A 241,941-nucleotide genomic window follows, 5' to 3' on the forward strand; every position below is an offset into this window, starting at 1 on the left:
TAAATGCTGTGGGTGAGGGTTGGTCTGTTGAATGCATTCCAACCATCGCAGAAAACGGGTTCTGTCAGGGGTACAGATATATTTATAGCGAACGAACGGTTAAGTGACAGACAGAAGGATCAGGGCCTGAAATTCCACCTGGTTTTTAGCCCGTGTGACAACCTTCGTCTTAAAAACAGTGCACAAAATAAGGAGGTTGCTCAATAAATAAATAAATACATACATAAATAAATAATAATTTGGTACACTCGTTCCACGACTGTTTGTGGAACGCTGCTGTGCCCAATTGGTTGATGCGTTTTGCCCCATATCCCTTGATATCCTGACCTACAGGAACACAGGATCATTTTGCCTTAAAATTTAAGATTCAAGCTTAAGTCTTAATTTTTATGGCACTGTAATCTTTTAGTCTTAAATGTTAATCTCAGATTTTTATGGCGAGAACGATCGCACAGACCAAGATCGAGTGGAATTTCGAGGCTCAGAGAACTCACTCATTCAGAGCTAAGTGTTAACTCTTTTACTGTTACTTTCTGATGCTGTATATGCCTGGACGCTGCCTGCGAGCGGCAGGGAACCTGTGTGCTGGACGCCCGAAGGCCTGAGGGTGGCTGGTGCAGGACAGGATGTTCTCAGACGCTGGGGTTATGTCAAACCCAGGACGTTTACAAGGGGAAAGCATTGAGTTGAGAGACTGCGACACTCGTCGCCTTCGACCAGACATTGGAGTACAAGCATCGCTTCCAATGGAATGTGTGTGCCGAACTCCATGACATGAAACACGATTGACACCCAGTGGATGTACGTGAAAAAACATATAATAACACGTGCTTGTGGCACCCAACTATGTACATACGAAACCAGTGCAGTGTCCGTCGTGGTATCGCGCGCTTGTACGTTTAAACATTGAGCGTTGCAGCCCCTTTCTCTGCGTCTTGAGAGCCGTTATGAGCTGTGACGGGGCTGTCGATGATCGTGTGCAAATCCGTCCGCGTTTTGTCATTGCTTCAGCTCTTCGTAGAGCGCTGCTACTCCGGTTCATTCAGAGAAGCCGTGAATAAAAGTGTGCTTGGTGTATTCCATTATTTTATTGTAGAGTGGGTCTGCTTCCAGTGTGCGTGCGTAGCTCTCGGCTTCCGTTGGTTGGGAGGCTGGTTAACCCTCCCAATTCCTTGCAATCGATCATTAACAATCATACGACAGTCCTTGCATTTCGGTGCACCATCTTTCAGGGCGAGAGGACGTCTCAAAGCACTTCACAGGATTTATCGGGTACGTTGCGGGCAAAACCCGGCAGCCAGTTTGCGCACAGCAGCGTCCCACAAACAGCCGTGAAATGAGTCGCCAATTTTATTTGGGGGGGGATTGTTGGCCAGGACAGTATTGGCCAGGAGAACGCCCTTCTCTTTCTCAAATAGCGCCACGGGATCATTAACATTCACCTGAACAGGCAGACGGGGAGTGAGGTTTAACGTCGACTACCCATGGCCATCTAGGCAGCTTCGCCCCCCCACCCCCCTCCCCACCCCCGCCCCAGACGCTGTGTGTAATTGGCCCGTTCAATAATTTGATCCAAATGCACAGCTTTGAGACAAAATGGTGTCGAGGCTGAGACCGAGTGGAATTTCGGAGGCTCGCTCAATGCCTCTTGGCCCTGACGCACGGAGGCCGGCGCTGACTGCCGATGACTCGCAAAGCGAGAGGAGTTTGATGGAAAGCGATCAACTTGACAGCTGCTCTGGAGGGGAAAGCAGGGGAGGGAAGGAGGGCGCGTGCGTGTGTGTGTGTGTGTGTGTGTAACTCAAGGCTGGGAGCTGGGAACAAAAAAAAGACTTTGTATCTCACACAGGTCACTAACTCCCGGGTCGCTTCCTCCAGCAAACCCCACAAGGAACCGCTGGCTGTGCTGTCAACGGCAGACGACACTGACAAGCAGAGAGTGGGAGGAGCGGAGTTGGGTCCAAATCCAGGCAGGTCCACGCTCGGCCACCGAAAGGTTACAATAGGAGCTGGGAGACACACACAGACCATTGTTGGCTTGGTCTTGTGCTTTTCACCCTCGCGTGCGCGCTCCATCTGCTTTCCACAGCCACAAGCAGTGAGGAAATGCCGTCAGTTTCTCCGAATGTGTCCGCTGCTTTGTGTTTAAGGCACTCGTTACCAGATATCATTGTCATGCAGAGCGGCTGTGGCCCTCGGACCATCTGACGTGGACATCTCATTTGTCCGCTGGTCTTCCCCAATGTAGAACCATCTTTGCTACCATCTCCCTCGCCGCAAGGCTCCCAATCTAATTATAATCAATCCCCAGCTCAAGGCCGAGTGTTGGGGATGATCATGGACGTGGGAGAGAAGTCAAACTTGTCTGAAGTGGTCAATTCAGGCCTCGAGCACTGCCTAAAAATGGATCAAAAAAGAAACCTCAAAATAATATCCACGACTTGTTTGTGGGGGACGCCGCTGAGCGCAATCGGCTGCCGCGTTTCGCCCGCAAAATACACAGTCAATTGACTCCACAGTGTATTCTGTGAAGCGCTTTGAGACATCTCGAAAACGTGCCGATGAGCTGTATCAAATGCGAGGATTATTATTATTACGATTAGAGTGTTTGCAGGGGAGAGAGGGGGAGAGGGAGGGACGGCTTGAGGTTGATGTATTTCTGGTCGATGTTCAGACAAGATGGAACAAACAAATCTCACTGAATATCTCAATGCTGGCAGCCGGTGGCAAATCTATGCTCTGCGACGATACATCACTGGATTGATGAGTGAACGATTATCAAAATTAGAAAATCATATCACTCGGGAGGATGGGGGCTATGAGCAGAACCTGGGCTGCCTGTGAGTAGATGGAAGGGAATTGCCACCAGAAATTGCTAAGCGCAGAGAGCAACTAATCTGACGGAGTTTGAAAGCTCAAATCAAATATTGGTGCAAGGCTCAGTGTAGGCCAGGGTTAGTGCCAATTGGGAATAATAATAATCCTTGCATGGGATGCAGCGCTTTATTACGTCTTCTAGACGTCAAAAGAGCTTCACAGAATATGGTATACAACCACAACAACAAGATTTCATTTATAGAGCACCTTTCACGTCGGGAGGACGTCCCAAGGCGCTGGACAGTTGGGTCAGGACCCGAGCATTAGGGGGAAATGGTCAGGGTGAGGGGAGCGAAGGGAGGGAGTAAGGAGGGGGGAAATGGTCAGGGTGAGGGGAGGGAAGGGAGGGAACGAGGAGGGGGAAATGGTCAGGGTGAGGGGAGCGAAGGGAGGGAGTAAGGAGGGGGAAATGGTCAGGGTGAGGGGAGGGAAGGGAGGGAGCGAGGAGGGGGTAGAGAGTCGAGAGGGGAGCTGAAGGCTGAAGGTCGAAGAGAAAGGTCTTGAGACCGGCGTTGACAGAGGAAAGGGAGGAAGCGGCGAAGGCACTGAGGGATAGAGTTCCAGAGCCTCGGGGCTGAGAGGCTGAAGGCCCGACCACCGATGGTAGGCTGGTTGGGGCGGGGGATGTGGAGCAGACCGGAGCCAGAGGAACGGAGGGTACGGGCAGGTAGGTAGGGGGATAGTAGATCGGAGAGGTAGGAGGGAGCGAGGCCCTGAATGGCCTTGTAGGTGAGGATGAGGATCCTCGAATATAAAGTGAACACTGTATATTTTATGGGCGGCAGCCAATTGCGCACAGCAGTGTCCCACAAAGAATCGTGGATTGAGTGAACAAATTATTATTATTATTTTTTGAAGGGATTATTAACCCCGGAAAAGCGATGCGCCAATCGACTAACAACCGGGTTCCAATTTACACAACCGGGTGGGTGTGTGTGTGTGTGTGTGTGTGTGGAGGAAGGAAGGAAGTTTGCCTAAGGTTTTGCATTGCGCGGGAATCGTACCCGGGTCCTCTCGCTTGCGAGGCGCGAGCGCTAACTGCTGTGTTACAGGACTCCACTCACTGTCAGCGGAAACCAAGAGATGAAGCAACGGAGGTATGGGATGGGGTGTGAGTCAGAGTGGTGCGATGTGTCATCTCAGTACTGACTGTGACATTTAAATCAAAGAATATTGTCAGTGAGCTCCATCTCCCGTCAGTTCTCCAACAGATATTCACAATCTCTTCATCCGAGACACTCAATACTGATGAGAACAGATTACGGTCTGAAAGAAGCCGTTTTCTTGAGGTATCTTTGGTGCTGTTCCCAAGGGCGTTTAAAAAAATTAGCTTTTTGTTCAAATTCAGTAACACAGAAATGCCTTATCGCTGTAATAACAGACGTGCTCCCTTTCAATGACTCGCAGAGAGGTCCAACCCGCGGCCCACATCTGGGCTGGGGGAGGGTGGGGATGATTTAATCCATCCCTCAGGCCACTTCCAACTGCGCTACTGTACTTGCTAATAAAGTTTTGTTTAATACAATGATACAGAATAAATAATAACACTAATGATCCTTTCATTTGATACAGCGCTTTTCACGTCTTCGTGACATCTCGAAGCGCTTCACAGAATAGACTGTAAAGTGAATTGACCGCATACTTGTGGGCAGACAGGACGAGAAAGCATCATGTACACTGATCAGATTGTTTCAATTCACTTCAGCTTCCCTGTGAGGCACTCTCGAGACGTTTCGAAGTCAGATGATGCGTGAGGTTTCTAAATACCAATTTTGAACAATTATCCACTGAACAGGAGGTTAATTGGTTAATGGCTTAATTAGCAGCACCTTGTGTGTGTTTGAATACAGTTGGAATAGCCCGCGGGCTACTCGCCCAACCCTCGTTTTGGCCCCAGTAACTGGAAGTTGCCCGCGAGCTCTTTGTGTAATTTTGGCAACCGTTGAGAGGATGGTGTGAGATTGCTAGTGCGAGTGCTCAATCTTCATTTCCAGGGGTCAGTGAGGTCTCCGTTGGATCTGTGAACATCTGCCAGAGATAGATTTTGCTTTAATACAGTCACATACAGCACCTGGACTAATTAAGTTCACCTGACAATACCCATTTGTGTAACAATTACACGTCGCATTGGCTCATTACATCGGTTACATCACCGACTCCTCACCTCCAGTCTGCTCGTGGCTCCCTGAAGACAAAAACAAGTGCCTTGTGGAGTGCTGCAGTGTAGCGTTCGGAGCACTTGTCTCTCCTGAGTGAGGACCTTTTGATTCGATTCCCGGGCAGGACGAAACTTTGGGCAAGTTTCCTTGCTCCACCCTGGCGTGTTTCTCCCGCAAAATTTGCAGTAGATTCTGTGAAACAACGCTTTGAGATGACGTCTCCACGACGTGATAAGGTGCTGTATCAAATGCAAGGATCATTGCTATTATTATTATTATTATTATTATCATCATCATCAAGTGCATCTGATCAGTTCGCTGCTGTTTGTGGATATTTTTTTTTGCTGGCGATGAAGAGCTGCCACTTCTGCTTACATAACATGGGTAACCACACTTCACACTGCCTCACTGTGTGGGCATTCTTTGAGACGTTTTGACATGATAAAATGCTGGATCAAATGCGAGTGTTGCTATTGCAGTCTTTCGAAGGGAACATTCATTCCAGTTAATTGGACCTGAACAGCTCTTTGTTGTGTGACTGATCGCGAGTGACCAGAGTGTCTGTTTGCAGACCGGCCCAGCTCCTTGCCACACAGGTACATAATGACTTCAGTATCTCTGAGGCACTAACTCCATCTTACTCTAGAGATGACAAGAATGGAAGTGACTTATTTTCCAAGTAACTGGCTGATTCCCCTTTATTCTTTGTCACCATCATCATTTTGCGCTCGGGAATGAAAGGGCTGTAGCGGCGTGAGCTCTCTGTTGAGGATTGACAGAACGGAGGCGTCAAGTCTTGTTTTTCTGCTGAGTGTTTTGTGACTGAGTCAGTCTCATTGATTTTAGACCCTCCTGGTACAAGTGATCAGCCAAGCTTGCTGACAGCCAGACCGGATCACGAACGCGATACGCGCACCCAGCTCCCTGTGACTGACAGACAGGCCGAGTCTTCACATCACCGCTTCACCTGAACTGAATCCCTTTGTCCGCCGCGCAAACCGTGGTAATTAGTTCTTGGACACAGTCGACACCACTTAAGCCAATACCTGACTGTTGCATATTCATGCTTAAAAACCCAAACCAACATAGGTCTTACACTTGTCTAATTCCTCCCTCCCCAATAAATCGATTACATCATAATCTCACTGAATGGTTTGATGGGTAAATGCATAGAGATTAATACTGTATAATTATAATAATCCTCACATTTGACACTGCGCCGTATCACGTCTTCAAAACGTCTCGAAGCGCTTCACAGAATATACTGCAAAGTGAATTGACTGCATACTTTGTGAGCAAAAGCGAGGCAGCCAATTGCGCAGAGCAGCGTTCCCCACAAGCAGCCGTGGATTGAGTGACCAAGTTATTATTATTTTAGTTATTTTAGTTTTTCGGAGGGATTATTACCCCCGGACAAGTGATCCGCCAATCAACTAACAACCGTTTCCTACTTATTGCCAGGTGAACAGAGGCGTGTGGAGCAAGGAAACTCGCCCAATGTTTCGCCGTGTAAGGAATCGAACCCAGGTCCTCTCGCTTGCGAGGCGAGTGCTCCAACCGCTACGCTACAGGACATTAATGTTTTTCTGCTTCAACCAGAGAGATGGTGTGGGGGCAGGTTCCAGGGTTTCATAAAGCAAATGCTATCGACTTGGATGAGCTGGGGAAAAGCTATTCCCTTTCCATTAAGCATTTCCTTCAAATCACACGGCTCGATGTTTGCCAACACTAAATAGTTTAGGAGATGGCTACTGTGTTCTAGGAATGAACACAATTCTTTCCTGATGTGAAAGTCAACGGGGTACGTGACTGAAGTTAAGCACATTTTAAATCATACATTATTTCATTGATTTCTTCCCCATTTGCATCCGAATGTAAGAGAGGCCTTTTCTGGTGTCTGCAGCGGCCAAGCATTCTGTGAGAGGCTTTCACCCTCGTGAGCGCCTGCAAACCAAGACGTTATTTATTTTGCGCTCATCAGGGTGAGGGACGTTAGGGCTGAAAGTAAACCGCTTTGCGTTTTGAGCCCCTAAGGTCAGCATGCAGTGCTCCCAGGCCGACAACAGCACAGGTTAGATACAGTCCTTCCTCCACACCAGGGTGATCCAACTGTTCCACGGGCATTTATGTTTCTCAGATAAGGCAGCCGGCCCTCAGCAGCCAAAAGGTTGGACTGCTCTGGCCTACACTATCCATCCAGCGCTCCCAGAATAACACACAGAATAATAGTCACTCTACAGCATACAATGCTGTTCCTTAAACGGATCCAGTGTCAACTACTGTTCGCAGGTGTGATTACCATTGGCACGACAGAATACCAAGAACTCCCACAGCACCAGGAAGAGAAACAACAGGTCTGGTGATGGATACACGCACGACAATTTGGAAAGTTGGGATAAATTTAGTTTCTCTGGCCACTCTCCAGCTCAAACATCTCCGGCCAAAGTTGCCTTGCGAGAAATTAGTTTGGACATTCTTAAGCTATCTCTCAGCGGAGAGGAATTCAGAGCAGAGCCCTGCGCTCGGCTCGCCAATAATTGCTCCTTACTCAGCAGCTCTGCTCACACATTAAGGGCAGGGTATGCACACTGAGTATTCCCTACCTAATTACAGCTTGTATGTGTGTAACAAGGATTGATTGTTGAATCCACACCATTTATTTCTGCTTGTTTACTTCCCCGTTTACCTGGGCTCCTGCATTCCCCCCCACACAACCCACCCCTCCTTCATACCAGTCAGCTGAGGTTCTGCCAGGATTCCCAGTTAACAGCAAGGCTTGCTTCATGAACATTTGTGGTAGCCAAACAGGGGTAATATATCCTCATTCAGGGGCAGCTCTCACGAACGCTCTGGACTGAGTGGCAAATACTTGGAGAGATGGATAGATAGATAGAGAGAGAGAGAGAGAATGTCTCCACGAAAGCCGGCAGCATGCCTTGTTATTTTTTTTCCCAGTGACAAAAGATCTGAGATTCCGAGAAAAGGCGATGGCAAGGCTCCCTCAGCGCTCGGTGTCTGTGCCGTGAATTTGAAAACCCGACAGGAACCACACAATGCATCCCTGACACTAATTCCCAGAGTTTAAGCTGAGAGCGATGGCCTGACATTTCCCTTTTGATGGACGAATGCCTAAATGACAAATGCCTAAGTCAACACAAGCCAGAAATAATGGACCATTAACCCTGTGAGGGGCTAAATGTCAACATTTTTCTTTTTTAAGATGCTAGGGGCAAGGCAAGCTTTCCCCTTCCCTCAAAACTTTTCCTCATTTCCTGTACAAAATCTCTCCCATGTTCCTTTCACGCACACCCTCCAATACCTTCCCCACCCAGAGTGGTCCTCGTTCCTGTAGGAGCCTTGACAAGCGAGTCGGGGGCTGGGTGTTCGATCATGGATCGATGCTGTGCTCACGGGAGGACTCTGGGCAACAATCAGAAGCGGGAATCCTTGACGTTCCCCCTTCCTGAATCCGGGGCGCTGGAGCAATATGGCTTCGAGCAGGTTAAATCATTCTTTTCCAAAGCTCCGAGACCATCAAGGCTCCAAACTTCCCTTGCTCTTCCCCTTCCTGGAACATCAACAAACTGGGCCAAATCCGCACATTTGTTGACATCGAAAAGTTGGGCAAATATCCTTACTGCACACACACACACACACACCCCTGTTTAGCCCACAATAAATAGGAACCTGCTTGTCAGTTGATTTTCCGGGGGTAATAATCCCTTTAATAAAAAAATAATAATTCGGGCACTCAATCCATGACTGGTTGTGGGGGACGCTGCTGTACACAATTGGCTGCTGCGTTTCGCCCACAAAATATAGTCAATTCGCTTTGCAGTATAGCCTGTGAAGCGCTTTGAGACGTCTCGAAGACTTGATAAGGCGCTGTATCAAACGCAAGGATTATTATTATTATTTTTTTTTATTATCGGTATTTAGGAAACTACTCAAAGTGGGGAGACAGGAGGGTTGGGGGGTTCTGGAACGAAGCAATCGAATATGCCAACGGTTCCCACCTGTTCCCATGATCTCTTTCACTCAGTCTGACCTAATGATTGTCCGTCACACTTGCTCATTTATATGGTGAATATAAATGCGCCATTGAATGGCTGCCTTGCCATCGCCTGACAGCCACCCGTTCCTCACCCAAGCTGCCACCCAAAGCCAAGCATGACAGAGTTACAGACTGCATGGTTCGGGGGGTAAGGTGCCGGGCTCAGTGATCTTGCTAAATGAGCCTGCTTTGTATTCCCCAGACAAGCGAGCAATGTCAAGAGTGGCTGATATCACATTCAAAGCACAGAGAATAAATATTTAGCAACTAGCGAGCTGGCAGGGTTGATCAATTTCTCAGCAAGGTGTCTGCATTGCAAAAATAAAATTACAATACGATAGAGGCAGCAAAAAGTGGAAGCGTTTAGAGGTAATGATCTTGGGATCAGTTTCATCTCGACTCTGGGTTGTCGATCTGTTTACACACTTCTCCAGCCTGGGGTCCTGCATTTCAGGATCGTTTGATAAAGATTTAGCGAAATGTCTCATTTGAAAGGCTGACTTATTGCTCTGTGCCTTCGTGGGAGCTGAGCCTCTGTCTACCGGCAGGAGCTTGAAGAATTAGATCTTACTTTCCGCATTAATCATCCCTACACTGACATGCCATCTTCAGTCTCTATCTCACCAAACTATAAACAACTACCAAGGATTAATCACAATAGATGAATTATTGCCCAGTTCAATGAATGGTTTGAGCGCCTCCAATAATAATGTGGATTTTTGTAACAGCATTCTGGCAAAGGAATGTTTCCAAGTCCTTAATAACAACAGAATGAGCGAGAAGTGGGTGGAATTTAGAGTGGACCGGTCGAAGAGATAGGTCTTCGGAAGATTTCTGAAACGAGTACTGTACTGCGTGGAATCCTGTAGTTTACTGGTTTAGAGCACTCGCCGAGCGAGCGAGAGGACCTGGGTTTGATTCCTGGGCAGGGCGAAACGTTGGGTAAATTTCCTTACTCCACACGCATCTTATTAAGTAGCAATAAGTAGGAACCCAGTTGTTAGTCAATTGGTAGATCGCTTTTCCACGGGTAATAATCCCTTAAAAAATATACTCAATCCACGACTGTTTGTGGGACGTTGCAGTGCGCAAATGGCTGACGCGTTTCATCCACAAAATATAGTCAATTCACTTTACAGTATATTCTTTGATATGTTTGATAGCTGTGATATCAAATGCAAGGATTAGTATTTGTTATTATTATTACTGTTGGAGCAAAGCCCGTAGTCAGGTTGCATTCTTGCCGGTGGTATTGCTTTTCGCTTCAGTGCCGTGAAACACCGACAGGAATAGCGGCTCAGACGAAGAAATTCTGTTCTTCTGGGCAGCCCGAGCGCAGGAGGGAAATCGGATTACTTTTTTTTAATCCAGTAAGCGCAGCTTTGTGACCGATATTACACGAGACAACCTCTTGTAGAAACTAACAAATCTGGTCAGATAAAGTCGACGCAGTGGGAACACCCAAGCCGTTTTGTTCGGAACTTTGCAGCGAATACCACAGCCCCGACCTGGGGACCTCTCTCCAATCGACGCCCGGGACTAATGGGAGGCTCACAAGCGTGGGTCTGCATCTCATGAGTCTGCGGAGCCATTAACCACGAGTAATTGTCTAATTAGATGAAACAGATTGCTGGATTGTACCCGTTCTGGTGTTTGTTTAGAATCAATAAGATGATTGACGGAGTTGGGGTTAATTATCACTGATGTGTGTTTATCGGCCCTGGAACAAGGGATGTGTAGGTGTTTCTGGTGCGGGTGGGTGTCTGACAGACACATGCAGGAACCCACCACTGTGCTTTAGTGTCTCCAAACTAAACGGAGAGTTCCATGTGTCCCACTTACCTACAGGTGGAAATTCCAGAGATAGATTGTTGGAATGGAATACGCACTCTCTCCCTGGAGGGACCCCAGAGTGTGTGTTGGGGTGACTGCTGGAGTCTAACCAACTAAACCTGCACAGCGTGGCCGTGTTCAGCACCACCCGGAGCTCTGACATTGCTGCTAAACAGCCCCCAACCCCCTCCCAACCCCTGACACTCACGAAAAAAACATTTCAGTCCCAGGTGAGAGACCGGTTTATTACCCACAAAAGACTTTGTACAGTTAATATTTTACAACAGTTCACCAATCTTCAATTTCTATAAATAATTATTTGATCTCACACTGTTGCTGTATATTTGAAACATTTTCAGTATGAAATAACATTTAAGCCCTGTAAAGGAGCACTGTGGCAGCTGGTCCTGGGCTCGGGGCAAGGGTGGGGGGGGGGAACGGGGAATAGACGAGAGATATTAACTTTAGGCACAGTGCCATGATGTTGAACAGCACTGACATTTCTCCTTCACACAATTAAGCCAACTGGACGCGTTAAATGTCCTCTCTGGTGCTCACACTATACCCCACACTGAGTACCACATATTTATACACCTACTCCAACCAATTTGTGCTGGTGTCCCAACCCAGTCTGTGCTGAATTAACTGATCCAGTGAGTGAGTTGGATGAGTTATGGTTTGGAGAGGGAATTGTGAAACAGAAATCAATCAGAACTCACTCTCACTCCTGACTATGTTATTTCACAGCCTCCGCTCGTAACACCATGCTGGAATGTGTCTGTATGTGAGTGTCAGGCAATGACAGTACAAGCTTAGCTGCCATGCACCCCCCACCCAATCAAACAGGCCACTACCACACATCACCCAGACTCACGCACATAAAAAAACGGACACTCACTGGCGCGAGATAACGCAGGCCGGCCAACGCCTGTGGAAACGTAGGCCAGCATGAGTCATCCTCGTCGGCTTCGGGAGAGGAGAGAAATCTGCAGTTAGGGATTCTGTAAAAAAAAAGTGTTTGTATTTTTGACTTCGAAAAAGGCAGCAAAAAAAAATTCCCAATCTGCGAGTGTAGTGAGTAAGCGAGTAACTGGCCGCCTAAGCAGGAGTACGGATGACCCCTGCATCACTTGTTTAGCAACACACACAGCCCGGAGGCTCCTCAGTCCGATTACGCAACAGCCTCTCTCCACTGCTGACACTCTCAAAGTGAGAAGGTGTCAAATATCATCAGCCATCCTGGTTTGAGGACACCCACACAGACAGACAGACTCAACAGGGGTGGGGTGGGGTGGGGGGGGAAAATCAATCAAGTTTTTCGATATATAAAACAGTTTAAACTTGTGTATGTAAAAGCAAAATTTCAGAAACATTGATTGCCATCAGATTTTTGCTTCCTACGTTGCTCAAGAAAGAGCGATCTGTTGTTCATTTCCTACAAGTTTAGCAAGATAAATTAAGGGAAACCAACCCAATTTAGTTATGGTACAGAGCAGTAGTAATAATAATAATTCCGCTACTACTCGCATTTGATATAGTGCTTTACACATCTTCTAGACGCCTCAAAGCTCTTCGCGGAATAGGCTGTAAAGTGAATTGACTACATTTGTGAGCAAAACGCGGCAGCCAATTGCGCACAGCAATTTAGCACAGTAGCACAGATCTCACACACGGGAGAGGCATTTGTCTTACATTTGGGGCACTACTACCAAGTAAGAATTAGATGGACAGAAATCAGGCAGAGATTTGGTGACCCTAACTGTTTGATTTTGATATCCAGCTCTCGCCATCAATCGGACTGAAAATAGGAACCAGCCTGAAGTAAACTGGCTTGGAGGTAATAATAATAATCTTTGCATTTGATAGCACCTTATCTAGGCTTCAAGATACCTCAAAGCGTTTCACAGATGATACTGTAAAGTGAACTGACGGTGTATTTTGTGGGCAAATTGAGATTTTTTTGACTCTGAAATTAATGTCCTCTGAAGGCATCTGACAAAGAGAATGAAATAGAAAAACTGGGAAACTCCTCTGACAATCTTAATGAGACTGCCTTCGCTCCGGCACAAGCTCGCCTTTAGGGTAAGAATAACATCAGGCGCTGGGGGTGCTGTGTGGGGACTGGAAGAAAAAAAAAGAAAGAAAACAATTGTCCAGATCCAAAAAACAATGAGATTGCATAGAAGTTTTTGGAATGTGCACCTTTTTAAAATGAATCAGTCAAAAGCTTGCAATCACTTTGCCTCAACTCACAGGAACGTGAAGCACTCAGATCGCCTAGATGTTATTGCGTATACACAACTGTGGTACAATTTAAGCCACTCACTCACTCACCCAATGCTTGGAGAGCTCACACTGTTCTGTCTACCCCCACCCCCTGTTCTGAGGCGATCAGGCTTTCCTCTGAAATAAGCAGATGCGACTGAACACACGTGTCCTGCTCTAGGTTGCCAGCATCTTATTTTTAACGTTTCCGCTTCAGAAATGCTGCGATTCCCCGAATGTCAGGCGCACGTTTCACACACAGCAGAGATCAGGTATCACAGTCCAGCGCCACTCAAATCAAGCCACAATAACCTCTTGGCCTTAAGCTGTGGTTTAAAGTCACAAGCGCACAGACAGGTAGCAATCCCTTGTGCAAACCTGAGAAGCAAGAAGTTGTTCAGGGATCTCTTTACCATTAGTCTCTGCTGGAATGCTAGACGTGTAATTAACATGATCAAAGGCAAACAAGATTTAGAAGAACCACATTAAACTCCCGCTTGCTAAAATCTCACACCAGACCTTTAACAGGTTATATAAATAATTCTTGCATTTGATTGCTTTTCATTGTTTTCAGAGAGTGTCTAATATTTCTTTCTCATTAACTCAGACGAAGGTAAAGTCACTGGAAAATGCATCTCCTTATCAAGGTGTAGAAAAGGCCTCCGATTCCCGTCACGGTGACGATTGCTAGCAGTCGGACTGTCAGGAAGTCCAATGAGTCCTCCAGCTGTGAGTGCAGTTTGCAGGCCTGCCGGTAGGTGCTGGAGGACTCCCCCGAGTTATCGATCACGTGGTTTGCCAGCCTCCGCTTCTGCTCCAGTGGCATCTGCGCACTGATGCGTTGCTCCGCCTCCGTCTGCGTCAGTTTATTGCGCTTCATCAGCCGCGACAGCTGCGTCTGGGGGTCACTGCAATGGTGCCGACACACACACATACAAGGGAGTCAGACGCAGGTCACAAACGCACACTACACACACTACCACTAGCGCATGAACGATGCCGCATTTTACCCAGTGGGAGTCACGAGCAGCAATAATAATAATTCACCATCAGTGGTCAGGCCATTAGCCTTTCTGCCCCCCCCCACCCTGGAACTCCATCACAGTCCCTTTGCCTCCCCCCACCCCCCCCCACAAGGCCCGTCTCAAGATTCTGCTCTTTGACCATACCTTCGGTCACCTTCCTACTCCTACCCTTCCTGCCCTCCACCCCTCCTGACTCCAACCTGCAGCTCAGGTGCAAATCCTAGACTGTCCAGCGCCTTGGGACGTCAAAGGCACTGTGTAAATGTAATTTGTTGTTGCCTTTAATATGCCGTTTGACATAGACACACACTCACCAGTAAACAACTATCGTGTGCTTCATAAACTTCGTCAATTTGTTGGCCTCAAATAAGAGCGGAACATCAAGGATAACGTACCGATACCCTACGGACAAGACAGGCCACAGTTACACATCTGGGCTGTACGAAACAAATCAGTTTGTAAGCGGTTCCTTTTCGTTTACAATCTGATATTCCCCATTATCGTTACATCTGTCAATTTCTGAACACTGCATTTTAAGATCATAATAATAATAAATAGAAGCTACTCCCCCTCCCCCCGCCTTACCTTGTATAAAGTGTTTGAAGATCTGTTTCAGCATGGCTTTGTGGATTTCTGGGTGAGTGATAGAGTTGAGGAGTCCCCGTTTCTCATTGTCCGAGAAGATGATGCTGCCCAGCATCTCTCTGTTAATCTCTCCGTTCTCCAAGAGAATTTCCTTGCCAAAGTAACGCACTATTAAGCGGTACGATCGTGAGTTAAGCTGAACAACTGGGGGAGGCGGAAGAGAAAGAAGATTCAGGAAATTCCATTGCACTTTTTACAATCAAGGTAAAGCTCCCTCTACACCATCCCTCCAGCAACCCCAGTGTTGAACCATCTGCACACTTTTTGTGCATATTCTTAGGTCAGCTACGGTACACGTTAGAGACAAAGCAAAGCTTCTCTCTGTACATTATCCCACCCAGCACTTCCAGGTTAGCCACATCACTCAACAACTCCGTTTCACAGTAATGTGCTAAGATTTTTAAATTGCTGCATCACACACACAGAAAACTACCTCAAATATCTTACCCTCTCTCGCTATCTGATCAGCATCAATAACGGGACACCCAAGCTCACGGAACACAGCAGCTACTGAGCTCTTCCCTGAGGAAATCCCACCTGTCAGGCCCACCAGGAACATCGTGTTTCTGAAACAAGAGAAATGGCATGTTACTCCACATCACTGAGTCCTGTACATAAGCATACAGTTAGGTAAAGGTCAGCATAGAAGCAAACATTGTACATAACCAGACTTACATAACAGCAATCGATGGCTGTTAACCTGAGTGCCCTAACAAATGTTTTAAATTGTGGTGTGTTAAGCCACATTAATCAAGAAGGGCCACGGTTTGATTGTGGTGAGTGCTGAGTAAGGCAACGGCATTATGAGAAGATCTCATTATGAGAGGAGGAAAACACTGCACAGGGATTTCCGGGGGTAATAAACCCTTCAAAATAAATAAATAATATGTTCACTCAATCCACAACGGGTTGTCGGACACTGCTGTGCGCAATTGGCTGCCGTGTTGCGCCCATAAAGTGTACAGTAAATTCACTTTACTGTATATTTTGTAAAGTGCTTTGAGATGCCTCGAAGATGTGATAAGGCGGTATATAAAATGTAAGGATTATTATCATTCTTAAAATGCAACTGGGACCGCACTAGATTGGTAAATTATCCACTCGCTCAGACTATAAACAGCCGTTTTCTGACCTACACTAACCTCATGCTCTGTATACAAGCAGCTAAAGCATTGGGCATCGACCACGAGGTGAAACCAAAAGGTCACCTCACGCAATTCTAGTCTTGGCATCGCTCTGATGATTGATCAGAAACGGCTGGAAAAGTTGGTGATATTTTCTCAGCTATGATACGAACAGAAAGGTTCAGTCAATAACACCCGCTGAAACGTGCGAGACAAAACTCGGGAGGGGGTCGATATTAGCGAAATTTATATCCCAAAATTGAATGCTAAGGACCTCGGATTCTTCCACACTGTAGCTTCACTACAACTCAGCACATTGTCTGTTCCGCATGGAAGGTTAACTGTGAGATCCAACAGAAACATTTGATGATTTGCACTTACGTAACACACCTTTCACATAAAATGAACATCTTAAAGTACTTCGAAGCCTGCGTGGAATGCTTAGGCTAACAAGGCACATTGGAGACGTTTTTTTTTTTTTTTTTGACAAGCTCAGCTCTTGCAACGCCACTGCCCGTCCTTCCCCCAGAAAGATTCTTGCCTCAAAGCCACGGGATTTAACACAACGTGTGGCCACTGAAATATTTCGCAGACACTCTTAAGAGATGCTTTTAGGCGCAAATAAAAAAAAGCTCATCAGAACACAGCATCAGGAGGATAGGAACATTATTATTATTATTATGTGAATACGTGCAGCGACACGTTTGTGGGGGGACGTCGCCGCGCGCGATCGGCCGCCGCGTTTCGCCCACAAGACGTACAGTCAATTCACGTCACGGGGTATTCCTGCGAAGCGCTTTGAGGCGTCTCGAAGACGCGATAAGGCGCTGTAGCAAATACCGGGATCATCATCATCATCATCATTATTATAATAATAATCCTCGCATATAGATATAGCGCTTTTCACGTCGGGAGGACGTCCCAAAGCGCTTCACAGAACACACTGTAAAGTGAATTGACTGCATATTTGTGGGCGAACGCGGCGGCCAATTGCGCACAGCAATGTCCCCACAAACAGTCGTGGATTGAAAATGACCAATTTATTATTGTTTTTGTTTTTGGAGGGATTATTATTAGGCTCTGTGTGGAGTAAGGAAACTTGCCCAAGGTTTCACCCTCTGCCTGGAATTGAACTCAGGTCTCTCACTTGCAAAGCGAGTGCTCTAACCACTGAGCTACAGGACCCCACATTATGATCATCATTGCTGTTATTCCAGCGCCTCGGGACGTCCTCCCGACGTGAAAGGCGCTGTACAAACGCAATCATCTTGTTGTTGTTGTTGGTGTTGGGGAGCAGCTGGGCTGGGTTAAACAGTGCAGCTGTCAATCATACCGAGCCCCGCCCCCAGGAGACAGACCACGTGATCCGCCTGATTGACAGGCGGCGGTTCGCCGGGAAAAGACCCGGAGCGCCCATTTCCCGCCCCACTCCCGCATTACCGAGCTCCGGCCTAAACCGCCCGCACAAAACACACTCACCGCCGCCGCCGCCTCCTCCGCCGCCGCCCCCAACCAACCCCTCGGCCCTCAGAGCCCGTCTCCCGTCCTCGACTCCCTCCCCTCCCCTACTGCCCCTCCCTGGAGCTCCCGGCACTCCCCGTCCACCCCTCAACACCGCGCTCGCCCATTGGCCGCCCTCCAAACCAACTCAGCGCCCACCAATCAGCGGCCGAGTCACTCCGCCCGAGGTTGCCAGGCAACCGACCGAGGCGGCCCTGCAGGCCCGGGGAGTGGGGGGCGTGGCGGGCGTCGCCTCACGTGGCGGCGGCGCTCTCCAAAATAGTCGTCCCGTCCCCCCGTCCCCCCCCGAGACCAGCGCAGAAACCGCCGGGAATTTCATCAGCCACTCCTCAATGTCAAAACACTTTTTGAAGCGCTGCGCTGCGTCCACAACAATAAGCCTCACGTTCTTCGAGGCGTCTGAAAGCGCTTCGCGGGACGCGCCGTAGCGTTGGCAGCCAGTGGCGGGCAGCCGTACTCCCCTCAGTGGGGGCCACGGGGTTCGGGCCCCCCTCCCGCCCACCCCGGGTCAGAACGTAAGCTGACAGTGCAGGGCTGGGGGTGGGGGGGGGGAGTGCCGCATCGACACAGGCTCTGACCGAGACGCTTCGCACCGAATTATTATTAAATGGGAAAGTTCAGACTTAGCGTTCAAATCGCTCGCGGCGCCGCCGCCGCCGCACGTACCTCTGCGACCCGCAACCCTACCACCCCGGGCCGCTTCAGTCTGCTTCACGTGCCCCCACCATCAGCGGGTTAGCTCGCAGCCATTTTGCTCCTGCTCTCTGGAGCTCACCCACCCCCCGCCTCACCCTCACCCACCCCGGCTCCGGTACACCCCCACTCAGCTCACTGCTTTGAGATGTCCTCCCGGTGTAAAATGCCGCTCTATCGATCTACGTTGCGCTCTCCCAGAGGAATAAATCAAAAAAAAGGGGGAAGGAGACCCCCCCCCTCTAAAAAAAAATGTTTGACAGGGACAATAAATTGACAGGTGGGGGGGGGGGAAATCGGGGTGGGGCGCCTTAAGTTCGAAGTGCATTGTGGGAACCGTAGTTCCACGTGGTCCCGCGACCTCATTAGCATGAAGTGCGTCGCCAGCCGCGGGAAACTACAACTCCCGGCATGCCCCCAGCGACCCCCCCCCTCCACACCACCACGGAGCCCGGGGTGGGGGGGGACCCGCGTGCGCTGCAGGGTCGCCGTGACGCGAACACCTCCCCGGACCAATCGGCGAGGCTCTCTAATCGCGCCTCGGCTGGGGCCCCGACCAATAGCGAGCGGCGTTGTTGGGTTGGGTCGGGTCGGGTCGGTGGCCGGGACTGGCTGAGCTCCTTCCTCCCGAATCATGGCAGACGAGAATGAGACGGCGATAAAGGAGCACGACGAGTGCGGCAGCGACTGCGACAATGAGGAGGACGACGCTCATAACAAGGAGTACGTGCCGCCCGAGGGTGGTTTAGCGCAGCGTCGCTGGATTATCGAGGCCGGCGGCAGCCTCTCTCTCCCCCCTCCCCCCCCCCCCCCCCCCCCCCCGGGGGCTCCCAGGGTATCAGCGCTGCTCCGCCGCTCAACCAAACCTGAAGGCCCCGCCTCCGGCGCGCTCCCATTGGTCGGCCCTCCCGATTGACAGGCGGGCGCTCGGTGGCGATTGGTCGTTCGCCGCGTCCGTCAGCGGTGGGGCCTCGACTTCCGTCACGCCGTCAGGTTAGGTTTCACCTCCACTCCACTCCCCGACGAGAGTGAGTGAGAGAGAGAGAGAGGTCCACGGTTTGTGGTTCCCAAAGGGCGGACTCTCCCCCCCTCCCGCCCTCCCGCCTCCCCCTCCACTTCCCTCTCCCGCCCGCGTGCGGCTCGTGGGAGCGGCTCGCGAGGGAGATACGAGCCTCTCAAAAGTTAACGCCGAGAAGCGCGTGGTTTGGGGCGGGGGGGCGGGGGGGGGGGTCAAGGTTACCGGGAGCTGAGGCTCTGCTCTCTTCCTCTCTCTCCATCTCTCTCTCGGGGGGGGTTGATGGGGGGGGTTGGGGGATGTGGGGGAAAAAAAATCGTCCCCAATAATAAAAGGTGACCCATTTCTGGAGGCAGAGGAAGGGGCGTAATTATTCGCGCGTCGCGCACCCAATTGATTGAGGGCTCCACTCTGGGGTGTGAACGGCTGTACGTTTCCAGCTTCACCCTCAGACGTATTTGAAGGCTCTGAAGAGGCCTCATTTTTCAATCCCCCCCCCACCATACCCCACCACCCCCCCCCCCCACCACACCCACCCACCCCCCCCCACCATACCCCACCCCACCCAACCCCCACCCCACACGTCGACAGCAATGTATATGTTATCAGGCGCTTTTCGCACTTGATGGGGATGTCTCGAAAGGGTTTCGGACAACCGGGACTGAGCTTGTGGGGTGGGGGGTGGGATTGCCCCGGAGAAAGCCGGCTGCCGGGGCGGCGAAAGGGACGCGTGTTACGCGGCGGCTGTTCGCGCGCAGATGACCCCAGGTTTTCCACGTTGCGTGAGGCAAGCGTTTCCTCACACGCACCTCTCGTCCCAAGCGTTTAGCGATCCGACCCATCGAGGCCGTTACGGGAGAGGGATCCAGTGACCGTCACGACCTGTAGACGCGTTTCTGTTTTCGTCTTAAACTATTCCGTTGGCTGCAGTGAATGATTCTGAACGAGGTTTCTCCGTACGATGACATCTTGTTCTCGTGAACTTTAGGTTATCAGTTCAGTCAGTGCTGCCAATGGTAGGTTAGCCTCTGGTCAATGGGTTGAAGCGTTTTATCTTAGCGGGAATTTATGGTTGAAGGAATATTTGACTGAAGCCCAAACTCTTGGTTATATGAACCAGTAGCAGTTCTTTTTTATTTGCAGACTTGAACTGAAGTTTATAGAAATGCTGTTTGTGTAGACTCTGTCGGCGACTTTGATTCTGGAGAGTTTTGGGGGTGGGTGGATTTCTAAATTTTCCTTTAAAGAATTTTCAGTGCTGGAAATATGGTGTTGTATTTCTTCGCCTCCAACTAGATAATTACACGTCCGATATTTAATAAGCGTAATCTACAGATTTACCCTTATTTCAAGAGAGATTCTTGATCTAGGAGCGGCGATAGGATTACCAGCTAAGCAAGGAAAGAAATACATTGCAATAGTTTTTTTAAGATCCAAGTAGAAATGCAAATCCAAAAGCAGTTTTGTGGGATTATTGCTAAGAGTGCAGAAGCTAATCTTTCCTGCAGATTGGCCTAATACCACTGAATCCAAGCACAATAGGAAAGCCAGCTCCGCTGCACCCACCCGCACACGTAAGTGCCTATGTATCAATAGATGTCATGTCCTTGTGTTGTGGTTCTACAATAAGGGCCGTCTATTCAGATGGGTGTTAAGGATCACATGACGCTAAGAAAAGGGAGGTTCTCGCAGCGTGCTAGCCAACAATCTTCCAGATAAATTGCTCGTTTTATAACTATTTGTGAGACCTGGTTGTGTGCAAATTAGCTGTCACTTTTTGCCTACAAATAGTCATCGGACTTGACAGCAATTAACTGAAGCATTGGGAGACGTTTCGCCAAAGATGTAGGTGTTTCATCAAATGCAGGTATTAAGTGCAATGTATTTGCTTTAAGCTTCTTGTGTTGAATGATGGACATGAGTATCTGAGCATGTTAAGAGTTGCTTAAGATTGCATAATTCATTAAAAAACTAAAATATTAAGAGTGTATGAGAAGTCCGGGGTAACTTGCATTTTTTTATTAATAATAATATTTACATTTGGTATAGTGCCTTTCATATCTGTAGGATGTTTGAGGGCTTCAATGGGACATACTGTAAATTGTATTGCATTCCAATCACTTCGATGATATTTAATAATAATCCTTACATTTGATAAAGCTCCTTATCACGTCTTCGAGACGTCTAAAAGCGTTTCACAGAATATACTGTAAGATTAATTGACTGTACTTTGGTGAAGTGTTAGCCTTTAGCTGCTTAAGGTGCTGTCTCACAAAGCAGGTGAGGTTCTCGAATATGGGGTAGATAGATATTATTGTGAGAGAATCCTCAAATTACTAATATTCTAGTGTTTAATTGCACAATTCACCTTTATCTAACCGTGTTGCTTTGATAGCACGTGCAGAGTTGCACAGTGGAGAAGAGAGGGGGAAAAACTGGGCCAGAATGAAAATGTTCACATTTTGTTCCCAGTGGTGTTGTATTCCACTTTTTATAACATCCTTGTACCTTATTTGGTGATTTTAATGATTGTATTTCTGTGTGCGAGTGCATATACATCTCTGGCAAAAGCAGGCTATCTTATCAACATCAGTGGTATTGCTAAAGATGGGACTACTGGAGCCAGCAATGCGGTGATAAAACACAGTATAAGCTTCTGCTATTTTAAAGCCTTAATGTCGCTTTGCACCAGTGAAAGTGGTTCACTTTTTGGGGGAATCCTGAAATGTCATCTTGCCAACTTGTCCTAAGGTCCTAGGAATCTGGTTTGCTGGTCATCGGATTGGTTTGTGAGAATGAAATTGTTTGCACCGAGCCTGGGTGTTTCTGAAAAACTGAGCTAACATGAAAGTGACGAGCGTTTGAAGAGGTCAAGCTCGCTGAATTGTGCAGCCTCAACTAAGGCTGACTGAAAATGGAACACAGTTGAAACCCAATTCACGTGATAAAGAAACAATACACATTTTACGTGTAGAAAACCAGTGACATGTGTACAGTGGCAGTCGCAATTATAATCCATGCTACGTTAGGGGAGGGGCAAGGATCTTGGATTAAGTGTATTTAATGTGTGCGGATTATTTAGTGCTTCCGTTTTGTCCCAAGTGTAAGCATTATGATAACAATAATAATCGTTGCAATTGATATAGCGTCTTATCAAGTCTTCGAGATGTTTCCAAGCACTTCACAGAATATACTGTAATGCGAGTTGACTGTATATTTATGGGCGAAACGCGGCAGCCAATTATGCACAGCAATGTCCCACAAACAGCCGTGGATTGAGTGGCCAAGTTATTACTGCTTTACATATTTTTTTTCTGGAGGGATTATTGCCCCCGGAAAAGCGATCCACCAATCGACCAGCAACTGGGTTCCTACTTAGGCAAACGGAGGTGTGTGGCTTAAGGGAAATTGCCCAACGTTTCGACCAGCTCAGGTATCGAATCCAGGTCCTCTTATGTTAGTGGTTAGGTGAGTGTTCGAACCACCAACCTACAGGACTCCCATCCACAGCATTTGTCCACTTCCTCTTACTATTTATGATACAGCTGTCCTGCCACACATTCAGTCTGACAGCTGTACGCAGCACCATCTTCCTTCTGATCGTTTGTGATCTAATCAGAATCCTCCATTTTACTCTCCTCCTCTTGTGGGCAGTGGTGCATATGGGTTCCTTAATTGTCACAGCGTTCCAGAGGATGGGGGCAGAGAGACCGAAGGCCCGACAGCCGATGATGGGCGGACTGGGCGGGGGACGTGGAGCAGGCTGGAACCCGCTGAGCGGAGGGAGCGACGGGCGGATATGGCCAAAGAAAAAACACTTACCTTTTTACGGTGCCCGAACACGCGTCTCAAAGTGCTTCGCAAGGGGTTGCTGTCAAGTCTGGTGGTGAACTCTTCTTACTTCTACTCTACGTGGCCCGGAACGCTAGGGAATGAAATTCCTTTTCCTGCTAGTGGCAACAATTTTGATGATGTGCACTTCTCACTGGAAAACGCATCAAAATTGCCACAACAATAACAGGAGGAATTTCCCCTCCCTTTCCGAACTCCCCGCAATAGTCCTTGCAGCGCTTATCTGATACCCACTCAAACACATTGTTCTCCGAATGAATGATAAAGCTACCGAGAAACGCACAGAGCGTTCGACTGTGGCCTCAGTGGTGATCAGTCCGGCGACGAATGGGGTGGCAGCAGTTGATTTGTTAAGCTTCGTGTGGACGGGAGACTTTCATCTGTTGGAAGGAATAATCTTTGACCTTCAGAGCTGAGAATCTGGTGGTGTGTAAGCTGGAGTGAAACCCACTTGTAGTGAGAAATTGCACGACGCTTTCATTTCCAATTATATAATCCACATCGGTTGATAACAGGAAATCACTGTGTTGTCAGGGGGCCCATTACTCATCTGAGATGTTTAAACTGAGAGTCTGTCTGCCTGTCCAGACGATCATTAAATATCATTAAAACGCTATTTGAAAAGTGCAGGGAGTTTCTCCTTGTGTCCTGGCAGACAATCTTCCAGATAAATTTTGCCCACAAAATACAGTCAGTCCACTTTACATATACAGTATTCTGGGAAGTGCTTTGAGATGTCTCAATGAAGTGATAAGGCGCTGTTTCAAATGCAAGTATTATTATTATAAATTAGTCGATTCACTTTATGGCTGTTTATGGAAATGCTGTGGGAGGATTATGCATTTATTTCTGTGAAATATTTCTATGCATATATGTATATATATATAGAGACGGTGGGTAGGTGTGCTTTGCTCTTTTTGTTCCCTTCCTGTTGAGAACAGCCAAGTCTGCGCTCCGGCAAGTTCCCATATAAGGAACTTTGGTTGCTCTGGAGCCGGCCTTAGCTTGGCAGTATCACCCTGCAAGCAACACAGCCCCACTTGGTTGACAAACGAGAGAACGTAAGAATCTGCTGGCGAAAGAAAACCAAGGTCTGTCTAGTTCGCCTTCCGCCGTCCTGGCTTTCGCTTGCTATGTTGTGTCCCAAACTGTAGACTGTAGCCCTAGGTATTACTTTCCTGTCTGATGCTCACCGATCATACACACAACTGCCTTGGGTCCGTTGAGGCAAGAATACACTCGCAGAAAAGATCTGGAGTGAAATAACTTGTGTACGTTTTGTTTTGCATCAACAGTTTTCTGCTGTGTGTCATTGAGCGTTTTCTAAGCCGGTGTTAGCAGTTTAAAAGCTGGGAGTTGTGGCGACATTTGAATAACCATTGGGGTGCGTTTGTTCTGGAATTCTCTGTACATTAGGCCCAGCGGTGCTCTGTCTGTGCCTTTTTTCCATCAGAACCACATGGAAGTTCTTTACTAAATGCCTAAAAAGCTGCCCGGCTCGCTCCAGTGTTCCCTCTTTCACATGTGATGCATCATAGGGTTTCGCTGTACAAAAGCGATTGTTGTTGCCTCTCGTTGCCTTGTGTGAGTGTGAATCGGACGCACCCTCCATATCTATGCAAGGTCAGAGCTGTTAAATGCGGTTGCTTGTTTGAGTGGCCTGAGTTGATTTGTACGGCCTGCGTTTATACTATTGCAACACCGATCAATATATTGTCGAAACCACCTCCTCAGGATATCGTGGTGTTTTGTTAGAAGAGGGGCTTCCTCCTGGTGTTATAGACAACAATCATCCACATTAATTGGTCAGTAACCTGATGTCTAATTGTAGAATACGCTGTGTGCAAAATGGTTGCTGTGTTTGCCGCTGAAAAGCAGTCACTAGACTGGACAATAATCACAGTGAAGATCTTTGAGGCATTTCCTAAGGCAGTTATTAAAAACCACATGCCCTCTTGTTCGCTATTAGCATTAAATAATAATTCTTACATTTACTTTTCAGGTCAATTCACTGAACTTTCTGTGAGGCATAAGTGGCAATGTAGGCAAAACACAGCAGCTGGGACACACGGGTGGGGAGATGAACTAAAGCTCGCCTTGCACTCGTTACGGATTTGCTTCTCGCTGAATTTCCCTAAAATAACTTTTTTTCCTCATTTCTTTCTTTGATTTAGTAAGAGCCCAGGCGATGAAACGGGAGCCAAAAAGAAGAAGAAGAAACCAAAACGCAAGAAGGACAAGTCTGGGGGCAAGCTAGATTTGGACGATCAATCAAAGGTACATTTCATTGAGAGGGGGGTATTTTGGCCTGGCAGTGTAAAAGTAATAATAATAATCCTTGTATTTGCTATTGCGCCTTATGTTCTGGAAACGTCTCAAAGCTCTTCACAGAACTTACTGTAAAGTGTAGTGACTGTATGTTTTGTGGGCGAAACCCCTCGCAGGGTACCACGTGATTATCAACGAGATAAACAAACAGACCGAACTCGGGGTATTTAAAAATCATTCGACTACTTTCTCTGACAGTGCACTTGTGTCTCTTATCCTCACATTGATGAGGCAGTGATGCCCTATGGTTCTGGGCCAGAGTGCAAGTCACTGAGCCAGAACGTGCACTCGAGGGTGGAAAGTACTCAGTATATTCGATGGCCCATTTAAATGTGATTCTGCCACAAAACCTTGGGTTCTAGCAGTCTGATTGTTTGCATCATACAAAATACACGGTCAATTCACTTCATAGTATGTTCTGTGAAGCGCTTTGAGACATCTCAAAGGCGTGATAAGGTGCTATATCAAATGCAGGGATGATTATGCTGATCCCTCTCTTTCCCCTGCCCCACCCCACCCCCCACCACCATAGCTTTGCACATGCAACAGTCGAGGGAGAGGAACAATGTGCGAACTTGCCCTGAAACAAATCCTAGTTCATGCTGGCAGTGGCGGCCTGCTGACTGGAGTGTGTTACACTCTCCCAAACAAATAATTTACACTGAAGGTCACCTTATTAGCCTTGGCTTTGCAGTTAGCAGTGGCCTTGGATTTTAATTTTAAAACAATCATTTTAGTTTTTAAACTTTTGTTGACATTCAGCACTCGAGTCTAAAGTGTTGTGACATCAAGGGATCTTTACGGTGACACTCGTCTTCGACCATGCCTTCGGTCACCCTCCTAAACCCTGCCCTCCACCCCTTCTGATCCCAACCCCCCAGATTAGGTCAGAATCCCTGACTGTCCAGCGCCTTGGGACGACCTCCCGATGTGAAAGGAGCTGCGTAAATGTAAGTTGTCGATGGGGAAATTAAATCCGCACTTTTCAATCTCTGGCTACCAGTGTTCACGATCACTGGGTGTCTGTGGGGGAGGAAAAAAAAATCTCTGTAGATTAAAACGTTTTCTCTCTTTGACCTTCTCAAGCCTGTTTCTATAATTGCTGGAGTTTTGTCAGGTTCCAGCTTGAAACGTGTCACTGCTGGCGAGGAGATGCTTGTAGCCGGGCACCGCATTTTACATTTTTAAAATGTCACCTGTAATTGGTTCGTTGCATTAAGTATCTTTGCATTTTATTTTCTCTCCCTCCCCCAAAATTTTCTGCTTCAACATTCAGTGAGCAGGAAAGTGTGCGTGTGTGTGTCTGAGGATTGTGGGTTTCTTTTAAAATCTTGTACACGTGAAATAATTTTACCACCGTCTTGTCGAATGAATATTCTATCAAGTGCTTTCCTCATTGATAAGGCCCTATATCAGATGGAAGGATTATTATTATTATCATTTATTGTGCCTTTCAGGTTAATTCACTGCCCGCTGAGAAGCTGCAGGAGATTCAGAAGGCGATCGAGCTGTTCTCTATCGGCCAGGGACCGGCCAAGAGCATGGAAGAGGCAACCAAACGAAGCTACCAGTTCTGGGACACGCAGCCTGTACCAAAGCTTGGTATGTACCCAGACAACTCTGGCAAGACTGTGAGGATATCCCTTGGGGCTCGAAGGGTTTGGGCTGTGTGGGCGCGCGTCTGCTTTGACAATTACAGCTTTGATGATCTAGCAGAAGTTCTCCAGAACAAATGCCTTTCTGTTTCGCCCACAACAACATACAGTCAATTCACTTTACAGTGCATTCTGTGAAGCGCTTTGAGACGTTTCGAAGCTGTGATGAGGCGCTGTATCAAACGCAAAGATTATCGTACTATTATTCTGTTGCTTTGAGCTCTTATCTTCTTATCCAGGTGAGGTGGTCACCGTCCATGGGCCCATTGAACCAGACAAGGACAACATCCGACAGGAGCCCTACACTCTACCACAGGGATTCTTGTGGGATGCCCTGGACCTCGGCAATGCTGAAGTGGTGAGTGAGGTTTTGTTTAGCGGAATAACCTGTTTGAAACGGGCAATGGCTTTGAGAGAGAGAGAGAGAGAGGTAGACTTTGACTTTGAAGCAATATTTACAGAGTGAATAGAGAGCCACTCTGCCTTTCTGCATGTCAGCTGCGATGTTAGGGAACTTGTTTAGTTAACCATGAGGAATAAGAGCTTGCCCCGGATAAAAGTTGCTCTGAACACATTTGTTTCCCCCGCACACACACACAGACACCTCCAGCAGGGCTCAGTAGCCTCATGCTGAGGGTAGGAATGCCAGTGAGTGTTCATGAACTGTCTGTGTTGGCTGGAAAAATTGCATGCAAAACCTTTGCCCTGAGCCCAGCATAACGCCATTACCTGTGTCTGATCCCCAGTTGAAAGAGCTGTACACTCTGCTCAATGAGAACTATGTGGAGGATGACGACAACATGTTTCGGTTTGATTACTCCCCCGAGTTCTTACTGTGGTGAGTATCCAAACCCGCCGAGCCCTCAGTTTTCCGCAGGTCGGAAAACAAAAACTGGTTTTACAAGTTGAGAGAGATTTTAAGAGTTTTCCACAATGGAGCCTGATTTAATATTTTTTTAAAAAATGGTGTTGCAGGCAATGACTTTGGTGGAATTTTGGTTCTCAGGTGTTTCAAATAAGCCTGAACTCTCCAGGATTAGATAAGCAAAATATGGAAGCGTTCATCTATCTGGGGAGAGAGTGACAAGTGAGCATAGAACTCACACGTGGAAATCTCCGTAGTTTTGGTTTGGAGACTCTCAAGCGTGATGGTGATGTTTCCTGTGTGGTATGTGTGCATGTGGCGAGTGACGTGTGGTGTGTGTGTGTGTGTGTGTGTGGTGTTTGTGTCGGTGTGTGTCAGACAGACACCTTGCTGTTCTCCCTCTCTCGTCAAAAAAAAAATTAAACCAAGTTACAAGAGAATCCATTCCGAGAGTCTGATAGTTTATTGCTTATTTAGTGTCCCAGGGTCCCGAGTGATTGAGTTGCAATGATGGTTTTCTGTTCTCTCCTCTCCAGGGCTCTGCGTCCTCCAGGCTGGCTGCCCCAGTGGCACTGTGGAGTGAGGGTTGTGTCAAACAAGAAATTAGTTGGTTTCATCAGTGCCATTCCAGCTAACGTTCAAATCTACGACCAGTATGTAATTTGTGCCTTAATCTCTTACCACGGAGGCAACTAACGTCTCTCTCTCTCTGGGTTACCTTGTCTTGGTGAAAACCTCAACAGGATGAGTGTTACGGGATTTGATATAATAAGAATAATAATCCTTGCGCAGCGCCTTACGTCTTGGAGACGTCTCAAAGCGCTTCACAGAATGTACTGTAAAGTGAATTGACTGTATTTTGTGGGCAAAACGCAACAGCCAATTGCGCACAGCAGCGTCCCGCAAACTGTCGTGGATTGGGTGACCACATTTTTACATTTTTTATCATATAGCGCTGTTATCAGTGGCGATAGAGCGGGTATCAGTGGCGATAGAGCGGGTATCAGTGGCGATAGAGCGGGTATCAGTGGCGATAGAGCGGGTTTCAGTGGCGATAGAGCGGGTTTCAGTGGCGATAGAGCGGGTTTCAGTGGCGATAGAGCAGGTATCGCACACTTGTGCTAGTTCCCTGCTGCCTTTACATTAACATAGTATACTCCAGAGTTTAAGCTGCTCTGTGCACTTCCTTTGTATCTGACGTCTGGTTCTGTAGCGTTTTGTCCAGAATTACGCGTACTGTAGTTTCCTCCGACGTAGCGTACATAACAGATTGCCCGTGTGCAGACTGTAAACCGGTTCCATTGCTTGCTTGTGCGCAGATGCTGATGATCTTGGGGGTGTTTTTTTTTTTTTTTGCTCTTTAGCGAAAAGAGGATGGTGGAGATCAACTTCCTGTGCGTGCACAAAAAGCTGCGGGCAAAGCGAGTGGCTCCGGTCCTGATCCGCGAGATCACACGGAGAGTCAACCTCGAAGGCATCTTCCAGGCTGTGTACACGGCAGGCGTGGTCCTTCCCAAGCCTGTGGGCACCTGTAGGTAAGGTCTGAAATCAGCGCCGTTAACCGCACTCACTTGGGCACGTCGGGCAGTCATCCCTCTCTGATTGTTTTCGCACGACAACAACTTGCCCTTCACGTGGGAGTAGCGTCTCCGGAACGCTTCGCAGTGGTGGCGTCTGACTCCGAGCCAGAGGGAGAGGCGAGGTGACCCTAAGCACCATCAGAAAGGAAGGTCTTTAGGCGGGATTTGAAAGGAAGGAGGGAGGGAGGGGGCAAGGCGGCGGGATTGAGGAAGGGAATCACAGAGCTTTGGGGCATAATGGCTGACAGCGCGACCGTCGATGGTGCGGCGGAGGGGCCGAGGGACAAACGGGAGGCCGGAATAATGTCCAGTCCTGTTATTGCTATCGATAGCACATCACTCTCCCCCACTTTTGCAGCCTGTTAGTATTTTATGATCCCAACTGATCTTGCTTCCCTTTGGCTTCTTGTCAGCTCTCCACTCAACTACTACTACTACTACTACTACTACTAGTAATAGTAATCATTCTGGCATTTGATTTAGCGCATTCTCAAGTCTTTGAGACATCTCAAAGTGCTTCATACAATATACTGTTTGTGGGCGAATGTGGCAGCCAATTCCATACAGCAGCGTCCCACAAACAGTTGTGGATTGAGTGGCCACATTTTTGTTTGTTTTTAAACTTTTTAACCTTCAAACCTGGCTTAATACATTGAGAAGCGAGAACTTGCATTTTCATCATTGAACCGTCTCGAAGCTCTTCACAGTAATTGTCAACTGTGGTGACAGCTCGGTGATTAGGTGAATGGCTACGTCTGGAGGCACTGTAGATGTTTCTGATTGCAATGGGAGCTCTAATCAAGAGTCTTTTGGATTTTGTTTCTGGACAGGTATTGGCACAGGTCGCTGAATCCACGCAAACTAGTTGAGGTGAAATTCTCGCATCTCAGCAGAAACATGACTATGCAAAGGACAATGAAGCTTTACAGGCTCCCAGAGGTGAGGCCGACATGTGCAACAGTATATCTGATGTTCATCTTAAAGTACTTTGACGGTTCTTTTTCCACCAAGTATTGCTGGAAACACAAGGCAGCAAGGTAACCGGCCTTGCATAATGCATAACGCAGGCTGTTTCTTTGCACCGTCGGGGCTGCTGGACCCAGGGTTGTCAATGACCAATAGCGGCCCCATTTGGAGTCCAGTGATACTGCACCTACCAAGTGCAAACGGAGGATCCCTGACGTGCTGGTGATGAGGTGGTTCTTTGTCGTTCACACTTCTCCAGGGCTGGGCGTATAGACACGTTTGATATTAAACTGAATAATGTTTTTAAAGCCTCTTGTGTATCCGGGCTTCAGAAGCTCTGGGTTTGCTCTGCTGCTGCGTTTTACTCTTGATTACCTTTGGAGAGATGGACAATAAAGTAGTTGGGACTGTAACATTTAATGTGACTCGTGCAAAATATAAGTTATGGCAAACTTGAGTAAAGTCACATAATATACTGTAAAACTCCTAAGTCTAAATCTGTATAAATTGTATAATCGCCTGAGTCGTGCATCGGCCCAAATCCTGTTCAAGAGTTTGCATTCAACTCAAGTTTGACATGAGGCATGACTTATGCAAAGTATATTAAATGCGTAGCCCCAACTGTTACCACTTCTCTGAGCTTTACTGTATGACTTGTATGAAGTTATGCACAGTATATGTGAGCAGGAGCACCCTCCAGATGGCACTGCTGTGCTTACAGTGATCTGCACTGTGCCTTCAGCGAACTTTCTTGTGTCCTTTCAGACAACAAAAACGTCTGGCTTGCGGTTGATGGAGCAGCGGGATGTGCCGGGTGTGTGCGCGCTGCTGAGGGAGTACCTCAGGCAGTTCCACTTGACTCCAGTAATGAATGAAGAGGAGGTTGCTCACTGGTTTATGCCTCAGGAAAATATTATAGAAACTTACGTGGTGGAGGTAAGTCCCCTTGCTCTGTGTGCTCGGTGTAAATGGAGGAGGGGGGAGTGGGTGTCTGCTTTAGTCTGTATTCTGCCAAACCCAACAACGCATTACATTCACACAGCGCCTTTCACGTTGGGCGGACGTCCCAAGGTGCTGGACAGTCAGGGGTTTGCAGCCGAGCTGGGGGTTGGGATCAGGAGGGTTGGAGGGCAGGGGTAGGCGGGGTGACCGAAGGCGCGGTCGAAGGATGGTCTCGAGACGTGGCTTGAAGGAGGTGAGGGAGGGAGCGAGGATGGAGTTCCAGAGGGTAGGGGCAAAAAGGCTGAAGGCCCAAACGCCCATGGTGAGGCGGGCAGGGCGGAGGCCAGAGGTCCTCTGAGCGGAGGGAATGGACAGGTTGGTATGGAGTTAGCAGGTCATAGAAGTAGTGAAGAGCAAGGCTGTGCTGAAACGGGCCGTTATGTTTTATGCGAATGGCAATTGGAGGGTGTGACGTGACATCTCAGGCTGGACATTTACTAAGCTGCTGGTGTGCTGTTCAGTGGTCTCTTACTCATTGCAGGATAGTGTGTGACTAACTTCCTCGTTCTCCTTTTCCCCCCACAGAATTCTGAGAAAAAATTGACGGATTTCTTCAGTTTTTACACCCTCTCATCCACCATCATGCACCACCCCATTCACAAGAGCCTGAAAGCTGCTTACTCTTTTTATAATGTCCACACCAAGGCTCCTCTCGTCGACCTCATGAACGACGCTCTCATCATTGCTAAGTCGGTACGTGGCACCTCATCTTCTCCGTCAAAAATAGGAGGTAGCGACTTCTGATTACTGAGCTACTAAAGGACTCTGTGAAGATGGTTATGGTTAGCCCACAGTCCCTTTGCCTCGCCCCCTCCCTTGCCTCCTTCAAGACCCTCCTTCGGCCAACCTGCCTACCACTGCCCTCCACCCCTCCTGATCCCAACCCCGACTGTCCAGCGCCTTGGGACACCCTCCCGACGTGAAAGTTGCTGCGTAAATGTAATGTGCTATTGTTTGGGGTTATTGTGGATCAGAGGCTGTCGATGTAATTTGGTCAGGCAGCTCGTGTAGCTGTGAGTCAACTGATCATAGTTTGGGCTCTACATTGGCTTCAGTCTGCCTGGATTACAGGAGGGAAGGACAATCAGCCAGGGTTTCCGCCTCACCAGAGCCCCTGTTGGGAGGTGTGTGTGTGTGTGCGTGCACATCAGCTGAGCGATGCTTGTCTGTGATGCTCTGTCGTTGTGGCTGTGGACACTGTCAGGGCTGTTGGATGTATGTGTATGTGTGAAGGATGAAACTCTACTGCAGTAGAGAAAGAAGGAGTCAAACCTCAAGCTGAATCATTCTCGTGGTGTACGGCTCGTGAGGGGCCCTGGGTTTCGTCCATCATGCCTCCTGCTGACCTCCTGCCTTTCTTCCTCACAGAGAGGGTTCGATGTTTTCAATGCACTGGATCTAATGGAAAACAAAACCTTCCTAGAAAAGCTGAAGTTTGGGATTGGAGATGGAAACTTGCAGTATTATTTGTACAACTGGAAGTGCCCGAGCATGGCGGCCGAGAAGGTAAAAGCTTTGCTACGTGCGCAGACGCGTCCCTGTCCCTCTCGCTGAACACGGGCTGGTGTTTGAGATGATTCAACTGAGGTCTGGGTTGGCTACTGTGGCTTTTGCCAGCACGCTCGGGGAGTGGGCAAGGAATCCCGGCTCGACCAGGGTTTCCCATCACCTCACCAACACCCCCCGCCCCCCAGCAGGGGATCAGATCGGGTTCCATAAGCTATTGTAAAACTTGATACCAGAACAGCGCACTGTGACACAGTTTGCTTGCTTGGTCTCTTGGAGGTTGTCAGCGACTGGCTTAAGGATGCCGTTCTTTCCACTCACTAGGTTGGGCTGGTGTTGCAGTAATCTCCCATGTCGCTGATGTTGGTAGAAATCACCAGTCAGTCCCATCAGGAATATCCTCCGATCTCTCTGACCTGACCTGACGGCAGCCACTGAACCAGAAAACCTCGCGAGAAATGGGAGGGAAAAGGAGCCCATTGGATTGGGGGAAAAAAAAGTTTACAGATTCTATCACCCAGTTATATACAGTTATTTCCCACTAACCCACCCCAACACCACTCCCCACCCCTTTCCCCCTGTGGAACTAAAAAAGATCGAGATATATATATATATATATGCATTGCACATGCTTTTAACACATGGAATGTGACCAGGCAGATTTGCAAAGGCAGTCAGTCTCAGACTTGTTCAAAGCTGTGTTAAATATTTTCTGATGTTGATTGAGCTGTGACCACATCTAAAACCCACTCCCCACCTTCCTCCCCCCCCCCCCCCACCCACCCCCCACCCTCTGCTCCTACTCCTTCTCCTATATCTCCTCCTCCCTGAGAAGCACATAGTCTAAAATTATGTTAAGAATTATATTTAAAACATTTTTTGAGAATCAAGTCACTGACCATTTTTAATCACGGCAATTTTATTTTAGAGAGAGAGAGAGAGAGAGAGACAAAACAAAGGTTCAATTCCAATAAATGTTATGGCGCTGTATATCTTCTCCAGACTCGGATTAATCCAGGGTTTGCTACAGGAACAGGCATGGTGGGAGGTGGAGGGGTGGGGGGGGGTGCAATTTGGGGACCTTCTTTGCTGTGGCTTTAATAATAATAATCCCTGCATTTGATACAGCGCCTTATCGCGTCTTTGAGACGTCTCAAAGCGCCTCACGGGATACACCGCAAAGTGGAGTGACTGTATATTTTGTGGATGAAACAAATCTATACCTAGATTTAAGAATTTTAGGAGGGGGTGTGGTTGGGGGGGGGGGCGGTGGGGGTAAAGGGAGAGAGAAGTAAATATCCCGATGTACCATCTAACCTGAAACCACAAGCTTTCAAATGGCAGCTCTTGGCCTGATTTGTCACGGAGTTACCAAGAGTGACTTGGCTCAGTAATAGGCCCATCTAGTCTGAGTCGGTGCTCACACAAGCCACTGGTGAGTGTCCGGGAGCAATGTAATCCTCTTGAAATGAAGCTGCCTGTAGCCTCCCAGTGTGTGAACGCCACAGTATTCCCCACCACACGTTTCTCTTCCCTCGATCCACTACCATAAATGGTCAACAGGTCCACGAGGTGAGTAACGTTCTTACTCTGAACTGCCGTTGGGTTGAAACTGACCCTTGGATTAACTTCATTCGTGCCCTAATGCTTTTTTTTTTTGTGTGTGCAATCGGAAATGAAATTCTACTGTAGCGTCCGTGTAGCAAACCCGGCAGATGTCTTCGTGCTTTTGCTGCTGGTGCGTGAGCGGGTCGGGGTGAGGATGGGGTGGGGGTGGGGGGGGGGGGATCTGTTTGCCTGACGAGCGGGAATCGGCGAGCAGAGCCAAGTCAATAAACAGCCTACAGAGCTACCTTGAAACGCAGCCATTTTCTTTCTCCGGTTTCTAAACGGATTGGGTTCATTTGAGAGTGACCACAAACGTGGTGACCGCTCCGGTTTCGTTAGCGCTACGTGCAACTCGCTCGCAGCTCCGAGCTGTTTTTTAAAACCAGCCCTGGCCTCCTGCCCTCAAGGTAACCCATTTCCTGTTTCGAAATAAGTTGGGCTGTGTGACGAGCTTCTGAGACGCGAACACACGGGGATCAAATGCAAATATTTATTCCCGTCCGTTCACACTGTTGAATAGGACAGTCAGACTAAAACCCAAAGCCTATCGGCTGAGGGGTCGTAAGTAAGAGCAGCAAAGGGGTGGGGGGTTGATGAGGTTCCTGTCTTTGTGGGGTGAGTCCCTGTTTGACAGCTTTTGATCCCTCTTTCCTCTCTCCAGTCGTTGAGACTGATCAAAGCGCTTCACAGGGTATACGGTAAAACAGAGTGACTGTGTGTTGTGGGTGAGAAGGTGATGTTCTCGGTTTGTCCCAAACCTCTCCATTTATGTCTGACTTAAAAACGACTCTGCCGGAAAGATACGGACAACCACTCGGGTGAGATGCCAAGAGGCCAATCAATCCCCCCCCCCCCCGCCCCCAAGAAAGAGTCAACACCTTCAGGAGAGAGAGAGACACACACACACGCACACACCATCAGAACACAGAAATATCTAATTTAAACACCTGCCAACGATGAGGACGTTAAAGTCTATTGCTACCTCTGGAGTCTATTAGGATGACGGAAATGCTTCACATTTCCCTCGTCTGTCTCACTTCCCCCCCACTGTGCGATTGAGGGGGGGCAGGGGGGAGGAAAACAGTCAAATGTGGGGCGGGGGCTGGGCACAGTCACCGTCTCCGCTCGACTCGCTCTCTATCCTGATCCGGACGAACAGGGTGGCCGGCGAGAGGGAGGTGCCGTCCTTGGCCAGTAAGTGGACGTGGCGATAGCCTGCGGGAGAAACGGGGAACAGTTAATCGGGTTCCTGGGGCCGGGAGGAACACTGGGGTTGTTATAAACAGAATCCTCAGCAGCGAGAATGGTCCTGATTGATCGAGTTCTCACGGAAACGTGGAACAGTGTGCGTTGGCGTCAACACGGTATATATTTTGGGGCAACGTGTATACCCCCGCACCCCCCCCCACACACGCGTGCGCGCACCTTGCTGGACGCTGGTGAACGGGAGGGTAAACTGCCCGATGAAGTCGTTGCTGCTGGCCGTGTCGTAATCCTCCACCACAAAGCGGATCAGCGCCAGCTCGGGAACGCTGATCCCGAACCTCAGCACCTCGTTCCACACCGGGTTAAAGCCTGCGATCGGGAACACCAACATCAGCCCCGAGCGGTGAGCAGCCACTGCCCCCCTCGGCCACAGCCTCACCACACTGAGCCCCCCCCAGCCTCACCACACTGACCCCCCCCCCCCCCCCCCCCCACAGCCTCACCACACTGACCCCACCCCCCACAGCCTCACCACACTGACCCCCCACCCCAGCCTCACCACACTGCCCCCCCCCCAGCCTCACCACACTGACCCCCCACCCCCCCCACCACAGCCTCACCACACTGACCCCACCCCCCCACAGCCTCGCCACACTGACCCCCCCCCCAGCCTCGCCACACTGACCCCCCCCCACAGCCTCACCACACTGACCCCCCCCCCCACAGCCTCACCACACTGACCCCCCCCCCACAGCCTCACCACACTGGCCCCCCTCCACAGCCTCACCACACTGACCCCCCCCCACCACAGCCTCACCACACTGACCCCCCCCCCCACAGCCTCACCACACTGAGCCCCCCCCCCACAGCCACGCCACACTGACCACCCCCCCCCCCACAGCCTCACCACACTGACCCCCCCCCACAGCCTCACCGCAGCGCGCCCCCAGCCTCGGCCACACTGACCCTCATTCCCTCCCCCCTGAGATAGTGATACACTCTGTATTTGACACAGCGCCTCATCGCCTCATTGAGACGTCTGAAAAGCACTTCACAGAATATCCTGTAAAGTGTAGTGACTGTGTTTTTTCGGCCATCATCAAACATCTAAATATCTGCAGCCCCTGAATCCTCCTCCCTAACCCCCCCAATCCAATCCCCCCCGGGGACCTCCCCACCCCTTCGCTGCTCTCACCATTATTCGTCACGTATCCCGTCTTTCCGGACGCGTTGTCCTCGGGAACACCGTGAACTTCCACCCTCACCTGCGGGTCCACGATGGAGTTCTTCTTGGTCTTGTTCACTTTGGGCAACTGCTGAGCTGTGATCACCTGTCGCGGAGAGAGAGAGAGAGAGTCCGAGCACTGCAACACCAGCGAACCATCCCCTCTCCCCCCTCCCCAGACCACACTGAGACACAAAGCAATACTCAGCAACTAGTTATACAGAGCGAGGGAGGGGGCGGTGGGGAGAGGGAGGGGGGGGCGGTGGGGAGAGGGAGGGGGGGGCGGTGGGGAGAGGGAGGGAGGGAGAGAGGGGGAAAGCCACTGGGCAGAGATGGACAGAAATGACAAGGGGAGAAAATGAGGCTGACGCCCAAACACGTGGGGTAAAGTTACATCAATGACCAGCTGTCTCCTGTCCAGCCCGGCCCCCGGCACGGGCTTTGTGGGGCTAAATGCGGAGTCGCTGCTCCTCATGAAGTCCGGCTTCAGCACGTAACCGCAGCGACCGTTCTGCCGGAACCTTCCCTCGTTCAGGTCCATCTCCGCTCCGCACTTCTGGAAATTCAGGGAAACTGGAGAGGAGAGAAACAGACGGCGTTAACCCTAAACTCCCGTTTCCCTTCAACGAGCGGAGAATTAAGGTTTTCTTTTAAGATCGCGCCGTGACCACAGTGTGCGTGTGTGTGTGTGTGCGGCTCCCCTCGTGCAGGGAAGAGTCCCAACTGTCCGGCTACAAACACACAGTCACTGCAGTAAATCCTGGGAAGTGCTCCTGACGTGATGGGGCGCGATATAATAATAATAATCCTCGCATTTGATATGGCGCGTTTCACGTCGGGAGGACGTCCCGAAGCGCTTCACACAACACACTGTAAAGTGAATTGACTGTATATTTGTGGGCGAACGCGGCAGCCAATGGCGCACAGCAATGTCCCACAAAGTGTCGTAGATTGAAAATGACCAATTTATTATTGTTTTTGGTTTTGGAGGGATTATTATTAGGCTCTGTGTGGAGTAAGGAAACTTGCCCGAGGTTTCGCCCTCTGCCTGGAATTGAACTCAGGTCTCTCACTTGCAAAGCGAGTAACCGAGGTCCGTCCGTCCAGTTCGCCTTCCATCATCCCTGGCCGTGGCTTTGACGGAACCAACGCGAGGCTTATTATGGACAGCAATTCCTTAGAGGCTCGCTGGGGTTTTGTGGGGCACCGGGCACCGAACGGAACACGCGGATTGTTTTGACCGGGGGGGGGGGGGGGTGAGAGGCGAACGTGGAAGCTCCGGCCTCTGGAGTCTCACCGAGGTGACAGCCGGCGTTCCACATGTCCTGGGGGTTGAAGTTGGAGGAGCTGATGCGAGATCCCAGAGGGTAGACCTTGGACAGCTGCAGGGTGTTATGCCGGACAAAACTGGTCCCTGGGGTGTGGGGGGGGGAGGGGGGGGGAGAGAGAGAGAGAGGAGGCAGAGATAGAGACAGAGAGAGTGAAATGGATCTCAGACATTGCTTTAACATCCAAACGTCCAAAACCAAACCAAACTTATGGGAGAACGAACCCAAAGGACATTCTTCCTACTCCCACCCCAACCCCTTGACCACCATCACCAGGGCTGATAAATTTTGATACAGAACAGAACGGGTGCTGTTCTCCCTTCTCCATAGAGCCCCCTCTCAATCCCCAGAGGGGGCTCTCACCACAATCATTGATCAGTTTCTTGGCTTTGGTCTCTGAGAAGGAAGAGGTCTCGCAGGCCACCTGCCGGCTCCACACAGCCTCGAAGCCCTGGAATCGGGTGTTCCTGCAGTAAACCACCAGCTCAGACATCTCCTGGGTCATTCTCTGCAAAACCAACAGCGGACTTGGCTTACACAGGGAGCTCAGCTTCCCCCTCACCCCCCACACTTCCCCCTCCCCTCCCTCCACCGTCCCCAACGCAGCTCTCCCCCATCCCCTCCCCTTCTCCCTCTCCCTTTACCTTCCTGCTTTTCTCTTCATTTGTTACGCTTTCCTCCTCCTCCTCCTCCTCTTCCTCCTCCGGAGTCTCCGAGTCCACGTCCCCCGAGCCGGTCAGCCTCTTGCCCCTGATCACAATCTTCCCTTTGAGCTCCTGCGGGAATGAGGAGGGACTGACTGACTGACCACAGCCTCGCAGCTCAATGTCAGTCGCCGCATCAGCGTCAGAGCACGAATGCTCCTCACCCTCACCGCAGACACACGGGAGGACACGGGCCAGGCCGGGCTAGCCTCGGGCCAGGCCGGGCTAACCTCAGGCCGGGCCGGGCTAACCTCGGGCCGGGCCGGGCTAACCTCGGGCCGGGCCGGGCTTACCTCGGGTGAGGGCAGCTCCTCGGGCTCTTTGCCGTCAACTGGGCCGGTGACCAGCAAGTTGCCCAGAATGTTGGTGAAGTGTCGAGCCATCACCATCTGCTGCTCCACCCCACAGTGATTCTCCAGCGACAGGATGAGGGGGAAGGGGGACATCTACCACAGACAGCGAGGGGGGGAGAGAGGGGGGGAGAGGGAGAGAATGGAATTGAATGAACTTTACAGCGAAGCATTCAGTAAGTCACGTCACCAAAATAATAATAATAATATACAATAATCTTTGCATTTGATGTAGAGCCTTATCATGTTGTTGCGACGTCTCAAAGCCTCAAAGTGCTTCCCAGGATGTGTACTGTAAAGTGTAGTGACTGTGTATTTTGTGGGAGAAACTCGGCGGCCAATCGCGCACGGCAGCGTCCCACCCGCGCACAGTTGTGCGAGCGACCAAATCGTTATTTTTTGGGGGGGAGGGAAAGCGATCCTCCAATCAACTAACAACCAGGTTCCTACTCACTGCTAATTCAAAATACAAGACGTATTGAACAATTTAACCGCGACAGCATTTTGTTTCCCGACAACACGGTGGCCCCGGGAGCCTTACCTTGAAGGCGTAGTCGCGGATGGCTGTGACCACGTCCTTGAAGAGGATTTTGGAGGTGAGGGTGTGTCCGTGGTACACAACGGGCTCCCCGTTAGCTCCGTCCCAGCAGTCCAGCTCCACACAGCGACAGCCTCGCAACAGCGCTCTGACACACACACACACACGCACAGAGACACACACACAGAGACACACACACAGAGACACACACACAGACACACACACAGACACACACACACACGCGCAATGTTAGCACACCACCAGCCCCGTCTCACACAACCAAACGGGTTACGAATGAACCTCGTCGCACGGCCTGAGAGTTGATAATAATCCTTGCGTTTGACACAGAGCCTTATCACGGTATTCAGACGTCTCATAGCGCTTCACGGGACACACCGTAAAGTGGAGTGACTGCGCGCTTTTGTGGGCAAAACCGCGACACAGTGTAAATGTCAGTGGGACGCAGTGCAATACCCCGGGGTTGGGGGAGCGTTGAGGAGGCCTGAAATCAAATGATCCGAAGGCTGTTTTTTCACCCAAAGTTCTCTCGGACTCCAACCTTCCTCCTACTGATGATATAAGAAGGGTGGGGGGGGTGGAGAGCGGGCGAACGAGTACCTGATATAAGCCTCAGTGCTGCTGGGTCCTCCCAGCTGGTTCTCCATCAGGTAGGTGTTGTGCGAGGACGAGATGAAGTAGTGGCTGAGGGGCTGCCCCATGTCCTGGTAGATCAGGTCGTGGCTGTGGTTGAAGATGTCGCCGTCCGGCGAGAGCATGTACATCACAAACCCGTCCCGGGTCAGGAGCTGGTTCTGTTTCGCTGCCGATGGCAAACAGGATGAATAGGTTTTTATTAGGGTCTCAAACCGTGAAGGAAAGGGAGCGATTGGGAACTGGAGGAGGCCCTTCAGCCCCTCGAACCTGTTCCCCCGTTCCATTCCTTCAATCACCCGCCTTCGCCCCATTGGGAGGAACAGCTGCTATGGAGAAGGAGTTGGGGAGTGGGACCGGTTGGTAACTCCTCCAAAGAGCCAGTGCAGGCACAATGGGCCGAATGGCCTCCTTATGTGCAGTGGGATTCTACGATGCTAGGAAATTGCATACCTTTCTCGTTCAGCTCGTGCCTTTGTATGATGCTCAGGCCGTTCTCCTCGCTGGGGACCTCCTTCTGCTCCTTCAGGAAGTTGCTGATCTCCCTGACGGCCAGAATCTGGTCCTCGCCCGAGTAATAGTTGAAGATCTCCTCCAGCTCCGGCCTCTGCATCAGCAGCTGACAGAACTCCTCGATCTCGTGCTCCTCCAGTTTGCTGCTCTTGGACCTGTCGCACTGCTGTTGACAAAGACGAGACGAGAAATTGGGAGCAGAGCGTCCCACAAACAGTGGATTGTCTCCATTTTTTTCGTGTGTGTGTATGTGTGACGGGACCACTCATCGACTCACCTGGAAGAGGCAGGTGATGTATTCCTCGTTCACCTTCAGGTTGATCATTTTCACCAAGTCCTTGATCTCCTGGAAGCTCATTTCGCTGTCGTTGTCTTTGTCAGCCTTGTGCAGGTACTGGTGGATCCAGGTGAATGGGACATTAAGGAAATTGCTTAGCAACGATGGGGTTAATAACCGCCGGTAACTATTAATCATAATAATAATAACCCTCGCATTTGATACAGCGACTTATCACGTCTCCAAGCGCTTCACAGGATACACTGTATGGACAACAGTCACTGCACTTCAAAGTAACTCATCGACTCGAGTCTCTTGCTGAGCAAACGCCTCCGTTCCTACGGGACACAGCGGACAGTTTGGGGCCAGGACATGTCAAGGGACCCCTGGATGGTGGGTGGGAGGTGAACTAGATGGACCTGGGTCTTGCGTTCGCCCAGTGAATGGCTGAGCGCCGGCCGCTAAAGGATATTGGTGCAGTTTCTCACGCTGGCTCATGCCGGCCGCTCGGGCCATCAGTTTGTGAAGCCCCCGGACCCAGCGTCTCCTCTCCTCCGGGGTCTCGGCCACCAGGTCCAGGTTAGTGCGGTTGCCCTGGAACACGATGGTGAAGCACTGCTGCTCCGAGAAACCCCGACCGTGTTTCCGCATCACCTCCGACTGGTGGCCCTCGCGCACAGACTGGATCTCCATCACCGAGACTGCGGAGAGAGGGAGGGAGAGGGAGAGAGTGTGAGAAAGAGGGAGAGAGAGAGAGGGGGGGGGTGAGTGTGTGTGAGAGAGTGTGTGTATTATAGAAAGAGAGTGTGATAGAGAGAACGTCAGAGATGGTATGCGAGAGAGAGAAGAGTGTGATAGAGAGAGTTTGTGTGATGGAGAGAGTGTAACAGCGAGAGAGGGGAGTAAGAGAGAGAGAGAGAGAATACGTGTGCGTGACAGAAAAACTGAGATAAAGAGTTAGAAAAAGTCAGGGAGAAAAAGAGAGACTAAATGTCCGTCCTCTTCCCCCACTCCCCCCCCCGGAGACACAGAGTGATCAGAAGTCTGAGGTGTTTGAGAGGGTGAATGGCGAGAAACTATTTCCACCGGCTGTTGAGGCAGTAAACCGAGAGATCTCGCGTTTAACGCGGCCACCAAAAAAAAAGGGAAGAGGTTAGGAGAGGGGGTTCGCTCGTTAGTCAAAGGTTATCGTTGGGACTTGGAGCTCATGACCGAAAACGGCGCTGGGAGCTGCCAACAGGGAAAAAAATATCGCAGGGTGTGTCTGTGTGTCTGTGTGTCTGTGTGACTGTGTGTCTGTGTGTCTGTGTGACTGTGTGTCTGTGTGTCTGTGTGACTGTGTGTCTGTGTGACTGTGTGTCTGTGTGACTGTGTGTCTGTGACTGTGTGTCTGTGTGTCTGTGTGTCTGTGTGTCTGTGTGTCTGTGTGACTGTGTGTCTGTGACTGTGTGTCTGTGTGTCGTGTGTCTGTGTGTCTGTGTGTCTGTGACTGTGTGTCTGTGTGTCTGTGTGACTGTGTGACTGTGTGTCTGTGTGTCTGTGTGACTGTGTGTCTGTGTGACTGTGTGTCTGTGTGACTGTGTGTCTGTGTGACTGTGTGACTGTGTGTCTGTGTGTCTGTGTGACTGTGTGACTGTGTGTCTGTGTGTCTGTGTGACTGTGTGACTGTGTGTCTGTGTGACTGTGTGTCTGTGTGACTGTGTGTCTGTGACTGTGTGACTGTGTGTCTGTGTGACTGTGTGTCTGTGACTGTGTGTCTGTGTGTCTGTGTGTCGTGTGTCTGTGTGACTGTGTGTCTGTGTGTCTGTGTGTCTGTGTGTCTGTGTGTCTGTGTGACTGTGTGTCTGTGTGACTGTGTGTCTGTGTGCGTGGCAGTGAGATTAAACGAAAGCCGTTTCCGAGAGCCAGAGATGGACACAATGGGTTTAATGACTTTGAGAGCTGTGCTGTGTGTTCTGTATTCCATTCCCTGCTCTCTCGCTCTCTCCCTCTCTCTCGATTCGATAACAGCTTTAAAGAGAGAACTGGACCGGTATCTGGGGAGGACGGGTTTGCAGGGTAACGGGGAGAAAGCTGGTGATTGGGGTTTAGTGAAAGTGACGCTCTGTCAAAGAGCCGCCACGGACTCGATGGGCCGAATGGCCTCCTTCTGTGCCGTAACATTCTATGAATCTCCCCATCGTGTCCGGGCTGGTGCTCCCTCCCTCCCTCCCCGGTGATACTCACAAGTGGACATGGATGGCTTTCTCCTGGACTTGGACTCACACCAGACAGACAACCCATCTCCCTGCAGCCTCAGCTGCCTCGGCTTCTTCCACACCTGGGACTTGATTTTCTGTAACTTGCTGCCCTTCAGCATGAACCTCACATCCTCATCCTCCTGGAGCCCTGGACAGACACGCGGGGGGGGGGGGGGGGGGGGGGGGGGGGGAGAATGAGGGTAAGGCAGGTCCACATCGCAAAGGCTTGGATATCAAAGCCCCAACTCCCTTCACAGAGCCAAACCCTACTGTCGAACATTCATACAGAGCCCATCTCCGCTCCAGTCACAGATCATTCAACATTTACCCTTCCAATACCCCATTCCCCCAAACCAACACCCACTCCCCAACAACAACAGCAACTTGCACTTATGTCGCGCCCTCCACGCAGGGTAGAGTCTCAGAGCCCTCCCTACCCAACAACCTCCTCCCCCCCACACCTCCCCCAATACCCAACCCATTCCTTACCCACTTGTTTAAGGGCTTTAAAAGCCAGCTTGTTTCTCTCCGGGCTGAGGTCAGGCACCTCACTTTCCAGCTCACTTCCCTTGGATTTAGTGCCGATCATGGGGTCACCTTAGTGGATGCAACAAGCCTCCAGCTCCCGGGAGCCTGTCTCCTGGGGAGGAAGGTGTGTGGGAGATCTTCGAGCTGCTGTAGATGGAGTTGGACGGTGTAGTTTGGGGTTACTCCGCCGATCACTGGGATGGAGCTCCGATTCCTTTCAGCTCTGGTTAACCTTAGAGCGGGTCTGTCTGTCCGTCCGTCTGTCCGTCCGTCCGTCCGTCTGTCTGTCTTGACCAGTTGGGTTGGGTTTGGATGGGTCGCTCTCTTCTTGTCTGTATCTGTGCTGGAACTCTTCACTCTGTGTGTGTGTCTCTCGCTGCTCACGGACTCCTCTCACATCACAACTATTTTTTGCTCAGAATCGTTTCACCGAACACCAGGAATTCGGTCCATGTGACTCTTACACCCGGTTCCCAAATTAAAGGAGGGGGAAAAGTGTTATTTTGCACAAGTGAACAGCAGTTGGAAAAGCAGAGCAGATCGCCCCAGGCTCCGGTTAACACACGTTCGTTCCTCAATAGCCTGGGCTCCCCAACTTAATTCCATTCCATTGCTCTTCTTGTTGAGTTAATGAATGTTTTCATTCATAGTTCAGAGCAGTCAAAGCCTCCTTTTGTGCTCCAGCCTCCCAGTTGCTGAATGTGCCAGATCTGACGTAAAGTTGCCTGTGTTAACTGCGTTACTGAGTCTCTCTCGTTCTCTCCCTCCCTCCCTCTCCCTCCCTCCCTCCCTCCCTCTGTCTTTCCTGTGTCACCCACTCCTGAACTGACAGCACATCACGAGCTCAGCTGCCTTTCAGCCCCTTTATGGTACAGGGGGGGGGGAAAAAAAAAGCCAAAGCTCTCGCCAATCACCGGAATAATAGTATTAATCCTTGCACTTAACACCGCGTCAGTAACATCAAACATCTCTCTTAAGTACTTTGCAGGGAATTAAGTGTAATGACTGATTTTTTTTGTTGTCCAGGCGAGTGCGACACGCAGATTTTTACGCAGCAAAAATCTCACTCGCAACCGGCCCTGAAGCGAACGATTAATTCAACCGTGGAATTGCTCAGCCAGGATCCCGGGAGGAACTCCCTTCTCGTTACCTATTTGTCCCGGGGAATGTTTAACAGGCAAAAAAGGGATTTGGGTTTAACATCTCACCCCCAACCCTCCCCCACCCCACCTCCGACCCACACCCCACCCCACCCCATCCCAAAACCGTGCTGGAGTGGTGAGCTTCAACCGTGAGCTCAAAATCTCGAACCCAGGCGTGAATAGAGCGACAGACCGAGCCAGGCTGAGACCAACTTGAAACCGCCGGAAAACTATCGGCCAAGCTAAGAACGAATTTAAGAACTGTCCCCCCCCCCCCCCAAAAAAAAAAATTCTGCGTCAACCTTAAACTTCGCAGCGATGAGCGAAGCTGAGGCTCGGAGACACTTCTGGGATCTGGGGTTCGGTTTGTATCGGGGAACACGACGCCTCCTCGGGGTGAAGCAGTTGAAAGCCAAGCACCGTTGATGTCTTTGGTCCGCCAGGTGGCGCCTGAGCCACAGGCGGTGGTTGAGAACATATGGACCAAAGTTGAAAGAGCCTTTGAAGAGACTAATGGGCCTCATGGGCTGAGGGCTCTTGACAGAGACATGTAACGTCTACTCATTAATTAACGCAGCAGCCCTGTAGTTATATCCCACTGCTCCGTGCCAGACAGTCTCATTAAACTAAAAGATAAACTGTGTTTAAAAAGCAACCACCAAACAGAGATGACGTCAAGACCCAAGTTGGCAACCGTCTCCAACCCGGACATGTCCGTGACTGGCGTGTCAGAGTGAATGATTCTTATGGAAACCGGTACAATAAAGTCTATAAAGGTACTGTAAGAGAAGCGCTGATTTAATCTCGCCCGCAAAACATACACAGTGTATCCTGTGAAGCGCTTTGAGACGTCTCAAAGATGCGATAAGATACTGTATCGAATGGAAGGATTATTATTATTTATCATAATATTATTATTTATTGTTATTGAGCCACCAGCAGGTCGGCAGGACACTATAATATTATTCAAAGTTACCTGGAACAAATAATACTTTGTAACCTGTATAATATACTCTGCAGAAATAATATTATTATTTATTCAAGGTTACAGAGTATTACTTATATTATTCTCTCATGGTGTTATTCAAGGTTACTCACTCATGGTACTCTGCCCGTCTTAATAACAAGATGATCCGTTACTTAACAACAATAAATAATAATATTGAAGCAGCGTTTTTATTGTATCGCCTTTATAAGACTTCATTGTCACCTCTGTTTTGAAATAATATTATTTGAGATGTATAAACGTAATTTGTTCCCCTTGTTATTGTTAACTGTGGACAACGTCAGGGTATCGATTTGTGACTGGTGGGTCAGTGAGAGAGAGAGAGAGAGAAAGAGCTAAGGCTATAATACCGCAGATACAACAACAACAACTTGCATTTATATAGCGTCCTTCACGTGGGATAACATCTCGGAGCGTTTGACCGTGGAGGAGTTTGGGCCCGAGCCGGGGGGAGGGAGGTCTCTAGACGGGGGTTTGAAAGGGAGGAGGGAGGAGGCCAATCCGAAATAAGAGCACTCAGCAGATCAGGCAGCGTCTACGGAGAGAGGAAAGTGGGTCAGTGTTTTGTGGTCGATGACCTCTCGTCAGAACCGGGGGCTGTTGGCAGTTCCGAAGGAGAAAGAGAGAAGCAGGCGGGGAAAGAAAGACGAAGGGAAAGAGAGAGAGAGAGAGAGAGAGAGAAACATTACCGCAGTCTGTCTGTTCCCAGCAGAAAAAATAGGAACAGAAATCTGGACTTGGGAGAGAGAGAAAATGAGAGAGAGAGAGAGCGATGAGGCTTTTTGTTGTTGAGATGTTGGAGGCCGTCGGTTTAAGGTCATCAAAAAAAAAACAACCGCCGGATTACTTAGAATTTAGGATTTCATTACACAGAGTGATAAATTCACCCGGATTTACGGACCGCAGTTTTACATCACAAATAATCCACAAATCCGCTCCATCTAATAACTCCCACTCCATATTGCTATTACAGTGAGAGAGAGAGAGAGAGAGAGTGAATGTGAATGAGAGAGTGGGGGGAAGCGAGAGAAGGGGGAGCAGAGAGAGAAAGAATGAGAGTGAGAGAGAGAGAGAGAGAGAGAGAGGGAGAAAGGGAACAAAACAGAGTAAGAGTCAGAGTGAATGAGTGAGTGAGTGAATGTGAGTGAGAGAGTGAGACAGCAACAGAAGACAGAGAGAGAATAGCCCTGAGCCCAACCAGCTCGTGACTGAATAGTTTGGTTTGAAATGACAGTCTGTCAGGAAGAATCCCGTCTGCGGGGGTTATAAATAAATCTCTCTCTCCCTCCCTCTCCCTCAAGTCCGAGTTCCAAAGGTGTGGCTAAGAACAGTACGTGCACGAGAGCAGAGATCAGCAGCAATCGCTTTCGTTTCTCATTCGGGTCACAAACCAAACTCTGGTCAAGTTCAGAAAAAGTTGGAGGGGAGGGAGGGAGGGAGGGAGGGAGGGAAGGAGGGGTGACATAAACTTTAGGTAAGATTTGTTGCTCCGCACGCCTCTCTGTTGACCCAGCAGCAACCCAGTTGTAAGTCGATTGGCAAATCGCTTTCTGTGGTTAATAATCCCTCAAAAAAATGCGGTTACTCAACCCACGACTGTCTGTGGGGACATTGCTTTGCGCAATTGTCTGCCGCGTTTCGCTCACAAAACTCATCCAAATCACTTTAGAAGACGCGAATAAGGCGCTCTATCAAAGGCGAAGGATTATTATTAGTAGTAGTGGTATGATTAATAACGTAAGTTACAGAAAGGACAGCGTTTGACTGAAAGGAAGAAGGTTTTGCAGTCGCCCTCGATGACCATTTCCGGAGGAGAACATTCAATCCAGGTGTCAGCTCGTTTCGGAACTTTACAGGATTTTCACGTTGGTTCTTGTTATTGCTGAATAAACAGGATTGGAAACCAGGTCAGGCTCTGCGAAACTCTGCACATCACTTCCCCCTCACTCTCACCTCACCTCTCACCTCCTCCAACCCCCTCACCACCACCCTCCCCTGGGCAGACCGGTCACTGGGGGCAGGGAATCCTCCCACTCGGCTCCTGTTGAACCCCTAAAGCCAAAGCCCGAACGGTCCAAGCTGGACAAGCAGCGGGAGAAGCTTGCCACACTGCTAACCCCTGCCCGTCCCCCGCCCGCCCGCCCGCCCCACCCCACAGAAGAACATGAAAAAATACCCACTTGGCTCCACTCAATGACTTTCCCGTGTTGGCAGTAAGTGCCCGTTTCGTAAACAGTCCCCAGTGTAGCGTGTAAACACCGCTGATTGATGGCAAACACGTCGCAATTCCCTCCTCCGGGTTCCTCTTGGCTTCCCGCGTTCAGAGATCTTTTTTTTTGAAAACAAAAACAAAATGCCTTTTCTTTGTCTCTTTTTTTTTTGGCAAATGAATGAGGAGAGTAAAAAAAGTTAAACTCACGAGATGTCGAACGTCACTACGGAAGAGAGGACCCGGGTTTGACTCCCGGACGGGGCGAAACTTTGGCCAAGTTTCCTTACTCCACACGCGCGCCTCTCTGGGGGGGTAATAATCCGTGTCCCCCCCCTCCCAAATAATTTGGTCACTTCAATCCACGACTGTATGTGGGGGCACTGCTGTGCAAACTCCACTTTACAATGTACACTCTGAAGCGCTTTGAGACGTCTCAACGACGTGATAAGATGTTGCATCAGATACAATGATTATTATTCAGGGTTTTTTTCTCTCTCCTCGGCGTCTTGGTTAAAACCCCCCCCTCCCCCCCCCTCCCCTCCCCACCCGGTGCACAAATTGGCTGCCTGCAGAACACACAGTCACTTTTACAGAAAAAATAATCACTCAGCACTTCAGGACGCAAACAAGACCAGGCTTTATTGTTGCAAGATATTCAAATTTCATTTGTCCGCCTGCCAAAAAGAAATGTTTTCCTATGTTGAGAATCTTCGAGTCACGAGAGTGGATAGGGGTCACTTACCCAACTTGTGTGTGCATGTCTGCGTCTGTCTGTATGTTTGTGTGTCTATGTGTGTGTGTGTCTGTGTGTGTGTGTGTGTATGTGTGTGTTTGTGTGTCTGTGTGTGTGTGGATGTGTGTGTTTGTGTGTCTATGTGTTTGTGTGTCTGTGTGTGTGTGTGTCTGTGTGTCTATATGTGTGTCCCTGTGTGTCTCTCTCACACGTTAATAAAAAAAGGGATTGATTTCTGTGAAGGAGAAGGTTACTGAACAGTCTATTTGGAGATTCAATCTAATGTCAATCAGCTTTAAGTCTCAAGACAGCACAGTGAGGGCTGTGTGTGAGTGTGTGAGTGAGAGAGAGAGTTGGAGAGGAAACCTCAAGCCACTGACTGACTCCACCCCAGAGAAAGAGCAATGTATAAATCAATCCCAGCTGTTCCCTGGATTGACCCACTCTCTGGTAGTCATTCTCACCACCTCCCAACCCAAGGAACTTACTGTGTGGTGTAATCTAACATCTTACCCCACCCACTGGAGAAGGAGAGAGAGAGAGAGAGAGAGAGATTTGCAGTTGAGTGTTGTGTTGGTGTTGTGTTGAAGACAGTAACAGAGCAGCAGAAGGAGGAGAGGAACACACACACAAAGACAGGAATGAACACTCGATCAGACCCCAACTCCTCAGCCCGCAAGAAGCTGGTCCTGAAAGACATTAAGAGAGGTGGGTGGGTGAGAGAGGGGGGGTGGGTGGGTGGGTGAGTGGGTGAGAGAGGGGGTGGGTGGGTGGGTGAGAGAGGGGGTGGGTGGGTGGGTGGGTGAGAGAGGGGGTGGTGGGTGGGTGAGTGGGTGAGAGAGGGGTGGGTGGGTGAGAGAGGGGGTGGGTGGGTGGGTGGGTGAGAGAGGGGTGGTGAGAGAGAGAGGGGGTGGGTGGGTGAGAGAGAGAGAAAGGGTGGGTGAGTGAGTGGGTGGGTGAGAGCGGGGGTGGGTGGGTGAGAGAGAGAGGGTGGGGGTGGGTGAGAGAGAGGGTGGGTGAGGCTGAGAGAGAGGGGGTGAGGGTGAGAGGGGGGGGGGTGAGAGAGAGAGGGTGGGGGGTGGGTGAGAGAGAAGGAGGGTGGGGGGTGAGAGGGAGAGGGAGGGTGGGGGGTGGAGGGTGAGAGGGTGAGGGTGGGGGTGAGAGTTGGCCCAGTAGCCTTTTCACTGTTGGAGACGCTGTGAGTGAGTGAGTGAGTGAGTGCAGAGCTGCGATGACTAAATAAGGAATTTCTGTCCCATTAATGGGAAAAGCATTCCTTTGATTTAAAAAAAAGCCCCTCCTCTCTCCCCTCCTCTCCCACCCACTCTCTCTCTCTCTCCCCCCTTTCTCTCTCTCTCTCTCTCTCCCCCTTTCCCCCCTCCCCCCCCCCCCACCCACCCCACTGTTTTCCCAGCCCAGGGATCTGCACATCTGTCTCTGTTCTGTGTCTGTCTTGGGTTATATCACAGGTCACATCTGGTTTACCGGTGGGGCGGAGGGGGTGTGAGCGGACGCTTATTGTATTTGTGGGGAAAGGGATTGGGAATAATCTCCCCCCACCCCCCCACCCCACTCCTCCCCCTCTCTGTCTCCACTTCTCTTCCTTCCAAAGCAAACCCGGTCCCCGCCCACGACTTGGAAGTCTCCGAGCCGCTGTCGCTCGGGGCTTCATGGAGTCTTGAGCACTCGCCTCGCAGGAACACTCATGTCCTCCAACTACAACCGGCATTAACACAGCGTCCCATCGAGTTTGACAGTGGCGGGACATGACCCCGAGACCGGGGGAAGGGGGGAATGGGGGGGGAGATGACCGTAGGCATTGGTCGAAGAGGAAGGTCTTCAGGCGTGACCTGAAAATGGGGCAGGAAGGGGGGCAAGGTGGTGGGGAGGGGGGATAGAGGAAGGGTGTTCCACAGTTTCGGGGGGTAGTGGTGGTACGGGGGACAGGCAGGAGGGCAGAACCAGTCGAGCGGATGCAGCGGGTATTGGGTTGGAGGGTGAGCAGGACGGAGAAGGGAGGGAGGTGCCGGGGAATGAAGGGATTTGAAAACGAGTGAGAGGATCTTGAAATCAATCTGTTCAATGATAGGGAGTTAGTGGAGCCTGGCGAGGGCTGGGGGGTGGGGGTGCGGGGTATAGTGTGTGTGATAGGGAGCCGGTGGGGCCTGGCGAGGGCTGGGGGGGTGGGGGTGCGGGGTATAGTGTGTGTGATAGGGAGCCGGTGGGGCCTGGCGAGGGCTGGGGGGGTGGGGGTGCGGGGTATAGTGTGTGTGATGGGGAGCCGGTGGGGCCTGGCGAGGGGTGGGGGATGGGGGGGTGGGGTGCGGGGTATAGTGTGTGTGATAGGGAGCCGGTGGGGCCTGGGGAGGGCTGGGGGGTCGGGGTGCGGGGTATAGTGTGTGTGATGGGGAGCCGGTGGGGCCTGGCGAGGGCTGGGGGATGGGGGGGTGGGGGTGCGGGGTATAGTGTGTGTGATAGGGAGCCGGTGGGGCCTGGCGAGGGGTGGGGTTCGGGGTTCAGTGCAGGGAGTATATGTACCTTATCACAACGTCGAGACGTCTCAAAGCACTTTATAAAACATATGATAAGGCAAAAGAAGGCGATGTGTGTTTTGGGGAAAGGAATATGTGATATTATAACATATATGTGATAGGGCCCTCTATCGAATGCAGGGATTATTATTATTATTGTTAATGTTATTACTGCACTTTACAGTAAATCCTGTGAAGCGCTTTGCGACGTTCTCCTGAGTGCCAAATGCTTTATAATTAGTTGTTGATATCGATATAACTATTGAGCCGTGGCTTGTCCGTGTTCGTGTGGGTGTGCGTGTGGGTGTGCGTGCGTGTGGGTGCGTGTGCGTGTGCGTGTGTATGTGTGTGTGTGTGCCCAGGTCTGCTGGAGGATGAGGACCTGAAGTTCATGCAGAAAGGCAGCAAGTTACAGAAGATCAGGTCCCGGATGTGGACGAAATATCGTCGGTTTCGGCTGCTGGAGGACGGACTGACCGTGTGGTGTGAGAGCAAGTCCATGAAGAAGTCCGGCATGACCACGTGTGAGTATCTCTTCCCCTCACCCTCCCCCCCCATCCCACCACCACAGCCACCACCACCACCTCCCCCTCCCGTACTATAGTGGTTCGAGCCCTCGCCTCGCAAGCGAGAGGACCCGGGTTCGATTCCCGGCCAAGGGCAAACCTTAGGCAAGGTTCCTTACTCCGCACACCTCTGTTTTCCCGGCAGTAAACAGGTTCTTGTTGATTGGCGGATCGCTCTCCGGGGGGTTATAATCCCTCCAAAGAAAAATATTAATGATAAGTTGGTCACTTCCATCCACGACTGCTTGCGTGGGGACGCTGCTGTGCGCAGTTGGCTGCCGCGTTCCACCCACAAAATACACAGTCACTCCACTCCACTTTGCAGCGTGTTCTGTGAAGCGCTTTGAGCCGTCTCGAAGCCGTGATCAGGCGCCGTATCAAAAACGATGTTAAACTCTGCGCTATTTATTTGCGATCAACGCCCTTTCTCTGTGTCCGGTCAGGGAATCCCGAGAGGACGGTTGTTCTCTCCGGATAAGATAAGAAGAAAAGGCTGTGTTTGCGTTGCGGGTGGAATGTCTTGGTGAACGTTAGGGCTGATCTTGATTACGCGCGCGCTCTCTCTCCCTCTCTCTCTTTCTCTGTCGCTCACACACATTCTCTCTCTATCGCACATTCTCTCTCTATCCCACATTCTCTCTCTATCCCACATTCTCTCTCTATCACACGTTCGCTCTCTCACACACTCTCTGCCTCTCACCTTCTCTCTCTCACACACACTCACCCCCCCCCCTCTCTCTCTCTCTCTCTCTCTCACACTCTCTCCCTCTCCCTCCCTCTCTCCGCAGTCTCGGTGATGGAGATCCAGTCTGTGCGTGAGGGCCACCAGTCGGAGGTGATGCGGAAACACGGTCGGGGTTTCTCGGAGCAGCAGTGCTTCACCATCGTGTTCCAGGGCAACCGCACTAACCTGGACCTGGTGGCCGGGACCCTGGAGGAGAGGAGACGCTGGGTCCGGGGGCTTCACAAACTGATGGCCCGAGCGGCCGGCATGAGCCAGCGCGAGAAACTGCACCAATATCCTTTAGCTGCCGGCGCTCAGCCATTCACTGGGCGAACGCAAGACCCAGGTCCATCTAGTTCACCTCCCACCCACCATCCAGGGGTCCCTTGACATGTCCTGGCCCCAAACTGTCCGCTGTGTCCCGTAGGAACGGAGGCGTTTGCTCAGCGAGAGACTCGAGTCGATGAGTTACTTTGAAGTGCAGTGACTGTTGTCCATACAGTGTATCCTGTGAAGCGCTTGGAGACGTCTCGACGACGTGTTGAGGGCTGGGGCTGGGGGTCAGGTAATGCAGATCTTTCTACGCTGTGTGAACGAGGCTGATCGTCGGGGTTAGAGGAATGAGCCGTGAGCCACGATCGGACAAGCTCAGGCTCCTCGCTCTGGGAGAGGGGACGTGTCGGGTGGTGGTGGGGGGGGGGGTGGGGGGACCTTTTATAGAGACTCACCATTTTGAGAGCGGGGTCGGAATGGAATGGTAAACCCAGAGCAATACTTTCGGACCCACCAAGACAGGAGCACAAGGGGTTTAGGGTCGCACAAGGGGAGAAATTTCAGGAAAGGCACCAGGAACGATTGGGACCAGGGTTGCCAGGGAGGCTGGTTGGGGCCAGGATATTGGGACTTGATGCCGTGATGGTGGGTCTCTCTCTCGCTCTCGCGATGACACCTTAACGCCGAGCACCTGGATTCACGAGTACCTGCGGAGGGCAGACGCCAACAAGGACAAGAAGATGAGCCTCGAGGAGATCAAAGACCTCCTGAAGCTGATCAACATCGAGGTTTACGAGGAGTACACGCTGCTGCTCTTCAAGGTACAGCACTGAGTGGGGCCGGGAGTTACCATGGAAACGGCTGGAAGATGATCCCCACCCCTCCGCCCTGAGGGAGATGAGGAGATGAGGGAGATGAGGAGATGAGGGAGATGAGGAGATGAGGGAGATTAGGAGATGAGGGAGATTAGGAGATGAGGGAGATTAGAGAGATTAGAGAGGGAGGGAGGATTGTTCACTGTTACACATTATAATAATAATAATAATAATAATAATAATCCTTGCATTTGATATAGCGCTTTTCACGTCGGGAGGACGTCCCAAAGCGCTTCACAGAACACACTGTAAAGTGAATTGACTGTATATTTAGGCGAACGCGGCAGCCAATTGCACGCAATGTCCCACAAACAGTCGTAGATTGAAAATGACCAATTTATTATTGTTTTTGGTTTTGGAATTATTAGGCTCTGTGTGAGTAAGGAAACTTGCCCGAGGTTTCGCCCTCTGCCTGGAATTGAACTCAGGTCTCTCACTTGCAAAGCGAGTGCTCTAACCACTGAGCTACAGGTCTCCACGATTCAGCCACTACGCCCCGAAACTCTGGAACACTCTCCCTCAGACCCTCCGCCTTGCCCCCGCTCTCTCTCTCTCTCTCTCTCTCTCTCTCTCCCCTTTTTCAAGTCCCGTCTGAAAACCTTCCCCTTCGACCGCGTTAAGCGCTCTGAGGCTCTGCGGGCGGGGAGGGCGCTGTGTAAATACACGTTGCCGTTTCGTAGCTGAAGTGGAGCTGCAGCTGAGCTGTGATCTACTAGAATGGCGGAACAGGCTCGAGGGTCTGAATGGCCTCCTCCCCTGTTCCTTGCCAAGGTATCTTTTAAAGCCCACCTTACTTTGACGGCTCCTTCGAAGGACGGCACCTCTGACAATGCCTCTCTCTCTCTCTCTCTCTCTCTCGTTGAAACGTCAGCCTTGAGTGTGAGCTCCAGGGAGGGGAGGGCGGGGAGGGGGCACGAGTCCCAGTGATAAGCCGAGTAGTTTTATCTGCTCGTCTTTGCCAACAGCAATGCGACAGGTCCAAGAGCAGCAAACTGGAGGAGCACGAGATCGAGGAGTTCTGTCAGCTGCTGATGCAGAGGCCGGAGCTGGAGGAGATCTTCAACTATTACTCGGGCGAGGACCAGATTCTGGCCGTCAGGGAGATCAGCAACTTCCTGAAGGAGCAGAAGGAGGTCCCCAGCGAGGAGAACGCCGTGGAACTCATCGAGAGATTTGAGCTCAATGAGAAAGGTGGTCACCAGCGCTTGTCCCAAACGTCTTCCCCCTCTTTGTGGCCATTTTTCGGGACGTAATAATAACGATAATGAATCCCTCGCGTTTGACCCGGCGCCTGATTGCGTCGTCGAGACGTCCTCAAAGCGCTTCACGGGATACACTGTGAACTGTAGTGACTGCGTGTTTTTTTGTGGGCGAAAACGCGGCAGCCGATTGCGCCCAGCGACGTCCCCGCAAACAAGTCGTGGGTTGAGTGACCGCGTTTTGGTGGTGGGGGGGGGGGTTTTCGTAGGGATTATTACCTGAAGAGCGATCCGCCAATGGACTAACAACCGGGTTCCCACTCACTGCCGGTAAACGTAAGACGTGTGTGTGTGTGTGTGTGTGTGTGTGTGTGTGTGGAGTAAGGAAAGTTGCTGAAGGCTTCACCCTGACCGGGAATCAAACCCGGGTCCTCTCGCTTTGCGAGGCGAGAGCTCTAACCGCTGACCTGCCTCCAGGTCATCGTTGAGCGCACACTGCCCGGTGCGTTTCACCTGCAAGACACAGAGGCCCTGTGACTCCCGGGTCACAGCCAAATCCCACCAAGTTCTCCTCTGTTCACTCCCAGGGCAGAGCAGGGCTGGAGATCTTTTCTTTCTGCACCACTGGAGACCAGGCCACGGTGTGTTCCTCGCCCTCTCCCGTCCCCACCCTCACCCACACCCCACCCACTCCCCCCCCTCCCACTCCCCCAGCTGAGGGTGACGCGTTATCTGTTAATAAACATTTCACTCCAAAGTGGACGGCGGTTGGAGAAAGCGTTCAGTGCGATAAATGTGCACGCAGTGTGAACCAGCTCCCTGCACCTCACGCGCTCAGATCTCTCTCCCCCCCCCTCTCTCTTTCTTTCCGACTGAGTCAAAGGTTTTATTTATAGAGGCGTCAAATGATGTTACCCGTGGACACAGCCCGTCTGTCGGCGCTTGTCCCAGATGGTGAAGTATTTTGGAACTTCTTCCATCTCGTATCTCGTCCTATATCTTAACTCAGCTCCGTTCAGGAGGCCATCAAGGACCCTGCGAGTCTATTGGAGAAAGAGAAAGGGAGTTTCTCTCTCTCTCTCTCCCTGGGGTCCTGGCCGGCAATAATCCTCGCATCGCAGGATTCCTGGAGCTCAGCGGTTAGAGCACTCGCGAGGCGAGTGCGAGACCTGGGTTCGATTCCCGGCCAGGGCCGAACCTTGGGCAAGTTTCCTGACTCCGCGCGCCTGATAGTAACCCCTCAAGGGGGGAAAAAAAAAAGCAATGAAACTGATCACTTCAATCCCCGGCTGCTGCGCGCAGTCGGCTGCCGGGTTTCGCCCACCGATATACGGTCAACTCACTGCCCGGTATATTCGGTGAAGCGCTTTGAGACGTCGAGAAGAAGTGGAAAAGCGCTGCATCAAAGGCGAGGATTATTATTATTATTATTATTGCTATTTGACACAGCGCCTTATCAGGTCATCGAGACGTCTCACAGGAAAACACTGTAAAGTGTAGTGACTGTGTGTTTTTGGAGGCGAAACGCGGCAGGCCAATTGCGCGCAAACAACGTGCCACAAACCGCCATGGAGCGAGCGGCCAAATTTATTAGGAGTTAAGGTGTGAATGAATGAACGAACGAACGGACGAACGAACGAACCCGACGCGAGATCGAGGCACCGTCCATGATTCTCCGCTCACTGACCATTTGCCATCGGCAGCGAAACAGAACCAGCTCCTGACCCAGGACGGGTTTGTGATGTACATGCTCTCGCCGGACGGCAACATCTTCAACCACAGCCATGACCTGATCTACCAGGACATGGGGCAGCCCCTCAGCCACTACTTCATCTCGTCCTCGCACAACACCTACCTGATGGAGGACCAGCTGGGAGGACCCAGCAGCACTGAGGCTTATATCAGGTACTCGCTCGCCCACTCCGTCCCCCCCCACCACCACCAGCACCCCAACCCCCTGGGCCCCCACCTACCCCGGACCCCCATCCCCTTGGCCCCCAGCCCCCAGCCCCCCCCGGCCGCCTCTTCCTCAGTGGGAGGAAGGGAGAGAATTTTGGGTGAAAAAAAGACCCTTCGAACCATTTGATTTCAGGCCTCCTCGATTTCCCCCCCCCCCCCAACCCCGGGGCGTTAAGAGCTGTGGGACCCTATCCCGCGAGGAGGGAACCTGTCAGCCCCTCACACAGCTGAGAGGAGAGATCAGTTCATCCATCCGAGACCAGTCGCTTATCGGCTGAAACCTCCCCCACAGCTTTGCCGGATTGTTTTGGTGAAGTGAACGCTCACTCCCAATGGTGATGTTGGGGACACACGGACCAGGTGCCCCCCCAGTGCCCCCCCACCCAGTGCCCCCCCCCCCCAGCGCCCCCCTCAAAAAAAAAACTTTTATCGACTTTTTATTTTTAATCAAACGTGTCTATGTGTGTGTCTGTGTGTGTGTCTGTGTCTCTGTGTCTGTCTGCGTGTATCTGTGTGTCTGTGTCTCTGTGTGTGTGTATCTGTGTGTCTGTCTGATTGTGTTTGTGTGTGTGTGTGTGTGTCTCTGTGTGTGTGTGTGTCTCTCTGTGTGTGTGTGTCTCTGTGGGTGTGTGTCTCTGTGGGTGTGTGTCTCTGTGGGTGTGTGTCTCTGTGGGTGTGTGTCTCTGTGGGTGTGTCTCTCTGTGGGTGTGTCTCTCTGTGGGTGTGTCTCTCTGTGGGTGTGTGTCTGTCTTTGTTTGTATCTGTCTGTGTGTGTGTCTGTGTGTGTGTGTCTATCTCTGTGTGTGTGTCTCTCTCTGTGTGTGTCTCTGTGTGTGTGTGTCTGTGCGTGTGTGTGTGTCTGTGCGTGTCTCTGTGTGTGTGTGTGTGTGTGTGTGTCTCTCTGTGTGTGTGTGTGTGTCTCTCTGTGTGTGTCTCTGTGTGTGTGTGTCTGTGCGTGTCTCTGTGTGTGTGTGTCTCTCTGTGTGTGTCTCTGTGTGTGTGTGTGTGTGTCTCTGTGTGTGTGTCAGAGCGCTGTTGCGAGGCTGTCGCTGTGTGGAGCTGGACTGCTGGGACGGAGCTAACGGGGAGCCCGTTGTGTACCACGGACACACCCTCACCTCCAAAATCCTCTTCAAGGACGTGGTCACAGCCATCCGCGACTACGCCTTCAAGGTAAGGCTCCCGGGGCTGGAGCGACACTGGCCTCGGGCCACGTTTGGTGTCGTGCTATAGGAGACTGTTGGCGCGGAGGTCGCTGCGCGCAATTGTCTGCCGCGTTTCACCCCGAAAATACACGGTCACTCCGCTTCGCCGTGCTTTCCCGTGAAGCGCTTTGCAGAAGTTTCAACGGCGTGACGAGGCGCTGGGTCAAATGCAAGGATTATTATTGATCCCCGCGCCTTATCACGTCTTAAATAAATCCCTTAATGTTTAACGGTTAACTTTGTAATGTGATCCGTGGTGTTTTGGGTCCAGGACATGAGCCGGAAGGAACCTGGAAGTGGGTTTCAATGGAAATCAGTTCCAGGAATTGTCCTCTTATCACACAACGCCTCAAACCTCTCTCTCTCTCTCTCCCCTTTCCTACATTACACTGCACCTCCCGCCACCGTTAACCCCCAAACCGCTGACTTCAACATGCGTGACCGTGCGTGTGTCTGTGCGGTGCTGGACCCTACCCCGTGTGAAGGGCGCTATATAAGTGCAAGTTGTTGTGTGTGTGTGTATGTTTGGGTGCGTCCGTCCACATGTACTGACCTAAGAATGTTTCACTGTAAATTTAATTCAATGTCTATTACCCTGACCCTTCACCCTCCCTCTCCCCCACTCCCCCTCGCTCTCCCCTCCTCTCCCCCTCCCACTCTCTCCCCCCCTCGCTGTATGTGGCAGACGTCCCCCTTCCCCCTCATCCTGTCGCTGGAGAATCACTGTGGGGTGGAGCAGCAGACGGTGATGGCTCGACACTTCACCAACATTCTGGGCAAGTTGTTGGTCACCGGCCCAGTTGATGACAAAGAGCCCGAGGAGCTGCCCTCACCCGAGGTAAGCCCGGCCCGGCCCGAGGTTAGCCCGGCCCGGCCCGAGGTTAGCCCGGCCTGGCCCGAGGCTAGCCCGGCCCGAGGCTAGCCCGGCCCGAGGCTAGCCCGGCCTGGCCCGAGGCTAGCCCGGCCTGGCCCGAGGCTAGCCCGGCCTGGCCCGTGTCCTCCCGTGTGTCTGCGGTGAGGGTGAGGAGCATTCGTGCTCTGACGCTGATGCGGCGACTGACATTGAGCTGCGAGGCTGTGGTCAGTCAGTCAGTCAGTCAGTCCCTCCTCATTCCCGCAGGAGCTCAAAGGGAAGATTGTGATAAAGGGGAAGAAGCTGACCGCCTCGGGGGACGTGGACGAGGAGACGGCGGAGGAAGATAATGAGAAGAAGAAGGTAAGAGGTGGTTGGAGGGTGAGGTTGGGGGGGAGAGAGACAGTCAGAGCTCTGTGGCTCGGTTGAAGGGAGGCGAGAGCGAGCGACTGAACGACGGGCTGAGATCTGTCGGACATTCAGGGCGGCGGTCTTTCGAGGCGCGCTGGCAAATGGGTGTCCTGCCGCGAGTCCGTGTCCACGGGAACCGAGGGCAGAGGGTTTACTGTCTCTGACGGGACGAGAATCCTACGAACCACCCAATCTCACAGCGCAGGAGGAGGCCATTCAGCCCATCGTAACCTGTGCCAGGTCTTTGAAAGAGTTCCCAACTCGTCCCACACTCCCCCCCCCACCTCCCACCCCCACCTCCCTCCTCCGCTCTTACCCCAATAGCCCTGCTTTTCCCCCCCGACCCCCTCCCCCCCGCCGTAAGGACCTCTCCAATTCCCTTTTGAGACGTATCGTCAAATCTGCTTCCGGGCGGAGGGTCCCAGAGCGCAACGACTCCATCGCTCGGGTTTCGGCCGCACTCAAATACAACGGTTTAAAAAGAAAAGGCAACGCAGTGTATATTGGGGCCACAGACACAGACACAGACACACACACAGACACAGACACAGACACATTGATACTTGGGGGTCCCTTGTTCCACCCTGGTCCTGGGGCGCCCCCTGCAGGCCAGGGCTGGCACTGCACGCTGTTCCTCAACCCCCGTTAGCCCACGTCAAATAGCGCCTCCTGGTGGATACTGGAGGAACTAAACGCCGCTCAGTGACACTCTCATGGACCCCCTAACACTGGACCTGCGCCTAATACTCTCCGGAATTAGGCAATCAGGATGCCTCCTCCCACCCCCCCCCAGAAAGGGGGAGAGAGAGCGCGCATTCCATTCCAAGTCGATGGATAGACATTTGTTGGGTCGGGGTGTTAAGGGATATGGGGCGAAGGCGGGTAATTGGAGTTGAGGCGCAGATCAGCCTTGACCTTATAGAATGGCGGAACAGGCTCGGGGGCTGAATGTCCTCCTCCTGTTCCTATGTTCCTGGAGCTGGTGCTTGTGTTGTGTTGTGTTGTGTTGCGGAGCCTGGGTACTGATGGGCTTCGCTTGTGTTTGTTGGCAGGAGGCGAAGCTGTCCCAGGAGCTGTCTGACCTGGTGGTTTATTGCCAAGCCGTCCACTTCCACAGCTTTGCTGCCTCCCGCACCGAGGGCTCAGTCACGCAAATGTCCTCCTTCGGAGAGAGTAAAGCCAAGAAGCTGATCTCCGAATCGGGTAAGAAACCACAGCGGAAAAGCATTTATTAATAACAATAATAATAATAATAATAATAATAACCCTTGCATTTGATAAGAGCGTCTTATCACATCGTTGAAACGTCTCAAAGCGATTCACAGGATATATTGTGAAGTGGATTGTCTGCATATTTTTGTGGGCGAAACCCGGCAGCCGGTTAGGCACAGCAGCGTCCCCCGTCAAACCGGTCTGGATCGAGTGATCTAACCTCCCTCTCCCTCTCCAGGGAAAAGCTTTGTCCAATACAACGCCAGGCAGCTGAGCAGGATTTATCCGTCCGGAACCCGCTTCGATTCTTCGAACTACAATCCTCAGGACATGTGGAATGCCGGCTGTCAGCTCGGTCAGACCCCGTCTCTCGCTCTCGCTCTCGCTCTCGCTCTCTTTCTCTGTCGGATTGATTCCTTGCACACTGTGACTCTGTGTGTGTGTGTGTGTGCGTGTAGGTGTGGGGTTGGGAGATGTGGGCTACTGTTTTGTTCTGTGGCTGAATTGAGGGGGGAATTCAGTTAAGGTTCCATGTTCTAGTGTCTACCAGTTGGCTCTGACTTATTGGGGTTTATTCCCCCCCCCCCCACCCCCCTGATGGGTTGCAACAACAACTTGCACTTACACAGCGCCATTCACGCAAGGGCAGCGTCTCTGAGTGCTGAGCGGTGGCGGAGCCCGACTCTGAGCGGGGAGGGAGGTTGCTGAAGGCAAAGCTAAAGAGGAAGGTCTTGAGCTGTGATCCGAGGCAGGTTATGATTTGTTTGGGGGTTTCCCCCCCTCCTCTCCTCTCTCCTCTCCAGTTTCCCTGAATTTCCAGAAGTGCGGAGCGGAGATGGACCTGAACGAGGGAAGGTTCCGGCAGAACGGTCGCTGCGGTTACGTGCTGAAGCCGGACTTCATGAGGAGCAGCGACTCCGCATTTAGCCCACAAAGCCCGTGCCGGGGGCCGGGCTGGACAGGAGACAGCTGGTCATTGATGTAACTTTACCCCACGTGTTTGGGCGTCAGCCTCATTTTCTCCCCTTGTCATTTCTGTCCATCTCTGCCCAGTGGCTTTCCCCCCCTCTCCCCCCCCTCCCTCACCCCCCTCCCTCTCCCCACCGCCCCCTCTCTCCCTCACCCCCCCCTCCCTCTCCCCACCGCCCCCTCCCTCCCTCTCCCCACCGCCCCCTCCCTCCCTCACCCCCCCTCCCTCTCCCCACCGCTCCCTCTCTCCCTCAACCCCTTCCTCTCCCCACCGCCCCTCCCTCCCTCTCCCCACCGCCCCTCCCTCCCTCACCCCCCTCCCTCTCCCACCGCTCCCTCTCTCCCTCAACCCCCTCCCTCTCCCCACCGCCCCCTCCCTCCCTCTCCCCACCGCCCCCTCCCTCGCTCTGTATAACTAGTTGCTGAGTATTGCTTTGTGTCTCAGTGTGGTCTGGGGAGGGGGGAGAGGGGATGGTTCGCTGGTGTTGCAGTGCTCGGACTCTCTCTCTCTCTCTCTCCGCGACAGGTGATCACAGCTCAGCAGTTGCCCAAAGTGAACAAGACCAAGAAGAACTCCATCGTGGACCCGCAGGTGAGGGTGGAAGTTCACGGTGTTCCCGAGGACAACGCGTCCGGAAAGACGGGATACGTGACGAATAATGGTGAGAGCAGCGAAGGGGTGGGGGAGGTCCCCGGGGGGGGGATTGGATTGGGGGGGCTGGGGAGGAGGATTCAGGGGCTGCAGATAATTAGATGTTTTATGATGGCCGAAAAAACAGTCACTACACTTTACAGTATGTTTTGTGAAGTGCTTTGGAGACGTCTCAATGAGGCGATGAGGCGCTGTGTCAAATACAGAGTGTATCACTATCTCAGGGGGGAGGGAATGAGGGTCAGTGTGGCCGAGGCTGGGGGCGCGCTGCGGTGAGGCTGTGGGGGGGGGTCAGTGTGGTGAGGCTGTGGTGGGGGGGGGTGGGGTCAGTGTGGTGAGGCTGTGGGGTGGGGGGTCAGTGTGGTGAGGCTGTGGGGGTCAGTGTGGTGAGGCTGGGGGGGGGGTCAGTGTGGTGAGGCTGTGGGGGGGGGGGTCAGTGTGGTGAGGCTGTGGTGGGGGGGGTGGGGTCAGTGTGGTGAGGCTGTGGGGGTCAGTGTGGTGAGGCTGGGGGGGTCAGTGTGGTGAGGCTGTGGGGGGTGGGGGGGGTCAGTGTGGTGAGCCTGTGGTGGGGGGGTCAGTGTGGTGAGCCTGTGGGGGGGGGGGGGCTCAGTGTGGTGAGGCTGGGGGGGGGTCAGTGTGGTGAGGCTGTGGGGGGGGGGGGTCAGTGTGGTGAGGCTGTGGGGTGGGGGGGTCAGTGTGGTGAGGCTGTGGGGGGGGGGGGGGTCAGTGTGGTGAGGCTGTGGGGTGGGGGCTCAGTGTGGTGAGGCTGGGGGGGGTCAGTGTGGTGAGGCTGTGGCCGAGGGGGGCAGTGGCTGCTCACCGCTCGGGGCTGATGTTGGTGTTCCCGATCGCAGGCTTTAACCCGGTGTGGAACGAGGTGCTGAGGTTCGGGATCAGCGTTCCCGAGCTGGCGCTGATCCGCTTTGTGGTGGAGGATTACGACACGGCCAGCAGCAACGACTTCATCGGGCAGTTTACCCTCCCGTTCACCAGCGTCCAGCAAGGTGCGCGCACGCGTGTGTGGGGGGGGGGCGGGGGGTATACACGTTGCCCCAAAATATATACCGTGTTGACGCCAACGCACACTGTTCCACGTTTCCGTGAGAACTCGATCAATCAGGACCATTCTCGCTGCTGAGGATTCTGTTTATAACAACCCCAGTGTTCCTCCCGGCCCCAGGAACCCGATTAACTGTTCCCCGTTTCTCCCGCAGGCTATCGCCACGTCCACTTACTGGCCAAGGACGGCACCTCCCTCTCGCCGGCCACCCTGTTCGTCCGGATCAGGATTAAGAGCGAGTAGACCGGAGACGGTGACTGAGTCACTGCGGTCGGGTGGAGACCTGGGTGCACAGGTCTATCGTGCTGGGAGGCTGAGGTCCTGCCTCAGGCACTGGCCTGGGATGAAGCTCGGATTTTCAGACACAGGAGAAGCTTTCCGTCCCTGAATTCGGCTCCAGTTGAGCCTCAAGAGCCGGGTCGTAACCCAGAATCCGTCCCAACTCCCAGCAGATCTGAAGCTTTTTAGACTTTTAATCCGCGAAACATTTTTATATCCACAGACATCGAATGTCCCAACTTTTTAAGCGCGCGCGTGTGTGTATGTGGGGGGGGATGGGGGAGGGAGGGTCACTTCTCGTCCCGTCAAACTTTTACATCACAGAAAGAAACCATTTCAGCCCCATTGAAGCTCCCATCTGCTCGCGCTCTTTACCCCACACCCCTTATTTTATGTATTTAATCTATTTATCTAATTCCCCGCTGAAAGCTATTATGGTTTTGGCCGAGTGTTCTGAGGCCCTAATCACCTTCCCTGAAGGAAACGCCTACAAATACCCTTTGCCTTATTCTGTTTGGGTAACGACAACGCGCACTTGTTTTGTTGCATCCGTTCGTGCACCTTAGTAAAGTTTCGGCTCGAACCGCGTGGGCGCAGGAACCCCCATCACAGACGCGGGCTCGGTACTCGGTAACGAGTTGGTGTTTTGAGTCTGTAATTTAGGGGAAGAAACTTCGCCTTTTTTGATTGGAATAACGTAGAATTATTGCGCTAAGTCCGTGAGGTGACGAAGCCAATGTCCTATCTCTCCTCGAGCGAGACTCGCGCGTGTTTTTTTTTGTGTGTGTGTGTGTGCGTGCGTGCGCGTGCGGTACGCAATCTTGTGCGGTTGAGCACGTTTGCCATATAATTGTCGCATCTGTTACAGAAGCCTCGTCGCCGCTCGAAAGGTCACAAAGTGCTTCCCAGTTAATAAGCGGAGGTGCGGGGACTGTCTGCCGGCCAACGCGCTGCCCTGATGAACGGGTTCGCACCTCCGGCCGGAACGGAGACAGCCGTTGGCGGACTGTCGGCCGGGACCGCGCCGCGACCCGTCCACTCTCTCCTGCGGAACAGCGCGGCGGCCGGAACCTTTTAACGTCCGCCCGGTCCCGGCGCGAGGCGGGACCTCGGGTTTATTTGACCGCTCGCGTTCCATGTATTATTCCGCAAATAAACGCACCGAACTGCACGTCGACCTCCTGCGCGCGGTTTATCGCCGCAGTGCGGCTTCGGAGGGATCAGGACCCCCCCCCGACCCCCCGACCCCCCCCCACCACCACCCCGAGGCGGGAAACTACTGGGGTGGTCTCTGCCCTTTAGTGATCCGCTTTGGCGGTGGGACTCCCCAAGTGGGGTCAGGTCAGTGGGAGTCACTGGGGTGGGTGGGTGGGTGGGTGGGTGGTGCTGGTGGTTTGCTCTGTGTGTGCAGTGGGGGGCACCAGCCACGTGGAGGCGCTGCAGCGCCGCCTGGAGCCGCACGGGGTCGCTGTGCAGACGCGGTCAGCCGAGGCGCTGCAGTGCCGCTCGGAGCCGCTGTGGGCGGCGGCGGCGCTGTGGGCGGCGGCGGCGCTGTGGGCGGCCCCTCGCCGCCCGCGCCTGCGCGGTGGTGCGCCCTCCCCCTTTGTTGTCAAGATGGCGGAGGAGCGGTCGGTCTGCACTTTCCTGTTCAAAAAATCCTCCCGAAAGTTCAAGGGACGGAAACGGCGAACGAGCGACAGCGACGGAGGTACCGGGAGGCGGGAGGGGAGGGGGGGAGTCACCGAGTGAACAGCCTTGAAGGGGCCGCTCTTGAGAGACTGGCGGAACAGGCTGGAGGGGCTGAATGGCCTCCGCCCCCCCTCCCCCCTCCCTCCCTCCTCCCTCCCTCCTCCTCCTCCTCCGTTCCTATTGTCCCTCACGATTCCCTGTTGTCCTTTCACTCGATCCGCGTTCCCTTCTCAGCGTTGCGAAAATGCTCACAGTCACTACACTACGCTGCACACGCAGTCACTACACTGCACACGCAGTCACTGCGCTGCGCACACAGTCACTACACCGCACACACAGTCACTGCGCTGCGCACACAGTCACTACACTGCACACGCAGTCACTGCGCCGCGCACGCAGTCACTGCGCTGCGCACACAGTCACTACACCGCGCACGCAGTCACTGCGCTGCGCACGCAGTCACTGCGCTGCGCACACAGTCACTACACTGCACACGCAGTCACTGCGCTTCGCAGAAACTAGCTTTTTGCAGGTAATGTTTGTGGAGCGTAGTGACCGTGTGACGCGCAGTGACTGTGTGAAGCGTAGTGACTGGGGGGAGGGGGATTATCGGCCGGGACACCGGGAGAGAGAGAGAGAGAGAGAGAAACCATCCCTTTTCTTTTCCGACAGCGCTGCGGAGATCTCTAACGTCCGCCTTCCTCCAAAACCTCCTGAACCGTCGTCGCGACGATGAGCTCAAGGCCCCGACGTGTTTGGTTGAGTGATTTGGCTCTGTGTGAAAGAAAGCGGTGACGCTGCCTCTGTCACAGGGACACGGGTGTTGCATTCGACACTTGACATCACAAAGCACAAGCCCATCATCTGTTTCGCTTCATTTTCTTGGAAATGATCATTTATTTAGTTTCTTTAAACAGAGCGCATTTTACACAGCGAGCGCCCGCCGCACAGGGTAGAGTCTTGGGAGTGCCGAAAACCTGCGGATCCGCCTGTAAAGACATCCTAGTTTACAGGAAAGTTGTCAACCTGACATTACCGCTCTTCCACGACCTCTTCTCTTGCGAGTTGTCTACCCTGTCGTTGCTGGTTGAGAGCCGCAAACCCCCCACCCCCCCACCCCCCCCTCCCTGCCCTGCGCTGAAAGCTCTGCCTCGTTGATATTTGCCCGTAATACCCTTGTTGGGCAGGACCTAGTTTGCCGCCTTTGGGAGATGTCGCACTACACGAAATTCTTGAAGCCCTGTGCCAATTGCAAAAGACCCTTTTCGGTGTACGATGGCCACAAGCTTTGCATTGCCTGCCTGGAGCCCGAGCACGACATGAACGCCTGCAAGATCTGCCAGAGCTTCTCGGTCAGGGTGCGAAGGGAGCGCTTCCAAAAATCCCAGAACATCGCTAAAGAGCGATTCCGACGTCGGGCCTGGGCACTCCAGAGCCAACTCATCCACACTGACATCCTTCTCCATAGGTCAATGCAAGCTTCCAAGTTAAACCTGTCGGATTCTCTAATCACGATGCACCCTCTAACCCCAGTAGCGTTAATGGCAGCACGCAGGCGTTGATGTTACCTGGTGTCACTACTATAATGTTACTCAATAATTCCAAGTTCATCGTACCAGATTTGTTCTTTGATTGCTGTTTGTTTAGTTTCCTCTTGCCTTGTGATTCATTAAGGGCCTCTTCGCTCTCCCCCCTCCCTCCCTCCCTCCCTCCCCCCAAAAAAACAAACAAATCTGTGACTTTTTACAAAGAAACAGGTTTTTCTCCTGGATATCCTGGCTGATTTCCCCCTCCGCATCCAAATTCACACCGAAATTCAAGTTAACTGGCTGCTCATCATCCAGTATTATTATTATTATTATTATCTCGTTGTTTATGGGATGTCACAGGCTAGCCGCGGCATTCATTTCGATAGCAGTGTGAAGCACTGAAAGATGCTGTATAAATGCACAAAGGATTTCTGGCCTTGTTCCTTAGGGTTGTTCTGGGTACCACGCTGTCTCCTGCTGGGTAGGTCCAGGGTTATGTAGTTTGTTTAGAAGTTCCAGAAGGCTTCCAGTGCTCTCAGATTCAGTCAGTGACTCCAGTAGCCTCACGAATGGGCTCCACCTGCTCAGAAGTGGTTCTATTACATGACACTTGGCCCAGTCTCCGAGCCAACGCTCACTTCTGTGTAAGTCGAGAGTTTGAAGAGAAGAAGTACTCCAGAAGTATGCTTAGAGTGCGTTCCCCTCCAAAGGGCTATTTACTTGTTAAAGCCAATCTTAAAGGACATGTACGTCTGGTTCCTCCAGTTCAGAACAATACAAATCTGGTTTCAGGGAAACGCGGTTATCCAGCAGATACGTAACATTCAGATAAGCTGTGCCTGTAGATACTTATTTTCATGAGTAGCTAATTATTGCTAATATATAAAAGAGATGACTTCACATGGTACACTGTGACACTGCTATTTGGGGCATCACCTGACACTGACTGAGAATTCTCTCTGGATTGGGGATTCAAAGAGGAGTCACAGGTTTGACAGGTCAGTTTTCTGTTATGCGAAAGTGCAATGTTTGCTCTGGTTATTGAGTGTTTGTACTTCCTGTGATGTCTCTTGTGTAGAGAGTGGGGAGGAAAATGAGAGCACAGTGGTACGCAGAGAGAAGAAACACAAGGCAACCAACCCCATGATTCAGCAGGTGAGTGAGACAGAGGTGCTGGGAAAATGCCGTTGCCTATTGATTGAACAGTCCTATGCAGTGGTTGCAAAGGCTGGCATTTTGAAGTGTTGTATAATTGTTTCTAGACCGCGAAACCTGGAGGGCACAAGGAACATTATAGTGACAGCAACAGTGACAAGGATGAAGGCGAAGGACTTACAGTGACCTACAAGTCAACTCGGTCGGCAGTAAGTAGTGGTCATTCCGATGTGAAAGTCGCTATATAAATGTAATTTTGTTGTTGTTGTAAGTAGCTCTCCGTACAAACTACCACACAACGTCTCTCTGGGGAAAGGCACCACAGCAAAACATTCACAGAATATACTGTAAAACGTAGTGACTGTCTTTTTTGGGCGAAACATGGCAGCCAATTGCGCACGGCAGTGTCCCACAAACACTAATAGTATATGACGTATGGAAGTCTGCCTATAACTCATACTTGTCTTAAATCATACTAAATGTTCTGTAACTCATACTTGTGGTAATTAGCCTCAGTGACCTCTGATGACAGAGAACGGAAAGTCAGCCATGGCTTCTGCTCGATAGTTATGCCGAGACAAAGCCTTGTTTTGTAGAGACGAGAGCAATGGTAACTGTAACCCTTCTCATCTCTAGAAACCTGTTGGTCCAGAGGATATGGGGGCAACTGCGGTGTACCAAATGGACACGGAAAAAGACAAAGACATGCAGGCCATCTTTGAACGTAGCCAGAAAATCCAGGAGGTAAGAGGAGCAAAATGAGAAGGGCGTGGGGGGGGGGGGGAGGTAGTGGCGGAGATCAGAGAGTGTGGTGGGTCTGGGTACAGATCGGTGTCATCCTTTTCAGTACCTGATTTGCTGCTGACAGGAGCTGAAAGGGAAGGAAGACGATAAGATCTATCGTGGCATCAACAACTACGTCAAGTACGTGAAACCCAAGGACACGTCGATGGGAAATGCAGCGTCTGGGATGGTCAGGTAAGTGTGTTGCTTCCTCCCTCCCTTCCAGCTCCTCGAATCAGTCGGAGGCCGTCGAGGAGCTAGCGGAACTGGATTTTTAAGAGAATTTTGAAGGTAGGGAGAGAAGGCCAAGGGTAAGGGATTTGGAGAGAGTCGTAGAGTGAAGGCATACTACCTGAAGGCTCAGCTATTGATGGAATCCCAAGTGCAGAGTCCTTCTCGTAACTGGAAGTAATGTTAACTCATGGAGGCCCCACTCTGAGGAAAATCGTACCAATGACTTGAGTAGCAGTGCTGTCCCACCTCTTGCGGTGAATCTAATCTGTTCCTTGCGTGGCAGGAAGGGGCCGATCCGAGCTCCCGAGCACCTGCGAGCCACAGTGAGATGGGATTACCAGCCGGACATCTGCAAAGATTACAAAGAAACCGGCTTTTGCGGTTTCGGAGGCAAGTGTTTTACCTTCTCTGTGGTTGAGGTTTAGACGTAATCCAGATTTTCTCATTAAACACGCTAATTGATATTTTCCTCTCACAGACAGCTGTAAGTTCCTGCACGACCGTTCAGACTACAAGCACGGCTGGCAGATCGAGCGGGAGCTGGATGAAGGGCGATACGGACTCAACGGCAAGTGCTCAGTATCTCCCGTCGTCACTTGCACAACAATAAATGCCATTTATTTAGCGCCTTTCACATCGGAAGGACCTCCCAAGGTGCCGAAAGGCGCCGTATAGCAGTTCTGTACAATGAAATTCATTACAACTGGTCCCCTTGTAAGGTTTACACTAACTTGCACGGTGAGAGGGCACAGGTTCAGGACAGACACCAGGACAGTGTTTCTTCACACAATCAGCCTCTGTGTGTATTGTGTTCCCTCAAATAAAAGCCCCTTTTGACCTTTTCTTTACAGATGATGAAAACTACGAAGTGAGCAGTGACGAGGAAGACATTCCCTTTAAGTGTTTCATCTGTAAGAGCAGCTTTAAGAACCCAGTGATCACAAAGTAAGTGGGTCGCATTATCGTCAACCTGTATAAAACGGACAGACTACGATTGAGTCGATGGAAGCGGCCTAACAGTTTCTGCGGGCAGATCTAGGCTGGAATTGGATTGACTCGCCCACAAAATATAAAGCCAATATTTACACCATATTCTGTGAAGCGCTTTGAGACGTCTCAAAAACGTGACAAGGCGCTGTATCAAATGTTAGGATTATTGTTGTATTAAGCCACAAGCAGCAGGAGAGGTTGAAATCTTTTCTCTGCAAAGCGATTCCCACAAGTGTTTCGATACAGGGTGATATTTGTACTGTGAGAAGGGAATAGAGTGGTGGTGTAAGACAGTGTCTGTTCTCCATCAGGTGTAAGCACTACTTCTGTGAGAGCTGTGCTTTGCAGCAGTACCGCAAAACCCAGCGGTGCTACGTGTGCAACCAGCAGACCAATGGGGTCTTCAATCCAGCCAAAGGTATGTTCCTCACACTGGCTTTACACTCTCACTCTGGATTCACGTTCTCAGGCCAGCGCTTTAACCAATATGTTATCTGTCTTAGAATTGATAACCAAAATGGAAAAGCACAAGGCCCAACAATGCTCGGAGCACTCACATCCAGAGGGTGGCGAGGAGCATCCTGAATAACACATTCCGTCTCTCTCTTCCCCCCTCCCGCCCACCCGCCCACAAAAACTCCTGCTTATCATCTGATGTAATTTGTATCTTATGTAGACCAGCAAAATAAAGAGATTGGTTTAGAAATCTCTTCTATGTGCTTATAAACGAAAAACTTTTAACTATTGCATTTCTGGACACTTAATATAGTCCATTGTGTACACACACACACACACACGGTATTCTGTTACAGTCATGTATGTCCTGCTTTGGGAAACCTATCCTTTGTACCTTTCAGAGACAGAACAAAATATTTCATTCAGCCGTGTTTTCAGTTCGGGACTCGAAATGCCCTGGGACTGACTGTGCATTAGATAGCAAATAATCATTGAAGCGTGTCAGTTGCACTTGTTACCCTAGCCAAGGCTATTGGTGAACTCTCTGTGTTGAGACTCTCCCTCTCCCACACTCTGTCCGATAAAACTCACATTTATATCCAAATGTAACTTTAATATTGATCGAATCAGAATAAATAACAATTCAGGTACAAAGGTCCAGGAATAAGCACGCCAGTGTTCAGTCTCTCCAGGAATGGTTTGTTCTCTCTCCTCAACCCCCCCCAAAAGGGGGTAAGCAGGAGTAAGATCACCCCCCGCCACCTCACTCACTGGCCTCCACATTCCTGTATCAGAACCCTGCTGGTGCATCTCACATTATAGGAACTGAAGTAATGGAAAAAGTAAAATCGCGCCAATCTGTAAATTCCCAATTTCTTCAGCTAATTCTTCTTCTGAGCAGCCTTGCCAGAGACAGTGTGCAACATTCCCATGCTTCCCTGCTTCCATCATCAGCGGAGGTGGCTTGGAGCAGGGTAGAAGCTGCCGCCTCCCCAAGGTCGGAAGGTTGATGAAGTCAACTCTTTGATACTATATAAAAAAATAAGGATCACTGATGTCAAGCAATATTTTTTTCTCTAAGAATCTGGTCAACGTTTGTTATCAGAAATCCCAGTCCTCAATGTCCAACTCTTCCAAACTGGCTTCCATTTCGTCCATCCCTCTGTCGTGCCCTTGAGAGGAGTTGCAGTCTGGCATGGGGGCCACTGGTCGCAGCAGCTCCGGCAGCATCTCTGCTGCTCTCCTCTTCAGCTTTTTAAACATTAAAGAGAAATCAAGTTAGCTGGCGAACGTCAGAGAAACAAAGTTCACGTTCTGATTCAAGTTCAGAAAGGTTTGGGGCCCTAGGAATTAATTCTCATGAGGGAAGTTGAAGGTGGGGAGATGAAGAACAAGGCGAAGGGACTTTGGGAGACAGTTTCAGTGGACAGGGACACAGTCGCTGATGGCTGGGCCACTGGTGGTGGAACCGAGGGAGTGAGGAAATGCAGAGAATATGGATAGAACAGGGCTGGAGGAAACTGCATTGTTCTGGATGGGCAAGATCATAATAGATCTGAAAGTTGATCCGCTCGACTACAAACAAAGTCTGTTTAAATGCAAGTGCGAACACACCTGTTTTATAAATGAATGATTGAGGAGTGCGTTGGCTGAGGGTCTGTGAAGAACAAAACAAGAAGAATTAAGACATTAAGAGTGGTAGAGAACCAGGCACAGCAGCATAACGATTGCAAGAGAATACCACTGGCAGGTAAATAGAAATACACGTGGGTAAAATGTGATCAAAAGCCCTCAAAGAGCTGACAGAAGAAGGCATGCGATTGCAATGAAAGTACCTGTGCTCAGGCTCCCTCTGTAAGCACAGCTCTACAAAGTTGTGGAAGAGCCCAGAGAAGGTCCTGTTGTAAGGGTGCTGCTCATGTTCCCCGTTTGTTGCTCGGGCTCCACAGGCCGCACTGCCCTCCACTATCCCCGAGTCCACCCCTGAGCGAGAGTTCTTCATCATCAGCTCGTCCTCAGGGATGGTGGTGGTGTCCAGTAGGCAGGGCACGGTGCCATTCAACTTCTCCAGCAACATCTGAGGAGCAAAGAAAATGCTAAGAAGTCATAACCATCTCCGTTTACCTCGGCGTAAGGAACAACCCAGTTGTTAGTTGATTGGCAGATTGCTTTCCGAGGGTAATGATCCCTTCCTCCTACCCCCCAAAAAAGTGGTCACTCGATCCACGACTGTTTATGGGACAATGCTCTGCGCAATTGGCTGCCGCGTTTCACCCACAAAATACAGTCGCTCCACTTTGCATTATTTTATGTGAAGCGCTTTGAGACATCTCCAAGACGTGATAAGGTGCTTTACCAAATGCAAGGATTATTATTATCATCAATTTTTGCGACCGGTGTGAAAGGAAAAGGGAAGCTGTAGTTAGAATGCAACGTACTCACCTGAGTTGCCGGCATGTTTTTGAAGGGAACGTGCCCATTAGCCAGCTCACAGGCAGTTATTCCCAAACTATAAATATCTGATTTTGCATCATAACCCTGCAGGTTCTACAAACAAAGAAGAGAAATTGCACGCAAGTTATTTCCAGTAGGTTAACCTCTGACATCTATCACTCTTCCTCGATCCCTCCGTCTTGCCACCTCCTCCCCACCTTCAGGTCGCATCTGAAGACCTTCCACTTCGCCCGTGCCTACGGTCACTTTCCCCCCTCCCTCCGGCTCGGCATCGTGCTCTGCCAGTGTCAAGCGCTCTGGGACGCTACGCTGCATGAGGGTCGCTAAATAAATGCAAGTTTTTGTTTAAAAAAAAAGGATTGACAGCAAGTTTCAAATGGCCGGCTTTGGACAGCCAATCCGTGAGTGTTCCGCGGGATCAGCAGGTGGAAGGCACAGAGCCAATAACTGTTGGGATCAAAAGCCTCAGATATTCAGGGATTTTATAAGATTCATCTGATGCTAATGATAGTACTGCCACGTGCAGGACTGCAGTGCCAGATAAACTGAAAGTTTGAGTTCCACCAGGTACAATATCCTGTACTTTCTGAATGGATGATACACAGCTCCAGTTCAATACAAGTGCCAATGCACACACACTGGAGACATTATCCTGAAGCTACCCTTTACCAGCAATTGTTTACGCAAGAAAGCCCCTCCCGCCAGAGGTCAGTTTACCTGTTGTAGCAAATCTGGGCTCAGCCACGGCAATATTTTAACACTGTATTTCGGGAAATCATGAACCACCTTTAGCCTCTTCCCATGGCTGATCATGCTGAAAATACTGCGGAGTCCTGATAAATAAACTTGTCCATCCACTGAGATTAGAATGTGACTCGCTTTAACGCTCCTAAACAAAGGTGGGGGGATGGGGTGTGGAAATAACGAATGACTAAAAGTGAGCAAGACTATAATCCAATCCATCTCTACTTAACTTACAAAGAGAGAAAGCAGTAAATTCTAAAATCGTGCACACAGCAGTCATCCAGTTAAAGAGAAAACATTTAGCGCTTCCTCCATGTAAATCCAAGCAGTTCTAATCCTTTCACTAACACTCAAGAGCTAACCTGTGTACGTAGCCCATTCTATGAATGTAATCCAAAGCCTTTAGCACTCCCTGTAGGATGTACGCGATAGTAAGTTCCCCCAAACCATCTGTAAAGTGGCTGTTCATGAGATCTTTGGCAGAACCTAAGAAAAATCAGAACACATATAAACCACCTTAAGAGTTATAAATATAATCTTACAGTAAGGACTGGATACAAGCATTCAGAACAAAACAGTTTCCTTCCTCCTCTACATGGAAGGCATAGGGGTAAAGACTGGGAATATAAATTCAGAGAACAAATGAGGGAGCCAGCACATATGGAATGAGGGAAGTGTAGAGGCAGTAGGGGAGCGCACACCAGCACAGACGCTGACAATGGAGTGGAGGAATAGGATTAGAGTTTCGCTTTATTGAGGAAATTAGGAGCAGCAGACATGAGGGACCGAATGTGTGATAGATAAATCACAGGATTAGAAAGTGTAGGAAATCGATGCAAAAAAAAACCTTACCGTATTCCATGAACGGAGTCACGACCCACACTTCATTGTTAGCTATCAGCGTGGCTTTGTACGGCAATATGTTGGGATGGTGAAAGAGCTTACATATATGGAGTTCCCCCTAGTGAAGAAAACAGCTCAGTTAGGCCAACCACACGACAACCTTGCTTCAATTGTCTGTGAACGAATTGTTTCAATGATTTTAAAAATAAGGCAGTCTTAAAGAATTATATTGAAAAGGCAGCTTTATCTACTGATCATTCCTAGGACAGCTTTTGTAAAGTTTTACCTGTAATAAAGTAAACATCTCATTGGTGCAGTAGTCCAAATTAATCCTACGAACGGTCACACGTTGACCAGTGCGTTTATACCTGGCCAGGCTCACAGTCAGAATGTCCTCAAACCCAGTACCTTTAAAGAAACAAAGGAATTTACCAATCTGTAGAGCCAACATAGATTTAAATGCTGAGACGCTACCCTGTGTGGAGGGTGCTATATAAGTGCAAGTTGTTGTTGTAATAATAATAATGGGGAAAGAGCACACAGTAACTGCAGTGAATTGGCATTCAGTTATCATTGGAACAGCAGTAGCCATTCAGTCCATTGAGCCTGTTCTGACATTTATTGCTTGGGGAATATTCTTCCATATGTTAGCATCATGTGTTCAGTAGTTGTTATTATTATCATCATCATCAGAGAGAGCAGAATTGAATCAGCTAAAGCATGGATTTGGTGTAAAGAAGTGCTCTGACTGCATTGCCTCTTCAATGTGCATGATCCCCAGGCTCAGTGTTGAATTATTGGATCATGGCGGATCTTTTAGTCCCATCTCTTGATCTTTTCTTCATATCAACCTTACTTTCCAAGTATCTATCCATCTCCTGTGTGAACGCGCCAATGAAATCTGCGTCATACAACATCTAAGATTAAAGGTGTGTGTGGATATATATATATAAATTACCGATTACTTGCAGTAGTTCATAGGAACTACTGTCGGCTGGTAATGTACTCATGGTCTCCCAGTTCTGGGAGAACACAGTGTGTCCGGTTGAGTGTTCATCTGTCTGAGGAAGGAGAAACAGACAAAAACACGTTTAACACAGACCGCATCGTAACTATCTGAACAATGTGATTTTGATGATTTAGGAACCTTTAAAGATGTTTATTTCCTTTAGATTGTTCTTAAGAGTTTAAAAACTATACTTTTATCAAGCAGAAATCTATGATATATGAAAGGCCATCTCGGCTAAAACTGCCTAGTAACAGTCTGTGTAGCAGTGTGCCGGCTGCTTCCCTCAACATATCTACCGATGCCTGTAAATTAGCCACTTGGGTTCAAAACAAAAGGCGCTTAGTTATTTTATTTGAATTCTTTTCTTGCCCTACCTTCAGGTCTCCCGAACCACACCCCCTGACTCGCCTGGGAGATCTGACCCTCCTGGGGGAGCAGGTGATCTGTGAACAGCACAACTGAAAATCGTACATTGGCTTGCAAGCATTTCCAACCCCTCACTGATGGTACGATCGGGAAGCCATCATGCGAGGGAGCGACAGTCGCAACCTGCATCACACTGCTCGATGCAGCACTAACTGCATAACGCATTCCATTACAAATCGCTGACAAACCACACTGTTAATACAAACCAGCCACTGCATTATAACAGCTCGGAACCCGGATACACTGCATTACTAACTGCTTACAAACCAGATGTAATACATATTACAAACCACACACATTGAATTGCAAACCACTTACAAACACTGCATTACAAACTGCATAGAAACTCCTCCCACTCCATTTGATAAATCAACAGGAAATCCCTAATCTCAAGCTGAAGTCCCATAGAATGTGAGGAACACATATAATGTAAACCACGTGCAAATCAAAATGTGGTTGAAAAGATAAAAAGGAACCCACTTTTTATATTCAAGGCAGCAAAATAAAAACCCTTGAAGCAATACATACTGGGCATGCAGAAGGAGATAACATCCCAAAATGTACACCACAAGACACGACAGGAATTCATGAGCATGCAGGCATTGCAATCATACTCTTAGTGTTGGACACTCACCTTTCTTTGATATTCTGTCTGAGGTCGCTCTGAAGTAAAGAAACTAAATGTTGACTTTCAGTTATGGGATAAAAAGTACGGTCAAACATAATTACATGAACTCAGGTAGTATACCCAACCATTGGTACTCCCAAACCTGCACTCAGAGTACTGGTACTTAAGCATTTCCTGACTTTCTCCCCTGGCCACGCATAAATGTGACAAGACACTCTACAACAAAGCAGAGAACAGACTTACCAGCAAACAATCCCACGTCCTGCAGACTCTCCACACTGAGTTTCTCGGACACCCACTTCTGCTCTCAGGAATTCATAAAAAAATGAAAGACATCAGATGTTAATGATTGAGATCATTCCTCTTTTCTGATGATTTTCACTCCCAACCTCCCCTCTTCAAGCTTTAGATGAGAAAATTAGGCATTTTAAATAATTTTCCTTAAAAATCTGCAGCAGACTGAGAGAACGGAGGATCTACAACAGCCAGTTTAGTTTCTGAAGATCAGGAACAAACTACTTGCCTTTTATAGTGATGTTGCCTTTAAAGGCAGAAATCAGCAAACTTAAATCACACACTGCAATTAGTTTCATGTAAACACAGTAATCCAATCCCACCCCAAATTATTACAATGTTCAAATGATTTGATTATATAAAACTTTAGACTGTACAGCACATCCTCGTTAAAGCTGCTCAAATCCATCTGGAGCACTGACCAGAAATGACATGGGAACGCTGGTACGGTCACCAAACTGGCACAGCCATTAAGAAATCTAGTGAGAAAGGAAGATGGTGATTAGAGCAACGGTTAAGCAGAAGGCAACAAAATGCTCATTTATCGTAAAACATTGTTCAGTTTTCCTTTCAGTATGAAGGAAATAACGGCACTGAGTGTGAGGGCGGGTGCAGTGAGCATACTTCATCTTCAAGCATCTTCAAATTGAAGCGAACATAGTCTTAATTAAGGAGTCAAATCAAGTTCCCCCGCGAATCCCTTTTAAATGTAGATCACACGTATGGGTGTAATCATCCTAACCACGTTCCCTGCAAATTGCGTATATTGTGGCTCTCATTAATGCGCAAACAATACTTTGCATTGAGTACTGAGCAATTTGGGTAACACAATTCGCTCCATAAAGAACCTGAATGGACCAAACGGATGGATGGGTGGATGGATGGGATGGATCTTCGCGGGACATTGGTGGGGTGTTGACAAATAGGGGTTGCAGCGTTTGTTTGCCCACAAATAAATACAGTCGCCACACTCGACAGCAAGTCCCTGCAAAGGGCTTTGATGTTATGAGGTACGACGACAGCAACACCGAGACTGCATTTATAGAGCGCCTTTCACGCCGGGAGGACGTTCCGAGGCGCTGGACCCGACTGTCGGGTCGGGACCCGAGCATTGGGGGGGAAAATGGTCAAGGGTGAGGGGAGGGAGCGAGGGAAGGGGGTAGAGAGTCGAGAGGGGAGCCGAAGGCACGGTCGAAGAGGTAGGCGCCGTTCAGTCAGGTACGCAGCAATAATAATAATAATTCGGTCACTCCATCCACGACGGCGCGCGCGTGTGTGGGGGTGGGGGGGGGGAGGGTGACGGGCCGCCGCCTTTCGCCCACGGAGCGCGCGCGGTCAGACTGACCCCGCGGTGCGGGCCCGTGAGGCGCTTCGGGGTGTCGCGAAGAAGACCCCGGCGAGAGAGAGGCGCCGCGTCGAACGCAAGTAAAGGTGATGATTGTCGGGGACGTCCTCCCCGACGTGAAAGGCGCTCAATAAATGGAATCGTGTTGTTGTAGTTGTTGTCGTCGTCGTCGTCGTCGTCGTGGTGGTTGTCGTCGTCGTTGTTTCAGACAGGACGAGCCCGGGGCTGGTCATGGAGGGGCCCTGTTTTGGTGGGTGGGGGTGGGGAGGGGGGGGTGTGGGGAGGGGGGGGCGCCACGTAAACCAGTGCCGTCGTCGTTATTACCCAATGTAGACCAAAAGGAGCCTCGACCCGGGAGGCAAACAGCCCCCGAAACGATTGGAAAGCCGACACCAACCTCTGACGGAAAGTTTCCGTGAAGCGCTCTCTCTCTCTCCTCTCTCTCTCCCTCCTCTCTCCCGCTCTCTCGTCTCGCGCGCGCCGCCGCCGCCGGCGAACCCTCCCCCCCCGCAACCTAACCTGCTGCCGGAAGTCCCGCCTCGAGCGTGCCGCCGCTCCCCCCCCCCCCCGCCGCGCCCTGAGTGGCCGCTGGCGGCGATTGACGGGCTGCTCGGCTCTCTCATTGGCCGAGCTCGCCGTCAATCGCCCCGCGCGCCCCGCCCTCGGGCTGCGCGCCTTCCACAGCCGGGCCAGCAGGTTAGGTTGCGGGCCTGGTTTTCCGCTGCGACCTCCTCGCCTCAGAGCGGACGGGGGGGAAAAAAAACGCGAACGGTCGTCGCCGCCGCCGTCCGTCCGTCCGCTTTGTCGACGGCCCCCAACCGGAGCTTCGAGGCCAAAAAGTGTGGGGGTGGGGGGGGGTTCGGCGAAGCGGCGTTCAGTTGACGTTTCGTGAGGGAAGGAAGGAGGGAAAGGGAAAAGGAAAAGGAAGGAAAGCGCTCGGTGACCCTCGACCCCGACACACGACGCCCCGCGCATCGGCGAGAAGGAGCCCCAACTGAGGTATTTTTAATCGATCGATCGATCGATAGAGAGAGAGAGAAAAAAATAACTAATAATAACCGATTGAACGTCGCCTCCCGGTACCGGGGAGGGGGGGAGGGGTCGGGGTTTTTATTTTTTTTTCTCTCTCTCTCTGAGGTAAAAGTCGGCGGTGTGTGTGTGTGTGTGTCGGTGGGTGAGAGAGAGAGGGGGGGGGCGGTGTGCGCGTGCGCGGGGCCGGGGCCGGGCCGAGCGGTTTTGTTGTCGCTTCTGAGACCCGCGGCCTTGCGGTGGGGGGGAGGCCGGGGGGGGGAGGGCCGGGGGTGGGGGGGGAGGGCCGGGGGTGGGGGGAGGCCGAGCCCGGCCACAGCCACAGCCTGAACCCCCCCCCCCCCCCCCCACTCAGTCACACCCCCGCCCAACACTCACTCCCTCCACCCTCATCACTACCACTACCGCCTCGACCGAGAGCCAGGCCTCCAGACCCCCTCCCCACCAACCCCCACCCCGGGGGGTGGACACACACACAAACACACACACACACAGAGCGAGTCCCCCCTCTCCCTCACACACACACACATAAACACACACACACAGAGCGAGTCCCCGTCCCCTCCCCCCACACACACACACACAGAGCGAGTCCCCCCCTCTCCCTCACACACACACATAAACACACACACAGAGCGAGTCCCCCCCCCCCTCACACATACACATAAACACACACACACAGAGCAAGTCCCCCCCCCTCCCTCACACATACACATAAACACACACACACAGAGCAAGTCCCCCCCCTCCCTCACACACACACACACACACACATATAAACACACACACAGAGCGAGTCCCCCTCCCTCACACACACACACATAAACACACACACACACACAGAGCGAGTCCCCCCCCCTCCCTCACACACACACACACACATAAACCCACACACAGAGCGAGTCCCCCCCCCTCCCTCCCTCACACACACACATAAACACGCACACACACACAGTCCACCCGCCGACCCTCCCTCTCTTTCTCTCTCCCCCGCGCGAGCAAAGACCGAGACACCGACCGACCAGCGAGCAAAAGCAATCCCCCCCCCCCCCCACACACACACACACTCCCGGGGCTACACGGCGGAGGTACCGCCGTTTGAAACCTTTTCTTTGCCAAATCAACAGAGGGAGGGAGAGAGAAAGAAAGAAAGTGCGTAAATAATCTCTCCTTTCTCGTGTGAGTGTGTGGGGGGGGAAGGGGGTGTGTGTGTGTGGGGGGGGGGTGGTGGTTGTATAGGGCCTGGTCCCTGCCTGAGTCGTGCCCCCCCCCCCGGGGGAAGAAGGAGGAGGAGGAAGATGATGATGAGGGAGGGAGTGCGGGGATTAGATTAACACTTGCTTTTTCCTGTTGTCGCTCGTTGCTCCGAGCTACGAGCCGCCAGCGTTGCATCTTAGTGGGTCGGTCGGTCGGTCCTGCTGCATTGCATGCGTTTGTTTTTGAGCTGCGGCTATCGCCTTCCCTGGAAGCTCGACAAAACCATTCCCGCCTCTTAACCGAAATGGATGGCCCGATGCGATTTGCCAGGAAACCTTCTGACCGACGGTTCTTCTTTCTTTGGCGTCGTGGCAGAACGCTCGACCGGGTTACGCCCTCGGGAGAAAACTGAAGGATAAAGAAAGTGTTCTGTTTGTGTGTGTGTGTGTGGAGTGGTGGTGGGAGACAGAGCTTTGCTGTGATTAAGAGTACCTGTATCAAAATAGCCTGACATCTGCAATCATTGGCGCACGCCCCGTTGTGAGAACGAAAATGGTGTGGATATCTGGTCATCGCACAACGTACAATCAACATAACCCACACCTAACTTCTGTCGGGTGTTATTGGCCCTTTAACGCCACGCTGCGCTAGATAGACTGTCTCTCGCGTTCAGGTGCCCTCATGGTTGATAACTTTGTATTGTACTCTGGTCTCTTGCTAAATCCTAATTTGGGATTACCGTAGGGGTCAGAAGAAAAATTCTAAACCTACTCCCGTACTAAACATCATCCTGCTGTTTTGGAGAGTGTGCGCGCGTGTGCACAAACAGATGTACGTACATCAGTTGATCGGAGTAGACTCGGCTCTAATGTCATAACAATAATAATCCTTGCATTTGATATAGCGCTTTTCACGTCTTCTAGACGTCTCAACGCACTTCACAGAATAGACTGTAAAGTGAATTGACTGTATATTTGTGAGCGAAATGCGGCAGCCAAATTGTGCACAGTGGTGTCCCACAAACAGTCGTGGATTGAAGTGACCTTTTTTTCTTGAGGGATTATTATTAGGGGTGTGGAGTAAGGAAACTTGCCCAAGGTTTGGCCCTGCCGGGAATCGAACCCAGGTCTCTCGCTTGAGAGGCGAGTGCTCTAACCACTGAGCTGCAGGACTCCACCTTGCAATCTAATAGTTTGACAGCAGTCTGTTTAGGCCCTTGCAAGAATAATAGTCACTGGGCAAAGTGAACGGCACCTTCTGCTTGTAGGATTAATACCCAGAAAGGATCTGTACTTTCTGGATGGGAGTAAATGTGTGTGCATAGTTGTTGTGATAAGATGGGGAAAGTGAGGGATTTTGCCCACTGTGAGTATCTTGGGTGGGATATCATTCTGAGCGTTGTGTATCCTGTAGTTTGCACTTTGTTAAGAGCAATATTTTGACAATTTAAATACTTATTAGACTCTTTATTAGCATGGATGGATTCTCAAGCTGAAGGCATTTTGGAGAACTCTGGTAATACTTATGTAACTTACTTGTGTAGCTAAACCATGAATTGGAATAAAGGAGGGACTGGAGGAAAGAGGGGATTTGGCTTTGGTGGTTTTGCCATCGCGACTGGAAAGAAAGAAGAATCAAATCTGCCGAAGACATCCCATTCCGTATTTGGTGCAATGGGCCCTGGTGGAGGCTATGGGAAAGGCCAGGTATCTCAGACACCCTGCTTTTACAAAGTTGGATCAAAGCGCCCAAACTTTGACGAAGAAAATGCGTGAGTATCTTATTCCGTACATTGTAAACTATAAACCTTTTGTTGGAGTTTATTTTCACAGTAAACCTTAGGAAGAAATGTTTTCAGTTTTTTTTTAAAAAAAAGGTCAGATTAACAGAGCAGAGCTATAACTATTATAGAACGAGGAACTATAAAGAGTTTCGGAGAGGAACTAGGCAACTTTCTGAAAATTATAAAGATTTAGAATTCTTAGATGATGAGATTGAGGTGTGAAGGACTCTTTCCTGAAGTTGGCTGGATGGACCGCTTGGCTACACCTGCCGAAAACTAGTTACAAAATTAAAAAAACGAACGCTTAAGATAAAATTCATTGTCTAGTAAATCAAAGACCACTGAGTAGACCAACAGCCTCCCTAATTTCTCCTCCTTGTGGTTCTTTCAGATATTTTGAAGATGATGATGAAGATGACAATTCAGCCGATGTGGATTTGCCCTACATCCCTGCAGAGAACTCTCCAACCAGACAGCAGTTCGCTTCAAAATCTCGAGACTCTGATGATAGTGAAGAGGATCCTTTAGATGCTTATATGGCTGAAGTGGAGGTAATCAAATGACATGAGGAGTTTTACTGAGACTTTCACATGTCCGAAATGATCACTTCAACTATTTAAAAGAGTAAAAGCTGCAAGAGTTTCAAATGGAGAAAGCTCTTTTGACCTGATTCTTCATAATATTCACCACTCTCTTCACATTTACTGTGTTAAAGTGGTTTCTTAAATTAGTCCCAGCTTAAACACCGTTCCTCATAACCCCTTGCAGCTGTTGATTTCCCCTCTGTAAAGAAACACCATCTGCTGTCTCCTCCTGTTCTAAACTTGCCCTTCATGCCCCTAAACCTGTGCTCTCTTGTCCTGCTGCTTTGGCATATCTGAAAGCAGTTGGTCTGAGTTTACTTTCTCATTCCATTTAGGATCTTATGTAGGATCGTTTCATTTTTGTTTAACCTGTTTTCAACCAAAGATTTCATGCTTGAAGTAAGATTTATTCATAAATGTCTTTTGGCTATAGATAAAGGGGATAATTTGAAATTAAAGTATTCACCTTAGGCTTCCTTTTCTCCCTATAAATACTGCATGTGGAGTCCCACTAGTGCTGGAGTCAGGTAACTTCCCCATACACCAGCTTTGTGTGGTGTAGGCCAAGATCTACTCTGATTGTGTGTATCTCCTGATGTTAAATGGTGTTTTTTTCCAGGACCAGGCAGCAAAAGATATCAAAAGACTCGATGAAAAGGAAAGCGATAAGAAAAATGCAAAGTAAGACCCATTCCTACTCATCAAGATTTTTCTCAAAGCTCATTTGTGACTGCATCTTTAGTATAAGCTGTATTTAGAGTATTTCTCACTCATCATATTGAGTCAATATGCCTCAGCCTTCTTGTCAAGGAATAATTATTTTTGAATGCACCTTATTTTGTGTCTGATCAGCACAGCACCGAGAAGAGGAGGCACCTTCACCGCATCTCCTTAATTGCAGTTGAGATTGTGGGGAGCTTTAAGAGCAAATTATCCCTACTTGCGAATTTTTGGATCAAGTGAGAAGATTTGCTAAAAAAAAAGTTTTGAAATGAAATCCCATCTCAGTTGCATTCTTGTTGAGGAATGGAATAGAATCATCGTGGACTCAAATGGAATCATTCACCAATGTATGGTTTAGAAAACTTGAAGACCTTCCCATTGCATTTTGTGACCGCCTCCAGCAATGGACCAGGGCATGTGAATTTCATCCAGATTCGGCTTCCTTAGCTTGTGTCCCAAAGTAGCCAAATGCTATTTTTATTGTGCCGAGAACATTTTAAAATTACAATGCATTTGCCTTTTCTGGCGTGCAGTGCGATATCTTAAATTAAGATCAGTTTATCCTTTATAACCTTTCAATCCATATATTCCCTGTAGATTTACAGTAAAAAGAACTACGTAATCCATAAAACTATGCCAGGCTGAAGTTAAGATAATCATAGGTTTTGCCCATTGTTTAACAGCAAAGGAACGGTTCTGAATTTTTCTCTTGTCTGAGATTAGATGGCTGAGGCATATTGAAAGGTACATCCTAGCATTCGGAGGTCAGTATTTTAATTTTAGCATGATCTTTAAATCATAACTCGTTTCCTTCACGTTTTTCTTCAGTAAACATGCTAGGCTTTCGCCAATGCAACAAAGGTGATTTTAAAAAAACATTGGGCTAATCCTTTCGGATATCTGTTGACACACAGATTTAATATTAGTGACGTGTAGAAAAGGCACGTCGGTTTGAATTTATTCACCTGAAAGAAGCAGCATCTCCTTTGCTTCAAACCCGATTAGTTGAGCAACATTTCACTATGACTTCATTGTAGTTGAACGCAATTCTAAGATCTTTCTCATGATCGCCGTTTAATCATAGTAGCAGGAACTGCCATCGTGGGAGTAGTCTGCATTTCTGTTTGTGGATGTGGCTTTAGAAGTCACTGGGTTAGGATGGGGAGTCGTTGATCACAAACTAAACACAGGTCACTAACAAAAAAAAATAGCTTGGTAGACTAACCCGTTTTTAAAATGCTGAAATCTTATTAGTCACTTTTGGCAGATGCTGTGCAGACATCATTACCTGTCAGAATATTTACTGAACAGATGCAGTTTGCATTTCCTTGATGTTTGAACTGTGTAGGACAGCAAACATTTTATGTAAGTTGGGAACCTGTAGGTATATTCACAATGTGATCATTTCATGCTTTGATGCAATCACGCTGGGTCTGTTGAACAGTTGCAGGGAGTTGGTTTTTCCCTTTGTTTTTACAGGGGTATAAGGGATGACATTGAAGAGGAAGATGATCATGTGAGTCCTTATGCAGTCTTTTTTGCATATTTGAAAATAACATGCAGATCATCATGTAGTCACTGTAGCCTTCAGTTTGTACCAGTCTTTGGTAAAGAGCAAAGCTTGGCTAAACGGTGTGTGTTGCAGCGTCTGAAGCTTTCTGTCAAAACAAATCTATCCTTTATTATAAATAGAAGATCAGCTTTCATTCTCCATAGCATGATGATCCCACAATTGCTGTTTTTCAGTGACACTGTTATGGATTATGAATTGAAAGTGATGTGGTTGGAAGGAGACAAAGACAATTCTCCAGCCAAAGCCAACTTAAACTGGCATTGCCACAGGTCATTCAAGTGGCCATTGTTTCCCATGTTTTGTGGCTTGGTGGCTGGTTGCTTGTTATCAACCAAAGGAATTTCTTGCCGTGTGAATTATACCTTTAGTACTTGGGGCCATACCAATAACTGTCTGCTGACTCTGGGCTGCAGTGTAACTCTACTGTGTATTTAAATGGATGAGAAACTTTTAGAGCTACTGTGGTATAATGTAATTCAACATCACCCTCGCTCCCCACCCCTCCCCCNTCCAAGAAAAGTGTTCTTTGTTTTGTTTCTTGTTACTATCTGCTGTTTTCAGAATTTAAAAAAGTTTCTCCATGAATATCAAAAATTACCACTCGTGCCTTTACATTTTCTTCAGTATAATACAGTACTTTGGATTTTCTCTGTATGATGTCTCTTTCAACTCATTACAGTGAATGGTTTTCCCCCAGGTTCACAGTAAGAAGAAGGATTACCTTTGTGGTTTATTAAGACATCAATTTTGGATGTGACTTGTACAATTGCTAACTCGTGCAATTTATCTAAATTGAAACTCTTTGGGGGCTGTTTCAAACCTAATGCAGAACTCTCATGCCCAGCATTTGTACTCGAGATGCAAGTTGGTAGTTGAAATTCAATCCATCACCAAGTTTCAGAGCAGAGCTGAGTTTTAACTATTGTTTTTATTGTTGTTAAACTTGAGCAGTATTCACAGTAGCTGAATAGTGTTCTTCTCTTCTGTATTGCTGCTAGCTGATCACTTGCTGCTTCTGAGTTTGTAAAGGGGCGGGGGGTGGTGGAGAGGAAGAGGAAGCAAATATAAGACTGAGGAGGGAGACTAGCAAGACTGGGAATTTTTTTTAATGGAAAAAGAAACGTTGATTGCGGAAACAGCGAAATCAAGGGGCAGCATGGAGAGGAGAAAGGCACTTGTGAGAAAATACAGAGCATGCACTGTAAAAAGATAATGTTAAGTGCAGAATGAGGAACAGAGTGGACCAATTAATCTAAGGCAGAACAGTGGCACAAAGGAATAGTTACTGATGTTGTGCCTTTTACCAAGTCCCCTTTTCACATGACATAGTAGCAAACAGTACTTTGAAACCCACATGAATTTTTCACCGTGATTTTAACATGGGTGCTGAAGGCTTCAGTGTAATTAGCAACATGGAATTCTCTCTCTGGTTTGACTTGTGGATTTTGTTTGTGTGCAGGAAGCCTACTTTAGGTACATGGCTGAAAATCCGAATGCTGGTGTGGTTCAAGAGGAAGATGAGGACAATATGGAATATGACAGCGATGGTAACCCTATACCTCCACTAAAGAAAGTGATTGATCCTCTGCCTCCTTGTGATCATTCTGAGGTAGGCAGAAATCTAAGAATTCACCAAGATCTAACTGTAAATTAGGGAATAGTAGACAATGTACTATGCAAATGTTTTATATTATACATCACTGATAGGGAAGTTTGAATCCCAGGCAAATGCAATTCAGTAATTGTATGTAGGTGGGATAGTAGGAAATGAGGTTATAGGAGAGGGGGTGTGAGGCAGCAAAGTAACTTGTCCTTGTTGTTCAAGCATGCCTTTTGTTGGTTAACCAACAAGTGCTGTTAAGTGTCCGTATGGATTCTGTGCTGACACCAGATTTAACTGCCTTTCCGTCCAAGATAATTAGTGTGAAAGGAAACAATTGTTTGAACAGCACGTGCCATTTCTATGTCTGTCTTTTATAAATCCGCAAAATCGCACAAATAATTTGCTTGAAAAAAAATCTGCTATTGAGAAGCAGTGTCGTTACAGTCCACCTCTCGTGACTTTGAATCCCTTTTCAGATCGAATATCAGCCATTTGAGAAGAACTTCTACATCGAACACGAGGAGTTGGCCAAGCTTACACCGGTGCAATTAGCTGAACTCAGACAGAAGTTGAACCTGAGGGTGAGTTTGGAATTTCCATTTCCCTAAACACATACATTTTCGGCACTTTCCCGTTGTCTTTTGGTTTGATTCCATTAATGTCCAGCCACTTGTGGTACTGGATTCCATACCCTAACTCTGTGAATGACGAAATTCCTTCAAAACCTCTCCCTTAACCTTTGCTAAACAATCCTGATATTGTGCATCTTTGTTATTGGTTTCCCAGCTAAAATTCAGATGAGAATGTTTCAGGTGCAGAATTGGTAAAAGCACTTTCTATTTTATTCCGAAGATTTTCATTTTCTTTCGTAATTGGCAGAAGTGGGGGCGATGCTGCCAGTGATTAATGATCTGTGGAGGAGGAGAAAAACACAATCACAGTCTTTTTCATATATAAAAAAAGTTTGCTTTTATTCATGCCATAATCCTTGCCTTCCTTTGCAATCCTTGCAATTTTGCTTCTGAGCAATTAATTGGTTAAAAGTGCAATCTTGTTTTAAAATATTCCGTTTCAAACTAAATAAATTACTGTAACTACAGCCATTGGCAAATAAAAAACACATCGCTTCAGTCACTGATTGAATTGGTGAGGCTTTTCCAGTGAAATTGCAATTTTTCTAAAATAAAATGGCTGAAGTGAGGCTTATTGTTCAGCTGCCGTGAGGCTCACAGTCTGTCCTCTTTCCTCTTTGCAAATTGATTTCTGCTGCTGGCAGACGATGAAGAGTAGGATAGGAATTGCCGTGTTGTGTTCTCAGCTGTGCTAACACCGAAAATGACCTAGAGTGTCGGAGCCGGTGCAGAATAGGGAATTAACAGAATTGTAGAAGCTCCGTCATTCTGAAAAGGGAAATAGGGACTTAAGTTGGAGTAATGATCTGTTTTAATTCATTCATTTCAGGGAATACTATTATTACAGTGGAGTCCTGTAGTTCAGTGGTTAGAGCACTTGCCTCTCAAGCGAGAGACCTGGGTTCGATTCCCAGCAGGGCAAAACCTTGGGCAAGTTTCCTTACTCCACACGCCTAATAATAATGCCTCAAGAAAAAAATAAAAATTGGTCACTTAAATCCGCGACTGTTTGTGGGACACTGCTGTGCGCAATTGGCTGCCGCATTTCACTCACAAGTATACAGTCAATTCACTTTACAGTATATTCTATGAAGCTCTTTGGGACATCTAGAAGATGCATTTGCATTTAATATAGCACCTTATCACATCATTGGGATGTCTCAAAAGCACTTCACAGAATATATTGTAAAGTGAATTCACTATATTTTATGGATGAAAAATGGCAGCCAATTGCGCACAGCATTGTCCCACAAACTGTTGTGGATTGAGTGACCAAATTATTTTTTCAATGAATATTGCTTCTGTTTGTTGCTTTATTTGTCATACTGCAGATGTGTTGTGCTAAGGGAGAAATGCATTGTTAATCAGATAAATAAATACAAACGGGAGAGAAAACAGTCCTTGATATTAAAGTTTAAATGTTCTGAAATAGCCTTTATTATCTCTGAAATGTTTTTGTGATGTTTTGTGCAGATCTCTGGCGCCGACGCTCCCAAAACCTGCAGCAGTTTTGCTCACTTTGGGTTTGATGAGCAGCTGATGCATCAGATCCGAAAGTCCGAGTACACACAGCCAACACCCATACAATGTCAGGTACTTGTCTGACCACTACCTGCGAAAGCTTAGATTTTTATTTTAGATTTTAGACATGGCTGTCTTTTGATTCTTTCTGCCTTTTGGACAGTACAGATTTTGAATTGAAAATATTAATATTTGCTGATTGATGTACACTCAATATCTTAACCACTTTTGTGTTCAGCTTCAGGAATCTGATTTATCATTCGAAGCTTTGTGCAATTTATTTTGTTGGGAATGCTGTGTTTCAAATGAGTTACCTTTTTCCTGTTGCGTGGATCTAAAGCCTGATGTTAAGTTTTGACTGTAAGAGTTACACGAGCAAACATTGCTCATGCAACTATGGCTTGATAGAGAGGATTTAGCGGTGCTGGCTGGTGACTATGTCCATGTGTTTGAATGCAGGGTGTCCCCATTGCGCTGGGGGGCAGGGACATGATTGGAATCGCTAAAACTGGGAGCGGTAAAACCGCAGCCTTCATCTGGCCAATGCTCGTTCACATCATGGATCAGAAGGAGCTGGAACCTGGGGATGGACCCATTGGTGTGATCGTCTGCCCTACCAGAGAGCTCTGCCAGCAGGTAACTGCCAATGGCTGCAATCTGGGAAAATAAAACTAGGATCGCAGAGAGGAGAAGCACTCGTGACTAACAGAAACACAAGGCAGATTTGGTTAAATAGTTGGAGGTGGAGGGTGCTAACTCCCACATATTTGAGCATGTTTGATGCAAAAAAAATTAACTATCACAAAATTGTGTGCGAGTCGTTGGCTTTGAGATTTTTTTCAATGTGATACTGGGCTGTATCGGGTGCAAATAGTTATATCTTCAACGCGCCGGGAATGCACTTGTTCCCTGCCTGTCTGACCCGTGCTTTAATTACAGATTCATTCAGAATGCCGGAAGTTTGGCAAAGCCTATAACCTGAGGTCCGTGGCCGTATATGGCGGTGGCAGCATGTGGGAGCAGGCAAAGGCTCTGCAAGAAGGAGCAGAGATTGTTGTGTGCACACCAGTGAGTATAAAGGCTAGAAAAGTGATGCTTTTGCAGAGCATCGTTAACTAAGAGATGCGCTAGTGATCAATATTAATATCTTTTCGTTAAATATTGCCACACAAACCTCACTACATTGTGGGGGTTTTTTTGTATCCTGAAAGAGAATCTGTAAAGCATGTTCACAGTTTCAGTAAAAACAATGATTTGATATAGTGAAGCTGTATAATAAACTGGTGTTCGTAAAGGTGTCAGACCGTTTGATCTTTACTCTTATTCTCTCCTCCACCCCCACCTCCAGGGCCGGTTGATAGATCATGTAAAGAAAAAGGCTACCAACCTGCAGCGAGCAACCTATTTAGTGTTCGACGAAGCTGACAGAATGTTTGACATGGGGTTTGGTAAGCAGAAAGAGAGACCATGTCATCAGCATATAAAATTCACTGGATGACTTAGGGTGTGGTGTTCCAACCTTTGTTCTTTCATATTTATTTTTACAGAATACCAGGTGCGATCAATAGCCAGTCATGTTCGTCCAGACAGACAGAGTAAGTGTTTTATTTATTACCGCGCCGTGGTAAAGGAATATAGGAACTCAAGCTAAAATTCCAAGTGGGAAGCTTTGGCAACGTTGAGATGAGTAGAAACTTGACAAAAAAAGGTGTCTTCAGGATAGTGGTACAAGAGTGCGATTTACTCTCAGGGTTTGTTTGTTCTGTAAACAATTCATGCTTTGTGTTTCATGAAGCTTTCCAGATATACTTTTAATAGATAATGTACTCCTGGTAGCTGTTTATTTTGAGAAGCATTTTCTTGACAATTTTCTGTGTTTACAGAATCTAAGTATTGAACTGTATAAAGGTTGTGCCATGATTGGACTGTGCATCTGAAACCTCATAATAATAATAATAATCCTTGCATTTGATATAGCGCTTTTCACATCTTCTAGACGTCTCAAAGCACTTCACAGAATAGACTGTAAAGTGAATTGACTGTGTATTTGTGGGTGAAATGCGGCAGCCAACAGCAGCGTCCCACAAACAGTCGTGGATTGAAGCAACCAATTTATTATTGTTTTTTTTTCTTGAGGATTATTATCAGGTGTGTGGAGTAAGGAAACTTGCCTAAGGTTTTACCCTGCCGGGAATCGAACCCAGGTCTCTCGCTTGCAAAGCGAGTGCTCTAACCACTGAGCTACAGGACTGCTCATAATCTGTATTGGAAAATAGCTGGTGGATTCTAGGAATTGCTGCCATGAAGAGTAATTGGAAGAAGATGTTAACTGTGCCTATTTCACATCTCGATCAGTTCAGTTTGGTTTAAATTATATTCATTATCAGAATCCTCTCCTTAATTTTTTTTTAATTTCATTTCAGCTTTGCTCTTCAGTGCTACATTCCGAAAGAAGATCGAGAGGCTGGCACGAGACATCCTCATTGACCCTATCCGTGTTGTACAGGGAGACATCGGCGAGGTAATGGCACACTTAACCACACTAAGGGGCAGAGACCAGCTGTCTGTTAGGCAGCTGGCACGGTGGAGCAAGAATGTGCTCCAGAATTATCTTGCCAAATGTTTGAAGGCAGTTTATTGAACTGCAAAAGCCTAGTGTATGAGCAGGAAATTCAGTACCTTCCAAACTGGGATCAATTGAGGAAAACTAGTGGATAAGGACCTTGTGCTCTTGGCACCATTTATACCTCTTCCGCCCCAGATGTTTGAAAGTTTGTTTTTTGCCATCTTACAGAGTGAGTGCTTTGCAGTCAACGCTGGGATTCCAACGCAAGCAGTCGTGGCACTTTTGCACTGGTTCTATTTTAATAATCCTTGCATTTGATATGGCGCCTTATCACGTTGAGACATCTCAAAGCGCTTTGCAGAATATACTGTAAAGTGGATTGACTGTATTTTGTGGGCGAAACGTGGCAGCCAGTTTTATGCACGGCATTGGGCTGACGGCACTGAATCTATTTTTATTAGTTGGATAATAGTTTTTTTTGACCTTCTCTTTGTAGGCGAACGAAGATATTACGCAGATTGTGGAAATATTCCTGAGCGGTCCCGATAAGTGGAACTGGCTTAACCGGAGACTTGTGCAGTTCACGTCCTCTGGCAGCGTCCTCATCTTTGTGACTAAGAAAACCAACTGCGACGAGCTAGCTACCAACCTCAACCAGGAGGGCTACACTGTGGGGCTACTGCACGGAGACATGGACCAGAGCGAAAGGAACAGAGTCATCTCTGACTTCAAGAAAAAATCTATTCCTATACTCGTGGCTACAGACGTAGCAGGTGAGAGGTTTTTCTTGAGATTCATAGAATGTTCTTGCGCTGGTGAGGCCCGATCAGTCCATAGCTGTTGTGTTTTGGGACGCTACCGTGCGTGAGGGGCGCTGCAAGTTGTTGTTTTCTTTAACTAGTGTGTGACTCACTCTGCTCGCTCTGCCGTTTAATGCTATTTATACTTGCTGGTTATTTCTTCGTGGTGGTGTGATGCTTCGTTCAACAATTGTTTGCATTTGGATTTGTTCTTGCCCACTTTGATCACTTGGTTTAGAATTTGGAAAGCCGCACATTTGTTTGGTGGGGCAAGTAGTGGGGGAAGTTAGCTTCATGTCCCAATTCACCTCTTTGTCATTGAGATCATTGAGAGTGGAATGGATTCTGTTTTCGGTCGAACAATGTTATTGCAATAAGCAGATATCAGAGTAATTCTGTTTTTCTTATTTCAGCACGTGGTTTGGATATTCCATCAATTAAGACCGTTGTTAATTATGACGTGTCTCGTGATATTGATACACACACTCACAGGATTGGGCGTACTGGCAGAGCAGGTGAGAAGACGTCTGCAGTGTGCAAATAGATCAAAACAGCAGTAGGATTGATGTTGTGGCGTAATTATAGGAATTTTACATTCTTACCTATTGTCCTCTTTGCACTGAGCTTCAAATACCGACACGTTTTATAGTTTATTTTGCCATTTCTTTCTCTTGGCCTCCCACGGAGCAATAGTAACAGGAGGAGGCCTTTTAGCCTTTTGAGTCTGTTCCACCAGTTTATTAAATCACAGCAGACTCTCCTAATCATAGTTATCTGTCTTTTCTTCCATCTTAATACCCTTACTTCCAGGTATATAGAAATAGTGTAAAAGATGCATTAATTTTGAGTGGCCAAAAAAATCTATTCTCGGGTATTTGACGTTTCTTTCCATTCCCCCTCTTTTCTCCAGCACACTATATTTAACTGATTGTTAGTAGTTTGCTGTTAGCATTATTTTAGTGAACTGTTTCTAGTCTTATCGTTGCCTTTTCCCATTGCAGGAGAGAAGGGGCTAGCGTACACCTTAATGACTGCCAAGGACAGTAACTTTGCTGGGGATCTGGTCCGTAATTTGGAGGGAGCCAATCAGTACGTTTCCAAAGAGCTGTTGGACCTGGCGTTGCAGGTATGAAGGAGCATTAACTCTCACAAGATACAAACTACAATATGCTATTCAATTTTAAAATGGAAGATGCTTTGCATATATTGTTCAGATGTGTGTCTTTCCATTGATTGGGCTGGACAAATACAACTGGCCCATAGGCTGGTCCTGAGCTAGAGCAATGGGTGGTGGGAGAGGAAAGCTCTGGGATTTCTCCTGTCTCATAAATCATGGTCAGACTTTCACTTCACGACTTGAGAATTGAGGATTTTTAATTTATTTCTATAGTATAACCAACCTTCTGCCCTCTGAGACGCTACTGAAGCGCTCTGAAATGCTACCCTGCATGGAGGGCGCTGTATAAGTACAAGTTGTTGTATGTGTGTGGTATTGATATCTGCCTCTGTTTAACACGGGAGTCTTAAGCTTTCCTATACAAATATAGTGTGTGTGTGAGTGTATATATGTATGATTTGACTTTCTTTGCGCAGTCTTGCTGTGCAGTTTCTTTCAACTTTGCATAAACACTCCAATCTACTTGCCATGCGGTGATGTGGTGATTGCTTTTTACTGTGCTTTGTTTAACAGTGAGTTCTTCAACCTTTCACTTTGTCTGCAGAACCCATGGTTTCGGAAGTCCCGTTACAAAGCAGGGAAAGGGAAGAGGCTGAATATTGGCGGAGGAGGACTAGGTTACAGGGAGCGTCCAGGCCTGGGTTCAGATATTGCAGTAAGTAAATGATCAGATTCGGATTTGGGAAAGTTGCAAAGATTGTACTTCGGCACTAATTGAAAAGAGAAAGGAATTTCTCATTGTGTCCTGGACAACAATCCTTTGATTTATTGGTCATGGCTGTTTGTTGGACTTTGTTGTGCACCAAATGGCTGCCACGCTTACTTGCAAAGTATCCCTAAACCTGACAGGAATTGTAAGGTGTTTTGAGACATTTTGACATTATAGGCAATACAAAAATGCAGAGTTCTCATTAATTCAAACTAACTTCTGGACAAATTTCCTCTTCCACAGGAAAGGCCAAGCTGCAATGCGCTGACTAATTATGAAGCATACAAACCATCCACAGGAGCAATGGGTGATAGGATGTCAGCCATGAAAGCAGCATTCCAGGTAAAAGCTCAACCGCACCTTCAGCGCAGCTGGAGTGCATATAGTTAATCGGATAATAATCGGTAATTATCGATTTCTGCTTCACATGCGTCACTTTCTCATATATAAATTTATATATATTTTTTATATTAAGAGTGGGGGAAAATTGTCTGTAAATTGAAGAGGAAAGTTTTGCTTATTGTATAATTTTTAACATTGTACCAGTGTCTCCATGTCTAGTGGTGTTGATACAAAACCAATGCTCGTGACGGTGACTTTACTGCACATTAATATTTGCTTTTCCCCCTCAGTCGCAGTACAAATCTCACTTCATCGCGGCCACTGGTACTGCCCCGAAGGTCACAGGGTCCTCCAGTAGCAGCAGCAACTGGACCAGTGCTGGGAGTTTGAGCATTGTCCCCAACTGCCCTCTTGGTGGGGTACCCACCAACCAACCCCCGGGGGCTGGCACCAACAGTGGCACTCGGAACAAAGACAGCGGCGGTCGGTCTCCTGAATTCAAGGGTCGTCCTACTGAGGGTGGCAGTAACCGTCCTATTGAGGGTGTCAGTAACCGTCCTGACAGTGGCCGCCACGTGGAAGGCAATGCCCGCCATCTTGAAGGGGCTGGTGGACGCCATCTCGAAAGCAGCAGCAGTCGTCACGGTGAGGGGGGTCGTCACGGGGACTCCGGGGGCCGGCACTCCAGCAGCAAGTACAACGACCGGAGCGACGGCCGGCACGGCGAGAGGAACAGCGAGCGCCACGGAGACCGGGGAGGCGAGCGCCACGCGGAGAGCAGGCACGGGGAGCGGAGCGCGGATAACAGGCACGGCGATCGGCACGGCGAGAGGGGGGCGGAGAGCAGGAGTGGCGGCGGGGGCGGCAATGGCGACACCAGAAACGGAGACAGCAGGAGCGCCAGTCGAAACAATTCCATCGGGAACGACGGCTTTGCTGTGCCAGAGCCACCGCCCAGAAAGAAGAAGAGCAGATGGGACAATTAATCCCTGGATCCGTGCCGTGCACTTTCCTGCAGGCACTTGCAGCGTGCTTCATTTTTTGAATCCATGTTTTAAAAAAAAACTACTGGGCATAGTTTTATCTGGATAACCAACGCAAAATGGACACTACACACACACAAAAGGATTTTTATTTAGAGTAGTGAGCTATGTACCTTGTATGTTAGTACTTGTATTTGAAATTGAAATGAAATTCTGTATATTGCAGTCCGTTGGGAGGTTTTCAATTTGTCAAATACTTTCAATATAACGTCGAATCGACTTGTTTTTTTGCCTCTGTTCTGCTCTTTGTGAAACAGTAAAATCATCTCAAATGTTCAGAAATAGTTATAGTACATTACTTTTTTTTGGGGGGGGGGGTGGGGGAAGAAGTAACATTTGTTGAGTTAGTTGCCCATTTGTGTTGAGCACTGGGTTGTGTTTGCCAGAAGAGTAACAGCAAAAGATTGAGGGCAAGAGGTAGAATTTTTGTAACTTACAAGCGTGTGTGTGTGTGTGTGCGCGCATGTTTATGTGTGCATGAGAGGGGTAAGCGACTAAGAAAACTTGTTCAGATTATCACTCACTGAGGTTCAGTTTTTTTCTAGGCAACCATTCACAAGAGATGAAAGTTTTGGTTAGAGGCACTTTGGTTCACTTGATCGTATTCTTCCAGAAAACCCTTCCTGTCATCTGCCCTGGCTTCAATCACTCTCCCAGATGTTCAAAGAAGTACTTTCTGGTGTCTGTTATGAAATTGTCCTGAACTGTGCGTCTTGTCCTATTGCCGTGGAATGTGTGTGTGGGGAAAAAGTAAATCCAGGATTATACTTTCAATCTCATTTTACGTCTAATATATTGTACTTCTAAAAGGTCCCCTCTCTAAAGATGTCCGTTTTCAAGACTGAAGAGCCATTGTGAGTATCACCTTTGTTGCTCTGCTTTACGTTGTATCTGCAGCCCCTTTGTACATTAGATTTGAGAAGGGTGGGTGTCCTCTTGGGAACGAATGTGTGAAACTCCCTGTTTGTGGAGCGCTCTGAATACACTTGGTAACATCATTCAAGTTTTCACTATAAGTATTTTGTTAGAGAACTTGCATTTTTCTAGCACTTTATCACTCCGAACATCTCAGAAGTGCTTTACAGTGATTGCATCGCGTACAGGACATGTTTTGCAGGAAGATGTAGCAGTCATTTTGCACCCAAGTTTTGGGAGACTGGAGAAGTGTGATTCAAGATGACTGCAGAGATAGATTGGGGGGGGGCAATATGGTGAAGGGATTTGAAGGGTCGGGCTGAGGATGTCTGCCTGCTGGCCAGAGAGGACATGGTCCAACAAGCGAGGTTTGCTGAATGGATCTTTGGGACAGCTGTGAGATATTATGCAAGACTGATTCTGGATTGTAATGCTGGTTCGAACCTTTTAAGTCAGGGTGGCCGCTGAGGACTGGATGCTGGATTTGAAATGGGTCTGCGGGCAACATAGTAACAGGAGTCGGTCATTCAGCCCCTCCGACCTGTTGCACCATGCTTTAAAATCTTGGCTGGTCTGTACCTCAACACCAATTACCCGCCCCTTGCCCCATATCCCTCAACACCCTTAAGCAATATTTTCGTGATTTCCCTTCCAGAAATGTAACCCGTAAGAACTTGTGTTTGGCGAGACCGTGGAAAATGTCCTGAGCCCAGACCGTCTTGGCTGCACAATTCAGAATTGTGATGATGGGACCATTATCTTTGCAAATTGCTGCTTCATTCACTGACCATTAAGCAAATGTAATTGGAAAGCAAATCAAGTCTGGCTGTGGTTTGCAGGGGGTGGCAGTTTGTACTCACTAACTGCAATCATTGAACTCAATTATGCCTCCGGCACAGCAAACCTTATTGGTCAGCCTGGGTGAGTAATGCAGGATGCATGTCACAAGCGGCCGGCTGCAAAATTGTCCAATTAATAGGACACACGCTGTTTGTGATTGACTCTGCTCAATTGTAAGCGGAGTGGTCAGGTTTAAAATGCTCCTTTTTATCTATTGGGTTTCAAATCCCTGCGGATTGGCTCTTAATGACTGCACTTTCCAGTGGTCCATATTTCAGCGTTCGATGATTTATTTTTGCGAAAAAGACCCACAACATACACTTGACAGTTCACTTTACAGCGTATCCTGTGAAGCTCTTTGAGACGTCTCAAAGATGTGATGAGGCGCTATATCAAATGCGGATAATTTGAGGATTTTTTTAAGTATTTTTGCGTGCATCAAGTCTGTGCTGACATCGTCGCCATCTTCAGTCCCACCTTTTCCTCATCTTTTCCACACCTTTTATAATGCCTCCTTTCCAAGCATTTATCAAACTCCCTATTAAAATCCACAGACTCTGCCTCCAACAAGTTTGGCAGAGAATTCCACGTTCCATCCACCCTCTGGGTCAAGGACACACTCATCCTTCTCCCTGATTATTTACTCCTTGTGAAGAGAGGTGAGTGAGTTGAGAGATAAGCTCCTAAGTTCTCCCTGACCTGAGTCGTGTGTGTGTGTAACATTTAACATGGTGTACGTTTGAATGAATTATTCTGTTTCTGCTCTGCTCTGTAGCCTTAGAAAGCTTATTTCCCAACATACTTTATACATAATAAATGTTTCCAGTTTATTCAACAGGGAAAAGACACATGACTTAATACAATTTTTTCTTTACATAATAGTTTCCCCCTCGACGTTGGGAGGAGTCCTCGGAATCTCCTGGTCCTTATTTGGGGAATGCTCCTCGTGTATTCTTGTGTTGCTCTTCAGGATAGGTGAGGGCAGGGAGTTGTCTGACTGGGACGTGCTGGGTACATAACCAGGCAGGTGGCTGATGGAGTGCACAGGCAGCACTCTATGCTTGGCACTGAAGTGCAGGGCGGGCACAGCCTTGGTGCCCATTGTAGTGCTGACGCTGTTAGTGGCGTGAGAGGTCACCCCTCCATAATAGCAGCTGCTGCCCGCACGTGCTTTCTGCCTAAAATTCAGAGTTAAGTTGCGCCGCAGCCAAGCTTTCTTTATCTCTGCTTGAACCTGGACGGATGCCAACGAGAAGCATACACGCACGTCAACGAGATGTCCACGAGGATCTGAAATACTGTACGACATTCTTTCCTACAACTCTCCACGAAAAATGCACCTTCGCAAATGCGATTGATTTGTTCACATTGGAAATTTCCACTTGAAAACCTTTGAACATTCAACTCCTGAGTGTTCTTGACCAACAGAACTTTACAGCACATTCACAGGCGTTTTCAGTCCAATCATGCCTGCGCTGGGTGATCTAAAAACAGCTATCCTATTTATTCCCATTTCAACAACAAATTGCATTTCTGTAGCACTTTTCACAGTGGGAGGACTATACCTTTTTATTCTTATCTAATTTGCAATCAAAAGCAAAAATCGATACAACAGATTACATTTACATAACGCCTTTCACGTCGGGAGGACGTCCCAAGGCACTGGACAGTCAGGGATTTGGACCCGAGCTGGGGTTGGTTTGGCATCAGGAAGGCTGGCGATCAGGGAAGATAGGAGGGTGACCGAAGGCACGGTCGAAGAGGAGGGTCTTGAAACGTACCTTGAAGGAAGGTGGTGGTGGGGGGAGGAAGGGACTGGGATGGAATTCCTTGAGGGTGGGGCGCAGAGGGGCTGAAGATCGTGGATATTTCAAGGTAGGGCACTGCACATCCTCACAGCGTTTAACATCTACCTGAAGCACAAGGCAGACTGGACCGAAATTAATGACTCAATGGAAAAATGAATGAACTATTTTTAGGAGCGCAGCACGTTCTTCAATAGAGACCTTGGCATTACTGAAGCCGTGAGGTGTGGGGATATGGTTCATGCTCACCAGCAATCCAAGCATTGAGTGCACTGAAATGTAAGCTTGACTGTAGCTGAGTTGCATTCTGAGCAAACGAAGCCACACATTGCCATTGACCCGTTTCCTGGGTGCAACCACGGTCTGGTGCTCAGCTACAAAACAGTTCAACACGGAGCCATGTGACTGACTGGCTTCTGCACTCTTAATTAAGCCGACAACAGGGAGTGAAGTCTCAGAATTATATTGGTGATGTTTGACCAAGACCCAACAGAAGATAAATCAGCTTGCCGTGATGAGCTGTGCTTTTTACTGCCCTAAATCAATAGGCGGCTGACAGTTTCACAGTATCTATCCAAACATGCTCGAGTGATTTAGCTCGCTCGCATTGTGCAGTGCACGGCCTTACTCACCTCTCCGTTGCAGAAACAGTAGATGAAAGCGACAAAAAAGCCCTGTTTTTTTTTTGTTGGAGGAAAAAGAAAATAAATAATTTAACTCAACATTTTTTTTTCCATTATATTCTCCCCTTTCCCAACTGCCTCGGGTTTTGGGCCCCTGCCATTAAAAAGGTCTTTATCGCTCCCCCTGATTCCTCCATTTGGGACACTCAGCTGTCCATGCTCATATACAAAACAAATTGTGCACTTGAGTAAGGTATGCAGGCATACTCCAGTATCAATTAGTGCCTTCAGTTCCCACCCTTCCCTTTTCTCCCCCCACCTCCCAAAAAAATACACCCACACACCAACCCACCCAGAAAAGTCAATGAGAAGCAGCAACGTACCTGAGAGGAATTGAAGAGCATCTCGTAATGCATTTGGATTTGCCAAAGAATCCCAGAGACATCTGTGTAGGGCATTGCCATGAAGACCACATAATGGACACCGAAAAGAGGCATGAGCACAAGGGTAGACTTCAGCAGCTTTCTATAGAGAAGCGAAACAAATTGACAATACTGTGCTTCTCAATACCTCGTTCTCTTGCTGAGGATATGAGGACAATGTAGGTATCGCAGGGCTAAAATAGGCCAATCGGCTTATTGTGTCCGCACTCTGCTAGCTTCCCCACTGAAGCTCTCTAATCTCTACCTGCCTCTTTGCCCCCCAAATCCTTTCAGAACTTCAGTCTTCACAAGTTCATCTTATTCCCTTTTAAAATAAAGTTAGCTGCCTTCGTTTCAGGAACCCAAGTAGTATTTTTTTGTAGCTTAATGGATACATAAGCTTGTGGATTCGCAGACAAGAAACTATAATCATAATAATCCTTGCATTTGATATCGCGCCTTATTAACGTCATTGAGTTTGTCTCAAAAGGCTTCACAGAATATGATTGTAAAGTCGATTGACTACTTTGTGGGCAAAAAAAATCCCTATCTCGCGAATCAGTTCGAGTTCTCACCGGTATTGCTGTCGAGGATCCAGCTTCCCAGCATTTGTCTCCCAAAGTTTAGATGCCAAAACCCTGACAATATTTAGGAAGAGAAAGAAATTCACCTGAAAAAGAGTGAGAGGCATTGTATTGGGAAGTGCAGTGTTTTGCAATTGTGATAACTAAGTGTACTTATATGACGCCTTTCTCGTAGAGGAAACATCTCACAAAGTGCCTTGCAAGAAGAGAGCATTAAGGAAGTTGACCAGCCAATGTTTTGAGGAGGGCTACATGAAGGCAGGGAGAGAGGAAGTGTGGCGATGAGATTTTGGAAGAGAGTTGCAAAAGAAAGGTGCATCACGGCTAAAGGTTGGGCCACTAAGTTATGGGATGGATGTGGGTAGTGAGGAACGAACAGTTAGACCAGAATTGGGAGCGCAAAGGATATAGGGCTGAAGACAATTACAGAGGTAGGAAGAGGATCTGCCAGGAGTTTGGCGAGGATGGGAGTGATGGACGTGCACAGTCTGGTTCAGGAGAAGATAAGGCACAGAGTGCAACTCCGTTAATAAATGCTACATAGGGTGATTGCTACTCCTTGAACACCAGCTTACAATACAGTGCAACGCGTGATTACTGTGTGAGGATCTCACTTACCAGAATAGCAACCAAGATAGGCACCTGGTAAATCCACTTTAAGTTCCCAGCACTGAGGTTCCAACACCTGAAGAAAGGCAGAGAAATGATTCACATTGAGAGAGAATTCAGTTGCAGTGTAAACATCCAGAGTTAGTGTCATGGCTTCACGTGTCAGGACTTTGTTGCCTTTCATCCCAACACGCCATGAGCATCAGTTTTCAGACAGACCATAAGATGGAGCTGCAGCTCAACCACTGTCCTTCCCCACATCCTCCCAACTCACACATGTGCCCTCCACCCCACCCCTTAGTCTCTCCCCACCCCCTTTACGGCATTAAATTTATTTTGCAAAAAGTGGATGGTATGGGTGGGGGGGTGTGGGTAATGGGGCACCTCTCCTGCTTTCAGTTACGTGTAGCAAATCCTTTTATCTGTATTCATCGATTTCATATTATAGCATTATCAGCACAAACTGAATATTATCTGAGCGCACACAGATAAAGCCCTCAAGCTACTTTTGCCAGGACAGAGGAATGTGAGTGCACAAGGGGACACGAGAGGAATAATCCACCACCTTCTTGAGGGTTATTTTAGAGAGTAACAGAGTACGCACTGAGTGTCTGCCAGCGATGCTCTGACACTGGTCCACACAGCCACGAAAACAGCTGGCACTCCTAGGGAAAATACAGAAACACTCGCTTAGTCCAACAGCAACCTCATTAAATCTCCAATCACCAAAGGACCTCCAACACAACACAACCCACACTGCACTGGTACGTCAGCCTAGACTGAGCTCCCGACTCGCGATCTAGCAGCTGAAGCCACAGGCCACGATCTGACCTGGAGGTGAGAGTGCTACCAACTGAGACTGTGTAATCAAGCGATTCGAAGTTACCAAAAATACTTTGTACAATGAAATAAATTGTGGAATGTCCTTACCCCAGCCTATCAGAGTTAGTGCCCAGAGATAGTTCTTATCCGATAAGAAAGCCATGAATATCAGGCTGTGCAGATACAGGCCCTCCACCAGGATCCAGTAGTGATTGGTTGCAAGAAAGTACAGGAAAACAGTCACAGATACCTTACAGCCAACCTGCAAAGGCAGAGCTCAGTTACCAGGCTGAAAGGCAGTGGGTACAATGGGCTGATAACCCCATGGGTAATACGTCCTTTTGTATGAGTGAGTGAGTGTGTGTTTATTGTCCGCATCTTGATTAATCTCCCACAAATTCCATGGCAATTGAAACATTTGTTAGTCCATCAGAGAGTGGGCATCTCTGACAGGGTGGCCCACACTGACTCAGGACCATGGAGGCAGAATTGACTGGGATGTTTAATTGGGAAAGAGAGAGGGAGGCAAGCGAAAGCTCTACCAACCGAGCTAAGCTGCTCTATGAGATGCAAAGATTTACGTGGAGGGGAAGGGGGGAGAGGCCTATGGAGTGAAAATCAGGTTCGAACATGGGAGATGTGGACAATAATAATGGTGGTAATCCTTGCATTTGATGTGTCATCTTATCACATCGTCGAGACATCTCAAAGCACTTCACAGAATGTATTGTAAAGTCAATTGACTGTGTACCTTGTGGGCAAAATGTGGCAGCCAATTGGCACACAGCAGTGTCCCACAAAGAGTCGCGGATTGAGTAGCCAAATTATTTTTTTAAGGGATTATTAACCCCAGAAAGTGATCCGCCAATTGACTAGGACCGGGTTCTGACTTTCTAAGGATGAGTGGTGCAGATATTTTGCTCAGTTGATTTTGCTATTCAAGGAGTCTCACCAACAGATCTGTCCGTAGGCGAAGGAGCGAGTGGAGCCGAGCCCACCGTGAGGTGAGGTTTGTGTGGCTGTTATTGGGCCAGTGGCTTTGTCCCATTCCAAACTCCCCCGATGTTCCTACACACTCTGTGCTGTTTGACTTACAAACTGGGGCCTGACTCCGGGCTCCAGGTCACCCTTTAAATCTTCCACTCGGAACCTGTCGATCTCATCCACCGAGGACTCGGAGTAGACCACCGCGTCTTTGACAAAGATGCTGACTGCGCGGCAGATGAAGGATGCGAACAGGTGGGTGTGGATGAAGTTTCTGGTGCAGTGGAGCCGCCTGTTGAGGGAACAGAGAGGGAGAATCACTGAAGCACGACTGAGATCCGAGCCAGGGGGGGGGAAAGGGTGGGGGGGGGGGGGAATGCTCATAAGTCACAGGTGGTGTTTTGTAGGAGGTCCTCCGCAAAGCCCTGGATGTCACAGCGACTCTTGGTGTTGTCATTGGCAGACTTGTAAGGGAAGGGCCAAAAGGGGCCGTGCCTCTCTCTCTTGTGTGAAGTATTACATGGCGGTGAAACAAGGGTGTGTTGCTACCCACTCTGTGAATCATAGGAACAGGCGTAGGCCATTCAGCCCCTCGAGCTCGTTCCGCCATTCTATAAAAATGATGGCTGATCTGCATCTCAACTCCGATTTGTGTTGTCTGTGCCACTTCAACACGAGCGCGGTGCTGTGGCCAAGAGTGTGAATTACCGCTTCCTTACTTGAAGTAGTTGAGTATGAAGACGGCAACGAGGAGGGAGACCAGGGACACGGAGTAACCCACGGTGTACATCAGGTGCAAGCGATCAAACACTTCCTGTGGGGGAAAGAAAACAGGGAGTCAACTCCTGGTCCCGGCAATGGTCCACGGGAGAGGTGGAAGTGACTGTCGCGTGAAGGACCGAGCGCGTGCGGTAACCTGGCACGGCTCGGGTCACTGCGGATTGAACATAGATGAATTGAAATTCAAAGGAAATTGTATTGTGTGTGTGGTGCGCGTGTGTATGTGTGTGGTGTGCGTGTGTGTGTGTGTGTGGTGTGTGTGTGTATGTGTGGTGTGCATGTGTCCGTGTGCCTGCGTCCGTGCAATTTACAGGTCTTGCGATCTTTTACGACAAAAGCAAGTGACCAGGTGGGTTGGAGCAGACCATACATTCTTGCTTCTGCGCGCTTGATAACAAACAGTACAACAGTCACATTTTAACTTTTGAGGGGTTGAAGTTTTGTGCTTTGAGCTCTTGACAAATCTCATTTATTCTCCACGTCGAATGCTTGTGTCTGGGATCTTCGCGTGAGCTTCTTATCAATGGTGGAGGGGTCTTGAGCAGTTCCTTCGACTGGAAATCGTCTGACTCATTTCATATTCTTTTCTTCTCTCCTTGTGAAAGGCTCTCATCTCCCAGTGGAACGCTGCTGAGTGAGTGACAAGTAGCCTCGAGTTACGCCGTGTGCAATTGAATCCGTTTCTGAAACCACTTTCATTAGAATGATCAAGGTCACCTTCAAAGGCAATGTAAGTGAGTAACCCATATTGGGAGCAAGTCTCCGCTTGGAGGCATTCGTAGAAGAGATGTACTTTTTCACCGTGTTCCTCTTGATCGTTAAACACAGCATTACGGAGGCAGACTGTGCCTCCCCAATGTCTCATTTGGTAAAGACACCACCCATCATGGTAACAGCAGCGCAATTGGAGATGAGTGAGTGAAACAGGTCTCCAACTACCCCAGTTGCTAGTTCTCTCGCTCTACGCAGAAGATTGTAGGTTCAAGTCCCACATTAGGAATCAAGCTTAAAGTCCAGGCTGATACTCCAGTGTCAACACCGGGGAGAGCATGGTGGTGTCAGGGATGCTGTCCTTTTTGGAGGAGACAGCCTGTCTATTCCGTTGGATGTGAAAAGATCTCACGGCACTATTGGAAAAGAGAAGGGAGTTTGTCTCTGAATCCCGGCCAACATGGCGGACAGATAAAATGGTAAATTTCACCTCATGGCGTGTCGCAGGAGCTTGCTGAGCACAAACTGGAAGCCCCACGTTTGCCTACAAATGCACAATCACACGACACTGGACAGCGAATCCAAGCCAAGTGCCAATTTTTCAAAATTTCTGGAAAAACTGAAAAGGGCTGTTGTCTTCTAGTGACTTGCTGGAACACAGTTAGTGAGTGATGGGTTGTGTTGCGTTATACCGTGTGCAACTGAAGCTGTTTCTCAAACACCCACGTGGGTTACAATGGCTAAGGTCACCTTCCGACCCAATGTAAGCCTCCAGTTGCGAACTGGGCTTTGAGGAGCCTCAAATTCTCATGTAATTTACCTTCTGGTGCTGGTAATCGGGCATCAGGAACTTAGTGCACTCTGTGTAATTGGCCCACGTTCGGTTCAAGGCAACGACCAGCTCCCAGTTCCCGTGTGTGTCGCACTTGCGATACGCCTGTCCTGCCAGAGAGAGAAAAATATTTACAGTCACCGCCTGCCATCAAATACGAGCCAAGTGAATGAATAATTTTATCTGGGGGATTGTCTGGCAGGACACCGGGGGAGAGAGAAACTCTCTTCTCTTTTTGAATAGTATCGCAAAATCTTTAACATATATAATAATTATAATATAATCCTTGCATTTGATACAGCGCCTTATCACGACTTCAAGATGTCTCAAAGCGCTTCACAGAATATACTGTAAAGCGAATTGACTGTTCACTTTACAGTAAATCGCTGGGTGCAATTGGCTGTCATGTTTCGCCCACAAAATATACCATCATTTCACTTTACAGTATATTCTGTGAAGCGCTTTGAGACGTCTCGAAGAAATAATAAGGCGCTGTATCAAATGCGAGGATTATTATTATTTTGTGGGCGAAACGCGGCAACCAATTGTGCACAGCAGAGTCCCACAAATCGTCGTGGATTGAGTGGCCAAATTTCACTTGAAGACATGATCTTGGCCTACGGTCTCTCACTGAGGATGGGAACTCTGCCAATAACGCTCTCCCTCAGCTCCACACACGAGGGTCAGCCTGGATTGGGAGCTCAAAGTTCCGACGTAAGGCTTTGAACCCACAACCTTCAGGCTCCAAGGTGAGAGTGCTAGCGACCAACTGGCACCTTAACTAAGGGCAGATTCCAAACATGGTCCAGTGATTACCTTTGTGGTTGAAGTCATAAATGTACTCAGGGCATGGGACTGAGATGATGTCGTTGGGGGTGCCAGCTGGCCAGCACACAATGCCATCCCACTCGGGCGAGCAAATACCATCTGCAAATTAAATAAAGCCAGGCATCAGCATGAGCAATCCCACAGTAATAATAATAATAATAATCCTTGCATTTGATATAGCGGCTTATCACGTCTCTGACTGTGTCTATTGTCACCTCTACCCTCCCCCCAATGGTTTCGTGCTCCGCCACTGTCAAGCGATCTGGGACGCCACCCTGCGTGAGGGGTGTTATATAAATGCAAGTTGTTGTTCTTCTGAAATTGGGGCTGAAGCAATTTGTTGGGTGCGGATAAGAAGGAGTTTTACTCTGCATCTAACCGGTGCCTTGAGGTCCCGTTTAATCTGTGCTGTACAATGCACTCCTTTTAACAACCCGGGTAGTCAGCCTTGCAACTGCTAGAGGGAAAACACCATCTGAGAGGGTTAATTCAACAACATCAACAACAGCAAATTACATTTCCACAGTGTCTTTCGTGTTGGGAGGACGTCCCAAGGTGCTGGACAGTCTGGGATTTGGACCCCAGCAGGGGTTTGGGATCAGGAAAGGATGGAGGGCAGGGAGGATGGGGGTAGGAGGGTGACCAAAGGCACGGTCGAAGAGGAGAATCTTGAGATAGGAACTGGACGGGAGGCGAGGAGGCGAGGCGAAGGGACTGTGGGATTGAGTTCCAAAATTTATCCAAAGTTCAGGTGAACGTGTTCACCTGGTCCCGAAAGGGTCAATGGCCTGACGTCAACACGGGAAGAATGCCTCACGCAGGCTGAAAGTGGTGGCAGATGCACTGGGAGCAGGCAGGAGACCATTAGGTGCAGCCGCGTGCAGAGCTCACGGAGGTGATGCTATCTCAGGGCCACATTGTTAATTGAAAGTCGATGTCAGATAAGCAACCAAATCCTGGAAAGTGACCAGAGTCAGACCGAGTCGGGCTGTGCAGTGGGGAAGGTTTTTTTTGTGTGTGGATTGTGTGGGATCCGTATCCAAATGTCATCTCTGGACTGGTGTTGCTAAGGCGACAGAGCTAATGCCGTGTGCTCCGGTGCGGATTGTTGCTATTAAGTCATATTGGTCGGAAGCCATTAAACTCAGCCCTGAATTAGCTGTGATGACATTGGGGATTTCGCAGAAGCCACATTCACTCACTGACAAATCTACTGATTTATTTATCGACATAATGTTCAGTAGGTTATTGCTCTTGGCCTCGATATTGCTGCTCCGTCTCTCTCAGCACATCCGTCTTCTTTGCTTGCGCCTTGGCATTCACCCTTTCAGGTCCAAAGAATTTTTTTGGGGGGGGAAGTGGAAGTGGGTGGGTGGGGGGGTTCCTGGGTCTGAACTCACCCTTGCTCCAGTCGCTCTTTATTGCCCCCGACAGGTGTCGGAAGAGCCCCCTCGTAGCTGAGACGTTTGTAGAGGATGTCAGCACTGAGCTTCTTAACAAGTTGGCAGCTTATTAACAATAATAATATTCCTTGCATTTGAGAGAGCACTTTATCACATCATTGAGACGGCTCGAAATGCTTCACAGGGTAGTCCGCACAGTGAATTTGTGGGCAAAACGGTCCCACAAACAGTTGTGGATTGAGTGACCAAAATTATTATTGTTATTTATGTACTTGAGTGATTTTTTTTTTAAGTGATTATTACCACCAGAAAGCGAGCCGCCAATTGACCAGGTTCCTACTTTACTGTGAGGTAAACGGAGGCGTGTGGAGTAAGGAAACTTGCCTTATTATTATATTACTGAGACGCCAGCCTGCATTGGAGGGTGCTAAACAAATGCAAGTTGTTGTTGTAGTTGTTTCGCCCTGCTCGGGAATCAAACCCGAGTCCTCTCGCTTGCGAGGCGAGTGCTCCAACCACTACGCCACAAGACTCCACAAAGTACACAGCACATGTCACTTGGACAAAGAATGTTCCTGTTAACCCTGCAAGCTAATAATAATAATAATAATAATAATAACAATCCTTGCATTTGATATAGCGCTTTTCACGTCGGGAGGACGTCCCAAAGCGCTTCACAGAACACACTGAATTGACTGTATATTTGTGGGCGAACGCGGCAGCCAATTGCGCACAGCAATGTCCCACAAAGTGTCGTAGATTCAAAATGACCAATTTATTATTGTTTTTTTTTGGAGGGATTATTATTAGGGCTCTGTGTGGAGTAAGGAAACTTGCCCGAGGTTTCGCCCTCTGCCTGGAATTGAACTTAGGTCTCTCACTTGCAAAGCGAGTGCTCTAACCACTGAGCTACAGGACCCCACTGTACTGTACTGTACTGATGGTGCTCCGAGCTGGATTAAAGCAGCGGCAAACTTGCCAGACAGCGTTCTCGATGGCAAACTGTGCCGTTTTATCTGGAGGGAGACTCCAGCAACTGCGCCAAATCTCACTCTGGGGTCCTCAAGCCTTGGGCTGTTGCCGATCTGCGCCTAATACTTACTGGAATTGGTTAAGCAGTGCGGGGCCATCCGGGAAAGAGAGAGGGCGCGCATTCCATTCCCATGGAAATTTCCATGCACGTGTGGTCGTCTTAGTTTGGTTTGGATACTCTTAAGCGCACTGGTTTTCACATGCGTCAGACACCCGGCTGACCTCCCCACTCCACCACCCCCCCCCCCACCCCCAAAAAAAAACCCCATAATAATCCTTGCTTATGATTCAGCGGCTTTCACGTCGGGCAGATGCCACAGGTTTTTTTCTGTGAAGCGTAGTGACTGTGCTGCAGGTGACCGCAGCATGTTAACGTTACCTAGTCTCGCCTCAGTGGGGACTCGTTTGTTAACGAGCACTTTAAATGGATTAATTTAATGCTTCATTAGCCGATTTCTTTAATCTCTTTTTCCGGAGACAGCCAGCGGGCAAGGGATGTGTCTTATTGAAGGCGTTGAGTTCACACGGAGAGACCTGACGTCAACTGTTTAGCCAATTAATACAGACCCTCATTAGACCACCTGCTCTTTGACTCCCCGAACAGTGCTACTAAAAAAAATAATAATTTGGTCACTCAATTCATGACTGTTTGTGGGACGCTGCTGTGCGCAATTGGCTGCTGCATTTCGGCCACAAAAACACAACCGGGACAAGAGGGGCTGGAACTTTGTGCTGCTGAATGTTGGTTAAGTGGAAGGTTTAGCGTCCGTTACCTCGGCTCCCCTCGGCCCTCGCTCTGAGAGACCTCTCGCACGTCTGTTTGGCTTCGAACAGTAGATAGATTTGCTCCTCCTTTGTTATGACATCGTCTGCGTCGACCTGCGGATAGGAAAATACAAGCTGTGCAAATGACTGAGGCAGAAATCTTTATTAGTCCGCGCGCATTCTGCGTCGCGTACAAATTTTATTATTCATAATCCAATCACCATCCCGCGCTTTTATTGTATCGTTAATTTCTTGGCCATGACCGTCCGTGATTCATGTGGCTTCGTGCCATTGCTACCACAGATGAATTATGGAGTCCTGTAGCTCAATGGTTGGAGCACTTGCCTGGCAAGCGAGAGGACCTGGGTTTGATTCCTAGTCGGGGTGAAACGTTAGGCAAGTTTCCTTACTCCGCACACCCACCTCTGTCTACCTACCAGTCAGTTTGTGGGGACGCTGCTGTGCGCGATTGGCTGCCACATTTCGCCCACAGTCGATTCACTTTAGAGTATATTCTGGTGAAGCGCTTTGAGACGTCTCGAAGACCTGATAAGGCGCTATATCAAATGCAAGGATTATTATTATTATTATTATTATTCTTCGTCTTATTGCTAACCCTCCTCATCGTTCATCCTAAATTTATCGCAAAATTCAAACGAATTGACCATCCCGGCTTCAGTGTTGAGGGGGGGTCTCTGGCCCACATTAGCTGCCCAGTTTGCCTCAATTGGAACCTTCACTTTGTTTCTGATCAACCGTACTCTGTAAAGCGCTTTGGGAAAATTATTTTCCATCAAAGGAATCGACACAGTCCAAAACACACCGTCCATTGACATGTGTCAGCTTTATTGATCTTGACAAGCGTGAATCATCGGCCCACCTAAAAATGTCTGTATGAGGTTTCGCTTTGAGCTAAAATATAACAAGGCTGACATGATGTGGAGAGACTTGCTAATGGGCAAGAGGTAGTGAGGGAATCGACAGCTAACAAGCCACCGCTCTTTTACAGACTGCTCCAGGTCCATCCCAGCTTCGAGCAATTTAGGAGCTGGGCTCTATTACACAGAGAGAGATCAAGATAACCACATGCATCAGGTCAGGCAATGTCAGAGAGGAAGAAAGGCACCGGACTTATTTAAAACAGAGCTTGATGCTGTGATGGGGAGACAGTAGGGCCAGCGCGCCGCAGGGATGAGAATGAGATCAGATGAAACGAAGGGCCTTCTTCATCTTGTCAGCCATGGACTGGGGGGTCGCCTTCTTTTAAAGAAATCGTTTCACCGCTAATCAGAATTATTTTCTGAAAGGCTTTGAGACGTGAAAGGCGCTCTATAAATGGAACAAACGGAATCTTGCTGCTGCTGTTGTTGTTGTTTCCACATGAAAGGCCCTGTGAAAATGCAAGTTACTACTGTTACTAAGATGTAAGACCTCGCAAAATTGTTGGACCAATCGTTAAATTCAATCTCAATTTGTAAGCCTCTTGTCTGCAGCACTTAAGAGCCATTTTAATTTTTAGGGGAGTGGATTTTGAGATGAGCGAGGAACTTTGGCCAGGAATTAAACAGGAGAATTTCCTGCTATTCTTCCAAGTAGCACCTCGCTGGGTTTGGGATAACAATAATAGTAATGAAATAACAATTGTTGTATTTGATTATAGTATACCCTTATACTTATATTGTTGAGATGTCTCAAAGCGCTTCACAGAATGTATTCGTAATGTGGAGGGACTGGGGTTTTGGTTGACGAGTCGTGCACAGCAGTGTCCCAGAAACAGTCGGGGAGTGAGTGATCCAATTTTGTTTTCGGGGCTGGTTATCCCTGGAAAGCGATTCCTCAATCGACAAAACAATCAAGTTCCTACTTACTGGAAGGCGGTAAGGAAACTTGCCCAAGGTTTCTCCCGTGTCCACCCGCTTTGTGAGGCGAGCGCACTAACCACTATGCTACGGGAATTCGGGATGTTTAGGTTATGAAGGCCTGAGTTGGTATTTATTTTTGATAGCAGTCACATAACGCACGTGAACCCGGCACTTCCGGAATCTCACACCCAGGCTCTATATTCTTGTCTGCATTTCTCATGCCAATTACAGAGACCGTGTGTGTAAGACGTGGAGGTGGGAGGAGACCAGAGACAAACACAGTGGACACCAGATGGCAGCTCGGAGGGAGGGAGGGAGCGAGGGAGGGAAGAGTCTGCATTCAACACCACTCTTACAAAGTCAACAAGCAAAGCCCTCGCTCTGACCAACCATCTTCACAAACACATTCCAGCCTCCACACGTTATTTCCTAGCTTTTATTTCCCGCCCCGTCCACCCTCACGGGAAAAAAAAGAACCTGGTCTAAAAATCACAGTGAAGTGGATCGACAGTAAGCGGTCCACTGATTAAACAAATATTTTAACGCTTTCCGCTTATCATGCTTTTAGCTGGACTGGTATCTGATGCACACGGAAACTCATTGCCGTTCTTAAGGGTCTCGAAACCAAGCTACTGTTAATAATAATAATAATAATAATAATAATAATCCTTGTGTTTGATACAGCACCTCATCACGTCATTGAGATGTCTCAAAGCCCTTCACAAGATATACTGCAAAGTGAATTGACTGTGTCGGAGAATTCCACACACGTTGGTGTTGGTGCAATAGGGAACATGCACCCTCTTCCCCCTGTGGGAAGTATCCTGCTCACCTAATCCTGGGGAGTTTAGGTCGAGGAATGGCGCCTTACAAGTATAATATGTTGTTGTTGTTGAGGATGGCAACAGTTAGGGCTTGTAGGACCCTCAGAGTGTGCACTGATGGGAGTTTTGATTTATGCATCTGCTGTATTACTGCTTACAGAGATGAATGTAAGGCTTATTGTGTCGAAACCTGTGAAAGCACGAATAGGTATTATTCTGTGTTAGCAGCTAATACGGCAGCTAACTTGCGCACAGCAAGGTTCCTCTTGGAGCCCTGACTGGAGGTGAATGACCGAGTTAAGAGGCTTTTTGCATCCTAACGTGCTACAAGTGTATTTGGATTTGAATTGATTCATCTCAGGGATAAATTTGCCACCTTTGTGCTAAGCCTCAGTGATACAGTTCTCTATGTCTGCGACGCTGGTTGATGTGCGAATTATTTTATGCTTCGCAGAGTGCAGTGCGGTGAGTGGGGAAATCCAATTAAGTTTTCTTCCGAATCGTCAAACCGTTCTGAGGATTCTCATTAGGACGGGATAACTTTGCGCCGTTTGCCTCATATGAAATTCATAAAAGAGAGGAGGGAATAATAACGCTTGCATTTGATACTGCACGTTATCATGTATTCGAGACGTCTCAAAGCGCTTCACAGAATATAGTGGGATGTGAATTGACTGCACATTTAAAGATCCCATTGGCACTGTTTGAAACGAGAAGGGAATTTCTCTTTCCCGGTGTCCTGGCCGACAGTCCCAATATAATTGGTTGCTCACTCCATGGCTGTTTGTGCACAACTGGTTGCCACATTTCACCCACAAAAAATACACAGTCACTGCACGTTATAGTATATTCTGTGAAGCGCTTCGAGATGGCTCGCTGATGTGGTCAGGCGCTGTATCAAGTGCAAGGATTATTATTATTGTTGTTGCGACATTTATTTGAGTATCTGTGCTCCTATTTCTCTATTTCTCTGTGCTCTCCAACTTTCTCTCTCTCTCTCTCTCTCTGTCGCTCGGTTTTCTCTCACTCTATCCGGACAGTGCAATTGAAAAGTTCTCCTATCCAATGTATTACCTTAGAGTCGAACTCTAAGTGATCGGATTCGGGAGTGAAAGCCATGGACTCTTAAAAAGAGGTTCAAGAAAAAAAATCTGCGGCCAAAGATAGCACAGAGAAGCATTGTCTTCCCCAAACTAGACGCCGCTTTTCACAGACCTCCGTTGAATTTCTCGAACAAGTGACAAATTGGTGACTCCTTTTACTGTCTGCCCAGCAATTGCCAGCGAGGTTTCATTTCCGCAAGGAGTCAAGCGGGTTGAGGCAGGAGACAGGGGAACTGAGCTTGTTGTTGGGGTGGAAAACAAATTACCAGGAGAGAGAGATCGCGGTCGAGCACAAATGACAGAGGATAAGCCAGAAGTGACATTCTGGTTGTATTCCACGCAAACCACAGCACAACCGACGCATGTGGTATTTTCAGGATTGTTTAGGAGCTCAGTGCAAGAGGGGTGAGCGTCTTTAATCGCAGCCTTAGCCTCAAAACCAAAGCGATTACAATCTTAAAGTTGCGTGGAATTTGTGAAAATTCCCAAACCCACTCTTGGTTTGGAAGCCGCTTTTTTCGAGAGTTATTAAAAAAAATGTACTGGTGTCCAAATGAAGACTTTTTAAGTCCTTTCTGTAAACACTCTGGGCGACCATAAACCTTCAAACAGAATTGTGATCCTAATAATAATCCTTGCTTTTGATATCACGCCTTATCATGTCTTCGAAACACCTCAAAGCGCTTCACCGAATGCACCGTTAAGCGATCGACTCTATATTTTGTGGGCGAAACGTGGCGGACAACTGCGCACCGCGGCGTCCCACAAGCAGCCGTGGATCGAGTGACCACATTGTTATTATTTTATTTAGTGGTTGTTATAAAATGATCCTCGCGTTAGATAGCGGTGCCTTTCACGCGGGGAGGACGTCCCAAAGCGCTTCACAGGATTCACTGTGACGTGTAGTGACTGTGTGTTTGCAGGCAATTGTAAAGTGAAGACAACAGGAAATTACAGGACCATGGACCCGAGCAGCCTGTGGTCGGACACGTTGCTGCTCCCAGGTTTACAGATCTTTCTGTAACGAGCCTTTCACGAGCTGCAACACACCACTTACAACCCGGTTTGTATTCCTTCGACCCAAATTTTGTGTGTATGTTTATATACATATATATATACATATGTGTATGTATCTGCGAAAATCTATACAAATATGAAACGTTTCGCCCACAAATATACAGTCGTTTCAGTTCACAGTATATTCTGTGTAGTGCTTTGAGATGTCTCGAAGACGTAATAAGATGCTAAATCAATGCAAGGATTATTATTATCATCATCATTATTATTATTATCATCCGGATCGCGCTTATTCCAAGGAGAAGGGAGTTCCTCTCTCCCAGTGTCCTGGCCAACAATTCCTCAAATAAAATTGGTCCGTCACTCTGTGGCTGTTTGTGGGACACTGCTGCGCACAACCGGTTGCCCACAAAATACACAGTCACTGCACTTTACAGTCTATCCTGAGACATCTCAACGAAGCAAGGATGGTTATCACTGTTATTATAAATCACCTACAGATACACAGTCACCACACTTTACGGAAATGATACCTTTGCAGGGCTTTGAAATGTCTCGAGGTCTAAGTGTTGTAGCTTGGCCAGCTCCAATCTTGTACCTCGCCCAATAGCCACTAAAGCCTTAAAGACTTGCATCACGTCGCCCCAACAGATCCCGTTGTAGTGCAGGATATTTCACACTATTCTGGATGAGCAATAACTGGTCGGGACAGTGGTAGAAATTCTCACTTCTTTTCCCAAAAAAGCGCCTCATCACAATGTTGAGATGTCTCAAAGCGTTTCGCAGAGTTATCGTAAAGTGGATTGACTGTGTATTTTGTGGGTGAAACCCGGCAGCCGATTGCGCACAGCAGCGTCCCCGCAAACAGTCGTGGATTGAATGACCACATTTTTTTTGGTGGAGGGATTATTACACCTGGAAAGTGAATCCGCCAATCATTTAGCAACCGGGGTTCTGACTTACTGCTCGGAAAACAGAGGCGTGCGTGTGAGGGTAAGTAAGGAAACTTGCCTAAGGTCTCGCCCTGCCCGCCCGGCAATCAAACCCGGGTCCTCTCGCTTGCGAGGCGAGTGCTCTAACCACCGAGCTACAGGACTGCGCAGCTATCATCAAACAATCAATCGCTTACTTGTTTCGAACAAAAGTTCCATCAATCAATCAATCAATCAATCACTGTACATCCCAAATAAAAACAAGTAGCTTTCCCCCATCTCCCTCCCCACTCCCAATCAAACTTACCAACGCTCAGGTTGAGGTTCCCCCCCCCACCCCCAAAGTGAAATGGGAATGAAAATTCCCAAGTGGGACTGAGATCGACTCCTGGCTCAAGAGAGAGCAGATTCTCTGCTGTGTGACAGAGTAAAGCACACACTGGGGATGGGTTAATAGCAGCCACTCCATCAGGTATTGGGATGGACTGTCTTGTCCTGTACTCACCAGGGCTGAGACTGAGTGCAGACACCAACACAGACCCAGGAGACTGCTCAGCAAAGCGGATTGCTCCATCCCTCTGGGTCCCTCAAGTGGATCTGATGGTACTCCTTCCACCAACATGTAACCAACCACTGCTTTTGCAGTCACAGCAGCATTGAGATTTCCATCACTCTCACAGCCTCGTCTGTGAGAACGAATGATGCTTTCACCTCTTGGGGAGGAGGAGGAGGAGGAGGAGGTGGGTGTTGGGCAAAAGAGAGGAGAGAAGAGAAGTGAGAGAGAGAGAGAGAGAGAGGGGGAGAAGGTGGGGGAGAAATATTTTTTTGCTCAACTTTCTCCCACTTGCCATGGTTTCTCAAATGGGAAAATTAGTGTTGCAGGTGAGTATTTTGATTCTTTTTTTTTAGACCAATGGGTTGGGGGGGGGGGGGTTCTCCTGACCAGTGCTGTCCCACCCACCAAGTCCATTAAATAGGGCATCACACGTTGTGATTGTAGGCAAGGAAAAACGGGAACGATGGGAGCGTCTGACAGACATGACAGGGATTAGAGTAGAGAGCTCCAGTACAGACACGATGGGGAGAGAGAGAGAGAGAGAGAGAGAGAGCAGGGAATGGGGTTAGAGTGGAGAGCTCCAGTGGGAGAGGGAAAAAGAGAGTAAAAGAGTCTCGTCAGCTCACACTGTGACCTCTATAAAGAGCTGATCGGTTGAAATATCGTTCAGAGATATCCTATCGCTCGCCAGGAAGAGGGAACCGTGAGTCAGCATTCATTTTCAATTAAAATAATAAATTGTGTGTTGGTTCCCCAGCCCCTGCCAAGCTATTGATCTCAGCCCGGGTCTGCGAAGGAAGGCGGGAGGGAGAGAGAGGCATTGAGAGAGGGAGAGAAAGAGACAGAGAGAGAGAGAGATGGATGGGTTGGCTGGTGGCTGACGCACGGTGACTGCTGAAGCTGAGGGAGATCAAACCGGGGAAAGTAAGAGCGGTGATTAGTGCAATGTCAGATTTTCATTTAAGTGAAAGCTTTAAGTCACGTCTCAGCTGCTGAGTCCGTTTAATCTGATTGACTCAGTCATTGGGAGTGGCGGTCGATGGCCTGGGGAAGGGGGGAAAGGGGGAAAGGGGGAAAGGGGGGGGAAGTGGGGGGAGGGAGGGGTGGGCCGCGTGCAGAGAAGAGTCCACGCTTACAGCCGACTGCACATACATGTCATTGAGGCGTGTATCACCTGTCTCCCCTGAGTGGTAATCCTCGCATTTGACCCGGCGGCTTATCACGTCACCGAGACGTCTCAAAGCGCTTCACAGGACACACTGTAAAGTGTAGTGACTGTGTGTTGTGTGGGCGAAATACGTGTGTTATTGACGATGATTGATATCGGTACAGTATTGCGATGGAACCCCATTTGTAAACCTCCCTTTTTGGCCTCTCTCCCACCTCCCCCCAACCCCACCCGGACTCTGCCGTGGATGTGAGACGTGTGGGTGACATTTGCCATCCATGTTGTATGTGTGTGTGTCCCATGTTCCCCCCCCCCCCCATTGCTACATGTCAACGTGTCAGCTTCACAGTGTCCTTGTCTGTACACCGGTTCCCGGTGTTTACCTCCCTGGCTACAGAGGAGGAGGAGGAGGAGGAGGAGGAAGAGGAGGAGGTGAGGTCTGTGCGCCAGGCCGGTGAGGAGCAGTGGTTGCCGGTATTGGACACCGCGGAAAGTATTGGAGCCGCCACCATCAGCCCGGTGCTGCTGGAGCCTCTGGTGTCGCTGAACCTGGCCCGGTGTCAGGAGGTGGTCACTGTGACCCCGGGGGTCACCCAGGAGCCCGCTGTAGCCTCAGAGCCCGCCTGGCCCCCGTTTGCCAAGAACACGCATGCCGTTGGCGTGTCCAAGCTCAGCGTGGAAACGGCTCCTCAAGAGGGTTTTGGCGTGACCGGCTCAGAGAGCGAGGAAGAGGAGGCAATGGAGACTCCGGTGGCTGAGGAAGCCGGTGAAGACTTCGAGACGGTTGGTGTTGACGTGACCCAGGGCCCGGGCGGGCAGGCCCCGAGTGGCCTGGGGTCCGGGTTTGAAGACCAGCCCCCCGTGGCCGGGCTCCCCGAGCCGGGAGAGAGCCACGAGCCCGGCCACGAGATGCCAGACTCCGAGGAAAAGGAAGAAGAAGATGGTTCAAAGTCAGCGTCACCGAAAGGTTGGTGCCCTCTCTCTGTCCTGTCCTCACACACGCTCAGGATCCCAGCTCGGCAAGTCTCTCCAGCACTCAGCTCACTCACAGAGGGGCCCTGCTCCCCCCACCTCCCACCACCACCCCACTCGCCTCGATCTGCTTCAACCTCTCCAAAGGCACCCTCCGCCACTCCTCTGCTCTTCTCAGGGCTTCTCTCCACAGATTGATGGTTGCACGATTCCTCTCTCTCTCTCTCTCTCGCTCGGTCGCTCACTCGCTCGCTGGGTCGTTAATTCTCTCTCTGTCGCACGAGGTGTTGCATGTTTGTCTGCCACCCTTTCACCTTGTCTCCATCCTTCTCACGCTCGCCCTCTGTCTGTCTCGCGGAGGGAACGAGCTTCCTCCTGGTTTGGTTCACTCGTGGCCCACTTCCACGGTCACCCTCCCTGTGTCTCGCTGCAGCCCAGTGTGGGCAGCTGATGCCAGCCGACGGGAAACAGTCTTGATGCCCCTGGGCTGAACAAAAGAATATGGTGTGTGTGTGAGTGAGGGCACCTTGGGACCACCTCCCGACCTGAAGGATGCAAGTTGTTGCGTGATTTTGTACGTCTGTGAGGGGTATGTGTGTGTGTGTATGGAGGGAGGGAGTGTGTGTGTGTGTGTGAGTGTTGGTGTGCGTGTGAGGTGTGTGTGGGGGGTGGTGGGGTGCATCTGGGGAACGTGAGGGTGTGTGCCAGAGCTATCCCACAGAGCTGACAGCCGGATCCTCACCGGGGATGGAAACCAACCTGCTTCTCCTCTGGCCTCGTGGTGCTGGTGTTGGGCTCTGACTGTCGGGAATCCTCTGTGGCTCCTGGTACTGAGATTCCCTCTCACCCCGACCAGACCACACGCTTCCCCACTGCTCTGCTGCCTCTCACTCTCTCTCTCTCTCTCTGCCTCTGTCTCTCTCAGTATCTCCTGACGCTGCACTCCTCTCGGCCTCTGACTGTTACTGAGCGCACAGCACAGGCCGACAGGGCGAACGCTCCAATTCACACCTTGTGTAGTGACTGTCCACAGCACTTATCACGTTTAAGTGCAGCCTTGATAAAGCGCAGGGTCTGAGGTTATTTATCTGAGGGGGTTACTTCAGAGACAGCAGTTTCTGTCCGCAAACTGTTGAACTCTTCTCGTTTTCCTTCAGTTTTGTTTTGTTACCTTCACGATAAGAATAATAATTTTCGCATCAGATTGGCCCCAAAGGCTGAGACCGGGTGGAAATTGGAGCCGTGGTTTTGACCGAGTGGAGAAAGCGCGGGAGGTGCAGTACCCAATCCATCCCCCACCTCTCCCTTCGCCTCGCTCCCTCCTCCGCCTCCTTCAAGGCGCGACTCAAAACCCTCTTCTTCGGCCGAGCCTTTGGCCACCCTCCTACCCCCACCTTCCCCGCCCTCCACCCTTCCTGAACCCAACCCCCAGCTCAGGTCCAAATCCCTGACCATCCAGCGCCCCGGGACGTCCTCCCGACGTGAAAGGCACTGCGTAAATGTAATATTATATGGTATATTGTTGCACTGGAGGGTCCCTACTGACGAGAATCACACACCACCCTCTCGTGGCCAGGACCGGCGGCCGCACTGGTTCAATGTTCTCCATGGGTCCAACTGGTCTGAACACTGAGTATTTCCACCCCTCGAGGGAGCCCTGGGCTCAGAGCCAACAGGAGCTCCTCCCGTAAGTTTACTCCGCATGTCACGTGGTCAGTATTGCGCACTTGCTTACGTCAGCGAGAGTCTCTGTGGCGGATAAAACACAGGAGGACTTTCTGAGGCTTTTGCGGGTAAAGAGTTGAGGGTTAACCATTAAAGGGCATTTGCTGCATCTCGGGGGCGGACACAGAGAGGTATTTAGGACATTAATGAACAGAATAACCGAGCGAGGCTGGGGCACTGGGCACTTGTTTAAGAAGACGGAGGTGAATAGATGTTTATTAGGTCAGGGTATCAAGGGATATGGGGTAAGGGCGGACTTGAGGTGCAGATCAGCCATGATCTTATAGAATGGTGGAACAGGCTTGAGGGGTTGAATAGCCAACTCCTGTTCCTATGTTCCTAAAAAAAGCATCTCAATGCTGTAACGGGAGGTCAGTCGGTGGGTGAGGATTCCGGAAGGACGAGGAATAATGGGCCGATGGACCTGAGTTTACCTGAACCTCTCTTGTGAACCTGTGCCCCGTTGGTTGCTTTTAGCTGTGCCCCACGCTGCGGGCGAAGATGGCAGAGGCGATAGCGGCCGTGCTGAGAACAAGCCCAAGGTGAGAGGCCAGAGCCCAGGCCATCCCTTTCCTCGCCCCCCAACCCCCTATCCCCCCTCCACCCACCCCCCCACCCCACAACAACGTCCACGCTTTGCTCCCAGTGATGGCTTAGCTTTGCTAACGTTAGTTTGATTTGAATTTGCTCTTTCGTGGTTTTGGTTGGCTTTTTCTTGTGTTGCCGTTTTTATTTCCTTTTTGTCCGAATTTTTACTTTTGTTCGAAGACCTCGCCGTCTGCAAAAGCCTCCAAACCTAGGCCTCTGGCCTCTGCCACCCCTAAGCGCCCGTCGGGGGCTCCTGCCCCCAGCAACAAAGCCTTTGCCCCAAAGAAACCGTCCTCCACGCCGGCTGCCACAGCGCTGAGAGAGAACGTAGAGAAGGTAAGAGCTTGAGGACCTTTACTCTCACCCCCCCCACCCCCTCCCCCGGGCCTGGCCCTCAACCCTTCAACCGATTGCCTTCACCATCACTCAGACATTACTGTCTGGTGTAGTGACTGTTTCCCTCAGTCAAAGACATTGGTCTGATTCAACACACAGTAAATTCCCGTGGGAGGGGAATGATTTATCAGGGAGGAGGGAAGGGGATTGTAGGGCAGGACACCCGACCGAGGGTGGGAGTGGGTGAGGGAGGCCGGTGGAGTGAATGGGCCGGGAGAGGGCCAATAGCATAGCTCCCTGGCAGGAGGGATGGTTTAAGGAAATGACGAAGGAGTGAGGAGAGGAGATGGACAGTGGGATGAGAGTGACCTCAGGGCTCGGGGGGAGGGGGGGTGTGGTGGGGGGGGGTGGTGTCGGTGAGCGTCACACAGCCTGACGCGTCGCCTCTCCGCTCCGACAGGGGGCCGAGCCCAGGAGCAGACTGAAGAGCCCTGCCTCCCACGTGCCCAGGGCAACCGCCAAGACCCCACCCAAGCCCACCCACGCCCAGAAGGTGGCCCCCGGCTCACCCGACGTCAAGAGGGCAACAGGTAAACTGTATGAATGCCATTTCGTGTTGTTGTGTGTAACAGGGACGCAGTGTGCAGCGTCGCAAGGCAACGAGGAGTTGGAACATATTCAGGAATGAATTGTTATATAATTCCTGCGTCCGGTGGGATTGTCTTCTGCTGCGATAATTGGCTCCGGGAATGAACGAGTCTGCGTTGCCATGGTTTCATTTGCTCAGAGAGAAGGAGAGAGGGAGAGAGGGAGAAAGAGAGAGGGTGTGAGAGAGAGAGAGAGAGAGCGAGAGTGTGAGCGAGAGAGGGTGGGGGAAGGGCGACACCATCTGTGTCCTGATGATCCGTCGGGATTTTCCGCATGATTGCAGGCTGACATTCCCACATTAATCCTCCCCTCTGTGCGAAGGGAAACTCGTATCACTGCACAGCGCATTAAATGGGTTGGGGTGAGGGGCACACCTCCCTTTACCCTCCCCCCTCATTCCCCCCCCACACACCCACCCCCAGTCTTCGGGAGGGCTCAAGGCTGGGAACCCCTTGAAGCGAGAGGCACCAATTGCCCCGTTCGATTTGATTAGATTGCAGATCAAATTGGTTTTCATGTGATATTTTTGATGCCGGGGGCAGGGGCTCGAGAGGAGGTGAATGGGGGGGCTGTGGGGAGGCAGAACCGCGAACAGACAGACAGAAATTCCTTTATAATGGTCCTGGAATCTGGCAATAGAGCCACACAGGTCTCTGCCCCCCCCCCCCCCGCCCGGCCCATGCCTTCAGCCTCTCTGCCCCCTCCCCCTGGAACTCCATCACACTGTCCCTTTGTCTCGTCCCCTCCCGCACCTCTTTCAAGGCCCGTCTCGAGATCCTCCTCCTTGACCGCACCTTCGGTCATCACTCCTTCCCCCACCCTCCCGGCCCCCCCACCCTCCCGGCCCCCCCCACCCCCTCCTGGTTCCCAACCACCAGCTCAGGTGCAGATCCTTGACTGTCCAGGACCTTGGAACGTCCTCCTGACATTGCTGTTGCTGTTGAAGGACATCACTGATCTCCTGCTCAATCCCTCGCCTTCTCACATCCAAACACTTCATACGAGTTTCCCCCCCGGCCCCCCTGGCCCCCCCACCTCCCCACCCCCCCCCCAGCACTGCCTCTAGCCCCGAGACACCGAATAACCAGCCTGTTCTCTCTCTCTCTCTCTCTCTCTGATGACTGTGTTTCTCCCTCGAGCAGCCAGATCGGAGCAGAGGAGGATTCCAAAGAATGAAAAAGGTGCGATGGGCTTGTGTGTGTGTGTGTGTGTGTGTGTGTGGGGGTGGGGGGGGCGAGGGAAGGGGTGCGGGTAAGGGAGCCATTTGCTTGTGTGTGTATGTGTGTGTGTGCACATGTGCGGGCAAGAGATATGTGTGTGTGTGTGGGCGAGGGTGGGGAGGGGAGGGGAGAGTGGAGCGGGTGAGGGGGACGTCACTGACACTGAGGGATGGTTCTGTCCTGCTCTCCAGGAGACTCTCCGGCCAAGGCAGGGGGCAGCGCCTGCAGTAGCCCCGGGACCCCCGGGAGCCGCTCCCGCACGCCCTCACAGCACGTCTCGGGGGGGGTGAAGGAGGTGAAGAAGGTGGTGGCTCTGGTCCGCACCCCCCCCAAGTCCCCGGGGCCGGCCAAGACTCGCACCCCCCCTGCGCCCGTCTCCATGCCGGACCTGAAGGGCGTCAAGTCCAAGATCGGCTCCACCGAGAATATCAAGCACACCCCAGGAGGAGGCAAGGTAATAGCCCCGGCCTGGCCCCCCCACCCCAGGCTGCCCCCCCCCACCCCGGCCTGGCCCCCCCACCCCGGCCTGGCCCCCACCCCGGCCTGCCCCCCCCACCCCGGCCTGGCCCCCCCCACCCCGGCCTGCCCCCCCCCACCCCGGCCTGGCCCCCCCACCCCGGCCTGGCCCCCCCACCCCGGCCTGGCCCCCCAACCCCGGCCTGCCCACCCCGGCCTGAGCCCACCCTGGCCCTTGGGTGGGGGTGGGGTGAGATGGGGGTGGGGTGGAGGGAGGGGCGGGGCAGAGAGAGGCTAACAGTAACTTGGGGGGGTGTCTCGCTGAAGATTGTAACCATTTACCATCGTTCATGTTGGTCAATGTCTCTCAGACGCACAGAGATAGTAGAGAACAAGAGACACGAGAGGGTTGAGAGATGTTTGTGGGGTTAAAGGGTATCAGGGGATACGGGGCCAAGGCGGGTAATTGGAGTTGAGGTACAGATCAGCCACGATCTAATAGAATGGTGGAACAGGCTCGAGGGGCTGAATGACCTCCTCCTGTTCCTATGCTCCTCGAGCTGCGATTTCAGGACAGACACCAGGAAGTGTTTCTTTACCCGGAGGGTGTTTAACAACTGGGATCAGAGTTGCTGGGAAGTGTGGCTGAGGCCAGGACACTGGGACTTGTTTAAAGAGACAACTGGGAGTGGGAGGGTGGGGGAGAGGGAGGCCGGGAGCGCGGGGAGGATGTGGAGGGGAGCAGAGTAAGAGGTGAGGTTGGCCAATTTGGGCGTCCAATAGATACCTGTTGCGCTCAGTGCCCACCCCACCACCTCCGAGTTTCGGGGTCGGTGCCAGGGCCTGGAGTAGCCGGGGATCCTGCTGTGTGTTTGCCCCCCCCTTTGCTGGTGAGGAGGGGGTGGGGGGGGAGGGGGCTTTGAGAGCTTTGAAGCTTCCGTTCTCTTTGACTGTGTCTCTCCGCCACACGCCTTCAGGTGGAAATCCTGTCTAAAAAAGAGGATTATAGCAAAGTGCAGTCTCGCTGCGGCTCCAAGGACAAGATCAAGCACATGCCGGGGGGAGGCAACGTGAGTACCTGCAGCCCCCGCAACCCCCCCCACCCCTCTGTCAGTCAGTCTGTCCGTGTGTCCGTCCCTGGCTCATTAACACCCACTGATCTCATTCACCGCCCGGTCGGCGCCCGGACCCCCACTCGGGTCTCGGCTGCTGCTGCTGTTCAGTGTTTGGCCGCGACGATTAATAATGAATTAATAATTAATAATCACCGGCCATTGTCGGAGGCTCTGTCCCTTCGGATGCCATGTCTCGTTGCCCCAGTTCCCTGTCTCTGCCCCGTTCAGGTGGACGTTAACGATCTCGGAGACATTGCTCGAAGAGGAGGAGTTTCTTTGTCTCTCTTTTCTTCCCCCCACCACCGCCCCCCCCGCAGTGTCCTGGCCGACAATCTCCCCCCACCCCCCACCCCCCACTCCCCCCCCCCCCGATAAAATCGCTTGATCGCTTCTCGGCTGTGTGTGGGATGTTGCTGTGCGCAAATTGGCCGCCGCATTCGCCTACAGAATGCACAGTCACCACACTTGTCAGCACTTCTCTGTCAGGTGCTCTTTGGGACATTTTGATGATCTTTATTATTATTATTATTATTATTAATATGCCATCTCAGCATTGAGTTGTCTGTTTGAACGAGTCCCGGACTCCTGGCCTCAGCCTCACTTCCTGGCAACTCTGTTCCCGGTCGTTAAAATAAAGTGTGAAGAAACACTTCCTGGTGTCTGTCTGCAACTCGAGGAACGTAGGGACAGGAGGAGGCCCTTTCTATTAGATCATGGCTGATCTGTACCTCAACTCCAATTACCCCCCCCATCCCCCACCTTGGCCCCCATATCCCTTGAGGCCCTTTAACCTCACAAACTTCTCTGAACCCCTCTTGTTCTCTGCTCTCTCTCTCTCTCTCTCTCTCTCTCGAGAGTATCTGTTCTGGGATTACTTGGTCAATCCCATTTAAAACCTTATCCAACTCTGGAAGGTGCTCTCTGATACATGACCCCCCTCCCCCCCCCCCCCACCTCCCCCCACCACCCACTCCACCACCACAAACCTCGGGTCCAAACCCCTGACTGTCCAGCGCCTTGGGACGTCGTTGGGTGAAGGTCATTGTGTTGTATCCCCTCGAGGGCGAGGGAGGGAGATGGGAAATCCATCTAAATTCTTGGCTCCTGATCGCCCTTCGGTGGACAGTTTGTGTCTGTGCATCTTTTTAATCTGATCTCTGGTCATCCACAGCTCAATGGTCACCCGATGACCAAAGCTACAACTTAACTTGAGATCCCTCTCGCTGACCCTTGGGGGTGAGTGGCTGGTGGTGGTGGTGGGGGTGGTGGGGGTGGGCGTGGGGTGGGGGGGGGGGGGGAGACCGGAGTTAGGTCAGGACGCAAACACTGAACAGAACCCAGTTTTGTTGCTTTGTCCATTCCTCCCACAAACCCCACACCCCACCCCACCCCTCACTCACTGCCCCCCCCCTCCCTCCCCCCTCTCCCGCTTGACCCTCTCCGATGACTGTGGTTCTGTCACCGGCTTACACGGTGCGAGGCCGCTGTAAGATCTCTCTCCCCCTCCTCCCCCCACCTCTCGCCTCCATGGCTTATCCTCCCGTTTGTTCCTTGGGATTCCCGTTCCTCCTGTTTCTCCGGTGGGATCTGATCTGGCCGGAGGTTGTTGGTGGTTTGGGATTGGCTCGGCTTGGGGGGCGGACTCTTCCTTGCTCCTCCCGGGTACCCCCGGAGAGGGAATGAGCGAGGAAATTTGGGAACCTCGTGCGTCAGGAGAAGCAGGATCCACTCTCGGAAAAATCCGTGCGTTCGGGGGCATCCGATCGAGAACGAAATCCGGAAGATAGCTTCGGAGCCCGGGATCCGGAACCATCTCTCAGTCGCTCGCTCCGGGAGTGTGGATGTCTGCGTGGTGCTCGCTGGCATCCGGGAGGATTCGCTTTCACAGTGAAACCCCCCCCCACCCCAACTCGCTGCATGCGTTTTTGCATGCGGGTCTGCGTGTGTGTGCACAGGCCTGTGGTAACAGTGACAGTAACGGCTCCGGCGCAGTGTTGCACGGGAGGGTGGGTGGGTCGCAGTCGGCTGCGCTGCCGCCTCCACCGCCCCCCCCCACCTCACTCCCACTCCCCCTCCTCTCCCGTCACCGGCACCGCCCCACACGCAGAGTGTGTTGGTGCGTGTGTTGGTTTGTGTGGAGTCTGTCTCTGCTCCTGAGCTTCCGTTCTCTTTGACTGTGTCTCTCCGCCACACGCCTTCAGGTGCAAATCCTGTCTAAAAAAGAGGATTATAGCAAAGTGCAGTCTCGCTGCGGCTCCAAGGACAAGATCAAGCACATGCCGGGGGGAGGCAACGTGAGTAGCTGCAGCCCCCGCAACCCCCCCCTCTGTCAGTCAGTCTGTCCGTGTGTCCGTCCCTGGCTCATTAACACCCACTGATCTCATTCACCGCCCGGTCAGTGCCCGGACCCCCACTCGGGTCTCGGCTGCTGCTGTTGTTCCATTAACTTGGAACCTGATCGAAGGGGTCGAGTTGATATCAGCAAAGGTTTCTCCTCTGTCTCTCTCTCTCTCCCCCCCACACACAGGCCCCCTCCCCCCCAGGTTCCAGTCCGCACCCTCTGTGTGTCTCCCCCTCTTCCTCATCCTCCTCCTCCTCGCCCGTCACCTTTGTCTTCAAAATTTCGGGCCATGGTTCATTCGTTCGTTCGTTCGTTCGTTCGTGACGCCAACGCTGAACAAATCTTCGATTGTGCTCGATCGATCGATCGCTGACTCTTCATCTCCGGGCTTCCTCCCCCCTCCCCCCACACCTCGCTCTCCTGCTCGATCCTCGCCGATGACCGTGGTTCTGTCACCGGCTTACACGGTGCGAGGCCGCTGTAAGATGGCTCCTCTCCCCCACCCCTCGCTCCGTGGCTTATCCTCCCGTTTGTTCCTGGGATTCTCGCTCCACCTGCTTCTCCTGTTGGATCTGTCCTGGTCTCCGGCTGTTGGGCTCTGGGATGGGCCGCGGTGTCCGGGGCGGTGTCTTCCTTGCTCTTCACGGGAACGCGGAGGGGAACGAGCGAGGAGTTTGGTTCGGCAAATACGAGCGGATCGGATAGTCACGCGGCAAAGAGGTCGAGAGGGTCGCCGTCTGGTCGATGATGGAGCCTGACCTGACCGCTTCCTCCCTTTAATCTGTGTGTGTGTTTTTTTTTCTCTCCTTCACTGTTTCGTTCAAGGTGCAAATTTTGAGCAAGAAAATTGACCTGAGCCACGTGGCCTCCAAGTGTGGATCAAAGGACAACATTCGCCACAAGCCAGGCAGGTGTCCTCACCCCCCCCACCCCCACCACCGCCCCCACCAGCCTGCACCAACCCCCACCCCCCCAACCCCCCACCACACACACACACACACACACACACGCGCGTGCGCGAGAACATCGACCTGAGGCGCTCCGGGACCCTACCCTGCATGAGGGGCGCGATATAAATGCAAGTTTATCCAGCAGTCAGCAGGAACCCGGTTGATTGGCAAATCATTTCCGGAGAGTAATAATCCCTCCCCAAAATAATAATAATAATAATAATAATAATCTGATCACTCCAACCCACGACTGTTTGTGGGAAGTCGCTGTGTGCAATTGGCTGCTCTGTTCCCCCCACAAAATGTACAATTTCTACCATATTCCTGTGAAGCGCTTTGAGAAGTCTCAGCGACGTGATAAGGCTCTGTTTCAAATGCGAGGATTATAATAATCCTCCCTTTTCCTCCCTCCCCCCTTTCCTCCCTCCCCCTCTCCCCCTCTCCCCCCCCCCCCCCCCCACCCCCCCCACACACAGGAGGAGGCAACGTGGAGATCAAGAGCCAGAAGCTGGAGTTTAAGGAGAAAGCTCAGTCCAAGATTGGCTCCATGGACAACATCACCCACACCCCTGGGGGCGGCACGAAGAAGGTGAGACCCCCTCCTTCCCCCCTCCCTGCCCTCGATGGACCTCGGGTTCTTACGTAGTGAGGAGTGGGGTCCAGGGGAGACCCCGATATCACTCACTGGATTCAGAACCTGCAAATGTCTGACCTCTGCCTCCCTCTCTCTGCCTCGCTGCTCGCTCACCCCTCCCCTCCCTCCCCTCCCCTCTCCTCTCCTCCCATCCCCAACCTCTCCTCCCATCACCAACCTCTCCTCCCCAACCTTCCCTCCCCTCCCTCCCTCCCTCCCTCCCTCCCTTCCCCTCTCATTCACATTCACGGCCTCATCTTGTTGTATCTCATATTTTCGTTCTCTCATTCTCTCTCTGTCTCTCTCTGTCTGTCTGTCTGTGCCCCGGGGGGTGGGGGGGAGGTGGGGATGTGGGATACGGGGAGCGAGTTGCTGCTTTCCTCCTTTGGCCTGATCTTCCCATTCCCCCCCCCCCCCCACCCGCTGGGGTTTGAGGGGTTAAAAGACGCTGTTTGTATCTATGTAAATTGACGTTGCCTTTTCCCACATGTTCCCACATCCATTTCACTGACGACTCGGGTTCTCTCACCAAACCCCCAACCCCGACTCCGGCAGCAGAGAGCGAACAGGAGAGAGGATTCGGCAAACGCCAGGCAGGGGGGCGCCAGCGGGGGGGCAGGGGCGGGACCGGGCGACGAGGGGCGGGGCACACCCACCGACCCCGCCCGTAGCCCCAGCCCCACCCCGGGCTCCGCCCAGTCCCCGGAGGACCAGTGAGTAAAACGCCTCGAGACCCTGCCTCGCTTTTCTCTCTCTCTCTCCACCTCCGCTCGCTCTCGGCTCGGATCCTCACAGCCGAGAGCTTTCTGCCTCTCGGACTCTCGGCTTCTTCATCTTCGCTGCCGGCGTCTCCACCAAACACCGCGGAGCCCGGGTTACACTGTAACGACGACGACAACGACCGCACTGCCTGACAGGCCGATGGAAACAGATTCAATCATAACTCTCGAGAGGCAATTGGATATTTACTTGAAAAAGCAAAATTTGCAGGACTTTGGGGAAGGAGCGGGGGATATTGGGACTAGTTGGTAGCTGTTTCCAACCCCGCCCCAGGCCGAATGGCCTCCTTCTGTGCCGTAGGATTCCATGATTCTCTGAACAACAAATCACACCTGCCTTTCACGTCGGGAGGACGTCCCAGAGGGTTATTGCCGGGTCCTGCGGATACAGGGAAACAAAGCAATGTTTAATATGAGGCTGTGTGTCAATCAGGGCTGTTGTGTTCAAGGCCATCAGAGGCTCCGGGGAGGTGGAGGGGTGGAGGGGTGGGGGCCCTTACGGAGATCACCAGGGGTTGAAGGGCTTTGATTCTCAGGGTTGGGGGCTGTTTTCAACTGAGCAAAGCATCGCTTGTGTCAATGGTGGAGGTGGTGGGGGGGGGGGGGGGGGGGCGGTGATGGTGGTGATGGGGGTGGGGGGGGGGGATGTGCCCAATCTCATGAGGTAGGTTTCCCAAGGCTTTGCTCCAAAAGGTTTGGGGGTGATCGCAGTACTATCCAAGGGGCGGGGGGGGGGGGCTCTCTAAACCACCAACCCCACCGCCCCTCCCTCGTGTAATACTGTGTGTGTTTGAGGGTTGGGGGGAGTGGGGGTTGAATTTCCAACTGAAACTCAAAGGTAATCTCATCCCTCCCCGGATTGGACTCTTGTGGCTGTTGCCGGTTGGGTTTGGGTTGGGTTTGGGTTGGGTTTGGGTTGGGTTGACCCTCGGTATTGCGGTCCGGCGTCGCCCTCCAGTGGCCCGACATAGAAATGACACCATTCGTTGATGCAAATCCGCTTTGGCGTCAATTCTTTTGAATGGGTTGAAGAAGAGACGGGTGGGTTCTCGGGCAATAAGGGGATTCGTTGCTATGCGGGAAAGGCGAGGAATCAGTGTTAAAAATATAATAATAATAATCCTCGCGTTTGATATAGCGCTTTTCACGTCGGGAGGACGTCCCAAAGCGCTTCACAGAACTCACTGTAAAGTGAATTGACTGTATATTTGTGGGCGAACGCGGCAGCCAATTGCGCACAGCAATGTCCCACAAAGTGTCGTAGATTGAAAATGACCAATTTATTATTGTTTTTGGTTTTGGAGGGATTATTATTAGGCTCTGTGTGGAGTAAGGAAACTTGCCCAAGGTTTCGCCCTCTGCCTGGAATTGAACTCAGGTCTCTCGCTCGCAAAGCGAGTGCTCTAACCACTGAGCTACAGGACTCCAAATTAGATCGATTTCTACTAGAAAATAATATCTGGGGCGACGGTGTATGGTTTGGGGGCAAGACATGTGCGAGAGATTGCCAGGGATGGCGGAAGGCGAACTAGATGGACCTCGGTCTTCTTCCACCGGCAAATTCTTACGTTCTTATGTAGGTGTCATGGGCCGAATGACCTGTTCCTATGTTCCTCAGTTGCTCGAAACTCTGCAACCCTGTCATTGCTCCGTGTGTTACACCGATCTGATGTGGCCTTGTTTCTTCTCTCTCTCTTTCTCTCTCTCATTGTCTTTCCATCTGTGTCTACCTCACACTGACTCGATTTGACCTTTTCATTCTCTTCCCCCCCCCCCACCCCCACCACCAGATCGAAACTCACAAGCTGACCTTCCGCGAGTCGGCCAAAGCCCGGACAGACCACGGCGCGGAGATTGTGTACAAGTCGCCCTCCGCTTCCCTCGAGGGCTCGCCTCGCCGGCTCAGCAATGTCTCCTCCACTGGCAGCGTCAACATGGTGGAGTCCCCGCAGCTCGCAACACTCGCCGATGAAGTCTCTGCCTCTTTGGCCAAGCAGGGCTTGTGACTGTAGTTCTGGGGCAAGCTTTCCCCCCACTTCCCCCCATCCCCACCCCTCTTCCCCTACCCCATTGACCTCCCCTTCCCTCCCAGCAGCTCGCAGGTGTCTAACATGAACTGGTTTCCGGACCGAAGCTTTGCTCCGAGTCCACTCTACCTACAAACAGGGGCCGCGATCAGACTCAGTCCGGACACAAGCCAAGGATTTCCGAGGTTTTATCAGTATTTCTCAGTTTTAAAAGGGCAGCTTTGGTGAGCGCGCGCGTGTGTGTGTGTGTGTGTGCACGTGTGTGAGTGCGTGAGTGCATGTGTGTGCATGTGCACCTCGTGTGTGAAGCAGAAATTCCATAGGCTCTTTTTCAGGAGGTGTTAATTCTAACGAAAGAGGACTTAGGGCCTTAATTCTGCGCCGATGGCAACCGTTATCCCTTTGATCGGTAGATTGCTGTCTCCGAGCTTTGCTGCCACCGTCAGTACAAATCGATTTACATTCACACAACAACAGATTTACCTTCGCACAACAACAACAACAACAGCAGATTTACCTTCGCGCGGCGCCTTTCATGTCAGGGACGATTTCTCAAAGTGGTTCCTTACACTTAATTTGCTTCAAACTCAGTTTTGAGCGGCTGTAGCCGTCGTTCCTCCTCACTGTGGGGGACGTACGGAACGGCGCGTGTTATACCAGAACATCTCAAAAGAGTTTCACGGGCATTTTACAGTCGATTCTGATTCGATCCAGTTTGTGAAACGCTTTGAGAGGTGGTGTTTTTCACCTGAAGGGCGCTGTTAGGAATGCAGTTCACTGCACGATTGCAATTGCTGTGAAGTGCAGTGACTGTGCAGTTGTCGGTTTGAGAGCCAATAACAAGGAGACTGTGGGAGGATTGGCAGAAGTTAAGTGAATCCAATTTATCAAATCCGAGGATAATAATCCTGTTCTGAAAAAGTAGTCACAATTAAAGTTTTAGCCAAATACTGACAATACAATGTTATTTTGCTCCTCTGACGCAGAGGGTTTCCCCTACGCTGTCCGACAGAAACACGTGGATAAAATAATCAGCGTTTTAAAAAAAAAATTGTGTGCGAATTTACGTACTGTCCCTGGTAATAGCTTTGATGTTGAATAATTGAGCAGTTCGCCTCCGAAAAGCCTATCGAATTCCCGCTGCACAAGGGTTGTTATGTCGTGAGAGAAATCCTGTTGTTACTGTAAATACTCTTTCACATCCTCGGGAGTGAGAGATTCCTCCTCCCCCTCCTCCTCCCCCCGGTGCTTTAAATCCCCAGGTTAATCATGTCGACGTCCTTTTACACAAGTTGTGCTGTTGCTTCTACTGATCAGTGACCTTCCTCTGGTTTCTGACATCCTTCCACAGGTGAGAGAGAGAGAGAGAGAGAGAAAGTGAGAGAGAGTGAGAGAAAGCGAGAGAGAGAGAGAGAGAGAGAGAGTACGTGATTTTCCCACTGGCTGAACACATGCAATGAAATAAAAGATCCCGATTCCCAGCTTTCCGACACGTTCCCCGCCGCGGAGGCCCATGAACATTAAGGCGGTTTCCACAAAATACGCAGTCGATTCGCTCCACAGCGTATCCTGTGAAGCGCTTCGAGACGTCTCGAAGACGTGATGAGGCGCCCTATCAAACGCCAGGAATCACCCTTCCCAGCTGATCCCCAGCCTGTGGTTTGGGCCGGGGTGTGAGGGTGGCACACCCTGCGCCCCCGCTCTTGGCCGTCAATAATTCCGATTCCATCTCTAACCCCCCCCCCCCCCACCCCCATTAGTCTCCCGCCTGTATCTCGCTCCCAGAGCATATTATGCCATATGCAAAGTCCCTGTGTCCTCGAATCAATTCCAGTCTGTAACTCACTCCCAGGCAGTTACTCTGTATAAAATCTGCCCTCAACCGCCTCACTCCTGGGGTACCCTTTACCTAAATAGAAGCTAAACTTGTTCCTCGTGATACATAACGTACACAGTATGTGTTGGGCTGTGAGTCCTGGTCTAACCTTTACGCCTCTGGTACAGGTTTTTGGCCAAAGAGGCATTGGCTATTCTAACACTGTTTAACAAGAGCTGATTAAGACTACGGCTTCCTCGCGGTTGGAGGAAACCAGGTTTAATGGTAGATAACGATGCATAACCTTGGCTGCGACCCGCCCTGTGAATAAATAGTGTTTGCATGTATTCTGGAGCTGAGAGTCGGGCAATGTGCAACTCTGGTCAGTGAACTGCTGTTTATAACACTTTGCACATCCTCCGTCCGCTCTCGGAACCCGTAAATATTGATTTCTCGTGGCTCTCATTCTTTTACTAACGCGGCGCAAGTCCATTTGTACGTTTGGCAGATTTAAAATTGTGGGGGAAGGGGAAGGCGGGGGTGGGGGAAGAAAGCAGAACCCCCCCTCCCTCCCCCCCATTCTCTCTCAGTCCCCCCCTGCCCGAAAAAAATTATGTGACGGCTGTCAAGTGCAGCAATCAATGGCAAATGTTACCGACGACATGGGTCAGACACCTACTTCCCCCCCCCCACCACCACCCCCTCACCCCTCCCTCAGGGCCTGTGAAGATTTTCCACGTGCAGTGTTGCCCGCGCTCTCTGGAAACGGAGCCATATCTATCGAACGATGCTGAGAGTTGGGTTGACTTAATAGCAGTGGGACGCGCAAAAAATTTGGGGAGCGGGGGGGGGGGCAACTGCCGATCAAACTCGCCGTTGCGTTCTGCCCACGAAATATACAGTCACTCCCACTTTACAGCGTGCGCTGCGAAGCGTTTTGAGGCGTCTCGACGATGTGATAAGAGGCTGCATCAATTTCCAGTTATTATTGTCGTCATTATTATTGTTATCATATCTCGATTCCCTGCATCTCTCGAGCAGATGGTGGTCTGTATCTCACCCCCAGATATTCTGAACCTGGGGAGAATCACCCGGGGGCCACAGGTCCCGGCCTCTGCGCCGCACGTTTGCGTTATCTGTGCCTCTCTCTGTTCTCCCAGACGTGAGCGGTGAGAAGGTTTTGATACGTTGACTGTGTTTGATTGTCTCTTTAAAAAAAAAAAAAAATTGTGATGAAAATGTTGGCTGTGTATAGAATCGGAGTAGGAAATATTGTGGATCAGTGAAATTTCTTTCTAAACAAACACGGTGTTTTAAGCCGGGACTGAATGAACAGGGAGAAGCCGCAGAGTAAAGCATGGGAGTGCGTCACGTGTGAAAGATGCGATGGGAGTTCCTTTGGAGCTCTATCCCACAGTCCCTTCACCTCGCCCCCCCTCCCCCACTCCCTCCCTCGCCCCCTTCAAGACCCGTCTCAAGACCCTGCTCTTCGATCACGCCTTTGGCCACCCTCCTACCCCCCACCCCCTCCTGATCCCAACCACCAGCTCGGGTCCAAATCACTGAGCGTCCGGTGCCTTGGGAAGTCCTCCCGACGAGAAAGGCTGTGCCCAAATGTGATCTGTTGTTGTTGTGATCCAGATTGAAGGCAGTTAAACTTGTTCAGACGCGGAGTGCCCATCGGTCTTGATTTGGGTCTGAGAGATCAATAATTGTCGGTTTATTGATTTGCTTTGAATGCTGTCGACCAAAACCGGATGAATTGTTTTTAAGAACGGAGTGGGTGAAGGTTTGGGTCAGAATTCTGAATGTGACTTGAGGTGGAGTACAAAGACTGGCGCAGACGAGCCGGGCTGAACGAAACGGCCCGTTTTTCGCCGTGACAGTCTGTGTGAATCTATGAATTCTGTCTTAATGAAGAGCAGAACGTTTGATGGCCGACACCTGATATCGATAGAGGGAGAGAGAGAGAGAGAGAGTGAGAGTTGACCTTTGTTAACTCGGTGACCGCTTTAACCACACATTTCAGCAGATCGAGAATAGCTTTCAGAGGGGCCGTGGATAGGTATTTAAAAAGGAAAAATTTGCAGGGCTGTAGGGCAAGAGAAGGACGAGGCGGTGGCTCTTTCAAAGCACAGGCCCCAAGGGGCTGAATGACCTCCTTCTGTGCTGTAAGATTCTATGAAGGTTAATTCTGCCGTCCCAGGAGCTCACTCTACATATCGTAGCATTGGGGAAAAGATGCCAACAGGATGCTGTCCATCTCTGTTCCAAGGCACGACAATCACAGGGACGCAAGCGAGCGACCAATCCCTCGGCAGTGCGACTGCACAATAATCGGCCCACCTCCAATTTGAGACCACTCAACATCGATGCGTTTTTTTTTGTGGCTCGACTCCGAAGCAGGAGATGAACAAAACGTGAGCCAGTTCACATGATGTGCTGGATGTAGGAGACGGGGGTTCTGCCCTGGTACCAGCGATCCTCAGGCTCAGTGCTTCGAGGCCTTGGCATCACAGCTCCCCCCCCCACCCTACCCCTCTCCCACCCCCAAAATGCTTTGACTTTCTCTGAGGAAGGCTAACATAAAACTGACGCTCAAAGTAGGATTTACATTGCGTTTCCGAAAGCTGATCATTTGCGATTGGGATTTGAGGGCAACCCGTTAACCCGATTTCCCCCACTGCGACACTTTGCTAACGTCTTGCCGTTTCACACTTTAGCTTCGCTTCTCGTCTGTGGCTGTCCATGATGTGACTTTGTGTGTTTTAATAACTGGTTTACATTGATAATTGTTGCTGTTAAAAGAGTTTGGAAATAAAGTCCGTATTACAAGACCTGCGGTTCGCTGTTTGACCACAAAGATACTGCGCCGGAGAACTATTGACCGTTGAATAAAAGCCATTTGGAGTCCTCCAGCTCAGTGCTCAGAGCGCTCGCCTCACAAGCGATAGGACCTGGGTTTGATTCCCGGGCAGGGCGAAACGTTGGGCAGGTTTCCACACTCTTGTTTATCTAGCAGTAAGTTGATTAACAACGATTGGCGGATGGCTTTTCCGGGGGTAATAATCCCTTCAAAAAAAAATTATAATTTGGTCATTCAATCCACTGCTGTGCAACTGATTGCCGTATTTCGCCCACAACACTGTATGATGCAGTTACTTTAAGAACACAACAGTCACTTACCAGATATGCAGTCGATGTCTCTGGGAACACCTCCTTGTTGTGCTCCACATGAAGAGCCATTTATAACACGATTTATTGAACAGGCAATACTGATTGACGGGTCTCAAATTCCTCTGCCTGCGATCGCATACACTTCACCAGCAATTGCGGGCTGTGGATTTGCGTCCCGATCATCTGGTGAACATGTGAACAGGGTCACCGAGCATTGAACCTCCCGTGAAAAATTAATTAAATCTTGAAATATACTTGAACCTTTAAAGACATTGCGCGAGGCTTTTACCAGAGCCTCTAACAGCCTGAACATCCCACAGCAACTTGCATTTATATAATGCCTTTCAAGCGGGTGTAGTCATGGGGGGGGGGAAGGTGGCCAAAGGCACAGTCGAAAAGGATAGTCTTTAAGACGTTAGAGGTTGAGGTAAGGAGTTTCAGAGATTCAGAGCAGAGGCTGAAAGCACAGCCACCGAGTTTGGAGCGGAGGGGAGGGATGTGTGAGCGGAAATCGGAGAGGAGGTGGGTGTGAGCGGAGTGTGAGCAGATTTGAAGTAGGGTGATGACAGGGCGTGAAGAGATTTTAAACCGAGTGCGAGGATCTTGAACTCAATCACTAGGACGTGTAGTTATCTTCTGGTTTGGGGGTGTGCAATTTAGTGCATTGCAGTATCTAATCTGAAGGTTCATTGCAGAGGAGGACAGAGGGTAAATAGTGATAGATTATAACCCATTGGCTGATGAGTTAGTAATGAGACGGGAGATTTAAGACGATCACAAAAATTGAAGGGGAGGGTAGGGAGGTAGGTAGGTAGACACAGAGGGAATTCTCTGCCGCAAATAGTAGTCCGAGTAGAGTCCATGAACTGATTTAAAAAGGAATTAAGATCGATGTTTGAAAGAGGATTATGAGAAGGGATGGTGGAGCGAGGAGAGAGAGATTAGAGAGAGTGCGATTAGACTCACACAGAGAGAAACACACCAACTGAATAGCCAGTTTCTAGGTTTAGGATTCTGGCAATCATTGTGTTTCTCCCACAAAATATAGTCAATTCACTGTCTAGTATCCTGTGAAGGGCTTTGAGACGTTTCAAAGACCTGACGGGCCCTATATCAAATGCAAGGATTTTTATTATTATGAATCAAGTGCCAATTAGACGAGATTTCTTTCGGGAAATAGTCTTTTGGGACACAGTATATGAGCAATTAAGTCAAAGAGGAAAGGTCTTCAGGCGCTACCCGAAGATGGGGAAGGAAGGAGCGAGGCGGAGAGGGGATAGAGGAACAGTGTTCCACAACGCGGGAGGCAACAAAAGATCTGCCAACGTTCACGATGGAGGAAACAAAAAAAGTTGCACGAAAAGGTTAAAGTCTTCAACTTTTTTTAATATTTTTAAAATTTTTAAACTTTTTTATAAGCACGGTCTGTGCTTAAACATTAGGGTTGATTAAGTCTTAAACAAAGTACTGCTTTTCTGGATGACGAAAAGCCTTCTATACAGCCAGGACAACTAGAGCCCATGCCTCCACACACAGCTTTCGAAAAAAGAGAGGAAAAAATATGTACAAAATAGAACATTTTTACAAGGCGTAAGGGCACTACAATCAAAGCAGTCAGCAACAATTTGTTTTTTTTTCATTTAACATACCGTATATAAAAGATCCAAAAAAAAAAATCCGATTTTTACATTTCTCAATGACTGTTTTGAGTTGGAAATTTACAGAGACAGGCACCAAGCTAAACAGAGAAACAGCTTTATACAGACACACGGGAACGGTTTACAGATGGAGAGAGCGAGACAGAGCGAGAGAGAGAGAGAGAGAGAGAGAGACAGACCATTGATCGATCAATCGATCGATCTGAAGACTGGATTCCAAACAAAATGAACGGATCACAAGAGGCCGGTGGAGGAAACAGCTGAAATGGTCACAAGGTGGCACAAGCGGAAACAGATCCTCCCTCCCTCCTCTCCTCGATAGAACGGAAGCCCCCGGCCACAGAACCTGCACCCCCCGCCCCCCACCACTCCCCACCCCACCGCTACGGCAGAGTGCGAAGGTGCGAGTGTCATCCCGGACATTCCAACGTGACGGGTGCTGACCGGCGAACACACGGTTTCAAGTTTTCAAGCAACATTTTGTCATGATTGTGTAAGCTTGAAACCTGAAAATGGAGTGGGGGGGGGTGTGGGTGGGGGGGGTTTCAGGTAGCGTGTGTATGGACAGGAGAGAGAGGAGGCAGGGATGACGGTATAATTGGGGGAGAGGGATTAGGGCGCAGAGACTTTCTTAATAGATAGCTTCCACCCCCCCTCCTCTCCCCCATGGCTACTTCAGTTAGACGTCGCCTCGTAATACGTAATTCCCCCCACCCCAAAAAAATAAACACCTCAGACTTGATCAGAACACAAACGAGAGACTCCAAAGTTCAGCTGCTGCCGTTGTCTGAAAACTCCAAAGGAAATTGCTTGTTGTAATATCAACTACTGTATACCTCAGCAGCAAAAGCAAATGAGACATTGCTATGTTATTTAAGACCAGGACTAGGATCGAAGCTGGTTTTCTAAGCATTACAGAGTTCCTAAAAATCCAACCTTTGCTGTATTTAGGCCTAACCCGATGCAAACTGCTGTAGACTCGTGGCGGTCGGCACCACCGCTTAACTTGGCAAAACCTATAATCGTTTCGTAGAAATCCCAGAGATATTTTGTTGGGGTGGAATGTGGGATAAACCCTAAACCTTTACACTCAATTTAATTAATCTTCAAACCTCCTTCTCGCACCCCCGGCTCTAATGTTTATGTACAGAAATCCCTTTGCTGCGGCATTCTCCACTATAACAAACCAAGTATAACTACCCCACTTCCCTCTTCGAACTAACCTGCTCCTTCCCCTCCCCTCCCCGAGCCAAACGCGGCTTTGCTAGAAAAGGACGCACTGTACTCAAGATATTTAAAAACCCCTCCTTACGTGGACAGCCCAAACTCACTAAACAGAAGTTACTTTAGACCTTCCACCAAGAGTTTGGCGTGAACAACTCCACTCAGTCCCGATAAGATTTCCCTCAGGTTCAAATACGTTTTCTTTGGTTAAACCACAGTCACATACGGAGGCAGCTCCTGAATTTCACAGATCTGAAGACCTAACAAGTCTTGGAGATGGCAGTAAACTCGCCCTCCAACACCGCCCTCCAAATTTCAACAGGTACGACTTCCCTCATTAAAACCCTGCGGCCATCATTTCAAAGCAGAACAGTCTACATACTGAACACCAATGCCATCGTTCATCCACAGCCTCTCCTTACGGTTGAACCGTTGCCCTAAACGACACCCTAAGCTGATGGGAAGTGTATACCAGATCCTTTGTCTTACAAAAGTCTGTCACCTAATTGCCCACGACAGGTTGCCCTAACATGGGTACAAATCAGTCCAGGTATATGATGTGAACTTCATCAGCAAATAATGATACGGGGATGAAAGCACCTTGAAACTCTCCCTTGCCAGATGGTCAATACATGTCTCATTGCACCTGCCTACTCAGACATACCAGAGATCAGTCTGTGATAAGTCATCTACTGCTTTCCCTACCCCCCCCCCCACCCCTATTGGAAGCTTATTCATTGCCCCTTTTCATTGCTATCTAACTCAACAGACATCTCTCAAACATAAGTGGGGGTGGGGGGGGTCAAGTGCATGAAGATCAGAAGGGCTTAGAGAGACTTGTCAGTTTACAGATTTCTCCTTGTGGGATCAGGGACTGAGGCATTGCTAGATATTATCTGACAGACGGAAACAGTGAGTATACAGACGTCAAGAGTGAAAGGGAGAGGGTACTGAGATACACCGAGTCTGACGAGAAAACAGCTTGGAGTTCTCTTCACTGGACAAAACATCCCCTCAACACCCCAGAGGGCTTCAAGACACCCTCATACAATCAGGGAAGGGGAAGGAGGTGCTGAACTGCCCTGGAAAAATTCCAATCTCAAAACTTCCACCGAGTGCTGTACATACAACCGTGCGATCAGCAACAACAACAACGAAAAAAACGTGCGATCACACAACTCTGCCACAGGCCCTTGTGCTGCCTCCCCTCCACTGTAGTGTCTCAGTACCTCAAGTGCCCAATTCATCTGCCCCGGAGATCAGCTCACAGATCACAATTGATTGTACACGGAGAATATCAAAATCCTTTGATTATTTTTTTATTATTATGGAATCCGTCGCTCCTTAGGAATTTGCCAAGATTTGCTACAAGTAATTCAGACTGGGACAAACATTTTATATCTGCAAGTGGTCTCTGGCTATTGAAGATTCTCCCCCTCCCACAAACCCCACCCTCACCCATCCTTCCTAACGAAAGCGCTTTGAGTGATAACGCCCACATTCACAATCTCCACGTCAAGGAAACTGCACAGTCTTATGCACAGACTGACCAATCAGTTACCTTCCTAACCTGGTCAAACAGGTTAAAGGCAGGAGATATCAGCACATTTAATGCGTTTGAACCTCAAACTGCAAGCAAACCCTATGATCGATACGGGAAGCTACCCAATTCCAACCCGGACAGTGCAGTTTCCTTAAAGGCAAAGTATTCCCCCACCCCGCGCCCCCCCCCCCACCCACCCACACACTCACACACATACCAAGACAGCAAAAACAGTAACAAAACAGCATGTACCAGCCAACCTGTGACCCTTCCCACTGATCGTGCTCCACTACTGATTTAAAGGGACTGACAATCACTATACGCAGTTCCCCAAGAACGGCAACCAAAGTTAAGTCAACTTTTATGTACAGTTCCATTAATACAGACCAACGCCTATGGAGGTGTTGGCCGCCCCAGCTTTTAACCCATAATCTAAACTGGTCAAACTAAATCTCTTTAATCGTGATAACTGTGCCCAGTGACAGAAAGTTTGAACCTAAGAAAAAGACCTACATAGACTCTAAATTCACTAAAAACTGTGAATTTTGTTTGTTTGGGGGGGGGAGGGCAGGAGGAGCGGGTGGGGGTGGGGGGGTGGGGTGCGATGTTTGAATATCAAACGTCAAGAACAAAGTGTAGTCACCACTAAAACTTGTTTTCCCTCCTGCTCTCTCTGCTCTATCTGTGTGCCAGTCGTAGGGGGAGAGAGTGTCTCTGTTTGCAGTCGGGCTGGAGGGTGGTTGTTGGAGGGGGTGGAGGTTGGGGCGGACTGCTCTCCGCCTCCTTGTTGGCCTTGCAGCTCCCCGAGGCTCTCCGGCTGTTCCGGGTCTGCCTGTGCCGGGATTCGGGATTCTCCTCTCGCTCCGTGCCCGGCTCGGACACCAGCGGGAACGTTCGCTTCTCCCACGGTAGGACGGTCTGGGAAACGAGCAGAGCACAAGAGTTAGTTACGAGCGCATCAAAGGGCATCGGCCACCGGCATAAAGGTAATAATAATAATCCTTGCGTTTGATATAGAGCCTTATCGGGTCTTTGCAACGTCTCAAAGCGCTTCACACAACACACTGTAAAGTATAGTGACTGTGTGTTCTGCGGGCAAAACACATCGCAGTCAATTCACTTGACCGTATATTGTGCAACACAGAATGCCCTGACATCTCCAGCCCAAGGTGACCTGGCATCAGCCTCAGCACTGGTGTTCCTAACCAATCATCACAGTGTCGCTTAACGACCGCTTAATGCAACGACAGCACGTAATGGAGAGAAAGGAAAAGCGAAGCACTGACCTGTTCCTCTAGACCACCGTCTGGAGTTGAACAGCGCGTATCCTCGTTTGAAATTCGCCGCACGTTCTCTCGAGACAGGGAACAGAATGCTGCGGACAGCGTGTCCGGGCTGACAGGAGGCGCAGGGGGGCTGTGAGGCGAAGGTGTGAGTGGGAGCTCTGACAGACTGTGAAAACTGACGTCAGGGGATGCAGACTGGGGGGTTGAGGGGTTTGTGTTGCTCGGCTGAGGAGTCGATTGTCCGTCTGTTGATTTATAGGATCTGTGGTTTTGGGAAACAAAATTAATCATTGGCGAGACGTACATACAATAATCCTTGCGGTCGATGTAGCAGCTTTCACGGCAGGACGTTCAAAGCGCTTCACAGGATTTACTGTAAAGCGCAGTGATTATTTTATACGTGAATTTATCAGCAGCCAATTTGCACACAGCAATGTCCCACAAAACAGTCATAGAGTGAATGGCCAATTTTATTTGGCTTGGGCACTGGGAGAAACTCCCTTCTCATTTCAAGGAGTCCCATGGGATCTTTAACATTCATCTCAACAGGCAGACAGGACCTTGGTTTAACTGTTTAATGGCAACTCCCACAACCCAGCACTGAGCGCCAGCCCTAGACCAAGAGATCCATGTCCTGACTGATGTTGCCCACACAGACAGACACACACACACACGCTTGTACGCAGCTTAATGTATGCGAGGGAGCTGTGTTAAGAGCCACGCTCTGCCGTGCTGTTACCTGCTTCCGCGCCGCTGAGAGCTAATGGGTGACGCAGACCACGAAGTCCACCTGGAACGTTCAAACTCCTCGCACTTTGAATGACGAGAAGCTATCACGGCATCCGAAAAATCCTCGATCTGCAACAGACAAGTTTGGGTTCAGCAAAACGTGGTCTTGGGTCAGATTTCACAGCCCCAAAGAAATCTACATTCCTTAAATTATTATTATTATGCCCAATCTGGAACAACTCCTCCTCTATCCCTCCGTCTTTCCCCTTCCTTCCCCCATCTTCAGATCGCACCTGAAGAGCTTCCTCTTCCGGCTGTGCTTACGGTCACCTCCCCCTCCCCAGGCTCGGCGTACTGCTCTGCCACTGTCGAGCGCTCTCGGAGGCTACCAAGCATTGAGTGGGCGCTGTGTAAATATAAGTTGTTTTTGCTTTTTTAAAAAAAAACTCCCCGGAACTTGCTTCTCTCTCTCGCCCCTCCACACTCTAATGTTTATCAGGTTACAGTTCCTCAGGCACGGGCTAGTGCCCTCTACACTAGATTTACTTGCGTCGAGTCTTGTCCAGTGGGTTTTGGTCAGAGGTAAGGACCAGGCAATGCCAGGCAAATAAAAAATTTGTTGTTGCCTTTACCCACAGCAACACACAAGAGCTTCGCACAAATCCTTACCTCCTCATGATCCTCTTCCTCAATTTTGTGGTTCGTTAAGTCTGCTTTTACACCGACTACACGCCAGCTAGGAAAGAAGACAAGGAACAGTTACTGCAGGTCGGGGTATATAAAGCCCCAGGACTCCTGAACCCAGTCCCCAGCCCCTTTCCCCAATTGTTTGTTAACCATAAACACACAACACGCACAGACCTTGGGGTCAGGATCTCCTTGTACTGCAGTTTCTCCACGCGGGTGGTGGCTGCCACGGACATTGGGATTACAATGTTGTTGATGTCGAACGAACTCTCTCCCCTCCTCCGTCGCACTGGTTGCTGATGAGACACAAAGAGAAAAGCTAATCGGAACTGTTCACAGAGACTCCACGTGTGGGTGTAGGAGGCCTGAGTTTCTAAAAACGTACCTCTCAGAAAGATTTTTTTTGGGACAATTCAATTAGGGTTTTAGTTAAAGGAAGAAATTGTTGAGCACAAAAGCCAACGAAAGGAGAGTCCAGTAGAAAGGGTTTCGAGAATATGAACTGTGTTGCCTCATTAGGCCGTCGATACACGAGTAAGGTGTTGGAGAGAAAGATAGGTAGGTAACTGATGAGTAAGAATATTAAAGAATTCGGAGAAATGGCAGGGGAGATGGGATTGAAGAGTTGGCACAGACTAAATGGCCTACAACGCTCAGATATTCCGAGATATGAATCTGGAACGTGTCAATTCCAGAATAAAATCCAGCGGGTTCTAGATACGCTCAGCCACCACTCAATGTATCCTGGGTTCATGTTAACTTACCGGCGTGTATCCCGTGCCCTGAGAGGTGCTGAGTGAGGAATTCTCTGACGACGTGGACAGCTGCCGCATCAGCGTAGCGTGCGAGGACGAGTGGGAGCTGACCATCGAGCTGTACCCCATGTCTGAGGACAGTTTGCCACCTGCAAACACACAGACACGTACTTACAATCGGGAAGTGAACGATGGATAAACAGTAATAATCCTTACATTGAATGTAGCGCCTATAATAATAATAATCTTTGCATTTGATACAGAGCCTTATTGCGTCTTCAAGACGTCTCAAAGCCCTTCACAGAATATACTGCAAAGTGAACTGACTGTACAATTTGTGGGCTGATCTACAACTTTCTGATCTACAGGTGCTAATGGGACGCCTCAAACAGAACCCAGTAGTGTAAGATCCTCCCAGGTTGTTTTTGATGTGCTGAGGTCAGGTTTGTGTTTGATTATAAACAATAAAACACACCTTCTGTGTATTCCGCTGAGTGTTCCCGCTGCCTCTTCTTGTTCTGCAGTCTCTCGGGCCCGTGTGTGTTGCACGAGCTTCCCAGCTTAGAGACACATAGTAGATCATCAGAGTGCTGTTTAAACGTCTTCTCTGTCCGATTCTTATTGTGGGAATATTCTGCAAAGGAGAAGCAGAGTCTTTAAAACCTACACCTGCCACCAATCGATTGTCCCCTTGTTTGAAAGGCTCAAGATCCTGGGAAATGGAAGCGCTTGGTGCTCAGTGACTTTAAGAGAGAGACAGACACACACACACATCTATACACATACAGAGTGAGTGAGAAGGGAAGTGTCTTCAAAAATATTCAATACTTTAAAAGACAATCCAACTGCAAAGGATCATCAACATTGCCCTCTATAGCGCCCATCATGTAGGACAACATTTAAGTGCTTCACATTGGTGGAATTGGATGCCGAGCCGGGGTGCAGTGAGGGGTGGGGGAGAGAGAAGAACGGTTCAAACTCCTGACCCTCAGTCTTACAGGGCAGAAATCTCTGGGCAATAACGGGACTCAGGCAGAAAGAAAACAACATCCTCATACTTACTGGCTGAAGTGAGAATGGAGTTGGCCAGTTTTCGCGATGGGTCTGACAAGCTGCCCGTTAGCAAGCCACGGTGCTTTAGTGAGAGCTTTTTGGAAGCTTTGCTCCTCTCCAGTGGTTTATTTTGCCAATGGCCCTTTAGCAAAGGCTGGAAGTGCGTGTTTAGTGGGATATCTGAGGGGAAACGGAAAGCACAAACGTTCACATGACATAAAATATTTGACCAATTCACAGAGTAAGACTGGACTTCACACGACCTCACAGCCATGGAACGAAGTAGCACCCACCAAACTGAGGCCACAGAGCTCTCATCAGCCCATATATAGTGGGACTTGGGCTCATAATCTCAGTCGATGCTAGTGCAGCACGGAGTTCAACAACAGCAGCAGCATTTATATAGTGCCCCCTCATGCAGGGTAGCTTCTCAAGAGCGCTTGACAATGGCGGAGCATGACACTGAGCCGATTCATAGGTGTGCGGCCCTTTGAACAAGACCGAAAACTGTCTGCCTGGGTGGATGTTGAGAGTTGCACAGCACAATTACAGAAGAGTGAGGAGTTTCTCTCAGTGGCTTGACCCATCTCTCTCTCTCGTCCAAATTCAGCAAGATATTCATTTGTTTCCAATGTAACTAATTGACCAGGTATTTTTGTTCATAGGAAGTCTACAGCACACTATTTGGCTCACTGTGCGTATCTCTGCTGGTCCGAGCTCTCCCACTGGAGTCATTTTATGCCCATTGCCCCACTCTTCCCCCACTGTACCCGCGTTGGTCCAAATTACTCCCAATTCCCCACAATATCTCACAATGCTCCTTTTCTGGTGATGGGGGGGGAGGGAGGGGAGATTTTATGACCGCTGTCAAACCCTATTTTTAAATCCTCTGGTAAGCAGCATTTAAAAACAGATGGCGAGAACCGCGACGTGCCTCGCTGTTCAAACGCTAATCCAATCAGCGCGCGGTCAACTTGAGCGGCAACAGGCGGCCAGAGGCGGCGGCCCTTGCTGGCCGGCTCCCCACTTGGCCAACTCCCCCCGCGTGGAGGAGAGGAGTTCCGCAGCCGAGGCTCTCCTCTCTTTCGCCCCTCGGATTGAGCTGCAGTTCCCTCCAGCTGCCAGAGGATGGAGACTCGGCAAGTAAACAAGACAGGACACCCGTGTCTTGAGAGAGCTCCAGGGGTTCGGAGATTCAGGAAAGTTCCTGTTTATAATCTTCATCTGGTTCAGACCGCACAATACCCACCGCTTGGAAGGCGTCTACGTGACCAGCTGCGGATGTCATCTGATTTCCTAACCCATTTGGTAAACACTTTCCGAGCGGGAACGTAACTGGGCTTCGGATAAATTAGGTTTTTTTTAAAAAAAACAAGTGGAATAATAAACTCCAAGGCCTTCCCAGCTGTCACCTTGCTGATCCGCCCCCATCGCTCGGCAAGATTAAAAGAGGATTATACCAACGGCCCTCTTCATTCTCTGTACACTACACTCTTACCAGCACCTCTCAAGAGACTTAGATCACGTGCTGGGGAAATGGCAGTGCGGGAATTAGAACCGGCAAGTTGGGGAACGAGCAGGGGAATAGGAATAGCCGCAGCGGGAAAACTTGTTTCCAGGGATTCTTGGCCGGTTGAGTTGCCGCCTCGGGAACACGTACCGTCGGAGAAGGAGAGGACCGGGTGCAGACAGGGATCTAACAGTGCCAGGCGCTCCGACACAGGCATGTCGTAGTGATGCTCCTGCGAGACGGGATTCCTGGAGCCGCACATGATGCACGAGGTGGTGACGTCACAGTTACACTTCACTGTGAGGGGACGCTGCACCTGCCAACAGCAAAATAAACCACGGTCAACAGCAAAAAACAACTCACTCCTCACTCACACACGCGCACGAACCAAGACACACACACCGCAATAATTTAACGCAGTACGTCACGTTACTTCAATTATCACGTCAACAGCACTAAATCAAGAGGTTCGCTGCATTCCTCGTTTGTTTTTAATCAATTAAATCCTGTAATCGCGGTCGCTGGGGCTTTCCCGAGGGCAAGTTCTGACAGCTGGTCCAGATCTCGGCTATGTTCACAATCATCACATCTCAGGAAGGCAACTCATGCATCTCGCAGTCTTAGTCCCACACCCCAGTGCACTGTCGAGAGGTGTACACACCGACACTATTTTAGCCCTGATGTAGCATCTTCAGCAATCAATCTTAAGGTGCTTCAAGTCTATTTATTTGTAGGCAAATGCAGCATTCAGATTTATAATAATCCTTTAATTTGATACAGCGCCTTATCACACCTTCGAGTCTTCTCGAAGCGCTTCACAGAATATACTGTAAAGTGAATTGAATGTATATTTTGTGGCTAAGGAAACAAGGTTATGGAAACAAGACTCTATAAACAGCCATAAAGTGAATACCCAGTTTACCTGGAGGATTGTCGACCGGGTGCAACTCCCTTCTCTAATAGTGTCCAGCGATCATTACCACCCACCTGAACAGGTTTAACTTTGCAATCCGAAAAACCTTCCGACTCGCGGACTCAAAAGGTGCAATTGACTGAACCAAGCTGAGTAAGTTCACAACTTAGTTAATTATTCTAAACATCATGGCTCACCTTCCTGCTGAGAGGTTGGACATTGTTGGGCCTGACTAGCCTTCGCTTCTTACAGCTCAGCACTGGACGGGCTCTGGCTGCCACACAGGTGTTATCGGGAGGTGCGGGCAGCATGATTAGCCTCTGCTTCTTGTTCAACAGCTCCTCCGCATCTGAGCTGTCGGTGGAACTGCTGTCCGGAAGCAGGTTGTGGACACTGCGGGGAAGGAAGAAGTTATAATATTAACAATAATAATCCTTGCATTTGATATAGCGTCTTATCACGTGTTCAAGACGTCTCAAAGCTTACGCCTAACGCCTGCATGTGATCTGTATCGTCACCGACTCTCCCAGTGAGTCACTACACGTTGAGCTTCCCTCTCCTTCCTAAAGGCAATCGAGGGATCACCAGCACAATTCAACATTTCAATCTAAGTCACTCAGCGGCGGCCAACACTCTCCTTGATACATTCCCAATTTCCTTAAAAAGAAGGAAACTCCTACAACTAGGAGGTGTAACTAACTCTACACTACAGCAACACCTTACCTGTTGACCACTCCGTTGACCGGCCTGGGGTGGATGCAGGGCTTTGTGGGTGTGAGCTCCGTTGGTGTGGAACACGTGGTCATATTTTCTACAGGATGAATAGGGAGAAGGACCTGAAAAGAAACCAGAGGTAAGGCCAGATATTCTAGTCAGACGGGGCAACCAGAAGCAGCACATTAATCCACACACAAAAGTTACAGTACAGAATATGTCCATTTGCCCTCATCATAGCTGTGCAAAAAGATTGAACCGTTTAGTCCAATCCTCTTGCCTTTTCCTTACAACTTTCTATATATATATATGTTATATTTGATAATCCTTTCATTTGAAACAGCGCCTCATCACATCTTCGAGACGTCTCAAAGCCCTTCACAGAATATATTGTAAAGCGAATCGACTATGTTTTGTGCGTGAAACGCAGCAGCCAATTGCGCACAGCAGTGTCCCCCACAAACAAGTCTACATTTCTCCCTTTGAAATATTTAATTCATTCTTAAAAGCTAATACGGATTTTGCCTCAAGCACCATTTTAGGCAGGGCATTCCATATCCTAACAACCCTGCGTGTGTGTGTAAAAAAAAATCTAATCTCTTCAATGGAAACAGTTTTAAGACTCCTTAAAAACCACGGCACAGGCTTATCGAGCCTCACTGCCCACACTGGAGCCATCCTCTCTAATCTGAATTTACTGCTTTGTCCGCGTACCGTGGTATATTATTGAAATACATATTTAATTCTCAATCAAAGGTCGTCGGTGCCATCATTAAAGCTGCTACCCGCTGAAGGGCACAATAAAGTGGATGCAGATCAACTCATCCACTGCTTTGTAGAACAGGCACTGAAGCGCAGCTCACATTACTCCCCTCAGATAAACATCACCTTTCAAATCCAACCCGTTTAATAATAATAATTTAATAATCCTTGCATTTGATACAGCGCCTCCTCACATCTTCGAGCCTACGCTGTAAAGTGAATTGACCGTGTATTTTGAGGGCGATGTTTACCTGTTTACCCAGGATTTTGGGCAGTGAAGACGGATTGCTGCCCGGGCCATTGGCCTTCACTTCATTGTGAGAGACGCAATCGACGCCATCTGGGTTGCTTGCTGTAAGCCGGCTCGAGTCATCTGGGGGTGCAGAATCTCCGAGCGCAATCGAACCCTACGGGAAAACATTTAAGATTCAGTGCCACACTTTTTCCGCTGCAAGGAAAGGATATCACAAGGTGGTCGTTGGGTGGGTGTTTCCAATGAGTCCAAACCGAGGGACATAAATAAAAGGCAGCCAGCGGTAGGTCTAAAAGGGGAGTTTAGGAGAAACCTCTTTACGCAGCTGGTTTGAAAATGTGGAACTCACTGCTGGAAACTGTGGCTGAAGTTTCAATGTATTTAAGAGGAAACTTGATGCATATGTGAAAGACCAGGGCATAAGAGGGATAATAGGAGAGGGGAATAGAGGCTTGTGCGGCCTATAAACACTGGCATTGACCGGTTGGACCCAATGACCTCTTTCCAAGCCATATATTCTATGTATCCTCCCTCCCACCTTACTCCTCGATTCCAAACCCCCAGCTTGAATGCAAACCCCTGACTGTCTAACACCTTAGGACATCCTCCCAACATGAAAGGCGCTATATAAACATCATTTGTTGTAATCTACGTTGCATTTTCCACCACTTTTGCATTATCATCATTACTTTTGCCCTGGAATCCCAGAAAGCTATTTGGACCATTGTATCTGGTGCTCGCTCCCCCCACCCACTGGAGTCACCTGATCCCATTCCCTTGCTCCTTTCCCTCCTCATCATGCCTATGATCATTCTAAGTATCCCTGGATCCATCTGCTATATTCCCATTCCCCTGCTCTTCAGAAAAACAGTCCTCAAATCGAGTTCACTTTAGCCTGGATTCAACATCTCTCAGTTTACTTAGCTCAAAATGTGCTACAGATATCGACTTGGATTGGACTAAATCTATAATTGTAACACGACTTCACAGTTCACATGTGCACAGAATAAAGATTTCATGAGCCTTATACTTTTGACCACATTCTAGTGGATAAAATAAAACACAGTGTACCGGGATCAAAAGGTTCACATCAACCAACCAATCATTCATCCATTCAGTTCTCCTGAAACCAGAGTGACAGCCCTGTCCAGTGACATAATCAGTACTCACAGCTTAAGCATTGCTCAACCAAACCCACACTGGCATCTGAAGATGCTTGGGACAAGGTCAACAGCCCTGTGCATTGATTGAGGGACTGAAGCAACTGACTCACGATGCGTCTCTGACTATAACTCATCATAGAAATTTACAGCACTGAAGGAAGTCATTTGGCTAACCGTATCTGTGAAGGGTTTCTGAAGCTCTCCCTTTGCTTTCACTCCCCTGCCCTTTCCCTCACGCCCTATGAAATGTAAAAATATTCTTCTAAATCTTCACTGTGCTTTTTGGTAATGTAAATCTTATGCCCTTTAATTAGTGACTCACCAGTTAGTGGAAAGAGTTTTACCTGTGTACCTCATCAAAGCTCCCTCATTATTTTCAACACCTTTCTAGCAGGTCTCCTAGTATTTCCGAATCCCACTGAAAAACCTCTAGTTTCTCTAGTCTCCCCCTTACAAGACTGTGATGCTGAGTTTCTCCCCCATTTTGAGGAAGGGAGAAGGGAGGGAAAGCAAACTTTCACACCAAGAAAAACAGAGAGAGACGAGAATTGTACGTTCACAAGAAATGTGCAACCATCAGCCAACAATCGAGATTAAAAAAAAATCCAGGATATTACTAAGGATCCAGTTTCCTTGACAACTCTGCCCTCACAGTAAACCTCTGATTAGCAATTTGATAAACAGGACTGCATAACGACTCTGACACACACCAACTGTAAGATCCCTTCCGGGAAGATTAGAAAAATTCAAGGTACACTTTCAACATTAAATACAATAATCCTTCATAATAATAACAATCCTTGCATTTGATATAGCGGCCAATCACGTCTTCAAGGCGTCTGAAATCGCTTCACAGAATTATACTATAAAATGAATTGACTACATATTGTGTGGGCGAAACACGGCAGCCAATCGCACACAGCAGTGGATTGATTGAGTGACCAAATTATTATTTTTTTTTGGAAAGGTTATTACTCCTTCACTTTACTTGTAATTCCAGTGTGAGATCTAAACAGAGCAATTTAATACGTAAATAAAAAGGATTTCCCCTCCTCCCCACAGAGAAACACAGCAAGAGGTTCAGCAACGTCATGAAATACTTTAACTGGGAGTCACGCAGATTTACGCCATAGATACATCATTCTCACCACGGATCACATTCAAGCTGGAGATTGAGCCTGGCAAGTGGAAACCAAGTTGATTTTTTTTAAAAGGAGTAGAACCATCCTTTCAACTTCCTTAATGAAGTTTACTTTTCATAGGAACAGGAGGAGGCCATTCAGTCTCTCGAGCCTGTTCTGCCATTCTGTTAGATCAAGGCTGATCTGTACCTCAACTCCAATTAACCGCCTTTGCCCCATATCCCTTAATACCGTAACTTAACAAATATCTATCCACTTCAGTCCTGAAAATTTGAGTGGATCCAGCCATAATCCACAGCCTTTTGGGGGACAGATGACTTCGTGGGTGGGTAAAGGCGCTGACCAAAGCAGTACTGAGCCATGTGGACCGAAAAAAAAACAGACTGAGACACTCCCTCACACAGACACACACACACCCAAACCTACCTTGTTGGCCCGGATTTGCCTGTAGATGTCTGTCTGTTGCCGGATGCGGTACTCCAGATCTGATACGTGAGCCTGAAGCCAGTTCCAGCGACTCACAATCGCGGCTCGTTCGACAGCCCACCTCCATTCTGATCGTTGCCGTCTGAAAACCAAAATCAGAGAAACGGTAAATGCCAGTGGGCTGTTGCCATAACTCAGACACAAGCTAGAAGCCAGGACATAATAATAATAATCATAATAATCCTTGCATTTGATATAACGCCTTACCATAGCTTCAAGATGACTCAAAAGCGCTTCATAGAATAAACTGTAAAGTGAATTGGCTGTATATTTTGTGAGCGAAATGCGGCAGCCAATTGCACACAGCAGCGTCCCACAAACAGTCGTGGATTGAGTGACCAAATTACTATTTTTTTTGGAAGGGATGATTACCCCTGGAAAGCAATCTGCCAATCGACTAACAATCGGGTAACTGCTTACTGCTAGGTAAACAGAGGCGTGTGGAGTAAGGAAACTTGCCTGACCGGGAATCTAACCCATGTCCTCTCGCACAGCCTAGAGGTGAGATACACAAGAACAATAAAAAATTACATGGATAGAGCGCCTTTCATGTCAGAGGGATGTCCCAAGGCGCGGGACAACGGCCATTATCTGAGCTCAACCCCAATTCGGGAAGCTAACCTTCCATTTCATATCAACTTGGGGTTTCTCCAGGCTTCAATGGAAAGTTTCAGCAATGAGGTCGTTGGGTAAATGTTTGCCAAATTCCTTGGATTACGCGTTGAATTCATGACCTCATTTAAATGGAACAATTTATACACGAGAAGGGAAGGATACTCAGGGCACGTAATCTATCAAGTTATAGATCAATAAGCCAACAAATAACACTGGTATCACAGCATGCTGCAATGGGATGATAATCGCAGCTTCTCATATATTCCTGCTCACAATCACACTGCTGTGGGGGAAGTGTAGGCACTCCATTGGGTACAAGGGTTTTAACTCTGGGTTAATCTCACACCCTTTCCAGCAACAGGAATCCTCTGTCATTACTATCCATTGGTACTCACTGAAAGTCATTTGGAGTTCATTAACCATTCCATCCCTTGAGAGACTCGTGATATTAGCCAAACTAATTTGCTTACTCCTGGAACTCTCGTCCTTTGACATTCAATCGTATTCTCTGGGAAAGTCTACCGAGTATTGCTCAACTGATAAGATACGACATCGGGCCATTGATGTCTCTGCCTATCGTTCAGGGGGATCCTGATACGTTTACTGGCCTGAGTGTAACCCTGAAAATGCAGGACGTGACCATTAACCCCGAAACATTCCAGCCCCGTAGCCATTACAAGATGAGTTACTTTGTGGAGAATACAGCCATGTCCAGTAAATGAACAGGAATAGGTGGAGCCCATCAATCCTCTTCTTATTACATTTTATTAAATTGTGGTAGAGCTTTTATTCCTACTGTACCCCTTCCATATTCAATAGCCTAACTTTCCGTGCACCTATTGCTTGATCCAAACATGTTATTCAAGAATTGTACAAGTCTCACAACCCATTATTGTGGATGGTTAGCATCCACCCACACAAAGCACTAGGCTATTGCTAGCTAGACAAATCAGATCTATAGATATCCCGCCTGACAAAATCCTTTCAGGCATCTTACAATGAATACACAAATTAGATTCTAACTGCAACTCACTACTCCTGCTTACTCCCTGGCTCCGGCCTCCTGCGTGTCCCTCATCCCCTCCGCTCCACCATCGGTGGCCGCGCTTTCAGCCACTACGTCCCGAAACTCTGGAATACCCTTCCTCTATCCCTCCCACTTACCCCTTCCTGCCCCAACTTCAGGTCATGCCTGAAGCCCTTCCTCTTCGTCCTATCATCTTTCCCTCCAGTCGGGTTCCGCCACTGTCGAGCTCTCTGGGATGCTGACCTGCGTGAGGGGCGCTATATAGATGCAAGTTGTCGTCGTCGTTGGGCATGCGCGCATCCATGCGTCCACGAACAAACCACCCAATATCATTTGACTCGATCACAACCTCAAACCAATGTCCAATATCTATGCTTCTACTTTTAACCTGAGCTCAACAAGCTCACGTTTCCTGGAATCAGCTTAATCTTTTAAGGGTTGTTAAAAAGCTGAAAACCATTTGTGCTTTGAGGTCACGTCTCGCACCACCAGATGGGACTTCTGAACTGCAGAGCCAGCTCGGTCAGGTGGAGCACACTGAAATAAACAAGTTTGTACCATTACGTGAAACAGATTTTGGTGAGTTTCAGTGAGTTATTGACATGCTTTTCTTAGATTTCAGCGGGGAGGAATTGGGGCACAGTGTAGCATGCACGTTCTGTCGTGCGTTTAATAGAAGTAAACCTCATTCAGCATTTATATACACTGCCACTAACTTATTCTGCTCTCCATTGAAAGGCACAGTCGAGGTAATGTTAGCGTCCTCAAAAAGGCAGTAAATCTCTGGCTCACTTGCAAGTGCTCCACCTGCTTCAGAACTCATCACTGTTGACAAATACCTCGCACACGAACCGACATCGTGGTTCGTACAGAGCTCAGAAATTCAGCAGCAACCGACCGGTCTAGACAGTTATAATGCAAGTCATTATGATGCTTCAGCTGACTAATTCTGGGAGTTTACATATTATGTTGTAAAAGGGATGAGGCAATAAATAAGGCTGGGAGAAACTGCAACTGTACGGTAGGAAAACATCAGTCAATATTCTAGCGAGGGCACTCAATGCTTTAGTCAAGAAAATTGAAAATGCATCAGTTTTGGAATAGATCTGCAAGTCTTTGCAAGCCCCAGCACAAAAGGTGCAGTTTTCTGCATCGGCCTCTGCACAGGAATCGGATTACACAAGGTCAGCTCGTCCACTGCGGGTTCAAGTCTCATTTATTGTCTGAAGGATACGGTGTGGTTACGAGAGACAGGCTCTTTACAGTTTACTCTCTATCCGGCTGACTCCTCTAGTTCAGCACCATCTCTCTTTTACTTAAGACTTGCTGTTACGCTGTGTGCAAAAGAAGAAAATACTAATAATCCTTGCATTTGATATTGTGCCTTATCACGTCTTCGAGACACCTCAAAGCGCTTCACAGAATATACTGTAAAGTGTAGTGACTGCGTATTTTGTGGGCAAAAAGCTTCCCTCCTCACTTGCTTCCCAAGGAAACTGGTGACCTGGGTACCATTACCAACAATACTGTATTCTGCCCCATTTCAGAAAGAGTAACTTTTCCAGATTTTTACCGCTGTAGTATCAATGCCATTGACTTATCAACAAAAATCTGTACCGCACTACCTATCTTTGAAGTTCTAGTACTAATGCCATTATAAAACACCAGCGTCTGAGAGCTTTAAATGGGGCGGCTGCAGAACAGATACTGCACTAAGCCGAGAGTCGCCTCCACAGTTGACGCACCAATGTATATTACGGACCACCATCACGACAGAGATCGAACCTCACCCAGTCTGCTGATTACATCGAACCACAGTTGTGTTGCAGGTCTGCACATGTCGCTGACTCTGATGGAAAGGTTCCAGTGCCAACCAGAATGTTGTCAGATCCAATCGATTTGTGTGTTGTGCCCACCTGCTGTACTTGCGTGCTGTACACCCGCTTGGTTGGTGGGCTGCTCACCCTCCACTAACGTAACACGCAACAGTTGAGGCCTCTTTGACTGAAGCTTAAGGATGGACCCCGTACAGCTCTGCAAGATTATTAAAATTATGATGGGGTGAACAGTAAATGATTATATCTACCGGGTAATGAGGAAGCGGGATAATGTGAGCCGGCTCACATTATAGAGAAAAACATCCGCGGAGATGATGGACTGAATTGATGGTTTCTCTGCTACTTTGCTCGGATTTTATGAATACAGTCGTCGTTGTTCCTTGAATTAGCATCTTCGGAGCGAGAGAGAGAGAGAGAAAATACACACATACTCATTGTGTAGATCATCTCGCTAGGGCGATTCATTTAAATGAGATATATGGGTTCATGAGCACTTTTTACTGTGGTCGCCAGTGTAATAACTTTGCTCAGTAATTGGAGAGAGTGCACTAAATGAAGCTGGATTAAATTGATCCACCCTGATATGGAAAGAGCAATTCTGCTTCACTGATGTAATCTCAATGCCACTGCCCGGATATAGCCGCTGTGTGACCAAGCTCCGTTTACGAGTTTGACTTGATCAATAGAACTGACTTGAAGTGGGCACAACACAGGAATGAGTCTCAGCAGGTCAGGCTCCAGTGTCCTGGGTATAAAAACTATTTTACTATTCAGAGGGGAAGTGGTGTTAGATTGCACTGCAGGCACAAAGCGAGACAGTGGGTAGATAGTACACGCTAAAAACAAGGGGAAGGAATCTGCATGTCAGTGTCCATTTGACTTTGAGTGCACTTCCAGTTTATAATTGGCTTGTATTTCAAGTCAATAATAGGTGGGTCTGGGGATACAAAGGCACAGGAGGCAAAAGAGCACGTTAACTAACACTTACACTGTCTTCCACACTGAATCAGATCACAGAGGGGAAAGATTTGAATACTGGGAAAGGAAAAGTAATGACTGCGTGTGAAACAGCACCAATAATCATACCAACAACGCATGCGTCCGAAAGCACTGCGTTGCGCAGTGCATGGATTGTGGGTACATTTTTGCGGGCGAAAAGTCGACAAAACACAATTAGATTGCTGGGTTTTCAAGGGTTTGGAAGACAGCGGGCGAGGTGAAGTGGTTTTGGAAAAGGGTTGCCCCAGAGCGGTCAGGGCGTTGGCCCGCAAGCAAACCAGAGTCGGGCTGGGTCCACAGTGGGTCTTACGGCGGACACGCCTGAAGCGATGTGAAACCAGCAATGTTAGTTACCGGCTGGCACCATGGTTCCCATGGGAATGGAAAAGCTGCCCACAGCAAGTTAATTTGACAGAGAGCCACTCCAGTCTTATCACCTGCTGCGCTGCAGTGTAAACAAGGAAAACTCCAATCAGCCCTGCGCCAGGCACGGCAACCCACCCACTGCAAAGACAATGCGGTCGATATAATAGAATCATTCATCCACAGCTATACACCAGCCTTTCAGTTCTACATGGGATATGCAAGCACGGTGCATGATGCAATTTTATCAGCAGAATAACTCCCGACACCCAACAGATATTTACAGACAAGAGCAGCGTGAAGTTTTAGGAACAAAAAAAAAGGTGAGATTAACAACAACGAATTACATTTGCATAGCGCCTTTCACGTCGTGAGGACGTCCCGAGGCGCTGGACAGTCAGGGATTTGGACCTGACTAGGGGGTTGGGATCGGGAGGGGTGGAGGGCAGCTGAATGCACGGTCAAAGAGGAGGGTCTTGAGACGAGGCTTGGAAGGAGGCAAGGCGAAGGGGCTGGGGGATGGAGTTCCAATGGGTGGGGGCAGAGAGGCTGAAGGCCTGACCGCTGACGGTGGGGCGGAGATGTGAAGCGAGCCAGAGCCTGCTGCGCCGAGGGAGCAGACAGGTCGATACGGCTCTCTTCCTCGTTCACTCCCAGGGTTGAGAGAACACATGGCACGTGTGAGGGTTAATTGACACAAAGAGGGCGAATTAGGATACGGAATGCCCTACCAAAAACGGTCACCGAAGCAGGGCCCATAATAGCTTTCCTGGAAGAAAATCGGGTAAACATTTGAAAAGGTTAAGCATTTTTATATTTTTTTAAAAAAAAAAGTACAGGGGAAAGGGCAAGGGAGGTTAAGTGGTTAGCTCTTTCAGAGCGCTGGCGCAACTCGATGGGCCAAATGGCCGCCCCCTTCTGAACTCTAAAATTGTACAATTCCATGAACAATGGATATCTATTCAGCCAAATAAGTCTGCTTTGTTGATATGGGTGGGGTGGGTTTTAAAATTTAAAGTTGTTTAAGGAAGAAACTCCGGTCGCTGCTCATATAAAGCTGGCTTTATTTCCAACGGCTTCCACCGACTGCTGAGATTTTATAATAGTAATTCGTACAGAACACTCTTACTCCCACGTTTCAACACAGCAGATGAGTGCCGGGAACACTGGTGACTGGAGAGCTGGGTAAGGCCGCTGGACCTCAGAGGATAAACACACAGAGAGGTTAAAGGTTTCTGAGAAGCTTTTTAAAAGCTTTCAACGCACTTACTTAGTATTTCTAACCGTCTCCGGCGCAAATGGACTTCAAACAACTTGAAGGAGAAAAGGGCGGAGGCGAATCAGCTCAGCAAAATTACACCCAAATGTCTTTATTTCAAGCCACTCTCACATATGCCATGTTCTCTCAACCCTGGGAGTGAACGAGGAAGAGAGCGAGTGAAACAAACTGCACATTCCAGTGCATTCCTGCCTCAGGGTCGCTCCCAGCACAGCAGTTATGTTTCCAGACAGGCTGAGCTTATCAGTGAGCCGACTCATCATGGATGGATAACGCCTTGAAAGCGAGCAATGAAGAGCACAAGACAGTGGTAGAAATGCTCTCAGCTGGCATACAATTTACAGCACCGTGTGCAATAGTCCCAGCCAATAACATCAGAGGGGCTTGGATAAATGTCTTCCTTCCTCCCCCATCTTCAGATCGTGCCTGAAAACCTTCCTCTTCGACCGTGCGCACGGTCACCTCCCTCCCCGCCATCATACACCGCCGCCGCTGTCAAGCGGTCATTTTGTTTTCTCGACAACAATTTGCATTTACACGCTACCCGAGGGGCGCTGTGTAAATGCAAATTGTTGTTGAGAAAGCAAAATCAAAGTTCAAGATCAAAATAATATAATTTCAGAAGTTACTTTTACTTATCCCTGGAGAGTGTTTACGGTCCAAAGAGAAAAAAAAAATCCCTGGGCTGTCTTCTTTTAATAAGTTTACGGCGGACTCTGACACCAACCCAGTTTGTTTCCACAATGAATATCACTCAAATGTCACAAATAGCTCTGAATTTTAATAATTGTTCCAGTACTAAACATCTAAAAACTACATTAAAGATCTGAATAAAAAAAGCAAATTAAACAAGATAATCCTAGAGGCAAAATGCCAAAGAACTAACCAGTCCCCCCCACTCCTCCCATTCAAGATCTTGACTTGCTGAATGATTGAAAGAAGTCTATTTACCCATCTTCTGCTCCAAGCATTCCTTCACAGAAAAAAGCAGCGGCAAAAAGTGGTGGGTTAAAGTGAAATCAGGAAACCATTCTTCAGAAGCTAAGAATGAAATGCTTCTGAAGACCGTTGATGCAAAACTCGATTAAGATGTTTAAAAAGTAACAATGTTTAAAAAGAAAATAATCTTTCGGAATACAATATATAGTTTGGGACACAACATGTCAAGCGACTGCCAGGATGGCGGAAGGCAAACTGGATGGACCCTGGTCTTCTTTTGCCAAGCAAATTCTAATGTTCATGGAGTCTCTATACCCACCTGGAACAGGCAGGACAGCACCTTGGTTTAATGTGGTTTATTCTGAAGAATGGCAAAGAGATGGATCGTCCGCCGAAGCTAAGACCTTAAAAGTCCCAACAGGGGCTCGAACCCACAACTTTCTGACTCAAAGGCGAGAGCTCGAACAACTGAGCCAATCGTTCCTCAGTTAAAAGGAACACTTTGAAGAATGACTGCCAAAATGTTAGTTCTGGGAGACTATCGTCACTTGGGACTTCTCTTTGGAAGCATTTCAATGCAGGGGCCGATTTACCCCCTACAAAATACAGTCAAATTACTTTACAGTGAGGCACAGTGCGACGTCTTGAAGACGTGATATGGTGCTTTATCAAATGTAAGGATTATTATTACTCAGTAATATGCAGCTCAAATGTTTTCTTTTTTAATAAAAAAAATGATCTGAACACTTTGTAAAATGAATGGCAGAATAACCATCATCTAATTGAAGCTTGTTTGCCCAAACTATTCCCAAGACTGGAGGAAAAGAAATAGGCATTTACTCTGAAAAGTATCTCTGGAGGCAAAACACATCATATATTGTCTTTAGGACCCGAAGAAACGAGCAAAAAAAAAGAAAGAAACAAAGCAGTTCAGAAAAGGTCTCTTTTCAAAGCAACACCCGCAGTGACTCACTTCTATAAATACAATTGGTGTATAAATTCCGTATTTGATGCAGCGTCTTATCACACTGCAATGTCTCCAAGTGCTTCGCACAATGAGATCCTTTGAAGTGCAGTGACTTATAGGCACACGTTGAAGCTAATCTACACCAGCTACATCCCACAGAAAGCATTGAGGCGAATGACAAATTGATGTACTTTTTGTGGGGATGGTGAGTGGACCTGCCACCTGGACATTGAGAGGAAAAGGTAGACGGCGAGAGAAATTCATGACCGCAGGATGGGGCCGGGTACGTCACAAATCGTTGATACTTTGGGAGAATGCCAACACGCGCCCCACCCCATTTTGCATGAGTTAAGTTTTAAATAGACGATTTTGCCTGGTTCGTGAATGTTTTTACGATAAAAAAAATAATCCTTGCGCTTGATATAGCGCATTATCGCATCTTAAAGAGACGTCTCAAAGCGCTTTATTGGATAGACTGTAAAGTGAATTGACTGTATATTTTGAGATATGTGTATAAGTATGTACAGTGTAAGCTCCCAATTACAACCAAGACCCTTAGGGGAAATCAAACTGTACAGCACCTTGGCAACACTCAACGCCTAGACATACACGAACAGGGAAGGTTCAAAGAACACCACAACCGCCCCATTTTTTTGATGAGTAATATTGTGAAGAAAGGAAAATTCCTCTCTAAAAACAAATTAAGCACAAACATCACAGATTATCTTCACATAAGTAACTTAAATTTCCAGTCAAATGTTTAAGGAAAGGATTGCTATTGCTTGCCATTTGTTTGCTAGATCCACATGAGTAAGAAACAAGATGTCTCATTTCCCCCCTCCTCTCACCACACATTTGCAACGAGGTATATCAATTCACATTTATATCTATTACAGAATCAGATGCCGATTTCATTATTACTATATATTTTTTAAAAAATCAAGACGTGCCTAGAGAGGGAGCATCATGATTATTAGGACTATAGTAAAGTCTTGTTTGATTCTCCTGCTTTGGATCACTTGAAATAAACGCTTCTCTGTAACACAGGAACAGGAGGAGGCCATTCAGCCCCTCGAGCCCGTTCCGCCACGCTACAAGATCATGGCCGATCTGTTCCTCAACTCCAATTACCCGCTCGCGCTCCGTATCCCTTGATACCTTGACCTAACAAAATATCTATCCACATCAATCTTGAAAACTTGAATGGATTCAGCATCCACATAACCACAACTCAACAGGCCATAACCACATTCCACGGAAGACAAAAGAATGAAATAAAAGCTTTGCTTTTTCAAAAATAAAATAGCGCCTGATTCAGTTGAAATGTTTCAAAATGCTTCACGGCAATCATCAGGTGGAGTGACTGATCTTCCCACACAACACACAGCTACAAACAGCCACAAGGTGAATGAATAATTTACCTGGAGGATTATTGGCAGCGCGCCAGAAGAAATGCCCTTCTCTATCTAGGTAGTGTCAACGGGGCTCTTATAAACAGCTACCTGAAGAATACGCAGGCCTTGGAATAACGCCTCGAAGACGTGAGAAGGCGCCATATCAAATGCAAGGATTATTATTATCATCCTCCTAGCCAAAAGGATTCCAGCGCAAATCCTGATGAGAAACTCGAAACATTCTGACTCAGAGGAGGGTGCTACCAACTGTAGAGTAAAAAAAAACACACACCCCAGTAAACTGTGCTTCCAGCTGTGGATTATCCATAGGTAGTAGGGACAGAACGGTGTTAGTTTTTAACTCATATAGTTTTATTTAGTTCTTACCTTCTAAGGGAGCTGCTGCATTAACATGGGGCACTGCAGTATGATCTGAATGACTGCCAGAGACTTTCATTCAGCTGCTCTGTAGAATTGTGCAAGGCCATCCATTAACATGCTCTAATCAGGCAGGGACCTGGATCAAATGCTTATGTCGACACTGCACACTGAACTCTCTGTAAGGTGGCCACACAGCGCTTACGCTCAATTTCCTCTCCCTTCCCTCTGAACCGCCAAAAGCCGACCGTACAGTACACACACAATGTGTAGTAAAAAGAAAACAATGTCCAAATCCTTTCTACTTCGCCGGCTTGTTTGCAGACAGGGAAGCAAAGACTCTCACCATCTGCGTAGAGCCTGCAAGCCTGGTTCGTCAATTATAAATGATATACCGACAGGGTGACAAAGTGCGCAAGTGTATCTGCAGGCGGCCACACAATCAGAGCAATTGATGAACAGGGAGGCGGCACTGCGGACAGACGAGGTTTGTGGTACTTACTGAAGGGTTAATGGTGACTTCCGAACAGTCAGTCAATTGCAAACAAGAACCAGCGTAGATGCAAAAGGACCAACGGTGTTTTATCCTCCAGCCCCCTCCCTCCACCCGCCTTGGGATTTACCAGCTTTCGACTCCATTGATCACAAATGAGACCAACGTTGCCCCATTAGAGATTTCAAAGTTAAAGAAATGAAAGATTGGATTGGAAATGTAAATGGCATGAATTGCACCCATGGTTTTCTATTCCCACCAAGAGTCAAATAACCATATAACCATACCCTGAGCATTCGACCTCTAGCCCACATTTCATGGCTTTCACTTAAGCCGAGTTAGACTGCATTTCCACCCATTACAACACCCTGCAATGTAAATCAGTCAGTGACGACTGCAATCAAAGGGAGTTTCTTCTCTGCTTCTGGATAATGCAACGAGCTAAATAGTGCCTCCTGCTGCAAAGAACAGAGGAATTTGCTAGGCAAAAGAAGACCAAGGTCCAACTGGTTCGCCTTCCACCATCCTGGCCGTCGCTCGACATGTCTTGTCCCAAACTATATTCCGTAGCCCCAGATATTATTTTCTAGCAGAAATCTATCTAATTTGTTCTTGATACAAATGACAATTTCTACTTCCACTGTCCCCTAGGGAGCCAGGTCCAACAATTTTACTGCTTGCTCGCTGAAGTAGTGTTTCCACAGATTTGTTCTGAATTTACCCCCTTCAATCGCATGCCGCGTCCTCTGGTTCTACTGGCCACATAATTTCAGCTATATTTAATCTGGCCATTTTTTGGACGTGTGGAAACCCATCATCATGCCTGAGAGAATCCAAACCTGGCAAGCGTTATTATACATATACACACCACCTCCACATGGAAATTTCTCCTTGAAATGGAGTGCGCGAACACTCCCCCAAATGGACACACCCTGCTTGACTAATTCCAGAAAGCACTGGGTGCAAGTGGACGAGTGAGGCTTGGGGGCAATGCTGGAGTGGAGGTGAGATCCCTCAGCCGCAGCTCTTAGGACAGCAAGGCTGACTAACCTGCGACTGTGCGAGTTTGTGTTGAGAGTGAGCAACGTCTGTGATACTACGTCCCCCTGACGCTCTGTGGTATAAACAATGCAAATCCACAACGACCGTCAGCCTCAGGGTTCTGGAGAGCTGGTTCTGTTGGAAGCTGCCACATTTATAATGGATCCCGTGATGGGAGGCGGGGTGCTATTAAATCCCCAAGTGATGTTATCACTGCTGCCAAAGGTCGCGTTTTACAGGATTCTCAGTGGGTGAGAAGTAGGAACCAGACTTGCGTTATGAAACTCCAATCAATTTTTTTTTGTTGCCTTAAGCATTCCCCCCCCCCACCCCCCAACACGATTCCAACCCCCAGCTCAGGTCCAAGGCCTAGACTGCCCTGCACCTTGGGACGTCCCTCTTGACGCGAACGGTGTTATGCAAATGCAACTTGTTGTTGCTTGATCTTATATTTGAGGCAGCTCTGCAATAAGCAAAACAAAGCGCGAAATGAGACTCAGGAGGGTGTTCAACATCAAAACATTCCAGCCCAAACCATCCCCCAAACCAACTGTTGTCTAAACAGCACGCTATTATCTAGCCACAAAGAACAATTTAATTCAGCATTTGTATAAATGGAGAAAAATCAACCCTCGAAAACCAGTTCCTGATAATAATATCCACAACAGTATCAAAAATGCATATTAACTCAATCCACGACTGTTTGTGGGACACTGCCGTGCGCAATCGGCTGCCACGTTTCGCCGACAAAAATAGTCTACAGTATATCCTGTGAAGCGCTTTGAGATGTCTTGAAGATATGATAAAGTGCTATATCAAATGCAAGGATTATTATTATATGAGAAAACAGGTTCCCCCGTCTGATTTCTCCTGAGAAAAGCAACACAATAAAGATTCATACCAGCTCACACAATCCCAGGCGGGTTTCCATTTACTAAACAAAACCCGATGTGTGTCTCAACAGAAACCAAGTATATAGCAAAACATGCAGAGACTTCAAGCTGCCATGCAGCCTGGTGCATAGAGTTCTGTCTCTAACACTGCAGTTTTACATGGAAATCCATTGAGCTTAATAATAATAATCCTCGCATTTGATATAGCACTTTTCACGTCGGGAGGACGTCCCAAAGCGCTTCACATAACCCACTGTAAAGTGAATTGACTGTATATTTGTGGGCGAACGCGGCAGCCAATTGCGCACAGCAATGTCCCACAAACAGTCATGGATTGAAAATGACCAATTTTTTTTTTTTTTGGAGGGATTATTATTAGGCTCTGTGTGGAGTAAGGAAACTTGCCAAAGTTTCGCCCTGACCTGCCGGGGATTGAACCCAGGCCCTGCTTGCAAAGCGAGTGCTCTAACCACTGAGCTACAGGACTCCGCACAAGCTTAACTAACTTGCAGAACTGCTCTCAAAATTTTCAAGTTCAGCTCCACCGCAGATTGGTTGACCGAAAAATTAAAAATGCCAATAACTGATATGTCTGTAAACACCACCTTTCAGACACTATACCGTAATCAAAAACACACGCTCGCTGGAAAGATCTGTTAAAAATCCATTCCGGCGTGAAAGGCGCTCTATAGATGTAATTCTGTTGTCGTTCTCCAAAGGAAGAATGTGATTGATATGTCAGGCCAAGTTGGATTTCAACTTCAGCTGGAGAGAAAGCAAGATTTTAACATACATGCAATGCAAGCTTACACATTTAGCTTTTTTTAAATAGCAGTGGATAATAATAATAATCCTTGCATTCGAAATGGCGCCTTATTACATTGTTGAGATGTCTTCCAACGCTTCACAGAATATACTGTAAAGTGGACTGACTATTTTGTGGGCTAAACCCGGTGGTTAATTGCGCATAGCAATAACCGTTTCAATTATTTTTGGGGGGAGGAATTATTACCCCCGGAAGCGGAATTAGATCAGAAACTAATCACTCGAAGCTATGTGGCAACCTGGATAACTCGGCAGTGTACTGAGCTGAAAGTTGTGGAAGTTCGCCAGTCTTTTTTTGTTTCGCACGCTTTAAAAAGTTGGCCACACCTGGTTTATACCCAATAACTTAGAAACTTGTTCTAAAGCTTTAACATCAATTAGCTTCACTCCCCCAGAGCTACCAAATAAGCAGTGTGGGACCAGTCATATCATATGTAAATGCCAGCAATAACAACAACTTGGGATTTATATAACGCCCTCCATGCCGGACGGCGTTTCAGAGCGCTTCACAGTAACGGATCCCGGGGCCGAGCCGGGGGGAGGGGAAGGAAGGTGACCAAAGGCGCGGTCGAAAAGAAAAGTCTTTAGCCGAGACCTGAAAATAGGAAGAGAGGGGGCGAGGCGAAGGGAGTGAGGAAGGGAGTTCCAGAGCCTCGGGGCGTAGCGGCTGAAGGCACGGCTGCCGAGGGTGGAGCGGAGGATTCGGGGGACAAAGAGGAGGCCAGACCCAGTGGAGCGAAGGCAACCGGCACTGTTGCGAGGAGAGAGATCAGGAAGGTCGGGGGGTGCAGAGGAGTGGAGGGATTTGAAGTCAAGAGTGAGGATCTTGAAATCGATCCTCTCTGGGACAGGCAGTCAGTGCAGTCTGGCCAGGACTGGGGTAATCGGGGAGAGGAGTTTGGTGCGGGTAAGAATGCAGGCGGCAGAATTCTGGATGACCTGGATTTTATGAATGGCAGTGGAGGGGAGACCGACCGGCGAGGAGGGCATTTGAATAGTCCAGCCCAGAGGAGCAATAAGCATACATTACTAGACATTGTTTTACTGAGATCATAGCAAGGGGAAGCTCTTGTCAGCCACTTAGGGGCATGAGTCACGGTCACTCTTCAGGCCACAACCAACAATGGCTTTCACTTATAAACAAACACAGACTCACGCCCCCGAGATAATTAATGTTCTTTATGATATGGGCACTCTACTCATTCCGTCCTGAAATTAACTGCTTAATTCAGAATCATTAAAGCATCACAGCGCTGCAAAAAAAAAAAAAAGGTGAGGAGTTTTTTTAAAAACAAATTCAATTGGTTAAGGTGTCCCAATTCCTCAAGGGCGTCCTAAATCCAGATGAAAGGAAATTTGGAATTACATTCCGAAACAATGGGATTCAAGCACCTGCCAAATTTTGCCCAATTCCAATATGGCCACCGCATGTTCTTAACAAATGAAGCGGACGGACATCAAGCTGCAGACATCTCACGTGGCTCAATGGTTTGTAAGCCACAATCTAGTATGAAATTAAGCCAAAAAGACGCAGTAGATCGCTGGTTAGATTTCCTGCATGCAGAAAATCTAACCAGGCATTCTTGGCTCCACTGAATTAGGTGTTGGTTTAGCTCAGTCTTCTCAGTGTTCTTGCCTCTGGGTGAGCAAGTTATGAGTTCAAGCCCACGTCGGTACTTATGTTCACAGACTAGTTGATGAGCTGATGCAGTACTGGGAGGAGTGCTGCATTGCTAGAGGTGTCATACTTCGGATGAGACATGAAACTAAAGGCTGAAGAATTTAATCACAAAGCCACAACATTTCCTGCAGATGTCTTAGCGAAGTGCCCTGTGTGCAAAGCCATTGCTGCCGATTTCAGTTCCAGGTGAAGTGGCTGTAATGAATGATTAAAAAGGCTTGCAAAGGTAGGGCACACCGGGCATCTGAAACCTTCCCCACGCCAGCAATTCACCTGCCGTCCCAAATGGAAGCTTCTATACTTGAAGGAAGCTAAACTGAAACCCAAATGCTTTTAATATCTAACCAGAGGTTGGGATAAAGCGCATGCATTTTAAATATAATGGAATTTAAGCGGTCACATTAAAGTGCAGGAACATGCTTCCAACTTAGCATCTTAAACTGAGCTGCACCCATTATAGCACAGAAATCCAGCCAACCATGACATGGCATTAATTAAACCTCCTTCAGTCCCCTTCTCCTTCCCCCCCCCCCGCCACCCCCCTCACAGAGCTCTCTCCAGGCTGCATAACATTCTTTGGCCTCTGCCAGCGCCGCTCAACCTGGTCATTAAAGTATGCAAAAGAGCTGCCACCTCGTCATTTGATATACCTTCCTTCCAGCCTGCGGAGGGAAGAAGCCAGCTTCTACACTGCCCCTTCTATCCGAAAGGAAGACGTCTCACTGTTTGGCACGAACGCAGGACTCAACACCCACTCTATGCGCACCACTGTAACTTTCACCTCCTCTAACTTTATTGAACTGCGACAAGGTGAACCAAGCTACAGAAGAAGCAAGACTCGCATACCAATAACTTATATAATTCTAACCGCACAAGATTGCTTCGGTTGGCACCACGAACACAAGGTTTATCGGGGCTACCTTAAGCCATTCTATAAAAATACCGGCAGTCTAGATAGAGTGAGATTCCTTGCCTACATTTTTGGCAAGGCGGTCAACATGAGTGTATACAATACTGGCTTAATAACGAGAGGTTTTTCTTCCCTCATTTAAATGCCCGATGACGCACCTTTGCTTACAGTAACTTCACACGTGAATCAGGAAACCAAGCGTCAACAGCAATAAGCACACCAGCGAGCGACACTTTATACTGTTTATCTCAGAAGTTGGAAAAACTATGGTGCAAGAAATGCAGGCACACATGTGAAATTGTGTATAAGCCAACATTTTAACGTGAAGCAACACTGTGCTCGAGTCTATATTAATCCCGTGATTCATCACTATAATGATGAGTGAGAATCACAGATATGTTGTTGTGTAATATTCCGTTGTGAAATATGAACACCGGAGTTGGGAGAAAAAGCTCCTCAAAGTGTGGGGCCTTTTATGGAGACTGAGCAAGGATAGGATGGGGGGGTTCTACTGTCATGGGTACCAGAGGTTGGGGATAACAGCAAAACATTACTCCAATAAGAGTCTTCCAGGGGAAGGAGAAAATCATTTGAAACGTGGAACGAAAAAATATTGGACACTTCAGCAAAACTACACAGCAATGCAGACTAACCTGAACAAAACAAAACACGCCTAATAATAATCCCTCCAAAAAACAAAACAATAATAAATTGGTCACTTTCAATCCACGACCGTTTGTGGGACGCTGCTGTGCGCAATCGGCCGCCGCGTTTCGCCCACAAATATACGGTCAATTCACTTTACAGTCTATTTTGTGAAGCGCTTTGAGACGTCGAGAAGATGTGAAAAGCACTATATCAAATGCGAGGATTATTATATTATTATTATAACTATAACACCATGACATTCCTCAAAGCATAAATCCCACCAAGTCCTACTCCTATTCAGCTAGTGATCATTCAAAAAAAGTTTTCAGAACAAATGCACATTTTTATAAATGAGCAATAAAGAGAACAGAATCTAAAGGCACTCACACAGTAACCAAGGTTGGAGCTATATCCCCCCGCCCCCAAAAAATCAGGAAGTTCCAAATTTCTAATCTTCGCTAAGGTAGTTGTTCACAACCAGGGACATCAGCCGAGGCACTATAACTGGCTTCAGTGAAATTGTGGTTAGCAAAAGGAACTCTGCCAGGAATTGTTAAAAGCAACCACTACTGTAAATGCACGTGGGATATGGTAAATGAGCGGCAACGTGCAATTAATAAGAGTAAAGAGGTAACTTCGCCTATCATGATGGACCAAATGGCCTCCTTCTGAACTGAAGCTTTGTGTGTGTGCGTGCGTGCGGCAGGTCAGGCGAGGACTGGAATAGGCTCCGGGTCAAATAGTTGGCATTCACTCGGTATGTAAAGTCTGCTCATGAATAATGGCCGCTGGGTCAGGAAACTGGAAGACAACTCAAGTCCACAGAACAATATTCCTAGTGGGAGTCAATACACTTAGGAGAAGGGGAAGGAAAAATGTATGGATAATTGTTCTACTGTATTATTAAACTGTGGATTGCACAAAACTGCAGGCAGCTGTGAATCTGCCTGCTCCGGCTACTTATCGCAGAATACAGCTAGCTTTACTAATACTGCAGGCGTTCCAAAATTCACTGCCCTTGATACGAGGAGGCAAAATCCAGATAGAGTTGTTCTTTCAAAATGCATAGCCTTAAGTTTTTCATTTACAATTTTTTTTTTACAGCACTGTACTTAATTAACACCAGGATGACGGTTCCTGCTTCTACTTAAGGTGTGACATGACACTGCTCTATGCAAAGAGCCGGCACAAACCCGATGGGTCGAATGGCCTCTTTTTTGTGCTGTACGATTCTGCGGTGACACATCCGGAGACTGTGAATGGGAGGTGAATGCAGGATTAAGTGCAACAGCGCAATGATATTACCATTAAGATGAAGCACCAGAGGACATCAGAAAGCTGTCGAAGTGATCGAACAAGTCTGTGCTACAGAAACGGGGGGAGAAAGTACAGAAAGGGAAAATTTCTACAGCAACTCAATTATCCTGGAGCTCCCTGTGAGTATTCGCTAAGTAGCTTCGTCTCAACTGTACAGAATCTCATGTACGGTAAACACACTGTACTCTCCCCTCCAGTTATTAAGTCAAGTATCTTGACAGTATTGTACCAAAACACTGATGGTATTATAAACTGTTGGAACATTTTGTACAATTTACCTTTCCTCATTTCTCTCCGTTCCCTTTTGCTGCACTGTTTGTTATGTTGAACCCCAAAACAATAGAGAACCTAAGCTGTTGGTTGAATGTACTGTGCCTCAGATTTGTGCCTTTCAATAACCAATGCGAGGCCTTAATAATAATAATCCTTGCAGTTGACATAGCGCCTTATCACGTTTTCGAGAGGTCTCAAAGCGCTGCACCGAATATACTGTGAAGTGAATTGACTGTACATTTTGTGGGCAAAATAATGAATCGGGAGGAATAAGAAACAAGCACAAGTCAGATTGCAGAAAACACATACTTTCACAGCCAAAGTACACACTAAGCTGCGCTGGAGGAAAGCTGTTTTTTTTTTTAAAAAAAAACTTGCACAAGATGCTTCTTTTGTGTGGGGAGTGTCGTCAGCCTGCAATAGAATGCATTCACTGCTCAACAAGCTACAGGCTCAATGCACCAGTCTCAGTCTACGAGTTTTGCCCGATGTCTCACTCTGACCTACTTTTCTCGTTGACACCTACAAGGAGAGGCCAGCAGGGTTAGGGCTCTGTGTCAAAGCACAGAAGGTTGATGGCAGCTATGGGAGAGGTCCTTTCAGAAAGTGAAAGAGTTGTGAAACTTTCCCCTCTTTGAATTTAAAGGGCGCAAATTCAAGCTTGTGAGGCGGGCAGTAAAAGGAGAGGCTTGTAAGACCTACTCCCAGAGGGTTGTTAAGATATGGAATGATTGCGTAGAGTATAGTTGACTGGGCATTTAAGAGAAAATTAGACAAGTTCATGCGGAGGAAGGGTACTAAGATGGCACATAGAAAGAGCAGAGAATTAGGATGGATGGCTGATTGAAGCTGCACACAGCAACACCAATAAATAATCTGAACAGCTTCCTGCTGCGTCACACAGTTCTTCATGCACCTAGTTACACCTTCCACTACCCACACATCACTTTTCCTGGAAAGGTTCATTTAAAAAAAAAAAGGGGGGCAACCGGGGAAAGAAAATGAACCACTTTCTGAAGAACAATTAGCGACCCCGAATGAGATAAGACTGATTAAATGATTTCAATACAAAGGCCCACTGAATCATTTTAATCCGTTCCATCTCAGCAAGGATAGACTTATCCAGGAAGGCTTCTTCCCTTCCACCTCCAAACACTTCCTTCCCAGGGCGAAACCGTAGGCAGGTTTCCTTACTCCACACATCCGTTTACCTAGCAGTTGATTGGCAGATCGCTTTTCTGGGGATAATAAGAATCTCTCAGAGAGCAAGAAAATAATAATGATAATTTGGTCACTCAATACACTTTACAATAAATTCTGTGAAGCGCTTTGAGACATCTCAACAACGTGATAAGGCACTATATCAAATACAAGGATTATTATTATTCCCAGAAGTAGTGCTGTACAGATACATGGGATGTCAAAAACCTGGCAGACATGATGGTTCGAACATCTTCTAACTTGAGTTATTTAGCCGGCAAGGTACGCTTGTTGTTTACTTGTACGTATTTCTGTTATTACGTATTACGCTGCTCCCACGAGAATGGAGCTGTGGAGTCCTGTAGCTCAGTGGTTAGAGCACTCGCCTCTCAAACGAGATATCTGGGTTCGATTCCCGGCACGGCCAAACCTTGGGCAAGTTTCCTTACTCCACACGCCTGATAAGGAATCCATCGAAAGAAAAAACAATAAATCGGTCACTTCAATCTACGGCTGTTTGTGGGACGCTGCTGTGCACAATTTGGCTGCCGCATTTCACCCACAAAAAANGTCAATTAAATTTACAGTATATTCTGTGAAGCGCTTTGAGACGTCTCAAAAACGTGAAAAGCGCTATATCAAATGCAAGAACTAGTATTAGTAATTAGTAACTTCCGCCCACATCTTACTTGGTTTCTGCTGAACAAGCAGACTGGTAGCAATTTTGATCTTTGCCTTCAATCGGTTTTATAAACAGTTAAATCTCGACACTGTGAACTCACGTGCCAGCTCTTTCCCTTCTGCAGGAAAGTACTGAGCAAAGATCTCAATCGTTAATGAAGCTGCAGCATAAGGAAAATAGTCTTAAAGAACACACACATGCAAAATAAGTCATTCAGCATTAATATAATTTTCCTATAATAATTCCTATATAATATCAGCAATTCTCGGTTTACAATATAGTAAGAGAATCCAAAACCCACACTAATTATAATAGAATAATAATCCTTGCATTTGACATTGCTCCTTTATCACATCATCGAGATAGATGTCCCAAAGCGCTTCACAGAATATACTGTAAAGAAACTTGCCCAATGTGTGCGTGTGTATAAACTTGGGAAACTGCAAGTTCACGCACACCTCAAGTATGTCTTGAGAACACTGCAGCTAACTTCACTTCTGCATTAGAGCCGAAGCAGTTATGCGGATGGTCAGCATGCATCTGATTGGGGCAGTTTTCATTCTACTGCCCCAATCAAAAGGACGGTTAAAAGGACTCAACTTACACCAGATCCAATTAATATCCAAGGTCTAATTCATCCACATCCTCCAGATCAGGTGGAGTGATGGACGCTCAAGACAACCGATCAAAGCGTGGGAAATATAATCAGGTTGGAAGTTGGCGGGAATGTGTTGGGAGCTTCTCAGATTTAACCCTGTATAAAATGGGAACCTGGTATAACAGAGCACCTCCCTTCCGCGCGTGTGTGTGTGTTTTTTTGATTGGCAGGACTGCAACCTGGGCTGCTAAACCTGTAATATAAATTAGGGTATACCACTCTTTGTTCCCCGTGGAACTCTCACATCTTTCTGTTTACACGTGTCGCAGTTAAAACATTATCTCACTGAGAGAATGACACACTCGAGCAGCTTGAATTTCGAAACGAGGCTGAGCCAGAGAGCCAATTACTTCGCTTGTAAGCATTTACTTACAGTCTAGCTCAGTCTGGGAGTTAAATATAGCTCCTTCAAAACCAGGCCTTCAACATAACGTGCAGCTTATTCACTCTCGGCAAATGCTTAGAGCGACATTGCTCTCCCCTCCTGTTGGCGGCTGCTGCTGCCTGAAAAAACACAGCCAGCCACGGTATCGTCAATAACTTCTAAATTCAAGGCTGCTTTAAATCTCTTTAGCAAATCAAGATGATCAGCGCTGCCCTGGGACACACCAAACGTCGCCTGCATTTTCAACCCAGTTCTGAATAACCTTGCTAACACGGTAAATCCTGCACGCAGCAGAGCAAACATTTTGCAGAATACTAAAACTACCCTTGGAAACATTGAGAACAGGACTGCCTTAAGGGCAGTCGTGTGCGAGGAACCGTTTTTCACCGTTCGTTGCAAACTGATGTCAGTAGGAAACAGAATCTAGATTTTAAAACAAGGTAAGAAAAACAGGCAGGTTATGGGTGGGCAGGGATGGAAATTAGGAGGTGGTGAGAGGATATTTGAGCTTCCCATTTCCCGATATATAAAGTCTAGCCTCTAACCACCAAATTAATTTTGAAAGTTGACTTCCTGTAGCTCTTGTGGGGTCCTGTAGTTCAGTGGTTAGAGCACTCAACTCGCAAGCGAGAGGACTTGGGTCTGATTCCCGGGCGGGGCGAAATGTTGGCCAAGTTTCCTTACTCCACACACCTCTGTTTACCTAGCAGTAAAGGAACCAGGTTGTTAGTCGATTGGTGGTTCGCTTTCTGGGGGTACTAATCCCTTCAGAAAAACAGCAATTTGGGTCCTCAATCCACGACTGTTTCTGAGGGACACTGCTGTGCCAATTGGCTGCCGCGTTTCGCCCAGAAAAAAAGTCAATTCACTTTAAAGTGTATTCCGTGAAGCGCTTTTGAGACGTCATGAAGATTGTGATAAGGAATCATATCAAATGCAAGGACTATTATTATTATTATAATAAAGAGATCGATTCCCTCTACGGTCTGCATATTGCTGGAATGGTCAGGAAATGGATGCTGATGCTGCAAGATGATGTAGTGGAAATTAACTTACCTGCTCGAGATCTGAGCTCACTAATCAAAGCACTGCATATTTTTGTTAAACCTCATTCCAAAATAAATGCACAAGCAAGTTTTTTTAAAGTCAGGCATTCTCCTTCCCTCTCCCACACAGTACCCTTTATTCTCTTGTCAAAGGTACGATTTATGAATGGCGCCTGAGCTTTGGGAATCTCAGAAACGTGCCACAGTATTAACAACTATAAATGGATTTATGGCAACCTGCAATCAATACACTTGATACTTACTGGCTGAGAAGGTCTGAAATATTTATAGGAAATGCACAAATATCTCAGTTAATGAATACTTGTGTTGCACAGCCATCTCCTAAAGTGATAGTAATTTTGTGAGGCAGGTGAGTGCAGCCTATTCTGCTGAACGGTTTGTTATCTATTCAAGCACTCGCTCACAATCACAACACCAAAGACCTTTACTTCAGGTTAACAGTCGTTCTGCGGCAAATAATGATCAGCTCTCACTGAAATGGTTTCACAAACCACAACATGAAGGAACCTCCCATACACTCGGGTTACCAGAATTAGTAAGTCTAACTTTACGCCCAATCTCAGCCTGCAAGACCCGTTTCATAAAGATAGCACACAGGTACCTGTATATATGCTTTCCGTACAAGAAGCTTTTTCAACAAAGTTATCAGTACTTTTTCCTCAACACCCGTTTTTTTTTTAGGCATTTCCCAATTCCTGACCACGACCAAATGGAGTCCTGTAGCTCAGTGGTTGGAGCACTCGCTTTGCAAGTGAGAGACCTGGGTTCAATTCCAGGCAGAGGGGGAAACCTCGGGCAAGTTTCCTTACTCCACACAGAGCCTAATAATAATCCCTCCAAAACCAAAAACAATAATAAATTGGTCATTTTCAATCCACGACTGTTTGTGGGACATTGCTGTGCGCAATTGGCTGCCGCGTTCGCCCACAAATATACAGTCAATTCACTTTACAGTATATTCCGTGAAGCGCTTTGGGACGTCCTCCCGACGTGAAAAGCGCTATATCAAATGCAAGGATTATTATTATTATTATTATTATAATAAACAGAGCAGCAAAACGCGCCGGAATGAATGATCAGCACTGAAAAGGGGGACAGTGTAGAAATAAATCCCTGGTTCAAAAAGAAACCTCATTGAATGGTTTACATCGGTTGGAGGCAGTATAATTGCTGTCTTAGCTAATCGAGCGAAGGGTTCCCGGCTCTGTTTGAGTTGTGCAGCGTTAGAGAGTTGGCGCGGAGCTCAACATTCCATTTCTAGGAGTTGCCAGGATTTAAACTCGTTGCTTTGGCACATTCACCGCCTGATATTTCAGCAAATTGGAAGCAACAACATCCTGTTCGGTGGCTACTCGCACACAGAGCAAGGCAGACAGGTAGGCGATCCTCTCAGCGTGCAACAGCAACTTTCTGCACCTTTCACGTTGTGCGAATACCCTCGGCCTTCCCCCCTATCCATCTCCCCCTTTTCAAGTCCCGCCCGAAAACTTTCCTCAGGAATTGGCGACCTGCTCCTCCACCCCACCCCAAGCTCAGAGTCAGGCTCAGCCACTAGCAAGTGGTAATGTTGGGAAAAATGAGGAACTAACAGTAGACCAAGTCTCAGAAGAGTGGTGGGCACCGGCAGGAAAATAAGGTCGGAGGAAATGGCGCAGATTGGGAGGGGGATGAGACTGTGAAGGCAGATTACTTCCAATGAAACTGACCCAACATGATACGTGCCGATTCCCAATGAAAGCCATTTTCCCGCCACCCTTTCCATCAAACATTTACAAGCCATAGAGCCTGGCACAGCTCACATCAAAATGATCCCACCTTTTCTGAGTTGACCGCCGTTAAAAATAAGATTCGTCACTTCAAGCTTCCAGCATCGAAAAACCTGATGTAAGGTCATCAAACAAAGGCCAGTTTCAGTTACAATAATCCAAGCAAGAAGAACAACTCTTTTGATGTTTCATAGGCCGAAAACAAATGCTGGAGTGAGTGCAGTCAGACCATACATACATACATACAAGGTCACTTCACCAGGCTTCAAAGGACATTTTCTTTTATAACCCCCACCACTTTCTAAAGCGATGATAGTCACTGAGTTGTGCCCAGTGTTATAAGCACAAAGAACGAAATACCCCGTCCCAGCTCACAGACTCCATATCTACAGACACCTCTTACATCCTTTCCCAGATTCCTTCAGCTGGCCATGCTCATGCTTCTCACACTGCCAAACGGGTGAAGTATGGGACCACTGCCAGGTCAGTATTTAAAGTCAATCCAGGGCCCTGATCTTCACAGCCAGACTGTCTGTCACACCTTGAACGTCGCCGTTTGATTCATTGTGGACATACGTTGAATTGATCCATCTCTAATTGGTTTTGAGCGATTCATCTCCGAAAGTGGTTCGAAACTCCACTGCAGGAGACTGACCCAGCTCAGCTAGGATTCTCCACATGTAGGGTCAAAATCGAGACATCTCGGGGTGAACCTTACAGCAGTATATATATATATATATATATACATACACACACACACACAGCTACGTAGATTAGAGAAAGTATATCAAGAACAGGACAAGTGGAAACAGGTTAAGGGGTGTGAAGGGCAGCTTCAGGGCAGATACCAAGAAGCATTTCTTTACACAGAGGGCAATTACCGTAACAACCCGAACAGCAAACCAGGAAGGCTGGTGGAGCCAGTAAACGGAACATATGTAAAACATAGTTTATTGCTGCAATGGGAAGACGGCGATCAAACAAGCGTCTTCTTCAGTTCCACCCTCTCACAACGTTAATCGATACTGCAACGCACACTGTGACAACCGTTCGGTGTAAAATGCTGTGGTCTCAAATTCAATAACCTTTTCATTCATGCAGGTTTAGATACAGGGTATGACTTTACAAAGCTCCTGATACAAGGTCCAAGGGAAGAAAATAATCAAACCCAGCTGGGAAGAGAATGCACCAGTTGCGTACTGCAATCTTACAACAAAGCAACTTTACTCCGATTTGATGCCAATTTCAAAAGCAGGAACCCCTATATGGCCATACACCAGCACACAGTACTTCATAAAGCCACATCATTTCAGCTGGAGCGGATGGGAAATTGTACTCCACAATGAGAAAAGAACTTTTGCTTTGGGAAAAATGTAGGCAACAGAAAAACCAATACAACTATTACTCTCATAAGCTGGACTCACCCAGGACCTGGCAAGATGGAACCTTCCCAGAACGTGCTGTTTATACAAACCAATTCTAGCGACAAACCTCCAATCCAGATTGGTGTGATTCCCCAAGCTAGAGTGTAAGAAAGGCCCGCGGGTGCGAATTGCACAGATTTACATATGGATAAAGAACATTTGGGAATGTCGTGTCCCAGGTGACATCTCTGGTACCTCACCCAACATGGAAGTCACCACCTTCAGCAAGTGGTATTATACTGTGCAGGTCAGAAGATGGTAGGATCCAGTCATAGGCTGTGTTGAGAGCGTTGAAGTAATTTATTCCACAAAATAAGACTGGGAATTTTTCTGGGAGGTGGCAACCACCACAGGGCAAATTGAGGAACATTAATCAAGCTCTCTAAAATCAAACCAGATACTAGGTAGAATGCTGCAGCACAGAAACTAGTCTGTGCTGGTGTTTATATTCCAAATGAGCCTCTACTCCTAATCCCCACTGCTATACCGTTCTATTCCCTTCTCCACTGTTAAGTTTCCTGCTTAAATTCATTGACAAACTCATTCATTAACTTTTTTTGGGGGGAAAAGAAGAATAGTGACTCCACAGATCAAGGCAACAAATCAGCGGTGTTTTCCACGCCAAAAGCCGACACATGAAACAATGTGATATGTACGCACCGCCAGACGAGCAGTCCGGCGAGAGGTGAGCGTTCCATTACATTGCACGCACAGGGGCTGAAAAAAGATAATTTTTTAAAAAAATTAATGGTCATTAGCTTACGCTCACATTAGCTGATCTCAGCCGAGGAGGCAACAATAATCACAACTGGCCTGAGGGGAGGGGAAGTATAGTTCTTGGTCTCATTGCTCAGTGATCTCTCCCTACCGGCTGTGAAAAAAAATGCACATGCATTGGGCTTGACGTTGATGCCTTCCATTTCTGAATGGGTGGAAATAGAAGAGGAAGTTGACAACGCCTCCCACTAAATGACTGTACTTTTAGCAACTGTCAAACTGACCAGGCAAGAGATGCACGAGTACTTTACGTTTGAGAAAGCAAGACCACAGATCTTCCTCACGAAAAAAAAAATCTTTCAAAGTTTCAAAGCGAGAGGTTTCTGAAATACAAAACATGAATAAAAGACCGGATGGCGCAGGAAGAAAGACGGGAGCAATAGGAGAACGCCTTCACTCAGACCTCATACAGGAAATACTCCAATGTTCACAAACGGTGGAAAGAATTTTAAAAATGGGATGTCAGCAAAATTAAGTCAGTTCAGTAAACAGTATACACCATAGTTTCAACAGGAGATTCTTGAACTAAATTTTTTGCTGTTAACATTAAGCATCAACCAAAGCGTCCTAGATAAAAGAACCCAACGCATGACAACCATATCCCTCCTAAAATGTTTTAGGTTACAACAAAATACGACCACTAAGAAACGACAATATCTAAATTAGGGCAAGGCCGGGAACATACTTAATTAATTTTCTCTCTTCCGAGATACCTGCTTTTATTATTTTTGGACAAACCCGATGACACAACAGCAGTGGGTTGGTAAGAGAGAAGTAGAGAAAAGTGCTATTTTGAGTGACTGAGGTGACAATCAGAGCATTGGGAGTGACTATTTTACAAAATAAGGCAGGTTCTGAGGGTGAAGGGGGCTGTAGGCAATTGTGAGGATCTTGAAGCCAATCTCCTGGGAGACGATGAAAACCTGGCGAGAATGGGAGTGACAGGCATACAAAAGTACGCGTGCAAGGTGCTGGCAAAGATTTGAATTGCCTGGAGTTTGTGGACGGTGAAGATGGGGAGGCTGGCAAGGAGATCGTTTCGAAAGTCAAATCTGGAAGCGACTAAGACGTAAATGAGTTTCAGCAGTGCAAGACCTGGTGGGCAGAGGCAAGCGAAATGCCGAGGACGCAGATAAGCAGTTCTGATGGGGAAATCGGACACGAGGAAGGAAGGAGCCAAAGACTGAACCGAAACATCAAGGTTTCCTGGAGTCCTGTAGCTCAGTGGTTAGAGCACTCGCTTTGCAAGTGAGAGACCTGAGTTCAATTCCCGGCAGAGGGCGAAACCTTGGGCAAGTTTCCTTACTCCACACAGAGCCTAATAATAATCCCTCCAAAAACAATAATAAAATTGGTCATTTTCAATCTACGACTGTTTGTGGGACATTGCTGTGCGCAATTGGCTGCCGCGTTCGCCCACAAATATACAGTCAATTCACTTTACAGTGTGTTCTGTGAAGCGCTTTGGGATGTCCTCCCGACGTGAAAAGCGCTATATCAAATGCAAGGATTATTATTATTATTATTAAGGTTGTGCACTGGTACACAATGCACAAGCTTTCGAGAGAGGCCCAGAAAACCAAGGAAGTTGACTTCTGTCTTGTCCATGTGAAGCTGAAGGAATTTGACAAGGCAGGAGGTCAGAAGAACATCAGTAAAGCTTGGTTCAAAGGTAGAGGTAGACTTGGGTGTCATCGGTACACGTGGAAACTAATCCTGTATTTGCAGATGATGTCACAAGGTACGTATGTAGAAGAGGAAGGGATTGAGAACAGAGCCCTAAGGTACACTGCGAGTCAAAGGACTCGGTCAGACTGAGTAAAGAATAAGCATTTTTTTTTTAAAAAAGGGAGTAAGTTGCTGGAACAGGAAATTGGACAACATTTAAAAAGAACTGCACCTTAGGTGGATTTTAACAACAGGTGCTGCATTTTGCCTAAATTCATCTGTTCACCATCACACATCTGGCACTCCCCAGGAATGCAACACTAACCACAGGCAGCGCCAGCCCAGTATCTTTCACTGAGCACTCCTTTGGTTTCTCAATCACATGTTCTCCTGCTGCACTGCCAGTCTGTTCCGTGTAGCCTGATCTCCTTGGGCTGCCCCCCAACTTCCTACCCCACACACAGCAGTGTCCCCCATGCAGCAATCCCTACTGTCCCCCCAGGCCGCCATTTCACCAACTTCCCTCGCGCCACTAAGAATAAATTGTCTATTCCGTATCGTATTGCAGCTGCTATGTGAATGCGGTGATGCTGTGATCTCAAGGTACTCAGCATCACGTCCCATAGTGGTCAACATCCCACCTCCAAGAGGTGACAGCGAGGTCCATTGGTGGTACCCACTAGTTGGCTGGGTCAGCCAATCCGCCGTTGGCGTGTCAGACCTCAGAGGTCTCAGAAGGTTAATAGCAAGAGAAACCGACGACCTGTTAAAATAATGGGAAACCCAATTCTATTAAATAAATAAACTGAAGCAATCTGCAGGGCATTACATTTAGCTGCAGAACGTCCTTTAGTCGGCTCCGCTCACTATCTGCAGAGAACTAACACATCTAATGTGCAACAAACTGAATCATATTTAACCTTCCTTTCAACCAGGCTGAAAGTACATGTGCATTAATGCACCATATCAAAACAGTCCTCAGCCTAGCAAACCCTTTATGTTATATATATATATATATATTTATGCACACACACAAACTCCTGTTTCTTTCCTCACAGTCAGGGGGACACGCGGTGATTTTTATGAAGCACCATTAAACATTCCATCGACACGAAAAGCATAAATTAAATCCCAAGTTGCTGTTATGTACTTGGACAATGGTTCTGTGGCATACGTTATATATCAAAATGCCGTAACGCACATCACATGTTTCAGATCTAATCGAAAACCCAAACCAGTTTTTGGGCAAATGGTAATCAATCAACACTTCCTTTATTCCAGGTTGTCCGCTGATCAGAACAGACAAGGAGTGTTATACTACATACAAGGCCTGGATTTCTGCCAAGTTTAGGGCCACTCCCATCCACAGAACACACTATCCCCAGTGTAAGACAATCATCGCAACCACTTCCCCCATCACATAATCCGAAGCTCCAGCAGTAACTAAGGTACAGTGGGAAATATGACTGTGGCACCTTTCTCCCTCTGAACAAATGTTTCGGGCTTCAGGAACTTTTGACGCGGTAAAAGAACGAACACTTGCATTTTAGAGCGTCTTATCACACGGAAACATCTCAAAGCACATTATGGTAATTAATCGCAAGTGTAATTTTTTTTTGTAGTCAAACGAGGCAGCCATTTTGCATAAAGCAAAGTTTTGACAAAAGTCATGAAGCGAACGACCAATTCATCTGAAGGATTCTCGGCCAAGGGCATCAAGAAGAAACTGCATATCCTCCCATAGGGCTATGCATTTTTTTTTTGAACATCCACCAAAAGAACCGACAAGACTGGACTTCGGTTTAACAACCCATCAAAAGGAAGATAACGCAGCACTCTTACCAATCCTGCGCTGGAATATCAACCTGAATACAGTTAACGTCCTGTACAACCGCTACTCAACTATTATACAGCATTCGCTCCCTTCCACTACGAGGTTCTGAATTCGTAGTCAAAATACAAAACTGGAGTTCCCAATAAAAAAAATTCACGTCGATGAGAACCAGGCCTTTTAAGGCTGGCTGCTGGAATGGGACTGCGTATAGTACTCATAGAAGTTGCCTTTGAACTAGGAAAAGAGAGCAATGTCACGTGCTTTCTATTTATGCGACTGTCCTACTTCCCACGAATTGCAGAGTTGCTTCCAGAGACGGTGATTCTTCACATTCGCTGCGTGCACTTTATAAATCGATGGCCACATCCCGCCCCGCTCACTTCATGCAGATTATTCAATAAACACGCTTTCTGTTAAGTGCAAACGCTTGTTTGTGTAAAGTTCCACAGTCTTAAGAGAATTTGGAATCCACGCCAATGTAAACTACGCCAGACACAAAATGAAAACTTCAGAAATGAGTCTTCTTCGTGGTAAACGGATACTCGCTTTCACCCACTGGGAGTGAATTAGCCCGCTGCTGAGAATAAACTACCTTCTACAATAGAATATAAACCTCGGCTGAAACCACAGAAGTCCAGACAGCTGGACTACCAGCATTCAAAGCCAAACTCAAGTCATTTTCTTTATTCTTTAAACCAGTCTCACGCTGAACACAAGAGGATTATGGCCACACTACAATGCAGACTTAACAATAGTTGCATTTGACATAGTGCATCACATCTCCAAGGCATCCAGAAGCACTTCACAGAATATACTGTAAAGTGAACGGACTATTTTTTTTGTGGACGAAACGCGGCAGACGACTGCACACAGCAGTGTCCCGCAAACAGTAGTGCAACCAATTATTCATATTTAGTTATTTTTAGAGGGATTACTGCCCCTGGAAAGTGATCCTCCTAACAATCGGGTTCCTACTCACCGAGAGGTAAACAGAGGCGTGTGGAGTAGGGAAACTTACCTCACAACTTGAGTTCCAAAGGGATGGCACCAGTTTAAGAATACACTAGAGCAGGGGGTTTCCAAAAGGGGAGACCCCAGGACAACTCAAATGCAAAATTAAAAATGAAAGTCAAAGAAAATACTAATCTTGAATTTATTTAACGGTGTTCTACATTCTCTAGTTCACTGTGCAGAAATAATTTTAGTTTTGTCGAGCAGCTCAAAAGTTTACAAATCTGACTAGAGTTTCAAAATTATCATCCACCTGCAGCCGTGGGGTGATTCCGCCGGAGCGGGTTTTCACTCCGATATTAAGCGCGGCTGCATTTGAGTAACAGCACCCGGGGCTTGGTATGAGCACATCAGGATTATCCCGTGTCTCATTTAGTCAAAAAATTATAAGTAAATTTCTCATTTGCAAAAGAACAATTTGCCATTCAGTAGGGGGAAAATTGTGAGGAGGTGCTTGAGCAGAAACCTTCAGAGAGAAGGGGAACGAACCAGTCTTCGGAAAAGGTTGAATATCACTGGACTACAGGATGCAGAAAGTACAGGGGACACCGCTCGTCGCCATGTCTGGTACCTGCATGCTACCTTACGAGGTAGATCAACGAGGAAGTGAAATTGGGCTGGAATGCCAGCAAAACATTTTATTTTCATCGACTGCAGTAACATATACATTTACGAGGAGCGCAAAGTGTTGAGATCTGATTGATAACATATCAGGATAGAAAGAACCACACCCTATCTACGGTCCCAAACGGTTCAGATGGCCAACCTCTCTCGAGAACCAGGAAGTTCTTTGGGATAGCAGAAACAAATCAGATGAAGAGAAATATGGAATATAATACTTAGTGACTGAGTGAGATTGCTCCAGGTTGACAAATATTATCCGTTGAAACCCTTTAAGAGTTGTTCAGGACACAGCAGTAGAGCAAGTAAAATGACCCAGGAGGGGTTCCATTGGCTTGTATACAGTCTTGAAGGATGCCGTTGACTGGTCACTAGATAAATCTCCTTTCACAGATAGCATTGCCAAATGTCCTGCGACCACAGAGTATTTAGACTTGTAGTGATTCTAATCTTCCAACATAATAATTTAGAGCCATTTTTAGCAACAGTATAGTGAAAACTCGTCCCAATTAAAGTGATTTTCTTGACTAAAGACAAAAACGTGAGAAAGAAACGAGAGTTTCCAAAGTCCCTGAATCAAGTAGGATATTACATGATGGAAACTGAAGAGAAATTGTTTTTCCTCACACAGAAGTTGCCACTCACACGAAAAAACACAAAATAAATACGTCATCGGAGGTGCCATACTTCAGATGAAACGTCAAAAGTGAGCTCGCTACCTGTTCAGGTGGATGTTAAAGATCCTACGGAGAAAAAAAAAAGGGAGTTTCTCGCAGCTAATAATCCTCCAGATTTTACTTCAATAAAAAAGTGGTCATTCACAGGGCAGTGTGTGCTCATCTACAAGCCGCTCACTGCACTTTATAATATATCCTGCAAAATGCTGCAACATCGCCAATGATGTGGTAGGTACTATATCAAATGCAAGGATTGTTTTTCAAATTTTACTTGTGTGCAAAATGGCTGCCAAGTTCTCTCTACAAATATAGTCACAGCACACACTAGCAATTACTGTGAAGAAGTTCGACGCTTTGACATTTAGGCTTTATAAAAATAAGTTTCACTTTTCTCCAAACGCACACTGCCATGACTCAGCATTCGCTTGCCTCATGCCAGCCTACATTTCTCACTGTGCAGACACGAGTGCAACAGGGTTTCATCAGGCCTAGAAAAATGTTTTGGGACAAAAGCAGCCTTTATTTAGCAGAGTGCCACCACGCTAACACTATAACAGAGAATGCTGCGAAGATTCATAAATGGTTGCTCAAAATTACAAGCTGTTTTGAGGTCGAGAAATTACCTTCACTGGTCGGCGAGTTGATTGTTAGAGGGCATAAATGATAACAATCCTTGCATTTAATGTAGCGCCTTATCACATCTTTGAGACGTCTCAAAGCGGTTCACAGAATATACTGTGAAGTTAATCGACTGTATATTTTGTGAGCGAAACGCAACAGCCAATTGCTGACAGCAGTGTCCCACAAACAGTCGTGGAGTAAGTGACCAAATTATTATTGTAAGACATATTTAAAATCCAAACATGGGACAAGGACACTTACTTTCAAAGAGCACTTGAGGCAAAACGGCCTCCTGGGTTGGCGGTAATTCTACAATTACTGTGATACAGGTTTTGTCAAAGTATTCTGAAGGCTGAAATCAAAGGGAGTTAATTGCAGCTCACAAAATGCTGGATAACAGGAAAGGATACTTAACCTGAGAGTAATCTTCTGTGAAGCCAAATCTTGCGTTTACTTATTCCAGATAATCACTACAGAGAACGTGAAAATCTCACCTGCATAAGCATTCAATAGATAGCTACTAGAAAAATGTCCGAGCCAGAGCAAAGCAAGACAATATTGCTTCTCAAAGGCAGTTTATTCTATTCTCCGCAAGAGTGGAAACTCAAAAGGTTTTAACAATACAGAGCAACATCTCATGTGGGGAAAGTACTCAAAATACCAGCAAACAGAATGTTGGACCATTCCCCACAGGAAAGAGATAGAAAAAAAATAGTGGGTTACCCCGAGCATTCCCATGAGCAAGGCAGTTTGCGGTTTATGTAAAAAAAACTTGGGGGGGGGGGGGGAAAAAACCCACAGATGGAATACAAATAATCCAGTATGTGAGAGACTGAATTAAGATGCTGTATTAAGATGCTGCTTCACAGGAATATAGTGAGTTCTGTTGTGCGATTTGACCGATTTCACATCCACACCCTCGCCTGGGGTGCACGTACCTCCTAAGAGCGCTCACAAATCCTTACTGCAATATCAAATTAAACCAGAAATGACTGAAACAGAACCACAATTGACAAGGACCAATGATTACTTTTGGGGACAGGACAGGACAGAAGGCACTCTAGATTGGAAATTGCCTGAAGGGAATAAAGCATTTATATTCGGCAAAACCTTTTACTTCCCCATTTCACTTCCTCCTTCCTTCCTTGGGCCACTCGGTAATACTTTTGCCTCTCGGTCACGAGGTTGAGACCTGCACCAGAACATGAGCTCAGGTCTTCCCCAAAAATAGACAGAACTGGTCAGATGGGCCGCAATGTAGTTCAAGTCCTTGTCTATTCCTTGGATTGTCGGCGAATGCTGCAGTTCTGGTGGTGCAGTCTTTTGTACTGGATCTTCAGTCTCCATCCCAAATTGACAGTTGCTACGTGTGAAACTTCTGCTACAGATATGGCCGCCCTCTACACTTCCCGCTAGGCCATAGTGTGAAGAGCTTTGAGACATTTGATCTGATATCGAATGCAAACATTACCTTTTATTATTCAAGCATCTAATAGATTAGCACATTTATCTCCGACTGCATGCTGTTACGCCACTAGGTGTATATAAATGAATTGTTAGCAGCAGTAGGTTTTACCCAAACACACACACACACACAGAACTGAAGCTCACTGAACTCCAAACCAACCTCCTACAATTCTGGAGAATCTTTCCACAATTATAGGACGCGGCAACTCTTCCAACTTAATGGCCCAAAGCCGAGGGAAAGTGAAGATGCTGACCAGAGACTCGTCTGTACTCAGGGAGACGGCCACAAGATTCTCAGCACTTAGCAGAGTCAGCAACTCGTAAAACCAGTTACAGAACAGCTTTCGATCACAATTGATGGAACTGGTCCCATTATCTCCAGCACTTGCATTCACAAATGTTAGAAAAGTCCAACGCGGCACACTGATACCTAGTTTTTCCTCAAATGTACCCTGGGTATCAGAAACATTCAGTTAAGTTGTCGCAGAAACTTGTACGCCAAATATTTGCCCGTGGAGTCCTAGGGGACCAACAGAATGTTTGACTGGCTCACGATTCTGCGGGCAGGCAAAGCTGTTTTGGGAGTCATTCTGGCGACCCAACACCGATCATCAATTCAGTTGGGAAGAGTGCAAGAGGGGTTTAAGACAGCTGTCGTTGCTGACCCTTCAGTTCTGCCTCTTCCCGTTCTCATCTATACGTATTTCCAGTGGCAAGAATACTAGACAACCCTATCGTTTAATCTCGGAACTCAACTCCCCTATTAGCTGAGTAAATCCATTGTGTGCGGCAGTGGTGGGGGTTGGGAGGAGAGGGAGAAGAAAGGGAAGTGAAAGAAGGAACAGCAGTAAACAGATTTGAAACTCCAAACAATGTTAAACCAGGATTATTTCGTTATAAAATAGATTTGATACAGCGCCTTATCACGTCTCAGAGCACCTCACGGAGTAGACTGTAAACAACAACAACAACAAGATTCCATTTATAGAGCGCCTTTCACGCCGGGAGGACGTCCCAAGGCGCTGGACAGTTGGGTCAGGACCCGAGCAGCGGGGAAATGGTCAGGGTGAGGGGAGGGAAGGGAGGGAGCGAGTGAATTGACTGTATATTTTTGGGGGTTGATAGCCCAAGCTCTGTGAACAAACACCTCAATTCAAAGTCCAATGCAGAACCGCACATTAGCTCACCCATAGTTTCCCACAGAACTGAAGGGAGTCACCATCATTTGTTCACACTCAGTATTTTCATCCATGAAAGCTAACAAAGGAAAATATGAGCAAGTAATGACTGAATGGAATACGGAATTAAGTCGGCTAAACCGTAGGCATGCCAAACACTCTGAAGTGTTGGCTTGCTGAAGAATACAGGTTTGACAAGAGTCTACACAGGTAGGAAGGAGAGTGTGTGTGAGAGAGAGTGAGAAAAGGAGCACATAAACTTAAACCTGAATCGATAATGCCAGGAAAATAAAATGTTGGGGAAATGAGTAGGAGAGTGGGATTATATTAGGTGGTTCACGGGGAGATCACGAGTGGCACAGCCTTATTGAGCCAAATATACTGTCTTTCTGGTATAACAATTAATGCTTCTACTTACTGGTGCAAACCATTAACCAGGTGTGTTTGGAGATTCCCACTGACACCTCAAAGCAACACAACACATATTCCACCCAGCACCGTGTGTTATGCGTGCTTCCACCGCTTGACTAGGTGAAGACACCAGATTCAACAATCCTCCAAACCCAGTCTAATGTCATACCCAAAAGAATGGCAAACTTGGCAAGAAGGTGGGTAGTGCCCGTAGAACTATAGCACAAAGTGAAAGCATCTTCAGAAGCTGGGGTGGAAAGGGGGGGTCAATGCAAACTGCTCCACCTCTCCATCCAGCGATGAAGCACCCAAGAAATCAAAGTGTAACGAGCTGCTGGTAAACCTTGTGAACTGTTCCACCTGTCAAAGCAGGCAAACAAGGTAATTATTCATGATCATCTGTATGCACGGAAAAGATTAAACGAAGATCATCCAGGCACTGCGTATTTACAAATGGTACAGCAGGTAAACAATTCAGCTGGCAAGTAGTGGGATTTATAAACCAAGGAATCTGAAGTATTGGCCATACACATCTCTGCCTCGAGCTGTGCTTAACTGTGGCAAGCAACCTCTCCCCCCACCCTCCCAAACCAGATATTCTTAGAAGGTTAATGAAACTACAACCACATAAAATTACGAATAAGTTTGTACATTTCCATCCCCCTGTCAGGATTTAAACGTGTCCGATAAATTAGGGAGTCATTGCTAACATTGCACCATTCGAAATCCAGGCCCATCTCAGTCTGGCACGAACCATCTACATAATAAAGGTTAGGCACTGCACTCCCTGACAAACCCAGGTGCCCAGCAGCTGGTGAAGAACGGACCCAGAGAGTCCCCCAAAACACAGCCGCCGTCAAATGACAGAAGATTCACGCGCAGTGTTCTAAACGTTGGTATTCCTTTAACAAAAAAAAAAGGGAAAATACCTCGGTTCTTTTGAGAAACAAGACCCACCCAGGTAACAATGGGACCTGCGAGTCTGCACACGAAAGCCATATCTCCTGACATAGCATGTACGTTTCCTGCTCCCACTCCCTTATTACTACTTAAACGAAGTACTTTAAACCGGAGTTTTAAGTCGATCAGAAACAGGACACCACAACAGTCAAAGCAGGAACACTCAGCCTACTGTTCAACATTTAAGGTTTCCCTATGGCAACTATATTCAGTTTGAGGGCAATACTCCTTTTCCCCCTCAGTCACCCTCCTCTCCTTGGATCCCCAAACCCAGTAAAGAGACCATGGAAAATAAGCCTCATCCAAAATATTCTGGTTAAATGAAACCTTTCCATAGTTAGAGATGCAAGTACTCAAAAACACAAAGGATGGTGAGTGACAAGAAGTGCGACAACCAACGCCTCTCATTGTAAACTCGGAAAGGAACTAAAATAGTGACAATCAGTTCCCCGGCATTACTTCTTCACCTCATGTCAAAACACTGCCATCATTCAGGTGTTACTCACAGCGGTGTGTGATATTGCTCCACCTCGACCGAGCTCAACGATTCCTCTTCAATGTCAGACTCGCCGCCAGAACTGCTCTCCGTAACATCCGAGTCAAAGGCATTCTCTGTGAACCGTAGCTTGGAATCGGAGCTCGAAACAAACTTTTCCAGTCCCTTCGACACCGTGATGCTCTTGAAGAAGTTGGCCAGCGTTTCCGAAGTGCTTTCGCCTCCTTTCCGCGCAGCAGAGTCGGACTTTCGGGCAAAAACGGACTGCTGATTACGCAGGGCCCCGTCCTGGTATTTCAGACAGTCCAAATGCGGAAGCTTGTGTAAGGTCTTCTCCACGAACCCTCCCAGCTGCTGCTGCACGTGCCTCTCTACCTGCTTCGCCTGAACAACTTCAAGTCGTTTCCGGAGCCTGCATGCCCTCCTCTCAATCTCCGTTTGCCTGGCCTGAGCCACCAATGTCCGACTGTGAACCTCAGTATCCAGAGTGCTAATGCTAACAGGATTTATTCTGGGGACAGAACACTTCTTTCCGCCATCAGTACTTCCAGAAACCCCACTGGCTGAGACCTGTGTTGAAGATCTGGACACAGTGTTAATACCATTGCCGCCAAGCTCTTGAAGCCTGGGAGCTTGCGATTTGGGCAAACCCTCATCGCTAGTGCTGAATTCTTTACTGAAGTTACCCTGCTCCCCGGCCACACACTTTTTCATTGGGTTATTATTGGACACCTCAGTCGGTAGCTTACCAGAATCGTCCAGCTGGTTGGACCCAGAGCTGGTAAACATTGAGGGAAGGGGCTTCCCCCCTGTCCCTGCATTGTTTAGGTCAGAATCCTGCCGTAGGCCGGCACTGGACTTCTTCGCCAACCCGTTGACTGGTGGTTGTGGGGGAGGCAGCAGTGCAGCCTGGGTGCTGTTTGTGTTCATCGTTTTCAAGAGACCAGGAGAAAATTCCAAGGCTGGTTGTCCGCCAAGTAGCTCAGTCCTAAGCACGCCCGTGTCCAGCAAGGAATGGGACAGTATGGTGTGCGATTTAATTACAGCGCGCTTACTGAACGATGCCTGCAGCTTCACCGATTCTGGGGGAGGAGGAGGTCGAGATGCTGCATCCAGGCAGCAATACGAGGGCACCAGAGGCTGCAGCTTGCACCGATCTTCGTTCCTGGGATTGTTTCGAAAATCCAGGCCGTGGTCGTCGGCGAAGGCTTTCCGCTTGGCGTTGCTGTTGACGGGGTTGCCGTTCTCGCTGTCTGCAGGGGCCGGCGGAGATAGGGAGGAGGAAGGCGTCGCCAGTTTGAACCTGTGGTGAGCTTCGGTTGCCGCTTCTGTGAGAGCGGGCGCCATCGCAGCCATGCAGCGCTGAGAGACAGACTCACCGGCCTCTCCAACCACAGAGGCCAGCTCCACTCCCTCCTCCTGCTGCTAGCCTGAAAAACAACACAATTTACAATCCAATTACAATTCCTTCTACGGTCCCCTCCTGCAACATGTCACAACATAAATCCATTAAATTGGACAATACTTAAAAAGCAGAGATACACAAGGTGGAATTAATGGCTGTCCGGTTTGAGACGGACAAAAAGAAAACGTTGGCTTAATCCTGAGCACTCTACCCAAATATTTAATTCAAAATTCTTTCTGGACTCCTGAGTACATGTTAAATTTGTTAGTCATAGTTTGTCAATAGCATTCAGCATGTTTTTCTTGGCAGGAAAAGCGATCTCCATTCCTAAGCACAAAATGCAGTGTAAGAATTGTGTAGAGAAACATGCAACAGACAAAAATTAGCCTAGAAGTCAAATAAGGACACGATGAAAGGGTTTGATTTTTCTTTTAATCGATAACCTACACCTAATTTGGTTACTAACATAATCGCAACAGGCTCAAAAAAAGTCGTTTGTCCCCCTCATTTCAGAAACCCTGATGGAAACATTTATTTCATTGCCCCCCACCCCCCGCGTTTCCATTTTAATTAAAAAGTCGCAGTGTTACTGGTCTTTCATCAAGACGAGAGCGCAGATCCCTGAGAAAATGTTCGCAACCAATTTAGTCACCACCTCATTTTTCTCTTCAGTTAGTGACTCACTCTGAGGTACTTTTCCACTGACAACAGCAGGCCTCAATGGGCAAATACTGCCTTCAGGAGGTATCAAACGCTGGCATAGTCCTGTCTCACCAGATACCTACACTTTCCAGAAGGATTTTGACCAGGCGCTGGATCAAAAGATCAATCTAATTCCCTCTCTCCCATCCCAACAGTTACATTCTTTACTATGGCCTCAAAAGAATGGGATGGTGGTGGAAGAGAGGGGCAGAAGAGGTGGAAGAAGAGGCCAGGACAATAAACGGTATGAAATGAATAATACCCTGGGGAAAAAAAGAGGCAGAAGTGGGACAAGACCAATACTGCATTACAGAACACAACAGGAGTCATTTCTTCCACACCCACCACACTAGGATTCTCCACTGCACCATCATTGGATTTAAATGTACAACAATCAGTTGGCGTAACCGAACGCGTTGGAAAAACCTTTCAACTCATTTCTGGGGAACACCCAGCGGGCAACTGCAGAACAAACTCTCGGAGAGCCAAACAAATCAAGTCTCAAAGTGGTTTAAACGTTACGAGTAACATTACTCAATTCAATCCAAATCGAATTTTGTCCCCTCTGAGCCGTGCTGTAGATGGGTAAGGAAGCGGCGTAAACGTATCGCGCCTCCTCTTCGATTGTGCGTATGGACACCTCCCCCCAGCTCGGCGCCGTGCCCCACCGCGGCCAAGCTCTCTGGGATGCTATGGGGGCGCTATTTAAATGCAAGTTGTCGTTGTTATTAACAATGTTCCTTTCTCTCCACGTTTTGCTCTTCCCTCGCGTTCTCAAATGCTCAGCCAATGTTCCTTGACCAGGCAGCTTTGGGAAGAGTCTCCTTCTCACATACCTTGACCACCATCCAGGAATTTGACATGTAAACAACCAAGCACAAGCCCTACTACAATAGCACTGCCGCTTGGCAGAGGTAGATTTCCCATTACATTCAGGAGCCAGACAACACAAAAGATAATTATAGCTCCACCTTCATTCGAATGTTAAGTTCCACAATGCCAAGTGGACATGTGCAACGGGAGCAAATGACCGACACCGATCCAAAACAATCCAGACTTAGTTTAAGATTTTGCACATCACACAGACGCCAAACACCTTATCGCACACTTGTTTCCTGCAGGAAGCGACACACACAAAAAAAATCATCTTTGTTTTTCTCCCTTGCCCCTAAAGGAAGTGACTCACAATAGGCCACAGATATAGAGGCTCCAGCTGCCTGCGAGTGCCTTTCCCAAGCAGCCATTGCTAACACGAGACCCTAGACAGCACAGTAGCTGACAACCGTGAACCCATCATAGCCAAGCCCTCATCCAAAATCCCCCTTTCAGCATGAACTACTGGACTGAATTTTCCCCTCCTTAGTCCAGATGCTGAGGTCAATCACCAAGCCCTTACTATACCCATGGCTGAGATCAACTAGATGAGCAGAGATCAAACTGGGCTATTTCTGATCTGCATGACTCAGTATCATACTGCCCATATCCATTGAGTAACCAAGATATACTTTATGTTCTCAGTGTGAAGTGAATACCCTATTTTTTGGGACTTCAAGAGGCCTACAAGACAAATTTTCAAACCATCATATATATTTGTGCGGTGCCAATATGTGACAAGGGGAAAAAAAGGCGAAACTGTATTTTGAAATCGCAAATTAACATTAAGACAGTTTTCCCTCACTCTACAGAATAAGTCAAAGCACTCATGTTGAAGAATCGAGCAGTTTTTGGAAACAGGTTCAGTTCTGGGCTCCAATTCAGTTGCCTTCCTAAATGGGAGCCAAGATGACCAACAAAGATTGGATTAGGTCGAAGACTCTCGATAAATGCTCTGGTTTTAACCAGTTATAAACAACAACTTTTTTTTAAAAAAAATAAACATGTGGAGATGGGAGAAAGGAAAATAAATCTGAACTATAATGCTGAATATAATATAAACAGACTCTTTCTCAGTTTTGAGATGCTACTGGGATGCTACCCAGCATTGTGAAATGCAAACGATCCCCAGATTGTACAGGACTGGAAAAACATTACAGAGCAAATTACATAGAAATCTATGGACTGTCAACATGGAAACAAGCCATTCAGCCCAAGTTGTTTGTGGCAGTGTTTATACTCCTCCTGATCCCTTCCTCTACTCCTCCCCCAGTGTGTACTGGTCCCAAATTAGATTATCTCACACCCGCAAATCAATTTCTTCCCCAAATGGCGATTCAGTTCCCTGTTAAATTTGTTGACAAAACCCTTCCTACGATTTCTCCCGTGGGTAATCCACTCCGCATAATTCCCTGTATTTTGGCAAAGTAGTTTAAACTTTCTGTTCGACTTCCCTCTACTCAGCTCAAATCGCTTTCAAACGCAAAGTACACCGCTCTAATGAGCCATAAGTGGAGAAGGCATCGGGAGGTATACCACCAAACCAAATTGGGAACAGACACTCACACCGCACGCTGCTACACGGTCTCTACGATTTGGTCGCCATCTTTGCAAGGAGTTCCTGGTTTCAGTTGGGTTTACCAAGCGCAAGACATCTCCCAATAGGAGGCAGCAAAAATATCTCACTCACTGCCTCGGAAACAGACAACAACAACAAAAAAACAGAACTGAGAAACCCAGCTCGACAAATCGAACCGCCAGCTGATCTGCAGCAAAAATAAATAACCAAACATCTCAAGCAGGTACGACCCAGTTAACATCAGCATGTTCCTGTTTGAAACTGAAACACCACAAGGGTTCGGTTTGAAAATATGATACCACAGGGCCTTGTAAATCATCACTGGATCTTCCCTGCGACCTTGGACGCAGTGTGCAACGGGCAAGCACGTGTCACAGCAAGCATTCCACAATTCTAAGCAGCTTCACACCCAACTTCCCCCAGCACTTTTGTTCCTCCTGCAATATCCTGCCACCGTTTGCTTAGAAAATTGCACCCAACATGCAATAGCTCCACTGTATGTTAGAAGTTCAGGGCCTCAGCTTGCTCAAACACGCTCATACGAATCCAGAGCCAACTGCCAAGATCAAGTGGCCGTGACCCCCAAAACAATGGCCGCTAAGACACTTGACCAACATTTTGGCACTTAATAGCCCAATTTCTTACACGTTTTGAATCCTTACTGAAGGAAGTAACTCTCATATGGTTTCATTGGTGCCATCTCGTCACTATACGTCACCTCCGAGCCTCGACAGCAAGTCTCAACCTGCCAGTCAACCATCAGAAGAAATCAACCAAGAAGGATCTTATTCCTGTCTGCCCACTCACTCCCTGCTGGAGTCATTGAATAATAATCAGATGATGCCATTCTAGTTTGTCTTACAATTTCCTAGCACAGGACACTGAGGCCAATTGGTTGGTTACATGTCCTACCAGAGCCCAAATTAACCTAGCACAGACAAGGGATTACAGCTGTGATCTGGAGTACATCTGGCTCAGTAGCACACCACATGCTGTCAAGGTTGTGCAACACTGTGCTATAAATTGGGAGAAAGAATTGGCTTTATTTGACAAAATATAGTCTACTTGAACAATTGTTTTAAAAATACTGCATCACAGAAACTGGATTTCACCTGTTTAGCAAACACAGTCAATTTCCTGATGCACACACCACATAGCAGGAAGTGAACAGAGATTTGAATTGGGGTGTTGCGTCTCCCAGCTTGAACAGACCACATGAGAGCAGTTGCTTGGGGAAGGGGGAAATGAGGAGGCTTTATTCCAAATGGTCTATTTAGGAATTATCTCTCTGGGCAAACAAAAATTTGACTTGAATAAAGTTGCATCATGCTAAATAAAGTCCAAATAAATGAACAAAAGTTCTTCAGGGCTCAACCGTGCGAAGTCTCCCACATGGTGGTAAAGCCAACTCAACCACAGAGGGTATCAAAACAAACTTGCTTACAACATCCGGCTTTGTAACTCAGGATGCAGACTAAAATGTCATCTCCATTCAGTGAATTATTCTCTACCAGGAGGCCCAACTTTCACCAACATCCAACAACAACTTGCATTTATACAGCGTCCCAAAGCGCTTGACAGGGGCGGAGCATGACGCCAAGGTGACCATAGGCACAGTCGAAGAGGAAGGTCTTCCAAGCCGATCTGAAGATGGAGATGGGGCAAGGCGGAGGAATAGAGGAAGAGTGTTCCAGAGTTTCGGGGCAAAGTGGTTGGAAAGCCCGGCCTTAGCTGGTTATGCTGAAGAATTAAATTTTTTTTTTTTTTTTTGCTCGGACTGTTCTGACCACCAGGAATGGGATCGCAGATTGCAGTTACAAGGACACTTCCATCTCCAGAACTCCTGCTTCCCCCCTCCCTCCCTCCCTCCCCCAACAACACTTCAAGCCAGATCATCCTACCTTGCCAGCTGGAGAATAAAAGCAAGAAAAGCACTTTTCGTATAAAAGACAGTGTGGATCAAGGAGAAGAAACCCCACATCAACAGAGACGCATATTAAAAATTAATGTGCATGATGCTCGATCAAAATACAAGGCATGGAATAAAACAGTTAGCAAGGAGGGAAAGATCAAAAAATCTACCCACATAAATCTATTTGCAGCTCCGATTAAAAAAATAAATACAAAAAGCAAGACAGCGCTGACAGTCGCACGGACGGTCGGTTCCAAACAGAGAGACAGAAAGGAAATTAAAATCAGACAAAATTAACCTAAAGCAGTGCCTTTTTTTTTCCTCTCCAATAAAAATAGATAAAAAAAACAAAAAAACCCACCACCGAATCTCATTAAAAAACAAAGCTAATAAACCTCTCCCTGTGCAGCACTGGGATTAAACAGGACTTTTTTTTAAAAAAAAACACACACACACACAACAACACACACACACACACACATATGTATTAATAACAACACTCGCATTTGATATGTACGTCTCGAAGCGACTTCACAGCGAATACACACAGCGAATTGACGGTAACGTCTGGTGGGCCCCGAACGCCCACAAAAATCTCTCTCTACATCTGCACACACACCACACACACACACACGTATGTAACATGTAATATGTATATTTATGTTGTAGGGTGTAGGGAGGAAGACGGGAGCATGATGTAACCACGTTGCAATAAAAACAAGCCCCGGGGGGGGGGGGGGGGGGTGGGGGAGGGGGGGTGGTTTTTTGGTTGGGGGTTTCTTTCTTCTTTTGAGAGCTGAGCTGCAGAAACCGACCGCTCGCGGTTGCAAAGTGTGTGTGTGTGTGTGTGGGAGTGGGAGAGTGGGGGGGGGGGAGAGTGTGTGTGTGGGGGAGAGAGTGTGTGTGGGGGAGGGGAGAGGGTTTGGCGCGCGCGCTGGGGGTGGGGGGGGGGAGCTTCGGAGATTCCCGGGGCAGCGTTCGAAATCAGAACGTGGCCCCGGGAATCCGGGGGCCTCGCGTTCCAACCGCGCCCCCTCGGGGGGGGGGGTGGGGAGGGGAGGGGGGGGGGCCCGGGGACCGCGCGCGCGCGCCTGAAACGTGAGAGGGGAGAGAGAGAGAGAGAGAGATGTGTGTGTGCGTGTATGTGTGTGTGTGTGCGTGTCTGTATGTGTGTGTGTGTGCATGTGCGTGCGTGTGTATGCAGGCGTGTGCATGCGTGTGTGTGTGTGTGTGTGTGTGTGCGGGGAGGGGAGGGGGGTGGGTGGGTTTTTTTTTGCAAAGTGCGCAACGCGGCGGCCGGGCGGGCAAAGCAGAGCAGAGCGGAGCAAAGCAAAGCAGAGCAGAGCGGGCAATTCAGATCCGCCTTTGCCTTTGCGGTGTGTGTGTTGTGTCTGTGTCTCTGTCTCTGTCTCTCTCTCTCTCTCTCTTTGCTCGTTTGCGGTTTTTTTTTCTCTCTCCGCAAACGCGGGGCACTGCATTGAATCAGATCTTTTCGAGAGATGGATTGACACACGTATACATCTCATGACATATACATATACATATATATATATTATATATATATCTCAAGATACGTAGATGTCGCGCGCGCACACACACACACACTCACACTCACACGCACAAACAAAAGAAAGTCGACGACTTTTTTTTTGTTTCCTCCTTTCTTTTTAAGTGAGAGAGAGAGAGAGAGAAGGGGAAAAGGGAGTGTGGTGGTGGTGGGGGGGGGGTTAATGCACACAAAAAAAGCGCCCCCCCCCCCCCCCCCCGGCACGGACATTCCCAGCTCCACGTGATGCGACTCCAGATCGTTTTTTGAGTTGCATTAAAAAAAATTAAAATACTGTATAAATCACACAAACCCCACGTCCTTCCTGTCCTCCTTCTCCCCCACCACCCAACACCCCTCACCCCACCCCCCTCCACACCCCTCTCTCTCTCTCTCTCTCCCGCACACAGGCAAAACAGATTTTTTTAAAAAAGAAAAAAAAAGAAAAGTTATTTTACCTTCTTTCCCCCCCCACCCACCCCCTCTCCTCTCTCTGTTACCCTCCAGAAAATCCTCTGTCTTTCACACACACACACACATATATACACACACACACACACACACACAAGTATATATATTTTCCCTCCCTCCCCACCTTGCAGTGTATACTTTAATATACACACACACACACACACACAATGTATGCGCACAGTACATATATGTACACTCACGCAGATATATATTTCCCCTTCCAGTGTATACACACATATATATGTGTACATACACACACTTATACACATACACACACACACACGCACGCAGTATGTCGCACACACAGTAAACAGCAGCTTATTTTTTTAAAAAAAAACACATTTAAATAACACACACACACACGTTTAAAAAAAAATAAACGTGGGCGAAGGCACCACCAGACAACGACCCCCTCTCCCCCCCCCCCCACCAGTCACACACCCCCCCCTACCCCCCCAGTCACAGACACACACACACACACACACAAGAACATTGGGGGAGACATTCTCCTCTCAGGAGGAGGAAGGGGGAGAGGAAAAAAAAAGGGAAAAGTAACACAAAAGCCGCCAGGAAAAGACTCACCACGTGATGCCGAAGCCAGGCCGCGTCCTCGGGGCTCGATTTCCTCGCGAAAGGGGGGGTGTGTGGGGGGAGGAATCCTTTCCCCCTTTTTCTCCCCTCTTTCCCCCTCGACCCGGGGAAAGGGGGGGGGGGGTTGGCCTCGACCCTCGGGAGGAGAGGCGAGTCGAGCGGTGGTGGTGGTGGCGGTGGGGGGGGGGGGTGCGTGTCCGGACCCCCCCTCCACACACACACACAAACACACACGCGCTGCAACCAATGGCGTTCCTCTCCCCCCCCCCCCACCCCACCCCACTCCCCCCTCACCCTCTCCCCTCTCTCCCCTTCCCGCCCGTTCCCCGCGAGAGCGGAAAAAAAAAATTTTTTTTTTCGAAAAGCTATTTTTTTATATAATAATCCAAAATAAAAAAAAATAAATGAAGAGAAGAAAGTTCCTCTCCTCCTCCTCCTCCTCCTCCTCCCCCGGGTGGTGGTGGTGGTGGTGCTGAGTGAGAGGAGGGGTCGGGAGGGAGGGAGGGTTGAGGGGGGGGGGTCGGGGCCTGTGGCTGTTGAACCCCGGGGAAGGGGCCGAGTCGGGGCGGGCGGTCGAGTCCCTCTTCCCTCTCTCTCCCTCTCTCTCTCTCTCTCTCTCACGGTCGCAGCTCTTTTTTTTTGGGTTCCCTCTCCTCCTCCTCCTTCTCCTCAGAGGAAAAAAAAACCGCCGCCGTCGCCTCTTCTTCTCCTCCTCCACCTCCTAAAAATTTTTTTTTCCCGCTCTCTCTCTCTCTCGCGCGCGCCCCTCCCTCCCTCCCGGGTTTGTCTCTCTCTCTACCCCACCCCCCCCCACCCCCTCCCCCCGGGGGTCCGTGTGTGGTCCCTGTCCCACCCCCCCTCTCTCTCTCTCTCTTTCTTTTTTTTTGAAGGGGGGGAAAAAAAAATCTTTTCTCTTCACATCTCTCTCTTTCTTTCTTTCTTTCTTTCTTTCTCTATCTCTCCATCTCTCCCTCCGCGCTCTCTCTCTCTCTCTCTCTCTCTCGGTATCCCGGGCGGGCGGGCGGGGGCGGGGCGCGGGCGGGCGGGCGGGCGAGAAAGAAAAAAAAAATATATATAATAATCTTTTTTTTTTACGGAGAGACGACAGCGCAGTCAAAAATGGCGGCCCGGGCTGACAGGGCGCAGCCTTTTTTCTCTCTATTTCCCTCCTCCCCCCCTCTCTCTCTCTCTCTTCTCTCTCTCTCTCTCTTCTCTCTCTCCCTCTCTCCCTTCCCCTCCCTCCTCCTTCCAATAACAATGCAGCGGAGAGGCGAGGCGGCGCTTTTGCACCGCGCGCCCGCCAGGCCACAGGGGGCAGCACCGCGCGCTCCTTCTTCTCCCCCCTTCTCCTCCTCCTCCGCCGCCGCCTCTTCTTCTTCCCTATACACATAGCGCACGCTTTGCGTGTCCGTCCGTCCGTCCGTCCGCGCATGCGCTCGCTCCTGCCAGTGCACGCCGGGAGTCGTAGTTCCTCCCTCCCTCCCCCGCCGCCGCCGCCATTCGGCTTCAACGCGCAGGCGCCGAGCCCAGGACTACATCTCCCAGCAGCCTCTCCTCCTCCCTCCTCCTCCTCCCCCCCATTCTCTCGCCACCACCACCACCTACACACACACCCACATTGCACTCCACTCGGTCAATTAGCTGAACCCCCCCTCTCGGGAGCAATGTCCCCATTGGTTGGGGAGGCGGATGGCGCCATTCTGGTCAGACAACACTTTGCAACAGTTTGTGCAACATGGAAACTGATACTTTTTTTTTAATCTCTCTCTCCCCCCCTCTCCTCTCCCCCACTCCCCTCCACCCCCTCTCCTCTCCCCCTCCCCCTCCCTCCCCCACTCCCTCTCCTCTCCCCCACTCCCCTCCTCCCCCCCACTCCCCTCCACCCCCTCTCCCTCCACCCCCTCATCTCCCTCTCCCCCCTCCCCTCCCCCTCTCCCCTCCACCCCCCACTCCCCTCCACCCCCTCCTCTCCCTCTCACCCCCCTCTACCACCCCTCCGCCCCCTCCCCTCTAACCCCCTCTCCACCCCCTCCTCTCCCCCCTCCCTCTTCTCCCCCTTCCCCTCCTCTCTCCCCCCTTCTCCCCCCTCTCCTCTCTCCCCCTTCCCTACCTCTTCCCCCCTCTCACCCCCCCCTTCTCCCTCCTCTCCCTCCCCCCTCCCCCACACCACACTGCCAGGCAGGGCAGGGCAGGGCATCGCTCTGAGCCGCCGTCACAGCCAAACAACTCGTACTCAAAACTCCTAAATCCAAACAAACAAACAAATAAACAAATAAACAAACAGCCCTAACTTCCTGCCCCTCTTTCCAAACCTTTCGCCTGGTTTTAAAACTTTTTTTGATCGCCAAAATAAACATTTACGAAAATTATTCTGATGATGATGATCAGGGACGGTGTCCCCCAAATCTTATGCGCAAACCCTAACCGACTCGCACACTTTTAAGGGGTTTCGAAACATCCTCCCGGTTGAGAAAGGTGCGACAGAAGTAATAATAATCCTTGCGTTTGATGGGAGCCTTATCGCGTCTTCGAGAACGTCTCGAAGCGCTTCCCAGAATATACTGCAATATAGAAATAGGAGTGGCCCATTCAGCCCCTCGAGCCTGTTCCGTCACTCTATAAGATCGATGCCTGATCTGTACCTCAACTACAATTACCCGTTAAAACAAAACGTAAAGTGAATTGACTATAATTTGTGGGTGAAGATGTGGCAGCCGATTGCACACAGCTGTGTCCCCCACAAACAGTTGTGGATTGAGCGACTAAATTATTATTATTTATTTATTTATTTATTTATTTGTTTATTGAAGGGATTATTACCCCCCAGGAAAGCACTCCTCGCAGCTGGCTTTGATAATTAAAAACACACACATATGCAGCTCTTTTCAGCAAACGGAGAGTTAATCTTGCAGGTTTCTCAGCATTGTGCTGACTCACTGGTTTGGGTCTTGCCAATTCACTCTGTACAAACAGGTTCCAAGGATTGGGGAACAAGTGTTCCCAGGACCACTCGAGCCAAAGGAGAGACAGCGGTTCAGACAAAGTTGTGAATACTGTAGTTTAAAAGGAGTTAGCGCTCAAGTTGACAACATCCCACTTTCCGTCTACGGGTTAGGTAACAGTCACTGATAAAATAGAGAAAGGACTTGCATTCCTACAGTGCCTTTATCGGTTTAAAATAAGACACGTGAGGAAACTCCCTTCTCTTTTCCAACTGTGTCACAGGATCTTTTTGTCTTTGTTTGTCCAAGTCGATGCACTCGGCAGTAATTGCTGTGCAGCATGCGGACAGTGAGGAAACTTCTATATTAAAAAAAAAGGCAAGGTCTTTCTTTCTTCCTTCAAACACGTGCCCTTCCGACAACGAAACGTCGGCATTGCTTTCCTGTAATGCAGCCCAACAACTGCAGCTTAGGAGAGTTACATTCCCAACGGTTCGGAGAGGGACTGACTTGGCACGGACCGGATTGTTTTCAAAGGCTTAAACGTCCTCCCTTTTCTGTACATGTAACTTCCTAACTGGAGGCCGAAGGGAGGAAAAACAAAAAGAAGGCAGTGGACGGCCTTGTGGACATGAGCTGAGCCGCTCGCGCCAGGAAACACGCCCAGGATGCTCAGTGCCGCCACGGTTCAGGAACCGGACAATCTAAACCACTCGGTGAACCCAAACCGTCTCTCTCTCTCTCTCTCTCTCCCACCAACACCATCCCCCCCACCACCCCCGCCTCCCGCCGCCGCCGATCACAACAATCTGGGTTTATGGTGGTGCATCAAAATCCCTGACCGTCTTGCTGGCGTGAAAGACGCTTACACAAACGTCACTTGTTGTTGTTGGAACATTTTGAATCTCACCTCCTTTGGCTGCTGTTCAGTTTCAGGTTAATCAAAACCAAAATCAGTCTCTGGGTATCTGCAGCATCCACTGGTACAGCACAGGCTAGATCTGGAGTTACACCTCCCTCTGCACCGTGCGTCCACACCCCCGGTCAGGGTCAGAGACAGTAACGCTCCCTCTACACTGTGCGTCCACACTCCCAGGTCAGGGTTAGAGACAGTAACGCTCCTCTACACTGTGTGTCCACACTCCCAGGTCAGGGTTAGAGACACAGTAAAGCTCCTCTACACTGTGCGTCCACACTCCCAGGTCAGGGTTAGAGACACAGTAAAGCTCTACACTGTGTGTCCACACTCCCAGGTCAGGGTTAGAGACACAGTAAAGCTCTACACTGTGCGTCCACACTCCCAGGTCAGGGTTAGAGACACAGTAAAGCTCCTCTACACTGTGCGTCCGTCCACACTCCCAGGTCAGGGTTAGAGACACAGTAAAGCTCCTCTACACTGTGCGTCCGTCCACACTCCCAGGTCAGGGTTACACGATCTTAGGTCCTCTCGAAATACTGCCATACAGTGAGAAAGTTATCTTGTGAAGGGTAGGAGTTCAAGTTTTTTGAAAGCGGGGGCGCGGGGCCGGTGTCATGATACTGTGTCCGTTTTAAGTCAGCAAAGGGGTTGTTAAACAGAAAGATGTCAGCGAGCAGAGCTGTCTCACACCACAAAGCAAAGGTAAGATGCTGTGACACGATAATTGGACCCAACGTCAAAGGTAATTGAATTTTATAAATGGTGTTTGTAACTCACAGCGGCTTATCTGTGCTTCCCAGGCGCGAGAGAGTGAGTCACTTCCCCCGACAGACACAGGGAGTGATTTCTTATCAATGTGGAATGACACGGCTCAAATGTATGAAACGAACGAGCAGGTCTTCTTTCGAAAGAAACTAAACTAAAAGAATAATAATCATAATCCACGCATTCGATATTGCGTCGTTGGGACGTCTCAAAGCGCTACACAGAATAGACTGAGATATAGAAACAGGAGGAGGCCATTCAGCCCCTCGAGCCTGTTCTGCCATTCTATAAGATCACGGCAGATCGGTACCTCAAGTCCAGCCTTTAAGTAACAACCGAAATAGCTGTATATTTTGTGGGCGAAACGCAGCGGCCGGTTGCGCACAGCAGTGTCCCATTGAGTAACCAAATGCTTTTTTTTTAAAAAAAGATTACCAACCCCGGAAAAGTGGAGTCCTGTCGCTCAGTGGTTAGAGCACTCGCTTACAAGAGAGAGACCCGAGTTCAATCCCCGGGGGGTCAGTCAGGGCCAAACCTCGGGCAAGTTTCCTTACTCCACACAGAGCCCTAATAATAATACCTCCAAAAACCCAAAACAATAATAAATTGGTCATTTTCAATCCGCGACTGTTTGTGGGACATTGCTGTGCGCAATCGGCCGCCGCGTTCGCCCACAAATATACAGTCAATTCGCTTTACAGTGCGTTCTGTGAAGCGCTTTGGGACGTCGAGAAGACGTGAAAAGCGCTATATCAAATGCGAGGATTATTATTATTATTATTATTAAAAGTGATCTGCCATTCGATGAACAACTGGACTCCTACTTACTGCTCGGTAAAAGAGGCGCGTGGAGTAAGGAAACTTGGCCAACGTTTCGCCCCGCCCGCCCCGCCCCGCCCGCCCCGCCCGGGGATCAAACCCGGGTCCTCTCGCTTGCGAGGCGAGTGCTCTAAACCCCTGAGCGACAGGACCCCAAACGACAGCAAAACCTCACGCCATCTCTAACCTGTGCCGTCGCTAACCTGGGAGTGCTGACGACGGACAGCGTACAGAGAGCTTTCGGAGTCGCGTCTCCCGGCCGTAGGTGTTATTTCAACTTGTTTGCCCACAAGACATTACAGTCACTACGCGTTTACGGCTCTCTACCAAATATATACTCTGCTGGGAATTTTAGGGGGAAATTAAGTTTCTTTTTTTTATAAACAAAACTGTCATAGAAGAGTGAAAATGTAATGCAAAACGGAAGACAGAGGTATTGAAATACACACACACGCAAACACACCCCAAAACACACACCCCAAACACACACACACACCCCAAACATACACACACCCCACACACACCCCACACACACACACCCCAAACACACACACCCCACACACACACCCCAAACACACACACCCCACACACACACACCCCACACACACACACCCCACACACACACACCCCAAACACACACCCCAAACACACACCCCACACACACACCCCAAACACACACACCCCACACACACACCCCAAACATACACACACCCCAAACATACACACACCCCAAACACACACACCCCAAACATACACACACCCCAAACATACACACACCCCACACACACACACACACCCCACACACACACCCCAAACACACACACACCCCGAACACACACACACACCCCAAACACACACACCCCCCAAACACACACCCACACACACCCCAAACACACACACCCCAAACACACCCACACACACACCCCAAACACACACCCCACACACACCCCACACACACCCCCCAAACACACACACCCCCCAAACACACACACCCCCCAAACACACACACCCCCCAAACACCCCCCCAAACACACACCCCCCAAACACACACCCCCCCAAACACACACCCCCCAAACACACACCCCCCAAACACACACCCCCCAAACACACACCCCCCCAAACACACACACCCCCCAAACACACACCCCCCAAACACACACACCCCCAAACACACACACCCCCAAACACACACACCCCCCAAACACACACACACCCCAAACACACACACCCCCCAAACACCTGCAAAGCTAATGATTGTCAACAGTGGATTCTGTGGGGAGCGACGCCTTGTGGCCGAAACAGGACCTACACCCACCATCAGCCACAGTGCAGCTGAGACCTTCCTTCCCCTCTCTGGTCTTTAACAGGGAGTGAGGAACAGCCTCAGTCTAATTTAATTGGAAAACAATCTCAGTCAAATTACTGTTAAATTCAACATAATATAATTGAAATGCAGTGTCTAACATTTGTCACACAGTGTACACAGTCAATTCACTTTGCAGTGTGAAGCGCTTCGAGACGTCTCAACAACGTGAGAAGGCGCTGCACCAAACGCAAGGAATAGTGTTATTATTATTATTATTATTAATCATTGGAAGTGAAAAGGATTTATTTTTGGTCGATTTGGCTATCTTGTTACCAGGCGCTGCCTTCCCCGTGACCCCCCCCCACACACCCTATCCTGGGGCTCCTGGAATGGGACTCCCTCCCACCACCGTTTCCACCCTCGCTCCTCAGGGCTCCGCTTGAACGAGGTGTGGGGTGGGTGGGGGTGAGGTGGGGAGAGTAACCAAATGCCCATCAGGTGAGGAAGAGCCGGAATAAACAACAAGCTGGTGCGGCTAATCCATAAGACAACACCCCCCCCCCCCCCCTCATGCCCATCTTACCTTGACCTCTTTGACATGGAGATCCATCATTGCTGCACAGAGAGGTTCAGCCCTTCCTCAGGTCTCCGTGTCTGCTCCAGTCCCTACAAGCAGAGAACGTCCAGATTTCAGCAAGATTTCTCACCCCCACCTCCACAGGCCCAGAGCAGTAGCTCGGCCGGTTGGTTGAGCACGGGACTTGGGACCAAGTCTTGTTCTGGGTTCGAATCCCCGAAGCGCCACTGATCATGAGATCGATAGTGGGAATCTGGGCTGAAACAATCCTCCCCCAGGGAGGGGAGGGTTAGAGGGCAGATGGGGAGCGGGTATTCTGGCCTGAACTGGCTGTAAAGAGACAGGATTACAGGATTACAGCACAATAATGGATTGACCAGACCAGCTGTCCATCAATGGGGCCTGAAGGGGAAGACACAGGTACCACTGCACTAGGTTTAGGTGTACCATAGAAGGGGATTGGTTTGGATGGACAATAAAATGATTTTACAGCTAAAAATGCTTCAAAGTGCTTCACAGGCATTTGCTGGCAAGTCTAGTGACTGTATTTTGTTGCCAAAAAACTGCAACCACTTTCGTGCACAGCAAAGTCCTACAACCAGCTGTGAAGTGAATGAGCGTTTTATCTACCGGATTGTCGGCCATGACACTGGGAGAAGAAAAACTGCCTTCCGCTTTCCAACAGCGCTGTGGGGAACTTTGACAACCACCAGAACAAACCTAGATGGGACCTCAGCTTAATGTCTCATCTCAAGGGCAGCATCTATACAGCACACTCCCTCCCCTCCCCCAGTACTACACTTGACTGTGAGCTCAAAGTCCCCAAGTGGGCCTTAAACCCATAGGGTGAGAGTCCTGCTGACTGAGCCATGGTAGTTGCCTGGCCGGGACCACCCAACTCATCAGAGCTTTGGCTCTCAGGATGGGAGGTCGTGTCTACACCTCAGAGTCTGCCTCTGATCACTGTGAAGCAGTCAACCTAATACTCCGAGGAGTCCCACTTACCTTCTTCCCACCAGCCTCCCCAACGAGGCGAAGGCCCAAGTCAACCGAGGTTCCAACCCAGAACCTTCCGGTCCCAGGTCCAACACTCAACCATTTGAGCTTTCCCAGGCCAAGTCTGGTAAATCCAACTCCCTACTCACATGAAGACAGTGTCAGTGCTAGACAGGACTGAGCCACTCACCAAGACCTAGCAGGCAAACCCATCCGAGTTGATCTTTCTAGTTACGATTAGAATTGGGGAAAATTCTTAAATCCAGCCTGAATTTTGGGAGCTGGTTTCTTCTTAAGAACCTCAGAAAAAAAACACAGCTTCCAAATGACCATCAGAATGAAGATGTAGATAAAGAATGTTCCCCTTCAGGCAACAAAAGACACCCCTCAAGGGCAGGACACTGGGGGCCTGAACCTTGCTCCCTCCTACCTCTCCGACCTACTCTCCCCCTACCTACCTGCCCGTACACTCCGTTCCTCTGACTCCGGTCTGCTCCACATACCCCGCCCCAACCGCCCTACAATCGGTGGCCGAGCCTTCAGCCTCTCAGCCCCCAGCCTCTGGAACTCCATCCTCAGTGCCTTCGCCGCTTCCTCCCTTTCCTCCTTCAAGGCTGATCTCAAGACCTTTCTCTTTGACCCTGCCTTCAGCTCCCCTCTCGACTCTACCCCCTCCTCGCTCCCTCCCTTCCCTCCCCTCACCCTGACCATCTCCCCCCAATGCTCGGGTCCCGATCCAATTGTCCAGCGCCTTGGGACGTCCTCCCGACGTGAAAGGCGCTCTCTAAATGAAATCTTGTTGTTGTCTCTTTCCCCCCCAGTTGGAAAACTATCGTCATAGAATTTAAAATTCGTCAATTCAGTCTCATTCGGAACAAAATAAAACCAAGACAAATCAAGGCTGGATTTAAATAATTTGGTGGTTTGGTGTCCAAACTGTGAAGTTTTTCCCCAGAACAGGGGAAAAGGTTTGGGGTTAAGATTCTCCAGAGCTGAGTTAAGAGTGGGAATCAAACCTCGACTGGACCCCGAACAGGGGGAAAAGAGAGACTGGGATTTAGGGAAGATTCCCTCTCCTACCCCCCCAAACCCACCCACTCTTCAACTGAACCCCTTTAAGGCGTGAAAAAAAATGGTTATTTTGGTGACACTAACAACAAGTTACACGTACACAGGGTCTTTCACGTCAGGAGGATGTCCCAAGGCGTTGGGCAGTTGGGGGTTGGGATCAGGAGGGGTGGAGGGCAGGGGAGGGGTGGGTGTAGGAGTGTACGTAGGTGACATACTGGCTGTGAATGGTCCCGTCCCCCAGAAAAGCGGGGAGAAAATTGGGAATTTTTAAAATCCAAAATGATGGTACAAATATTTATAAAAGTAAAACTAAACCACACCTTCGGAGGTTCTTTCCAGTGAACTAAAGCGAGAACTTTAACGGGGGACATGGATATTTCGCCCACAAAATACACAAGACGATTGTCTTTACAGTCAGTCCTGTCAAGTGCTACTATCAAATGCAAGAATTATTATTGCGGAGGGGGTCGAGGGGGGGAACGGACCGACGAGAGGGAGAGAGAGAGGGAGGGAGCGGGAGCAGGGGTGGGTGGGCGGGCGGGTGGGGGGGGTTTCCAAGACAGAGATGTTACCCGGGGCTGTACGAACACTTTCTGTGCTGTTAAGAGTCTAAATTTGCTTCAGGGCATCAGGGCATTCAATCCAAATACTGCCCTCTCCCCACCACCCCCCACCCACTGCCCCCCCCCCCCCCACCAACTGAGTTAAGACGTCCGGGGTCCAGTCGAGGTTTGATTCCTACTCTAACTCCGCTCTGGAGAATCTTAACCCCAAACCTTCGACTTAACGTGGGCAGAAGTCACAAAACCTCTTACGAGATCTCAGGCCAAATTTTTTTTAAAGCATCTGAAAAGAAAATCTATGTATCGAGAAAATCTAAAATCTTCATTTCTCTCTTCTCTCTCTCTCTCTCTCTCTGTGTGTAACATTTCCATCGTTGCGACGAGGAGCGAACCGAGAAGAAAGTGGCTTCTTACAATCTTCCTGAGGCTCCGAGCAGCCCACGTCCAAGTGGCGGCAGCAGCAGCAAAGCAGCAGTAAGGCCTCCTATGGCTGGAGATGTCTTCAGACTGTCTGTGGGGTGGGGGGGAAAGGGGGGAAGAGAAGAGAGGGAGAGAGAAAAAAAAAAGGAGAGAGTGTGAGAAAGGAGGTAGATTGCAGATTGCAAAGGTTGAGGGAGGGGTTTGGTGGGGGGGAGGAGGGGGGGGGAGGAGGGGGGGGGAGATGGGGAGGGAGGAAGGAAGGAAGGGCTGAAGGCTGCTCCTGGGGAGAACTTACCATCAGGGACTCTCTTTAAACTTCATGCAAGTCTGGCCCTCAGCAAGAGCAGGGATTGGGGGTGGGGGGTGGGGGGGGGGGGTGATGGAAGGTGGTGGGGGGGTGGGGGGGGGGTGGGGTGGGGGTCCTTTCCTGCACACAGACTCCCAACACTCCCACCTCACCTCACCTCACCCACTCCCCACGAAAATGCTGCCAACTGCCAGTTGCATTGGGTGGGAAGGAGGAGGTGGAGGAAGAGGAGGAGGAAGGAGAGGAGAGCTGTGTGTGTGGGGGTGGGGGGTGGGGGGGGGTGGGGGTGGTGGGGTGGGGAGAGGTCAGGGTGGGGGTGGGTTGGCACCAGTTTGGGGTGGGGGGGAGGGAGGGGAGGGGGTCTGTGCACAGCCACTCCATGGCCCCCTGTGCCCAGTGTGGCTTCGGCTGCCCCCACACACAGTCCCATTGAGCAGCAGCTGAGAGCACAGCTGAGCTCTCACACTAACTTGGCTGCAGGAAATGCCGCCCCCTTTCCCCCCCCTCCCCTCCCATTGGACGCTCGGCCCGGAGTCGCGCCGCGATTGGCCGAGCCGCCCCGTCACTCAGTCAGTCGCTCCGCCCACCCCCACCCCCCCCAGGTTAGGTTGCGCGGGGGGGAGGGGTTGGTTGGAGTGAGTGGAATTGCTCAGTGCTAAAAAAAGGGGCGAGAGAGAGAGGGGGAAGAGTTGGGGGGCAAAGGGAGGACCCCCTGAGGGGCAGGTTGTCCCCACGTTACGTAGGGGAAGGGGAGTCGGAGGGGAAAACGAACTAAGCGACTGGGTGGAGAGAGGGTGTCAGCAGATAGTGTCCAAGTGCCTCCAAAGTGTGGTGATGGATGAGAAGAAGGGTGGGTGGGTATGGTGGGTGGGTATGGTGGGTGGGCAGCAGGTGGGCGGATGGCAGGTGGGCGGGTGGCAGGTGGGTGGGTGATTGGGTGGGTGGGCGGGCGGGTGGGGAGGTGGTGGGTAACAAGGAGCAGTTTGACACAGGGAGAAAGGAAATGAGACACTGAGACAGAGAGAAAGAAGGAGAGAATAAAGGCGAGGGAGGGGGAGGGAGGGAGAGGGAGGGGGAGGGAGGGAATGGGGAGCAATAGAAGAGGAAAATGATGGGGTTAAAAATCAAGCGGTTTGAAGCCGGGAGGGATTGAGGAGGGGGTAAAGAATGAGGAGACGAACAACAACTCAAAAGCGGAACGGAGGGAGCCAGGAGGAGGCCATTCAGCCCCTCGAGCCTGTTCCGCCATTCCGTTAGGTCACGGCCGAGCTGTACCTCGACCCAACCGCGGATCCGCCTTCCGCCCCGGGTCCCCCTCGATGCACTTACATACAGGAGGCACATTTCCGTTGCCCCACCGCGTCAGAACGTCCCAGGAATTCCTGCCCTGTCCTGGTTTTCCCACCGTCAGTTACACGCAGCGATCACTTCAAAGAGCTCGACAGGTGTGACGGAGAGCAGAGTGTTGAGGGGGGGTGGTAGGGGGTGGTGGGGGGGTGGGGGTGGTGAGGGGTTTGACCAAAAGCAACGTCAAAGGGAGTGTAAGATCCTACGATCGAGAGGGGCTGAAGGTTGTTCAGCGATGGTGGGACTGAGGGAGCGAGGACTGGGCAGAAGAGAGTGACGGATACGACGTGGTGGGGGGGGGGGGGGGGGGGGGGGAGTGTTGCCGTGGTTCGCCCAGGCTGTCCATAGAGAAAAGCGGATCATTTTCCAGAGGGGGAAGAGTTAGCGTTCAGAGGGATTTGGGGTGTCCTTGTAACACCCGTCACGAAAAGGTGAGTGTGCGGGTGCAGCGAGCGCCTGGGAAGGCTGAGGCCACGTCGGCGTTCGCGGCAGAAGGGTTAAGAGTACAAGCGTAGGGAAGTCTCTCTGCGGCCGGATAAGGCCTCGGTGAGACCGCACCTGGAACATCGCGCGCAGTTTTGGTCTCCTTATTTCGGAAAGGACATCCTCGCCTTGGAGGGGGCGCAGCGTAGATTCACTGGGGGTTGGTTCCTGGGATGAGGGGGTCGACCCACGAGGACAGGTTGGGTAACCGAGGTCCATATTCTCTGGAATATAGAAAAATCCGAGCTGATCTTGTAGAGACCTATAAGATTCTTAAGGGTCTCGACAGGGGAGACGCCGTGAGACCGTTCCCCCCGGTTGGAGGATCTAAAACTAAGGGTCACAGCCTCAGGATTAAGGGTCAGCCTTTTCGAACTGCGTTGAGGAAACATTTCTTCACTCCGAGGGTAGTGCGTTTGTGGAATTCTCTGCCCCAGGAGGCCGTGGATGCTCAGTCAGTCCTTGAACATATTCAAGACTGAGGTTGATAGATTTCTAAAGGGATCGAGGGATCAAGGGATCCGGGGATAGGGCGGGAAAATGGAATTAGGTTGGAAGCTCAGCCATGATCGTATTAAATGGCGGGGCACAGGCTCGAGAGGTCGAATGGCCTCCTCCTGCTCCTACGTCTTCTAGTCTGTAAAGAGACAAATTAGATCCAAAATAGAGAACATCTTCTCTTCTCTCCCAGTAGCGGTCTCCTACACCACCCCCCCCCCCCCCCCCTCCGCCATCCCACCCACCAACACCACCTTTTACAGCGCCTTTCATATCGGTAGGACATCCCGAGGCACTGGACAGTCAGGGATTCGGACCCTGACAATCTCAGAGCTCAGGTACAGTGAGATCGCCTGCACCCAGGAACTGGTTGAACTGAAAAGTTGGAACCAATCAGAAAACACCCACATGGCACCCGACCAAACTACCACGAGGTTTATTATCGTTACCACCACCGCCACTAACCGCGAGTTGCGTGTGGTTCCGCAGGTACGTGAGCGAACGCAATCTGCGCACCATTCCTGCTGTGGCCGTTTTGACCGACTCCGCGAGCTGTTATTCGACGGGAATGTCCCTCCAGCATCAACGTGACTTTGGAAACTAATAATAATAATAATCTTTGCATTTGATATAGCGCTTTTCACGTCGGGAGGACGTCCCAAAGCGCTTCACAGAACACACTGTAAAGTGAACTGACTGTATATTTGTGGGCGAACGCGGCGGCCAATTGCGCACAGCAATGTCCCACAAAGTGTCGTAGATTCAAATGACCAATTTATTATTGTTTGGGGTTTTTTGGAGGGATTATTATTAGGCTCTGTGTGGAGTAAGGAAACTTGCCCGAGGTTTCGCCCTCTGCCTGGAATTGAACTCAGGTCTCTCACTTGCAAAGCGAGTGCTCTAACCACTGAGCTACAGGACTCCACATACCAGTCCTTGCGTTCGATCGAGCGCTTTATCCGGTCTCCGAGACGCCTCCGAGCACGGTCACGGAACGCACGGTAAAGTGGGATCGACTCGACGGCATTTTGTGGGTGAAACTTGGCAGCCGATTGCACCCAGCAGTGCCCCCCCAACTGTGGACCAAGTGACCACATTATTATTATTATTATTATTTTTTCACCCCGCGGTTTGTCACTGGCATTAAGCGCTTTCTCGCGGGGCGAGGGTGTTCCACGGCGCCGGTAACTCACCTCCGCAGCTTTCCGTTCAAGGCTGAATTTAATATTTTTTAAAGGCAAAAGGGGTTGAAAGAGCGGAGGGAGGATCAGAGACTCACGAGTGCCCACACGCCCTCCCGGTCGCTGTTCGTGGAACCTCTCGAGGCCAGAGGGTGAAAATCACATCAAAAGTCAACCATCCAGCAACTTAAAAGGTTTTCAAAGTATTTTATTTTCGATTTTTTTCACATCATTAAACTGAGTTGCAAATATATTAACAAAAAGACTTTCTAAGACTGTACAAATCTGAAATTAAAAAGGGATTAAGCAACAGGAGAGAGAGAGAGAGAGAGAGAAAAAAAAAAATCCACGTGGAACGAGTTACAGTATTAAAGGCAAAAGAAAAAAAAAAAAATTAAAAAAATAGACTACGTTTCAACACACGCACGCTCACACACATTGCGCTTTCAGTTTTTCTTTGCTGGCGCTACCCTGCCCGCAGCAGAAGGTTCCGGGCTTCCACGGCCGGCGTAAACGTGCGCCGTCGCAAGCGACCAGCGCTGGTCGTTCACAGAGAGGCCGCTCTGCGCTGTAACTGGCGAAATAAATGTCGGGGGAGGGTGTGCGCGTGGGGGGAGGGGGGGGGGGGAATGGGGTGGGGTGGCCGGGAGGATAGGGGTTAGGGCGGTGGGGGGGGGGGGGTGGGTGGGAGCGGAGGAGGAAGGTAAGAGTTTTTTTTTTTAAAAAATCTCCTTTCACAGCAACCCTCTGGTCGCTGCGCCCCCGGACCTGGTTGAGAACCCGGTTGCCAGTTTGACCGCCAGCGACATATCATTTGCACGATGGGTCTTCACTTACAGGTCGCCCTCTCCCCGCTCCCTCCCCCCCCCCCCTTCTCCCCACCTCACCCGCCCCTCGACGTACAAGGTACGAGAGTAGTCTTAGGGATGAACGTCCGTTAAAAAAGAGCAGCACAAGTTTCTGGATTTCCACAGAGAGCGACGATCACGCCTGGCGTGAGCAGGAATAGCAGAGAGGGGTTGGGTAGGTGGGGGGGGAGAGAAGAGCGAGAGACCCACAGGTCGACATTCGGGTTAGTGAACACCATTTAAGTTTAAAAACAAAGCCCCGTTTTTCCAACATAAATATCGCCGAGGCTGTAAATTAAAAAAAAAAGTAGTTTGTGGGAGTCTCCCAGTGACGCAGTGATGTGTTTCTTAAAAGAGCAGTTCGGGATCTGTGTACGTTTCACGTTGGCAAATTGCATGAGACAGATATCTGAAGCGGAGAGGGACACAGGCCGACTGTGTGTGAGGGAGAGAGGGAGAGAGAGAGAGACACACACGCAGGGAGCGAAGGCCAGAGAGGAGCAGCTGTCACTGTGTGGAGCTGTGGTTGGGGCTCGGACAGATTTTTTTTTTCTTTCTTTTTTTCCTTTTTTACAAGTTGAAGCTCTCCTCGCTCTCCACCGCGTGGAGCTGAGTGTCGTCCGCGTCCGTCATACTGCTCTCCTGCGACTCGTCCGTACCCGCTGCGAGAAGAAGGTTACAGTTAGCGGAGTCCTGTAGCTCAGTGGTTAGAGCCCTTGCGCCCCTCGCCTCGCGGGCGAGAGGACCTGGGTTCGATTCCCGGGCAGGTCAGGGCGAAACTTGAGGCAAGTTTCCTTACTCCACGCGCCTGCCTTTACGCAGCAGCAAGTAAGAACCTGGTTGTTAGTCGATTGGCGGCTCGATTTTCCGGGGATAATAATCCCTCCAAAAAAATAATGCTAATTTGGTCACTCAATCCACGACTGTTTGTGGGACCCGCTGTGCGCAATTGGCTGCCGTGTTTCACCCTCAAAATACACGCAGTCGATCCACCTTACAGTATATTCTGTGAAGCGCTTTGAGACGTCTCAAAGAAGTGATAAGGCACTATATCAAATACAACGATATTAATATTACTACTACAACATGGCAATACTACCAGCCTGGTCACTAACACTGACCTGTGTCGTACTGGTAGCCCTCGCTGAGCTGCCCGTCGTTGGTTACTGGCTCATCATCGTCTGGCAAGTAGCGCTTGTCGATGGCCTCTTTGATCTGGTTGTTGGCTCCCTTGGGATCCAGGTCCATGGCCCAGGAGAAGTTCATCAGCGCGAGGTGAGTCTGGCCCAGCTTCTTGTAAACCTGGTGAGAAGGAGACTCAGATGGCAGCCTGGCCTGATGCTGGAGAAGGAGATGATACGGAGACCGAGAGATAGATGGCGGGAGAGTGTGGAGTAGAGGAGGAAGAGGATTCTGGATTTTATCTGAGGGGCCTTTGCTGGTCCTAAGGATTCCTGTTAACTGGTCCCATGCTTGCTCTCCTCTCCATCAACAGCCGAGTCCTCAACCACTTCCCTCTCCTTAAGACAAACTACACAAGTGAGGGTAACACACAGCATGCAGTGGCCCTGGGGAAAGACACGAGTGTAAATGAGCTCAGCCTCACCCCCGAGTCAACTACAGAAACTAAGCCTCGCCCTCCCCTCCCCCTCAGCAATGCGGACGTCAGCCTCTTACCTTTCCTATTAGGAAGTAAACCAGCGACTCTTTGGGAACGATCTGTTTCAGTTCTTCCAGCTCCTGTAAAGCTGCCTGGTAGAGGGAGAGGACAAGAGGTTACAGCGAGACAAGGTCCACTGCGCTGGCCCCCGTCAGCACATGAAGGCGGGCGCGAGGGAGCGGTGTGGGAGGGGGGCAACAGGTCAGTGCGGGCGGGAGTGGGGAGGGGAAGTACCCAGTATTGCAGGCTGGGAAGGGGGGTGGAAGGCATAAAAGAAAGAGTGCACTGGCAGCCATGGTTCTCACCTTGTATTTCTCATTTGCAAACAAGATGGAGGCTCTGTGGAATTTGCATAGAGGGTTTTTGGGGTCGATTCCGATGGCTTTATTTAGAGTTTCGAGAGCGCTGTCCGATTTCTTCAGCGCGTGTTGGACCTGAAAGACACGAATCCAAGGAAAAAAAAAAAAAGAAAATCCCGTGAAAGCGTCCAACGCAGAGACTGGAATCCTACAGGCCGCTCACACAGACTTAATTCCCCCGCAACACGTCTGCCGTCCGCCGCGACGCACACACACACACACGCGGCCGCGGCAATCGGCGGCTTGAAACGGGCCGAGGCTGCCTGAGCTCAAACGCGTGGCTCGTGCCCTCTGCGCACTTTCGGCAACACCGGGCACCGAAACTCTGGAACGCTTCTCCCTCCGTCCCCCTCGGCCTCGCCCCTTCCCTCCTTCCTCTTCCCCCTCCTCCTCCTCCCCCGGCTCGGTGTCGTGCTCTGCCACTGCCGAGCGCTCGGGGGGGGGGGGGGGGGGGGGGCTGCTGCCCTGCGCGAGGGGCGCTGTGTAATTGCACGCTGCTGCTGTTGCTGTTGTTGTCTGGAGGATCGGTTACTGGACCCCCCCCTCCCGGCACAGTCCTGACTGCAGCGGCTCTGAGCTGAGGAGAAGCGGAGCGATTCCTGCTCCGTCTCGCCCACTTGTGGCGACATCCCGACACTGCAACAATCCAACGAGAGAGAGAGAGAGAGAGAGCGCAGAGGAAACGGATTTATTCCCGGGTGAGGGTGTGGGGGGGGGGTGGGGGTGTCAGGGCAAAGCCCGAGGCAAGTTTCCTCACCCCACGCGCCTCTGTTTACGCAGCAGTGAGCGGGAACCGTGAGCCGTTAGTCGACCGGCCGAACGCCTTCCCGAGGCAATGATCCCGCCAAGAAAAAAAAAAGCGCGGTTCGCCGAAACCCGCGATGTTTGCGGGCGCTGCTGTGCGCTGTTGGCTGCCGCGATCCATCCCCCCCACAGATACCGCAGCCGATCCACTTTAGTGGCTCCCGCGAAGCGCTTTGCGGCGGACTCGAAAGCCGCGATCAAGCGAACGTATGATCCTCGACCAGCTCCGTCGCTGCTCACTCACCACTCCGATGTGACACAGCAGCACAGAACTCTGGGGGTTGATGTTCAGCGCTTTCCTGAAGTGGATTTCTGCCAGGTTGAACTTCTCTTGCTTGTAGTAGATCATCCCCAGACCGTACCTGAAGGACAGAGGTACGTCACTCACGGCGCTCTCCGGCAGCTCTCTCGCTCTCCCTGCCGACCCTCCAGGGTTCAGGTAAAGTAACCCAGAATCTTTGCATTTCGAGATACGGCAGAGCATCGCAGTCCCTGGTTCTCCAAACCGCAGACGCACAAACCCTCGTGTAACACACAAACCCTCGGATAAGTACACTTTAGGTCGGGGTATCAAGCGATTATGGGGTAAGGGCAGGTAATTGGAGTTGAGGCACTGATCAGTCGTGATCTTATGGAATGGCGGAACAGACTCGAGGGGCTGAATGGCCTCCTCCTTTCCTGTGATCCCGCTACGAATAGACATCCTCCACCTTCCCACCCTTAGGATTGTAATTCCTTCCCCTCCAAACGAGTGCAGAGCTGCATGGACACCTCCAGTGGTGCTGAACCCCCAGCCCCTGTCCTGTTAAACCCGCCCCCCAACCCAAGGTATCTGTCAAAGGGGTGAAAGACACAGTGAATGCCGAGCTGTGGGTTCTCACCAAACCCTGACCTGCACATGTAGACTGTGCAGACTGTGCTTACCAGGCGTTATAGTGCTGGGAGTTCACACGGATGGCGTTTCGGAAACAGGCCAAGGCTTTGTCCAGCTCCTCTGTCAGCACAAACTCGTGCCCGAGGAGAGTGTAGGCGTAGGCAAAGTTGGGATCCACCTGGATAGCCCTCTGGAAGAACTTGATGGCGATGTCGTGCTCTCGCTGTAAACTGAAGCAGTTCCCCGCGGCGCACCAGGCCTGTGAGAGAGCCAAGCTGTCAGCACCAACCAACGGGGCTCGATGGGTTTCCTGACAATGTGTGTGTGGGGGGGGTGGGGTTGGGAAAAGAAAGACCCCACGACTCACCTCTGGTGTATTCTTGTCCATCTCAGTCAAGTCCTTGGAGAGGACGGAGAGCGTGACATCCTTCTGCAGGTGCCACAGGGTGGTGGAATAGATCTCCATCCCCTCCACACGGTAGCTCTCGATACGCCGCACCTCGGAAAATATCCTCTCCGCCTGGAACAGGCAACAAAGAGTCTGACGGGGAAACTAAATACACAGGAGTTGCCCTGACTTGCGGAGAGGGCTTGTACACATGCACTTGGCAGCCGGTCCTCGCCAGGCTCCACGAGCTCCCAATCTCGTCTACAAATCCCTTCACACACTGGCACCTCTCTACCTTTCTGACCTGCTCTCTCTCCCCACTCCACTACCCGCTGCCTCCACTCGACTGTCTCTGGCCTCCTGTTCCTTCCTCTCCCCCTCCCTCGGCGGCCACGCTTTCAGCCACTACACCCCAAAACCTTTGAAACTCTCTCCCCCAATCCCTCTGCCTTGCCCCCTCCTTTTAGATCACGACTGAAGTCCTTTCTCTTTGACCGTGTTTACGGTCACCTCTCTCCCTCCCTCTCGGCTTGGGGTCATGCTACGCCACTGCCAAGCGCTCTGGAGCGCTGCTCTGCGCGAGGGGCGCCGTGTAAATGCAAGTTGTTGTCTCCCAGGAGCTTCCCCCGGGGTCTGTGTGGTCGAGGGGGGCAAGGAAGGCAGCAAATGTTGGGGATACGCCTTTGAAATAGCGTGGCCACTTACCGGCATGTACTCAGCCAGCTCAAAATGTGCCCTCCCGATCTGGCACAGCACCCAGCCAGTGTTGTAGTGGTGAGCAGGCAGCTGGCTGAGGATGCTGATGGCCTCCTTACAGTTGTAGGAGCAAAGCGCCAGGTAACCTTTCCCCATCTCTCGCAGGAGGTTCATCAGCCCGTCTGACAGCAGAGAGAGAGAGAGACACACACACACACACACAAAAAACACACAAGCCCAAAGATTTATGGTTAAGAAAAAATAAGTTATTTCTTCAGTATCTTCTGTCAGTGACTCAAGGAGCTTCACAGTAAAACGGAGGGTGTGTGAGTTGAACGGACCCCACAGAACAGACTGCCCCCCCGCCCCACAGTGCTGTTGTGTAGCACTAAGCGAACACTGACAGGTAGTGTCGCCATGGGACAGGCAGTGTCCAGCAGTCAACACCAGATGCTATTGTATCATCACCGCACTGAAACATTAGGCTAAACTGGGAACTCAACTCTCCGATGTGGGGTTTGAACCCACAGTCGTGGTGGTTGGATCCATTCACATTTTCAAGACTGAGGTGGATAGATGGTGGTTAGGTCAGGGTATGAAGGGATAGGGGGGGCAAAGGCGGGTAATTGGAGTTGAGGTGGAGATCGTCCGTGATCTTACAGAATGGAGGAACAGGCTCGAGGGGCTGAATGGCCTCCTCGTGTTGCTATGTCCCTACGACAGTTACCAGCGCTCTTTCTTAACCCGGAGGCTAATTAACCTGTTGCCGGGAAGGGTGCTGAGCTCGATGCTGTGATGGGATGAAGGCAGAGTGGGTGTTCTGGAGGAATGAGATCAAATGGGCTGTAGGGCCTTCTTCTGTATTATAAATTCCCACGATTCATCCAAACCAATCTCGTAAGACAGGGGGCTGAATGGCCTCCCCCTATCCCTGACAGGTGAACACTCACCCGCAGCTGCCTTCTGTATGTTGAAGGCCTGCACTTGCGGTGTGACTGAGGACACCTTGCCCTCCGAGAGGCCTGAAGAGTCCAGTTTGCTGATCTCCAGACTGTCGTTCTGGTTGGGTTGGGTGATTCCCGATTTGCTGGTCTTGTTTTTTGGTTTCCGGTTCGGAATTTTGGGCGGAAACTTCATTTTCAGCTTTTTACTGTTCTCCTGTTTGTTGAGGAAAAAGGGCGGAGGAAATGGCAGAGGACAAGTGAGAGGCAGGAACAAAGAGCTGAAAATCATCACAGTCGAGCCTGATGCATCATCACCCCCACGGCCAATCTGAATAATAATACTTACATTTGACACAGCACCATATATATTTAATACGTCTCAAAGCGCTTCACAGAACATACTGTAAAGTGAATTGAGGGTATGTATTTTGTGGGCGAAACGTGGCAGTCAATTGCGGTGAGTTACCTTTGTGGTAGAGCTGGCACTTGTAAACAGTCTGGAGCTCCTCCTGGGCGGAGCATTGGTTGGGGCCGTGCTGGTTGGAAACAGGACTTGAGTCGCACTGAACACACAAGGTCAGAGAAAAGATTAGGTGCAGAAGTCCCCGTGTGGGAGATTTACCACTTCCAGCGACGGGAGCAGTCGGAGTCGAGATTACACTGACATATTTAAACACTTTATTAAAGACTGTTAAAGAGATATTAAAGACTGAGACTGTTCCCAACACAGTGATCAACATCTATAAGCTACCTAACTCTTGAAGGGGTTAAATGCCTTTAGTATTAGACCTGGCACACTACTTTAATAATGAGTCAACTACAGGCGTGTGGGGAAAGGCTGGGTACGTGGGACTGAAAGGTTTGCTTTTAAAAGAGCTGGCACAGACATGACGGGCCAAACGGCCTCCTGTGCTGTAAATTTCTATGGCTCTATAGGGAAAAAAAACAAATCAATGCCCAGTGCTCTGTGAATGTTACATTTGTACAGTGCCTTTCCCATCAGGAGGGCGCCCCAAGGCGCTGACATCCCAAGGACACACGAGTAACGCACGAACTCCCAGCCCCAAACTCTCACCTGGTCTGCGGACCTGACGATTGTGTTTGAGTCAGTGGATTATCCATCCCCCCCCACAGATACCGCAGCCGATCCACTTTAGTGGCTCCCGCGAAGCGCTTTGCGGCGGACTCGAAAGCCGCGATCAAGCGAACGTATGATCCTCGACCAGCTCCGTCGCTGCTCACTCACCACTCCGATGTGACACAGCAGCACAGAACTCTGGGGGTTGATGTTCAGCGCTTTCCTGAAGTGGATTTCTGCCAGGTTGAACTTCTCTTGCTTGTAGTAGATCATCCCCAGACCGTACCTGAAGGACAGAGGTACGTCACTCACGGCGCTCTCCGGCAGCTCTCTCGCTCTCCCTGCCGACCCTCCAGGGTTCAGGTAAAGTAACCCAGAATCTTTGCATTTCGAGATACGGCAGAGCATCGCAGTCCCTGGTTCTCCAAACCGCAGACGCACAAACCCTCGTGTAACACACAAACCCTCGATAAGTACACTTTAGGTCGGGGTATCAAGCGATTATGGGGTAAGGGCAGGTAATTGGAGTTGAGGCACTGATCAGTCGTGATCTTATGGAATGGCGGAACAGACTCGAGGGGCTGAATGGCCTCCTCCTTTCCTGTGATCCCGCTACGAATAGACATCCTCCACCTTCCCACCCTTAGGATTGTAATTCCTTCCCCTCCAAACGAGTGCAGAGCTGCATGGACACCTCCAGTGGTGCTGAACCCCCAGCCCCTGTCCTGTTAAACCCGCCCCCCAACCCAAGGTATCTGTCAAAGGGGTGAAAGACACAGTGAATGCCGAGCTGTGGGTTCTCACCAAACCCTGACCTGCACATGTAGACTGTGCAGACTGTGCTTACCAGGCGTTATAGTGCTGGGAGTTCACACGGATGGCGTTTCGGAAACAGGCCAAGGCTTTGTCCAGCTCCTCTGTCAGCACAAACTCGTGCCCGAGGAGAGTGTAGGCGTAGGCAAAGTTGGGATCCACCTGGATAGCCCTCTGGAAGAACTTGATGGCGATGTCGTGCTCTCGCTGTAAACTGAAGCAGTTCCCCGCGGCGCACCAGGCCTGTGAGAGAGCCAAGCTGTCAGCACCAACCAACGGGGCTCGATGGGTTTCCTGACAATGTGTGTGTGGGGGGGGTGGGGTTGGGAAAAGAAAGACCCCACGACTCACCTCTGGTGTATTCTTGTCCATCTCAGTCAAGTCCTTGGAGAGGACGGAGAGCGTGACATCCTTCTGCAGGTGCCACAGGGTGGTGGAATAGATCTCCATCCCCTCCACACGGTAGCTCTCGATACGCCGCACCTCGGAAAATATCCTCTCCGCCTGGAACAGGCAACAAAGAGTCTGACGGGGAAACTAAATACACAGGAGTTGCCCTGACTTGCGGAGAGGGCTTGTACACATGCACTTGGCAGCCGGTCCTCGCCAGGCTCCACGAGCTCCCAATGTTAGTCGATTGGCGGATGGATCACGTTTCCCGGGGGCAATAATCCCTCCAAAAACAAACGCGGTCGCTCAATCCACGACTGTTTGTGGGGACGCTGCTGTGCGCAATTGGCTGCCGCGTTCCAAATTCACTTTACGGTATATTCCGTGACGCGCTCTGAGACGCCTCCAAATGATAAGGCGTTGTATCAAATGGAAGGATTGCAGCAACATACAAAGCTCCATAATATGACTCCCTGATAAGAGGGATTGCACATCAGGTTGTAGTAATGAGGTTGGAGTGTTAGCGGCTTCGCCAAACAGATTGATGGTGGGGCTGAGAACAGAATCTTTCATCCAGCAATCAGTGACAGCGCCCGTCTCCCTCAGGCGCTGTCAGAGCTAAACTTGGGAAATTCAGAAGCCTTTTCACACTGGTACATCCAATTTAGGAGATGATAATGTTTCATTCAAGGAGTCAAAAGCGGAGTGAGACTCGGCTTCTGTGGCAGCTCAGTGTCTCAGGTGTACCGGTGGCTGTGCAGAACGCAGACGTGCAGATGATTGAGATCACTGTACGGTAACCTGCCAACACGGACACACAGCCAGCTGCCAGACACCTGGAATTCTGCCTGGTCTCAACCACAAGACCATTGCCTCAGCAACAATAATCATAATAATAATAATAATAGTCCTTGCATTTGACACAGCGCCTTATCACGTCTTCGAGACGCCTCAAAGCGCTTCACGGGACACACTGTAAAGTGGAGTGACCGTATATTTTATGGGTGAAATGTAGCTGGTCGGTCTCAAGACCCTCCTCTTCGACCGTACCTTCGGTCACCCTCCTACCCCACCCTCTCTGCCCCCCACCACTCCTGATCCCGACTCCCATCTCGGATGCAAATCCTTGACTGTCCAGCACTTTGGGATGTACTCCCAATGGGATTATTACAGTAACAACATTTCCCCTGAAACAAGTTTTTTGGGGGTGGGGGGGAGAGGGGAATTGAGAAGCATATCCGCTAGCTGGGAGAGTCATCGCCGGGCAGGGGCTGAGTGCCACGTTACTGTGAATTGACGGCGACAATAAGCCATTACACTGAGCTGCATCTGTTTTCAGGGGTTGTTTATAGCAACTAAACAGATATAATTGTGCTGACTGCACTGAGAGAAATAATAGCAGACAAGCACTAAATATAGGTCCGTCCCAGTGTGCTACAGCTCCCTGCAACCTTGTCTGCAGCTGTTATCCCCCTCTCTCCTCCCCAATACCTCCCCCACCCAACACCACCGAAGCAAGGACAACCTACCTCCCTCATAAACACCGCTGGTAACTCTCACCTCTGCCCCACTGGGTTCTGGTTCCAACCCTACCTCAACCACTTTGAACTCAGTGTCTAGGCTGATGCTCCAGTGGAGAACTGGGGGGAGTGAGGCAGGAAGGGAGCGAGGCAGGGAGAGGGAGAGCCATGCTGTTCGAGGTGCCTTCCTTCAGATGATAGTTAAACGCCTGTTCAGGCAGACGTCAAAGATATTATTAGGAAAAGAGAAGGGTTTCTCCTTCAGCGGAATTGGTTGTTCACCGCATGGAGGCTTGTGGGACCTTTGCTGTGCGCAAATTGGCTGCGAGTGTTTTCCTACGCAACACACAGCCACTACACTTGACAGGTTTCCTGGGAAGTAACAATAACAATCATCGTTGCAATTTGATTTGACAAATTATCATGTTGCTGAGACGCCTCAAAGCGCTTCACAGGATATTCTGTAAAGTGAATTGACTGTATATATTTTGTAGGCGAAACACGGCAGCCAATTACGCACAGCAGTGGGTTGAGTGACCACATTTTTCAGTGCAGGACGTACATAAACATCTGTTAAACGGCTGGGACATTGAGAAATATGAAACGCGTTGCCCTATTTTTGGATGCAGAACAATTCTGATGCAAGTGGAGAACCGCAGACAGAGAGAGGAGTCTGTGTTTACAATCTGGTCTGCGTTTAGCCCGAGCACCTTGCCCGGCTTGGCTGGCTGTTTGGTTGAACAAAAACAGGTAGGTTTCTCCTCCAGAGGAAGGCTGACGCATTTGGGCTGTTGATCTCCATAAAAGTTACTGCTTTTATCACTGAGTTCAGAGCCGGGGCTCATTAAATCAGAGAGAGAGAGACTGAGTGGCTTCTGAGCTCTCACTGAATCTCATCACCAGTTGAAAGTTTGGCTCAAGCGATGCGAGGTGGCGTGAAGTTACAAGAATAATTCTATTTAAAAAATTATGTATTTTCTTTCCTTAGATTTTTTTTGTCTGTTGACAATCTATTGGCGACATGACACACTCATAACCCCTCGCATCTTGCCTGTCGCCTGGCTTAAACTAACTCATCCTGGTGGTGTTCAAATCTGTCGCTTTTCTCCTTAAAAATCCTACATGTATTTTAGGGAGGGAGACAGGAGGGACTGAGACAGAATTCCACATTCCCTGTTTAGCAACTGCTTCAGTCTCACCACTGGAGGCTGCATTGCGTATTCCAACCTCCACTGATCCCAATCCCTCATCCTTTTACAAGTAGAATTCCCATTTGAGTGTGAGAGGGAGGGAGAGGGAGAGAGAAGGGGATGGGAGGGGGGGGGGAGATGGGGAGGAAGAGAGGAGGGAGGAAGAGAAGTGGGGGGTGGGGGGTGGGAGAGAAAGGGGTGGGGAAGGGGAGAGTGTGAGAGGTGGGGTGGGAGGGGAAGAGAAAGAGAGGTGGGAAGAGTCTGTGGTCATGGTGACAAGTTGCCCTTGACTAGAGGAGGTGCTGATGACAGCCAACACTTCACAAGGCAACAACTTACTGCTCAGAGCCACTCAGTCAGTGACAGAGAGAGGGGAAGGAGAGGGGGAGAGAAATATGTATCTCTGGGTATTGATATGAAACATTAGATAAATTAACAGAGAGAGAAAGAAAGAGAGAGAGGGACATCTCCTATCTGGCTCAGAGACTCTCAGTGACAGACAGACAGACAGAGAGTGAGAAGGTATGTCTAGCTATTGATATAAATACTGGAGAAATTAACAGAGAGAGACACAGAGAGAGAGTATAGAGATTGTATGTGTCATCTCTAGACATTGCTACCAAACCCTGGATATATTTAACAGAAATACAGTCTGAGCAAATGCACCAGTCAGTGTCAGCACTCCAGCAAAACGGTGGCTGGTGTTAGCAGGTGATATTTTTTTAGGGGGAGGAGAGGTTTTGCATACAGTGTCTTTCTCTTTCATTGCCTGGAGATTTTTGCTTGGCTTTTGTTGGTTGGATTCCAGGCTCCTTTTTTTTTTCCTCCTGTTTTCCCTCTGGACCCAACATGGACTGAGCAGAACACACACACACACAGGACAGGAGAGGAGAGGAGAGGAGAGAGGGTGGGACACAAGCCTCTGGCACCCAGTCACCATGTGGAGCTGCTCTTGGACACTCATCCTGGCTCAGGTACTGGTACTCTGTGCGTCTCAGAGGTGTGGGATGGGGTGGGGGCAGAGGGGGGGAGGGAGGGAGAGACAGAAGGTGAGAGAGGGAGTGGGAAAGAGAGAGGAAGAGGGAGAGAGACAGAGAAGTGAGGGAGGGTGGGAGACAGAAGGTGAGAGAGGGAGTGGGAAAGAGAGAGGAAGAGGGAGAGAGACAGAGAAGTGAGGGAGGGTGGGAGACAGAAGGTGAGAGACAGAAGGTGAGAGACAGAAGGTGAGAGACAGAAGGTGAGAGAGGGAGTGAGAGAGACAGAGAGGGAGAGAGGGAGACAGAGAAGTGAGGGAGAGTGGGAGACAGAGGGTGTGAGAGTCAGAGGGTGACAGACAGAAGGTGACAGAGGGAGTGAGAGAGACAGAGAGTGAGAGAGGCAGAGAGGGAGTGAGAGAGACAGAGAGTGACAGAGGGAGTGAGAGACACAGAGAGTGAGAGAGGGAGTGAGAGAGAGAGACAGAGAGTGATGGAAGATGTGAGAGACAGAAGGTGAGAGAGTGATAAAGTGGTCAATGATTTACACCAAAGTCCAACAGCAGAGAATATAGCCCCCACTATGGGCTACTGGACTGGTCTCTCACTCTCTCACACACTGCTCTGGTCACACACAGGAGCAGAGTGTGGGCTAAGTGTGGGACAGAGAGAGGGAGAGGGGTGGGGGGGGATGTTTGTGTGTCTGTCTCTATGTGTGTGTCTGTCTCTGTGTGTGTGTATCTGTCTGTGTGTGTCTGTGTCTTTGTGTGTATCTGTCTGTGTGTGTGTGTGTCTGTCTGTGTGTGTATCTGTCTCTCTGTCTGTGTGTGTGTATCTGTCTGTGTGTGTCTGTGTGTGTATCTGTCTGTGTGTGTGTCTCTCTGTGTGTGTGTGTCCCTGTGTGTGTGTGTGTGTGAAGGAGACACTGTGAGGGAGGGGTGTGTCTGTGTGAAGGGATTAGGTTATTGCGCTAAATCAACCAGTTTAAGGCAATGCGTTTTATTTTGTTCCCCCCACACACCACCCCACCACCCCCCTCCACACACCACCCCCCCCCCCCCCCACCCCCCCCCCCCCACCACCCACACCCCCACCCCCCAACACCACCCCCCCCCACACACACCACCCCCACCCCCCCACCCCCCCCACCCCCACCCCACCACCACCCCACCACCCCCCACACCCCCCAAAAAAAAGTGTTTAATGGAGGGAAAGCAAACTGCAGTCTGGATCAGAGACAGAGAGACAGACAGAGAGATGCAGATTTTGAGCAGTGTTGGGAACAGGACGTGGGATGTTTTTATTGCCTATGTTTTTGTATCAGTAGCTGGAGGTGTGTTGGTTTGGGTTGAGGTCAGAACAGACACAGACCCCTGCAACCCCATAACCGGACCCGGCTCCTGCAACCCCATAACCGGACCCGGCTCCTGCAACCCCATAACCGGACCCGGCTCCTGCCCCAGTCACAGGGAACTGCGGTCAGTTGGTCAGTCAGTTGGTCGGTCAGTTGGTTGGTCGGTTGGTTGGTCAGTTGGTCAGTTAGTTGGTTGGTCAGTTGGTTGGTCAGTCGGTTGGTCAGTTGGTCAGTTAGTTGGTTGATCAGTTGGTTGGTCAGTCGGTTGGTCAGTTGGTTGGTTAGTTGGTCAGTCAGTTGGTTGGTTAGTTGGTTGGTCAGTTGGTCAGTCAGTTGGTTGGTTAGTTGGTTGTTCAGTTGGTCGGTTGGTTGGTCAGTTGGTTGTTCAGTTGGTTGGTCGGTTGGTTAGTTGATCGGTTGGTTGGTCGGTTGGTTAGTTGGTCGGTCGGTTGGTCGGTCGGTTGGTTGGTCGGTTGGTTGGTCAGTTGGTTGGTCGGTTGGTTGTTCAGTTGGTTGTTCAGTTGGTTGGTTGGTTGGTGAATGTTGCCCACAGGCAGTGTTCAGGGCTGGGTTGGGTTAAGGAGCTGGCCTGCCCTTGTGGTGCTGAAGGTAGTAATGATAGGACAATCCTTGCATTTCTTACAACCGTCTCGCCCCGTCTTCGAGACGTCTCAAAGCGCTTCCCGGGATCCACCGTAAAAACAACTGGCTGTGTATTTGTGGGCGAAACGCGGCGGCCGATTGCGTAAAACACCGACTGCAGCAGCAGAGGCTCAAACACACTCAGGCTCCATTCGCTGCAGGAAACCATCACCCCTCTCTGTCTCTCTCTCTCTCTCTCTCGCTCTCTCTCCTCTCTCTCCCCCCTCTCTCTGTCTCTCCTCCTCTTCGAGGCGTCTGCTCCGCCCGCGAAATACACAGCCACCGCACTTTGTCGTATCTGCTGTGAAGCGCTTTGGGACGTCTCCGCGACCTGCTAAGGCTCTGCGTCAACATGCAAGGATGTGTTATCGCAGTCCATGTTTCTCTCTCGCTCCCGGCGTGGAAGGCGCCATATAAATATAAATTGTACTGTGCTATCACTTCACTCTGACCGCTTGAACTGTTCACATCCATCCACTCTCCTTATTCCCCCCCCCACCCCCAAATGTTGTCTCTTTGCTCTTCTCCCCCCCCCCCCCCCCCCCACCCCACCCGCCCCGGTCTCTATTTATCTAATGGCTCTCTTTCTGATCTATTCTATATAAATGCAATTTATTGCTGTTGCTGTTCTCTGTCATCACTCCCTCTTCCTCTCTCGCTCTCTCACATGCTCTCGCTTTCTATTCACCTTATCTGCTGAATGTGAATCTAATTTAGCAGTCTTCCATTGCCTCCCCCCTCCCCACCCCCACCCTCCGCCAGTGATTTTTATAGAAATATGAATGTATTCTGTTCCGCTTCAGAACAAAGGTGACATTTTACTCTTGGGAAAGATCGCTCTAGGAACACATGCGCACGCACACACGCAGGAAGAAACACCAACCACACTGGGTATTGCAGAGAATACGAACTTAACTCGGTTGAAAAGGAAATACGGGAGCAGAATTTGCGGTATTCCTTAACGCCTTCCTCACCTTATTTAGTGCCGGCACCAAGTTAAGGCGAGGTTTCATTCACCTTCTGAGGTTAGCGGTAATAATTAACACTGGCGCTAATCCGCGGGTCATTTAAATGGCGAATTTCATTCCATTTTCGTAATGATAATAATAATAACCCTTGCGTGGGGTGTAGCGCCTTATCACGTCTTCAAGACGTCTCAAAGCGCTTCACAGAGTATACTGGTACAGTAAAGTTTAGTGACTGTATATTTTGTGGCCGAAATGCGGCAGCGAATTGTGCAAAACAGTGGGAGACAAATAGTTGTGGATTCAGTGTCCAAATTATTATTTTTTTTTCTCTCATAGGTGATTTATTTATTATCAAAATCATAGTTTGTGGGGTAAGATGAGGGTTGGGTTAAGGAACGTCACAAATTTGTTCCTCAGAAGTGACTAATCCCAGACAGCAGCTGAACTGAACTCCAGACGCTTTACAGGTGAAACGTTCCTGTGTCCGTAATGAACACTTCCAGGAAACTGCTGCCGCTTCATAAACCCCATCAATTTAATATGATTATTTCTGTGTGTATTTGTCGCTTTGAAAATCAGCTTTTTGTTTAATGACGCGATCGAGTGAAATTATCCGGAAGGTGTTAATGAGCACAGTTATGGGAGAGGATTAAATTATCCCCGACGGTGGGGGGGGGGGGGGGAGGGGAGGGGGAATGGTGTGTTATTTTACCAGATGTTAATTAAACTCCCGCTGTTCTTCACTGTAACAGCCTGTGTTTACACAGAGCCATGGCAGGGAAAAATGTCTCCTTTCATTAACTAGCAACCTGTAATGCCCAGGGAGCAGGGGGTTTGGGGGGGTGGGTTGGGAGGGGAACGGGGCGGGGGGGGGGAACAGGGTGGGGAGACAGGGGAAGTGAGTGGCGCGGGGAGCTGCTTCGGGAAGCGAGTCGTAAGAGAACAAGAGACGTGATGACTGGAGCTTACGCTTTTGCGTACAAAAAAACCCACAGTCACTACACTTCAAAAGTGTCCACCGCAAGCGAAGGCGCTTTGACGCCGCAGGAGCCCTGTAACGATACGAGCAGCAATAAACACTTTTATTTTTGTATTGAGACTTTTATAAATACTATAAAAGGCGCTGAACGAGACAAACAAATCAAGCAAAATAATAATCCACACTTAATAATAATAATAATAATATGATTGTTTTCATGGAGAATATTATACATTATTTCTTAAGGATAATCAAAAAAACTTTCACAACAACAATAATGATAGTAATAATAATCCTTGCATTTTATACAGCACCTTAATGCGGCAGCCGATGGCACACAGCAGTGTCCCACAAACAGCCGTGGATTGAGGGACCGCATTATTATTTTTATTATTATTTTATGGACGCTGAGACACATTGGTTTGAAGGACGCTAAATGCACAAGGGAGAGGCTCTGAAATTCCACCCTGTCCTAGGCAGTAGGACGGTTTGGTCTCGAAATTTAACACAGTGCAGAATTGTGCAAAACTCTCCCATTCAGCCCGAGTTTCGACTCTTTCCTGAGAAACTGCGGGAAGAAACACACCCACATAGGAGTCCGTGACACACACCTACACCCAGACTCCACCGCCCACAGCCCGACTGCAGATACAATACCACAATAACGCACTCTTAAGTTTACATTTGCACAGCGCCTTCCACCCTGGGAGTACGTCTCACTGTGCTTCGCGGTATCGGCTGGACACCCTGGCTTCTTCCTCAGCTCTTTCCTCCCAGCCTCTGCCCGTGCGAACGCACTGACAGACCATCCGAGCGCTGGCGGACCGGGAATTCTGTCCCTGATTTAATAAATGACATGGACCACTCAGCACAGAGTTCACGCCTGCCGCCTTGTATCGGGGTTTCACGCACTGGCTATCAGCAGCTCCCGTTTATTAGGCAGCAAAGAGTGCTGTGTGTACTGTATACCTGGAGTCCCGTAGCTTAGAGCGCTCGCCTCGCAAGCGAGAGGACCTGGGTGGGGCGAAACGTTAGGCTGAGCGAGGAAATGTTAGGTCACGCCACTCCTTACCCGGCAGTAAGTTGGAACCCGGTTGTTAGTCGATTGGCGGATCACTTTCCGGGGATAATAATCCCTTCAAAAAAATAAATAATGGGGTCACTCAATCCGCGACTGTTTGTTGCGAACACCACTCTGTGCGCAATTGGCTGCCGCCTTTCGCCCACAACGAATACAGTCACTACACGTTCCAATGTATTCTGTGAAGCGCTTTGAGACTTCCCGAAGACGTGATAAAGTTATATAACAAATGCAAGGGTTATTATTATTATTAATGACTGTCCCCCACCCTCTCTCTCTCTGTCAATCTCTCTCTCTCTTTCTCAACTAGCCCCACTCGTGGCTTAATGCAATCACATGGAACAAACATGTGCACAGCACAGCATGCGGACTAATAACTAATAACGTTCCCAATAAATCGGAGATCAAAAACTAAGCTGAACACGGCTCGGGCTAAAAATACCCCTCGCGACGTCATGTAAAATGTCAGCTTACGTTGTGTCGCCAGCTCAGAGGGTTGTTATTTGAAAGCTGATGTGGTGAAACTGTGTGTGGGGAGAATTTCTTCCACAGTGACTCAATTTGCACTGTGCTGTGTTGTGCTGTGTTGTGTTATGCTGTGTTATGTTGTGTTGTGCTGTGTTGTGCTGTGCTGTGTTATGTTGTGCTTTGTTGTGCTGTGTTGTGTTATGCTGTGTTGTGTTGTGCTGTGTTGTGCTGTGTTGTGTTGTGCTGTGCTGTGTTGTGTTGTGCTGTGCTGTGTTGTGCTGTGTTGTGCTGTGTTGTGTTGTGCTGTGTTGTGCTGTGTTGTGTTGTGCTGTGTTGTGTTGTGTTGTGCTGTGTTGTGCTGTGTTGTGTTATGCTGTGTTATGTTGTGCTGTGTTGTGCTGTGTTGTGTTGTGCTGTGCTGTGTTATGTTATGTTATGTTGTGTTGTGTTGTGCTGTGCTGTGCTGTGCTGTGTTGTGCTGTGTTGTGTTGTGTTGTGCTGTGCTGTGCTGTGTTATGTTGTGTTGTGCTGTGTTGTGCTGTGCTGTGCTGTGTTGTGCTGTGTTGTGTTGTGCTGTGCTGTGTTGTGTTCCCCTCCAGATGTGCAGGTGTGGTTTTGTCTCCGGCTCCAGACGTTAACAAGTGTTTTCTGTTTCCCTGGGAACAGGTGCTAATACAGTGCGCTCTACCCCTGTCCTGCAGTGTCCTCGAGCAATACTGTGAAGCCCTGTCCTCCGCCAGCAATATCACAGGTGAGCAGCGGGGTGGGTGGGTGGGTGGGGGAAAGGGTGGAGAACAGGTGGGAAACAGGTGGGGAGCGCGGGGTTAGATCAACCAGTTCCTGCAGAGAAAGACACCTTTTCTGATTGCGAACCAGGTTTCCCACAAAATCGCTCATCTTCAAATCCGCAGGGCGTTACTGCAATGCCTCGACCGACCTGATCGGGACACGTTGGCCGAGGAGCCCAGTGGGGCAGCTGGTGGCCAAAACCGCTTTCGCGCTGCTCGTCCAACGAGGACCAACCTCCCCCTGGGGGCTTTGGCTTCTCAGGAGCTGAGTGGGAGGATTCCCCTGACTGTGCGCTTCGGAGGCCATCAAACAGTGCATCCCGCTCAGCACTTCGATCGCTTTGAGACGTTCCTCTCCTCTCGTCCCCCCCCCCACAACCTCCCCCAGGAGTGAGAGCCGCTGTATCAGATGATAAGATCATTGATTTACTGTTAGTGATGGTGATGCTGAGTGTTACGAGGCTGAGGTTAAACGTAGAAGGTGTGAGACACCGGCATTTAGTCTGAATGTCACAGGGAATCAATAGACAATTGGAACTCGATTGGCCCTGAGCCCCCTAACTACATGGAGGCTTTCTGGACTTACTTTGCGACTCAGTGTGAAGTGCGTCAGGGATTTAGGCTGAAAGGTCATTTAAAAGAGGGATTTTGGAGGGCGGGGTCCACCTTCCTTGTGTTTCCTGGAGATTGTGGCGGCTCCTAGCTTAGTGGTTAGCACGCGCATCGAGAGGACCCGAGTTCAGCTCCCGGGCAGGGAGAAACCCGAGGCAATTTTCCTTACTCCGCACACATTTATCTAGCAATGAGAAGGAACGCAGTCGTTGGTCGATTGGCGGATCACTTTCCGGGGGTAATAATCCCTCCAAAAAAATAAATAATCTGTTCACTCAACCCACGGCTGTTTGTGGGGACGCTGCTGTGCGCAATTGGCTGCCGCGTTTCGCCCGCAAAACGTACAGTCGAATTCACTTTACAGTGTATCCCGTGAAGCGCTTTGAGACGTCTTGAAGACGCGATAAGGCGCCGGGTCAAAGGCCAGCATTATTATTGTTATTATGATGATTGTGGCTATTTGGACTGTTTGTCGTGGCTCCGCAGGGCGTTACTGCAATGCCTCGACCGACCTGATCGGGACGTGTTGGCCGAGGAGCCCAGTGGGGCAGCTGGTGGCCAGACAGTGTCCAGAATACTTCAATGGGATCCAATACAACACCACAAGTAGGTGTCCTCACTGTGTGTTGGGGGGCACTGGGGGAGGGGGGCGTGGGCGGGCGGGGAGGTCGGAAGACATCACTTGCACCCTGGCCGTGTCGGGGTGAAAGCTCACACCTGCCCCAAGATTATATGCACCAATAATGTCTGTCTGTGAAGGTCCTGTATGACTCTGGTTCAGAGTTTCTGAGTCTCACATAGAGGGATAGAGAAAGAGAGATGGAGAAAATAGAAGCTGATAAGTGAAGGAGAAAGAGAGAGAAATGGGCATAAAGGGAGAGAGAGAGAGAGAGAGAGATGGGTAGACACAAAAGGAGAAAGCTCGAGATGGATACAGAGGCAGAGAGAGCAAATGAGATAGAGCCGAGGTTTTATTTCCCTGTTTCATTCATTGTGCGCTAAGCTCAGTGTCGGGGCTGAGGTTCTGCTCTGATCACTGAGTCAAGTTAATTTGACGGCATTTCTAAATCGCTGTAATGCAATTCCTGCCAGGAGATCTCGTTTAAATTATCATTGAGGAGCAAATCGCAGCATTTTGTTTCGCTGTTTACAATTGACGTGGCTTGTCATTAGCTGCACATAACACACAAGGCGTTGTAAATCACCCAATACAGACAGACAGAGAGAGAGAGAGAGAGAGAGGAACTGGGACCGGGACAGAGAGGGTGACGGGAAGAGCGACGGGGAGGGTGAGGGAGAGGGTGGGGGAGTGGGAGAGAGTGACGGACAGAGTGACAGAGAGAGTGACGGCGAGGGAGAGGGAAAGAGTGTGACGGCGACGGAGAGGGAGAAGGCGACGGAGAGGGCGACGGAGAGGGAGAAGGCGACAGGGAGGGCGACAGGGAGGGCGACAGGGAGGGCGACAGGGAGGGCGACAGGGAGGGCGACAGGGAGGGCGACAGAGAGTGGTCTGGACCTTCGGATTGAACATTAATCCGAGGCTCCAACTGTGCTCTGTTCAGGTGGACATTACAATACAAAGCAATGCAAGATAACGTGTCTACAGCGTCTTTCGCGTCAGGGGGACGTCCCTCGGCGCTGGTTAAAAATCTCTGCAGCGCTGCGGGAAAAGAGAGGGGAGTTCCTCTCTCCCGGTGTCCTTGCTGATAATTTCCAGCCCCCCACCCCCCCCCCACCCCAGATAAAACCTCTCAGGGCTGTCTGTGGCACACTCTGCTAGTCCCCTTGTTAAACCGGGCAGGTCTGATAATAACCAGGCCATTATAACGGGGGGTTGGATGTGGGTGTGAAATGTGCCGTTTGATCTCGCTTCACCTTGCCGTGTGCAGTAAGCCGTGGCTGAGGGAAGCGTCTCGATATGAGCCCCCCCGGAGCTCTCAGTAATGGTCACATTCCTCTCTTCACTGCTGTGAAGCGATCCCTGCGCCGAACAAACCCGCCGAGGCCCCCATTAACGGAGCTTTGCATTACTCTGTGACAATGGTAGACCGGTTTAATCAGTTCAAGGAATTTTTCCTCCTCCTCTCAGCGCCGGAGTTTGGTCAGAGCTCTCGCCTCGCAAGCGAGAGGACCTGGGTTCGATTCCCGGCTCAGGGCGAAACTTTCCTAACTCCACACGCACGCCTCTCTTTACCCGGCAGCAAGTAGGAACCCGGTTTAGTCGATGGGCGGATCGCTTTCCGGGTGCGATAATCCCTTCAAAAAATAATAATAATTTGGTCACTCGGTCCGCGGCTGTTTGTGGGGGACGCTGCTGTGCGCAATTGGCTGCCGCGTTTCGGCCACAAGATGTACAGTCACTACACCTTACGGTGTACCCTGTGAAGCGGCTCGCTCGCGAAAAAAAAATCTTTATTCCCGCATCCGTTTTTCTGACGTTTTAATGGTTTTATGCAGATTGGGGGGCGATTAGCATAAGACTTAAACAGTTCCATTTAGCGGATTGACAGCTCGGCGAGGGGTGGGGGGGGGGGGGGGGGCGAGTTCACAGGCTCTGAGATATTCGGGAGATATCACGTCAAATCACGGCCAAATAGAAATCCGAAGCTAATTATGCAAATTGCTTTTTATAGCATGATACACATTTATATCATTTCACATGTCACAGCCTCGCAGGCTGAGGCTTGGTGTGAAGTGGGGGCGTTACAGCAAACGCCACCAGCTCATTTGTGTGCAAATTAGATTGAATCAGGGGTCATTCTGTTCGCCTGTCCCAGAGCAGTCTCACCCTACAGATAGGAATGGCCTCTACCTTGTCCACTGAGTGTAAGTACGAAGCGAGAGGGGAATCCGGGTTCGATTCCCGGCCGGGGCGAAACGCGGGGCGAGTTTCCTTACTTTAAGCGCCTCTGTTAAACACCGAGCAGCAAGCAGGAACCCGGGCGTCAGTCGATTGGCGGATGGCTTTTCCGGGGATAATAACACCTTAAAAAAACATCCGCGGCTGTTGGTGGTGGACGCTGCCGTGCGCAATCGGCTGCCGCGTTTCGCCCACAAGATAGACAGTCAATTCACTTTGCAGCGTATCCTGTGAAGCGCTTCAAAGACATGAGAAGGCGCTACATGAAATGCAAGGATTATTATTGTTATAAGTAAGAGACAGGAATGTTAGTAATGATCATGTCATCTCTCCCTCAGTCAGACACAAGGGAGCGGGGAATAGGCTTCACCGGGGAGAGTGAGAGGCCGAGGTTTAAAGAGAAGCTGACGGTGACTCCCTCTGAGAGCAATGAGGTGCCTTCTGTCTCGCTCTCTCTCCCTCTCTCTGCCACAAGCAAATCGATCACTGGCCCACGTTTATTTTCGGAGCCGTTTGTTAAATATTCATAAGCTCGGGGTTGTTGATGCTGCATTAAATCCTCTGAACTTCATCAGCAAAACCCGCCGGTGATTGTGCTTCTGACTTGTCAGACCTGCGGTGAGGCCTCGAGGCCTGAAATTCCACCCCATCTCAACCTTAAGACCTTTTTCTTTCTCTCTCTCTCTCTTAAAATTGAAGACTTCACACCATTTCGGGAAACTCTTAATTGGCGTCGTTACTTGGAAGACGGTTTTCTTTTTTCAGGAACCGCAGGGAAACTGCCCTCCAATGTAAGAATTCCTCCTAATTCTGCGGCGTCTTTCAGATCAGGGTGAGCCCATCACTGTGCTCAAGAGCATCCGAAAGACACCTACGCATGGAAACTCTCCCGTGTTGTCGTGTTGTCCTGTTGCCATGTCTTCAAGACAAGATATTGGTGCCTCGGACTGAAACAAGGCAGAATTTGGGGTCTCTTAGGTGTTTGGGGGGGCGGGGGTGGGGGTGGGGGCGTCTATTTCCTGATAACTAAGGAGCTTTCCCCATGTCTCAATGCTGGAGAAACTCAGCTCCTGTTCAATGTCTCTCCCCCACTCCCCCTCACAGACAGTGTATATAGAAGGTGCTTCGGGAATGGAACGTGGGCTGTGAAGATCAACTACACCCAATGCCAGGCCATCCTGCAAGTCAAGGTGTGTCTGTCTCCTCCCTCTTGTCTTCACTCTTCTCGGATTGGGTTTGGTGGTGGTGGGGGATGGGGGTGCGAGGTCGTTAAGGGCTGGGGATCTGAGTGGATGTGGGCGGTCTGGTGGCGGGGGGGCGGGGGGGAAGGGGGAAGCGGGGAGTTGGAGGGACTGCAGAGGGGGAAGGTGTGGGGTGGGGGGTGATTTGGAGAAGTGGGGGACGCTGCGGAAGTTTGAAAAAAATTCAATTTGGAAACCTTTACAGTCTTGTTGGCTACGAGGCAGAGACATCTTGGTGACCCAGTGTAAAGGCGCGGGAGCAGGTGCGGAGAGGATGGGTTTATATATTATTATTATTTATAGCATTATTATTATTATTATTGTTAATCTCCCTCCTTTGTCCTGGCAGAGGAAACACCAGATCCACTACAAGATCGTGGTGATCATTAATTACCTCGGCCAATGTATCTCGCTGGCCGCTCTCATCATCGCCTTCGTGCTTTTCATGCGTCTGAGGTCAGCCCCTCGTTCGTTGCTTTGTATGTTTATTCGGATCCCTTGGGCCCCATAGTGTAGTGGTTCATGTGGTGTATTATTATTAGTAGTAGTAGTATTAGTATTATTTTTATCGTATGATAGAGGTTAGGACAGTGGCGTTTACCTACAGATACACACTACGCTAGACTTGACAGTGATCCCCTCTGAGGTTTCCCCGGGTTTAAAGTTGTGTATAAAAGTGCATCTCTCCCCCCTCCTCTCTCTTCCCGCAGGAGCATCCGATGTTTGCGGAACATAATCCACTGGAATCTGATCTCTACCTTCATCCTGCGCAACGCCACCTGGTTCGTGCTGCACACCATCGACCCCAAGATCCACTCCAGCAACGAGGTCCGTGTCTGTGTGTCATCTCCAGTGAGAGATCAGAGGCTTTCAGTCACATGTGCCCGGGGGAAGGGGGTGAAGGGGGCCTGGGTTGAGGCTGGGTTCGAGCTGGGTTGAGGCCTGGTTTGGGGCCTGTTGAGGCCTGGGTTGAGACCTGGGTTGAGGCTGTGTTTGGGCCTGGGTTGAGGCTGGGCTGAGGCTGGGTTGGGGCTTGTTGAGGTCTGGGTTGAGGCTGTGTTGGGGCCTGGGTTGGGGCTGGGATTGGGAGGCGTTAGTGACCTGGTTCCTCACGTTCTGCCCTGTTTCTTGTCCTGTAGGTGTGGTGCCGCCTGGTCACTGCTCTGTATAATTACTTCTGTGTCACCAACTTCTTCTGGATGTTCGGGGAAGGCTGCTACCTTCACACCGCCATCGTGTTGACCTACTCCACCGATAAGCTGCGCAAATGGATGTTCCTCTGCATCGGCTGGTGTGAGTCCCTTTCCTGTTCTCTAACTTCTCCTGTGATCAGACTCAACTTTCGGAGGCCCCAAAATTCCTTTCTGTCTGAGCCTTGACACTCTTTGGTACCAAACCCTCACCCAATCCTAGCCTCTGAGGCCATTTTACAGAATTGGTGGAAAATTCTCCAGCTCAGTCTTCATTGAGAGCCACAATTACAACAGCTTGCATTTATACCTAACGCCCTTCACGTGGGATGGCGTCTCGGAGAGCTTGAAGCCGTTTCGGTTATATTTGGACCCGGAGAAAAATGTCCCCCAAATGACAATTGGATTTAAGGCCATTTTCCCAAATTCCTTGGGAACTTTCTCTTCAAGACAATGATCTGAAGACCCAGACCATGAGGAATTTTAACCCCCTCACCCCCCCCACCCCCCCGCCCCGAGTCCTCAACAATTAGTAAAGAAACGTGGAACCAATGGAAGTACAATATCGAGGTCTGAATGCTAATCACAGTGAATGATCATTGATTGACATTGCTGTGGGTTCTGTGTGTCACCAGGTACCCCACTGCCCATCATCATAGCCTGGTCCATTGGGAAACTCTACTACGAAAACGAGCAGTAAGTATTTGCCTCGATGGTGTGGCTTCGATGGAAACATTTTGGTCCTGGATATTGTCCGCTCTTCGCACCTCAGTTTTAGAGAGGTCCATTGGGGGGGAGCGAGTCCCAGCAGAGACACGATGGGGGGAGAGAGAGAGAGAGAGAGAGCAGGGAATGGGGTGAGAGCTATAGTGGGGAAGTTGAATGTGTTGCTGTTTGGGGTGAGGAGCACAGAGAGGCGGTTTAGCTGATCACCGGCTGATTTGTTTTTCACCTTAGCTGCTGGTTCGGGAAAAGTCCGGGAAAATACATTGACTACATTTACCAGGGGCCGGTCATCCTGGTGTTACTGGTAAGAGCTGTTGAGTTACTGGCTTAACTGGTAACTCAACCTTTGGCATTCACTCTACCCCTCCGTCATTCCCCCCCCCCCCCCCCCCCGCCATTTAAATCCTGCCTCAAAACGTTCCCTTCCCTCCCCTCGCTTGCCCGGCCACTGTGAGGTGCTGTGAGATGTTACCCTGTGTGACAGGAGGGGTGTAAATGCAGATGTTTGTGACGTTTTTGTTTTGCAGATTAATTTCATCTTTCTTTTCAACATTGTGAGGATCCTGATGACAAAACTGCGAGCGTCGACCACGTCCGAGACCATCCAGTACAGGTAGCGACTCTTTGCTCACCACGGTCTACCCCCTCGGAGTCCAGGAGGGGGACTATCTCTCGGGTGGCGGGGGGGCGCCTGTCAGGGGTGGGGTCTCTCAAGGCGGGGTCTCTCTCAGGGGCGGCTTCTCTCAGGGGCGGGGTCTGTTAGCGTGGGGTCTCTCAAGGATGGGGTCTCACAGTGGCCGGGGTCTAACCTCTGGTGTCTCCCCCCCCGGTAGGAAGGCAGTGAAGGCTACGCTGGTGTTGTTGCCGCTGCTCGGGATCACCTACATGTTGTTCTTTGTCAACCCCAGAGAGGACGACGTCTCTCAGATTGTCTTCATTTACTTCAACTCCTTCCTCGAGTCCTTTCAGGTACATCATGGACACAGTTCACACACACACACACACACACTCACGTCCGCACCGCCAAGTTTGATATTCCTTTGGATGTTCTGCTTTAAGAATTTCTAGCTGCGGAAACCTGGGTTTTCACAAAATAATAATAATAATAATAATTTGATCACTTCAACCCACGGCTGTTTGTGGGACGTCGCGGTGTGCAATTGGCTGCCATGTTTCGCTCACAAAATACACAGTCCGTTCACTTTACAGTATATTCTGTGAAGAGCTTTGAGAAGCTCCTTTGGTCCTTCTTTGGCGGTAATGTTTTACTCTCTGTTTTCCTCCCTCCCTCTCTTTTCTCTCTCACTCTCTTTCTCGCTCTCACAGGGTTTCTTTGTCTCGATGTTTTACTGCTTCTTGAACGGAGAGGTAAGAAAGGAGCGAGAAAAGACCGCGGTTTTATTCGGAGATCGAAAGCCAAAGTCGAAACGCAATCCTCGCCAACTGGTAAAAGAAAATCTGCCGTCGTTTTTACTCTGCAAAGCGGCTGAGGGCACTCACTGCCCCCAACGGCTCTCAGAGGCAGAACCAATCAGGGTGTCTAACAGGGGAGGAAGGATAGATATTTGGGAAGAAAGGATTATTTAAGGGTTAATAGGATTGAGAAATCTGCAGCCATCCAATGAACTGGTGGAACAGGGTCCACAGCATGAATGGCTTCTTTGTGTCCCTGTGAGGAGGTCACAGGTTCCAGATGTGATGGAAACACCAGGAAGTGTTTCCTTACACAGAATGGTAATTACCAGCTCAATATGGGGAGGGAGAGGTGATGGGAAGGGGGTGGGGGGCGGGGGGGGGGAAGATTGAGGCTGGGGCTTATTTGACAAACATCTGGCGGCTGTGATGGGAGGAGGGGGTCGGGCAGGGAGTCTCGAAGGATGAGGCCAATTGGGTCAAAGGGTCTCTTTCACCCAGCCCTCTCTATGTTCTGGCGTTTGCTGTGTGGTTTATTTATCTCTGGATGTCCTTCGGCAGGTTCGATCCGCCATCAGGAAACGCTGGCACCGTTGGCAGGACAAGCACTCGATCCGTGCCCGGGTGGCCAGAGCCATGTCCATCCCAACATCTCCGACCAGGGTCAGTTTCCACAGCATCAAACAGACCACAGGCAACTGAGGCCCCGAGCCAGAGCAGCCCTCGAGGAACATCAACACAGGAGGGTACAAACAGGGTACAGCTTTGCCAATGCGCGTTGGTAAGCCAAAGTCACAAACTGGGACCATCGAGAGATTGAAGTGGGGGGGGGGGGGTGGGGAGGGAGGGAGGGAGGGGCGTGTGTGCGTGGGCAGACAGGGGGAGGAACGAGGTCTGAACCACAGCCCATAAATCTCACCAAATCGCAAAGACAATTCTCGGTCTGCCTCGTCGATCTTTAAGTCGCCGGCAAAGCCCCACGACGGCCCTGGTCGTCTCCGTGTATCAGGGCTGCCAAGCGTTGGGAATATTCTGTCACTTACGTATCTGTCTGTGCGTTCGCATAGTTATCAACGTCTAGCTGTCAGTTCCCCTCTCCCACAGTTAGTGTTACCTGGTGAGAGACGCTCTGAGGACTGTGATATGTCGTCAGCGTTTTGATGTCTACATCGCCTCACTAATGGGCCATTCAAATCACTGCGGTGTAGTAGCGCCCTTCATCCAGCGGTCCAGCGGAGTTTCCCCCCCTAGGGTGGCCTTTAAGAAACATGACTCGCTGTGAGGACTTGGGGCTAAAAAATTCCATTCAGTGTTGCCTCTCAGTGACATGGCCTTTAAATGTGTTCGTCCCAGTGCAGTAAAGCCAACTGGAATTTTTTAAACCCGTTTAGCTCAATAAATACCCTCCCACAATAAATCCCCTTCTCACAGCGAACTAGGGGAGAGATTAGCAAGAAGGACTTGGCTGGGAGATGGGCTAGGGGGTTGGGACTCCTTCCCACAAGTGGCTGTCGAGGCCGGATCAGTGGGATAGTCTGGTAGGGAACAGAAGACAGGAGGCGAGGGTTTATTTCCTGGTCTCCGCTCGTATATCTTGATCTCAGTCGGGATCCACGTGCTCTGGGGATGTGAGTGTGTCATGGTTGGCCTCTGGCATGTGGAGATATTGTCCTCAAGCATTCTTGGTCTTGACAGCTCTTCTGTGACCAGAACCAAATGCTTGTCCTTTGGTGATGTGAGGGCACTGTCAACTTTCATGAGAGCTGCCCCAACATTCTTCCTGCTCTTAGCCTTCAGACCATTCTCCTCAAGACTACTACATTTGCGCAGAGCAGAACCCTTGGAAAAATCTTTGATTGCGAAGCCCACGAGATTCACCCACAAAACACACTGTCACTCCACGTTACAGTATATCCTATGAAGCACTTTGAGACGTCTCAAAGACGTGATAAGGTGCAATATCAAATGCAAGAATTATTATTATTATTATTATTATTATGTCATTGAATTTCCTCACCGCAAAGGTAGCTGGAGATGCAAATTCAAAGAGTTCTGAGACGACTGATCAGTCGATTGATCAAGCTTGACTCCATAATGGTCCTGAGGCTAAGACCTGGCGGAATTTTAGGCCTGAGAGATGGAAAAAGTATATGTATATATGTAGAAGACGCTTCTCTCACCTTGAAAAGCACAAAATGTCGCCCAGATTTCCGCTGTGAATCCAGCGTCCGTGTTTTTTTACTCTGCATTTAGTACCTAGTTGAAGGAAGCTTCAGACACGACTCGCTCAGCGATGGGGAATTCACGGTTTTTGCCAGAGTTTTTAAATGTTTCCTTCTGATTCCTGGATAAAATGTGAAATCTTTTTACACCAAACTCCGCGGCTCGTCTGTGATTTCACCCACAACAACACACACACACACACACACACACAGAGAGAGAGAGGGAGAGAGGCGGTGTGAGCGTGTGAACGAGAGTTAGCAGAGCCCCCCACCTCAGCAGTAAGTAGGAACTCGGTTGTTAGTCGATTGGCAGATCGCTTTTCCGGGGTAATAATCCCTTCAAAGAAAGATTTATTTTTAAAAATAATAATTTGGTCGCTCAGTCCACGATTGTTTGTGGGGACGCTGCTGTGCGCAATTGGCTGCCGTGTTTCACCCCCAAAATATACAATCAATCTGCTTTACAGTTATTCTGTGAAGCGCTTTGAGAACGTCCGGAAGATGTGATAAGGCGCTGTATCAGGTGCAAGGATTAGTATTATTATCATTATTGCGTTCCAAGCAAAATCCTCTTGTTACAAGCTCTGTTTATTCTAATTAACACATTTATTAATTAATTAGCTGAGAGTCACAGCAATTTTCAATTGCATTGTTTCTGAATCCTTGCAAATTGACTAACAATTTGAGATCCAAGTGTGTAAACAGCTTAGTGATGCGTTAGTCACAACGAGAGACAGTCTGTCTCGTGGGACAGGGGCGGCTTGTCAAACGCGTGGAATGCTCAGAGTGTCAGGAGCTGTCTCAGGGAACACGTATGGGCACTGGATACAGCACGTACACCACACACACACACACACGCACACACACGC

At 49.2% G+C, this 241,941-nt stretch overlaps 13 protein-coding genes, 1 long non-coding RNA gene and 2 other non-coding genes across 28 annotated transcripts; 8 read left to right on the forward strand and 8 right to left on the reverse strand.

Moving 5' to 3' along the window:
* Positions 1-13,786: 13,786 nt before the first annotated feature.
* dcakd (dephospho-CoA kinase domain containing) lies at positions 13,787-18,410 on the reverse strand. Of its 5 annotated transcripts, none has more exons than XM_042343390.1 (5): positions 18,336-18,410; positions 15,306-15,424; positions 14,799-15,002; positions 14,528-14,615; positions 13,787-14,096 (listed from the first exon to the last, which is right to left on the reverse strand). In XM_042343390.1, the coding sequence occupies exons 2-5, from the start codon at positions 15,415-15,417 to the stop codon at positions 13,808-13,810; spliced, it is 693 nt and encodes a 230-aa protein (XP_042199324.1). In that variant the 5' UTR covers positions 15,418-15,424; positions 18,336-18,410; the 3' UTR covers positions 13,787-13,807. The 5 variants fall into 5 exon arrangements, with proteins under 5 accessions (XP_042199324.1, XP_042199323.1, XP_042199322.1 ...); XM_042343389.1 differs by having other exon boundaries at positions 18,305-18,338; XM_042343388.1 differs by lacking the exon at positions 18,336-18,410 and adding an exon at positions 18,170-18,294.
* A 325-nt stretch (positions 18,411-18,735) lies between these two features.
* Positions 18,736-33,736, forward strand: nmt1a (N-myristoyltransferase 1a). The gene is made up of 12 exons (XM_007910190.2): positions 18,736-18,919; positions 25,238-25,340; positions 26,849-26,993; positions 27,286-27,404; positions 27,793-27,884; positions 28,448-28,564; positions 29,276-29,446; positions 30,322-30,430; positions 31,223-31,393; positions 31,985-32,152; positions 32,828-32,965; positions 33,290-33,736. Exons 1-12 carry the CDS (start codon positions 18,831-18,833, stop codon positions 33,308-33,310), a joined length of 1,443 nt encoding a protein of 480 aa, XP_007908381.1. The 5' UTR covers positions 18,736-18,830; the 3' UTR covers positions 33,311-33,736.
* Positions 33,737-35,456: 1,720 nt separating this feature from the next.
* LOC103189708 (1-phosphatidylinositol 4,5-bisphosphate phosphodiesterase delta-3-like) lies at positions 35,457-45,375 on the reverse strand. 2 transcript variants are annotated; one of them, XM_042343361.1, is made up of 15 exons: positions 44,095-45,375; positions 43,592-43,753; positions 41,838-42,066; positions 41,366-41,495; positions 41,029-41,254; positions 40,543-40,744; positions 39,928-40,072; positions 39,330-39,482; positions 38,977-39,108; positions 38,696-38,840; positions 38,302-38,418; positions 37,399-37,577; positions 36,975-37,110; positions 35,999-36,148; positions 35,457-35,788 (listed from the first exon to the last, which is right to left on the reverse strand). In XM_042343361.1, exons 1-15 carry the CDS (start codon positions 44,192-44,194, stop codon positions 35,658-35,660), a joined length of 2,337 nt encoding a protein of 778 aa, XP_042199295.1. In that variant the 5' UTR covers positions 44,195-45,375; the 3' UTR covers positions 35,457-35,657. The 2 variants fall into 2 exon arrangements, with proteins under 2 accessions (XP_042199295.1, XP_042199296.1); XM_042343362.1 differs by having other exon boundaries at positions 44,099-44,149.
* Positions 45,376-48,127: 2,752 nt separating this feature from the next.
* Positions 48,128-65,165, forward strand: LOC103189707 (1-phosphatidylinositol 4,5-bisphosphate phosphodiesterase delta-3). The gene is given in 17 exon segments (XM_042343365.1): positions 48,128-48,188; positions 49,817-49,934; positions 52,120-52,281; positions 53,112-53,340; positions 54,012-54,141; positions 55,161-55,386; positions 57,098-57,299; positions 58,382-58,526; positions 59,244-59,396; positions 59,679-59,774; positions 60,875-61,025; positions 61,273-61,389; positions 61,838-61,984; positions 61,987-62,015; positions 62,530-62,665; positions 63,510-63,659; positions 63,870-65,165. Coding segments are annotated over 16 exon segments (2,229 nt in total). The 5' UTR covers positions 48,128-48,188; positions 49,817-49,867; the 3' UTR covers positions 63,959-65,165.
* A 411-nt stretch (positions 65,166-65,576) lies between these two features.
* On the forward strand, positions 65,577-71,080 carry rnf113a (ring finger protein 113A). The gene is made up of 10 exons (XM_007910189.2): positions 65,577-65,702; positions 68,291-68,367; positions 68,475-68,576; positions 69,004-69,111; positions 69,236-69,345; positions 69,668-69,774; positions 69,863-69,952; positions 70,236-70,329; positions 70,686-70,792; positions 70,878-71,080. Exons 1-10 carry the CDS (start codon positions 65,609-65,611, stop codon positions 70,961-70,963), a joined length of 975 nt encoding a protein of 324 aa, XP_007908380.1. The 5' UTR covers positions 65,577-65,608; the 3' UTR covers positions 70,964-71,080.
* Positions 71,081-71,422: 342 nt separating this feature from the next.
* Positions 71,423-78,987, reverse strand: strada (STE20 related adaptor alpha). 5 transcript variants are annotated; one of them, XM_042343373.1, is made up of 14 exons: positions 78,971-78,987; positions 77,651-77,707; positions 77,178-77,235; positions 76,941-76,969; positions 76,255-76,323; positions 75,830-75,932; positions 75,158-75,279; positions 74,881-74,989; positions 74,391-74,514; positions 74,002-74,173; positions 73,273-73,377; positions 72,666-72,907; positions 72,445-72,487; positions 71,423-72,081 (listed from the first exon to the last, which is right to left on the reverse strand). In XM_042343373.1, the coding sequence occupies exons 2-14, from the start codon at positions 77,660-77,662 to the stop codon at positions 71,932-71,934; spliced, it is 1,338 nt and encodes a 445-aa protein (XP_042199307.1). In that variant the 5' UTR covers positions 77,663-77,707; positions 78,971-78,987; the 3' UTR covers positions 71,423-71,931. The 5 variants fall into 5 exon arrangements, with proteins under 5 accessions (XP_042199307.1, XP_007908377.1, XP_007908378.1 ...); XM_007910186.2 differs by lacking the exon at positions 78,971-78,987 and having other exon boundaries at positions 77,651-77,769; XM_007910187.2 differs by lacking the exons at positions 76,255-76,323; positions 78,971-78,987 and having other exon boundaries at positions 77,651-77,768.
* LOC103189697 lies at positions 73,370-74,145 on the forward strand. Its single transcript, XR_489089.2, has 2 exons — positions 73,370-73,417; positions 73,642-74,145. It is a non-coding gene; the product is annotated as an uncharacterized LOC103189697 (long non-coding RNA).
* A 272-nt stretch (positions 78,988-79,259) lies between the features above and the next one.
* ddx42 (DEAD (Asp-Glu-Ala-Asp) box helicase 42) lies at positions 79,260-96,079 on the forward strand. Of its 2 annotated transcripts, XM_007910184.2 has the most exons (19): positions 79,260-79,572; positions 82,343-82,570; positions 82,974-83,133; positions 83,786-83,847; positions 85,369-85,405; positions 86,922-87,071; positions 87,542-87,646; positions 89,171-89,290; positions 89,678-89,854; positions 90,158-90,286; positions 90,567-90,666; positions 90,766-90,813; positions 91,642-91,739; positions 92,281-92,557; positions 92,998-93,099; positions 93,586-93,710; positions 94,306-94,416; positions 94,714-94,812; positions 95,103-96,079. In XM_007910184.2, exons 2-19 carry the CDS (start codon positions 82,350-82,352, stop codon positions 95,796-95,798), a joined length of 2,817 nt encoding a protein of 938 aa, XP_007908375.2. In that variant the 5' UTR covers positions 79,260-79,572; positions 82,343-82,349; the 3' UTR covers positions 95,799-96,079. The 2 variants fall into 2 exon arrangements, with proteins under 2 accessions (XP_007908375.2, XP_007908376.2); XM_007910185.2 differs by lacking the exons at positions 79,260-79,572; positions 82,343-82,570; positions 82,974-83,133; positions 85,369-85,405 and having other exon boundaries at positions 83,788-83,847.
* On the reverse strand, positions 81,901-81,972 carry trnae-cuc. Its single transcript has one exon. It is a non-coding gene; the product is annotated as a tRNA-Glu (tRNA).
* On the forward strand, positions 88,548-88,619 carry trnae-cuc. Its single transcript has one exon. It is a non-coding gene; the product is annotated as a tRNA-Glu (tRNA).
* Positions 96,080-98,453: 2,374 nt separating the features above from the next.
* On the reverse strand, positions 98,454-116,204 carry LOC103189706 (parathyroid hormone/parathyroid hormone-related peptide receptor). The gene is made up of 13 exons (XM_042343368.1): positions 116,054-116,204; positions 109,819-109,924; positions 106,599-106,709; positions 105,771-105,892; positions 104,179-104,273; positions 103,571-103,751; positions 102,584-102,737; positions 102,258-102,318; positions 101,663-101,729; positions 101,036-101,130; positions 100,422-100,563; positions 100,048-100,089; positions 98,454-98,844 (listed from the first exon to the last, which is right to left on the reverse strand). Exons 1-13 carry the CDS (start codon positions 116,168-116,170, stop codon positions 98,482-98,484), a joined length of 1,656 nt encoding a protein of 551 aa, XP_042199302.1. The 5' UTR covers positions 116,171-116,204; the 3' UTR covers positions 98,454-98,481.
* Positions 116,205-117,417: 1,213 nt separating this feature from the next.
* On the forward strand, positions 117,418-132,281 carry LOC103173037 (microtubule-associated protein tau-like). Its single transcript, XM_042343454.1, has 12 exons — positions 117,418-117,430; positions 117,670-118,239; positions 120,447-120,511; positions 120,738-120,893; positions 121,354-121,483; positions 122,684-122,722; positions 122,953-123,215; positions 124,195-124,287; positions 126,534-126,626; positions 127,499-127,580; positions 128,100-128,212; positions 130,827-132,281. The coding sequence occupies exons 1-12, from the start codon at positions 117,418-117,420 to the stop codon at positions 131,040-131,042; spliced, it is 1,833 nt and encodes a 610-aa protein (XP_042199388.1). The 3' UTR covers positions 131,043-132,281.
* Positions 132,282-141,072: 8,791 nt separating this feature from the next.
* kansl1b (KAT8 regulatory NSL complex subunit 1b) lies at positions 141,073-208,501 on the reverse strand. Of its 2 annotated transcripts, XM_042343358.1 has the most exons (17): positions 208,470-208,501; positions 208,169-208,265; positions 205,131-205,213; positions 188,728-190,147; positions 151,875-152,016; positions 149,142-149,297; positions 148,138-148,250; positions 147,612-147,807; positions 146,652-146,817; positions 145,001-145,171; positions 144,414-144,572; positions 143,948-144,087; positions 143,358-143,479; positions 143,166-143,232; positions 142,507-142,625; positions 141,768-142,029; positions 141,073-141,399 (listed from the first exon to the last, which is right to left on the reverse strand). In XM_042343358.1, exons 4-17 carry the CDS (start codon positions 190,071-190,073, stop codon positions 141,160-141,162), a joined length of 3,399 nt encoding a protein of 1,132 aa, XP_042199292.1. In that variant the 5' UTR covers positions 190,074-190,147; positions 205,131-205,213; positions 208,169-208,265; positions 208,470-208,501; the 3' UTR covers positions 141,073-141,159. The 2 variants fall into 2 exon arrangements, with proteins under 2 accessions (XP_042199292.1, XP_042199291.1); XM_042343357.1 differs by lacking the exons at positions 205,131-205,213; positions 208,169-208,265; positions 208,470-208,501 and adding an exon at positions 197,788-197,887.
* A 4,383-nt stretch (positions 208,502-212,884) lies between these two features.
* Positions 212,885-219,673, reverse strand: cdc27 (cell division cycle 27). 2 transcript variants are annotated; one of them, XM_042343379.1, is made up of 11 exons: positions 219,639-219,673; positions 219,030-219,126; positions 218,570-218,777; positions 217,629-217,801; positions 216,903-217,055; positions 216,586-216,794; positions 215,906-216,023; positions 214,804-214,932; positions 214,516-214,590; positions 213,960-214,140; positions 212,885-213,500 (listed from the first exon to the last, which is right to left on the reverse strand). In XM_042343379.1, the coding sequence occupies exons 3-11, from the start codon at positions 218,754-218,756 to the stop codon at positions 213,409-213,411; spliced, it is 1,317 nt and encodes a 438-aa protein (XP_042199313.1). In that variant the 5' UTR covers positions 218,757-218,777; positions 219,030-219,126; positions 219,639-219,673; the 3' UTR covers positions 212,885-213,408. The 2 variants fall into 2 exon arrangements, with proteins under 2 accessions (XP_042199313.1, XP_042199312.1); XM_042343378.1 differs by lacking the exons at positions 212,885-213,500; positions 219,639-219,673 and having other exon boundaries at positions 214,077-214,406; positions 219,030-219,091.
* Positions 219,674-219,693: 20 nt separating this feature from the next.
* LOC121850659 (cell division cycle protein 27 homolog) lies at positions 219,694-221,038 on the reverse strand. The gene is made up of 3 exons (XM_042343393.1): positions 220,806-221,038; positions 220,489-220,697; positions 219,694-219,927 (listed from the first exon to the last, which is right to left on the reverse strand). Exons 1-3 carry the CDS (start codon positions 220,902-220,904, stop codon positions 219,717-219,719), a joined length of 519 nt encoding a protein of 172 aa, XP_042199327.1. The 5' UTR covers positions 220,905-221,038; the 3' UTR covers positions 219,694-219,716.
* Positions 221,039-223,781: 2,743 nt separating this feature from the next.
* LOC103187736 (corticotropin-releasing factor receptor 1-like) lies at positions 223,782-239,657 on the forward strand. Its single transcript, XM_007907370.2, has 13 exons — positions 223,782-224,528; positions 230,687-230,771; positions 231,907-232,026; positions 235,385-235,470; positions 235,871-235,977; positions 236,232-236,349; positions 236,661-236,814; positions 237,347-237,407; positions 237,669-237,741; positions 237,965-238,050; positions 238,271-238,406; positions 238,764-238,805; positions 239,412-239,657. Exons 1-13 carry the CDS (start codon positions 224,493-224,495, stop codon positions 239,550-239,552), a joined length of 1,245 nt encoding a protein of 414 aa, XP_007905561.1. The 5' UTR covers positions 223,782-224,492; the 3' UTR covers positions 239,553-239,657.
* Positions 239,658-241,941: the final 2,284 nt, after the last annotated feature.

Source organism: Callorhinchus milii, unplaced genomic scaffold, assembly GCF_018977255.1.
Source record: "Callorhinchus milii isolate IMCB2004 unplaced genomic scaffold, IMCB_Cmil_1.0 Scaffold23, whole genome shotgun sequence".
Lineage (NCBI taxonomy): Eukaryota > Metazoa > Chordata > Chondrichthyes > Chimaeriformes > Callorhinchidae > Callorhinchus > Callorhinchus milii.

Coding starts and splice junctions, on each gene's coding strand:
- dcakd (XM_042343390.1), bottom strand. CDS start 15,417: ATGTTCCTGGTGGGCCTGACAGGTGGGATTTCCTCAGGGAAGAGCTCA. Junction 15,003..15,305: donor TGATCAGATAGCGAGAGAGG/GTAAGATATTTG, acceptor CGCCTCCCCCAG/TTGTTCAGCTTAACTCACGA. Junction 14,616..14,798: donor CTTCAAACACTTTATACAAG/GTAAGGCGGGGG, acceptor TCTTGTCCGTAG/GGTATCGGTACGTTATCCTT.
- rnf113a (XM_007910189.2), top strand. CDS start 65,609: ATGGCGGAGGAGCGGTCGGTCTGCACTTTCCTGTTCAAAAAATCCTCC. Junction 69,112..69,235: donor GTAGCCAGAAAATCCAGGAG/GTAAGAGGAGCA, acceptor TGCTGCTGACAG/GAGCTGAAAGGGAAGGAAGA. Junction 70,793..70,877: donor GGTCTTCAATCCAGCCAAAG/GTATGTTCCTCA, acceptor TATCTGTCTTAG/AATTGATAACCAAAATGGAA.
- LOC121850659 (XM_042343393.1), bottom strand. CDS start 220,904: ATGGAGATCTATTCCACCACCCTGTGGCACCTGCAGAAGGATGTCACG. Junction 220,698..220,805: donor TGGACAAGAATACACCAGAG/GTGAGTCGTGGG, acceptor GCTCTCTCACAG/GCCTGGTGCGCCGCGGGGAA. Junction 219,928..220,488: donor TCCCAGCACTATAACGCCTG/GTAAGCACAGTC, acceptor TCTGTCCTTCAG/GTACGGTCTGGGGATGATCT.
- nmt1a (XM_007910190.2), top strand. CDS start 18,831: ATGGCAGACGAGAATGAGACGGCGATAAAGGAGCACGACGAGTGCGGC. Junction 27,885..28,447: donor TCCCCCGAGTTCTTACTGTG/GTGAGTATCCAA, acceptor TCTCCTCTCCAG/GGCTCTGCGTCCTCCAGGCT. Junction 32,966..33,289: donor CGAGCATGGCGGCCGAGAAG/GTAAAAGCTTTG, acceptor TCCACTCACTAG/GTTGGGCTGGTGTTGCAGTA.
- cdc27 (XM_042343379.1), bottom strand. CDS start 218,756: ATGAAGTTTCCGCCCAAAATTCCGAACCGGAAACCAAAAAACAAGACC. Junction 217,802..218,569: donor CATACAGAAGGCAGCTGCGG/GTGAGTGTTCAC, acceptor CTCTGCTGTCAG/ACGGGCTGATGAACCTCCTG. Junction 216,024..216,585: donor TCCCAGCACTATAACGCCTG/GTAAGCACAGTC, acceptor TCTGTCCTTCAG/GTACGGTCTGGGGATGATCT.
- kansl1b (XM_042343358.1), bottom strand. CDS start 190,073: ATGGCTGCGATGGCGCCCGCTCTCACAGAAGCGGCAACCGAAGCTCAC. Junction 147,808..148,137: donor GTCAACGGAGTGGTCAACAG/GTAAGGTGTTGC, acceptor CCTTCCCCGCAG/TGTCCACAACCTGCTTCCGG. Junction 145,172..146,651: donor GGTCCTCTCCTTCTCCGACG/GTACGTGTTCCC, acceptor GTTTCCCCTCAG/ATATCCCACTAAACACGCAC.
- LOC103187736 (XM_007907370.2), top strand. CDS start 224,493: ATGTGGAGCTGCTCTTGGACACTCATCCTGGCTCAG. Junction 232,027..235,384: donor GATCCAATACAACACCACAA/GTAGGTGTCCTC, acceptor TCCCCCTCACAG/ACAGTGTATATAGAAGGTGC. Junction 238,051..238,270: donor TCCGAGACCATCCAGTACAG/GTAGCGACTCTT, acceptor CCCCCCCGGTAG/GAAGGCAGTGAAGGCTACGC.
- ddx42 (XM_007910184.2), top strand. CDS start 82,350: ATGAATTGGAATAAAGGAGGGACTGGAGGAAAGAGGGGATTTGGCTTT. Junction 83,134..83,785: donor CTTATATGGCTGAAGTGGAG/GTAATCAAATGA, acceptor GTTTTTTTCCAG/GACCAGGCAGCAAAAGATAT. Junction 93,711..94,305: donor TGTTGGACCTGGCGTTGCAG/GTATGAAGGAGC, acceptor CTTTGTCTGCAG/AACCCATGGTTTCGGAAGTC.
- LOC103189708 (XM_042343361.1), bottom strand. CDS start 44,194: ATGATCGGCACTAAATCCAAGGGAAGTGAGCTGGAAAGTGAGGTGCCT. Junction 40,745..41,028: donor GCACGAGCTGAACGAGAAAG/GTATGCAATTTC, acceptor TGCCATCGGCAG/CGAAACAGAACCAGCTCCTG. Junction 39,109..39,329: donor AGGAGCTGCCCTCACCCGAG/GTAAGCCCGGCC, acceptor TCATTCCCGCAG/GAGCTCAAAGGGAAGATTGT.
- LOC103173037 (XM_042343454.1), top strand. Junction 121,484..122,683: donor CGACGTCAAGAGGGCAACAG/GTAAACTGTATG, acceptor TCCCTCGAGCAG/CCAGATCGGAGCAGAGGAGG. Junction 124,288..126,533: donor ACATGCCGGGGGGAGGCAAC/GTGAGTACCTGC, acceptor ACACGCCTTCAG/GTGCAAATCCTGTCTAAAAA.
- LOC103189706 (XM_042343368.1), bottom strand. CDS start 116,170: ATGTTGGTGGAAGGAGTACCATCAGATCCACTTGAGGGACCCAGAGGG. Junction 106,710..109,818: donor GAGGGCCGAGGGGAGCCGAG/GTAACGGACGCT, acceptor TTTAATTTGCAG/ATGGTATTTGCTCGCCCGAG. Junction 102,738..103,570: donor CCGGAGTCAGGCCCCAGTTT/GTAAGTCAAACA, acceptor CTGCCTTTGCAG/GTTGGCTGTAAGGTATCTGT.
- strada (XM_042343373.1), bottom strand. Junction 72,908..73,272: donor AAAACATGCCGGCAACTCAG/GTGAGTACGTTG, acceptor TTTGCTCCTCAG/ATGTTGCTGGAGAAGTTGAA. Junction 72,488..72,665: donor CAGAGGGAGCCTGAGCACAG/GTACTTTCATTG, acceptor TGTTCTTCACAG/ACCCTCAGCCAACGCACTCC.